At 38.0% G+C, this 288,358-nt stretch overlaps 13 protein-coding genes across 21 annotated transcripts in view; 7 read left to right on the top strand and 6 right to left on the bottom strand.

Annotated features, from left to right (window-relative positions):
* Positions 1-39,460, top strand: part of cntnap2a (contactin associated protein 2a) — a 381,313-nt gene extending 341,853 nt beyond the window's left edge. For all 3 annotated transcript variants that reach the window (XM_088401634.1, XM_088401636.1, XM_088401635.1), the window contains 7 exons: positions 1-43; positions 6,699-6,932; positions 7,988-8,121; positions 20,934-21,027; positions 34,724-34,993; positions 38,931-39,002; positions 39,080-39,460. The exon at positions 1-43 is cut by the window's left edge and continues 194 nt beyond it. In XM_088401634.1, the coding sequence (XP_088257760.1) occupies positions 1-43; positions 6,699-6,932; positions 7,988-8,121; positions 20,934-21,027; positions 34,724-34,993; positions 38,931-39,002; positions 39,080-39,279 (1,047 nt within the window). In that variant the 3' untranslated portion in view covers positions 39,280-39,460. The remainder of the gene's footprint in view (positions 44-6,698; positions 6,933-7,987; positions 8,122-20,933; positions 21,028-34,723; positions 34,994-38,930; positions 39,003-39,079) is intronic.
* A 7,225-nt stretch (positions 39,461-46,685) lies between these two features.
* Positions 46,686-53,500, top strand: nanog (nanog homeobox). Its single transcript, XM_088402025.1, has 4 exons — positions 46,686-47,215; positions 51,527-51,903; positions 51,981-52,109; positions 52,878-53,500. Exons 1-4 carry the CDS (start codon positions 46,807-46,809, stop codon positions 53,229-53,231), a joined length of 1,269 nt encoding a protein of 422 aa, XP_088258151.1. The 5' UTR covers positions 46,686-46,806; the 3' UTR covers positions 53,232-53,500.
* Positions 53,501-53,612: 112 nt separating this feature from the next.
* tm9sf1 (transmembrane 9 superfamily member 1) lies at positions 53,613-65,586 on the bottom strand. Its single transcript, XM_088402024.1, has 9 exons — positions 65,122-65,586; positions 64,141-64,352; positions 62,791-62,922; positions 62,265-62,387; positions 60,431-60,789; positions 58,324-58,478; positions 58,067-58,252; positions 56,294-56,567; positions 53,613-54,511 (listed from the first exon to the last, which is right to left on the bottom strand). Exons 2-9 carry the CDS (start codon positions 64,345-64,347, stop codon positions 54,118-54,120), a joined length of 1,830 nt encoding a protein of 609 aa, XP_088258150.1. The 5' UTR covers positions 64,348-64,352; positions 65,122-65,586; the 3' UTR covers positions 53,613-54,117.
* A 49-nt stretch (positions 65,587-65,635) lies between these two features.
* Positions 65,636-83,784, top strand: fen1 (flap structure-specific endonuclease 1). 2 transcript variants are annotated; one of them, XM_088402026.1, is made up of 12 exons: positions 65,636-65,793; positions 67,035-67,153; positions 67,293-67,395; positions 69,438-69,540; positions 70,969-71,032; positions 74,030-74,139; positions 75,582-75,718; positions 77,425-77,491; positions 79,381-79,512; positions 79,586-79,737; positions 79,954-80,068; positions 83,588-83,783. In XM_088402026.1, the coding sequence occupies exons 2-12, from the start codon at positions 67,072-67,074 to the stop codon at positions 83,657-83,659; spliced, it is 1,137 nt and encodes a 378-aa protein (XP_088258152.1). In that variant the 5' UTR covers positions 65,636-65,793; positions 67,035-67,071; the 3' UTR covers positions 83,660-83,783. The 2 variants fall into 2 exon arrangements, with proteins under 2 accessions (XP_088258152.1, XP_088258154.1); XM_088402028.1 differs by lacking the exon at positions 65,636-65,793 and adding an exon at positions 65,832-65,975 and having other exon boundaries at positions 83,588-83,784.
* A 1,101-nt stretch (positions 83,785-84,885) lies between these two features.
* Positions 84,886-111,589, bottom strand: pck2 (phosphoenolpyruvate carboxykinase 2 (mitochondrial)). Its single transcript, XM_088401686.1, has 11 exons — positions 111,151-111,589; positions 101,484-101,696; positions 101,229-101,413; positions 98,254-98,324; positions 98,043-98,178; positions 94,660-94,847; positions 94,256-94,418; positions 93,975-94,190; positions 91,896-92,033; positions 87,951-88,046; positions 84,886-86,802 (listed from the first exon to the last, which is right to left on the bottom strand). The coding sequence occupies exons 1-11, from the start codon at positions 111,180-111,182 to the stop codon at positions 86,330-86,332; spliced, it is 1,911 nt and encodes a 636-aa protein (XP_088257812.1). The 5' UTR covers positions 111,183-111,589; the 3' UTR covers positions 84,886-86,329.
* Positions 111,590-119,177: 7,588 nt separating this feature from the next.
* Positions 119,178-129,209, top strand: psme1 (proteasome activator subunit 1). Its single transcript, XM_088402370.1, has 11 exons — positions 119,178-119,392; positions 119,636-119,668; positions 119,891-119,953; positions 121,989-122,102; positions 122,271-122,310; positions 122,452-122,549; positions 125,224-125,292; positions 125,501-125,568; positions 127,459-127,513; positions 127,626-127,712; positions 128,625-129,209. Exons 1-11 carry the CDS (start codon positions 119,354-119,356, stop codon positions 128,703-128,705), a joined length of 747 nt encoding a protein of 248 aa, XP_088258496.1. The 5' UTR covers positions 119,178-119,353; the 3' UTR covers positions 128,706-129,209.
* Positions 129,210-132,522: 3,313 nt separating this feature from the next.
* Positions 132,523-153,794, bottom strand: dcaf11 (ddb1 and cul4 associated factor 11). Its single transcript, XM_088401917.1, has 15 exons — positions 153,592-153,794; positions 150,383-150,593; positions 148,847-148,974; positions 148,652-148,770; positions 147,000-147,064; positions 144,934-145,034; positions 144,619-144,765; positions 142,560-142,614; positions 142,161-142,229; positions 141,913-141,970; positions 139,601-139,786; positions 136,641-136,794; positions 135,592-135,744; positions 135,355-135,461; positions 132,523-133,616 (listed from the first exon to the last, which is right to left on the bottom strand). Exons 2-15 carry the CDS (start codon positions 150,577-150,579, stop codon positions 133,545-133,547), a joined length of 1,611 nt encoding a protein of 536 aa, XP_088258043.1. The 5' UTR covers positions 150,580-150,593; positions 153,592-153,794; the 3' UTR covers positions 132,523-133,544.
* A 2,519-nt stretch (positions 153,795-156,313) lies between these two features.
* alg14 (ALG14 UDP-N-acetylglucosaminyltransferase subunit) lies at positions 156,314-161,601 on the bottom strand. 2 transcript variants are annotated; one of them, XM_088401920.1, is made up of 4 exons: positions 161,442-161,601; positions 159,619-159,794; positions 158,531-158,653; positions 156,314-156,612 (listed from the first exon to the last, which is right to left on the bottom strand). In XM_088401920.1, exons 1-4 carry the CDS (start codon positions 161,590-161,592, stop codon positions 156,382-156,384), a joined length of 681 nt encoding a protein of 226 aa, XP_088258046.1. In that variant the 5' UTR covers positions 161,593-161,601; the 3' UTR covers positions 156,314-156,381. The 2 variants fall into 2 exon arrangements, with proteins under 2 accessions (XP_088258046.1, XP_088258047.1); XM_088401921.1 differs by having other exon boundaries at positions 159,619-159,767.
* Positions 161,602-165,527: 3,926 nt separating this feature from the next.
* Positions 165,528-172,733, bottom strand: LOC148407636 (uncharacterized). Of its 2 annotated transcripts, none has more exons than XM_088401919.1 (8): positions 172,598-172,733; positions 170,399-170,513; positions 170,184-170,328; positions 169,973-170,086; positions 168,334-168,478; positions 168,106-168,254; positions 167,884-168,023; positions 165,528-166,891 (listed from the first exon to the last, which is right to left on the bottom strand). In XM_088401919.1, the coding sequence occupies exons 2-8, from the start codon at positions 170,496-170,498 to the stop codon at positions 166,740-166,742; spliced, it is 945 nt and encodes a 314-aa protein (XP_088258045.1). In that variant the 5' UTR covers positions 170,499-170,513; positions 172,598-172,733; the 3' UTR covers positions 165,528-166,739. The 2 variants fall into 2 exon arrangements, with proteins under 2 accessions (XP_088258045.1, XP_088258044.1); XM_088401918.1 differs by lacking the exon at positions 172,598-172,733 and adding an exon at positions 172,405-172,506.
* A 14,627-nt stretch (positions 172,734-187,360) lies between these two features.
* On the top strand, positions 187,361-207,991 carry f3a (coagulation factor III, tissue factor a). The gene is made up of 6 exons (XM_088402579.1): positions 187,361-187,584; positions 195,809-195,917; positions 196,005-196,198; positions 197,344-197,525; positions 197,623-197,791; positions 206,587-207,991. Exons 1-6 carry the CDS (start codon positions 187,509-187,511, stop codon positions 206,727-206,729), a joined length of 873 nt encoding a protein of 290 aa, XP_088258705.1. The 5' UTR covers positions 187,361-187,508; the 3' UTR covers positions 206,730-207,991.
* A 2,624-nt stretch (positions 207,992-210,615) lies between these two features.
* On the bottom strand, positions 210,616-251,413 carry abcd3a (ATP binding cassette subfamily D member 3a). Of its 2 annotated transcripts, none has more exons than XM_088402312.1 (23): positions 251,053-251,413; positions 249,145-249,181; positions 248,943-249,041; positions 242,420-242,508; positions 240,720-240,789; positions 239,324-239,421; positions 236,618-236,741; positions 234,036-234,092; positions 231,900-232,042; positions 230,694-230,763; positions 229,365-229,434; positions 227,378-227,475; positions 225,800-225,891; positions 221,822-221,910; positions 220,397-220,469; positions 220,259-220,322; positions 219,858-219,935; positions 218,704-218,769; positions 218,516-218,605; positions 217,236-217,355; positions 215,628-215,732; positions 212,699-212,755; positions 210,616-211,400 (listed from the first exon to the last, which is right to left on the bottom strand). In XM_088402312.1, exons 1-23 carry the CDS (start codon positions 251,160-251,162, stop codon positions 211,323-211,325), a joined length of 1,977 nt encoding a protein of 658 aa, XP_088258438.1. In that variant the 5' UTR covers positions 251,163-251,413; the 3' UTR covers positions 210,616-211,322. The 2 variants fall into 2 exon arrangements, with proteins under 2 accessions (XP_088258438.1, XP_088258439.1); XM_088402313.1 differs by having other exon boundaries at positions 248,943-249,038.
* Positions 251,414-255,817: 4,404 nt separating this feature from the next.
* LOC148407633 (ferric reductase 1) lies at positions 255,818-277,156 on the top strand. Its single transcript, XM_088402464.1, has 15 exons — positions 255,818-256,016; positions 256,324-256,460; positions 258,375-258,472; positions 258,579-258,732; positions 260,217-260,408; positions 262,980-263,081; positions 264,066-264,222; positions 264,930-265,040; positions 266,880-266,995; positions 267,859-267,945; positions 270,823-270,914; positions 273,973-274,031; positions 275,124-275,267; positions 276,930-276,940; positions 277,031-277,156. The coding sequence occupies exons 1-15, from the start codon at positions 255,818-255,820 to the stop codon at positions 277,118-277,120; spliced, it is 1,749 nt and encodes a 582-aa protein (XP_088258590.1). The 3' UTR covers positions 277,121-277,156.
* Positions 277,157-278,236: 1,080 nt separating this feature from the next.
* Positions 278,237-287,612, top strand: LOC148407632 (uncharacterized). 3 transcript variants are annotated; one of them, XM_088402374.1, is made up of 6 exons: positions 278,237-278,439; positions 281,210-282,489; positions 284,978-285,086; positions 286,029-286,148; positions 286,261-286,339; positions 287,215-287,612. In XM_088402374.1, exons 2-6 carry the CDS (start codon positions 282,377-282,379, stop codon positions 287,304-287,306), a joined length of 513 nt encoding a protein of 170 aa, XP_088258500.1. In that variant the 5' UTR covers positions 278,237-278,439; positions 281,210-282,376; the 3' UTR covers positions 287,307-287,612. The 3 variants fall into 3 exon arrangements, with proteins under 3 accessions (XP_088258500.1, XP_088258499.1, XP_088258498.1); XM_088402373.1 differs by lacking the exon at positions 278,237-278,439 and adding an exon at positions 278,494-279,032; XM_088402372.1 differs by lacking the exon at positions 278,237-278,439 and adding an exon at positions 279,040-281,151.
* Positions 287,613-288,358: the final 746 nt, after the last annotated feature.

Genomic DNA, 288,358 nt, shown 5'->3' with positions numbered 1-288,358 from the left:
GACTGCACCCTCACTGCATATGATGGCCCTTTCTGCACTCAAGGTGAGAGAGGAGAAAAAAAAAATGTCTCTATATAAACTGCAAAGGGAATGTTAAGAACACTTTTAATTATTGTATTCATAAAATTAAATATAATCTTAATTGACATGTGGGCAAAAATGGTATCTTAACATGTATGTGGCAAACTTTTGCAAGGATCATTTAGAGTATCACTTATTACACACACTTTTTCGTGTCTCGTTGAAATTATACTGTTTTTTTAGAAGCCGGCTTATGTCTCATGAAAGTGTGAAAACACAATGCAGCTCTGCTTACCTTTGGATTTTGACATAATCTACATAAGAATGGGAATAGGATAGGCCTTGTTTCATCACTGATCTTGCCTTGTTGCATACCAAATTTCTCCGTGTCCAAGTCGACCTTGTATTTAAGTTGACCCACCCCCCCCTTTTTTTTTTTTACTTCAATTAGGGTGAGCTTTACAAAGACACGAATATAAGTCTACCCTTGACTTTAGTTGTTACACATATCATGGCTGCCCAATTAAAACACATTACGGTACTTTTATACGCATGTTTTTCATCGTATATCGAATAACATACTTATGCGGTTATGGGGGGGCAGAAACGAGACAAGTGTGAGGCAATGTACGCGCGTACGTAGACGCAAATGCTGAAACTAATGTTGCAACAATGAAACGATTTGAAAGTTTCACTGCTTTATTGTCTTGACGAAGTTTAATATGAATTTGTCGAAAAGCCCTAAAAGTCATTATCACGATCTGACACACCAAATAGCTCCTCCCATTTAAGTCCCTGACATCCTCTCCTTCCTGCTAGTCATTTGCACAGACTTCCTCGTTACTCTTCCATGGGTAGTCATCTTGGGACCCGTCCAATTTGTTTCAAATGGAGGTCTCCAGAAATGCTTTGCTGGAGCCTTCTTTATCCAAGTGACGACTGTGGCAAGATCAGAGCATGGATCGGTTGCTCTTCGCTGTGTTTCTACCTCTACCTGCTAACATCCACTCGTGCCATGCCACTGCTCGCACATTTTTGTCTTGAACGGACAAGTCAAGCCGTATTTTCCTTTTCATAATGGGTCAAAGTTGACCGGAAGAACTTCGTTGTTCACAACAATTTTGTATTTTGTGTATATATATATATATATATATATATATATATATATATATATATATATATATATATATATATATATATATATATATATATATATATATATATATATATATATATATTGTGTGTGTATATATATATATTGTGTGTATATATATTGTGTGTGGTGTGTGTGTGTGTGTGTGTATATATATATATATATATATATATATATATATATATATATATATATATATATATATATATATATATATATATATATATATATATATATATATATATATATAATCATTTTAAGCCTTGTGATGACATGATATTACTTATTTCACATTCGAATTAATGTTATTTAACCACAGATATGTGGAGAAAATTGCACTGGTTTCGAGTTATGCAGGTATAAGTCGACCTCCCCCAAATGTGGGGTTTGAAAATGAGGAAAAAAAAACTTGACTTGTAGCGGAGTAATAAGGTAATAAAAAAATTTATTTAAATGCAAAGTACAGATTGAAAAGACACAACATTGACTTTAAAAAAGGCTTTAAAAGACCTCAATCAGAAACTTGAGAACAAACAAAAGTCTTTAGCTCAGTTAAAAGCCCTAATATTTGGAGCTGACTTATTTTCCATTTGTGTGCAGCATAACAGCTAAATACTGCTTCACCATGTTCGTTTTGATTGTAGAGATGTTACACTTGTGGGGAATTATGTGCTTCTTCTGTGTGATACTATTTCAAATAGTATGGTTCTGCCGTTGGTCATAATAGCACCAAAAAAATGTTTAAAAAAAGATTCCATTCCACTTACTTAAGATGAGAGTCACCTTGTAATATTTTTTTCTAAGGGCTGAAATCACCTGCTTGGGGAGTCCTTAGATGTTGCAGCTCCCATATCAAGTTTTCTGGAAACGCTGTACGAAGAAGTTTGACATCGCCATCACAGGCTCACAGTCTGACGTGATCCCCGACGTGAATTAATTTGTTTCCCAAAGCTTTTTTTCCTCCTGTGGTCTTGGCAGGGTGGTGACAACATGACAGGGAAGCTGTTTGTGTGTGTGTTGCAAAAAAATGTGTGACAGTGTCTGGTGATATGCGACATCCCATGAGTTCTGTCACAAGCAATGAGGCATTTCAAGGCTTAGAAAATGGAGATAACTATAAGCGTGTGTTCGTGTGTGCGTGTGTGTAAGCGGATGTGCTTTTGCAAAAGAAAAAAAGGATCCCTTTACTTTTGCATGTTGCTTTGTTTGTGTGACATCCATCCAATCTTTCCTTCATCTCATGCGTTTGCTTCGTTTTTCTTCTGCTGATGTTCAGCGATTTCCTGTCATACTTCAGTCATGTTTCCATCCTTCTCTTTGTATTCTTGGCTTTTCTCATTTCTTTTTCCACTATTGTTTCCTCCCCTGGCTGCATCCGTCTCACCTCTCTTCCTCCCCACTTGGCTCCCTTCCATCCTTCCTACTCCCTCACCTCCATTTTTTTTCATCTCTTCCTTACTTGCCTCCAACTGGCAAATCATAGATTTGAAAGTTAGTCGTGTGCAACAATAGAATATAAACTGAGGACATTTTGTATTACTTTTAAAATCAACATAATTAATCAAATCAGCTTTTTGTAGTGTGTACAAAGTGAACTGAAATTGTAAACAACCTGTTAAAAGCTGGACTCTGAGGGATACACTCCAAAGGTAGTCAACATTACACTTTATTTACTGTTTGTTTCACGGACCATGTTAATGTGACAGGTAAAATGTAACGATTTTACTCGAAACTCAATAACAATACAGGATCATCTTGGCCAGAGGTGTCAAACGTACGACCAGCTGGCCCCATCTGGCCAGTGAAGAGGTTTAATCTGGCCCGCAAGATGATCTTGTGAATCATTAAAAAAAAATTAATTGGACCGAATCTGTTCGTAGGCTGTAATGCCATTATGTGCATTCAAGGGACAGTGTAAGATTCAGACATTTTTTTCTTAAAAAGGAATAAATTAAATGATTGTACATTTCAAAAACTTGCAAATAGATGTGACCAATGACCAACAGTATGTTTTAAATATAATCACAGGTGTAATTATCATTAAATTATATTACATGTGGGATAACACTTTTCCGTAGGCGGCCATGTTCGTTATAGCTACAGACAATGGTAAATGCAGCACCTGCAGCACCGCCTGATGGCCGTAATGAAAAACGGCCTAAATCTTACACACTATCCCTTTAAAGCAGAGGTCCCAATCCACCGGTCCGCAGTCCGGTACCAGTCCATGGATCAACAGGTACCGGGCCGCATCCAAAATAATGATGATAATTCTCTTGGGTTGGTTTGTCACTTGAGTGCCAAAATTTCATTCACCAATGTGTTAAATTAATAAAAAATAGACGTCCTGTCAAGAGAAAGGTGACGAGCCTCTACAACTTTGAAGAAAAAGAAAGCTTTTAACAGGCAATGCCAGAAGTCCTGCTTGAAATAATGACTTCTTCGCAGTAAGGACTTTGAGCACTACTTCGTAGCCAAAAAGGAACCACAAAGTGAGAAGTGATGGATTCTCTGCATTTTTGTTACGGAAACAGATGAGCTCGCAAATGGTGCATTTTCAAGACTCCCGACATTCCATCTGTGTGAGGACAGAAACAAGCTGAGGGCTCCCATTAGTTTGTGGTTAATGGTGAGCTCATATTATATGTGCTCATTATATTCACACCTAAGGACAATTTAGTGTGTCCAATACACCTGCCATGCATGTTTTTGGAGTGTGAGGGGATGCCAGCGGCTCGGTGGATGAGTGGTAAGCACGTCCGCATCACAGACCCGAATTCAAATATAGCGATTTGCATTTGTGGTTTGTGGAGTTTGCATGCTCTTCCCAAGCTCGTGTGGGTTCTCTCTCCGGGCACCCTGAAAGCTTCCCTTATTGAAAGAAAAATAGAACAAATGGTTGACAAGGCTGTCCCGAGATGATGTCACTCGCAACTCACATTCGAGCTCTATGACAACTGACTTTCTCAGTCATTCTCCGCAGGCTTCCTCGTAACCAAGACGATTGTTAGAATTGACAAAAATTCTTACTTTTACAAGCAATGCCCAGATCAACACTGTAACTTACAAGCGGAAATGACCAGTTACCATTCTTGTGCCAAATCGCTTGCTGATCGCTTCAGTGACAGAAAGTAGAACAATCGCATTAGCATTTAGCTTTGTCATGCTACTGCTCAGCGCAGGTAAAATCCTTCAGCCACCCCAAAGAGATTTACAATGAGCAGGGGTCGCAGCCTGGGCCATTACCAGGCATGAGGCTTTGCTCCCGTGTTGTATTTAAACAATCAGTCTTATATTTTTTTTTAAGTTTGCTTTATTTACAACTCATCAGTTAGCACATAGCACCAATGTATTTGACATGGCGCCATTTCTTCTTTGATAATTTTTTAACATCTTCTGTCGTGTATATTGTTACGTGGATGACACTCAGTGTCCAAGGTGAGACACTACAGCACCATTTATTCTGTTCGATTTTTTGCAGTTCACTGCACTTTTTTCAAAGAAGATTTTGAATATTGAAGAAGATTTTGATATGGGTATTGTATTTGTTTTTTTTTTTCATTTATTTATTTTAATTATTCTCATTATGTATTCATGCAAAATGTATTTTATGAACACGTAAAAAGCTCATAGAACATTTAATCCAACTTAAGGAAAATGCTTGTGATACAAAGTTGACCAAAAATGGTGTAACCGGTACTTTCTTTTTATTTTTTTATCATTTACTTTTCAAAAATATTTTTACAGTTGACCCCACCTGCGAGGAATTGAGTTAGGCCGACGCGCGGACCAAAAATCTACATGTAATTGACACAAACGGTTTCTTAGATATATATAGCGTGATTTTACTTCTCTGGCCCGCTTGAGGATAGATTTTCCTCCATGCGGCCCCTGAGCTAAAATGAGGTGCACTACAAAACACATTTCGACCCTCAAATGTCGTCGTACACACTTAAAGGCCTTTAGGATTGTTTATTTCAGCTAACTTTATGCAACTTTGACAGGAAACTGTGACAAATCACTTTTCGAACGAGCTATATGAGATCTAATGAGTGACTCCTACTTCTGCCAGTTTCAGCAGTGCAGTGTCAGCAGGCGGAGGTTCTTGTGTTATCTGGTTACTAACTGGCCAATACAGACAGTGAAATATACTTTGCAGTCTAAATAAAAGTTCATTACATCGTCTGCTTCTCAATAAGAGAATGTGAGAGAGTAATAATAAAATGTATGATAAATATTGATTTTATAACCAGTGGTGACTTTTAGTGGTGCCAAGATTAAATTTAGGGTGTGAGTAGGTCTTGCTTGAGCCCATGTTTTCCCAAATGACTTCCTTTTTCTTTCCATCATGGTATTCTCTTCTCTGTATGCTTTCAGAACGTAAGATGCCTTACAAAAGTCTGAACTATCGTATTTGCTTTCCTTTAGTTTGTTTGTGCACTGGAATTCCTTGCTATTCCTATTCTTGTCAGGAGACAGAGTCATGAGCGGCAGTGTAACAAATATCTTGATTTGATGGCATTTAGGTCACAAGATCACACATTTTTGCAGAGGCTTGCAGACACATCCACACTAACATAGATTCACAAAATGTACCTCTAACCCGTAGATGACGTTAATCATCCCCTTTTGTGCTTTCTAGTAGTTAGTCTTGATACTGAAACTATAAAACTGCTCTTCAGATTTTTTGTAGTTGTTTTTTTTTTTTCAGGCCTAACATAATCCAAAATCCATCTAGAAAAACAAAATGGGTTTTAACTGCTGTTAAGCTTACATTAGATTCCATCACAAATGTGTACTTTCACGAGACTCACTCTGAAATAGAATGGATACTTACGAAACAATTTAAACATGCACCACACACAAAAAATGCAGCAGTTGAAATTAAATAATAGAAACTGTAAATGTATGTTATAATGCAACTGCAGACGCTTCATTTACACTGAACAATTGACGATTTACAAACATGTTCACTCGATCTTCATTCTTGAGGTTTCAACCTCATACTAGAAAGACATGTATGAACTAGAATAACCACAAACTAAATCAAAGTATCAAGACAAATTGCATTCTCATGGGGACAAAATATTTTACGACTACTACAGATTTCCCAAGATTACAAAGCAGGATTTCTAGTCCCTGCACAGCATAAGGTCTATTTTCTTTTGACTGTTTTGTGGCTTGTTGGGTCAGACAGCGCATGTTATTGCATTAGGATTTTTAGAAGGCTTGCAATTAACTGACTGGTGTTTATTCACATGCTAGATAGTTAAGTTTCTTGTAGTCCGCTCAATATAAGGAAAACATTTTGATGATTGAAAATTATTTTAATTAAGCATTATTTTATATTACAAATTTTGCAAAAATTCTGTCTCATCTCATTCTGGTGGGGACATCTCGTCTCCTGGGATTTGTTTCTTTTCCCATCCTTAATGCTCATTAATCAAATTCAGCGTGTGTAGTGAGTGACTGCACTGTACCATTTGTTCGCATTGATTGAGCATGTGCATTCTGCCCTTCACAGATGTTGGAGGCTTCTTTGAGACTGGTACACTGGTCAAGTATAACCTCCTCCCAGAAGGTGCAGCAGGAGCCATGAAGGACGCCAAAGTCCTCGCGAGCCACCTGACTTTGCAGGAAGTCAACTCAACAAAAGAGGAAGTGACGTTTAGTTTCAGCACATCCAGTGCGCCGGCCATTTTGATGTATGTCAGCTCCAGGACAGAGGACTATATGGCAATGGTGTTAAGACACAATGGTAAGATCCAGACAGGAAGTTGCTCAAACGTAATTGAACAATGGACTAACCTATGGAAACATAGCTTAGTCTTAAATTGTATTTTTGACTGAGAGCAGTGCTTCTCAAATAGTGGGGCGAAAAAACTTTGTTTTTGTCACGTGGAATGTAATTGCAATAAAGTAATAATTTTCATCATTTTCTTTTAGTTTCAGGCACTTTGATGAACTTGCTTCTTTTTTTCCGTTTTAGACTAAGCCTTAACCCGTATAAACGCGATAAAAATAATTAACAGTTGTTGAAAGTTGATTTATATTGCGTTTTTCTGTTATTAATGTTAAAAAGGATACATGTGTAGGTATACTTAAACAGTTTTCATCAAAAATAATCTTCTTTATATTCAGTGCATTGACTGAGGGGGGGGCGCGAAAAGTTTTCTCTTTTCTAGGGGGGGCCTGGCAAAATATAGTTGAGAAACACTGCCTTAGAGGGAGGAAGCAATCCCTCTTCCAGAAGGCCATGTTAGGTTCTTCTTTGGTAATCCATGCTCATGTTGCTTTGAATGGGATAATGTGGATAAATAATGCTTCTTTTTTTCATGGTGTGAAAGCATGTTGAGGAAAGTGCTTTGATTGCTTATCTTAGCTCAGAGCCATTTTAATTTTAATGCCATGCAATGCAAGACTTGTATACCTTTATGTACTGTATGTGCAATTTTTGGTTTTCTGCTGCACACTGAAAAAGGCATTTCCATTGTGACTCATTCAAATTCTGCCTTTAGAAAGCTAAAATTGTTCATGTTTGATTGAGAAGGTATTCATTTAACAATACATTTAGGTGCATGGTTGTTCGCAGATCTGCAGAAATGTTCTATACCACACGGTGAGATGGTTGTTATTTTGTTTTCCTTTTGTACCTTAATGAATCAGTGGAAGTATAACATTATTTTCTTTGTGAAGGTAGTTTTTTTTTTTTAGATTGATGTTTTTGTTACATAGTATATCTTATGTATGGCATGGAAAAATGTAAGTCTAAATCACAAGCATTATCCTCTCAATCTCCACCTGTGCCTGCAGGTTCTCTGCAGGTCCGCTATAACCTGGGGGGTCTGAAGGAGCCATTTGCCATCGATGTGGACCCGCGGAACCTAGCCAATGGACAGCCACATAGCATCAATATGTCTCGTATTGAGAGAAGGCTCACTATCCAGGTAGTGATTGTACAGACACGCAAACTTACACTGTTCATTTGTTTGGTTTGAATGTGATATTAACACTCATGTGGTATTTCAGTTCTTTTTGACTATTCTGATGATGCAGAACAGTGCCATACAATGACTATATACCACATATGGATTGATATAGTAGTGAAACATAAGCACACACTCACAAACATGGCGCTTGTGTCAGTGCTTTTAGAAAAGGGAATTGCTATAAAGTTGATGCAGCTTGCCCTCTGCCACTTTTAATACATCTTTAGCAGACAGCTTAGAATGCTTTGATGTGTGTGTGTGTGTGTGTGTGTGTGTGTGTGTGTGTTTGTGTGTGCATGTGTGAGTGTGCATGTGTGTGCGTGTTTGTATAAATCAGTCATACCTTTCTTAATCAATGCTGGGTCAGATCCCGATGTTTTAAAAGGGGGGAAGCTACATTGAAGCATTGGCTTCACAACTTGTTAGCCTAAACTTGTTGCCAATCCACCACTCTTGCATTGGAAGCAAACAAATATTGCAGCAGCTGCGAGAAGGGCGGCAGCAAGGCTTGGTTAATACGAAATCCACGCAGCTCCACGCGTCAAACAACGTCATTTTGGCAAACAGGCCCCTCCACGAGGCATCTGCACAGCCAGATTTTCTGCAACGATTTTTCTTTACCTCTCGAAAAACATGGCGGACAAACTATTGCTTGTGGAAGTTCGCCAGCACAAACACCTGATTCGATTCACCTGAAAAAGACTACGGTGACTTATATAACGTAATTCCTGGCAAGCATGCAAATTGGGGAGAGATGTACAGTCTGTTAAAAAAAAACTAGGAAAAAGCTGAAATTGGCTTCACTACGTGCTCCCAAGATTTCACGTTTCTATTCCAACTTAAAAGCCTTTAGATGGCAATGTTTGACACATGTTTGCATGACTAAAGCCTCTGCTTTTTAATCACCCTAATACAGGGTCACCAACCTTTTTGAAACTGAGACCTACTTCTTTGGTACTGAGTAATACGAAGGGCTACCAGTTTATGCGAAGACAACGATCATGATAATGGTTTCTCACAATAATTATGGAACAGCTGTAGTAAATATGTAAATCAAGTGTAATATATCATCTAAATGTAATATAATGTATAATAAATAATAAATGTATAATTGTTGACAATATAATTGATGACCATATTCTATCATTTGTAAGCTATTGCACAACAGACCTGCGAGCTACTCATGCGATCCTTTGGGCCTACCTGGTGCCCCGTGGGCACCACGTTGGTGACTCCTGCCCTAATATATTATTTACCTGTGGAAATGGTGGTTTCTCACCTGTTTCCAAATACAGTGGGCCCCCGGTTTACGAACTCCCTCTTTTCCGAACTTTTCGACTTACGAGCGTGGACCGCGGCGTTTTTTGCCCCCCTCTTACGCACAAACCTTTCGTCTTACGAACAATTCGACATGCCGGTCAATGTGATCGTACAATTATTTAAGGTAAATGTCATTTTTCCTTTGTATATTTATGTTATTTAATTTAACCGTACAGTAGATTATGTTACTAATTTTTAATATGTGTATAAAGTCGTGATGTTTTTACCTAAGGTTTTTGCACGCGTTGCACGCATTCACTAATTAACATAGGTTTGGATTGCCCGTCATACGAGCAATTCGAGTTACAAGCGTAGCCGCTGAACGGATTAAGTTCTTAACACGGGGGCCCACTGTATATACCGTGCTAGCTGTCAATTGATATCATTAGTTTGCACTCAAGTAAAGTTGTAAGTAAAGTAAGTAAAGTGCCAAGTTTTTGCCATGTCCTCTGTGAATGTTTTATTTATCATTTATTTATTTATTTCAGTTTATTATGATTATTTGTAAGTATCAAGCCTTGAAGACATGTTTATTTACTGCTTGTTTATATAAATAAAGGGCAATAAATAGACATGTTTGACATGTTTCGTGATTAATAATCATGATTTCAATATTGACCAAAATAGTTTGGGATTATTATTTTGGACATAATCGTGCAGCCCTACTACTGAGTAATTTTGAAGTTCAGCTGTTCAGGTCCACGCTCTTTCTTGTCAAAGTTCCGCTCTTACGCTCTCTCGAACTGTGTCGGAAATGATTTTATCACAAGATGTCCGAGCCGCCTCGTCTGACTCGCACTGTTGAGGAGCAGGAGCTCAACTCTGAGGCTTTGTCTGATTTACTGAGCTTCTCACCCTATTTCCAAGACAGAACCTTAGAGGCAAGACGATCTGGCCCGGACTGGCAGGAAACGGCAAGTTTATATGCTGGGCAGGTTAATAGGTTGTACCTGGTGGTGGTTAGACTGATTGATTGGAATGTGGTGTGAGGGAGAATGAGCTTGCTGAATAGGCAGGCTCTGACACACTGAACAAATCTCCCACCCCCAGAGCTTTGCCACGAAGGAACTATTGAACAACCTTAGAGACTTTAATCATTCACACCTATTGACAACGTAGCACCCCATTCCCACTTATACACAGTGTTGATGGTTCACTGCTTCTCATTCCTGAGACATCAGATATTGAACCACTATTTCTTTGAAGTCATCCAGAAATCATTTTCTCATAGCCTTGCCAAACTCCTCCACTCCCAACAAACTCCTCCCACTAAGACAGAACGACCAACTGCCTCTCTGCAGTAAATGATCAGAAACAAAGAACAGGTAGCATATTGCCTGTAGTCTATTTCTGATGATCTACTGCTGAACTGTATTAACGTGCAGTTGCCGATAGATCAGGGGTCCCTATCCTTTTTATCACCACGCTTGAGACTTTTATAAAGACAATTACAAGCAAATGAGTTCTTATCAATGGTAAACCTTTGCAAATGCTAACACATACCAAAGGCAAATAGCTGGCACAAACAAAAATGCTAGATTTCACAGAGACAGAAAAACGTATTTGTGACTGACAGTGACTGCTCTCCAACTCCAGCCACACCGTTCTTCCCTCACTACAAAATGTAATATCAACAACGGCCTGCGGGGGCACCAAAAAAATAATCAAGCCAAACAAAGCACAAATAAAGCACAGATTTATAACTGTCAAAGGACAAACCAAATCAGTTTCAAGACATCATTATTTCAGGTACAGACCATTAAAGCCCGGTACCAGTTGTTCCACGGACCGGTACAGGGTCGCAGAACGGGAGTTGGGGACCTCTGCTTTGGACTATCTACTTACCTCCAATGCAATGTACTGGTTAGCCACTAAGAAATATCATTCACACTTTCACGAGGAAGTGAGAGCATATAATTTCCCAAAAGAATTCTTTGACATCTCATCTGCAGCATGATCTCATTCATAGACCCTTCAAACAAACACTCATCACGAAGACTGCAATGTTAAAGAAGACGTCCCTCTTCACCCCTGAACTCGGCTATAGATTTAATTAGATATGGCTGGCAAAATAGCAGATGTAAGAAGAGAGAAGTGAACTTTATATATGTACAGTACATATTTCAAAGAAAACAATCGCATCAAAGATTGCCATTAAACAACAAGATATTATGGTTGAAAAGGCTGAAGGCAAAGTTTTCATTGTATTGCAGTAATATCTGTACCTTGTACAGAACAGTCAATATTAAGCGTACTGTGTCTAAAATATTTTATGAGATCCAAGGTACAGTACAATATTGAAAATGGTATTGAGAATTGTGATGGACAGCTTTCTGACTTTCATCATCATCGTCATCATTATAAATCTGTAAATATGTTATTGATGTGCTTGTGTTGGATCTCTTTAGTGCTCTGTGCACCTAATGTGTGGTTCGTGAATGGAAATGAGAAACACAGTGTCATTTGTGGATTTAGCACAGCATTGCAATCAGTGCATGTACTCCTGGGAAAATGCCTTAATTACCAGTTAGTTTTGCAGATGTATACATTTTTCTTCATGCGTTATCTTGTCTTTAGCCTCTATTCCTCTATTCCTAACTTATTGCATGCCCTAAGACTTATGATGGCATCGTCTTTATCACCCTCATTCAGAGTTCAGTGAAATACTCTTGACAGGAGGAAAATTATACCAAAATATCAAATCCTGTGGCTGCTGATCACACAGTGGGGAGTACTTTAACATAGCACACCCCTTTTTCCAAAGACACACACGCACACCTACACACGCACACACACACACACACACATTCAGTGCATTCATAAAGTATTTACATCGCTTCACTTTTTCCATATTTTATCATGTTACAGCCTCATTCCAAACTGTATTAAATTATCTTTTACCTCATAATTATACACACATTACCCTATAATGTCAAAGGGGGAAAAAATTGAAAAACATTTTTTAAATTATTTACTAAAAATAGAAAACTAAGAAATCACTTAAAACTTTGTAGATCCACCTATGGCAGAAAAGACAGCCTCAAGTTCACAGTTCTGCCCATTCTTTTTTTGCAGTAATTCTCTTAAGCTTCATCTGGTTGGAAAGTTAGACTTCTGTGGACAGCCATTTTCAGGTCTCTCCAGAGATATTCAATCAGATTGGAGTCAGGGCTCTGGCTCGGCCATTCCAGGACATTCACTGAGTGGTACTTAAGTCAATCCTTTGAGATCTTGGCTGTGTGCTTCAGGTTATTGTCCCGCTGAAAAAGGAATTTTGCCACAGTCTGAGGTCAAAAACCCTGAAGCCAGTTTCCTTCCAGGATATCTATGTTTATTACTCCATTCATTATTCATTCTATCCTGACTAGTCTGCCAGTTCCAAGGGCTGAAGTACATCCTGATAGCATGATGCTGCCACCACCATGCTTCACTGTAGGCATGGTATTGGCCTGGTGATGAGCAGTTTCTGCTCCAAACATGACGCCTAGCATTCACACCAAAGAGTTCAATCTTGGTCTTAATAGACAAGAGAATTTTGTTTATCGTGGTTGAGAGTCATTCAGGTACCTTTTGACAAATTCCAGATGGGCTGCCATGTTCCTCTGACTAAGGAGTGGGTTTGGTCTACAGTTTACTCTACAGTACTGTACCATACAGGCCTGATTGGTGGACTGCTTCAGAGATGGCTGTCCATGTGGAAGGCTCTCCTCTCTCTAGAGAGGAATGCTGGAGCTCTGACAGAGTGAACACTGGGATCACCTCTTGGAAGTGACCTGATGGTTCTTAATGTCTTCCGTTTATGAGCGCATGCCACTTTGCTCGTTGGGACCTTAAGAGCTGCAGATATTTTTCTATGTCCTCTAGGTAGGGCTGTCACTAACAATTATTGCAATAGTCGATTGATCAGTCATTATTTTTCGATTATTTGACTAATCACAATTTTTTTTTTTTTGCTTGAAATTAACTTAAATTCTGATGCAATTCAAAATAATCTCATGAGCCCTTTACATCTCCTCGGAGATAATATTTTACATCTATATACACACATATGTAACTTAACTTGGGTTTTTATTCAATACACAAAATAAAGTACAAATATTAAGTAAATTGCGTGAATTAAAAATATTAAAATAAAAGTGCATGCTATCTTTTAAGAGTTCAAATGATTTTTATTAGCTTGCTACATTACTTAGGATAACCATGAATTGTGAATGTGTACTGTTGAACATTAACAACTTCCAATTAAAACACTAAACAAGAATATACTTGTAGATAGGTACCAACCCAGTAGTATTATCAAGTTCAGTGGTGGGCCGTCAGGGCCGGCAAGGCCTTTTCTGCTGGACAAATATAACCTGACATTATCATAACTATAATAAACTATAATAATTATTATAACTATAATAAAAGTAATTTATATATATATATATATATATATATATATATATATATATATATATATATATATATAATGTATAAATGTATTCTCCATATTCTGTTCTTTTCGTGTCATATTATATCCATTTGGTCACACTCTTTCCAGTGTTGTAATTTTAGGTTGGAGGTCAAATAGAATTCAGCTAACTTGTGTCACCAGGCTGTATGAAATCTGCTTGCAAACAGACTCATTTGAGTGCATTCTAATCAAGAGTTGTGGGCCTTCTAAGCCTTGTGCAAATACATAGATGCAGTGTGCACAGACATATGTGAACGGGCCCATACATTTTAGTTCATAGAAAGTTGTAATAGCAAATCCAGTCATACGGTGGCCATCTAGAAGCCTCACGTAGAACGTGACATGATTGGATGCTCACTGCAGAGAGGCGGTGGTATGTTGATCAAGCGTGTTTAATGTTGGAAGTCGTTAAATATAGTTATTAAAAAAAATGTGCTCAACCAAGCTAACTGTGTTGCTTGGTTGATCAGGACTAAAGGCGTAGTGGGCCGGGTAGACTGTGAAGGGTGTTCATGGATGTAGGCGACGATCACTGATGAAATGCTTGTAATTTTGCAGTCTACTGTCTAAACGCTCCTGACGGGAGCGTAAAAGCCAAGCTGTTCTGCACTAACAGACCTGAAATATCACTGCTTGCTTGCAAACTGTAGAGACACTGAGCCTCACGTTGTACACGTGCCGCGACATTGTCAGATCAACGATTTGAAACCCCCCCCCCCCCCCCCCCCCCCCCCCCCCCCCCACACACACACACACACACACACACACACACACACACACTTGGCAAGCGTATCTGATTTTTCTTCCGGGAGAGGGAAATCTAGTGGAGGGAAAACACTTCCTATGGGACTTCCCAATAGATGAAAACCAACACTAGCACTGAAATGAGCAAATAATGTGGAAAATAAAATATTTCAATGGCAAAGGCTGTGAATGCTTAAGGAAATGTAACTGTTGCGTTTTCTATTTTTAAGCAATTCAAAAAATGCACACAAAAAACTTTTCACATTGTCATGTCATAATGTGTGCAGAATTTTGAGATAAGCTATGTATTGAATACAATTTGAAATGAGGCTGTAAGGTGACAAAATGTGGAAAAAGTGATGCGCTGTGAATACTTTCCAGATGCACTGTACAAATCACATTCGTTCTTTGGTTAAATAAAAGTAAAGGAGCTTGTTGGGGTTTTTTTTGTTTTGTCTTGTTTGGGGTTTTTTTTTAGTACTTCAGTAAAAGTAGAATTACTGGTTTAACTTATTAAAATGTAAAGATTATGAAATGTAAATAAATGGTAAAGATATATGGTAACGCTAGGTGTTTGTTTGTTTGCTTGCTTGTTTGTTTGTTTGTTTTTCTAAACTAAAGGGCTATTTTTTGAACACCTGAAGCTTGATGTTTTAGGCTGCTATTGGAAAGCATATTTGTCACAAATAATTCTTGTTGACAACAAATAATTTTATCTTAAATCAGGCCATGGATGATGATTGCCTTCTCTGACTTATTTGCATCATCATTTTTCAGGCTCCATTACTTCCTCCATTTTTTTTGCTCACCTCATTATCTCAATCAACATCTAGTAAGAGATACAGATTAACAAAAAAAGAAAAGAAAAATCTAAACTTCAGTACAATATAGTCAGATTGATGTACTTCCCATCACTGTCAAATAGGTGTTTTTCCATCCCCTCCTCATGGCATAGTTGTTTCTGAAGCAGTCCCATCAATGTTTAGCTCAAGTACTCAGCCATGATCTTAAACATCCCAGGTAGCTGAAGTTTGAATGAGCATTAAGAGACATCATTGGGCACAATGCAGTAATGTGGGATGTTTAAGAGAGCTCAGCAAGGCGACTGGAGGATGTTTAAAGGAAAACTGCAACTTAATATATACTAATTTAACTCACCTACTTAATTGCTTATCTAGTTCTTCCATATCACCTGCTTTGTGCGTACTCTCACGTTACAGACGTGCATCAAATACAAATATAGCAAATGATATTGACAGGAGGGCAAAACAGTGTTCTCACTGTGGGTACTGTGGCTATCCCATATTCACTCAAAAAATGTTAGAAGAAGAATGTTGATTTAAAACTTAGACTTCCCACCCACTGTGCTGCAGTATTATAGTATAGAGTATAGTATAGTAGAGATTTGAGTGAACAGCAGGTTTAGTGCAGGAAATTATCTAGTATCACTTAGTTCAGTGGTTCTCAAAGTAGGGTCGGCGGACTGACTGCAGGGGGTCTGTGAAATAATTTGGGTTGTTAATAAAACAATATCTATTTGTGTTAGTTTCATTTTATTTTATATTTAATCGTGAAAGTCTTCATGACTCTTCAATAATGTAACAAATTCAACCAGTTTAACATATTTTAAGAATGTAATAATCAAAGACCTTGATTATTTAGTAAGTAGATATTTGGCAGCAACCGGTTTGGCAATATTTGACCCAGTTTGCCATTTTTATTTTCTAAACTTCAGTATGGCTGAAAATTAACAAATAAACTTGTGGTCAAATTCAATCTGGAGTTAAATAAAAAGGGCCCTTATGTTCGGCCTAATTGTTGTTGTTTTTTTTTGTTTGTTTTTTTCTGTTTTCACAAACAGTTGCAAGTGGGGTCCCCTTAGAAAATGCGTTCCCTAAAAGGAGTCTCTCACTCCAAAAAGTTTGAGAACTGCTGATTTAGTTTACTACTAATAATGTACAGTATCTTTGGTCATCTCACAGAGAATATAGTGGCATGCTAGGATTGCCCTGTGCGAGAATTTACCTAGTCATACAACATTTGGAATATAATGCAATATGTTTCTTCCCAACTAATCAGAGTCTGATTTTTTAGTACTTTTTTTTTAGCTGTGCACACTTTTGGATTAAAAACCTTTGTTCATTCCTTTGGATAAATTATTGTTTGGTCGTGTGCCAAGATATTTTTCTAATGTATTTTTATAATGTAAGATATGAACTTTGGGTTAACAATGAGTGGGAAACGCTGTTGTAAAACATGGTAGGTCTCGGGATGTGCTTCAGTCCCCTCGTTGGCTCAGGGAGATTTCAGCTTTGTGCCTCTGCTGCCTTCAAGTGGCCGTATAAATTAATGAAGGTTCTCACTTTTTTTTTTGTCGTTGCCTTGAGCAGACGAGTGAGGCTGGCAGGTCCGCCTATTGATCACACACACAATGTCCTGGCTGAAACAGAATTGGTGAGTTTCCTTGAGGCTGCAGGGCCCACAGTCAAATCACTGAGATCTGTTCAGATAGGGGAAAAAAAGGTCATTCTGAGTGAACGAGTACCCAGCAGGACTCTAACAACTCATCAGTCATAAAATTGTGGTTAACATTGATCTAAAATCAGATTTAAGTAAACATTTGCAATGATTTGATTGAGACTTTCAGACAATAACAATTCAGCCAACTATCCATAAAATTGGTCTAAATATCAGGGCACATTAGTACTGTATAGACTTAGCAACCTTTCACTCTCATTTGCACCTAGAATCTTCAAATAAACGTGTTTTTCATGTGCGAGAAAGCTCTTTACGGTGTAATAAAATATATTTTGTCTGTCTCTGTCACACACACATACACACACACACATACACAAACACACACACACACACATATATATACAGTGGGCCCCTGTGTTACGAACTTAATCCGTTCAGCGGCTACGCTCGTAACTTGACCTGTTCGTATGATGGGCAATCCAAACCTATGTTAATTAGTGAATGCGTGCAACGCGTGCAAAAACCTTAGGTAAAAACATCACGACTTTATACACATATTAAAAATGAGTAACATAATCTACTGTACAGTTAAATTAAATACATATACTAAGGAAAAATGACATTTACCTTTGGGGCGACGTGACCTGAGCTGGGTGGAGGCGGAGGGGAGCAGAGACCAACCCGCAGAATTTATTCATTTATTTTCTTAAACGGGAACTTTTCTCAAACTAGAACATATCACCGGCGATTTCCTTCTCTTTAATCCATAATAGAAGAAGCCTCTCCATTTTGTTGTTGACCGAGGTCCGTCCCCTGACAACGAAAGTCTTGCCCTTAGAAGATTGGCGAGCGGTTACGGCCATACTCACTAGCAAGGTTAACCATGCGTGTGCCTCCTTCGTATTTTTTTTTTATGATCTCCTGCTTCGTTTCTATTGTCATCATCCTCTTATCTCTTCCTTTACCGTCACTAGCAATTTTAGAAGCCATGTCTAACAGATAAAGTTTGCAAAGTCTTAACAACATTCCTTCCTTCCGTTTTTGACTGATTTTCTCTCCTTCCTTCCGTCCCGACCAGCTGTGCCATCAAGCTAGATAAAGGCGTTAGGCCAATAGCATATTGGCATTTCTGTGATTGACGTGACGCCGGCCAATAGCATCTCCGTGACTGAGTCCGTGACTGACACCGTGACTGAGACAGTGACTGTGACTGTAAGAGCAATAGCGTTCAACGTTGCCGTGAGGAACGTCAGCCTCAGAATTAGTTAACGTAGCAAGGCAAAAGCAAATGTCCGAATACAATGGCCGGCATGTCGTATTGTTCGTAAGACGGAAGGTTTGTTCATAAGCGAGGGACAAAAAACTCCGCGGTCCACGTTCGTAAAACAGGGTGTTCGCAAACCGGGGGCTGACTGCATATATATATATATATATATATATATATATATATATATATATATATATATATATATATATATATATATATATATATATATATATATACAGTATATATATATATATATATATATATATATATATATATATATATATATATATATATATATATACACACACACAGTGGACCCCCGTGTTACAGCGTCCCTGGCTTACATTTTTTTCATGTCGCGATGTGGACTACTGAGTTTTTCGTCACCTCTTTATGGTATTTTCCTGGTTTTGTGACAAAAACAACTGTCATGACCCTAGGGGCTTGGCTGTATTTGTGTTGTTTTGACTCCATCTGCTGCATTGCTAATGATGTTAAAGAGAGAAGTAAGAAGGTGATTTATATGGAAACAACGCTGGAGATAATCAAAAAATACAAAGCTAGCCTTGCCTAAGCTACCCTTACTAGGGAATATGCGCATAACAAGTGCCACTCAAAGGTTTATTTAATTTTATTTATTTTTATTTATTTAACATAGGTTTGGATTGCCCGCCATACAGTGAATTCGCATTACGAGCCCAACCATGGAACGGATTAATCTCGTAACAAGTAATTTAATGATAACGAGACCTATGATTATATTTAAAACATACTTTTGGTCATTAAGAAGACAGTAATTTATGTTTTTGAAATTTACAATAATTTAGTTTATTCCTTTTTAATGAAAAACGATGCAAATCTTACACACTGTTCCTTAAGAAATACATTTCAGAATGTTTTTCTTTTTTTTTTTTTCAAATTCCACCTTGAATGTTTGTTATTTACGCTTAAAAGCATCACATGTGCTTGGGGGGAATTGTGTAGCCTAAATGGTTGCATAAAAGAAGAGCTTCCTCACAATTGTGGACGTAATTGACAAAGTTTGGTACAATGGGGTTGCAGTTTTCCTAGGTGGACCTTTTTGTTGGCGTTTTGAGACCACAATGCTCGCCTGGTTGTGCAGCCAATTTGTTTTTTCAGATAAAAGTAAATAAGCTGTGTGCAATTTAATCCTACCCCATTATCCCACCCTCCAGTCAGTTTGGAAAACAAAACCCACACAATGCTCCACCGAGACCAACCTTTTGGGGAACATCAAATTTGTAGAGCCAGGAAGTGCGTGCTTGTGTGTGTGCATGTGTGTGCTGGGGGTAAAATTGTCTGGTAATGTCAGGGATATGAGAATAATAACACATACACAGACCTCAGTGAGAGTTTAGCTTGACGAACATCGAATCGGTCACAGCAGGATTTTCAGCAAATTTAAAGTAACAAAAGCCATATTTCTCATCTAGCCCCGATGCTGTCAGAGGTTGTTGGTATGCATTGAGCAGCTTGGTGGAAACTCAGACTCAGTCCTCTGGCGAGCATTGAGAAGAGTACAAGTGGAGAGGAGGGGTGTTGGGCGATGAAGGGGGATCTTTGATATCTTGAACACACACACACACACACACACACACACACACACACACAGAAAGCAATTTGAGAGCCTGAAATGATTCCCGTCAATTGCGGCCGGCTGCAGCCTTCAAGCTAATTAGAAACTTCAGTGAAACTGCAATAACAAGTTAATTATGTTTCAGGATTATTAAAGTGCTGTATTCCCTCCCTCCATCAGCATCAGTTCTCCACTGATACGCTTCTTTGTAAACATAGCAGCTGTGGAAAGGGAAAAGAACACTTTGAATCTGTTTCTGACTTTAGAAATGACATACTGTCACTTAACATCTGATCATTTGGTAATTTTAATAAATGAGGACCTAAACCAGCCACTGGCTTGCCTGTGCGAAATAGATACTACAGTTTGTAGTGTAAACAAGTGTGGACATACAGTATTTTCACATGGCTCGGGCGGCATGGCTCAGTGGTAGAGTGGTCGTCTTCCAGCCGAAAGGCCGTGGGTTCGATTCCCCCGACCATCGGGACCACGTCTAAGTGTCCTTATCCAAGACATTGAACCCCCAGTTCCTCCTGATGCTGTGTCATCACTAGGTAAATGACTAGTTAGTGTAAAGCGCTTTGAGTACCTAAGGTAGAAAAGCGCAATATAAGTGAAAGTCCATTTACCATTTACTTGATTCTAGAAACGTTTCAGTTGATTTGCAGGCATAAGAACATAGGGTACCCATTAGGCTGCAAAGTGTAGCATTGTACCTGTTCGCCTCACTTCTTCTTACTCATCTTGTGTTCATTGTCTGATGATGCATATCCAAGAAAATTTTGCGTAAGAGGGCTGCAGTCAATATTTTAAGACTCACACCATCTTTAAAAGTTCAAACCAGAGTGTGTTCAAACAATAACTTATACATTATCCAATAATTCTCCTTCTTTCCCTCTCTGATTCAGTTGGATCATTACCCTGCAGTCAGCTACACCCTCCCAGATGCCTCGGACACCAAGTTGAACCTGGTCAAGACTCTCTTCTTAGGAAAAGTTTATGGTGAGTTTAAAAATGATATCTTTGCATTTAAACATTTAAGTTAAGAAAACCATAAGAGAACTGAAGAAATGTCCTTAAGTAATAGCAATATGGTTCTTAAAAAAATATGATAATTTGTCAAAATTGTCTAAAGCAGGTTTAGAAAAGCCACTTTCCGATTCCAACACAAAATGAGTTTTTAAAATCGAATGAAGAGAAGTTGAGCCTTTTATTTGTGTGTGTGCGAGTGTGTGTGGGGGGGCGGGTCTGATTATCTTTAGAAATAATGATCAACAAACACCTTCAAATCAAATTTGTATAACCTCATTAGTTCTCAATATTTTCCTCAATTGTTTAATTTTGTCTTCTACTCAGGGTTCCCCTTTTTTCAATTGTCTGACAAGATTCAGTTTAGATCAGGGGAGGACAATTCCAAGCCTTGGGGGCCGATGCCCTGCATGTTTTCTCGTTTTCTCTCTCAAACACACCTGATTCAAATGATTGGGATTATTTCAAGCTCCAGCAGAGCTTGTTGATGAGCTAATGGTTTAAATCAGGTGTGTTAGGGAGAGAAAACTGGAAAACATGCAGGACACCGGCCCTCGAGAGCCGGAATTGCCCACCCCTGGTTTGGATGGATGGATGGATGGATGGATGATGGATGGATGGAGGGAGGGAGGGAGATAGATAGCTAGATAGATAGAGAGAAAGAGAGAGAGAGAGAGAGAGAGAGAGAGAGATAGATAGATAGATAGATAGATAGATAGATAGATAGATAGATAGATAGATAGATAGATAGATAGATAGATAGATAGATAGATAGATAGATAGATAGATAGATAGATAGATAGATAGATAGATAGATAGATAGATAGATAGATTTTTTTCACCTTTCATTTCGGACAGGCCAAAATTTTGAAACGTCAACAGTTGGTCAAAATTAGCATGACGTGTCAAACGTTGACTCTTGTCTTAATTTGATTGCGGAAGATCGTGAGAAAAGCAGAGTTGGCAGCAGAATACGCCATACAATTCTAGTCAATTGCACTTCAGAAGCATCTGAAGTGCTCATTCCATATATTTTTTTAATCACACAAATATGCTGTCACTTGTCACATTGCTGTATGTCAATCTATACTATACAACTATACAATGCTATACAATCCTCTTTGCCTCAAACATACTGTAGGTACTTTCATACAATCTAATAAGGTTGCTTAATTTTGCTTTTTAAAATATAGCTAAGCCTGCATTGTGAATTTAAAAATGTATTAATAGTGTATCTTTGGTAAAAAATGAACAAATATAAAATTAATCCAAGTATGCTTTAAAGTATGATTGTGTCAATTTAATTTTATCGGCTCGTGCAACAGCAGCAAATGTTAAACTCACTTTGAAATGCAAATACTGTTTGAGCTTTTATTGAGAGTACGCTACTAAATTGTGTCTTGCAAATTGCCGTAAATGCGACTTGCTGGCGGCCGAGTTGTGCCCGGCCTTTTGCCCAATGTCTACAAAAATAGGTTCCAGCACTCACACGACCTAACTAACAATAGCAGTCTGGATGGATTTTCCACGGCATATTGCATTTCCACATTAATCCACTAGAGTGCACCACAGAACTACTACAACTGCTGCGTAGGGTGTCAGTGTTGTGGAGATCCACTGGATTTGAACTTCTGTCTCGTAATGGTGATCTGTCGGATTCAAAAACACAGAATTCAACAATCCTAAACAATGATTCTCAACATCTATTTATTTACTAGCATATTTATCAGTTCCCATAAATCTCGCCCCTCTGGTTAGAAGGGATTACATTTTTTAATTAATGATTTACAAAATTTAATTATATATATATATTATTTTATTATATATATATATATATATATATATATATATATATATATATATATATATATATATATATATATATATATATATATATATATATTCATAGTAGAATCGAATTGTTCAACAACTATTTCCCACGGGGGTTGCAACATATTTCCCGTTTTTACCACTGAATAAATACATACTCAAATTGTCCTGTTTATGTTTCATTCTGGTCCTTTACAATTTAGGAAAAAGTATATATTTATTAATTGCTCAAATACCCATAGGCAGAATTAAATCATGAAAATATAAAATACAATCGTAATAGTAATAATAATAATATGCATTTTTCAACAACTATTTTCTATGGTTTGCAATATCTTGGAATTAATTTAAAATTGTCAAAATATAGTTTCAAAGGCTAGCTTTCGTTAATATGTGATCTTTGATATTTTAATACGGTAATTGTTTCTTTGTGTTTTTTTACCACTGAAAAAAATGCTTGTCAATTCAAACTGAAATGGTTCTTTTTTATGTTTTTTAGGTACTATATTATCATTTAATGTTTTTTAATTGTACTATATAAATTAGAAAAAAATATTAATTGCTAAAGTACCCATCTTAAGTTGGGGTGATTTCTGAAAAAAAAATAATATGCATTTCTCAACAGTTTTTCGAAGACGTTTGCGACATATTTACTTGTGCTGTAAAATATTGATATAAAATTATCAAATTATCAAAAAAAACATTTAGTTTCAAAAAGTGTTCAAATAGCTTTCTTTGATCTTTTACTATGATTCTCTTTGTATAAAATACAACTGTTGAACAAAACAAAACAAAACATATCATTAATATTTTTGACCTCTAGTTTTTCCTTGCCTTTCAGTACCAGAAAGACAACCTAAAAAAAACACCCTAAAAACACACTGAATTTAAATAAATCTTTAGTTAACACTTCAAATCAAATCAAATCCAATTTTATGTGCCCTGAATCAGCAAATTCTCAAAGGGGACTTTAGCTTTGCAAGCCTTAGTTAGAAGCCATAAAACATTTTTTTTTACCATGACAGCATAATACGCCCGTTTAACAATGATAATAATAACTGAATAATATTATTACATATTATTATTATTACCAGATGATCCAAAGGGTTTTAATGCAGCTCTCAAGAAAATGCATGAATAGAGAGTGAGGCCAAAAAACAGGTCACTGTGAACAAACGCACGCTCGTGTGGTTTCATCTCTTCCTGTTCTGCACTGAGGCCTTTGAGACAAAAGAAGCTATTGTATGACTCATCAGATGGATCGTGTTTGAGAGACAGGGGTGCTTTGTTTGATAGGGAGTGATCATGCACACAATGAGTGATGTCTCCTTCATTGCCACATGTTCAAACTTCTTTTGCAGTAATAAAAATCACCTGATATACGTACAATATTTAGCCATTTTAATGCACTCGATTGAAGCTTTCCAATGGTGTACACTCATCACTTTGAATCATGCTTGTAATAATCTTGCTCTGGTGGTGTATTTAGCATCCATCAGTCTATTTTCTATAGTCGCTTATTCTCACAAGGGTCACTGGCTTGCTGGAGCCTATCGCAGCTGGCTTTGGGCAGTTGTTGGGGTGGTTGAGGTGGTTGCCAGCCAATGGCAGGGCACACAGAGACAAACAAAAGATTCACACAATCACACCTAAGGGCAATTTGGAATGTTCTATACACCTACCAAGCATGTTTTTGGAATATGGGAGAGGGCCCAGAGAAGACCCAGGCCAGCATGGGGAGAACATGCAAACTCCACACCCTTAGACCTCTGAACTGTGAGCACTAACCCAGGGGTGTCAACCTCATTGTTATCATGGGCCACATTGTAATTATATTGTAGTTAGAGGGCGGAAATCAATTTGCAGTGTGTTCGTCACACACTGACCTAATTTTGAAATCAGAGGCCAGCAAAAACTATGAAGAGAGTTAAGGAATAAGGAAATGCTTGTTCTATTATAATAATTGTTATTTATAATATTTGGTGGAGCAGTGGAGCATGTCTGCCTCACAGTTCAGGGACCCGAGTTCATACCCAACTCGCTCTGGCCTTCCTGTGTGGAGTTTGCATGTTCTCCCCAAGCCCTCGTGGGTTCAATCCGGCTTCCTCCAACACTCCAAAAACACGCGTAGCAGGTGAAGTGGACATATTAAATTGTCCTTAGGTGTGATTGAGTGCGTGAATGGTTGTTTGTCTCTGTGTGCCCTGTGATTGGCTGGCAACCAGTTCAGGGTGTCCCCCGCCTACTGCCTGAAGTCAGCTGGGATAGGCACCAGCAAGACTATCATGCTGTTGTGTTTTTGTGATCATCTTTTCTATGGTGTATAAAATGAGCTTTTTTTTGCATAAGGAGTTGAAATTGAATGGTGTGAATGCTGGTGGGTGAAGTGGAATTTGGCTGCAGGACTTCCCTGCCTACAACTCTGCAGTCACAATGAGACTGATGAGTCATGGATCATCTGGAGCAGCAGAAACACACCCAGCCCAGCCCTCAGAGCCTCAAATATAATGTGTGCCAGGAAATTGAGCTATATCCAGGCAAAACAGTCTCAAGCAGACAACTTAGCCATACATTCAATTATGTGTTATGTGTTATGTGTTATCAGAAGCTAATGCAGCTAACACTATTAGCTACCACTAATATTTGCTTACATTGCATAGTTTTGTTGTGATTATGCTTTCATGCAGTCCTGTGGTCAGACTTTGATAATCTCTTAACTACTAAATCAGTGGAGAAACTTAAATTAGCCACAGTATGACATCATCATTCTTAAATTTACATACACTCTATGATTGCAAAACACCGTATTTTCCATACAATTTTCCGGCAGATGAGAAAGAAATTAAACAAGTGATGTTATAAAATCTTTTTTCTGCAGTTCCTGAATACAATATGCGTAGAGATGCCATTTCAAATGTAATTTCCAAAGTTTATAAATCAGACACAAATGGCAAGGAACGTTTTGTTTTTTTTAATTCGAAAATACTTTGCGCTTATTAGCTGAATTATGTTATTATTATTGGCTGAAATAAAATATTTCACTGGGGGTACATCAATGACAAAGCATGAAAAAAGTATTCTGTTAAAGAAATTACAAAATACATTTTGTATATCTCCTCTTTAAGTTTTTCTTTAAGTTCTTGAACAGTGACATTGTATCAATTGTTTCTGACAGCAAAGGCAGCCCATAAGTTCTTGCTCGCGATAAGTAGTGAATAGCATCACTTTATATTATACTCAATATGTGTCCTCTGCACCATTCTCTTCCTTGTCAAGATAGCATTCTGCAATTGTAGAGCTTTTTACACAATGTATTAGGCGGCTTTGTATCTAAAACCGAATCAATATGACAGGAGCTCGACAGCAGTTGAATTGATTATTTCTTTGTGCATACTGCACACGAGCTACTTTTGGCTGATTTTATCTTCCTATGCAAAGTCATCTAATCAAATACACTAATGTTGACAACATTCTAAGCTGATTAGAAAATTGATTTCCTTTTCTTATGTGATGCAACAGTTTAAATGTCTGTCTGCGCTTTGTTTTTTGAACCTTGGGTTCAGAGGTCGGCATTCAAGCTCTGATAATGAAGCAATTAGTTGTTGTTTTGTTTTGTTTTTTATGCTATCACCACATCGTTTATCTGTCTCCATTACCATTAGGACCTGTATTGACAATACACTGTGTACAAGCTTTTTCATTGTTCCATGTGCTACTTATTATGAAGTAAGAAATGACGCAATATGTGTATTGCAATATGACGTTTGGTTTCCAATATATCACGTATCAGCTTTGAAACACCTTATTTTCATAATAATTATTTTTTTAACCAATCTGCTCGAAAATGGGTCTTGATTTTTGGCATATTATGAATCGTGTTTTACATGTAAGTTATCTAAGTGCATTAAATGTTACAATACATTACCTTTGGAATGAAGCGATGGTCAAACACAAAATTGGCGGCAGAGAAGGGCAAACAGTAGAAAAGGAAAACGTTGTGATACGAAAATAGCATTTCCTTCATTTCAATTCAAGAGTTTGATTGTCATATGCATAGTAATACCACACATTCAAATTCTTATTCTGTTCACTTCGAGCAGACTATATTCCATAATCGAGCAAATAGTAAGGTAGGCAATAAATATATATATATATATATATATATATATATATATATATATATATATATATATATATATATATATATATATATATATATATATATATATATGTATATATATGGTGGACCGTCAGGGCCAGCAAGGCCTCCTCTGTTGGCCTAATATAACCTGACACTATAACTATAGTAAACTATAATAATTATAATAACTATAACAAAAGTCTACTTCATTTTAAGTTTATTTTTACTAAATATATATATTTAATATAAAAACATATTCTACATAATCTTCATAACATTCTTTCATATTATATATTTATATATTGTATATAAATATATATTATATTATATATTTCATATTATCTGTCATATTATATCCATATGGTTGCACTCCTACAAGTGCTGACTTTTAGTGTAGCATTTTTAGCCAATTAGAATTCAGCTAACGTGTATCGCCAGGCAGACTTCCAGGCAGACTTCATGTCTGCTTAGCTGGGAGGCGCTCAGGCATTCGCTTGAACAAGTAGAAGGCTTCTGTGAAGTGTGCAATGAAGTATTGTGTACGGGCCCATATTTTTACTAGACAGCTGCAATTGCCAATCGAGTCATAAGATCACCATCTAGAGGCCTCACGTAGAATGTGACGTAATTGGACGCTCACCGCAGGAAGGCGGTGCTATATTGGTCCACCATATTTAATGGTGGAAGTGGTTAAATAAAGTTATTTAAAAAAAAAAGAAAAAAGAAAAAAACATGCTGCTCAACCAGCTAACGTTAGCATTAGCATACATCTAAGCCAGACTCGCTGCCGCTTTTTGTTTTAAACCCACAATGGCTGAAGAAGTCTTAAGCTCTCCTTTGAACAGTTTTTGTCAGTCTCAAAATTAATTTGAATTCACTGTCATACCTGCCCTCTGACATAAACTATGACTACAATGTGGCCCGTGATAAAAATGAGTTTGACACCCCTGTGTTAAGTCAATATCCGATTCCTAATCCTTCACAGCCATATTAACGAGCAGTAGAATCACATGTTGTGTTTAATTCAAATGGGAATTTTGAGATTACAAGTTTTGTTTTGTTTTATTGTACAGAAGCGACCATATCTCAAGGTTTCTCTGTATTTGATAAATTATAACAATAGATTTCTCCTTGTTTTTTGTCGGGAGTTTTTTTCACACGAAACACGTCACAGTTCTGTTCCGTTTGCAGTTGAAGAGCACTGTCACCACTACTTTATGCTGGCACGTGTAGCAAAGTGCTACCTGTGTATTCCTGCCACATAAGTGCCATCTGAAAGAGTATTCTCAACTGCTGTTACATAGTAACACAGTCAAGGACATGCTTGAAATAAAGAAATGTGCACGTGCTGCTATTTTTTAATTTATTTATTTTTATTTTTTAAAGAATGTTTAATGTAGGCGGCTCGGTGCCGCAGTGAATAGCACATCCGCCTTTTAGTTCAAAGGTTCCGGTCCAAATCCACCTGACTCAGGCCTTCCTGTGTGAAGTTTGCATGTTCTCCCCGAGCCCGCGTGGGTTCTCTCCGGGCACTCCGGCTTCCTCCCACACTCCAAAAACATGCATGGTAGGAGAACTGGACATACTGAATTGTCCTTAGGTGTGATTGGGTGCGTAAATGGTTGTTCATCTCTGTGTGCCCTTCAATTGGCTGGCAACTAGTTCAGGGTGTCCCCCGCCTACTGCCCGAAGCCAGCTGAGATAGGCTCCAGCAAGCCTGCGACCCTTGTTGGGATAAGCGGCTCTAGAAAATGGATGGATGGAATGTTTAATGTGTGCTCAATCATGGATGTCAATGATGTGTGGCCAATTCTTATAATTTCCTGTCATTTTTAATGACCTGTATATGCCATAGATTTTTTCAACAAACATTCCCCAATATCTCACAATACACTTTTAAGATATAATACCCAGCACTACTTGTTATATTGAGCATCTGCTTCTAATCATGTGGTGCTTTGAGTGTATTTGGCCAAGCCTTTATGTTCGTGACATAATGCCTGCAGCTGTACTCTTTACCCCTGTGAATCCTGGTCCACGTTGAAACAAATTCCAAGAGCCATGTTTTTATCAGCTGCTGTCAGGGTGGGGGTGGGACCGCACTGCAGAGAGAGAGAGAGAGTAAGAGGGAAGGAGGTAGGGAGGATGAGAGAGGAGATGAGTGAAAAGTCCCTGCTTATACTGTGCTGAGATCTGCTATCAAAGAGGAAGGAAAGAAAGAAAGAAGAGGAAAGCAGGTTAGCCGCATATTCTGACAATGTAACTGTCATTGTATATGTTTGTGTTTATACTCTTGTTCATCCATTTGGGGCGCAAGAGGGTGAGGTGTATGTGTGAGTGAAAGTGAAAATGCCTCTATCATATTAAGGCTGAACATTTCACTTGAGAGCGCAGTCCTAGTTTTGAAAATGTTTGTTTACATAATGCACATAACTATATTGTTTATCGATTGATTAATTTGAGATGAGTACATTATACTATTCAGACTTGCTGCAGGTAATGGTGATTATCATTTGAGGGTGCTGCAATCCCATGTTCTGTATGTGGGACTGCTATCCCACTTGCCTCAAGTCTCTTTCTAACTTTTTTTTTGCTATTTCAAATGTTTCAATTGTTTAATCAAACACAAATGTTTATGGGGAGATTGCAGTATATAGTGTACATCTTATTGGTTCTCATTATGAATGCCGTTATTGAGTCACACTTACGGCTACTGTTTCTGCATGTAATCATTCATTTAAATGTGTAATGTGATTCATATTTGATTACCACAGCCTTAATCACCTTTTTTCATCTCAAAGTCAGCTTCCATTTGTTGCCATGGCAACAAGTTGACCTCTTTCCTTGTTCTCAATTCTCTCACCATTCAAGCATTTTTTTCACCTTTCCATCATTTTTTTCCCACACCATGGTTCCACCCTATCGCTCACCTTTGCCACCTCGACATCAGCAACCATGCCAGATGCTGCCACACCCTCCCTCTCAACCCGTCCTGCAGATGTCTCTGTCTTCCCTCCTTTCTTTTTCGTCCTTGACCCACATCTTCAAGCCACCTTCAGAGAAAATCCACCACCTCTCCAAAAGCCATCCCCTACCTGCCTGTTCTCTTCTGGCATTAATGTTTCATGTCACACTAGTGACACGCAAGCTAGCTGGGTGCAATCAACTGATCAACGCTGACCTTGGGGCTATTATGCGCATATGTGTGTGCTGGGCCACATATGTTTTGTGTTGCAGGCGAACTGCTGGATCACAATGCAATCATTTGGGATGATACATTGCAGCAACACAATCTCCTCCTAAGTGGAATGGAATTTGCTGTGTTGCAATCATGAACCGTGTTGCGTACATGCTGCATCTATTAGCTTGCCAATCCTCGAGAAGAGACGAAGCAAGCCAAAGGAATGGAGTTCTTGCACTAAGATCAGACTAATATGAAAGGCATTGTCAATACAGTGTGAGACCTGTTAATATCCAGAGAAGATATCTAATTTCCTCATTTCAAACCCTGCCCAGAAATACATGCTTCCAAGCTGCTCAGTGCAAGCCTAAAAACTCTAAATACATAGCGTATTTGCCAGTATATCTGCATTTACAATTACTTGATTGTTTTTTTTTTTTTGATAAAGTCGTTGAATTGATAGCTCATTACCACAAACTGTTAGAACAACTTTGCATCTTTTTGCATATGTTAACGGAAAACAGTCTTTAAAATACATACAGGCTACTCTTTCATTTTCTGCAAAAGGCTTTAGTGTTGAAAGCCCAGGCCAACACTTCATCCAGTTGCATGCAGAGGCAGAATAGACCTGATATTGGTTATTTCACAGATGAATATAAGCCTGCAGAAATGTAGGTCTGCGCCGGTGGGGAATTGGTCATCAGCAACTTCAGTCAAAGCAGATCCTTTCATGCACCATAAATGTGCAGCAAAAAGTCTCAATGTGGCGGGTACAAACTTGCTTCGAAAAGTTCTTATTCCACCTGACCCTGGCAATGTGTACATAATATATTTGGGAAAAATACCAGAGGTGGGCAGTACATCTAACGATGGGCTGCTGAGACGTGAAGCTCTGACGCATGCACCGTAGCCATGCGTCCTTATTTTGTAGTGTGCATTTTAAATGCTTTTCATTGACAGTAAGTTGGTCAGTTTTGAGATTGTCGATTCTGTTTCCAGATTGAATGATTAAATTGCATATGAAGATAGAAAGATGGATCATTTTATAGAGATTTGTAGAAACTTAGATAAATTGGAAAGATAGATAAATGTATGGGTATTTTAAGACAGATAAATCAATATATCGATAGACAGATAAATATGTAGATAGATATTTATATACTGTATTACCAATAAACCATATAACATACTATGCCCAATTCCATAATACAGTATAATGGGTATTTATACTCATCTCATGAAGACTTTGGTTTACATACAGAAATTACAAAAGAAGATCATGTTTTCAGTAATTATTGTTAGTATTGTTAGTTATATTATTGTGTCAATTACAAACCATGCAATTATCTGATGTAGTCAAACAGGAAGGTGCAAAGAAAATCAAATCCCAAACATTCTAACAACACTTGTAATGTGTGGGCATTTAAATATGAATGCTGTGGAGTAAAAAGTCATTTAATTTCAATAGGATTATGTTGCGCTTCATTTAATAACCACTAGATGTCCTCCTTAAACTTTGTCCCACTTGCCCCACTTGGCCATCACTAATTACCTCGTCAGTGACGGACAGCCAACTCACAATTTTCATCCCATCATTTTATTCCCTCGTAATTGTCTCCATCTGTGTCACCTGTCACCTTTGGTAACAGTTCATCACCCTTACCCAGGTACTTTATCCAAATTTCTGAGAAATGTTTAAACAGCCATCTACTTGGGAGCAGAACGCTTACACACAGCACTAACAGAGTCCGAATAGGCAGCAAGCATACATATATGCACCCAGGAATAACTAGTGTAAGATACTATGAAGAGAGAAAGTTTCTTTACAGTGTATTGCACTGAGCAACACTTGGTTCTCATTCAAGGTAGCCAGCATGGCTGGGACGTCAGTGTTAGGGATGCGTTTCATTCATGGATTCATGAACTGAAATGTATACTGTACGCACTCTTGCTCAGTGCGTTCATTGCACATCCCTGAGTAAAAAGCAATGTTTAGAATTAAGTATTAAGAGATTTTTTGTGTTATTTGCTTTTTAAATCTATCTTTTGCAGGTAGTTGATCAAAGCATTCTGGGATACAGAATGCATATCGCAAAGTCACTCTGATTGGCTCTCGCCAGAAAATGCAAAATTGAAATTTTAAAATCGCCCCTCAAAAGGAATTATCAAGAAATTTTACTTGCAGCAACACCGTGTTTTTTACTTGTAGTATATGTGATAGATGACAAGTTCAAATGTGTATTTTGTTTTATGTAACCGTTTTCTGAAAATGGTTTAGGAAACAACGACCATAAAAGTTGAAAGCATTCAAAAACGTGTATGCCTCATAGTCATCGTGGGAGTGATCGCTAATTGCAGTCTACTGCTGGGGGACCACATTATAGCACAACACGGAATTGCTTTCTCCTCAGTGTTTGCGCTGCTCTTCAAAGTTATGGTTTCAAGAAGTGATGCATCCATGCTAGGCATTGTGGTTTTGGTTTAGTGGTTTCTATTATAAGCTTATTAGGCAAGTTTTGTTGCGTGGGGGCAAGTGATGACAGAAATTCTGGAAGTGACTATGGAAGTCTCTTCTGTTAAACCTTCATAAAAAGGGGGTGGGGTACCTTTTATTTATTATTGCCTTTTTAAATTTCAGGGGTCCTCCTCCAGTATATTCCAATTTTTTTTTTAGATTCACTGAAGAACCTTTATATATCCAAAGGTGTGAAGATACTTACATACATAAATACATACAGTGTCTGTATGCACATTTAGATAGTTTGCCGCGAAATTGGCTTGTGTACTTCACCGTTCCGTATTGTCTGCTGGGATAGGCCACGGCCGAGCTGTATAAATTCTTTGGTAGGAACAAAGAAAACTGCCTAAATCTTGCAACAGTATCTTTGAATGTTCCCATGTGAGTTACTAGAACAAAAAGAAACAGAAATTATCCTTTTCCAGCTATTTATTCGACACCAAAGCCATCAGACAGCCCGTTAAGACACCCCACGAGAATGGTCTTATTAGTATTCAGTGCTGCGGCTTTGCAACACATGTGCAAGCATACAGGAGCGAGCGTATTTATATTCGTCATCACTCAGTATTCATGAATATAATGTTTGTATTGCTCATGTGCGTGTTTTCAGCCTTCACCATTTCAGTACTGATGCACACACTCAAATGGATGTGTATTTTTATTCCACATGAAGTGGAATTCTTGAAATCTGAAGTGATTGATTACTGCATGGGGCTACATTGTTGTCCTTTGTCACATTTGAATGTGGTGCTGGCAGAGTAATATTTGAATTTATTAGTATGCAGTATGCAAGTACCCCTCCCCTTCTTTTGATGCCATCAGATATATGCTATATTAGACACAGTGCAGGCATTGCCTGTCCAGATAATGATTATGTGGAGCTTAACGCTATTCTTAGCTGCACAATCAATATTGTGTCCACACACACACACACACACACACACACACACACACACACACACACACACACACACACACACACACACACTTTTTTTGTTTCCATCAAAATGAAAGTAAAAATAATCAAATCAAAATGTCATCCTCTAATTTAACATGTTTTGTTGCTTACATGCTCAATATTATTTCTCCCTTTGACTTGTAAATGAGGCCTAGATCACTGGAAAGGTGAAATAAAAATGTACAAATAAAACAACCTAATCAAAGCTCTCTGCATACCAACAAGACACCAGTGTCATCTCGAGGAAACTAAATGAACTGCATTCATGTTAACAACGCTTCAATTAGCATTATAAATGTAAAGGGTGTAGAAGCATATTTGGGGGCTGTAAATTAGTTTGCATTGTAACACACGTTATTGTCTTTTTTTTTTTTTTTAATTGGTTCAAATCCTTGCTCCACTCGGCAAATAAAAAGTTTAATGTCGGAATAGGTTTACTCCAAAAGCAAAAAAAAAAAAAAAGGCACAATGCACCATGCAGGCACCATGGGTGTGGGAGCATTTTTGTGAGCTGTAAATTAGTTTGCATTGTAACACACGTTATTGTCTTTTTTTTTTCTTTTTTTTTTTAAATGGTTCAAATCCTTGCTCCATTTGTCAAACGTTTAATGTCGGAATACGTTTACTCCAAAAGGAAAAAAAAAAACATGATTTGAATATATGATTTTTCCTTTTTGATACATTTCCAAGATATTGCATCAATATTGGGTATTGACAGATCCTCAAAATCAGGTGACTCGAACTTAGACTGTGGTCCAAAGAAAATATGTTCACGACATCCCTAATTGTAGAAAACAGAAAAAGGACCTTCCTTCCAAAATATTCTCCCAAAGTCTTTGATCAACACTGTATGTTTTGGTTAAGGTGAAATTTTCAGGATTCCTCCTTTACAGACATTATTCATTGATACACAGTGAATGAGAGACTGACTGACTTACTTACTGCACACTGAAAAATGAGTGTGTCTGATGCATTTGCAATTTCCTCTATTGCATTTACCACTGAAATAATCATTCCAAATTTGCATCTTTCTTCTCTCAGAAACAGGATATGTTGACCCAGTGGTGATCGAAGGTTACAACAGCCCAGGCTTTATTGGCTGCTTGTCGCGGGTGCAGTTTAACGGAGTGGCCCCCCTCAAGTCTGCATTGAGGAGCAGCACACAGACAGCTCTTGTGCAAGAAGCGCAGCCTGCAGCTGCCTCGCCGGTGTCTTACCAGGGTAAACTGGTGCAGTCCAACTGTGGGGCGTCACCTCTCACCATCCCACCAATGTCGGCCGCAACAGACCCCTGGCATCTGGACAACACAGGTCAGGATTTCACAATTCAGGCAAACTGAGGTGGCCAACATAAATTTCCTTAGCTGTCAACATTAGTTAGATCTAAACTAAAACCTGTGGATTGACATGATTTTATTGCCAGTATAGTTTTTGGTGTAAGCCTAAGCGACCAATGAACCATCCCAAAGGTGAACAACATAACTCCTGGCCTTGTGTTTCAGGAATATATACTAGTAAATTCTGTGGTATATGTCACCAATAGCTTTGTTATTATGAGACTTTTACACAGGAGTCAACAGAGGTGGGCAGCCTGCCACTGATGGATGCCCGTTTTGACAGCCATTGTAATGGTCAGCTGTCACCCAGCTGAAACCTCCACATTTCTGAGAAATGTTACGACTGTCTTACACTTTAAGAGAATGGATGTTAAACACCGCCTCAAATAGGCAGAAAGCTAACAGACACAGCCATCGATAACTAGTGGATGCTAAAACATAAGAATGCAGCAGTAACTATAAAGAGAGAAAGTGCCATTAATGACGGTAGTGATGGCTTGATGAGGCGTTGTGGAACGTGGCCTGATTGCACAGGGTCTTTAAAATATGTCAATTTCAGCACGTTTGCCTCACAGTTCAAAGGTCCCCGTTCAAATTCACCTGGCTCCGGCCTTCCTGTGAGGAGTTTGCATGTTCTCCCCGAACCCTCGTAGGTTCTCTCCGGGCGCTCCGGGTGAGTGGGTGCTTGAATGGTTGTTCGTCTCTGCGTGCCTTGCGATTGGCTGGCAACCAGTTCAAGGTTTCTCCCGCCTCCTGCCCGAATCCAGCTGAGATAGGCGCCAGCAAGCCTGTGACCCTTGTGAGGATAAACGGCTCTAGAAAATGAATGGATGTTAATTTTGTTTCAATTTATAATAAATTGTGAAAGTATTTGTGACCTTTCAATGAAGCAATCAATTCAATCGGTTTAATATATTTTTTAAAACGTAATAATCTTGAAATTTGTCAAAATACGTTTTGTGTCACAGTTGCTTGCTAACAAGGCGATTAAGCCAGCAAATCTAAAGCTGCATTTTAATGTATAATGCTGTTTTGTACTAAATAATAGGCAGTAACCATTTTGGGGGAAATTGACCCGCTTTGTTACAAGAAGGGTATGCAATTTGCATTTTTTATTTTCTATAGCTGAAAAATAACAAATATATTTGTTGTCAAATTGAATTTGTTGATGAAAAAAAAAGGGCACTTATGTTTGTCTTAAATCACGGGTGTCAAACTCAAGGTCCCGCGCATCAGATCTAGCCCTCATTTTGTGTGGCCCGCAAAATGCTGATTTGACTTCGGCCACAGGCGGCGTCAAGTTTCTGGCGAAAATACCAAATTTTCAGGTTGTCTTTAAATTAAAAAAAAATCTCTTTTTTGAACAGATTTTTACTGGCCTCTAATTTCAAACTATGTAAATGTGTGACAAACACACACATTTATTTTACAGTACTTCACAGCCATACTGACCCTCTGACAAAAACTAATACTACATTGTGGACCACATTAAAAATGAGATTGACACCCCTGTCCCAATTTTTTTTTTTCTGTTTTGTTCCGTTTCCCTAAACATTTACAATGGGGGGGGGGGGGTCCTTGGTAAATTTGCTTACTAAAAGTCCCTGACTCCAATAAGTTTGAGAACTCTTGACCTAGTGCAGGGGTCACCAACGTGGTGTCCACAGGCACGGGTAGCCCCCAAGTATCACATGAGTAGCCTGCAGACCTGTTCTTCAAATAGTTTACAAGTGATAGAACATTGTGATTTTCTAGGAACTTTACTAACAATTATGCATATATGACATACACATTACATACTACACTTGATTTACATATTCACAACAGCTGTTTCTTAATGATTGTGAGAAATCAATAACATGATCAGGGTCCTCACATAAACCAGTAGCCCTTCGTATTACTCAGTAACAAAGAAGTAGCTCTCGGTTTCTAAAAGGTTGGTGACCCCTGACCTAGTCTATACAATATCATTCAAATCTTTGAATTCATAAGTATTTCATCTTTTTAAATAATGTGAACCATGTATCATTGTGAAAATCTAAGAGAAAATGATGTGAATGAGGCTGCTTCAACCATTTGTCTTTAGAAATTTTTGTTTAAAAAAATTTGATTTTCCAATTGAAATTGTGTCTGTTGCGATTGATAGTGATTTCTCCTGCCGTGGAGAACACACTCACAAGACACTAATAATGCAGGCGTAGATCGGAAGAGGTTAGGTTAGAGGTTACAGGTTAAGCAGTCTGCTGGCTCTTCCAATATACCAGAGGACCTTGAGTTCATCCAATATTCTCCTTTACTAAATATCGTTGCACTTCAAATATTACATCTGCAGTTGCACTTCTTCCAAGTCTCCCCATTTCCATCATCTAATTGCTGCCACAGGTCATCGGAAAAAAATAGAATTAATCCAATTTCAAAATAACAAAAAACAATGAATAATGAGCCAGATGTGGTTTTGATAGCGAGATTTGATAATGGTCTGGCCTGGGCATTGTTTGTGTGCCTTAAGATAAATGCAATATTTCACCTTCAGAAAAATAAAGTGAACAGTAAAGTGAGGGTTACCTTGAAATGAATTTGAACTATAATAGAACAAGACAAAAGGTGAAACAAGAAGATTGAAATAAATTCCGTAATGTCCAAAATTTGCTCAAATTAGTCCCACGCGGCAGACAACTTTAGTTTCCCCTGGAGCTGCCCTATAATCCACAAAGACGTCCACAAGAAACCGTGAGATTTGGATTGTTTGGATTGTTCTATGATCTCAGTGTGCCAGCACCATCACGACTGACATGAAATATGGCTGACAGGTCAATGTTTGTGTTGCACTTCAGAATGACGGTTTCATAAATTGAAATGTACTGCATACGTGCACACAATCTGGCTCAACAATTATTGTACAAGTAAAGGGCAATGTTTAAGAATTAAGTATTAAGAGCGTTATGTTATTTTGCTTTATAAAGTTGATTTGAATGAACAAATCGCTAACACATAGCTAAGCAAAGCATTCTGGGATGTCGTCCTTGACAACAAAGATAGATTGACAAGCATTGACAAGTTGTCTGCTCTGCATTTTCCATACATAGATCTAACCTATACTGGTACCAAATCTGAGTCCATACTCTGACAGTATGTTTAATTTGCATGTTGTAGTTTAGAGATTTTCATTCTGAATTCTCTTTTGAACAGACTTTGCTGTAGGCTAAAGTTCAATAGTTGAAACTAAAACAAGAAAAATGCTACATGAAACATGTAGGTTTCCAAGTATTAAATAAACACAGGGATCATGTTGAATTTCATAAATTTTTGTTAGCTTGAAAATAACTACCATCTAACCAACTTCAAAGAACTATGTACCAACAAGTAACCTCTAAACCCACACAAAACCATGTGAGATTTAATAAACTGCATTTGTAGTCGTATAACTAGGCATATTTTATTTGGCAACTCTATAAATTAGAAATCAGAGGTCCCCAACCGCCAGTCTGCCGACCGGTACATGGATCAACTGGTACTGGGCCACACTTGAAATCACGATGTTTTGGAACTGATTTAGTTTATTCTTTAACAGTTCATTAATTTGTGCTATGTTTGGCTTGATCTTTGTTTTTTGAGCCCGCCTCTGGCCGCTGTTGATATTACATTTTGTAGTGTGGAAGGACGGTGCGGCTTCAGTTGAGAGTAGTCACTTAATTTGAAAAGAAAATGTACTGTTCTTATTACTGCGTTAAAAACCATTAAATTTGATTTGTTGATACCTGTTAAAATCTCCCCTATCCCGTGAAGTGCCTTTAAGTACCCCTAAGGGTACTCATACTGCCATTTGAGGACTACAGCTCTACACTGTCGGTACTACAAATATTAAATAAATTGCGAAAGAAAACCAACATAACTCTTTCTATTTTTCTTAGATGCAGAATTCCCTTTCAATGAGGAAAGAGTGATTCCCGATGGAGTCAATAGAGACTCAGCCATCATTGGAGGTACAATTCATCAAAATCAAATCTTTTCCGTCTCTCGTTGTGTTGACTGCATGTTGTTTGTTGCGCCCCCCCTGCAGGGATCATCGCCGTGGTGATCTTCACCATCTTATGCACTCTGGTGTTCCTGATCCGCTACATGTTTCGTCACAAAGGCACCTATCATACCAACGAGGCAAAAACTAGCGCCGAGCCCGCTGGCGAGTCGACGGACACAGCCATCATCGGTACAGACAACCCAGAAACCATTGAGGAATCAAAGAAGGAGTGGTTCATCTAATAGACGGTGATAACATGAACAAGACAGGACATGTGGTTGTCTAACCACAAGTCGCCACCATGATGGAAATGGTTCAATGAAATGGGAAGAATAAATACAAGGAATTCAGTTAGACATTAATCTCCCAAAGAGAGAGAGGGAGACATGTAATTTCATATATATATATATATATATATATATATATATATATATATATATATATATATATATATATATATATATATATATATATATATATATACACATACTGTAAATATATATCAAGTAAAGAAATGATGGGGGACTCAGTGTTGAGTACACAAAACTGTACATGTAAATACTAACTGGCTTGTCCTTTGTATCGTGCTTGGGAGTTTTACGGAGTAATTTGAGTACTGTATATGACAAAGTTATATTTACTGGATTGTGTGATAGGACAGAGTTTGTTAGTTTTGATTTGATTTTTTTAACAAAACTATATCTAATATCAAAAAATGATCAAATCATCATGCCAAACCATTATCATGTTGTTTATGCAGACTTAGCTGCACCAGCCTGCCTTTGTATATAACTTTTTGTTATTTTGAGACGATTTATTTAGTGATTCCATTACATCAATTCTAACCTATGAAGGAGTGTTAGGGCTACACTAAAAAGAAAAAAAGTTGCACTCTTATGTGAAAAAGATCATTAGTCAAGTGAATTTGATGAGTGAATGTCAAAATTCCCACAATCGAAACACATCAGACGCTTTAGCCACTCTAGAAATGAATTATAGTCTATTTCTTGTTTAAAAACACACACACACAAACTTCTGTTTGATGATTGTATAAATCCTACAAATGTGGTCATTTCAATATAATTAATTCTCAGGAACAAACACATTAAAGTTTGTTTTGATGATGTGTCAGTGACAAAATATTGCCTATTTATTATTGCCCCTTTGGAAAATTCAAATCCTGTCACTCCCCATCAGAACATCAATATGTTGAATCTCAATGCTATGAGTTTTTCCCTCATTAGATTGCTATTTACGATTGTTTTTTGACTGTAATTGTAATAATACTCCTTCGTCCTAATCTAAATAACTATCATACATTTGCCAATGACAGTACATAATGTATGTATTAAATAGTTTTATGTTCAATTCTTATGACATTCGATTGTATGGGTTGTGTTGGTGTCGCTCCAAGCATGATGAGAAATCTTTATCGACAGCGGTTGCGTTTATTTAGCTCAACCTTGCAACTTTTCGTTTGTAAGATTTTTTTTTACTTATTCCAGACTCAAATCCTTTGTTTTTCTTTTTGCCAAACTTAAGTGTTATGTAAACCACATCAAATTTGGATTTGATAATTTCATACACCACAAGTATGAGCTGTTGGGTTGTTAAAGATGGCTACATTAGAGACAGAAATTATATTTCATTCAGGCGTGCAAATTTGTCATGTTAATAATTGGCTTTGTCAAATTAGTTGTGCCTTTGAGCCATTTCGCCTTGTGCTGGACTCAACCTGACCACTGCTGCATGGAAACTCTTCATGTCATGCTTGCATGTATGCATCTGCTGATTTAAATGGTGCGAAGCTCATGTAGTCGTCCTTAACATGCAAAATGCAGAATTTTGGAGTCCAAATAGATACTTCTTTACAGACTTTTAAAGCTGTTGAAGGTGATGCTAAAAGCTGAGCAATGCGCCTCCTACGCTCTTTGTGTGTGACGCAAATAGTTTTGGTGACACAAATAGTCATGATCAATGTGTCAAGGTTGCTACACAGATGCAACGTGTTCAAAACAAGAACTGAATAGATTTTAAAAAGTGCCATTTTCATTCAACTTGCATTTAAACGTATAATTTTCATTTTATACTAACTGTATATCATATTTTCTCCCATTTATTTCCTCTACATTCTTTTTACAATTTGACATGCTGCCAAATATGTCTGCATCTTATGAGTTACTTGGGATGTGTGTGTGTGATCAAATTCTTTGTGAAGTCCTCTTCCATTGATGGATTTGTGCGTCATTTTTGCCTCGTTGCTGACACGTGAACTCTGCTTTGGCCTCAAACAAGACTTCATCCATGAAGGCAAGCGAGTGACTTCTTGTATTGTGATAGTCTCACTATACAGTACATAATCATACACACATGCACGCACGCACACATCTTCCCTCGTAATGGGATTTAAACATGTGGATGAGTTAGAGTAGTCATAACCCAAATGCTTTTCTTTTCATTTCTGTTGAGTTCAATAAAGAGTGTTTGATCTTTATGGACCCGTCCTTTTTTTTCTGCATCGTCTACCATTAAAAGTGTTTTGGCTATCTTATCACTAAATCTATACAAGGGAAAACGGAAGAGCAGTCCCGTTTTGGAACTTTCTACATCATTGTCTAGTTCAGTGGTCCTCATAGTGACTGGGGGGGACCTGGTCAAAATTGTCTGTGGTAAATCTTAAACTTGACGTGTCTTATCTCATCCGAATTTACACTGGAATTTACACTGTTGCGGTGAAAGACTTGTGTTAGCACGCAGAGCTGTTAACTGTCTAGTAACTTTACTGACTGCAATCAAGGAACAGGTGTGCCCAGGTTCAATTAGGCTGTCTATTAGGGTGTGGTGTTGCCACTTCCTCCGTGGGGGAGGGGCAGTTTGGTTTTAGGTAATCCCTCGTTTATCGCGGGGGTTACGTTCCAACAATAGAACGTAGTGGGAATTATATGTGAGCGAAAGTGAAATCCGTGAAGTTTTTATTATTATTTTACAATGCAATACTAAACTATTGAATAAAACCAAAAATCATAACCTTTTCAAAGCCCCAAATTTGTTCAATCATTTTAATTCATTTTAATACAAAGTTGGAAACATTGTCACTCACGTATTTCACAGGCCCAGCTATGCCTCTTTGTCCTGAACCCGCACATTGTTATGAGCAGCACTTGAGCTCTTTCTTTTTCTGAGCAAGATTTTTATAAACGGATATGCCCGGACATCGAATTAAAATGAAGCCTCTCATATCAAAACAATACACTTGAAATTTCAATCTATTGCAAAAGAAATCTAGGTAAAAGTCAGATTTCCAAAGCTGTGCATTTCTCCATTGCTGTCTGTGTCAACATAGTGTGTGCGCGTGCTCTCGGCACGCCTACGAGTCACGTGATCAACTCCCAGAGCCCAAGCTGTCAATCAATGTGCTTACGAGCACGTTCGCACATGGCAGTTAGAGGAGAGACACAGGAGAAACAAAAGCAAGCTTTTGGATCCTTTTGTAATAAATTGACAAGTGAAAAACCAGTACAGTACAGCGTCAATATTTTATTTTGAGACAGTAAAGCCCCTAAGCCATTCAGGATTCAGAGCACAATGCGCTGTAAAAAATATATATCCACACTGTAAAAAATCTGTGAACCAGCGAACCCGTGAAAGATAAACCGCGATACAGCGAGGGATTACTGTATTTCTTTTCCCTTTTTGTTCTATTTATATTTATACTTACTGGGGTTACACTTACCAATAGGGTTAGTTCTATAACTAACTAGATTGGTAGTTTTTTGTTTTTTACTGTAATTTTTTAAACTATATGTCATGTCAGGTTTATTTATACAGCCCTGAATCCCCACAGTCTCAAAGGGCTTCACAGGTGAAAAAGAAATCATACAGAACATCACAAATACACAACAGCATTCCCTTGAACAAAGCGCAAACGAAAATTGCAAAAACCCCATCTGGGGAAAAAGACAAACCTTCAGAAGGGACCGCAAGTGGGAGGAGCCCTCTTGCAGGCTCAACAAATTGTACTAGAAGCTGAGTGCTAAAAACAACACGTTGTGCCATATTAAGCAGTAAATGTCCAGTGCAAAGATGCCTTGACGCCAGGCAATCCGGTAAGCTCCTCCTCAGTCTGGCCTCGTGGGTCCATCCTAACAAAACCCACATTGGTCGATCGGCGTAGGTCCGCATGAAAGAATTCAATTCGTCTCTCACCATTTAGCTCCCTCTCTAAACCAGGAGAAGGGGGCAGGACGGGGAGAAGAAGAAAGCTGCAGTCTGACAGATCAATTACCGTAACTAAATGAGTGATTGTAGAAATGTGTTTAACCAATGTGTTTTTAGTGTGTGGTTATATGTGCCAGCTGAAAAAAATGTAGGATTTTTTCATAGGAGATATTTTTCAAACCCAAACTATAATTTACGAGACAAGAAAAGCTGCTTTACTTCAAAAGGGTAAAGTTTGCATTTGCATTTGAAATATTTCTTTTGTCACACCAGTCCTGACGCACCATTATTTTTGAACATTATTGCAGGGTCTAAGAGTTTTTTCACTTTTATTAAATCCAGTTTGATTGTGCCACTGTCTGATTCAATTAGTCAAGCTTTTAACCCATGAGTGTCTGGGGATTTTTCACTAACCTGGCTTTATCATCACCCACCTTGGGATTATTTTGAAATATACAAACATACTGTACAAAATACAATACAGATTAAATGATTTGTACTGGTTTTATGCTTAAGCCAATCTTTGTGTAATTAGCATAATGAGCTATTTCGAATGGCAAATCCATATTTCCAGTTATGATGGTGAATGTAATATAAAAGTAATGCTATAGTAGTGTAATGCATTACATTTCAAATACAATAATATTGTAATGTAACTGATTATTTTGAAATGACAGTAATAAGTAATGAATAATGCATTACAGTAACTTGCCCAACACTGGTTACCTCATACTCTAAATGAGAAACAGAAGCAAAGCTGCGTCAAACATTGTAAATTCCACTAGGAAGTCTTTTAGCAATGTTTATTATTGTTTATTCGTGTTAGATTGTAATGTATCATACCGAGAGGTGTTTCTAATATTTTTTTCTAATGTGATTTGTTATTAAGCAGGCAGAACGGTGGCCACTGTAAAATAACAATTGCGTTCCTGTGGAGAGTGTGTGATTTAGCATGGAAAGACCCCATCAATATGCTTTCCGAGCTGGTCAGTAGGGCAAAAATCAAAATAATAGGAAGAAAAGGATACACAGGATAATTAGCCTGGACAATCTTTTCTGGACAGCTGATAACAGGTCTTTGTTAAATGATTGGAAGGAAAGGACCCACTCATTGGTGTGTGTGAACAACTTTACCGGAAAAAAAAGAAATACCTGTAAGACATACATTTTCATTTTTAAAAGTGCAAATAACAAAAAATCACTTCACAGCCTAAAAATATGCATCTTAAAACCTCACATGCCATTCCGCCGTCTTCTGAGTACATTCAAATGCTAATGTTAAACACATCTGTTCACCCACACATCCATGCTCATCGCACACCATGTCTAGTCACACAACAGAAATGCTTATGCGAGCAATCAGCTTTAATTGTTATCAAATCACGCACTGCTAACTGAGTATTATCACGTCAATAGAAGCAGGACCGGGGGAACACAAACAGTAACTTTGATGGAAACAACGCCCCTTAAAGTGATTCACTTTTGTGAATAGGATTGCAAATTGAGCAGCGGTAATCTGCATCAGCATGCACAAATTAGGGGGGCAGACGTAGGAAACGATGTTTCCATCAGAGGCTATTTGAGTCCTTTGGGGCCCCTGCTAAACCAAACAAATGTGTATTATTACAAACATTTGTGGGTTAAATATTTTTCATAAAGCCACATTTGAAAGATTTATTAGTTTTATCAGTTTTTACAATTGATTAGAATTGAAAATGCCTATTGGCAGCGAGTTTTCCATCCTTCACTCGTAAGGTGTTTGTGTTGCACATTCAACACTTAACCAACATCCTTACCTCACGCAGTCAAACACCTGGAATGACTTATTAAACTATCAACTATTAAACTATCATTAAAATGTCAATGAGAGACAGATTTGCAATTTAGTGCATTAATTTAATGCTGGCAGAACCACTAACTCCATATTACATACACACAACATATTTGAACAATTGTGCTTCTACATTTACTTTCTTTTGGCTGCAAACAATGGAAACTGAACTCACACAACACCCAACCACTCAATAAGCCTAAAACTCCAACTCAAGAAACTACGTAACACATATTCAGCAGTATAGTGTGCCTATGTAAGGAAACATTGAGAATGTTGGATAACTTGTTTTTCAAATGTGATATATCTATTACAAAAGCAAGTGAATAGACAAATATGTGGAAATTAGTACAAAATAAGTACCTATTGATCTTTGTTTCTTGAGTTTTACCTTTTGATATTTTATTTTCCACTCCTTTCTGCAGAAAGGATACATACAGTGCACTATATACCAACACTGGCCCTATCGCGATACATTTCATGTGTGATGTACAAATTGACATATCTGATCTTGTCAGATCTAACCACAGAGTACATAAAAAATCGAATTAATAAAGTTCGACAATTGATTTTGGAAAACATTTAAAACATGACCTGAATTTGTCGAAACCACATATATCTGTCTGACAACGATGCAGCTAGCACAGGTTCAGTTTACATTCAGTACCTGTGTGAGTTGTTTGTCTTTTGCACAGCTGAGGTATTGACTCACCTGCAACCCTGAAAAGGACAATAAATAGGAGGAAAAATTGGACGAATAAATTATGATTTCTTTTTCTTAAAAAAATTTCTGTATGAATGTTTATATTTTCTGACATTAGATATTATATAGATAGATAGATAGATAGATAGATAGATAGATAGATAGATAGATAGATAGATAGATAGATAGATAGATAGATAGATAGATAGATAGATAGATAGAGATAGATAGATAGATACTTTATTCATCCCCGTAGGGAAATTCACATTTCCAGCAGTATCCACCAGTATATTTAAAACATATTGTCATTTTATATAATATAAAATGTATCATTTTCATTAAGTATAATTGAGAAAGGCAACCCTGAAAGGACAAGCGGATGGGGAAAAATTGGATGGATAAATTAAGATTTATTTTTTAATTAAATAATTTTCTTTAGATTTTTTTGTATATATTTCTGACTTTAGATATTATGTTCAATAAATATTGTCATTTTACTTAAACTACGGGTATATGTAATGTGCATAGGCACAATTAATTGTAAGAAAGGTAAAATAGCAGCTCACAATGTCAATTAAAAACAATTATCGTTTGGTTGTTAAATACTTTTGGAGCCTGGGGTATGAAGTTGCCAGAATAGCTCCTTCACAACTAAATAAAAAGTAAAACGTTAAATTCCAAGTGATGTGGAACCTTGAAGTAACACTATTGTGCATAAACAGGGATCTCCTGCGAGCTTGTTCAAGTACTGAAATCGTTGAAGCGCCTCGATGTGTTTTAGTTGCAGGGGGCCAATGAATGGATCTTCCCATGGAAAGGTGAGGGTATCCAATTGGCTTAGATTTCAACACCCTCCCTCCACACCTGCGCAATGCGCCTCCCGGAATGTGGCGCGGGTTACGAAGTGACTGTACACACATGAGCCATTAGCAGGCCAGTTGACTTCCAATCGGGTTTGGAGGAGGATGGATCCATATCGAACCGTTACCTTTTAAAATTTCCATTCAAAAGTTAAAAATGGCGGAGTGGAAGACAAAAATAAGCTACAGTTGCAATTCGTCCTACCATGCTTACGCCTACGGCCTCGTGTACCATTCTGGCGAAGAACAGAAAAACTGCGAGGCTAACGGCTGGGGCGAGGCGGGACCGCCGGATTTTAACAACTACACGCCGAGTGTGGCGGCGCAGGTCTACTATGCGGCGGCCGCCGCCAAGAGCCACCACGGGATGTCTCCGCCCCACAGCCCCGAGCAGCTCGTCGCTAACGGCCATTGCCATTACCAGGGTTCCGTCTACCTCAGCGAGAGTCAAACTGGCCGCATTCTTCTTTCTGGAACTCCCCGAACCGTCCACGATACAACCGCGGAGGAGAGCAGAAGCACCAGAAGCGATTCCAACAGTGGCTCGGAAGCTCACGCCTCTCCTGGTACGTTAGCCTTAGCTAATGCGAGCATTTGCTACCCTATTTAAGTGCTATTCGAAGTTCACGCTACGCGCACAGTAGTAGATACAGATATATAGTTGCAATTGTTTCTCGTGACGGTTTTATCGAGAACTCAAGAGTGCTCGGGTTTTGTTTTGTTTGTTTTTTTTGTTCGTTTTTTGGGGGGTTCTGCTTTTATACGCGCCGTCATGTTTGTTAATTGTCGTTTTAACCCTTTAGGCGCCAAAGTAACATAATTGCATCAAGCTACTTTTACACAGTATGACTTTATTTCGAAACATTATGAAGCCACAACCCTTTCGGATAATGAAATAAAAATGTATAGAAAAACAAGTTTAAAATGCGAACCTATTCAGAAATAAATTGAACCCTCCTAAATTTCTTGCAAGGAACAGTAAAAATGTCCTTAGGCCCACGTGTGTACTTGAAATCCATTATCTAATTTCAACCATTGTTCTGTTTATTTTTCAAGAAAAGCAAAGTCTGGGTCAATGTGATCCCGATAAGTGTTTAATTAACCGAAAATGTACTATACTATAACTATATATTCGCATATTTTTGCAAATGTACTCACAAAGTAACAAGGCAATAATAATTTACACCTGTGCGTTAATTTCTATGCAGCAGTAATAACACCTTGGGTCAATTTAAGACGAGTTTATATATAATTACCTCAGTGTTTCTCAAATAGTTGGGCGGCTCTCCCATGACAGGTCGTGAGGCAGTGCAAGGGGGATTTGACCCCAGGGATAAGGATTCGTTTTTGCCATGTGAAAGTGTAATCGTGATAAAATAAGGATTGGTATCTCTTTTTTTCCCCAAGCACTTTGATGCACTTGGGTTTTTTTTTTCTGCTTAGACAAACCTTTAACCTGTATAAATGCTGTTGAAAAAAAAAAGCAATTAACAGTTGAAAGTTTTTTTTATATTGCTCTTGACAATTTTATAGATAAGCTTATTTATGGTCGATGTGGCAAGTTGAGGGGGGGGGTTGTTTTCTCTTTCCTAGGTGGGGCTTCGCAAAATATAATCAAGAAGCACTGAATTCACCCACTTTCAGAAACAAACCGTTTTACCCGTGTAACCCTGCCAAAAAATCTCTTAATTCCCCCCTTCATTTTTATGGAGGACTGAAAAATCAATAAGTAAATGTGCCATTAAATAAGTGTCATTATGATGAATTAATCAATTCAATAATTAAATGTTTAATTAAATGTTTCATTAATTAAATAAATCAATGTTTTATTAAATGTGCACTGAATTAAATGGATTACCATGTATAAAATTATTTTTCTATTTAATTCAATATTTCTGTCAAAATTTGATGGGTTGGTCCTAACACCTGATTGGTTGCCGATGCTTTTCTAGCTGAGACAAAGTAGGAAGGACATTCCAGCGTGGGACATCCCTCGATTCCAATTCCAAAACAAGATACCGAACTTGGACCCAGGTGGCTGCCCCCACCGAGGGGGAGATCACGTCAAACCGAGAAAGCTTTTCTTCAAAAAGTGGATGAAAAAAAAAAAAAAGAAGAAATGAGGAACCTTCCCACTATTCTTTGCATTTTAAGCCAAGATTGGGCAAGATAACTAATCAGGAATTAGGGCCCGCTCATCAAACGAGGGAGTTTGACAGATAAAATGAATTCATGAAACGCTTCAACACAGAACATGAAATATATATATATATATATATATATATATATATATATATATACACCCTGATAATGAAACATTTATTTAATTAATGACACTTTTATTTAATGGTACATTTATTTATTGAATTTATTCAATTATTTAATGGTACATTTGGCACTTTCGCTGTTCCACACATTTTGACCTGGGTCAAAATTTGACCACTTTTTTTATTGGAAGAAAAAAACCAGTTCCTAACATTTTAAAAGTTTGTAACCAAAATGCATTCCAAAAAATTGTTTACAAATGCTATGTTAAGCACAGGTCTTAAGGCACCAAAAAAACAGTTTGACCCACAGGAGGGGTCAACAAATGAGACCTGGAGTACTCATTCATTGTGGAGGGAGCAGGCTACCAATTTGATAGCGGGTTTTTTGTTTGTTTGTTTGTTTTGTTTTTTTACAAATGCACTCAAATTCCATTCATCTTCTAAGTTATCTAGGTACTGATTATTATTATTAAAAATAATGATCAAGATTGAAGACTTAAGAAATAATGGATAAATGTAGGTAAGTACATAACATTTCAAAGATCAAAATTTACATAGAAGTAATACAAACATTGTTCTGTGACGAATATTAAGAAATAAGTATATAACAAGAAAATTATTTGGAGACTAAGCAGTCAATCAGTGTACTTTTGCGAGCTCTGATTGGTTGGCTTTGTGGCACATTCGTAATGTGTGTGTCAATCTGAGTGTACAGAAGGGACAAACCCGAGCGCGCTTTCATTGCTCACTTGTCGTTCTCAAAATCTATCCTTGCATGCTCAGAATCTTTCATTGCTGGCTCACGGTAGTGGCAAAAATATAATTCCATAAAAAAGTACTGTCTTCAGGTCTGAATAAAACAACAAAACGGGAAGTCAAATAATACATAATGACATAACAAGGAGCCAGAAAGTTAAAAGCGAAAACGAAACACTTAAGAAGCTCAAGAAGAGGAACAAAACAGACATGTTAAAGTTAGGGCTGCACAGTCAATCGAATTTCAATTGTGATCACAATATTGGCTGCCACGATTAATTAAGATGATCCTCGGTGCTATTAGCATTTAAAAAGCTGGCTACATAGTACATGTCAAATCAAGCACTTTCAGTCACCCTAAGAAATAGCATGCGAGCAAATCCTGCAAGAAGGGCAGCATTTTGGTTAATGCCTGATGCGCTCCGCAAGTTCAACGCAGCTCCTTGCGTCAAAATGACATCTTTTCGGCGACCTCGCCCCTTTGCGCGATGTCCCTGCTGGCCAGTTTTTCCGCAACGCTTGAAAGAATTTCACTCGTTTGAATCTACTAGTGTTGTTAGGATGCTGTAGACTCAGTTTACTGCCACCAGTATGGGAGAATATCAGCTGACCGTGGGGAAAAGCCGCTCAGAGTATAAAGTGCTACAAAACGCGTGCCGGCGGGATTCCACGCATTTTCTTTCACGCATCAAGAGTGGGACGCATTGCTGAAGTTGGTTTCTTGGGTGCGCTTCCAAGATTTCAGGTTTCAATTTCACCTTAAAAGCCTTTAGATGACAATGTTTCCCACATGTATGCATGACAAAAAAAAACTCTGCTTTTCTCACCCCCTAATGTACCGTACTAGCTGTCAATTGAAACACATATTGAAAAATCCGATTGGCAAAAAAATGACCAAAATTGACATTTTGACTACTCAGTCCATACTCACTTCAAGTGATTCTGGTACTTTTAAGTAGCCTCCCATCAGCACCAGAGTGAAAGGACGTTGAGTTTCTCACCTGATTTCTTATATATACACCTTGCTAGCTGTCAATTGAGACCCATTTTGGAAAATCCGATTGGCAAAAATTGGACTAAATGGGTGTGAAATGGCCAAAAACAACATTTTGACTGCTGAATGGCTGTACTTCAAGTGATTCTGATACTTTTGTACTGTTTTTGTAGTGTGGTCTTGGTTCGAAGTAGGCTTAATTTTGTTTTCATTGGTTTGCACTCAGCAAGTAAGTTAGCGGTGTTGCCCTGTGTGCCAAGTTTTTGCCATAATTATTATTTACTTTAGTTTATTGATTTTATTTTTAAGTATCAAGCCTTGAAGCCTCGTTTATATATAATGTTCTGATTGTTTAAAAAAAGTTGTTTGATCAAACATGATGAATAATTGTGATTTCAATATTGACCAAAATAATGGTGATTATTATCTTGGACATTATCGTGCATCCCCAGTTGAGTTGAAACAAATGATTTTTCAACCAAAATGGACTCAGTTATATCAGTGGTTGGAATATTGAGAAGATGATGACAGATGCTACATGTAAGTTCATTCTAATATTTTAATACATTTCACATGCACTTTTAACTTTGTCCTTTTTATGGTGCAATTTTTGGGACTCCAAACATTCCTGTTGGCACACATAGCTTTTTAGTATTGCGGGTGGTGGGGACTGCGATTCGCTGGCAACCAGACCAAGGTTTACCCCGCCTACTGGCTGAAGACTTGGTGCAGCAAGCCAGCGACCCATGCGAGGATAAGCGGCAACAAATAATGGATGGTGTCCCGGGGACGCAGCAGTTTTAGAGAGGTAAAATGAGCACGGTATTGCCATAATTAACTCTTCTTGTGTTCCTCCCCAGAATCGTGGAATTTTTGTAGCAACCAAGAAAGTGGTCCTCCACCGGCAGACCCAGCAACATGGGTGAACAGAGAGCTCAGCGATGACGCAAAAAACAGGAGCCCTGATGCAGGAGACCGTGTTTCTGGCTTGTTTATGGAGGAGCTGCCCTCATGCACCGATTCCAGCAATCAGAACATTAACACTTTGTCTCTACAAGCGCCCTCACCAGAAACCAAAAAATCAAATGCCAATGCTGAGGCCCGTAAAGGAAAAGTGCGTGCGGTCTTCTCCGAAAGCCAGATGAATACTCTTGTCCAGCGGTTCAGTGTGCAGAGATACCTCACCCCAGCCGAGATGAAGAACCTAGCTGAACTCACGGGCCTTACCTACAAACAGGTAATCAGTTGGGTGGGTGAGGCAGAGTTCATCTTAAAACAGTTCTCATTAGTAATTTTTATTCTCATTGCGTGTAGGTGAAGACTTGGTTTCAAAATCGAAGGATGAAGCTGAGGAAACACCAGAAAGACAACAACTGGGTGGCTACCAAGAGCCGCATCCAAGCCATCCCCGTTGACGGAGCGTTAATAAACCACGTTCCAACTGTAAGAAAAAACTATTTACTGTTATATAATTTTGTCACTTGAGTGGTACTCATATATATTTACACACACACACAAAACTGGTCAATGTCGTTCGGCCAGCAGCATCTTGCAGCCCAGCCTGTGTGACGGACCGCTGCCTCATTATCCGTGCAATTTTTTTTTCCTTTCGTCCTACATGATCAGGATTTCCACTTGAAAACTGCTGTACATATTGGCCAGAAGGCAACCTTGCCAGTGGTTTTGCTTAGTTTTTCGATTACAACAAATCTTTTGAAATGGTGAAATGCATGGGCAGTGTGTGCATAATGTATCTCAATTTTATCACCTCTCATATCAACTGAGGGGCAATTCTGTGGAGTATCATGCCCTTGCCCCGTGACACTAGAAAGCAACCAATGTGACCATGTGACCACTATTTTTTCGGCTCCATTAAATGTAAGACTCACAAAAGCAATTGAATGAAGCACCAATGACAGTTCGCAATGGGCTCCAAGATGTGACCACTCCCAGCCAGTCAACATTCGCACCAGCAAGTAGCAAGTTAGCCAGATACTTGTCTATATACAGCACTGAGTACTGAGAGCGCAGCAATGATCTTGAATGCTCATAGATGCATGAATCAAGAAAATACCACATTGGAGGTGTTTTCAAAAGCAGTCTTAACATGGCTAAAAGTTCCAAAAAGTTGAATTAGCAAGGCGTGGCGCATCACCATTATAAAAAGAACAGGAAATGGAACTGATTCTGTCACCTGTTTTGTCTTTTCAGTATCTACCAGAGAGCCAAAGGCCAACGCTCACGGAGCGCTACAGTCATGCGATGATGATGGATGCAGTCCTCAAGAAGACAGCTCCACAGAATCTGGCCCTCTATCTTGCAAGAATGGCTGGCGAATCTACCCCATATTCCACGTGGTCATCTGGTACGCCTCAAGCGCCAATGCCTACTAGGCCAGCCCCGTTTGGCTGGTCTGTGACCCCAGGCATGAATCAGTATGACTACAACCCAGGTGTATTCTACTCTAACGGCAATACTGAGCCAGACACCAGTCTTGAAGGCAAAGATGAATCTTTCAACGGCCAAAACTCACCGCTCAGTATTGTACATAACATGGGCCAGTAGGATGCTTCTGTTGCGTATACATCTTTCTCTGCATGGGTCCTGAGATTGTTTTTCACATTCTTAGTGCATGGATAGGTATAGTTTATATAGCCGAGCAAAAAATGTGGCCTTTTTTCCCCATCAAGTTTTATTTCTACGTCCAACTATTTAAAGTTTGATCATGTGCTCTTTGTACTTGGTAACACTTGCTCTTTTTTTTTTCATTTTTCTTTTTAATGTTGGAAGGACTTATCAATCTGTCCATATTTTACCTTTTAAACAGTTTGTGTGGAAACCAAGAGCATTTGCTTCTGTATTCAGTTCCTGCACATACAGTAACACCTCAGTTAGTGCACATAACACCGTCGTCTTCTAAATACAATTCAGTGACTATGGTAAGATAGTTGTCTATTTACTAAAATGTTTTATTGAAAGCTGCATTTAAAACAAAACAAATCACAGTTAACAGTATACACAATGTCAATATTGCGCCCCTCACCAATATTATGCAACTTATTTAAATCTCATCCTCTGCAGAACCGATGAAAAAGATTGATTTTTAACGGTTTAGAGCAGGCTGACAAAAATAAATAGTATTGCAAATTTATGAAACTACAGATTGGCAGCATTCGTGGGTGCTGACAAACGTACTCATCATTCCTGATGGGCCGAGGGGCTCCGACAAGTCACATCATCCCTTTACGATACTTGGTTTTATTGTTTGTACATTTGCCCTACATGCATCCTTCAACAGACGATCCATGATACTCTCATCCATTCTCAGCCTTTACCTCTGGCTCCGGTCTCAGCTCCAGTATCTTCTCAAATGTGTGTGCATGAGCATGAAAAGAACAAAGACCACCCTTCTATGTGGTGAGCTAAGTCTTTCCACAGATTAAGTGAGAGCCTAGTCCATCTTAAGGCTGCGGTAGATATAGCGAATGAATGCCAGTGATGCCCAGAAGGACACACTGCCCAGCATCAGTGAGAAGACCAGCGCCGTGAGCAGGCAGTAGCCGAAGAACTCCGTACTCTGCACGAGGCCACTCATGGAGGATCTGTTCCGGTAGTAGAAGACCGAGTAAAGGAAGATGAAGAGGCCCGTGGAGCCCGTGCTTAGCACGCTCCGCCACCACCAGCGGTAGTCTTCGCCTGACAGCAGAAAGTAGGTGAGGGCCACAGAGATGCAGGCACCCACTGAGAGGAGGATGGCAAAGACACACAGCAGAATGCCATAGAGTGTATAGTGTTCCCTGCCCCACACTGTTGCAAAAATGTAGAAAAGCTCCACTGAGATGGCGCTGAGGGGAAAAAGTTGGAAAGAACAAATTGGTATTTGGGTAAAAATTCATTCATACGGTATAAAGGAGCATTTGGGCTACACTGTCGTTTGTCAACACCACCATGTTTTTGTAGAACAGGTACATACCCAAGTAATAACTATCCTGATTATTTAAATTGGCTATTTCTTTAAAATTACAAAATGCTGACCAAATGCACCACTCCTTTAGAAGAGGTATTTCCAAATAGCTACTTGTGGTTCAGGTGTGGACCAAGTCTTGAGAAAAGACTTGTGTGGTGCCGCGATCAGTTGCTGTTAAATAAAGGAAGTGTGTGCATTGCCGAATGGCTATTTTTCTTTACTCACATACATTACCGTGGCAAACTATCAGTAGATATATTTAGTACTGCATCCGATTTTGTGATCATGTAACCAAAATAAGCCAATAAAGTAGTTACAGTAACAGATTTGCAGGGTTGAAGATCCTTGTTCAAAATTAATAGTGAACTCAGAAAACGCTTTTTTAGAGTGGCTGAATGGACCACTACTTCTGAATTACTTAAACGTTAACCTTTATTTGCAGAGGTAAGCACTTCGTTAGCACTGACGAACGGTCTGTGAATCCGTCGTTGACAGAAACCCGTTTTACCGATTGACCGTTGCATGACAAGAATGCGAAAAAAACCACTCATTAAAAATATCAGAATTGCAATTTTCATCCGTCGTCGTAATCATCGGGATAGACATTCCATCCAATGTCCGTCGGATATCCGTCGTATGTCCATCAGCCCGCCACACCAATGTTTACTTACTGAAATATAATTCAGCCGATTCGCATGTTTAACCGCTATACTGCTGCATCTTTATATTACAAGCTGCAATCAACCTACAGTCCATGTGACGATCGTCACTTTAAAGCACCACCAAGCTGTGGAGAAATACATTGACCAATGACGGACCAGAAAACAACAAAAGTCAAATGTTGCCCTCTATCGGCGGCGGAAGGTTGGGCAGAACTACACCGACACTGACAAACCTACGATTACAATTTTGTCTGGCTTGAAAAAAGTGACAGCCCGACGATGAGGGAAAGGGGGCGGGATTCTGACGAATGTCGGACCAGCAGAAAATAAATTGCTCACATCTGTATTTTTTTGCCTGTCAGGTGTTACTGGGAAGTTAGCCCAACAGGATACAAGAGCTGCTTTATTTTATTTTATTATTATTTTATTTTTTTACCAGCGTTTTCTTTTTCAGGTTGCAGGAATCAAAATACAATTTGTACTTAATTGTATGTTTAACCCTCATACCCTTGAACTGTCAAACTCCAATCCACTATGGCCTGTGCCCTGCATGTTTTCCAAGTTTTCAAATGATTGACTCATTAAGAAGAGCTTGCAGAGCTCATTGATGAGCTAATCATTTGAATGAGGTGTGTTGCAAAAAAAAATCTGGAAAACATGCAGAACACAGACCCTTGTTGACTGGAGTATGACTGTTCAAGAGTAAGAGGATACACATTTTGTGCCTGTATAGTGGATATTTAAGTAATTAGTGTTCTTCGTAAATGTGAACTGTTCTAAGGGTTTGGAAATAGGTTTGAAAATAATTTCACATTTCTGTATTCTTGAGAATACATTCAGTCATTCCCATGTATTGTTATCTTTTAGAGATAAAGCGTGAATAGCAAATATTCACTGAATTCATTTCAGTACTGCCCTAATACTCCTTCATGTTTCTTTACATTCACACTCAAACACAACTGAAAACTATTTTAATCATTCAGAAATACCAATCTCACCTGAATGGCAAGAAGCCGCCAATGGCCATGTGTACAGCAGCATGCTTGTACCAGGGCTGTGTGGGGATCTGCCGGGGAATGTTGCGAGTACGGCAGGGGGCCTGGAAGCCACCCGCTCTGTTCTTGCCCACGATACCACCGATGACAGTGAGCGGGAAACCCACCAACACCCAAGCCCCCAGCAGGAGAAGCACAGTGCTGGCTGGCAAGGCCTGTGTAGAACCACTCCACCAGTGGATGGAGTTAACCACGCTCCACGTCAGAAACAGGGGAGCTGCGGGAGTAATGGATAAATAGCTCAAAATAATCGCTCATATTATGATTTCAGGTTTTGTTTTGTTTTTTAATTGGTATCTTTTAATTTGAATACTCACTGACGAGCCCTTACACTACACATAGACAAACGTCTTAAATTAAAATGAGAATTATTGTCATGTTCAGGGTCACTGGTGAGATGTGCTCGGTGGAGAAAGAGCTAGTCTGCTCCCTACGCTCTAGTATGAAGTGTAGGGATGACGTTTTGTTTAGTTTTGTCATGGAAGTTTGCGCCAAAAATAATAAAAGGTAGGCATGGTTTTATTAAACACCTTTCATACGCTCTTTTATGTCTAGATAGATGTATAGATGAATAATGATCTGATTCACAGTCACCAAAGCGAGTGGGGGGTGAAATCTTTATCTTATGTCTGGCTTAGAGGCGACCATTACTGCAACAAAGAGTAAAATTCCTTTACTAGATGTGGTCAAGTAGCTATTCAAGGAGTGATACTGTCAAAAGATAGATGCGCGGATAGGATTCCTTATTGACACTAATGCACCCAAGGATACTGATCCAAGGGCAAGCCATTGCCAGCATGGAAGATGGCCCTTTGCTGTACAAACAAGACTCGGCGAGACGGTATTGTACAAACATTTTGGGACATTAGTCAGCATTTGTTCATACAGTAATCCCTCGTTTTTGGATAAAACTCCAGGGTGGAAGTAGATTACAACTAGTATGAAACCTTACAATATCGTATTTATTGTGCATTTTAGTGAGTAATTCAAACTTAAATTGGTTAGTCATTGGTCCCAAATTTGCTAGTGATGTTAAACGGAGAAGTAAGAAGATGGTTAGGATGGAAACGAAGCTGGAGATAGTCAAGAAATACAAAGAAGGCTAGGCTAGGCTAGACTACCATCGCTAGGGAATATGGCCATGACAAGCTCAAGTCACATCACCCCAAAGGTAAATAAATTTTTCATATATTTTTTTATTTATACATGTATATTATACATAAAAAGCAATTACTATACTTTGTTGTTACCAATTTTTAATATTTATGTATAATGTTGATGTTTTTACCTGGGGTTTTATACGCATTAGCTAATTACCATTGGTCTCAATTGCCCGCCATATGACGATTTCGCCTTACGATTCCAACCCCGGAATGGCTTAATTTCGTATCGCGGGGGTCCACTGCATGTGTACAGCAGTAGTTCCACATCCAAGGAGTAACCGTGGCATGTGCATTTACAGTTAACTCGTCTGTCTGGCATGCAGGGAACATCCAGCGCATCTTTCCGCAATACAGCTGTTTTTTTTTAATGAAAAATAATATCTGCGATTCACTGAGGAAGCAAACGGTGAGGCGCGAAGTAGCGCGCGATCAGTGTAAATCCAACTTTCATTAGTCAGAAATTCATATCTCGGAAACCTCCTGCAGGGGGAAAAGTATGTCATTATGTCCACTTATCTGTCTTACCATTAACAACTTTCTGAAAAAAACTTACCAGAAAAAAGTGACGAGGTCAAGATGATGTTCCACACCCAACGCTTGCCATTAATTTGCGTGTAAAAGCTGCATGAGATGTAACCTGAGACACAGCTGGTCAGAGCGTATAAAATGATTGCTGCGGAGTTAATGGCACCGTGGTGGTGGACATTGAACATTCCCAAGAGCGCCATGACAATGATTCCTATAAAAACAGCAACATAAATAACATTGGAAGCAAGATCAGAGTGTGTGGGTATGTACTATAATAAGCACCTGTGGCAAGAGTAAGGAACTGGGCGCCCACTCCTAAAACAGCACATAGAAGGCTTTTATAAGGGGGAAACCGAAACACATCGGTGTGTATGATCTTCCAGCCGTTGTCTCCTTCATCCAGGTCATCACAACCCGCCTCTTCCTCCACATTGTACCTACAGATGAGATCAAGCAGATTATTATAGATTATATAATATATTAAATGGAGGGTACTTGTAATACTTATCAAGCAGATATATTTGAAATGACAAGTACAAAATGCTTTGGTTTTCTGCAGGTTTTTTGGGCAACCCTGCAAGTACTGTTAGAGATTTTTGTTTGTTTTTTTTCATACAATAATTCATCGTTATTATAACAATCAATATCCAATTTATTATGCATTATAGTACAGTACGGTAAAGTTAGATGAAGCTTTAATTAAAGTGACAATATGTAAGGTTTAAGTTTTCCATTAGAAATGAATAAATTCAATTATAAATTTCAAAAACTTGCAAATAAAAGTGTTCTTAACGACCAAGAGTATATAACCGTAGGTCTAGTTATCATGAAATTATATTACATGGGTGGTGCCACTCCTCCGGAGGTTTCCATGTCTGTTATAGCTACCACAGCTGGAGTAGGAGTGTGTATTGCTGCATTTACCGTAATGCCCCTAAAGCTCCCACAGATACATGCGAAAAATTAGGAATACCCTCTTTAATTTGATAATTTGAAAGACAGTATAGTTACAACAATTAAAGTTTATAAACTTATGAAATACTATGACGTGCGGTTTGGTAAGCAGTGACCATGACAACATAATTCTGTCCCTCAGGTGTGGTGTAAACAGTTAAACGTTAAAAAAATCAGTAGCTTTACCACGTCTTAAATACTCTCGTAATTCCACAAATATGTTCCCAAAAATGAAGGCTAAAAGTATGGATGCGTATTATAAACGGTAACTTAAAAAAAAACAAAAAAAAACGTTTTTTTTTTCTCGACACCATTCAAGAAAGATTGATCCGTCAGCCATACAAGCCGAGTTTTGACGCACATTTTTTTATCAGCGGTAGCCTTACTTACAATAATTACCGTAACTGGACAAGCTAGAGGGCGGAAGTCAATTGACTGTGAGCAGCTAGTGCCCTGCAACTATCAGCTTGTGTTAGCTGAGATTAATAAGGCATTACTTTCAATAAAAGAAACAAGCAGACTGAACCAACATCCGAATCCATCCTTGTTCACACACGGGAATATTACTAAATCAGAGAGGTTATGATTTCTCCAGCTGATTCAATTAGGAGTGGCAAGGCTGTGCACATCGGTTAGAGAGCACAGAAAGGTATACGATTTAACTCGTTTATTAATTGTGGTATTTTGGCATACACAACTTGGTGGAACACAGATGGTGCACAGCTTCGGGTATATGGCAAAATGAACTCAAGCTGCGTTGCGAGGAAAAGAAAAACAAATGCATCGAGCACATTCAATGTAATACTGGCCCAGGGTTCACTGACCGCTCACAATTTGGGAAATTTGAAACACACCTAAATTAACCCACAACAAATATACAACTTATAAATATGAACACAAGAAAATATGAAGAATTGCTAAAGATGAGATTCATTCTTTTTTGCTATAGTTTTTGCAATTGTTGCAAAATTGTTGCTGCATCCTATACACTGTGAGATAAGAAAATACCAGAATTTGACCCTAAAATTAAGGGTGCGTCCTATACACTGGTGCATCCTATATTTGGGGAATTACGGTAGTTATCTTTTTAACCTTGCAAGATGAAAATGATCAAGCATGTTAGATACTTGCAGAAATGTCTTGCGAGACGTAAACCTAATTGAAACTGGCTTGGCTGAAAGCTAGCATCGCATCGTTATCTTTCCCTTCTCTGAACCACCTCCCCTTCCGCTCTGTGCTCAATAAAGAAATAGCCATTTACACCACAGCCTAATATATACTATCAAATTTAATTGCAGCAAATCAAAATGCCCACTCTGAAATATTTTTCTCTTGATTACCATTTTCAAGCAGTAGTTGGTGCTTATCAAATTGCTTCTACTTCTCATACATGAAAAGAACAATAAATCAATGGTCTCCTTGACTGGCAACAAACCTGGCAAAGTCGTTCTTAAGAACTCGCATGAGAATGATGATGACAAAGCCCAGCAGCAGCACCACTAGCACTAGTGAGTTGATGATGGACAGCCAGTGGATCTCCAGCGTTTTGGGGAAGAAAGAGTAGTCCCTGAGTCGTTCTGCTCGACGGGCATGAGGCAAGGGGGACTCGAACCAGCGCACGCTGTACGTGTGTGTGACTGTCAGGCTTCCTCCACCTACTCTGACGCCACCTACTACTGCTCCAGCACCGTCCTCCAAGGGGACGGGTTTGACATCCTTAACAGATACGTTGGCGAAGATCACAGAGTCGCCATTGTATTCAATGTTGAAGTCCAGGTGAGTCCACAGGCCCACCTGTTGGCGATAATCAAAGAGAAGCGGAATCAACGTGAGGATGTTGCAACAGGAATCTTGTATCAGGGTGTAAACAAGATTTTTGGGGCCGATCAGTAAGTCAAAAAACAACCACCGATTTGATACAAAGTAATACAGTATATCTAATAATGTTTATTTACTGTACATTTAGAAATTCACCTTTAGTTATTTAATTTAAAAGAGGTAAGGTGTTATGATAGTGAAAAATTGTAGGTTGCTAGAGGATGCCAACAGCCAAAATAGTCACTTTTCATCCATCCATCCATTATCTAATGCCACCTATCCTCACAAGAATCGCAAGGGCTTGCTGGTGCCTATCCCAGCTGACTTCGGGCACAAGGCAGGGGACATCCTGAATTGGTTGCCAGCCAATTGCAGGGCACACAGAGACGAACAACCATCCATGCAACCCGTCACACCAAAAGAAAATTTAGTATGTCCAATACAACTGCAGTGCATGTTTTTGGAGTGTGTGACGAAGCCAGAGTGCCTGGAGAGAACCGACGCAAGCTCGGGGAGAACATGCAAACATCACATAGGAACGCCGGAGCAAGCTGGATTCAAACTCGGGTACCTTAACAGTGAGGCGGATTGCTAACCAGTTCCACTGAGCCACTAATCACTTTTCAGAGCACCTTCAAAACAGCATGTTTCCTCAACCATTAATAGAGAGTCAGCCACTTTCAACACTTCACATTGATCAATGTTGTAAAAATGGCACCGAAACTTGGATTGAAAAATAATAGATTTTTTGCAAAATAATGAAATAATGAAATGAGTAATGGTAGCACTTAAAAATGCGCAAACATTTTTCATTTATATTCAAGTGTATTCATGTTTAAAGGATGTGCATCGTTAAAACAACATGACAAAGAATCTGCAATAAAATAAAGCAACACGCTGCATTGCTCCATTGCAGCATGAATAGAAATGGAAAAAGATTAAAGAAAATGAATTAATTTTGTGCACCTTAACGAACAATGCAAGAATGAGATATGTACAGGTACATCTTTCTTTAAAATGATCTGTCACTGGATTTGAGGAAACTTAATGTACCAAAATTATGTGTGAAATCGGTACACTGCATCAGTATCAGTTAAAAGTTGCGTACTCAAACTGGTATCGACCTGAAAAAATGTGGTATCGAACATACCTCATTTTAGCAGCAGCCAAAAGCCATTTGTGACGGTCTGCCACATAAATGCGTACGTGAGCGACATAGCAGCTATAATGTTACAGTTATTTTGCGAGGCCGCAAAATGACGTCACTGATTGTTGGGCAAAGACAATTACAACCAATCACAAAAATATTGGACAATCTGATTGGCTAAGGTCTACTTCACATGAATACAAAATAAGATGTTTTTGTCGTTCACCAGGTCCCTGTTGAAAAAGTCAAGCCTGTTACTTAATAGCCCTCATTCCCTCAACCCCAGAGAGGTGAAGAGGTTTACCTTGTGGCTGTGAGGAAGAAACCCGCTCTCCTCTATGTATCCCACAAAACCCCAGATTGGAATGTCATCCAGAACAAATTCAAAGTAGTACAGCTCCTCAATTGCCTTGCGAAGCTGGTCCACCTGAAACATAGTTATTAAACAATTCATACAGTGAGTCACTTATGCAAATACAGAATACAAAAATATAATCCGTTATGTTTATGCAATTAAAAAACATTTCTGCACGAGGAACCAACTATTGTCAAGAAATTGTTTAATGTAAAAAAGGCCCATTATTGAAATTACAGTACTGCCTTATTGGATTCCATTATGCTGCCATGCAACACCGATGAAACATAATACATTAATAACAGTCACCCAAAAAAAATGTTTAATTACGGACAATGCCCTATGATTTAAAACACTTGCTGCAATAAAATCTACAGTTTGCTCACCAAGACACAGAATTTAGATCTAAATTAACGACAAATATTGGGTTTGTCCAGCAGAGCATTATAAAAACGTAAGATTCTTGAGGCAATACCTGTTTCTCAGAAAGTGTGAGCTGGCAAAGAGGTTTCTTCTCAACATTCTCTCGAAAGTGGATTTGATATAATGATTCGGCCATTCTGTCACCATCCAGCACTTCTCCCAGACTCAGAGACTTGTGATGTACCTGCAGAACAATCATTCATGCAATATTTCAAGTTGGCACAAAACTTTAGCAGGCCATGACTTGCCTTATAAATAGGCTTTACTGGTTAGTAATGAATTTTTCCTCCTCAAAAGGAGAAGGAAGAACTCTTAGAACACAGGTGTCAACTCCAGTCCTCAAGCGTCAGTATCCTGCATGTTTTCGAGCCCTCTCTCTCAAACACATCGGATTAGGATCATTTTCAAGCTCCTGCAGAGCTTGCCAATAAGATAGTCAATTGAATCAGGTATGGATCGTCCGTCTGTTGGCTCAATTCAATTCAAGAGTGCATCGGGTACATTATTCTGAGGTAAGACTGTCCAATTTTTTTTTTTTTAACCCATAAATTAGCTCTTTGTATGATGGTTTAAACTGGCGGATACACCATTGAAAAATAAAAGCCGGACTCCTGAACCTTTGTCTCATATTCAACTTATGATTTTAAACGAAAATGTTTTCAATATACAACCAAAACAAAGGAATGAACCTGCCGTTTCCGTACTTTTGGAGCAGATAGTTCTGGGTGCTGCACTTCAAGAAGATGTAAGCAAGTGGTAAGTATAACTGCTTTATACTGTAGTTCAGGGGCACAGGGTTAGAATCTCAGCTCCCCATTTTTTTTGAAGAGTTAATGGGTTTGCTCCTACTTCTATTCATTTATTGTCTTGAATGCTTGTCCTGATTGAGATAAGGGTTGGGACGGAAAATTTTCACAGCTGATTTTGGCAAGGAGGGTGTGCCTGGCTAGTCAACAAGTAATCGCCAGGCTCATATAAATGAACAGCTGTTGTATGCTTTATCACAATGATTATTTGTTACTATGTGTGGGGTGCATAGAACGTATTGTACTATATTTAAATTTTTTGACCTAACTTCCCCTTTAAAACTTAGCGATTCATTCACCACGCATGTTTTCAAAACGTAGGAACCCTTTCAAATTGAAAATGGAAAGCATGTAAACACACACGACAAATGCCAACATTCGAATGAGGGATTTTTGTCTGCAAAGGAGACTTGACATTCTCCACACATCCACTGTCGCTCCTTTGTTTAAATATTTCACTTAGATGGCTGGAAGTGTATTTGCATCAACCAAAAATAACGAGTTGAGGTTTCATGGGGCGCTTTCATGTATACACCTGTCTCTTTCTTTGTGTTACCAAAACCCATGAGAACCAAATAAGATGACAAAAAACTGACCTTGTCTGGCCTGCAAACAGGCAAGGTGTAGAAGTGATACGTCTCCTGAGGGTTATGGTAAGGACCCACTTTGTTGACATACAGGGTCACGTTGTCTCCTTGCTTGTAGCCTAGTGCTCCAGCTGACAGCAGGCATAGGACGTAGACGCAAAGCAGGCTCATTGTCTTGTGGTGGCGGTCTGGCAGATGTCCTCTTCCAAAGTGCATAACTTCTGTTGCAGACATCAAGTTATTAGGAAGGCAGCAATATTAGTATTGGCAAAAACTACTGTATGTATGTTCTTCATTTTGGACAAAAATAAATAAAAATGATCCAATTGTTTGACACTGATACATTTTTTGCACCCTGACAGAACTTAAAGTCAGGTAAAGTAGCATCCATATCAACTGTGTGGAGATACTTTAAGCTGGTAAACATGAAAATAACATTGTTCGCCGACAGCAAATTGTGCTTTGCAAGATGATTAATAAAATCCCCTCTCACCTGTACCAGCTGGATCAAAAACTGAGCAAGACATACTTTTTTTTTTTTTTTGGGGGGGGGGGGGGGGTGTTACTGTTGGTAGGTATAGTTTGGTTTACTGTAAAATCAACACTGTTAACCAACTCAGTGATTGTTACTCAGTGGTTCTTAAGTCAAACATGTTTGCATGATAAGACTTAGCCTTAAGCCTTAATTTGCATTTGTCCACGACTTTTAAAATTTATACTGCATTGAAAATGTAAGTTGTGATTTGGCACCGTACAAATAAAACTAAAGTGAAATGAAATTGAATGGATTTGCTTTATTGTATTTTGATGTTTGTTTGTTTGTTTGTTTTTTAAATAAGTCTCTCGCTGTAACGTCACAGCACAATGTCAAACCCAGATGAGATCAATGCACGTTCATTATTGGTTTGTGAATGAAATGTTTGTAATTTTATAATTATCATTTTATCTCCCCGGTGTGACTGATGCTCGATGCACGTTGAGCCAACAAACCTGTTCATGTGTCGGAATCGTCGAACTCCCAAGTCCCCACGTCGACAGCGGAGCTCAGTGTGTAGACTTACAAGTCAAACATTTAGACGAATGGTATGCAAATAGTGCTCAGGCATAAACGCGCCGACGAGCCATTTACGCCAAAATAGTTAAGTACAATTAACTACGCAAAAAACGCGAACACTTGAAAGGCTTCTAACTCCACGTCACCTTCAACAAACATACAAACAAAAAAAAAACATTAATGAAAGCTCACTTCAGTTTTCCACTTCCGGACTGGGCGGGAAACAAAACATGCCTACGTTGTACTGTACTCGCTTATTATGATCAGTATCAATACTCCACCGTGTCCAACTTGAAATGATTTTAACGGTGTATTGTGGACACGGGCCACCAAACATGTACGTTTAAAATGAATGTGAGACGACAACGGAGTGGCAATAACTGTAAATATTGGATTCCAGATGCGCAATGGCCAATGAAACGCTCTCTTGCTATAACAAGTCATGTTGAAGCACATGAACACATCGATAGAGAGCGCTTTGCAGCGTTTTCCAAAAATACGTTCGATAGATATATTGGTAATGTCTGGTAGGTAATTTCCCGCGAAATCAACGTACATCCGGTCCAGCAGGCGGCCACAGCAAATCCACAAAAGAAAGAAGGTTTAAGGTAATTTCCTTTATATTTTTATATACCTGTGATGGGAATTTGTATCCATTTTTGTTTTATTTGCGTCCAGTTTTAGAAGAAAATTAAGTTTAGTTCTTGAGTAAACGGAAATAAATGTGCGCTACACCAATGAATAGGAGGCGATGCTGTATCTGTTATATCCGTACTCATTTAATGCCCGGGTGAGCGTTCCGCCTCGTTTGGTTTTCTAGTGTTTCATCGCGAATGTGAACAAGTAACCGCCGGCCGGCCGTTTCATTCGCGCGCACTGGCACAAGTGAGGAGTGGTGCTTGGTAGACAACTACTGTATTGTGCAGTTATAGTGGGTCGGGAAGCTGAGCACCGCCGAGCAGTTCCACTTTGCTGGGAATGTGGCCGAGACCATCTTTTCTCAATGTCTGAGTTGTCTGTCCCTCACTTTGCAGCAAGACTCGTCAGACTAAAAATAAACAATCAATGTAGCAATCAAGTGGCCGATATTGTGCTAAACAGTTTTGGGCAATGCTGCACAATTGCTATGGTATAGTTAAAAAACGCTAATTACAATTCATACTACTTTTCCAAGTTTCACCTTTCAACCATTCTACAAGTCTGCTGTTGCTTGGTCCAGTCCCCGATGAAAGCTCAGCTGCACCTGTTTTACAGCTTCCGGTGTCCACAAACCGCCAGCCATGATTAATTTCTTGATTAATTCCTTAATTTAGTTACAGTATTTGTGTTTAGAGGGGAAAAAAGTTATTAAAATGTTCATTTAATTTTAAGAATATTTCACTGAAATGTTTACACAATTTACTCATTTTTATACGGAGTTTTGCATAGAAGCTACTTTTTAAATATATTTTAAATCTCAGATAACCCTGGGGTGGCTTCACATATGTCAAGGGTATGTGAAACCCTATTGGGGAATAAAAAAGCCAATACATAGTTGTGCGTTTGGCACCTCTTTTCATCAGTTGACAGTTCTCTGACTCAGTGCCATATATTTGAATCAGTTATGCAAATTGCAGTCTTCATTTTTTGCTCACGGAGACTCATACATCAACATCACATGATCAAGGAGACTTGACCAAGGCTTTTGAAACCCTGTTTCGAGTAGTCTGTCTCACTCAGCTGGCATGGGCTGTGGAGGCTCAATCTCAATACTATTCAATTTAACTTTGGCGAATTGAGTGGAATCGCAGAGGAGATAGTCATGATCATCGTCACGTTCTTTCTTTTCTGTTCTGTTCTTTTCTTTCAGACATTTGTACACTTGATTCAAGCTTCACAAGACCAAAATGGGTATACATGGACTCGCCAAGCTTATTGCTGATCAGGCTCCAAGTGCCATAAAAGAGCAAGACATAAAGAACTACTTTGGTAAATGATGTAATTTCTTACTACATGCTTATGAGGCCAGCTTGACGGCCATTAAATTGTAGTAAGGGATTATGATGCATCAAAAGCCACACCTTGGAATGAGTTACAAAAAGAAAATGCCATTTTTTCCCTCCCCCAGGCCGGAAAATTGCGATTGATGCCTCCATGTGCATCTACCAGTTCCTGATTGCTGTGCGACAGGATGGCAACATGTTGCAGAATGAAGATGGGGAGACAACTAGGTACTGTTTCAAATATAACACAACGCTATCAATATAACAGACTGTCAGAATTTTGAGCCATTTTCTATTTTTTTTTTGTTTGTTGGTTGGTTTGATTAAAAGAAATGGAATGTTGCAAAAGCAGTTATGAATTGACATTTTGGTAACTTGACTCAAGGTTAGTGGTATCAAGCTGCAAATTTTGCTGAGGTTGCCTTGCCTCACAAGTACAGAGAGTGGGAGACTGTTCGACCATAGGGTCATTCTGTGTCATTTCTTAAACTATCTGCCATCTGACATTACATTTCTTGGGGAAAAAAAATCAGTACAAAGATACATGTGTGCATAGAGAAATATTCCAAAAGTTAGTTCACTGTCAATTCATAATGTAATGTATTTCTCAAAGTATAACTTCATTTATTTTTTTTCCTAATGTTCAATCCACATATAATTGGGGGGGGGGGGCATTTCTGGAGACCTCCCATTTCAAACAAGTTGGACAGGTTCGAATGACTACTCTTGGAAAAGTAACAGATGTTTGAACAATTCACGAGGAGGAAGAACTGGACGTCTGAGAGTTTTATATCCATACATTGTAAAGCCATTATTTGGCGTGTCAGTTAGTGATGATGACACTTAGGCAAATTAATATTCAGCTGGGTCAAAAAATAAAGCATTGAAACTTCAATTCATTGCGCATGCATAGTCTGCCTTGCAGTCATGTCGTTTCCGCCCCCCACCCATAACCGAAACAATATGTTACTAAAGCTTTAGAAATGCCTCTAAAAGTAGAGTAGTTTTGGCATTTTAATAACACACACCATGCTTTTTAATTGGACAGCCGTGATAATTCAGGGGTAGACCTCGTTTTTGCAAAATTAATCCAAATTGCAGTAAAAAAAGGGGGGGTGGGTGATTTATAAGCGAGGTTGACCTGTACTCTGAGAAACACTGTATTATCTGAAAAACTGTTTCATCTTTTTCAGGGGTGTCCAAACTCTGTTCTTTAAGGTCAGTATCCTGCATGTTTTCCAGGTTTCTTTTCCTGACACACCTGATTCAAATGATAAATTTATCAGCAAGCTCAGCAGAAGCCTGATAACGATCTTGATCATTTCAACCAGCTGTGGAGGGGAAAAAAACCTGGAAAACATGCAGGATAGCAGCCTTCAAAATAAAATAAAAATTTGTACATCCGTTACTAATAATCTACAGACATGGAATGTCAGGTGTATAGCTCAAGTATATGCAAATGTGGGTGGTACTTAAACCTCTACCAGAAATTAGCTTTTCAAAATAATATAGCATTATATTGCCAAGGCCGAACAACAGGACTGAAGTTGTTCATTCCTACACCACTACTTTTTTGGTACTGAGTAAAACAAAGGGCTACCAGATTGATACACACTCCTGAAATGATGAAATTGTTCAGAGCATCTTTCATAATGTTATCGTTATAGGTTTATTTTGGAGACCACCTAAGCCCCCAGTTTTGAATTGACAGTTGTCTCTTACTTTTAGTGTCGCCCTAAGCTTTCTCCAAAAACAATGTTTTTACAATTTTACAATCTTTATTTATTTTTTTTAATTTTTTTTTAAATCCTGGTATTGGTGGCAATTTGGCTTAGTTTTTTTCCCAATTGACCGAACCCACTAGTGAACATCAGAGCCATGCAAATAACGACCAGCCACGCCATGCAATTCAAGGTCTCATTTTATGATGGCAAGTTGTTATACGACATTAAAATTTTCAAGAATCATAAATTGTAGGAAGGAACAAGATCTTGTGCCAAAAGATTTCACAAGATTAATACACTACGAGATTTGTCGTTCTACACAGCACGTTTTCCTTTGGCTTTTTTATTTTAATAATGGAATACACGGAGGAATGCACTGCTTGTTACTTCTCTGGCAGAAAAACGCAGCCAATGGCAAGCAAATTTTTTTTCAATAATGTCATTGTCAATCAAGAGATTTTAGTTGATGCTATATTGCCCAGGCCTAACATTTTTACTGAAGTTGTCCATTCCGACACCACTTTTATTTGTTTCTCTCATTTCCAGCCACCTCATGGGAATGTTCTACAGGACCATCCGCATGCTGGAACATGGCATTAAACCCGTTTATGTGTTTGATGGAAAGCCTCCACAACTCAAGTCTGGAGAGGTTCGTGAGCATCTATGCTGTTGTTGTTCAATACGTCCCAACTTTGTGTAATTGTGTACCAAACAATCATTCCTTTTTATGTCATCCTCTTGGTCAAAATGAAGACTAGGTCATACACAAGCTAGCATAAATACATGTTGAGAATGGTTTGAAGCATTCTAAGTTTACCAGGCAGCACAGCAGAGTGGTTGGCACATCTGCCTGATAGTTTTGAGGTTGGTTTCACTTTCTGCTTCAGCCTTAGGCCCTTTTCATGCTGCACTCGCTTATTGCAAAAAGCTTGCAAGTGGTACTGCAGCACTGAAAGATGACTATGCTGTAGTGGTAAATATGGCCCAATTTGGAAGTGCTGCTGTAGCCGCATACAAAAAAGTACTGTACATACGTACATAGACCTTTGCCGATGGTTTAAACAAAAAGGAGCCCGCGCTTTGAGCAGATGTTTTTTTTTTCCATTGATGCAAAAGAAAGCTCTTAATTTGCTTATTTGAAGAAGGAGTAGTAGTCAACCAGCAAAAAGGGAAATTATACATCCTTTATAAATGTTTCAGTGGTATTGGAGGAGAATTTAATCTCCTGTGATTAAATGACAGTTATATCAAGACACCTTTGAGGTGTATTTTAGACTAGGGATCGACAACCTTTTTGAAACTGATAGCTATTTTTTTGGTACTGAGTAGTACAAAGGGCTACCAGTTTGATATACACTCCTGAAGTGATGAAATTGTTCAGAGCATCTTTCATAATGTTATTGTTATAGGTTTATTATATATCCTTTTATGTAAAGACTGATCATGAAAATGATTTCTCACAATAATTAGAATTGTAGCATAAGTAAATCAAGTTTTATGTGTCATGCAAATCTAATATATGTATAATTGTTTGTAATATTAATATAAAATCACAATGTTCTTTCTCCTGTAAGCTATTTGCATATGAGGCCTGCAGGCTATTCATCTGACCCTTGGGCTACCTGGCACCATGGGCACTGCGTAGGTGACCACTGTTTTAGGCTGACCAAGGAGCAATCAGAAAAAACAACTGGGTCTTCACTCAGTTATGTCACTGATTGAATACTGCCGCCTTTGCGGACTACACGCACGCCTAATTGGATGGCAAAAAGGGGCTACACCAGAGCACGTTGCACAAATTTTCTTTTTTTTTTTTTTGATCCACAACATATTCTCCGGCAAAGTATGAATTGAAATTCACCGCTGCACCAACATTTTCAAATCTGAACCGTTCTGGAAAAACTGGAATGTTAACCACTGGCCTGATTGGGCCACCTGCAATTCAGTGTAGCTGGCCCGACCCGTTCCCCTGAAGTCTACAGGCAATCAGGCCACGATAAATGTCGACCCCTGTGATATACCCATTTCATAAAATATGTAGATCTCAGTCTAACTTTCGTCTTTTGCTTTGCTACAGCTGGAGAAGAGAGTGGAAAGAAGAGCAGAAGCTGAGAAAATGCTCGCACAAGCCCAGGAACTTGGTACAAAATTCCACTGATAGTAAAATCTTTATTTTGTTACATTTTTTTCCCCAAAACATTTGACGCTTTCTTGGAAAAGTGTAAACATTGCAATGTACAGTTTAGAGCAGTGGTGGACCGTCAGGGCCAGCAAGGCTTTCTCTGCTGGCCTAATATGACTTGACATCATTATCATAACTATAATAAATTACAATAACTATAATGAATTCAATTTTATTTTTAATTCATTTTTACTAAATAAATATTTTTTTAATATTTTTTTAATCATAAAATTATTCTCCGTATTCTGTTCTTTTCGTGTCATATCCATATCTCCTTCTTGTGTAGTTTTAAGTTGGAGTTTTTAGCCAATTACAATTCAGCTAACTTGTGTCGCCAGGCTGTATGTAATCTGCCTGCTCCCAGAGGCGCTAAGGCATTTGCTTCAACAGTTGTTCCCCGCATGTGCAAATGGATATGTGAACGGGCCCTGTACTGGAGTTAATATATGGCTGCAATAGCCAATCGAGTCATAAGATCGCCATCTAGAGGCCTCACGTTGAATGTGACGTGAGTGGATGCTCACTGCACTGAGGCGGTGCAATGCTCACCAACAAAGGTACGTCATATTGGCTTTGGCTGATTGCATCAAAGGCATAGCGTAGCTATTAGCTAACCTGTCCGAACATGGCCGTTTTTCTGACTGGGCTACCAGAGGCGTGAGCTAGACTGTCGTTTTTCTGGCTTGGCTACCAGGGGTGCTAAACCTGGGAAATAGTTCTGCTGGGAATGCCTATTGTTTGCAAAGGAATGATTTGGTGTTTGGAACTACACTGGAATTGCAAATTTTAATTGTTTAATCAAAGCAGCATCGAGACACCAAAGCAAGGCTGGACACATGAGCTACGGTGCTTTTAAAAAACGTTTTGGGACACCTGAGTCGATATACAGTATTTTTAAAGTATATTTGAAGGTAAAGAGAGCTCCTCAATGCCGTACGGTGCTTTTAAAAAACTTTTGGGAACATCCAAGTGGATACGCTGTACATCTCAGTGCAAAGAGAAAGAGAGCATGAAGAGGTCAAGAAAAATCGTGAGATATTGAAAAGACTGATCGATTGTGACTGTTATTTGTTTTGGTGAGTGCAAGCCTTTACATTATCGTTTCATTTTTAACGTGTTTGTTTTATTTCGTTCATATTCAAAGAAATAAAGAAATAGAAGGATGTTCTTAGATTAAACTGTGATTTGTAATTTGTACTCAGTAAAATTTCGTGGATATTTATTTTAAATTGTTTTAGGTTTTGATAGCATCACGTATAAAGTGATCCCTTGTTTTTTGCAGTTATTTAGGACAGGAGCCCCCCCGCAATAGGTGAAAACCGCAATATTTAGTATGAGTTGCTGATGATGGGCTGATGATGATGACCAATACAGCTTGGCACCAATAAACTAAATAATAGCTACTCTTTTACTGTGATATCACTAAACAGTGTACGTGGCATCACAACATTGTTTAGTGATATCATAGTAAAATTAAATATGAATGCCGTTTCACAATTGCTGGGTTACATCCTCAGCCGTGGTTTCCCAGCGCTGTGTAACTAATTGCACTTTTCGATAATGGGGGAGCTTTGATTGACTCTCATTTCTACTTTTGAAAGTCCAAACCTATGTTAAATAGCTAGTTTAGAACCCCGGGTAAAAACATCAAAATTGTACATACATATTAAAAATTGGTACCAAAATAGTATAGTAAGTGCTACGAATATATAATATAGATGTATACAATCAGAAAACGTCATAAATTAAAAAATATAGAAAGGATTTATTTACCTTTGCGTGGAGCTTGTTATGGACATATTCCCCTGTAAGGGTAGCCTAGGCTAGGCTAGCTTCGTATTTCTTGATTATCTCCAGCTTCGTTTCCATATAAATCATCTTCTTCTCTCTTTAACATCACTGTGAATCTTGGGACCCATAGCTAACCCCTTCAACTTAATTAACTTAATTAAGCAGTAAAATGCAATGTAAATACGGTTTTTCCGCCATTTTGAAACGAGTGAGGCTGACCAATAGCAGCCCAGCATTGTTGGCAAGTGTGACGGCAACTGAAAATAAGTGTAATTACCCAAAAACGCCTGCAGATGGAGACAAAACAACACAAATACAGCCAAGCCCCTAGGGTCATGACCGTTGTTTTTGCCACAAAGTGGGGAAAATACCTAAAGAGGGGACGAAAAAACTAAGCATTCCACATCGCAACATGAAAAAAAACGTAAGACAGGGACGCTGTAACCCGGGGTCCTCTGTATGTAATATCTGTGTTGTATGTATGACAATACTGCCATCCAATGGTCACAATTATCACTATAATGGTCAAGTGGCCTAATATTTGACAAGCACTACACACAAGGGTGTCAGCTACCCTCCATATAAAAACATATTTGATGAGAATTTTATTATTATTTTAAAAGATGATAATTCTCATCCATGGCACTGAAAAAGTTGAAGTACGGCATCGCACTTCAATCTCAACCCCTGGCCCAGTTGGAGGAATCTCCAAGGATTTGTGAAGCCCTTAATAGCAGCAATGACTCCTCAGACTTTTTCATCTGGGCTCTCCTGACTCTTTTGTCGATCTCCCCACTCCTTGATGGAAATCTAGAAACGTTATATGCAATTAAAAACATGTAATGAGGCCAAGTTGTTCTGAATCCTTAACCTTGCCAGAGTCTCAGATTGATAAAGTGGAAAACTCCTTTAAGTCATTTACATCAAACAGGCTCTTGCCAGGTTATTTACTCCTGTCTTTACATGCAAGCACCTTCCTCCCAAAAGAATTGACACAGAAGAGTGAAATGGAGTGGAGGGCACAGACTTACACGCCTTGATGTCTTTCACTTGATGGAGATGGCGTCACTAGACACCTTGTCATATAGTTCTTTCTCAAGTGAAAAGTTCCAATGTGTTGGTAAGTAAGTTGATTATATGTCTTTGTTTTTTTTTTTCAACTTAGGTGAACAAGAAAACATTGACAAACTCACAAAGCGTCTTGTCAAAGTCACCAGGCAGCATAATGATGAGTGCAAGAAGCTGCTGACTCTGATGGGAGTGCCTTACATTGAGGTTAGGAGATTTGCTTTGCTTTACAAATATCCCCCTTTTCAATAAAATAGATTTTAAAATCTACCTGGATAGGATTACCTTTTTCACTAGTTGTAGCCCCGGACAGATATATTAACAAAACTCATAAGTAAAATACTTAAAATAACACCAGTGATCATTTTACCTCTGAAAAGTGTTGGGTCCCCGGGACTCGCAACACAGTAATCCCCCGCTGTTTTGCAGTTCATCTTTCACGGGTTCGCTGCTTCACGAATTTTTTACATTGTGGATATTTTTTACAGCGCATTGTGCTCTGAATTCTGATTGGCTCAGGGGCTTTACTGTTTTCTCGAAATAAAATGTTGACACTGTACTGTATTGGTTTTTCACTTGTCAATTTATAACAAAAGGCAAGAGGATCCAAAAGCTTGCTTTCGTCTCTCTTGTGTCTCTCAGCTCAGCACAGATGTTACAAACGTGCTAGTAAACACATTGATTGACAGCTTGGTCTCTGTGAGCCAATCACGTGACTCGTAGGCGTGCCGAGAGGAAACGCACACGTCTGTGTGCCTACTGAGAGCAACGGAGAAATGCGCAGCTTTGGAAATCTGACTTTTACCTAGATTTCTTTTGTAATAAATTGAAATTTCAAGTGTATCGTTATGATATAAGAGGCTTCACTTTAATTCGCTCATCCGTTCATAAAAATCTTCTTGCTCAGAAAAAGAAAGAGCTCAAACAACTACTTATAACAATGTGCAGGTTCAGAAAGAAGAGGCTGGGAGAACTGGGACTGTGAAATACGCGAGTGCCAATGTTTCCAACTTTGTATTACTATATTAAAATGATTGTTTTAAACAAATTAGGGGCTTTAAAACAGGTTTTGATTTTTGGTTTTATTCTATAGTTTAGTATTGCATTGTAAAATAATAAAAAAATAAATAAAGCTGGCTACTTCACGGATTTCACTTTGCGCGTGTTATTTTTGGAACGTAACCCCCGCGATAAACGAGGGATTACTGTACTAAAAAAAAAACCTATGGCTCCAACAGAAATGTTCGGAAGTGGCATTTTTTCCATAACCAGAAATCTCATGATAATTTGATTCAATCAAAAATTATTTCCGTTTCATTGTATAGATATGCAAAGAATCGTCATACAACTTCAGTTTGCTTCGCAAGGTAGAGTAAAAAAAGGGTAACAGTTCCTTTTTTTTTTTCTACATTTACTAAGATTTTATTTGTAAGGAGCATTTTTTTCTAAAAAAAAAATTAAGATGTGGACAACCGCAACTCTTTGAAGCTAAAAAATAAATAAATTATATAGCTTTAATATTACAAAAAAAAAACAACATTTTTAGAAGGTAGAACAAGATAGCACTGTAACACAAGAAAAAAAAGGGGGCTTGTTCACATCCTGTCACCTTGCAACCTTTATATTGTTTATATTTGGTGTGTTTGCAGGCGCCATGTGAGGCTGAGGCCAGTTGTGCCGCCCTGGTAAAAGCAGGGAAGGTATTTGCCACAGCAACAGAGGATATGGATGGGCTGACCTTTGGAACAAATGTCCTGCTAAGACACCTCACAGCTAGTGAAGCAAAGTAATTTTACTCTAACACACTTTTGGAGAGATTTCCCATTTCCCCTGTGTAATCTTTAAATCAGGGGTGAGCAATTAATTTTGCCAAGGAGAACTAGAATATCTGATGTGGCTAATGTTAAGTTCAAGTTTGTCATTTTTACTCATTCCACGTCAAATCACACACCCTCCGCATGGATATCTTTTCAATATTGCCTGACTTTTATTCTATGAGTGTTTTATGATATCAAATGAAATTCAAAGTTTATGTGTCCCAGTGCTAATGAATTTTGCATTACTGCCCTTCAAAGTTTGGCCGTCTTACTTTGGGGTTCCAGGGATTCCACACTAAATTTGGGAACATTTGGCAAATGCTTTAATGTGCAATACCTGGAGCCCAAATACAGACGTGGCACCCAAACTTCAGCTCAAATTTTGGATTCTTGAATTTGACATCACAGTGCTCTAATACAACTCAAAAAAAGGCGAATTGAAGAGGCGTCCATACAGACATTCTGAGGATGTGATTGAAATGACGACCCTATTTTTAATTTACACAGAATAAGTGTGACTTCTGGCTTTTGTTTAAACACTTGAAAGAAAATTAGAAGCTGCCATTAAAATAATTGGGTCTTTTCAGAAGTAGAAGCTGCCATTAAAATAATTGGGTCTCTTCAGAAATAGAGATATTATTGACTAATTTATGATGATACATTTAACCGACACAAACAGCAAAAGTGTAGCTTTGCGTACAGCAGGGGTGGGCAATTCCATTCCTCGAGGGCCAGTGTTCTCTCTCAAACACACCTGATTCAAATGATAAGAATTATTTTCAAGCTCAGCAGAGCTTGTTGATGAGCTAATGGTTTAAATCAGGTGTGCGTGCGTGCGTGTGTGTGTGTGTGTGTGTGTGTGTGTGTGTGCGCGTGTGTGTGTGTGTGTGTGTGTGTGTGTGTGTGTGTGTGTGAGAGAGAGAGAGAGAGAAAACTGTAAAACATGCAGTACAGGGCTGTAATTGCCCACCCCTGGTGTACAGGTATATCAGGCAAAATCGTTTTAGCCCTATTGCCTCCACGGTCCATTAAACAGGCTCCTTGACATTTGGAGCATAAATCGTTTGCTTGTTAAAAAAAAAAAAAAAATCTGTAAAAAACTAATTTGTAAGTATATTGGCCATATTGTATTAACCCTTGTGTTGTCTTGCAGGTGAAAAGTGACAGTCCCATGTTTAGCTGTTTTGAAAAAAAAAAAAAAAAAAGGAAAGAAAAACTTGTCCAACTTTCCAACTTAAAATTTTATGACTTTTCCTAAATGGACCCTATCATTACAAATAGTGATTCTTTGTTTTTGTTTGTTTCCATTTGGGCTGAGCACCATTAGGGTACAAAGATTGTTCTTTGGATCATTTTTGCTCTGTGAATTATAAGCATTTAGACATCGGAGGAAAAAAAATGTTATGATACCCCTCCTCCCAAAAAAAAAAGAAAAAAAAGACATGATAAAAACAAAATCAGTGTAGATTTACGTAAAATAACCCTAAATCACAAGCTGAAGCAATGAGTACACACGGCAGTGAGATATTTTGCCCATCAGTCTTAACAAAATCCGATGAACACTTTTGCCCATGTGATATGGTCTGATAGTACATTTTGAACATTTCCGATTGCACTTCACTCATTATCTACTTTCACTGAAATACTAAAGCCATCTCATCATTATTGTTTATAGGAAGCTTCCAGTCCAAGAGTTCCACTTCAGTCGAATTCTACAGGACATAAACCTGACAAATGAACAGGTATAAAATGTCTTTGGTGAATTGAACTATGTTGAGCAATGCTAGGCCAATTACTTACAGCCTGTAATACAGTATACAGTGGTACCTCGGTACTCGACCATAATCCGTTCTGAGGTGGTGGTCGAGCACCGATTTGTTCGAACACCGAAACCATTTTTCCCATAAGAAATAATGGAAAGTATGTGTGCACAAGTAAATGTGCACAAGCAGTACATGATAAAGATAAAGATAAAGATAAATAAAGCATTATAAACCATTTTGTATAATTTACTTACGTTTTGGAGAGTGGTTGATGGCATACAGGAATGGATGTGGAGAGGACGGGAGGGAGTTACTCCTTCCATGATGACGCTAGCTAACTGCGACGCGAGGTACACCGCGTTCATATTTTGCTATAATTTCCTTCTTCGGTTCAATAGTGGTTCTCATTGTTTTCCTCTTTGCCTTCCCCTTATCACTGTCTTTCTTTGGACCCATTATTAAGGGCTAGAGCAACACGAAAAAGTTTAAATCCGGGAAGAAATACTCGAACAAACGTCTTACTCCGCTGGCGGTCTGAGTTGAACTGGCGCTTACCCGCTGGCCGAGAAGGGCCGAGGAGCGCGTTCGGGTCGGCTCGGCTCGGCTAGTCGAGAACCGAAAATCTGTTCGAGGTCCGATGCATTACCTACTTGAATTTTTTGGTCGAGGACCGATTTGATCGAGTATAGAGGCGTTCGAGGACCGAGGTACCACTGTATTTCATATTGCTAGTTACCCTTAAATTTGAAAGTAATAATCTTCTTTACAATGTTACTGTCAGTGTAGAGTGATGGGTTACTCAAGTTGATTTTAAGGTACATTTTCTTTCGGAGATAAATAAATTTAGTGACACGTATTAAAAGGAAAATGTATAATTTATGTATAATCCCACGAGACCGTATGTCTCATAAAATTCGGTATTATCACCCAACCCTAAAAGATAGCTTCCCACCGTTTTTAACATGTTCTGTTCACACTTAAGTAATGCTGTCATGAATACGCCCATTGTGATTTTTTTTTTTTTTTTTTTTCAGTTTTACGCTCACCAAAACTATTAAGACCAAAAGGTCCACTATAATTCTCAGAGGATTTAGTCTCTGTTTTAAAGCACTTATTCTTGAGGAAAAATATGGGGGTGCCATATGTATAACCTGGTTATTTATTAGTTTCACCATTTCACATAATTGCATATTTTTACAAGATAATAAACGGAAACGGAAGGTGCACTAATTCTTAGCTTACTTGAAAATATTTAAAAGCTAAGAAAAGACTCTCCCTCACAAAACCTTTTAAGTGTCCTAGCATTGTTTCAGGAACCATTTTTGATATTTTGATGGTTTGTGATTTTCTTTCCTGTTTTTAAATCTTGTTTTGAATGATCATCATTAATGTTGCTCTGAAAAGTGTTTTCTTTCTTTTTTTTTTAATCGTTTTTAAAATGGCTGTATTTGTCAGCCACATTGTAATTCAAGTTTTTTCCTAAAAATCAGAAATATTTTTATTTTGTTGAGCACATAATGTCATTTAAGTGCCATGCACTGCTGCAGAAAGCACCAATTTAGCGCTTAGCATTGAATAAATGAATTCTGAGAGTACTACAAGGTCGGGGCTGGTTTGTGTGACCCCTCGCATGCACCTGATGGGTGAGCTCAGAGGATAGGCACTTAAAAAAAAAAAAATGCAGCTTTGATGATCCAGAAATCGTATGATCTGGGATAGCAATTTTGTTCCAAAAACAATATATCGTTCAGCCTAGCAGTGCCAGCTCAGCCTTTGGAGTGACGGCTCGCCGTTCCCAAACAAATGTAAAGGAAACACTACTGTGTTGTTGAATGAATGAGTTTCAATGTTCATCTCTACTCCACCAGTTCATAGACCTGTGTATTCTGCTGGGATGTGACTACTGCGGGACCATCAAGGGGATCGGTCCAAAGAGAGCCATTGACCTGATCAAGCAGCATGGTAGCATTGAGAATATCCTCGAAAACATTGATCCAAATGTAAGGATTGTGAAGTTAAAAAAAAAAAAAAAAACAGGTTGCTTGCCCTGTATTCATTATTTCTTACATGTAGAAGCACCCGGCTCCAGAGGACTGGCTATACAAGGAGGCTAGGGAACTTTTTCTGAAGCCTGAAGTAGTGGATTGTTCCACTGTTGAGCTAAAGTGGAACGAGCCAGACGAGGATGGCTTGCTGCGTTTTATGTGTGAAGAAAAACAGTTCAGGTAAATATCAAGCTTGCAGCTATTTTCAGCTCTCTCACAGGTGGGCTGGAGCCTACCCCAGCTGACTTAGCCGCAACACCTTGGCTTGGTTGCAGGTGATCACAGGAGCAATACAAAAGAAAAATGCTTATACTAGATTGCCTTCCTTGATTTGATTTTTTTATTTTTTGCCTTATTCTTTGCTCACCTTTTTAAATGAATTGTGTATCCATGTAGTGAGGACAGAATCCGCAACGGGTGTAAGAAGATTGTAAAAAGTCGCCAAGGCAGCACACAGGGACGACTGGACTGCTACTTCTCAGTCACCGGGTCACTGTCGTCCAAACGGAAGGTGCTGTACTTTCAAGTGAAATATAGAAAAGTATTTAGTGTTGTATTAGACAATTTAGTCGGGGGGCCTTGGCAAAATATAATTGAGAAGTACTCGTCTAGTCTAGAGCAATGGTTCTTTGCCTTGTTGGAAGAAGTTTCACATACACATTTGCCGTAAGCCGCCTTGAGAAAAAATTCATAGGTGTATCAGGACATGGGTATGTTTTTTTACTGGTTTTACTGTCTCAACTTGGCATTGCAAATCATGTAGATAGACACATTCCGTGATAGATGTAAATCCTTTTTTTTTCTGACCAATTTTTTTTTGAAAACTGTATATTAAACTAATATTAGAAAAGCTATGGGTCCCAACAGGAATGTTTGGAGTCCCAAAAATCGCGCTCTAAAAAGGACAAAGTCTCAAAAAAAAGGGTCAAAGTGCATTTACAAGACATAAAAAACAGCCAACAGCAGATATTAACGAATGTCACAGTAACATTAATGAGGAAAAATAGAACGAACTTACATGCAGCATCCTTCGTCTTAATATTGCAAGTCTATTTTGGTAGACTTTGAGTGTTTGTTTGTTTAGTTTCACCATGTCTGTTTTGTTCCTCTTCTTGAGCGTCCGTGGCATTTCGTTTTCGCTTCTTTACTTTCTGGCTCACCGTCAGACTTGTCGCTGATACTAAATAATGTGCAGAATTTACTTTGTTTCTGGCCTATAGATAGAATCTTTGTAAGGACAAACAAGTCCACTGTGCAATTTTTCTGTGAAATAAATTTGAATGGTTTAAAAATTTGAACCCCCACTTGATAGAGAAAAATGTTTTTCCTCATGATGGTAGACCATTTGAGAGCTTTGTCAACTAACACAGTCTTACTCAAAATGATCACAGACACAGAGCCAACAGACTATAAACAAGATTATGTTTCATGCTGATGAAACATGCTACAAATTCTAATGCTTTAGCAAAATATTAGCTAGGTATATGCTTTTATGGGTTAACCCGGGTGCCGATCAGCAAGATCACCGACTCTGCGAAGGGCAACAGCAGCCTGCGGGATCCCAGCAGCCACCGCAGTTGGGCAGATCCTCAGGAAGAGCCCCGTGCATGTATAGCGTCGGCTAGAGAAGACAATATGTTGTCGTGTAATAGCGCCGCAGCTTCAGCGGTGGGGAGGGCTAACCAGTAATTGAAGTTTAGACTCTGGCAGAGCTGGAATAATAGTCTTGGTTCCACTCTGGGGGATTTTCTGCCCCTGTCCCTCGTGGCCCTGTCAGGCCACCTGGACTGAACTGTATGTGACAGGTGCTAAGGTCAGAGGTCATTGGGTCACGTTAATCGACCCCTGTATGTGTTTAAGATGGCTTTTGTTTCCCCTTGACATTTTAATGATTGATAGCGCTTGTGGCCTTGCATCAAGCAGCAACATTGCACCATCCGGCCCCCCCCTTTCAAGCAGGTTCCAGGCATGACCACGTACACCAAGTAAAAAAAAACTAACATAGGTCGAACGTTTGCATTGAGTGTAAATGATTAGTCACGCATAGAGTGAAAGGTTCAGCTGCTACAGCGTAGCAACAGAGCTCACCCTCGAGGCTAACTCGAGTGTTGTAAATGACACCAGCTAGCGCTGAATGAGTCAAGAGCTCATGTTGTAATATGATCATAGGGCACGTAATGGGACGTAGGCACGTAGGGGACGTAATTGACATAATGCATTTCCTAGTTTCTACCATTTACTGTACCATTTACTGTACCATCACAGCAGATTGCCTAGCCCTACTGTCAACCAAAATCCAATTCAAAACTATAAAACCAAGTCTTGACCCTGAAAAAGAGGTCTGAATTTGTGGTGTCCACCAAAGTACCCACAAAAACCGTAAATGCACACAGCTACTCCAGAATTACTACAAGGATTTTTGCATGGACCCCGGTTTACGAGATTAACCCTAACCCATAATTAGCTTTCTTCGTATTTCTTGATTATCTCCAGCTTCGTTTCCATATAAATCATCTTCTTCCTTCTCTCTTTAACATCACTAGCAATATTGGGGCTCATTGGATAACCAAGTCAAGTTTGAATTAAGCACTAAAATGCATAATAAATACGATATGGAAAGCACTCTCACATGAGATCAAGTCTTTAGGCCGCCATCTTTGTGACACTGTGTGCCAACCAATAGCAGACCAGCATCTTCGTGACACCATCACGCTGATCAATAGTAGACCAGTATCTTAGGTAGTCGAGACACCGACCAATTGCAGACCAGCATTTTAGTGACGCATTGCAGCGGAGGCAGTTTGACGCCAACAGAAAATAAGGGCAATTACCTATAAGCACCTCAAGAGGGAGGGAAAACAACAAACAAACAACCCCACAGGTCATGACAGTTGTTGATGTTAATCGTAAAGTGGGATAAATGCCTTAAAGAGTGGACGAAAAAACTCACTATTCCACATTGTAACGTGAAAAAAACGTGACCTGCTGTATTGTGATTTTTACAAATAACATTAAACCACAAAAAATGTTCCACCTATCCATTATTTTGACCTCTTATCCTCACAAGGGAGGATTAGGCTGGAGTCTATCTCAGGTGTCTTTGGGCAGTAGGCGGGGTGTTGCCATCCAATCACAGGGCACAGAAAGACAAAAACACTTAAGACAGCTTAGAGCTGGGGATACAAACTCCTTTTTATTGCAGGTCATGTAGACCCCCCCACCCCCCAAAAAAAAGCAAATTAAGTTGAAGATCCCTTGCAAATTTGGTATTTTAACCAGAAACTTGAAGTCAGCGTTTGGTGGGCCGGATCTGGCCCCTGAGCCTTGAGTTTTAAAACCTATGCCTTAGAGCACAGGTGTCGAACTCCAGTCCTCGAGGGCCGGTATCCTACATGTTTTCAAACCTTTTCCATCAAAAACACCTGATTCAAATGTTTGGGATCATTTTGGAGCTCCTGCAGAGCATTTGAATCAGGTGTGTTTGGGAAAGAAAAGATGCTGGATGCCGGCCCTCGAGGACTGGAGTTCGACACCTATGCCTTAGAGTGACTCAAAAATACCATGCATGTTTTCGGGATGCGGGGGGAAAACGGGGTACCCATAGAAAACCCAAGCAGACACGGGGAGAACATCCAAAACTTTGTCTGCTGACATGTGTGCCCCATTGCCAGACCAGGACACAAATAATAACATACAAATAATATACCAGTTAAAATAATTGCAATAGTAACAATAAAAGTAACAAACTAAATATACACATGAGTAGAATGCTATTAGCAACATTTACACAGCTAGCACTTCCTGCCTTGTGCTTTTATTTTGAAAAATAAAGGCGGTGGCGGCTAGAACACCAAAATGGTGTACATTTTTATTGATTTTTTTTTCTCCCACTCTTTCAAATTATTATTTTGGGGTTACTTGTTGCAAAATGAACTGTTGATTTCGATTAATTGTAACATAGCTGTTTTAAGAAGACAATTTTGGACACGGGAGTTGCTTTTCTGACCTGCAGTACTTTTTGTATCCTCAGGAGCCTGAAGTAAAAGGATCTGCTAAGAGGCAGAAGACTGGAGCCACGGGAAAATTTAAAAAAGGCAAATGAAAGCCTGTAAAAATAACTTGGATAATAAATGTGTCAGAGGTAAAGTGGAAGTAAACATGATTTTTTTTTTTTTCCTGCAAGTGTTTCAAGTTTGTTTTGCGAATCTTATAGAATAAATGCTTTTGGAGGGGAAAAAAATGTACTTCTTGATTTTTTTTCAATGAGGTGTGAAGGCCAGGGGTGGGTAAACATGTCTTCAAATGTCCATGTTGGATCCCTTTTGGGATTTTTTTACATGAGACAGGTATTAATTGATATTGATATTAAGTTGAAATAAAACAGGTCCTGTCATTGTTTTGAAGAGCACAGCAATGTTTGGTGCCTAAGATAGCAATGAAACTGAAATTATACCAATACTTTTGCTTTGGCCAAATTTAAATCTTATATGATTATGACGCATCCTCATTTGATAAATTTGACGTCACTCCATGTATCAATTCAGAATTTTCTGTAAATGTTTTGTTCTTAAACTCAGGACAAACCAAATTTTAGTTCCCTTGGATCTTGTTGATTTAAACAAATCAAATAGCTACTTGATCCCACTTAAATCTCACAAATGCAGTGCTTCTCAAATAGGCCAGGAGCGTGGTGATACAAGTCGGGCATGGATCAGGGAAAAGGCTTTGTTATGTCAAAATAAGAATTGATCTTTTTTTTGTTTCAGGCATTTTGATGCACTTGGTTATACTATATACACACACATTATATATAAAAAAAAAATTATATATATATATATATATATATATATATATATATAAATTTTTTTTTTTTCAGTTTTAAACAGCTGTAACTTGTATAAACACTGTAAAAATAAGTTTTAAATTGATTTACTGTATATTGCATTTTAAAAAAGATACAGGTTTAGGTATACTATACTTTTACATTTTTTATAATTATATATATATATATATATATATATATATATATATATATATATATATATATATATAAAAAATCAACGCATTGAGTGGGGGGTGGTGTAAAGGTTTTCTCTCATGGGGGGGGGGTTGACAAAATATAATTGAGAAACACTGCACAACTGGTTTCAAAGGTGAAATCAGTGGACTTCCCAACTTTTTTGGAACAAGCTGTATTATAATTATTGTCATGTTGGTCTATTCAAAATTTTTGCATTTGCAAGCCCCCCTGTCCTTCAGAAAAAAAAAAAAGTAAAACTCCTTTAATGCAACATGCATGGTTTAATGACAAGAAAAAAAAATCTCAAATGCTTTTATTGCGTGACGTTTAATTGCATGTTTAGACAATGAGAGAGGCACTTCAAGATATCATTGCACAACATTGGAAAAAAAACTAATAAAAAACCTTGTATATAACTATATACCTGTAAAAGAATAAATCACAGTTGGTCCGTTTTACAATTCAAGTCACCTGGAATTATACAAATAATAGCATTACAAATGAATGATGCAGTTGGTGTAAAACCTACTTTAAAACATTTTTGTGGGTTTAGCCCTAGAATGAGCCTGCTCAAAATAAGCAGTTTAGACCCCCCTTCTCAACACCGAGGTCTTTGGTTGATAGCTTGTAAACTTGCATGTGGCAGTGATGGAGCCAGCTCTTGTATTAAAATGACAGAAGCAATGAATCTCCCATCCCAGCACCAACAGCAGTATCAGTATCACTTACAAACAAGGCATTTTTGCATTGAAAAATCATGATCTTTTCCTGTCTTGAAACTGCCAGCACTTAGTTTTATATTTGGCCTCTATTCAGCCAGCCTCGTAAAGGCACAAATATTCTGTTGAGGCGAGGCTAATATTTCTGTTCTTCACACTCATGGACGACATTAGGTACACTTGCACAAATCAAATATTATTAAATCAAGGGTGTCAAACGCAAAGTTCAGGGGCCACCAAATCATTTTAAAGCAAATGGTGTCTACTTCATGTAGCATGTTAGATGGTAAAATGCACTTGTTTTTCCCCAATTCAAACCTTTAGAATCCCCAAACCACTTTCCGACATGAATTTAACGATGCTGAGTTGTATACAGGACTGAACAATTAATCGAATTAAAATAGACATCACGATGTGATAGAATAGTTGCAAAGCCTGCAATTTGGGTTAAAAAAATCTTAATGTACACCCATTAGGTTTTATTTTTTAATGTTTCTTTTTTTAAATTGCTTTAATGATTTACTTCTTGACTTGACGTGTTGTTGTGAGTACCGGAGGTCAAATTGTTTAGTAAGGTAACTTTAATTTTAGTACATTAATAAAATGTATTTTAAATTAATTCATGGTTCATTTGCTTTTATTTAACAGTAAGCCAAAAGTACTTGTAAAAACATTTATGTATAATCTGGTATTGTTTGTTGTAATGCGGTTACTTATCGCTCAACCTCAAGAAATAACACATGTAAGGAATCATTGAAAATAGATAATCTCATCTTAAATTGTAATATTGAACTAATAAAAAAAATTCCACTTTTTTTTAATTGAGTCAGTCCTGTGTTTACTAAAACCTGTAATAAAATATACTTTCCTAGGTTACCTCTCCATCACTGCAAACTCCAATCAATGATATTTGGCTGTTCCATTACTAACTCAATGAAAATTGAACCTGATTTCTGAAGGCAAGTGTACCTAATGGAGCATTGGTGTTTTATTCACCGTTGGATCAATTTAGCCTGAGAAGGCGATGGCCGTGTTACATGGCGCCAACCCGATCCTCCAGAGCTTTCAGCTGAGCTTCCACCTGAGCGGGGAGGTCGGCCCCCACCTGCTGGCCGAAGTACGCTCTCAGCTCCTTGGTCTCGTTCTCCCAGAAGTGCCTGGGCACATCCAACACGGCGCTCATGTCTACTTCGCCGCCCAGCCCACGGGTGTCGATGGCGCCGTCCTCCGGCAACCAGCCGATGGCGCTCTTCTTGGCGGCCTCATCCTCGCGCTCCCGACCGCAGCGCTTGAAGATCCATTCCAGCACGCGGGAGTTTTCGCCAAAGCCCGGCCAGAGAAAGGCGCCGCTGGCGGGGTCTTTTCGGAACCAGTTGACGTGGAAGATCTTGGGCAGGTGAGTCGGGGCCTTTCGGGTCTCCATGCTCAGCCAGTGAGCGAGGTAGTCGCCAAAGTTGTAGCCAAAGAACGGGCGCATGGCGAAGGGGTCATGCATGATCACCTTTCCTGGAAGGAGCATCGGAAAGGTAACTTTCGGTTTAAGATGGCGATGATCGCAAAAACGGTCTCAAGACATCGCAAAACCCTAACGCTATATGTTTTGTGTATGACAACAGAGAGTACAGTGCACAGCAATAAACACATAAAACCTAGTGAATCTTGCGGACATTGTGAATTTAGGGTCAAAATATCAGAGGAGGGAAGTTTGTCAGCCTGTCACCAATGCACGCTAGTTTTGCTGTATGTTGGTTTAATGCATCTTTTTTTTTTTTTCCGGGCGCTTTGATGCGCTTGGTGTATTTATTTATTTGTTTATTTCAGATTTAGATTAACCTGCAACACGCATCTTTTTTTTTTTCCGGGCGCTTTGATGCGCTTGGTCCATTTATTTATTTGTTTGATTTCAGATTTAGATTAACCTGCAACGCGTATAAACATTGCAAAAAGTTGTTACGTTTTTTTAAATTTATATTGCAATCGCAAATTTGCGGTTAATGGGGGCGAGAAGGAATGCATACGCGAGGCAGCTTGTAGCTGCTGGCTGTTTGTTTATTGTATCAAGGATTTCTTATATTGTACTCACTTTTTCTTTTATGTTTTTTGGTGCTGAGTAATCTTTCTACCAATCAAAATATGTTGGCGGTATCCCCATCCACCTACACTCCCCAATAGGCGAATGTGAGTACCCCGAATCACTGTAGGCCTACCTCTGAAAAAGGCATTGCCCATCACAAGGTGATATGTAGTTGTTTACATTTTATACCATATTTTCATATGATGTAAAGATTGACAGTGACTCAAAGTATATTTGCAAACAATTTTGTTGTTACAAAAAGTGTCTGCAACAAGCTGCAGCTGTCATTACCACTCAATTATTTTATACCACAATGTAATAATTGTATTATTACCAACATTCACAAGCACATTCCTACTCTTGTCCTCTTCAACCTGTGGCAATAGTAATAACAATCAGCACATTTAGGATTTTATTGACAGTAAACGTGAGATGGAAAAAAATGTATCCTTGTTTATCTGTATTTGATAACGACACACACATGCAAAAAACTGAACATTGTCATGTAACATTGTCAATGGAGTTAACATCATGATGTACATGTGTAAATGTGGGAGTGTATGGGTGTGTGTGTGTATACCTTTATGCTCCGCAGCTGCTGTGGCCTCAGACCTCATTGCAGCGCCAACAAATACGCCATGTTGCCAGTTGAAAGACTCATAAACCAGAGGAACTCCTGATGACAACAACATTTGAAACATATTCAGTAAATCACCATTTACAGTAACACACAAAACATAACACATTCAAAAAGACCACTTGGATCACAGTTAAGACTTGTCTTTCATTAAATTCAACAGCTGACAACAGCCAAATATGGACCGCTTTACTGTATTTTCCACACTATAAAGCGCACCGGATTATAAGGTGCACCTTCAACAAGTGGCCTATTTTACAACAGTTTTCATATACAGTGGGCCCCCGGGTTACGAACTTAATCCGTTCAGCGGCTACGCTCGTATCTCGAATTGCTCGTATTGCGGGCAATCCAAACCCATGTTAATTCGTGAATGCGTGCAACGCGCGCCGAAGCCTTAGGTAAAAACGACACACTGTATACATATATTAATATTGAGTGACATACTCTGCTGTACACTTACATTATATAATATATGCAATGGGTAAATAGCTTTTACCTTTGAAACGACGAGACTTGAGCTGGGTGTAAGCAGAGGGGGGCAGAGTTTAACGCTCGAAGTTAACACAGCGATAGAAATGCTATTGGTCTTACAGTGTTACAGTAACTCTTTCAGTCAGGGTGCAAATCACGCAGATACTAAAACATCATCCTCTTATTTCTTTCTTTACCGCTGCTAGTAATTTTAGAAGCTATGTCTAACAGATAAAGTTTGCAAAGTCTTCACAACATTCCGTTTTTCACTAATTTTCTCTCCTTCCTTCCATCTTGTCCCATCAAGCTAGATAAAGGCGTTCGGCCAATAGCATATCGGCATTTCTGTGATTGACGTGTGACGCCGGCCAATAGCATCTCCGTGAGTGAGACCGGGTGACCTTAATCGACCAATAGCATATTCGCATCTCCGTGACCGACTGATAATTATTCGCACTTTTTTTTTTTAAACGGTTGGAATGTATTGACAATTAATTTAAAAAAACACACACATTTAAACCAATGACAATTCTTTGTCCTGCAATCGGCACATTTAATTTCATGTCAGCTGTTTTTCCCTTTAGCTGTACAAACACTACACTTAAATGGTAATATATTTAGACACCGTGAGTGAGACAGTGTGACGTTGTAAGACCAATAGCGTTCACGGTAGTGCCTCAAGTATCTACTAATGATTGATGATGTCACTACTGTTGATTTTATTGACGCAATTAAACGAGAACATTTCTACATACTCAATGGCCGGCATGTCGAATTGCTCGTGAGGCGAGAGGTTTGCTCGTAAGCGGAGGACAAAAATCTCCCTGATCCACGCTCGTAAGGCGAATTGTTCGTAAATCAGGGTGCTCGTAAGCCGGGGGCCGACTGTATATAGCAACACATTACAAGGCGCACAGAATAGAAGCTACAGTAGTCGCTGGGCTTGTGTTATGCATTCAGATGAAGGATGTGAACAAAACAATCAGAAAAGTCAAACTTTCTATCAGAAATTAAAAATAGAAATTAAGAATAAAGATGATTTGTGTAAAGTATTATCTGAAAAATGGGGAAAAATACGTCATGATTACATTAAAAGACTTTTTAGATCAATGCCAAGACGATTCAAGAGTTTTAAAACATTATGTGTGATTCAATTAAATATGAAACTTTTTTTTTTAATCAAACTGCAAAAAAAAAAATATATATATATATATATATATATATATATATATATATATATATATATATATATATATTATATGTTATATATTTTTTTGTTGATTTAAAAAGAGTTTCTGGATATATTTTATAGTCGCGCTTTCTTTGAGAAAAACTCACGGTTTTTGCACCTTGTCCCTATGATAATTGCTTAAAAATTGGAGCATATATAGCGTATCAAAATTTAAAACAGAGTATCCTAAAAATTTTAATTGTAAAAAAAAAATACATTTATAACTTAAACGCGGATCTTACATGGCAATTAATTCTTTTTATTTTTCGACCCCCAAAAATCAAAACTCGCACTTTACGCACTGTATGAGGTGCACCGAACTGTAACGTGCACTGTCAACTTTTGAAGTTAGGTGCGCCTTATAGTGTGGAAAATACGATACATAACATTTGAAGACATCTTGTGATAGCATTGTTTTATACAAGATACAAGAAGTTTCCTTCAAAATATACAGCGATAATATAGTAGCTTTTTTTAATACCTTAGAATGGCGGATTCTAGGTATTTTCAAGGCCTGCTTTTGAATCATTTGTGGACAACAGCACTATAGTGGCTTGTAGTATCACAGCACAAACCTCAACCAAGGCCCAACAATTTGAATTAAGGGGTAAGTTGGTGTATTTGGGGACCAGGGATTGGGGGGGGCTATACGGTATACGAGACAATGCACCGCCTGTCAAGCAACGATATCGTAGTCAAAGCCAACTTTTCTTTTGTGTGCTTTTTGTGGCGGGCATGTTGCTGGGCAGCTAAGCGGGGTCCTATGAGGGTGTGTGTTATTAAGCCTGTTGACATAGTACTGGCGGGCTATTGCCAGGCATTTGAGCTTCGAGGCAGTCGCTGTTAAAAAAGGAAATTAACAGCATAAAAAGCTCAACGGATGGTTTGATATAACACGTTTGCCAGCGGATTGTTTGAGAAGTATAAAGTAGCATTGTTTATTCATCCGTGATGACCACCTTTTGGCTTGAGCTGCTATTTGGATGAGGTGCTCTAGAAAAGCCTCCTTGGCTACAGTACAGTTGTCTCTCTCCACAACAACAATAATAAACCAACTTAATAATCTGGTTCCCAGAGTGAGCAGCCTCCATTGTGACAACACAATCACATTTGCACATCTGCTTGGAAGTGAAGTTTAAGAATACCAATTCAAGGGCACAAAAAAAAATAAAAAAAAAAAAAACAAGAAAAAAAACATCAACGATTGATATTCTTTTTATGTTTCAAATGAGGCTTTTTTTTGATGGATGTTCTTGTTTTCGGCTAGTTTTTGTTTGTTTGTTTTTGTTTGTTTGTTTTTAGTGCCTATCTTCCCTCTCTTACGCCAACCCCTCCCCCCTTTAATGTCCACATCCATTTTTTTTTTTATATAAGCAGTGTGTGGAAAAGTTCTCAGTCAGTCAAGCTCATCGATGTCACTCAGCAACGTTTAGAAATTTTGGAACTATGTGCACACCTCGTCGATTTGGGCAATAATGTAAGACTTTTAAATGCCCCCTATGGCCATGAAATGACGGTAGCTTTTTTTGTACGTATGCATTTTATACTGTGGTCAGTAGTGCTGGTGGGCCGATTGTTACTGATTTGATATCAGAAGCTGTGGGTTGGTGAAAATTTGAACACGGGCCACAATGGGCCAGCGAACCAGACTTTGGATCGGCCTCCTTTAAATATACAGCAACATAAACATTTGCATTATTGGTGTCAATTGCACACAGATTTTTTTTTTGCCCCTATCAGAAACGAATAGTGGGGTTTCACTGGACACAAAAATATATTGTACCAATACTAATTTTTATTTTGTCTTCATTACCTTATCTGGGATTTGTATAACCCAAAAGTAATTATAGCGTTACAAAATAATACACAAAGACAAAGAATTACGGTACACTTAATTAGTACTTGTCACACATGTTGAAATAACTACTTTGGCAGGATGGTATGGTCTCACACAAATGATGCACACAGATTTTGTTGCCCTGACGATAATGGGTCAGCTGAATCTGTTCCCCAAAAAAGGAGGCATCCATATGGATTTAACTGATGTCTCACTGGTAGACGTAATCATAGTTTGACTTGTGGAATGTAAAATTTAATCCATAAATACTTGGGATTGCATCACAAAATGTTCCTTTGTATTGCACATTTAAGCGGATGTGATAAAATAACGTCAACAAACCCACCTTGTGGCCGCCGACCACCAAAGATGATGGCATCAATAGGGACGCCCTCTTCGCTTTCCCATTGAGGGTCAATGATGGGGCACTGAGCGGCCGGTGCACAGAAGCGTGAGTTGGGGTGGGCACAAGGTGTGCCACTTCCTGTTTGGAACGAGGAGGAAACAATTATTTACTAGTTGCTCAGTTTCATCATTTAAACCCCATTTTGACTGATTTAGAGGACATTTTAGCTCACATATGGAGTGTTTGTAAGGAAATGAGTTTAAATCAGATCAGTTGTGCACAAGCTTACTGTTACTAGCATGTTACCAGAGTTGCACACTTTAAATTAAAGCATTGAGTAGGTAATCATTCGAAGCAAGAACAGTAACATTCTGTCTTTTTTTTTTTTTTTTTAACATTGTGTCACAACTGAAATCTGGACCTGTTTGCTTGGGCCAGTTCAACATGCACCCTGAACCTAAGATAAAAGCAAACATCCCATCTGCGTCATGCTGTGGAGTTCTACAGGACAGCAAATAATACTCAGTGTCCAGACATGGTCAAGGTTCAAAGGCTTCTGAACAATTGTTTAATTGAAATCAACTGACCACACCATGATATACCTCTGCTTTCTACACTGAGATTAAATAGAAGTGCAACATTACTGTAGATACTTTACAAACAGTCATCTTAATGCATGTGCATACAGAGAAGTAACAAATGGATTTTTAGTCACACTAAAATGAAGAAAAAAAAAAAAAAAGTGTACTTCCGTACACATAATTTGAAAACGTGATGCAGCACAAAAATCTCAATACTTAATTCTAAGCATTGCTTTTTACGTTAGGCCTGTACAATGAATGTTTTGAACAAGCATGTGTAGATGTATGCATTTCACTTTATGAAACCACGACTAAAGCGCTGAGCAACAATGAGATCACAGTCATGATGGACAATCACGAGGTCAACCTAAGTCATATTGTCACTTTCTCTCTAAATTGTAACGGCAGCATATTTATGCTCAGCACCGACCAGTTATCCCTGGGTGCATGTTTGCTTATTCGCTGTCTATTTTGGTTGTGCTTATACTCCCATACTCTCAGGTATAAGGCAGTTTCAAGATTTCTCTTGAGACTATTGTTTTTACTGTTTAAAATGTGCGGCCTGGTGCCGATTTGCCTGCGAACAGATACCGGGCCGGTAGTTGGAGAACACTGTATTGGGGGGCCTGTGCTCCACTAGAGCATATGGCTAGCAACACCCCTGTACAGTATATTACCTATACTCTTGAGTCTGGTTGCAACTGTTGTGTTGCTTTTTTTTTTTCTTCAAACTTTTTCAACTTTCCAAAGTGCAGGTTTATTGCATAAAAATATTCTCATAAACTGATATAAATGTAGTTTAACGTTTAAACATAGCTTCTTCCAGTACTGAGTAAAAATAAAGGGGATTCATTTTATTACATCTGTGGCATCTATGGACGTTCCACATTGTGTACCACAACTGTAAAGAAACCCTTCAAGACTAGACGAAAAAAAGGAAAAGGATTTTCCATTTGGTGTACCTTTGGTGCGGCGTGAGCCAAAAGACCACTACATCTATTGCTATTTTTGTTTGGTCAACATAAACAGTATTGTGTGGAAGATTGATATACAAATAAATACATAACATTGCACAAAATAATAAAATCTTGAGCTTAAAGAAAAAGTATGATCGGATTTGGACTCAGAACTCAAAAATTTCTATTGTTTGCATGAATGCAACATTTTTTTTTATTATTAGATAAAAAGTTTGCAATTTTTTAGGAATAATGTCATAAAAATTGTATTTTAGAAAGTGTATTTCTTTGGGCTTTATCGTACTTCTAGCTTCTTTTTTTTTTAATTCGGAAAATTATTTTATTTCATATTACTACTTTAGTTATAGTAATGAAATACAGGACTAAACAGTACTTTAACAAGTGAATTTAACAAGTGAGTTTCAATGGAGACTGATGTCAAAACAATAATATTTAAAAAAAAAAAAAAAAAAAACCTAAATAAAGTTAATTGCATGTAAAATATTTTGTGTCCAACATGTTTAGCTATCTGACAACAGTACCTTGCTTCCAGGTTTTTCCGTGCCAATCCGTCAATGTGATGCCAGGTGCCGGGGGGTCGAGACCCTCCCACCATACCCCCCCATCGCTGGTCTCGCCAACATTGGTGAACACGGTGTTTTTGGCGATGGTGCTCATTGCATAAGGGTTTGTCTTGTCTGAAGTTCCCGGAGCAACACCAAAAAACCCGTTCTCAGGATTGATGGCTCTCAATTTTCCTGCAGAGAGGGAAACAGGTGAGATGAAGCCACTTAGAGCAGAGTCAATTTTCAGCACCTCTCACCTTGGGCGTCAAACTTCATCCACGCGATATCATCACCCACGCACTCCACCTTCCACCCTGGCAGAGATGGTTTCATCATTGCCAAGTTGGTTTTACCGCAGGCGCTTGGGAATGCAGCTGCCACATAACGCTTCAATCCCTGAGGACTGGTGATGCCCAAGATCTGAGGGGTCAGAATGAATTTGTCATTAAATGTGTTTTGGGTATTAGTGTTCTCCCAATAAAGCATGGTTCATCAATATTATGTTTTCATACAATTTCATACAAAATGTTTACAATATTATGTGTTCATGTGAGTCTGGGGGATGAACTTTATTTATTTTTTAATACGATCTCTAATTTTACACTGAACCTTAGATTATGTTGTATCCGACACAACAAACAGGGTTTAATTTTATTCTCACCAGCATGTGCTCTGCTAGCCAACCTTCATCCTTGGCGATGCGTGAGGCAATACGGAGTGCGAAACACTTCTTCCCCAGGAGGGAGTTGCCTCCATAGCCGCTGCCGTATGACAAGATCTGTCTGGTGTCTGGTAGGTGAGAGATCAGCACCTTGTCTGGGTTGCAAGGCCAGGAGTTGACTAGGGGTGCTGAAAATGAAAATTTAATCATAGAAATAGAGTATAACAAGTTTCTAAACAGTATCAGATGTGTATTAATTAAAATCTTATTTCCAAATAATTAGTCAAACTTTATTTATATAGCACTTTTCATACATAAAAATGCAACTCAAAGTGCTGAAATCCTGTCCCCTCGCCCCAAACACACAGATACACAGATAAGCCATGTGAGTAAAGAGCACCAAATAGGAACTCGTCCACGCTGAGAGGAATGAGAGCCCAGCCCACCCACCAGCGATACAGCTCTCCATGAGAAATCACTGCAGCTAAAAACTAAAAGCAAATAAACAGAAAGGCTAAGACACACAAAAATAGGAAAGAGCTGAAAGTGAAGCCAAATGCTCCCAAAAGTTGTCTGTTTAATTGCCAGTGTCAGCATGAGGATTTGTTTTTGCAATGTGAAGTGTAATTGTGATAAAATAAGGATTGGCATTTTTTTTTCCAGGCACTTTTTGATGTACTTTTTTCTGCTTAGAAAAAACCTTTAACCTGTATAAATGCTTTAGAAAAAGAAGTTAACAGTTGTTGAAAGTTGGTTTATATTGCTTTTTCCTGATGTCAATTTTAAAAGGGGTACAGTTTTAGGTATAACTATAAAATTTTTATAGATAATGCTTATTTATGGTCAGTGTGGCAAGTGGAGGGGGGGTGTGAATGTTTTTTTTTCTTTCCATGGGCTTCACAAAATATCAATAAGCAATGGTCTCCATGATGACTATCAATTACAATTAGAACAGGAGTAATACACAGAAGACATGACAATTATTTATTATTTATTTTTATTTATTTTTTTATACTATCCAATTATATGATAATGGCATCAAAAAGATAAACTACATGGATTTTATAAAAGTTAAATACATTGAACATTGAACAATTGAATTAAATAAACCTTTCATTCATGTATGCGCTAAAATGGCAAAAGAAATTCCTGCCAAATAATAAATATGAAATAAATATATGTATTCAGAACGACACCTCTACTATGATCCTTAATGCTGTAAAAGATAGGACCGCTACTTCCACCTCTGAGCAAGGACAAATGTCCATGTGTCTGCTAAAACTGTTAGAAACAGTCTCCATGAGGACTCTGCATCCACAGGTGGGGGTTTTGCTTGGCATTTGCCAGAGAACACTAGGATTGGCAAATTTGCCACTCTTCACAGACGAAAAGAGGATCACACTGAGCACATGTGACAGACCTGAGAGAGTCTGCAGACAGCGTGGAGCGTGATCTGCTGCCAGCAACATGGGTCAATAATGGTGTGGGATGGGATTCCAATGAAGGACTGTACAGCCTTCCATGTGCTCGCCAGAGGTAGACTGACTGCCATTAGGTACCAAGATGTAATACTTAGATCCCCTTGAGACCTGAGCTGTGTTTGACCTGAGTATCCTCCTAATGCAAGGACAATGTTCTACCTCGTGTAGCTGTAATGTGTCAGCAGTTCCTGCATCAAAGACTGTCCAGGAGTTAGAGGATGCTTTAATACTGGGCTGTGAGGAGATCCCTCAGGAGACCATCTACTGCAGACATGTCCAAAGTCTGGCCCAGGGGCCAAATGCGGCCCGTGGTCAATTTCCATCTGGCCCGCAGCCTCTGTCATAAAATCAATAACGTCTGGCCCGCATGGAGAATGAATACATTGGGCAGCAGCGCTGTTACGTGCGTGTGCTAATTGCTGCCATCTATAGGCTGAATTAAGAACAGCAAATTAGTATATGAGTAATTGACTGTATGAGCCCCTAATTTTCTAAAATGGCGACAATCAACAAAAGGAGGAAAGTTGACGCAGTGAGCTGCGGTCAGCACCAGCAGCTTTATATCGCCAACTTTTACTGACAGCTGGATAAGGACAAGTTTCCGAGAGATTCGAGCATTTGGTAAGAAAATGCTAAGCTTGTTCGGGTCAACGTATTTGTGTGAGAAGACATTCTCGGGTATGATCTTAAATAAGAGCCGTGTGAGGACACGGCTACCGGACTCTCACTTAAAAAGACATCTTGCGCATCCATACTACTGCCGTAGAGCCACACCTGGCCTTTGTCCTGCACTCCAGAACTCAGTTTCACCCATCACACTCATGCGGACAAGTCATTTTTCATTTACGATAAGTCTGAAAACGTTTTTTTTTAAGGTTTCACTCCAGAATAATAAACATTTAAAAAACCAATCAACATTATAGTTACTAGTTTCATATTTTAAATGAGCCCTGCACTTGTTGATACTGTATAACTATTACTTGCTCATTTCTCTGTTATTGTGTTTAAAAATTCTATAAATATTAAACTGCCATGGTGCATGCCCATGTGTCGTGTGGAGCTCATACTGGCATGTGAAGACCACACACACACACACACACACACACACACACACACACTGAACCTCATTTGTTTTAAAGGACATTCATTGCATCTCTTTCATTATGCGTGTTTATCCACTTTAATTTCCTGCGTCACTCCAAATCCAGGTTTCCATTGGTTAATAAATTTGATTTTCATTAATGATTTTTGTGTTTTTGTGTCAGCATATTAGTCTTTGTCCAAAAAAGTATTTTATGAGAATATTCTATTTAGTTAGATCTCAGATATTTTATTTATTTATTTTATTTCTTAAAATAAATTTTATTTTTTTTTAGGTTTATATCAGCTTACAGTGATCCTCTGCTATTTTAAAGCAATAGAGATGGCAGAACGAAATTAAAATGATCTTGAAATGCATTTATTTATAGATACATAGACAGGCAGACAGATATACAGTAGATAGTGCCATGAAATTTTTTCTTGGTGTAACGTGTAAAATGGGAAGTAAAAAGGACGAATTAAGCTCATGAAAGCTTTACTTGCAGGAGTAGCTCGACATAAGTGCGTGTGCACACGGTGCGGTTATGAAACTATGACGACTAATTATTTTCTCACTGAATCTCCATGATTCACATAGGTCACATTGAAAATGGCATATTTTGCCAATGAGGTTTGTGATTTTCATGCCTTATAAAACCCAAACTTAGAATTGATCTCACATTAATTGTTCCTTGATTTAATATCTGCATAAGACAAAATAAACTGAATTATCTGACAAGACAATATTCAAATCATACCCAAACAATACACTTCCTTGGCAGAGGTGATAAAATAAAGCACTGTGAAATGTGTAATGCCTACCTTTTAGTGGAAAAGGCCGCCCTAAAGAATGCTGACAACGAACAAATTCCACTCCCTCAGCAAGCTTATTTAAAACAGGTGTGCCCATGCGGGTCATGATGCCCATACTGGCCACGACATATGGCGAGTCGGTCACCTAAATGAAATAAGACGTTAAGTTTTACTTTACAGTGCATTGAAATATGTAATATATATCTTTTTGGTATAGTACCTGGACACCATATTTTGCAAGACTCGAACCCACTGGCCCCATACTGAAAGGAATAACATACATGGTGCGACCTGCAGAGAAGAGAAAAAGCACAAAAAGAAGTAAATTAAAAAAATGTTAAATTAAAAAAAAAAAGATCAGCTTTCTATTATAAACCTGTTTCCAGTTTATTCCCCTAAATAGGAGAGTACCAAATTCATGAATTGCTTTTTGGTCAATAGGGAAAGACTGTTGTCTTTCTTAATAACCTGGTGATTAAACTTAACTGCGTTCCATCTTTGCTCCGCTGCATTGCGTCTCCGCTGTGACGTGCGCAGCATAAAGCACCAGGTTAAACAATGAGGCGGTTCCACATGCTGCGCACGTCACTGTGCCGCGGTCCGGCAACTTTATGGAAGACTTGAAAAGTCTGATCCGCCACCGTCCGCAGTGGTCAATTCCACAGTTCATAAAGCACCAAACAGGAAAAAGAATGTGGTCTACATCCGGATACAAAGAAAATGAACTCCGCACGGGCACGATTTTGTTCTCCTTTGCTGATTGATTGGATGAAGCCAAAAGCGACTGTTTCTCATTTTCTGTGCCATTGTCACCGAGACACAAGGAGCAAACACTTTCCTCCTGTTAATTGGCATTAACGTGTGTAAAAATATATACAGTCAGCCCCCTGCTTACGAGCATCCTGATTTGCGAACATTCCGCCTTACGAGCGTGGATCAGGGAGAATTTTGTCCTCCGCTTACGAGCAAACCTCTCGTCTTGCGAGCATTCCGTCAAACCAGCCATTGAGTATGTAGAAATGTTCTCGCCTAACTGCGTCAATATATTCAGCAGTTGCGTCATCTACAATCATTAATAGATACTTATGGCGGTAACGTGAACGCTATTGGTCTTACAATCTCACACTGACTGTCTCACTCACGGTGTCTAAATATATTACCATTTAAGTGTAGTGTTTGTACAGCTAAAGCGAAAAACAGCTGACATGAAATTAAATGTGCCGATTGCAGGACAAAGAATTGTCATTGGTTTAAATGTGTGTTTTTTTTTTAATTAATTGTCAATACATTCCAACCGTTTAAAAAAAAGTGCGAATAATTATCAGTCAGTCAAGGAGACGCCAATATGCTATTGGTCGATTAAGGTCACCCGGTCTCACTCACGGAGATGCTATTGGCCGGCGTCACACGTCAATCACAGAAATGCCGATATGCTATTGGCCGAACGCCTTTATCTAGCTTGATGGGACAGGATGGAAGGAAGTAGACAAAATGAGTGAAAAACGGAATGTTTTGAAGACTTTGCAAACTTTATCTGTTAGACATAGCTTCTAAAATTACTAGCAGCGGTAAAGGAAGAAATAAGAGGATGATGTTTTAGTATCTCCGTGATTTGCACCATGACTGAAAGAGTTACTGTAACACTGTAAGACCAATAGCCTATATGCGTTGCCGTATTAACTCAAGAGGTTAATCTCTGCACCCTATTACGGGTGATGATACAGCGCCATAGAATGGTTGTTAGACAAGATTGCATGTCAGGTTAGTCGGCGATCTCCCGATATGCATTGGGACAGCGTCATTGTTGCAATTTTGTGAGTTGTAACCAAAGGTGAACTGACGAACAAGCCATAAGTGTGCTGCCTAGTAAATGCAACACACACAACCACCTCTCCGCTTCCACCGTGCTCAATTCACGTCGGGAAAAACAGTTGACATGAAATTAAGTGTGCCGATTGCAGGACAAAAAATCGTCACAGATTTAAATGTGTTTTAATCAATAAGATGTCAATACATTCCAACCGTTTAAAAAAAAAGTGCAAATAATTATCAGTCAGTCAAGGAGACGCCAATATGCTATTGGTCGATTAAGGTCACCCGGTCTCACTCACGGAGATGCTATTGGCCGGTGTCACACGTCAATCACAGAAGTGCCGATATGCTATTGGCCGAACGCCTTTATCTAGCTTGATGGCACAGCTGGTTGGGATGGAAGGAAGTAGAGAAAACCCTGACTGAAAAAGTTACTTTGACACTGTAAGACCAATAGCATATCTGATTTACCGTATTGACTTAGAGCATTCATCTCTGCTCATCTCAGCACAAGTCACGTCTTTCCAAAGGTAAAAGTCATTTATCCTTTGTATTTGTTATTTAATGCAACTGTACAGTAGATTATGTCACTTAATATTAATTTATGTATACAGCGTGATGATTTTACCTAAGGCTTCTGCGCGCGTTGCACGCACTCACGAATTAACATGGGTTTGGATTGCCCGCTATACGAGCAATTCGAGATACGAGCGTAGCCGCTGAACGGATTAAGTTCGTAACCCGGGGGCCCACTGTATTACTGTTTGAGTCACAATTCTTGTAAAAGTTAAAACGAACGTTGCTTGTACTCGCCCAGTGCAAATGAAGCATGTGTAACATATTTATTAGGTACTGTATCATGTTTTCATTTATTCACGTTTCTTTTCTGTTTTGAATGAATATATGTGTAAGGAGTTAGCGTGTTTGATTGACGTGCGCAAGAGAGGAGGGAGAGAATGAGAAAAAAAAAAACACACTTGACCACACTCTGTTCTGTCGTCGTGTGCTGTTTTAGCATGGCATTCACAGCTTCAATGTGAAGGGGATCCGTGTTACATTCGCCTTTGGCAACCCTAGAAGGTTTACACATGCAATGAAATGTTATCCAAGCAAACTTTCCGAGCTTGGGTTTTTTTTGTTTGTTTGTTCTTGAACGGAGTGAGTTGATGATCCCCGTGCATGCACAGTTTGACCAAGGAATGTCTGACGCGGCACGGCGCAGAGCAGCGGACTGGAGATGCAACGCAGTAGGTGGAATCCCCCGGTTAGCCAGAAATGTTCAAGTAAAAAAAAAATATATATATATATATATATATATATATATATATATATATATGATTGGTCCAAAACAGCTACATAAAAGAATGGCTTTTTCCAACATGCCTGCCATGCATCCTGGGAAACGCTCTTGTCTTGCTTTATGCCAGTCGGATTCATTCATCCAGCTGCCCAGTTGGCTCTTGGCTCCTCCAGAGGGGATGGGGATTGTGTCTCTCTGGCTCTTGGTCACGATCACTGTCTTACTCTCCACCCGAGCCACGTCTTTTGGGTCTGTGCGCGCCAGCCAGCTGTCACAAACATAAGGTGCAACCTCAAGACACATGAGAAACCTTTAGGCTCTTAAAACGATCAACTTACCAATTTTCGTATTTAGGGAGTTTCTTGACCATCCCTTCTTTCTCCAGGCCTGCTAGAATGTTGGCCGTCTCCTCTGGCGTGCCCGTCACAACATGCACGCCACTGGGTTTGCACTCATCTACAGCAGCCTTCACAAACTCTGCCACCTCATACGGCAAGGAGGGGATGGAAGCTAGAGACCGGTGACCAAGACTGGCGCTGACAGCCCCCTTTCTGAAAAAGACATTATGCTAAATGGCCTTTGTACTTATACAGCGCCTTTCTACCTATCTAAGGTACTGATAGCACGTACACTGACAACTCATTTGACAACATTATGTAGCCACAGCTACCCTGAGGTAGACTGAGGAGGCAAGGCTACCATATTGCCCCTACAGCCCCCTCACCAACCACTGAAGTGTCTTGCCTAAGGACACAAACACAGATGACTCAGATAGAGCTAGATTCGAACAGCTGAACCTCCGGTTCCTGGACAATCCGCTCCACTGCCTGAACCACCGCTGCCCCATTATGTTTCACTCGAGTATGTAATCAGAATAATAATAACAAAAACTATGATCACTTTTATTATTATTATTATTATTATTATTATTATTATTATTATCTGCCTGGTAAGTGTATAGCGATACTGTATCTAGTAAAAGTATACACTCTGATCTATTGGGTCAAAAAAGTCACCCAAATTGGTGTGTCAGTTTCTGAAAACTGATCGGTGCTTTGCCTTCAGTTTGGTTCCCATCTGGACCAAAATGCACATATATTTTGATATAATTTACTGAGGTGTTAAATTAAGATACAGATGTTTTGAGTGGGTTTCATGATTAGTGCGGCAGACAGACGACAGTGAGAACAGCGTACATGCATAAAATATACTTGCTAGTCATCAGTTTTATGCATAAGAACTGACTCTTGCATTAAATTACAAATCACTAAAAATCACTATGGGAATACAAAAGTATTTGTCATTGCACATCATATTAGACTTTTTTTTTTTAATTTGATCCGAGCTTTCTTTCAGGAGAGTTATGAAAAACGGTAGCAGTGTCAGTGAGAGCTGTCACCTCATATGAATGTGAATAACAAGTAGAGTAAATGCATTCTTCTAAATAATATAGGCGTGCATGCATTTTTTAAGATGTTAGATTTTTAGAGAGAATATATTCTTTACAAGCACACACCTTAAACCTTGCATGGAATCGAATAGAATGCCTTTATTGTCATTGTATACCTGGTATAAAACGAAATTGGTAGCAGTTTTGTTTGTATCCAAAGTGATACAAGTTAAAACCATTATCTTTAAGAAAGTTGGGGAAAAAAAGTTCTAAGTTTTCCCTTGATCAATCACATACAATGACAATAAACTCTTGAATGTACTGAATAGCTAGATTAGTTTCCAAAATATTGTATGCAAGGCAGATGTTTTGCACTTTGAGTCTAAAAGGGACAAAAAAAATCTAATTATAAATCTAAAAATCTGAGATTTTATTTTTAGGCAATACTGGCCAGCCCTATTTGGCGTGTTACAATCCACACACCTTTCCATTACCTACTGCTATATTACCTAACTGACATCGGTCTTGTTAGCGACAAGGTGTTCACTCTTAATACTAGCATTTGCATGCTGACAAATAACTACCGGTACTCAGAAAACATACTCCTATGGATGACTAAGGCTAGGTTCAATCTGTAGGTGAATACCTAATGGCCCAAAATTGTCCCGCAAGCGCAGAGGACACCGAGACGTGACACACAGCAGGCATGCCTTTTTGCATTTAAATAATGCAATCATAAATAGTGTTCCCTCCCTACTCCGCACTTTATCTTTCGTGTCCTCGGTCCCATTAACCTCATCATTACTGTTAAGGCCCAAAGGTTCAATAAATACCATGATATGACTTTCAAGGATTTTATTAGATGCTCAGTCTCTGTGAAACACTTAATTCTCAAGCAAAAATATAAGGGGCAAATATCCCAAATTAAGATGAATTTTTACATATGCACAACTACTAATTTCACATAATTGCATATTCATACATGATGGCAGTAGCTCTTGCCTTACCAAAAACTATTAAAAACAACTGCCTTGCTCACAAAGCCTCTTTAGAGTCTGTCATTTTCTGTTATGCTTTTAAATGTTGTTTTTAATGTTCATTGTGGTTACACTGCGCTGAAGTATTTGTCAGAAAAATCGCTTTCCAATTCTTTTCATAAACTGGAATACCCTGTTCTATTTTTCTCTTGTTATTTTTTCTCCACACTTGCAAAACAGGTTATTGTGTGGTCATGCATTTAATTTCTGTCAAAGTCCCATTGAGTATGTTACATCTAAAACGTCACAAACACACAGGCTCACACGAGCATAAAATAAATTGTTGTACAATGAACTGTCAAAAAGCATGGATCCATGTTAAATCAGAAGTAAGAGTGAGTTACAGTAGTAACAATAACATTGTATGCCCTTCTAGCCATCTCTCAAACTTTCTCATGGAAAATATACAAGTTAAGCAAGGTGACCTCTACATGTTTTGGAAGCACATACTCTATTCTTTGTTCAAGTTTCCAACATGTTTATAAACCCCCGCTTTTGTAACATAAATTTGCAACATAGGTGTTGAAAATGTTAAGCACAATTATTGAAATTGCCTTCCACGGGACTCGTTTTTTGGTCATATGATAATGATTCTGAGCACGTTGCCTTTTAGCAAGAATTCAACTAACTCATTGGAAAAGTTATTAACTTGGCAAAACTACTTAACTAAACAACAATAATAATTTTGTAAACTTGGTACTCCTGGGAGTTGTTCAATCAACAGCTGTTCGCCTAAAAAGAGCCATTGAAAATACTCACTCTTTCAGGGTTTTTTTGTTTTTGTTTTTTGCAATGTTGATATGTTTTATTCATAAAATAAACACTAAGATTTGTAATACATTGCTATTTGTGTCATTTTTTAAATGTTTAAGTGGTGGAGACATTAAATATTGTTTTCTTCTAAAATGTTAGTTTAATGATGTGGGCTGAATTCATGTCGTAGGCTGTACATTAGGCACGTTGGTAATTGTGGCAAACATTGCTCATTTTGACATATGAAGTCGAAAAACAATAACATTTCAGATAAGAGGTCCCCAACCGTCGGTCCGTGACCCGGTACCAGTCCATGGATCAACTGGTATCGAACTGCGTGGGCCGCACCCCATATAATGATATTTTGGAACTGATTTCGTTTATCCTTTAACAGTTAATTCATTTTTGCTTTGTTTGGCTTGATCTTTGTTTTTTGGCTTCACTTCTGGTCATTGTTGATATTACATTTTGTAATGAGGAAAGACAGTGTGGCTTCACTTGAGAGCACAGTTGGTGACTAAGACATTGTTCTGTTTGTGAAATCTGACTCATAAGTGTCTGTAAGTGGTACTTTTATATGAATGTCGTCATTTATGATAATATGCCCAAAATTAGTTTGTTTGTTTATCCAATAACATTGGACTATGGATAACATGCTAGCTAAAGTTAGTTCTTATCTTCAGCATATTATATAATGCTGCGGTGTATGCGTTTAACTCGTTAGCATTTGTGTTTGTGCCAAGTATTTCTCGTTGGTATATGTTAGTGTATGCAGGTTTTGCACTGATAAGTACTGATTTGCGTCTAAGTAAAGTTTTGAATTTAAATGAATAGCATTTCTAATTCAGTAGTATGACTGATTTAATCAATGTAATTTGTGTATATTTTTGTACAGTTTGATGCGCTAGCCTCAAAAGTATTTGAGAATAGGGCTGCACAATTAATTGAATTTTAATTGTGATCACGATATAGGCCGCCCTGATTAATTAAGTTGATCCTCGGCGATATTAACATTTAAAAAGGCATCCTTTGTCATCCTGCCACCAGGGGAGCAGTGTTTCCTACATGTTTGCATGACAAAAGCTTCAGCCTCCCTAACCCTATATTATTTACCAGTGTAAAATGGCCTTGAGCTTCTTACCTGATTCCTAATGTATACAGTACTAGCTGTCAATTGAAACCCATTTTGAAAAATCCGTTTATCAAAAAATTTGAATAGATTTGGTTTGAAATGACTGAAAATGCACAAAATCCCAGCTGCTCTCACAAACCTTCTTCACAGTTTTAGAGCAGGAGCCACCCAGATTGCTGTGTTGCATAGCAGTGGGTGCTGAGGAAAGCAATTTCCTTAACAGTCAGCAGCAACAAAGATTTTTCTCAACAACCGGGTGGTTTTATGACTTTTTAATTTAATTATTTTCATGTATTCACGGCCTAAATGGTTCAAAAGCTTAAGAATATTATCACGGTGTATAATTATTTTAATTTAATCAATATTTTAATTACCGGTATTTCATTTTAAAAAAGGCCCTATCCAGCATGTTTTAGATATTTCACACTCCAACAGACCCAATATAAATCAACATTTCATCAGCCAGCTCTGCAAGAGCTTGATAATGATACTGGTCATTTGAATGAGGTGTGTGGAAGAGGGAAACATCTAAAGCAAGTATGATAACAGCCCTGTGGTACTCAAATTTGACACCTGTGCGTCAGTGCCTTCAGTCCTTTACAAGAGCCCCTTCAGCAAATATCATAGATTCTATACCACAGGTGTCAAACGCCAATCCTCAAGGGTCATTGTTTCTGCCTCCAACACATCTGATTCAAATAATGAGCTCATCAGCAAGCTCTGCAGGAGCTTGTTAACGATCCTAATTTTTTTTGAATCGGGAGGGGCGCATTTGCCCCACATCTCAGCTACTGTCAAACTTAATCGTATTCATTCAAAACACCACAACAATTAGCCACTCCACTAAACCTTTGAAAAAGAGTCAGTGAGTGAGCATGCTGCTTTCACACTGACTCAGGCGAATCAGTGAAAGAAACATATGGCATTTCCCACTCAGAAAGGGTCAGTGAAGGTATTGCTGAATCTTGAGTGAATCATTGAGTGAAATATGTGGACGTACTGTTATTCTCAGGTTCTTTTGCATCCTGAAAACCTATCAGTGAGTAACTGTGCTGCCAACACCAGGACGAACATGAGTGATTTGTGATTCGCCAAGGAAGGCATCTGTTTATCAAAGCTAACAGTTAAATTCACTGCCTTGTCTCTTTTCCGCACAACGCCCTCCCCCACATAACTCCAACAGTATGTGACTCAATATACAATTACAAATGCCTCTAAAGTTTTGATTGGAAAGCCATGATCTATGTAGCCACCAAAGTCAGGGGTAGACGTATACTCGCGTTTTGTAAAAACGCACCCAAATTGAAGTAAAAAAAAAAAGGGGGGGGGGGGGATACTTATAAGCGAGGTCGACTTGTACTCTGAGAAATTCAGTAGCTAATATGAGGTCTTTGCACACACAGACACGCCAACACTTCATGGTATTGATAAGCAAAACATAATCATCAAGTCAAGTTTGTGAGTTTTCACACATGCTGGCAGTGTGAGTACATGATCATGCTTAGCAGCATGTAGGGTAAACAGAAGCGCAACCACATCTTTCAAGCAGAAACACAAACACCAGTGTGAAAGGGTGTGAGCCTTTGTAAAGCACTTTGAGCACCATTAAATGTAAAATGCACGATAAATCCACCCACATACTTCTATTTTACTATTAGTATTTACTTCATCTACACATGAATGTTCAGATTTATGGCAAAAGATTACCTAAGAGTCATCACACAGTTTCGAGAAAGAAGTGGTGAAGTGAAAGAAAAAAAAATGAAAAAAAGTCATTAGTAGCTTCTGTCCAGATCTAGTCTGACAAGTTTTAACAGCTTTGCAAATGACTGACACGTATTTGCCACTTTCGAATATTATCTTGCAATTATTGTGTGGAGGCTAAGGCCTTCCCACATGCTATCTGACAACATTCACCTTTATTGTGTAAAGCCTGAGGCTTTCATAAATTTGGGCACCCTTGTTGATTTATTGATTTGAATACTTTTAGCGCTAATATTGGGGGGGGATTATTTGGCATTCATTGCATGCAACGACGACAACAATCACAATTTAATTTTGACTTTAACCCGAGTCAGTAATAGCACAGAAGCAAGCCAACAAGTCTTTTTTTTTTCGTCACACGTGCGCACTTCTGCAAAAATATTTTTCCAAAAAGTGTCAGGATTAACTATATTATAGTTGTTTTTTTTACACTGCTGATATTATGTTCGAGTCCCTTGAACTGAATATAGGTCAGAGTGTTAACTGTACATTATCTATTATCTACCTATTATCGATTGCAGTCTCGTCATTAGCAGGAAGTCGTAACAAGGAAGGCCGAAGATACCCTGAGAAATGGCGATCACCCGTCGACCTAGAGTGGAGCCCATAGCTGAACAAACACGATAATGGGGAAGCAGAGTTTACACTCAGCCTTCCGATTCCAATTCCAGCAGTAATCTCTGTAACACCAGCCCAACTCTCCTTAGCCCTAATTAACTCCTTCGGCGGAGAGCGCCTCGTACGCCTTTCTCACTCACTCTCACTCACACACAACTCTGCTGTAGTTAACATTAAGCAACATTGCCTTCTCAGAGAGGCAAAAAGGCTTTTGTGGGGGGGGGGGGGCAAAATAGAGACGCGAACTTGAATTGACATTAGATTGATATTCACTCGGAGATTGCTGCTGGAATTACTCAGTCAAAAGCGTGGACAAGACAGGTGTGTGAATTACAATTCCTGCCATCATTGGTCAATGTCCTGCAGGGAGTCAATCACACGTCTAATCTTCCTCTTCTTTTTGACCATGTTCTCAGGTGCCTTTGCCGATGCAGAGCGTTTAATCGACATTGGGCTGTTTGTCATGGAGAAAAAATTGAAATTTAGCTGTACAAAGAGAGGGTGGAGCATGATATAAATCAGTGAAACAGCGAAGCTGTGAAAAGCGAACTGTGTTATAGCAAGGGTGTATTTATTTACGTGGTCCGCACCATAAAAAAAAGACATCAAAAAGAAACAACAACATTGTGTCACATGCAAACAGTATATTACGAAAGCAAATGTCAAACTATAAACATCAAATAATACGTGCCATAGCTGTGGTTGCAGAATGGCTGGCTTCAGAACTCGCGACTCCGTTTGTATTGCCATCACACCAAAGAGCTACATCATGAAATCATGAAAACACTGCCCTTAAAACAAATCATAGTCAATCACTGATTAAGGATCCCAGAAAAAAAAAAAAGAAAAAGAGTTGATTACAAGGTCATTGTATGATTGCTTGAAAACAAGTTTCCAGAATTATGGCTAGTCGTTAACGTGGTGCATTCAAATGCAGTCAGACATTTCAAGCTCATACAGAAAATGTCCACAAATGTTTTAAATGTTAACTCATTCAATGCCAGGGATATATATTTTTTAAGAGTCCAGACATTCAGTCTTTGATACCTAACTCGTTCAAAGCCAGAGACATATTTTTTTTAAGAGTCCAGACATTCAGTCTTTGATATCGAACTTGTTCAAAGCCAGAGACATATTTTCACAGATTTTTTTTTTTTTTTAGTCCAGACATTCAATCTCTTTTAAAAATGTTCCAGGCATTGAATGTTAAGTATCTGGGATTTAATGTCTGGACTCTTAAAAAAAAAGAAAAAAAATAAGTGAAAATACATCACAGGCATTGAATGGGTTCTTAACTGCTAATATTTAAACAGCGTGGGCTCTTAATCTAGAAAAGCTAACACATCAAGAAGAATGATGGCTGTTATATTCCTTTGGTATTTTACTTAATTACAAAGAAGAGGTTTATAGACGTAGTGAAAGACGACATGAAGGTAGTTGGAGTGAGAGAAGAGGATGCAGAAGACAGGCTTAGATGGAGGTATTTGATCCGCTGTGGCGAACCCTGAAGGGAAAAGCCGAAAAGAGAAAAGCCGAAAAGAGAAGACGACGATACAAGCTTTAATGAGTTTCTACATATCACATTCAATGTGCTTACATCCACCTCATTGAAAACCACTCAGTACATTGGAGAAAATAATCAAAGCAAACAAAATGGAACTTATATGGCTGGATTTTCTTATATGGCCTTGGACATTTTCATGTATTATATGTATATGATGATACATGTCTATCATGAACATCTGAGGGTATGGCTACTTTGACTCCTTATTACTGATTAACACTTTACTGAGCACAGTGGCCGCTTATGGCCGATAGTGTAAACAGGCAAAACGTCTGAACGAGTCCGCAACAGCAATTGCTTAAATTCTAACGTACCCCTAAAAATCCGTAAAATCCTAAAAATTCTTGCCTTTTTTAAAACTAAAAACTAGAAGAATGTGTGACTTATGAAAGTAATTTTTGCCAGTTCAGACTATCAGCCGAAACCGGACATTGTGCTTAGTAAAGTGTTAAAAATATATATACATTTCTGAAACCTATGTGTTTCAAAGAACATGTGAGAGATTATTGTTCATGAAAAATGTTGTCAAGGTCACATGATCCACAATTTCAAGGGCAAATGAATGACCAGAAGGTCAAGTTACTAAATTATGTACCAATTTTGTAGAAGATTTATTAGGTCAATTGAAGATCTTTAAATCCTTGTTGAAGTCCCTTTCCAATTACACCACTCTTGTGAAGATTGACCCAATAGTCACTAGATATAAGGATTTTTTGTTTATTTGTTTGTTTTTGTTTTTTTGCCAAAAATGTCCAAATTCGACAGTACGTAGTTTCCAAACCCCAGCTCCGATTGACCTACAACTTGAAAGTCAATATTGCAAAATTGCCATCAACAAGTCTCTTTACTTTCAAAATTGTTTGGTTCAAATAAATGGGCGATTTGGCATAAAATGACTAAAAGTTGAACATAAAATAAAAATAAAAAGAAGAAAACATGTCCATGCCAGGGACCACTGAACTCACATTCATACATCCTCAGCATTACTGATATTGGTGCTTATCTGATGGAATGATGGGAATTGAGAGGTTAATTTGAATTCTACTCCTGTTCTAGGCAGAACAAACCCCGCCGCAATGTGATTGGCTGATACATCCAGACAGGGCTACCAGCAGCAATCAGGCTGCAGCTGGGTTTGTCCTATCTAAAACACAAGCTGATTCCATGATAAGAACTCAATGAACATTTTGATTCAACTGACGTCTTCTACTGCAGCAACGTGACTGACTGATGCATGTGAAAAAACAGTTGAACTATTTATCAATCCATTTGGGATTGAAATTTCCATTTCTAAACTAGGCTCCAATATCATGGACGACTTTTTCCTGTTTAAAATAGAGACTACATTTTTGTTTTTGAGGGGGGCAAAGGTTGGGAGGGATTTACTAAGTTTCTACATTTTGAAAAGGGAAAGATTATTTGAGATACCGGTGTTTCCTAATACGACTAATAAATTGCCATGTTTCATGCTGTGTGGTAAGTTTCAAGGACGGTTCATTTAAAATATGTTTCAGAGTTATGTTCCATTTGTTTTTAAAGCTGCCTTGTTCCGGAGTTCTATACCCCACAAGCCATAAATTCCGCAAGGTGTGGAAATTTCTTGATTAGACAACAACAAATGAACTTAAAAAGTTCGCTTAAAAAGCGTCTGAAATCACAACAACTGTTACAATGACCGAAACCTAAGTCCATGACTGAGTAAATATAAGGTTAAAATCCAAATGAAAATGTAATGAATATCACTTACCTTCGTATAACTCCCAGGAACAGGCGAGACATCTTCGGTGCAATTTAAAAAAAAAAGTGAAAAAAGTGCGTTAAAAGTAAGGAAAAAGGCACATGAAAAGCTAGCTTGAAGGCAAGGAAGGAAAGCGGTTGTTTAGAGCTGGTCGCGGCTCATATCTTTACTCGGAGAGGACCTTGCACTTTGGCCGGCGTGAACATTCACACGGACAAATTGATTTAAGCAGCACGCTGGATGTTAGTGACAACCTCATGGAGAAGTATCTTCCCTCCTCGTGCGAGAGTTCCCCAGAGGTTTACAAATAGTCAAATCGCAAGGGCTCTTTCTAACAACGGCAAAGTGAAAATCGCCAAAAAATAAAATAAATGTCCACAAGCAGTTAATTTCCACGCAGGTTGTGTCCTCATTTGCAGTGTTTTCGCTTCGACATCTCAGCCCATCCCCTTCAGTCAAACCGGCGACTGGCTGACGCAAGTTTCCAGAGTTCCTACAGCAGAACATCGTATAGAAAAAAGGTTACCAAGCAGCCTATAAGCTTGACCCCGGAAGTAGATCTTCAGCGTGGCGGCAAAACAGATGCCAAAAATCGGCCACAAATGACGCCAATCATTTTAACAATGTTATTGCCGTGATTCTGTCACATTATGTAGGTTGGTGCTCAAGTCTTCTCAATTCATTTCACTTATGAACAACTTAAGAAAAATGTTAAGAAAATGTTGACTAGTCACACATTTCCCACCTGGCAGAAAATACCAAGTATCCCAAGGGAAAGTTTTTTTTTTTTTTCAAACCAATCATTTCAGAACACAGTATGAAATTCATGAACAGCAACTCTGAACAATAATCAAACAATAATAGAACATATCAAAGAATAATAGAGACAATTAATCCAAAATAATATAATAAGGTAGAGACAAATAACTGTCCATCCATCAATAAAGAAAAAATAACTGCTATAATTTATATGGATGTTTTCAACTTTTCACAAATCTGTATACTTTTTTGAACATTTTTATTTTGAATAAATAATTGAAATATTGTATTGTTTGATCTCATTATAAAACACATTAAAACATTGTTTCCTTCCAATAAATTTGGCGCAATGAATGTCTTATTTTGACAAAAATAAGAAATTTAACAAATAATTAGAATCACTTTTTTCTCTATTATTTTCAAAAAACCCAAACAAAACATTATTCCAGCCAATCCTACAGTGGACATCCCTTTCAAAAGTATTGTAAGCAAAACCACATAATTGCTGCCATAATAAACTTAGAAATGGACAATGCCAAAATGAATAAACAGTTTATGGGGATTTATGACAAAAACTACAGCTCACGTCTAGCTCTTTTTTAAAACTATTTCAATATTTCCACTTAATATTACTTTTAGCACTGTGTAATAATTTCAAAGATATTTCCTTAACCCAGTGCTTCTAATATATAATTTGCCAAGCTCCCCTTGGAAAGAGGACACCCCCCCCCCCCCCCCCCCCACTTGACACGCTGACTTTAAATAAGATTATTATCTCTAGAAATTGTATAAGTATACCTAAACCTGTATCCTTTTTAACATTAACAAAAGAAAAAAAGCAATATAAACCAACTTTCAACAACTGTTAATTTATTTTTTACAGCTCTTATACGGGATACAACTTAGCCTAAAACAGAAATACCCAGTGCATCAAAGTGCCTAAAATTCAAATATATTCAAGATTAAAGAGATTTATTGTCATGTGTAATATACTATAAATACAAATTCTTATTTTATTGGAATTACACTTAACATGACAAAAACAAAGCATTTTCCCTGGGGTCATCACCCCATCATCCCCTCCCCCTATCCACCTTCCCCTCCCCCAGGGTGGCCCGCCCCATTATTTGAATGCCTTAACCTAACCTTAACCTAATATTTATTAGGATCACAGGTGAAAGCAAAGCTGCTGTATTATATAATGTGAGGTGACAGGCGTGGCTTGGCAAACATCCTCCAAAACTTATTTGTGTGGTTTTTCAGTTGATGGATCATCAAGCTGTCAAAAGTGTTTTCTTGTTTAGACTTTTAAACACATACATGCACAAACACAGTTTTCTCATAAAAGAGCTTCAAATCAATATTTCTCTTGGAATAAGTAAAACAATTTTGGGAGACCTTGTTGTAATTTGGTAATATCACACTGAGACAAGACATATATAAGATGCAGTTTCTAAACGATGATTTTATTTAGGCATGGGGATGTACAAACCGTATTCACCTTTTTTAGATGAGTATGTAACAACATGTGTTAATTCATAATTTCGATGCCCTTGAAGAGAATCTAAAATCCATTAAAAAAAAAAAGAAAATGCATTGAGTTAGAAGGCTTGTCTAAACATTTGACCTGTACTGTATGTACAGTAAATAAGCATGCAGGACATTCTCAGGTTGGTTGTTAGAAAAGATCAAACATTAGCTGAAATCACATTCTTCTGTGTTGTTCATAGTTAGAATCGAGGATGTATGTATTTGTGTGTGACAGTCAGTGGTATCTTAACCTTTAAATTAAAAAAGTTGCTGTATTTTCAGCCAATCCAATTGAAAAATCGTTTACGTGCTTTGTGCTATCTATGACGATAAACAAGTGAACTGCAACTGAAGGTTATCCTTGCCGCTGCCTTTAATGATTAACTAAGACTGATGAATGACAAATCACTTGTGCTGCTTGTCATGATTGACATTTAAACATGCAGTTAAAACAGACAATATGTTGCCTGTAATAACTGACGCACAGACTAATGACGAAAGAGTGATGAAACTGACATATGACTTGACTTAATACGTGTGATAACTGTTGTCTCCACAGCCAAACCATGCAATGCTGCTCTCTGGAGAGTTAAATGTAAATCGTCATGGATCAACTTTGATGAAGCACTTTGTGAAATAAGTTTGAAAAGCAATAGTTAATGTGCGCAAGTTGTAGGAGATCATTGCCTTTAAGCCCTTCAAGGCCATTTCAAAACTTCTGCATCAGTTGCCTAATCATATGGCTCCAATTATGCTTTAAATCTTGCACCAATGTAACCCCCACTATGGCTTCCTAAAGGGCCCTGTATCTATTTGCTGCCCCTAAGATACAGTATCCAAATCATAAACATATAATTCATTGTATGCTCTACGATCGCAGAGGATTAAACACCAACGTTTTCTTTTGCACACATGACAAACATTGAACGTAAACTAACAAAAAAGCAGAAAGTCACAAACAAGTAGAAATTGATCTCATGCCTTTGCATTACATGCATGACTATGTAATGTATGCCCTTGAGATGTTTGACAGTTACAGTGCTTTGCACATCAAAGTCCACAGAGTAACAGTGGGCCTATAGTGTTTTGTCCGTCTGTGTGTGCATGTGTGTGTGAGTGTTACCTACTGATTAATAGTAAAGATTTGAAATAAATATATTTAAACAAGTTTTAGACGTAAAAAAAAACAAAAAAACAAACAAACAAAAAACTGTGTGGTTTATCAAAAAATTATGCATCCAAGGATGTTTTATTTGTGGACGCATAATGCACATAACCAGTCAGGGATCGGACATGGCACAGAAGCGTTGACAGCTGATCCTACCTTTAATTTTCTCCCTTTCAGTAATTGTCATTTTAGTCAATTCTGACGAAAGGTCCTTCTATCCATATCAGTATTGACCCTGGAAAATTGTGAGACTGACTTAGATTGGTCACGAGCTCACCAAGAAATTAATGTGCTTGTAATGGGAGCCAATGGAAGGAAAGATTGGCTGTATACAAGACAATGTCATGTTGTCCCCACAAATATTTTCCTCAGCCTTTTATACAATCAGCAAAAAAAAAATGTAGATGCAGTATTTCTTGATAAAAGATTTATTTCCCTATGATGCTACACTTTAAAAAGTGTTAGACCAGGACTGATTAATATGAACAATTTAAACTAATGTTAAGTAAATAAATTTAAATTAAATATTCTATCATTCAGCATGTCTTTTTTGGGTTAGGGTTAGGGCATGTCTTTTTTGGAACAATGTAAAATATAGGTCTTTGGAATGAAATTTAATAAATTACTGATTAATAATAATTGATTAAAGTGAAATAAATTAACGAATGAAATAAATCAAATACAGTACAGTCTCAGTGCTATTTTATTGAAACACCTATCCATTTTCTTAGCCACTTATCATCACAAGGAATGCAAGCTTGCTTGAGCTAACCCAGCAGTCCCCAGGCAACTGGTGAGGTACACCCTGAACTGGTTGTCAGCCAATTGCAGAGCACAAAAAGACAAACCACTCATTCTCACAAACATCCCTGGGGTGTCACTGTCTGCCTGTCCACCCAGCTCATTCTCTCTCACCTACCTGCCCAGCTGCATTCCATTCAATCAGTTGCAATCACAATCAGGTGCAACCAATTACCAGCCTAGTATATAAATGTACTGCATGTCCCTGCCAGATCATCTTGGTCTCTGTGCCAAGTCTTTTCATGTTCACTGCTGTTCTGCAAGTCTGGATCCCAACCCTGCCTGATCCTGACTACTCGCATGCCTGCTGTTAGGGATGGCAAAAATGAAACAATAGAACGATGTAAATATTTGATGATTCAGAAGGTCAATCGATCTTTTGGAACGTTCGAAACATCTCCCACTGAGACATCTGATGGCTGGATATAAAATATCACATATCACATCCCTAACAGAACAGTGTCGTCAATGCCCCAAGAAGGAAAGCATTATAGATATGGAATGGCCTACTGTATATATTTAGATTAGATATATTTTAGTTAGGGCGGCTCGGCAGTGGTTAGCATGTTCGCCTCACAGTTCAGGGACTCGAGTTCAAATCCACCTTGGTCTGGCCTTCCTGTCTGAAGTTTGTATACTCTCCCCAAGCCCCTGTGGGTTCTCTCCAGGCACTCCGGCTTCCTCTCTCATTCCAAAAACATGCATGGAAGATATACTGTATTGGACATACTTAATTGTCCTAAGGTGTGGTTGGGTGCAGTAATGCTTGTTCATCAATGTGTGGCCTGCAATTGGCTGGCAACCATTTCAGGGTGTCACCTGCCTAATGCCTGAAGTCAGCTGGGATGGGTAGCACCAAGCCTGTGACCCTTGTTCGGACAAGTGGCTATAGATAATGGATGGATGAATATTTTATTTATATATTTTTGCTCTATTTTTGTTGTATTTTAAACATATGCAACAAAAAGACAGAAAACAACACCCCTATACCAGAATCATCGCTTCAATTTTTTTTTGCTCTCAATTTTGTCTTCCTACCCACCCCCTCACACACACACACACACACACACACACACACACACACACACACACACACGCACGCACGCACACACACACACACACACACACACACACACACACACACACACACACACACACACACATTTAGATTTAATAGGCAATTCCTTACAGTGTAATGGTAAGATTTTATTTATTATTCACTTGTAAAAAAGAGATCACATCATCATTGTTCAGTTACTGAGACAACTCTGACACCGAAACTCGTGATGGAATGCAAAATGCAAAAACAGTCACGTGACATCATCCTTCTGACACAGACCTCAGAGCAATGTTCTGAATTAAGCCTCAGTACTTACAAACTAACTCACACTTTTTTTGCCATACAGCCACTAAAGCCTGCCCTCCCGAGCTGTCTGCCTTGCTTCTGACCCTTCCTACACTTGATCGCCCATACAGCTGTTGTCCCAGTAAAAAGGCCTGCTCTGCCTGCCCGACTATGATTATGCCTGTCCCCCATTGGACCTCCTCCCCTGGCTGGGTTTTGTTTACCTGCCTCTTGTCTTACGTGTTTAAGCCAGCCTCTATTCTCACCATGCATATTTTTAGAATGTGGGAGGAAACTGGAGTACCCAGAGAAACCATTCAGGCCTGGGGAGAACATGCATTCTCCAAACAGGTAGGCCAGAGCAGGAAGCAAACCCATAACCTTTGGATTGTGAGATGGGCATATGAAGCAGTTTGTCACCATTCTTACATTCTGTATAACCCTTGAAGGATGTTAAAGCAACTGGAATGACATACTGTAGCTACACATGGTCTGGACACCATAATCTTTATTTAATCAGCATGTATCTCGTGATGGATGATAAAATGTCCCAATGTCCAGACAATATTTGTGCAGTGCATTTCTCAGCCATAATGACACGTAGAACAAAACCAAAGATTTTTAATCATCCATTCAGTGAAAGGATCAACAACTGATGGATCTCTCATGTCAATGTAAACAAGTATACCCTTTGCCTTTTGGCTCCAACGATGACTAATAGCACACATATAATGAGTGACCTATTATGTGACAAGTTAGCCCCACACACTTCTAATTTGAAAATCGGTGTAGGTTGTCTTTCACAGTTTGACGAGTTTGAAATCTTATTCGTCAAACAAAACAGTCCCAATGGTAATAAAATTTCAGTTACATCCACCAGCAGTACTAATTCGGAAAGCGCTGGGAAGAAATTGACATTGTAGAAAATAGATTTTAAAATTTGATTGGACCAAAAAAAAAGAAAAAATCCACAAATACACTGCAGCAGTAGCACAGCAAAAGAAAGGGTATGAAATTAAGTATTTAGAAAAAGACTTATATAATATAAATGTAGTGCCTGCTTGCTCAACCTGACTTACCACTACTCCTACTGAGATAACCGGTATGATGTGTTTAGCTAAATGCAAGCACCCATAGTATATCCATCAACTACTCTTTAACAATTGATTGCATTCAAGTCAGTTTTTTTTTTCACTTGGCCTCTGCAATATTTGTTTAAGGCTACAGTGTGCATCTGATGAAAGAAACCATGTGACCCTGTGTCTTAACGAACAGCGAACTGCAACACCCCCTCACACATATACACACACACTCACACACACACACACACACACACGCACACACACACGCACACACACACACACACACACACACAAACGTGTGTGCATGCAAACACCAGCATGCTGCAATGGGGGCTCATACATATTCTAGTCCTTCTGGGCTGTAGTTCCAAAGAGGAAACGAATGACTAGATTGCGTCTACTCCAGGTCTGAGCCAAAAACGTTTGAAAATTGTTACAATCCAGCAACTTTGCTGCATTAAATTGTACATTATGTACTGTATATTTTATGCCATCTTTATTTCACCAGTGATGGAAACTTTAGCCCCCCTCCAAATCCCTTAAAAAGAAAAAGAAAATTGCATGAAAAGAAAAAAAAAATGCATTACAACAAAGGAAATAAGTACTTGACTATTTGACCCTTTAGCAAAACATGGTGGCAAAACCTTTGTTGGCAAGCGCTGCAGTCCACTTCTAAATAATCCCACCAAAAATTACCGTCCAATTTAGCTTTTTACTGATGGTTTCATAGCACATTGCAGCCTTGTGTCAGTCAACAATTTTGTTCCTGATTTTTTATGGATTTATTACATTTAGTTTTCAACATTACTGTATACCGTATTTAGAGTTGACTGCTATTCACGAATTGGGGCCAGGGCGGCATGTAGAGCAAAACTATACATATAAGTGACACTGTCTTTAAGATTTGATTGAGATACCTGTCTGACCCACTTGAGGATAGATTTTCATCCATGCGGCCCCTCAGCTAAAATCCCTGATCGAGTGGTTACACATTATCATTTGCATCATCAAGGGAAAAAAAACAAACAAACATTGCTGTTTACATTAATAACGAGGCCGTGTGGAATTTTAGGCATACCCTGCATAGTTTAATTCCCAAGATCACTAAAAGTGTAAAATGGTATTACATTTAATTATTATTAATGTGGTGTAAAACAAGATAAATATCACAAACAGTTGTCGATCCAAGTGCAACTACAAAAAAACAAGCACATTATTATGTGCATTTCTCTATTATAATTTATTAATATAATTTTGGACGTTTGATGCACAAGATTCAAGATGGAAAAGTTAGACAAGGCAACAACACCCGGTTTACTACAAGTCCCACAATGCACTTGGATGAGGAGTGCGGAACTGCTGTATCATTTACTTTCGTTTTCAGTTTTAATGATGAGTAATTGTACATTTCTCCGAGCGTCGAATTTCAACCAGTTGTGAGCATTAGTTGTATTTGTTTCAGTGCACGCCAACTTCAAACATCTTCATTCCACTTAATTCTGAGTAGGGGGGGACTTTAGAAGTGATATGGCCACGATGGATATTTGCCCCAAGTCGAAGCAGCAGGTAAGTTTGGGGCTGTTTTCATATGTCTTCTATACTGTGTATGATAATATATACTGTGTATAATAAGGTTGAACATTTGAATCCATTTATACACAGCAAATTGAGAAGCTAATGTATGGCTAAATGAAACTAAACAGCCACGCGGCATAGGGTTATGTAAGGTGAGCAGGAAGAGCAATGAGCTGTTAAAATTGTGAAATGGGAGTCTAGACCTGCTACAAATGAAGATATTTGTCATTTCAGGTGGATGACTTCTCAAGTAACCTCACCAAGGAGGTAATGAACGGAATTCAGTAAAATGCGTTTTCCTTGGACTAAGAAACACAACTTTTTTTTTCTCCCATGTGTTCATAGTGATAGTGGATAATCTTACTCACACACACTCCCCCTGGACAAATATTAGCTATACTCATTAGAACTGACCTGTAGTAGCAATTTGTGAAATGATCTGAATTTTGTAATTTTATTTTCTTTATTTCCCCCCTGTATGGAAAAAAGGCAGAAATGCTTGTCTCAACGTTTTTCCCTCAGAAGATAGAAGAGCTGCAGGTTCTACTGAAGGTTAGTGTTCTCATGGTAGGAGAAACACACACAAAAAAAAACAAAAAAAAAACAAAACATTTTTTGTCCCCCTCTTACGCACAAACCTTTCGTCTTACGAACAATCCAACATGCCGGTCAGTGTGTCCGCACTATTTTTTTCGCTTTGCTGCTGGATCAACAAAAATAACTTTTCTCGCATGTCACGGAAATGCCGATATGCTATTGATCGATTAAGGTCACAGTCACGGTCTCAATCACAGTCTCAGTCACGGAGATGCCGTTATGCTATTGGTCGATTAAGGTCACAGTCACGTTCTCAGTCACGGAGATGCGGATATGCTATTGGCCAGCGTCACGTCAATCACAGAAATGCAGATATGCTTTTGGCCGAACGCCCTCATCTAGCTTGATGGCACAAGCTGGTCGGTGTGTTGTGAAGACTTTGCAAACTTTATCTGTTAGACATAGCTTCTAAAATTGCTAGTAGCGGTAAAGGAAGAAGTAAGAGGATGATATGTTTTAGCATTTCCGTGACTGTCACCGTGACTGAAACAGTGACTGTGACATTGTAAGAGCAATAGCATATCAGCGTTAACGTGTCATGCGTGAGCAGATGATTTCGTTGAAGTTTTGTACGTACACATTGACTGGCAACGCGTGATGAAATCATAGGTACCATCACGTATTTACACCCATATTTAAAATAATTATTATAATCTACTGTACAGTTAATTTAATTAACATGGATACACAAAGGATAAATGACATTTTCCTCTGGGGCGACGTGACTTGAGCTGAGTGGAGACGGAGGTGAGCAGAGACCAACCCGCAGAATTTAATTATTTATTTTCTTAAACAAGAACTTTTCTCAAACTAAAACATATCACCGGCGATTTCCTTCTCTTTAATCCATAATAGAAGAAGCCTCTCCATTTTGTTGTTGACTGAGGTCCGTCCCCTGGCAAGTAAAGTCTTGCCCTTAGAAGATTGCCGAGCGGTTACAGCCATACTCACAAGCAAGGTTAACTATGCATGCGCCTCCTTCGTATTTTTATCTCCTGCTTGGTTTTTATTGTCATCATCCTCTTACTTCTTCCTTTACCGCCACTTGCAATTTTAGAAGCCATGTCTAACAGATAAAGTTTGTCTTCACAACATTCCTTCCTTCCGTTTTTCACTCATTTTCTCTCCTTCCCTCCATCCCGACCAGCTGTGCCATCAAGCTAGATAAAGGCGTTCGGCCAATAGCATATCGGCATTTCTGTGATTGACGTGAGGCCGGCCAATAGCATCTCCGTGAGGGAGACCGGTACTGTGACCTTAATCGACCAATAGCATATCAGCATCTCCGTGACTGACTCCGTGACTGACACCGTGACTGAGACAGTGACTGTGACATTGTAAGAACAATAGCGTTCAACTTTGCCTTGATGCGCGTCAACTTCTGTTTTAGTTGACGTACTAAAGCGAAAACAAATGTACGAATACAATGGCCGGCATGTCTTATTGTTCGTAAGACGGAAGGTTTGTGCGTAAGTGGGGGACAAGAAACTCCGTGGTCCACGCTCGTAAGTCGAAATGATCGTAAAAGAGGGTGTTCGTAAACTGGGGGCCGACTGTGTATGTATATATATATATATATATATATATATATATATATATATATATATATATATATATATATATTTTTTTTTTTCCCCAAAAAAAGTCAAATTAATATTCTAATAATCCACTGCTAAAGTGTTTATAGGTTTAAAGGTTGGATGGCGCTGAACTTTTTAAATTTTAACGAGAAAAAGACTGAAGTCATGATCTTTGGTGGTGCTTAAAAAATCCATTCTTCTGTTTTTCCTCAGAAAGACTTTCATGACTTGCTTGTAGAGTTTGTCTTCGTGTTTCATTTCTAATAATAAATCCTTTAGTATTGACATGGCACCAATGCTTAAAGTCGCATTGGTCCATTTTGCGTTTTGCTCATGTGGCAAGTCATTTAGATTTATGAGATAAAGTCACAAACTACCCACATCAAGTTTTTGATTGCTATTGTTATCAGACCTCTTTCACTTGTGATGACCGGGCATCCCTGAAGGCACCATTGGATATCCCCATCCCGGATCCTGCCAAGGAGGAAGGCAATCGCAAGAAGAAGGATGTGGAAGAAAAGGAGGTACATAGTGGCTATGTTATAAATGTTATATATTGGGTTTAAAAAAATTGTAAAATTTGTCATCTTCAGCAAACAGTCACTACACTGGCTGAATGTAATTGGTCAGTACGAAAAAAAAACAAAAAACAGAACCAACAAAAATATACTCTACGCTTTCTTTTGTTGTAGAAAGCAGTGAAGAAAGACAAGGAGGAAGAGGAGGACTCAGGTGAATACCTTCAAGTCAGAATGCCTTATTAAACAGTTTTGTAGCTGTATGGCATTTTATACTCGGCCCAATTTTTTGTTGACATGCAGTGCTACAGCCAAAGCGAACCCAAGTTAATTCAGGAAATGTTTTGTGTCTCAGGGCCTCCTTGTGGTCCCATCTGCTGCAATGAGCTGGTGGAGGCACTCCTTAAACAGGTCAAGCCTCAGATCCAGACACTGAAGGAGAAGATCAATATGGTCAGTACCAACCCCTCTTTGAATCTCCCATTTTGGTAGTTTTATTATTTTGCTTGTGTGATTCAAAAGGGTATTTTTTTTTAATGATTAAAAAAAAAAGTACCGTAATTCCCCAAATATAAGACATACTTTTTTTTCCCCAAAAAATGAGGGCCGAATGTATGGGTGTCTGATAAACGGCAACTTCAAAATAAGATTTTTTTTTTTTTGACACCATTCGAGGAATTCAGCATAAGATGAGTTCTTAAGCACATGTGCAATTTTATATCAGAATACGCCGTATTGTTAATTAAAATAATTACCGTAATAGGGCGAGCTAGAGGAGGGGGACATCAGTTGGCTGGTAGCATCAAGTGCAGCTAACAGCGGCTCATGTTAGCTGAAGTTGTTATGGGATTATTTTCAATAAAAGACAGACTGAACCAATGTCCAAGTCCATCCATGTTCACACACAGGAATACAGTGATCCCTCCTACTTCGCGGTCTCAGATATCGCAGTCTCAGTACTTCGCGGGTTTTGCCAGGAAAAATGAAAGATTTCAAACTAAAAAATAATTTAAAAAATGCGCAAAAAATGGAAAAAAAAATTGAAAAAAAGCAAAAAAAGTACATTATACAGTACTGTATTCATCAAATAACTAAGTAATATTAATTAATAACTATGTTAAGAATTCTTCAAGCGTTAGAGTTCGTGGTGTTTGTTATCTTATTTTGAAATGCATGCTTTTAATTTGTCGGGTCACGTTTTCCGTTTCCTGTTTTACGTTCTCTGTGCGTCATTCGGCTCGTTACGGTGACGTAGTGAATGTCAACGTAAGCTCATATTCATAGTTTATTATCATTTATGTTGATAACGCACGCTACTGCCTATGTTTAGTAAGCGTTTTGTTTATGTGTTCGTTTATGTAGAGGTTGCACATTATAGTTAGTAGTTGTAGAATGTAGATAGTTGTTGCTGACCCGCTAATGTCGGCTAAAAATACAGTAAATTCATAGATTAAAGTTCGGCAAGTGTTTATATGTTAGTTTACTGACTTTAACATCGTTATTGATTTATTATTCAACAGATACTACATGATACACCATACATGAGCCAAAATAAATGTGAAGTTCAACGTGATGACTTGTGTACTCTTTCACCAGAGTCTTGGTCCTGAGAACAAATTCTCAACAAACTAAGTAATATTCGTAATTTAATGAATATACAATAATGTTAATAAGGATAATGTAATGTCAAATAATAGGAGAAAGGAAATAAAATACGCAAAAAATACAAAAAAAAATATTGTTTATGGTTACTGCGGCTATATTGGGACGTACATAGAAATCTAGGAACTGATACCCTACTTTGCGGGTTTCAGACTTCGCGGGGGGTTGACACCCCCCATTAACAGTGAAGTTGGGGGGAATCACTGTATTACTAAAACTGAGACAAATAAGATGATGTCCCCAGCTGATTCAATGAAGAGTGACCGGTTAGAGAACATGGGAAGGTAATCCATTTGACTCGATTATTAATTGTGGTCTTTTGGCATTTACAATCAAAAACTGCTGCTCAACTTAGAGCATTTATGGTCAAACGAACTCGAACTGGCAGGGAGTATGTGTAATTTTTCTCATGCGCCCGTGGATGATGTAGGGGTATTGCTGTAAATGCAGCAGTTAACACTCCTCCTCCTGCTGTCCGTAGCTATAACAGACATGGCGACTTCCGCAGGAGTGCCACCCCCCATGTAATATAATTTAATGATAACTAGACCTACAATTATATTTAAAACATGCTGTTGGTCGTTAAAAACACATTTATTTTCAAGATTGTCTCATTTATGATAATTTAATTTCTTCATTTTTGAATGAAAAACGGTCTAAATCTTACACTGTGTAACTTTAATTTAACACGTAACAAATATGTAACTTCTGGATATGAACGTAAGAAAATATGAAGAGTTTACTAAAAATGAGGTCTATTCTGTTTTGCTGTAGTTTTTACATTATTTAACTAGAAAATACCAGAATTTGACCCCAAAATCAAGGGTGCTTCTTATACAGAACACAGGAGCTATTTGGGTAAATACAGTAATACATTTAGTAATTATCAAAGGTGAACACAAACCAATGTTTTTTTTTTTTTTAGGGTTGGGTTAAAGCTTCATTCATATTGTGTTTGTGGAACATCAATTCAAGAACAAAATCCACCCGTTTTTGTCCCTCTCAGGGGTGGGCTTTTTTGCCACTGACTGGTGACTGAATCACAGTCACTCAGGGGTGAGGTATCGACCAATCACTGCTCAGCTTAAGATTGTCACATGTCAAAATTCAGAAATAGTGAGCTGTGATTGGTATATCCATGTGGGGTTTGCATTCTCCACGGACTCGCATGAGTCTTCTTCGAGCATTCCGGTTTCCTCCCAGATTCTCAAAAATATACATGGTAGTTGTATTGGACATACTAAATTGTCCTTAAATCTGATTGTGGGTCTGAATGGTTGTCTGTCTCTGTGTGCCTTGCGATTGGCTGGCTACCAGTCCAGGGTGTCCCCTGATGGCCAGAATAGGCACTAGCAAGCCATTGATCCTAGTGAATATAAGCAGCTATAAAAAAAAAAAAAAATGGATGGATGAATGGATCAGTACTTGTATAACTTAAATGTAATATTATTATGTATTCCTTTAGGTGACCATGTGGCTACAACTTCAAATTCCCAAAATTGAAGACGGTGATAACTTTGGAGTTGCAGTGCAGGTCAGTAACTTATTAGAAAGTTGAATGAATCACTTTGCTGTCGCTTTTGCTTTTGGATACTTGTGCGTGAGTGTGTGTGTGTGTGTGTGTGTGTGTGTGTGTATGTGCGCGCGCACGCGCGTGTGTGTGCATGTTTTTGTGTGTGGGTGCTGTGATTTAGTACAGGCTCATGTTTGTTAAAGTATTGTTGGTTTCTGTTTTCTAACAGGAAAAAGTGTTTGAGATGTTGTCTAGTTCACGCACAAAGATCGAAGGATTCCAAACTCAGATTTCAAAGTAAGTATGCCCAGTAGCCCAAAAAATAGACTTTGGACTTCAAGTCATGATGCGTACGTCTCTTTTTGTGTGGAAGTATTTTAGGGTCATACAAATACTGTACATAAATTTATTTACAAATGTATTTACAATTGTATTATTTATATTTATGTATAAATGTATTTATTCATAAATTTATCATGAATACGATTTTAATGTTCGATTTTAATGGTTGCCAATCAACCCAAAATGATCTTTCCTTATTTTATCTCTACAGATAGGTTTCAAGGTCAACATTTTTGGCTACAAGGAATCCAATACAATAGCCTTTGAGTTTTGCCATAAGTTGGGAATTTGGGAGTTTGGAAGTTGGGAAAGAAGGGAATTTTCGAAAACAATCCGTGTAGCCCAATAATGCGTATGTGTGCTTCTGAGGGGGCCTGAGTGTGACCCACATGGACCGTGACTTTCACACGTACGTCTTCTGTGATGTCAGACTATTGAATAAATAGCCCTCGTGCACACACGTACGCATTACCAGGCTACACAGGCTATTTTCACAGCATTTAAACCTCAATAAACTCGCATCAGCAATTAAAACTTGTCATTATACGTGATGCTGTCAAAACATTAAAAAATGGATCATGATTTAAAATAAATGCCCATGATATTTTATGAAGTCCAATTTACAAACTGCAGTTTAATATAAAAAGAACATCATTTTATTTCTTCACTATTTATTAAATATGAACAAAATAAAATAACACAAACATATTAAAGCTGAAACAATAAATAAAGAAAAGGCTTGCACTCACCAAAATAAACAGCGGTCACAATCGATCAGTCTTTTTGATATCATGTCATGACCTGTGGGGTTGGCTGTGTTTATGTTGTTTATGTTGTTTTGCCTCCCTCTTCAGGCGTTTTTAGGTAATTGCTCTTATTTTCTGGTCACCTCAAACTGCCTGCACTGCAATGCGCCATTAAAATGCTGGTCTACTATTGGTTGGCCTCACGGTGTCACTAAGATGCTGACATGCTAAAGATTTGATCGAGTGCGAGTGCTTAGAATATCGTATTTATTGTGCATTACAGTGCTTAATTCAAAGATTAATTGGTTCCCAAAATTGCTAGTGATATTAAAGGGCGAAGTAAGAAGATGATCTGTATGGAAACGAAGCTGGAAATAATCAAGAAATATGAAGAAGGCTAGGCTAGACTACCCTTGCTAGGGATTACGGCCGTAAGTAGCTCAAGTTTTGTTCATCGTTAGAGACATTGGAAATAAGAGTATATTTTCGTTGTGCAACTTGTTTGTTGGCATCATTATCTGATTACGTATTTTATTTTTCTAGTTTTACGGCGAACTAAAATAATGGTCAATGGCCATTGTTCGAATAAAACAGAGCAAAAGGAAAGACAGTCTGGTTGTTTGAAACGTCGTTTTCCAGCCATCAAGTTGGCGAAAAACCCGACTCTTCGAAGTGAGGACGGCATAAAGATCTTGTACAAAAGTTTATGTTTGATATACAGTATATATGATTGTATTTATAATATTATGATTGTATATATTATTTATGTGCAGTGTGTGCAATATTCACTAAATTAATCTACCAATTAAACAATGGGAGACAGAATGCTGTTAAAGAGAGAATGTTGCAGTTGGTAGACGATTTAAAAAAATATATATACAAAAAAAATTAAAACTTTCATATACCATCTTATTGTATAAATATCTGATGTTATGACCTGCGGCTTATATACTGGTGCGAAAATAAGGTATATATGATTTTATATATACGATTTTGATGTTTTTTACTTTTTAGCTAATTGCCATTGGTTTCTATTGCGATCATACGACAATTTTGCCTGATGATCCCATATAAAACTAAAGATGTCTTATTTTTTCAGATATTACAGCGAGAGAGGTGATGCAGTCGCTAAAGCATCTAAAACACCACATGTGGTCAGTTGTTCATTTTTTCCTGAATAAGACTCACTGCACTACAGGAACACGTAAAACCCTTTCATTTCAAAACATTGTTTGGGAACATCATGTTGTTGCATTTACTCTGCAGGGAGACTACCGAGAGCTGGTTCACGAGCTGGACGATACTCAGTACTTGGAGCTCCGTCTCATGGTCTTGGACATCTGTGCCACATATGTAAGAGCTGATATTTCTGGCTGCTTTTTTTCCACTACCACTTTCATACATTCCCCGTATATTCCCGTATTATTGCTCACACATGAAGTAGATATAATGGGAATAATACTGAGAAGTACATCATCGTGTCAAGTGGTATATTGATTCCTTTACTTAGTAACAGTAAATGACTGGGCCCAAATATCAGAAACAGATCTCAATATTAATGCAGCACTGACAATTATTATTACAAACATTGTAACATTGTAACATTGTAACTTTTATATATATATATATATATATATATATATATATATATATATATATATATATATATATATATATATATATATAATTTTTTTTTTTTTTTTTAAACAAAACATGCAGTTGTACATTTTTTGGGGGCTCTGGTGTTGGTGAGGGATCTTAAATAATAAGGCATCAGGGGCATATTTTGTTTGCTATTCAATAAATTTATATGACGATAACATTTTGTGAGGGTTATGAATAATAAGAGACTGGAGAAAAGGCAAGACTGAGTAAAAAACAATCGAACGGGAGAACGCACCAGGGTCTTCCGATGATCTCTGGCTCTCTTCTTCGTTTTTGTTACAAAGAAGGCGGTTTCAAGTTTCACAGTAATACCATATAAGGAAATGTTTACGTCTATGTTTGTGTGTGTGTGCGTACATGCCAATAGGTCTGCTTGGAATGTGCATGGAATGTGTTTTTAAATGTCACAATTATTTCATCACATGACTTCATCTGAACTGGAATTTAATGAAATGCACAAAATTATAATGTTTTTTCTTATTATTACTTCATTAAGATGTTCTAGGTATTGCACCAAAAACAAAAGATGTCTCCTTCCTCCACAATTTCTGCATGAAAACGTCTTATTTCCCTTTTGGACCTCCACTTTTTTCTCACCAGGCCAGTCTTTTTGACATGATCAGCAAGAACTACAGCAAGATCAAGAGACCCCGAGGAGACTGCAAAGCTCTCATCTACTGAAGTGCTGGTCTTACCCCAGTCAGGCGCATTTGGCACTCTCCAAGATCAAGCAGTAATGTAATACGCTGCCATTAATCAAAAATATTTTGGAATACGTTACCAAATAAAATTTATTGCAATCTTCTTTTACTTTGGTTTAGCCTGAATATATGTTAACGTAACGCATGTTAGCTTTTCATCTTAGTGATCATGAAATTTCAAAGATTATTGCTAATTTTTTTAGTTCTTCATACAGTCTTTATTTGAAACATCATGTGACATGTCTAGCAATGTGGTGATGCATTTTGATCAACTGCAGATGCAGTTGGTCAGAGGCAAAGTGCTCTTATTTCTGAAAGTGTACTATAGAGGGGAAGTTGATGTATTACCTAACAACTCAAAGCCAACATTTCGAGTTATTTAGCAGTGCTACAAATATTTTAGGTAAGTGATTGCAATCGTAAAAATAAATGAATAAAAATACTGTGGAACAGCCCTCATTATTAAATGTTTTTTTAATTTGAATTCTTGAATAATTGAATTCACTTATAGTTGAAATTGTCAAGTTATAAAAAGTGTATATATATATATATATATATATATATATATATATATATATATATATATATATATATATATATATATATATAATATATATATATATATATATATATATATATATATATATATACATATATATATATATATATATATATATATATATATATATATATATATATATATATATATATATATATATATATACATATATATACATATGTATATATATGTATACACACAAACACACATATTTTCCGGACTATAAGCCGCACCAGCAAAAATTGAGCAAAAAACATTTTTTTTGGCATGGATAAGCTGTACTGGACTATAAGCCGCAGTTCTTAACATCAGATCTTTACGCAAAAAGGATGGGATATGAAGTTTATAATTTTGTTTTCGTTATTTTATCTTTTTGTTATTGTCTGCCAACAGCAACACTCTCTCTTTAACAGACTGAACATGCCTGCAAATTTAGCACTAACATATTGATGCAAAAATGGATGGATTATGTTCAACATAACACAACAGCATAAATAAAAAACAAATAGCAGTTCAAACTCAAAATGAATTCTTCGATAGCATCTTCTTCTGTCTCCCAATATCATATTGCTAGATTATTTTAGTGAACACATTGCACATAATTCATACATACAATTATAAATATCTAAATACAATCATATTTACCTTATATTGTATCGAATTTACACTACACAAACTTTTATACAGAATCTTTTTCAATGTAGACATATTTTTTAATAATATTAATTTATTTTTAAAACTCTTTTCGAGTTAAGCCAATTTCATGGTTGTTCCATAAACTGTCACTTTAAACAGATACACACATTTGTTTGACCGAAGGATTGTCTCCTGGTGGCTGGCAAAAAAAACAAAAAAAAAAAACCCACAGATAAGCCATACTGGACTTTAAGCCGCAGGGCTCAAATTGCGATGAAAAAGTTGCGGCTCATAGAGGTCTGTGCGTCCCTCCATGGACATGCCTCCCCGGACCATCACCAAACCTGTCATGTTGAACAACGTTGCAGGCAGCAGAACGTTCTCCTTGTCTTCTCCAGACTCTTCCACCTCTATCACAGGTGCTGAGGGTGAACCTGCTCTCGTTTTGTGAAAAGTACAGGGCGTCAGTGGCGGACTTGTTAATTCTGGTGTTCTTGAGCAAATGCCAGTCGAGCTCCAGGGTAGTGAGCACAGGGCCCACTACAGGATGTCGGGCCCTCAGGCCACCTTCATGAAGTCTGTTCCTGATTGTTTGGGTAGAGACATTCACACCAGTGGCCCTCTGGAGGTCATTCTGTAGGCCACGAGCAGTGGTCAGCCTGTTCCGCCTTGCACAAAGGAGCAGGTATCGGTCCTGCTGAGGGGTTGAGGACCTTCTATGGCCCTGTCTCTGAGAATAACCACCAGTCTCCTGAAATCTCCTCCATGTTCTGGAGATTGTCTTGGGAGACACATTAAACCTTCTTGCTGCAGCACGTGTGGATGTGCCACCCTGGAGAAGTTGGGCAACCTGTGCAACTTCTGTGGGGTTAAGGAATCACCTCATACTGCCAGTAGAGATAATTACGCAAGCCAAAATCATCATGAGTGGAAAACCAGCCAAAATAGATCAAGAGGGAGAAACTTAAAATGACCTACACATGTAAAACCAGTCTTGTTTTGAGGGTTTTCTAATTGTTGCCCCCCAACTGCACCTGTTGTTAATTCCATGAACACCAATACAGCTGAAATTCAGATTTAATTCAATTCATGCCAGGCCCAATAAAAAAAAAAAGTGTTCCTTTAATTTTGGTGAGGTAAATGGACTTTCACTTATATAGTGCTTTTCTACCTTGGGTGCTCAAAGCACTTTACACTAAGTAGTCATTTACCTACTGATGACGCAGCATCAGGAGCAATTGGGGGTTCAGTGTCTTGCTCAAGGACACTTCGACATGGTCTTGACCCTCTCAGCTGGGAGACGATCACTCTACCACCGAGCCATTTCACCCAAAGGAGGTGTGAAAGTCACGGCCGCTACTGTGTTTTGAAGTCACCTTTTATGGGACGCACCCATACTTTTTTGTTCTTCATTTTTGGGAAAACAAAGTGCGTCTTATATTTTGGGAATCATGGTACTTCTTACACAGATTTTTACAGCATTGGAAAACATTAAGAATGTTTGTGTCATGTATGTAAACCATATTAAAACTAAAATGATTTTCAGCCATTTTTTTAGCCTGCCTTTTTCTATTTTCATATATTTTTGAAAAAACTACAGGGAGAAACTAGGGCGGCGCTAAAGAGCTAAATGCAGCTCTCGAGCCGCAGGTTGCCGCCCCCCTGGCACCTACCTGCACAATTCTGGTCGGCTGCATCAACAGTGGAGCTACGGAACATAGCCCACTTGGGCTCAATGTCCACGTCCTCCACCAGAATGTCGTCACAGTTCTGTTGGCGGTTCTGACAGATGTTCCCAGAAGACGCTCACAAAACAGTTTAGTCTCCCCTGTCGGATTGGCATCTTCCTCCACCATTGGTGTTAACAGAATGCCAAGTGGTGATAGGTTGATAGCTCCGCCCTCTTCACGCGAGCGTGAATGATATGCAACCGCACGACCAATGTCATGGCCAGTCGAAGCACATTGTAGGACACCTTCAACCTTGAAACATGTTGGGACTATCTGGCCAGCACTGGCCAAGTGATTAGGATGTTCATCTACCACCATGATGTACTCATTTTTTTTAATGCATTTTTTAAACAATGTGTAATTGCTTGATTGATATTAGAATATTTAATATATTTAAGTGGAAAAAAATAGTATTGCAGTATCTGTTGCGTGAAAATCAAAGTGGAAATAAAATTTGACACAAATGTTCTTAATTCAGAATACTTACAGACCATTTATTGTCACCAAAATGTTGATATTTTAGTTGAGTATGCACAGGCAGATTGCTGTTGGTAATTGTTTTACAAACTGCAAAACAAGCTGATTGTCACTGGGAATTTTTTACATAGTAACAGTGTTCGAAGCCATGAGCATTGCTTGAAATGACTGTCAAATGTGACAGGTTGTGGTTTATTTAATTCAGAATACTTACAGACCATTTATTGTCACCAAAATGTTGATATTTTAGTTGAGTATGCACAGGCAGATTGCTGTTGGTAATTGTTTTACAAACTGCAAAACAAGCTGATTGTCACTGGGAATTTTTTACATAGTAACAGTGTTCGAAGCCATGAGCATTGCTTGAAATGACTGTCAAATGTGACAGGTTGTGGTTTATTTTTAATTATTTTTATTTTAATGTATAATGCAATCGCCGCAAGTACAGGACTTCTAATTGGTTAAAACAGATCTCGTCATAACATCAGCTTCTCTGATTGGTTCGCCTGAGCAGTCATTTCTTAATACGATATTGTACAATAATAACATAATTTTCAGCATGTGAAAATCCACAGTAGTAAAAGTTGTATAATATTTTTCCAGCATTTCTAAAAAAGTTCAACTCCCACGATCTACTGGGTCATCAAACGACACGTTAATCACCCTCGGTCCAAAGACTATTTCAAGAGCAAAATCGGTTTGTAGTTTTTGAGCATGCAAACACTTACATGCACACAAACACACACTCAAGATAATTGAACAGAAGTATTAACACATTTTATTCATGTGTAACAAAAGTGTATTTTAAAAAATATTTCAATTTTCAAGACCTGGGTTCTGACTGGGGATCCAAAAAGCTATTCCCCCACAATGATTTACCTATCTAAGCAGTGAGATACAATAAACGGTGCACCTAAAGCAGCCATTGTGCAAGCGCGTGTCAGCTTTCAATCTTAAAATTAGAGATGTACTTTTTCTCTTTTTTTGTTATATTTTTTTGCAGAATTTGGCCCCTGAAATCGCACAAAAGCTGTCGTCTTTTCAATATACTTGAGCCCAAGCATCTGCATAATTAGAATACTGTACAACTTCATTTATACACATCTTGCCATATTCACCCCACAATGTTCAAATATGCTTTCATTTTCAAGTGAAAAGCTCAATAGTTAAGTAAATTCATTAAATTCAGTGCTTGGCTCGGCACCAGAAATAGGCAACAAAACAAACAAACAAAAAACACACTTAACGGTGTCTTTCTTTTGGTAGCCCAAGCGTCTTACTCTACAATTGTATGCTAACAGCCAATGCTGAATTTGAAAGCTGAGTCTCTTGTGAGTGGACTTTCCTCCGTGTGTGGGCTCCTTTTGCAGCGTCAAGTCCTTGTGTCCTGTTCTTGTCTCCCGCAAGCTCTGAGCCGTCATTCTCTGTCTCTCTCCTCGTCCAGAGGATGAGTTTGTCTGTGCTCCCACATTTGCACCGCACAGTCCCACTGCGGAAACAAACAGAAAGGAACGTCTCTCCAGCTTCACACGAGTACCGTATTTCTCTGTGTACAAGTCGAGATTTCCCCCTCATTTTCAATCCCCATTGAGTGGGGTCAACTTCTACCCCCATAACTCAAAAGCAGAACAGTTTTCTTAACACATCTGTTTGAATAACATTAATTTGAATGCAAAATAAGTAATATGTCATTTACGCGTTTGCACTTTCAAGAAAAGGAAAAAACAGCTTGACTTGTCCGTTCAAGACAAAAACGCGAGAGCAGTGGCATGGCACGTGAGGATGTCAGCAGATGGGGGAGAAACACAGCAAAAAGCAACCGATCCACACTGATCTTGCCACACTTGTCACTTGGGTAAAGATGGCTTCAGCAAAGCATTCCTGAAGACCTATATTTCAAACAAATTGGACGGGTTCGAAGATGACTACCCGTGGAAGAGTAACGAGGACCTTTGCGCAAATGACAAGCGGGAAGGAGAGGATGTCCGGGATTTAAATGGGAGGAGCTATTTGCTGTGTCAGACAGTGATGATGACTTTGAGGGCTTTTCGAGAAATTCATTCAGTTGTGTCAAAAAAATACATTCAAACTTCAAATCATTTTCTTGTTGCAACATCAGTTTCAGCATTTGCGTCTACGTGCGCATACATCGCCTTGCACTTGTCTCGTTTCTGCCTCCCCACATAACCGCAACAGTATTGTTGTTTGATATACAAAGAAATACTCTGCACTGCACTATTCACTTTATACAAGCACCTTAATTATACTTGCACTAGACTCCAACGATTCACACTATTCTGTTTACACTGTTAACAAGCACCTTAAGTATACTTCTGTACTGGACTTATGTGTATCTTGTGTATTTTATTTCTCATATTTTATATCTCGACTTGAGGATACTGCTGGAAATGTGAATTTCCCTACGGGGATGAATAAAGTATCTATCTATCTATCTATCTATCTATCTATCTAAAAGTACCATAATTCTGTCATTTTAATAACACACACGTGTTATAATTATACAACCATGATTAATGTAACCACTAAAGTCGGAGGTACAATTATAATCGCGTTTTTGTAAAATTCACCCAAACAAGTAAAATTTGGAAGTTGACTTTGATGCGAGACATGTACTCAAGAGAAATACAGTACTTTTTAGCTGGAGTTTGTTGGTTGAAAAGGTTTTGTTCCCTTTGCAAAGCTTGATATTTTCCCCACTTGGGTGGATGCCTCTCTTTAATACACTGAAATAAAGTTTGTTGTAGCAGGGTTTAACCAAACGTTGCCGCGAGGCATGACTAGTTCCACGTCTGTTGCCACAAACCCAAACCGCTTCCAAACCACTGCCGATACAACTCCTGTCTTAGGAATGGTTCACTTTCTTCTGCTGTAGCCATATTGCGCTAGCCTATTTATTCTTTGACGTGTGCGTGAAGGAAACGAGAAGAAAGTGGAAGCTATGAAATCTCTTGAGGTGCGCTCAACAGGAAAGACAAGACTCATTCGGATCATTTTAAAAATCATCTGGTTTTGCAGTACCTGCATTTCCAAACCCAACCCTCCCACCCAAAAAGACATGGACTGATTACTTATTATACAAAAATAGAGCTGATACAATAGTTTTTGACAATTTTCAAATTCCGTTGAAGACGTAAATTCCATGAATCAAATTCTCAAATTTTTCATACTTGTGTGAAGGACGTGTAAACATTTCGCATGTCACTCACAGAGCTACTGATGATGTTGTCTTCGTATGGGTGCCAAGTGACGTCCCTCACGCAGGCACCGTGACCCAACAATTTAGAAACTACAGCACCCGTCAGCACGTCGTAGACTGTGTAACAACACATGATGCATGCACGCACACACACACGCGCACACACACACACACACACACACACACACACAAAGAGATTATGAACTCAATAAGAGAGACAGCTGCACAAAACAGAGGTTGCACTTACTGACGATCTTGCCGGTGGAACACCCAGAGTAGATGAACCTTTGTCCTGTACTGAACTCAGGTGAGAAACGGCAGCGGATGAGTGTGTGCAAAACGCCGTGGCCACGGTACGTCATCACCGAGGTGTCGCCGGCCAGCTTGTGTCGCCTCAGTGCTTGGGAGAAACAACATGCAGAAGAAGTAGTCATGTTCAGCTTGAGAATATGTTAAAGTAATCAAAAGAGAGAGCTACAGCTTAAATAGTGAGCGTGGTTAGGTTTACTATCATTTTCTTTGTTGCTACTTGATCGCTTAATAGGTATATATCCTTTTTTTTTTCATGAAAAAAGCAGCGACACGCTGTCAAGTGGGGGTGACGCTACTTTACGGTTTTTCACTTATTGTGTTATCTGAGGTTGTTACGGCATTATTTTTAATAAAAGCAGCAAGCAGACTGAACCACCGTCAGGGTCCATTAAACAAACCAAACAAACAAATTAAACAAACGCTTTTTCATCCAAAAACACTGTAGCAATATGATCATCTTAATGTCTTTGATGTGGTCTTTGATTTCAAAGTCACAAATTGTGGCGTTACTGCTTTTTTCCCCCTCTCCATCTAGTAATTTGCAGACGGTCCCTGCGCACTCGCCAAGCCTCAATGGCGTCTTTTCAGCAAAACGGACGGTTTAAATATTTTACAAATGTCTTTTTTTTGCCATTGTAGCTCGTAGTCCATGTTATGATGGAAGGCACAAAGGCATCATTGGTGTTAAGACAATGTTTTGGCTGAGAGGTATTGATTGCAAAAGTCTGAATCTGCCAATATCTTGCCAACTTTACTCGAGTACACAACCATTAGTTTTTGGTGAGCACGCAATAGTTTCTCGTGAGCACACGATACTATCTAGTGAGCACGCAATAGTTTCTGGTGAGCACGCAATAGTTTCTGGTGCGCACGCGATTTTTGCATGTCCTTTAGGACATAAATATTGGAAAAAAATACTGCTTTAGAATTCAAACTTGGAAGTCTTTTCACCTAGGTTTTGCTCTTTCCAGTTGTAGCACATACCTCTTTGAGGAACCCGCTGCCAGCGATAATCCCAATTCTGTTGCGTGACAGCCAGGCGCGAGGCCGCCAGTCCCTCTTTGGGCGAGAACTTCCTCACGTCCCAGAGCTTGATGGACTGGTCCTTCGAGTTGCTGATCAGATAGCGTGCATCACCCTGCCACGGTGACAATGAAAGTTGATGCTTGGATGTGAATAAGGACTTTGGTGTCCAAATTGACCTCTGAAAAATTATCAGTCACAGTCATAAAACATTGGCACCATTTTATCCACTGAAAGAGCTAAGGAAGAACCCGTATTTGATACGAGTCTTGATGTTATATTTTTTTCATTGCTCTTTGGATACCTTCTGTGACTCTTTTGTATGACAGCCGTTGCCCCTATTTCACTATCCCTAGCACACGCGAGTGCATGCCAGGGGGTTGTCAAGGGTTCGCCAGTGTTCTTTAACGTCACAAACGTTCGCCTGTAAGTTGTCAAACCAATATTAAATTCACACTGAGACAACACAAGGATATATAAAATGCTGTTGGTAAGGGATGGATGGATACAAACCTATTTGACCATAGGTGAAAATGGGATTGCCACCTAAACCTAATAATACAGTGGGCCCCCGGTTTACGAACCCCGTTTGAAGTATTTTTCATCTTACGACGTGGACCGCGGCGTTTTTTTTGTCCCCCTTTTACGCACAAACCTTTCGTCTTACGAACCATCCAACATGCCGGTCAGTGTGCCCGCACTATTTTTTTTCGCTTTGCTGCATCAACAAAAACAACAAAAACTTTTCTCGCATGTCACGGAAGTATGCTATTATATAAATATATATATATAAATATATATATATATATATATATATATATATATATATATATATATATATGCTATTGGTCGATTAAGGTCACAGTCACGGTCTCAGTCACGGAGATGCGGCTATGCTATTGGCCGGCGTCACGTCAATCACAGAAATGCCGATATGCTATTGGCCGAACGCCCTCATCTAGGTTGATGGCACGAGCCGATCGGTGTGTTGTGAAGACTTTGCAAACTTTATCTGTTACACATGGCTCCTAAAATTGCAAGTGGCGGTAAAGGAAGAAGTAAGAGGATGATGACAATAGAAACGAAGCAGGAGATAATAAAAAAATACGAAGGAGGCGCACGCATAGTTAACCTTGCTAGTGAGTATGGCCGTAACCGCTCGCCAATTTTCTAAGGGCAAGACTTTCCTTGTCAGGGGATGGACCTCGGTCAACAACAAAATGGAGAGGCTTCTTCTATTATGGATTAAAGAGAAGGAAATCGCCGGTGATATGTTCTAGTTTGAGAAAAGTTCCCGTTCAAGAAAATAAATCAATAAATTCTGCGGGTTGGTCTCTGCTCCCCTCCGCCTCCACCCAGCTCAAGTCACGTCGCCCCAAAGGTAAATGTCATTTTTCCTTTGTATATTTATGTTATTTAATTTAACTGTACAGTAGGTTATGTTACTCATTTTTAATATGTGTATAAAGTCGTGATGTTTTTACCTAAGGTCTTTGCACGCGTTGCATGCATTCACTAATTAACATAGTTTTGGATTGCCCGTCATACGGCCAATTCGAGTTACGAGCCTAGCCGCTGAACGGATTAAATTCGTAACACGGGGTCCCACTGTCGAGAGATGTGCCACTTTCGGCTGCAAAAACTGAAATCAAACGTTTGCGATACTTGGTGATACTTGGCAAAATTTTATCCAATTTGACAGGGTGTTTTGGACTGACAAATACGTAAGTCGAACTTGGGAGTACTGTTTTGGGTAGGTATTCTCCATTCTCACTATCAGCAGGCACCATTATGCCACTCAGCAATTGCTTTCACTACAGTGGCCAGTTTAATATTTTGAAAGAATGGAAGGAGAGAAAAAAATGGGATGGATGGTGAGGAACAGGCTTTCCGGAGTATTTGTAAAGCGAGGAGTTCCACAGGCAATTCGCCGACCTTTGGCGAAGGCGTACGCATTTTTGGTGTGCGCTTTACAATGTGAAGCCTTCAAAGTACACACGGGATTTGAGCATCAACTGAATCACACGTGAGATGTGATTTTAAGGTGCTGTTAATTACTTATAAAATTTTACACGGTTTAGCTCCTTCCTATCTCGTCGACTTAGTATCACCTTATGTTCCGTCCCGACAACTTCGATCACAAAATGCCGGTTTGCTATCGACCCCACCGGCTAAAAAGAAGTCTGCGGGATCAAGGGCATTTTCCATTCGCGCGCCAGTACTATGGAATGCCCTACCTATGGAAGTTCGCGCAACCACCTCAGTAGAAATGTTTAAATCCCGACTAAAAGCACATTTATATTCAAAAGCATTTAGTTAATTGAGCCTGTCTGCAGCTTTCTTGTTTTTTTTTCTTTTTTCCTGCCCCCCTCTTCCGGCTGGGAGAGGGGGCTAGCTAGATGGTGAGGGTTGACTTGACCGCCTCCATTGGGTCCTGCGCTGGTCGACCATCACGGGCTGGAATGTGGGATGGTTCCTGCCCAATAGCTTTGCCTGCTGTCAAGACATCACTGCACTATATAGCACAATATGTTTTCTGTAATTTATATTGTTTCTGTGTCTGGTACATGCAGCATCCACTTCAACCTGTGGGCCTGGAAGGGGGCTCCTCCCACCTGTGGTCCCTTCTGGAGGTTTCTCAATTGCTCAGCTCTGATACAAAATATCACCTTATTAGAATGAAGCTAGCTGACCTGAATATAAATCAAAGCAAAAAGCTAATTTGGTTGCCTCCCAAGCCTACGTTCACACTGCAGGGCTTAATGCTCATTTACGATTTTTTGTGGGGAGATTGTTCACATTTCCAAATAAATGTAACCTGTGTGTGTACGCTATCTGTGTCATTGAGACTGCCGTTAAAAGATAAGATCATATTGAAAAGACTTTGCAAACACCGTTTTTAGATAGGTAGCAACACGCACCTTGCTATGGATGAAGGTGATGCCGTCCCGGTGGCCCGCCAGCTGTCCAACAGGCTGTGGCTGATCCTCCCGCAGCGTCCTCCTGTCCCACACCTTGCACAGCGCATCGTCGCTGCCGGAGAAGAGCAGCTGGGATGAGCTGTCGGCGAACGCCACCGTGTTCACGTCATCCTCGTGGGCATCAATCTGTCCAAGAAGGTAAGACAGAACGTTCCTGAAAAACATCTATAGTATCTCAACTGGGAGGGTAATTTCTTGCATCTGACAAATTTCAAATTTCACCCATTTTGAACAACATGTTGCAATAGTTTACCCCCCCCCCCCCCCCCCCAAAAAAAAAAAAAAGTAATTCATCCCTTTTCTATACTTATACAAATAAGGGTCATAGGTGAACAGGAGTCTATCCTAGCTGATGCTGGCAACCAGTCTAGAATGCACTCTACCTCTTACTTAGTCAAAGGCTTTATACCAGCGGTGGGCTGTCAGGGCAAGCAAGGCCTTCTCTGCTGGACTAACGTAACATGACATCATTATCATATCTATAATAAACTATTTTACTAATTATAATAACTATTTTACTAATTATAATAACTATTATATATATATATATATATATATATATATATATATATATATATATATATATATATAAATTATTCTCCATATTCTGTTCTTTTCATGACATATATTTATTTGGTTACGCTCCTTCCAGTGTTGAAGTTTCAGGTTGGAGTTTTTAGTCAATTAGAATTCGGCTAACTTTTGTCGCCAGGCTGTATGAAATCTACCTGCAGTCAGGGGCCAGGGACTTCACGATCAACAGTTGCGGCCTTCTGAATGAGTCAATCTAGTTAATAGACAGTTGCAATAGGCAATCGGGTCATAAAGTTGCCATCTAGAAGCCTCATGTTGAACGTGACGTGATTGGATACTCACTGTAGGGAGGCAGTGCTATGTTGATCAACACTGTTTAACGTTGAAAAATTGAAATTGTTAAATAAAGTTATAATTTTTTTTTTAAAAAAAAACACGTTGCTCCACCAAGCAACACCGTGTTGCTTGGCTGATCTGCATTAAAAGCGTAGTGTACAGTGAAGCCAGACCCGCTGACATTTAGCAGAAAATCAAATCTACTCGTTTTTTTTTTTTTTTTTTAACTCACTGGCTGAAGAAGAGCAAAATGTAGATTGGACAAATGCGACTCTAGCATTAACTTCAGCATTAGCCTCCATGTCAATTGAAAAGGAATGATTGTTGGAAATCAAACGCACAGACAAACTACCATACCATACCAGACCTTACACCATACCATACCATACCAAACCAAACCAAACCAAACGAGATTGCATCACATCCACTTGGGCACGAGAAGGTTGGCTTATATCATTAAAGTACAAAAACTAACAAGGTATTTTTATCAAATGAGACAAAACAGTAATAATAAAAGTAATGGCCATACATTGTTTCCAAAGAAGTCCACCTTCTCCCACACAAGTCCACACAAGAAATCTCGTTTGCTCTTTTTGAGTGAACACAACAAGCAAACTAATTGGACCAAACTGTCAATCAATGTGCGTTTATTAGATCTGATCTTTCTACAGAAAAGACACAACTCGAGCGAGCGAGTGGTTGATGTTGAGCGTGCGAGAGCTAGATGTTGAGCAAGGGAGGGAGGGCTATCGTGAGTGAGCAAAGAGAATTTTAAGTGAACCTTTCTATCTGTGCTCAAAATCCATCGTTGCTCGCTCAAATTCTTATGATTGTGCACTCAATACTTTTTTCTGTGCTCAAAATCTATTTTTGCTCGCTCAAAATTTTTTTCTGTGCTCAAAATCTATTTTCGCTCGCTCGTGATTGGGTCACAAATGTAACTCCATACACAAGAAAGTGTGAGGAATAAAATATAATAATAATAATAATAATAATAATAATAATAATATATACTTAAATTGGCGTAGAATAACATGTGAAGGCCTCAGCTTTAATACTATAGAGTTGAAGGTATAGAAGGTTGAGGCCTTCACACAACTACTCCTGGATTCAGAGAGTTGTTAGTGTTTTATTTAGACTTTGAATCTATTTTGCAGAGTGACTGTTCTTTTTTTGGGTCAAAAATAAAAGAAAGGTTTTTTTAAGTACCTGTAATTCATTTAATTGAAATATTATGTATGCAAATACTAATGGTATTGGTTATTTTGGTATTGGTGAGTACTCGTACGAGTCTAAAAAACAAACAAACAAACAAACAAAAAACAGCATTGAATATCTCAAGACTTGAGTCCTGACAGTGGATATGACGCACACTCACTCACCTTCAGTGTTCTTTTATTCTGTTCGAGGTCAAAAACGTAAAGACAGCCATCATTTGCTCTGAATGAAGAGAAAGAGAAGAGGCTGAACAAACTAGTGTCATGTGACAGTCTATTTATAAATCCACTGTGCTGAAAAAAGTGGATCCATTTTAAGAGAGCTTGTAATAAGCTTCTCAATCGAAAACAAGTCGAATAAATTCAATCTTGAAACAAACTTTTATTACCTAAGAAAAACAAATTGCACTCACCCTCCCAGGATCTCTTTTCCATCTGTGGATGCAGCCAATGAGAACACACAAAACCTCCTTTCATCTGGACTACAAAACAAAACAGAAAAAGCATATATGAAACAGGTTAATTGACGCCAGTTACAAACAATACCATATTGTACAAAGAAAGAAAAAGCTTGATGCATCACTTTTAAAGATGCTATTTTTAAAGAGTACATGAAGCTTACGGCGGTCAAAGACCAGTCATTTTTGCGATTAACAAAAATGCAAATGACAAAACAAGGAATTAAAAGAAAAGGGATGACAAATACATCAATATTTAATATGGAAATTGAGGGAAGAGTAAATCCATTTGGTGAGGAGTGACAAATCACCTGCTTTGAAAACGTTTTAGTTACTATGAGGGGAAACACTAACTTGAGGTCCAATGCAGTGTGGTTTTCACCGTCCCCATCGATACTGCACAGATGAACTGCATGGGAAAAACACAAAAGAGATAAATGCTTAAGCCCCTATCCCGCTGTTTGCAAGTGATGGCAAATGTAGCAAATGCATATTCGTCAGATGTTAGTCAGGTTTGTTCAAGATTGCTGTTCTCCAGACATTCGCCAACAGCTTTTTAATAGTATTTCTAGTTGAAAGGAAATTTGGAACACGTTCAAAAACCGTACAGGATCATCTCTGGCGAGCGTTTGCGACCTCTGACGAACCCCGACAAGAGCAAACTTCAGATACCGTCACAGACATTCACAAATGTTTGCCCCTCGGGGTATAGGGGCTTGAGCACTTATAAATCAAAAGTCAATCACACAGTCCGTTGTTTTAAAGCAGGATGTTTGAAATTAATGCAGATATACTCTCTCAGTCAAAATTACTTTTTTTTTCAACTAGTGGCCTTTTTCCCAAATGAAGGGGTTCAGCAAACCATGTTCTTTTTATCACACTCCTTGTGGCTCACTGGGGCTTAAAAAAAAAAAAAAGTATGAAAATGAAAAAGATGGTGGGGAATATATTTTGTTTTAATATGTGTAAGAATAATTGTAAATGTAGTGATTATACATTTGCTACAATCAATAACCTCTTGCAATGAATAACACTTTATTGTGAAAATGAATGCACTGCTTGCAATGAAGAAATGCTCTGCTGTGAGAATGAATGATGGCTCAAACTTTGCCGTGGGAAGGCCAGCTCAATCTGCAGACAGGTGTCACTTGTGATTTACAAATGTCTTGCAGAATGTCTCACTACACAGAATGTTTTGCCAGACATATACTAATGTTCCACCCACAGGCACACACATCGATGGACAAGTACATTGGGTTCCGGCCATGTTTTTTTGTTTTTTTTTTCCCCCCCTCCCAGCTGCGCTTTTGCCCTTTTAGGGTCGGAACCCTTATGCAACTAGCAACCCCTGAATGAAAAAGCTTCAAGAAGAGTAGGACTTGTGCAGTCCTTCGACGTTCTGCTCATGAGCTGCTAAAAGAATAGAGTGCCTTTTCATCTTTGTTGTCTAGATTCTTATAAATGTCTACCAAATGAACCTGACAATATGGTTTATAACCATGCCACAAACATTCTTAATGTTTTCCAATGCTGGAAAAATTCGTAAGATAAATATTAAATTTCAACATTTCTATCAACCAACATTCATGGCATAGCACACGACCGTATTTCTTTCAGATTCCTTTCACGTGTAAGGCAAGTGGATGGGATCATACAACGCTGATCTGTGTTTATTTTGCGTTACGCTGTACGTGTTCAGAATGATATGTTTTATGCCTAGCGGTGTCAAGAGACAACATCTGGAACTTTACACCTGTGGATGTATTTCCTGCATGTTTGCTTTGTAATAAGAAGTTGTCAAGTGACACAAACACTTACATGTCCGATAACAGAAGTCACATTGAACCGGTAAGAACGTAATTCTTTGACAAGCACCTATTTAGTAACAAATTAGCTGCATTTCTAAAGGGATTTCAAATTTTTGAAAGCATATACTTGAAATGACACATAAGGATAATATTGTGATTTGTTGCTCAGGTCCGAGGATGCCGCTTCTTTTTAGTGTTTTCTTGAATCCTCAAAATAAAAATGACTAAAAAAAAATGTGATTTCTTTATTGTATTTCTCAAATTTCATCAATGCAACAAAACATAATACTTAAATGATGTAAAGGAAGTTAAGGCAGCATTTTACAGCAGAGTAGTCAATTAGTGCGTCATTCCCTGCTGGATGCGTTTGAGGGAAAATAAACATTTAATCAAGAAGGCTTATTATTACAGTCACCTTAATCATTTTGATAGAAAGCTAATAGAGGCATTTATGGCATTTCCCTTATTTGAGCCTTGATTTAAACAAAATTTAATGTAAAGTGTTTACTTGTTTGACATGCTGTCTAAAATCATTTAGAAGAAATATAGTCCGCACACAGAGCAAAGTAATACAACTGCCAGACTCCATTGTGCCCTTTTCTTACTGTAGTCAGACCAGCTAGAGTAGAGCACGTGCTGAGCGTCCGGCGTGAAGCAGACGTCCAGAACACTCCAGCCAACATCTCGAGCCTTCACAATCTGCCGAAGTAGAAAGCGTCCTCTGCTTGTATCATATAAGCGGATGTTCTGATCTAGAAGGGACAAACCATCATTGAAATTTTACATGCAACAGTGTGCATTACTAATTTTTAATGGATAGTGCATGCCTCACGCACACACCTCATGCACAGTACACAGCATCAATCTTTATTTACTTAAATAACTTATGTTTCAGTTTTGTTTTGATCTTCAAAATTTACCCTGGCAGGCAGAGAGAAACATGTTGCCATCCTCGCTGTAGACGCCACAGAAAGCTTTGTGGTGGTATGTAGCCTTTTGAGAGACATAGTTTGGCAGGAAACTAGAGTGGAAACATAAGGGATGTATGACAACAGTGTGATTCTCCTCATAAATACATTGTACTAATTACACATAAAAGTACAGTAGACTCCAGAACCATTTGATGGTTGCATAACGAAATAATGAAACATAGCATGACATAGGGTGGCATGTCTCAGCAGTAGAGTGCTCATCTACCAACCAGAATGTTGTGGGCAAGACACAGGAGTCTTATTTGCTACCGGTGGCAATGGTTGCACCCTGTGTGGTAGCAGCCTCCACTGGTGCATAAATGTCTGTGTATGTATATGAATGGGCAATTGTGAGCCTTTGGAAAGTGCTTTGAGCGCCATATGGTGTAGAAAGTGATATGAAAGTGCACTCCATACACAGTAAAATGAATTTGGGACTATGTGTTAAAATAATAATAATAAAAAAAATAAATAAAAAAATAAACTGAATCCATCTATTTTTTTAACTGCTTGTCAGTGATTTGAAAAAAATGTTTTTAACCACTGTATATACAATAGAATGCACTACAAATAAAATGCTTAATGCTCAAATTCGTAAACGAAGTAATATTTTCTTGTAAATATTAGCTTATTTGGAATTTGAAGCGCACAACATGTTCCAAAAAGATGAGTCTAGTGGCAAAAAAGACAAAAAAAAAAAATCAGGAAAAAAAAAATGACAGAACTAAATTGAGGTCTGCTTATCAAACACCAGTTTGAAACATCCAACAGATGAACAGGCAAATTGGGTACAGTGACTGAATTTCAAAGGAGCTTCCCTGAAGGACTCTGTCAATCACAAGGGAAGATGGAGTGACAATCAACCTCGTGAACAAGTATGTGAGAAAATAGTCGAAATGTTTAAGGACAATGGGTTTAGTATTAACGTACAAATGCAAAGAATTTAGGGATTTCATTATCTACGGTCCAGTGAAAAGACTCAGTGAAATCACTGCATGTAAGCGGAGAGGCCGAAAACCAACATTGAATGCACAAGACCTTTGATCCCTCAGGCACATTGGACTGGAAAACAACATGAATGTGTAAAGGACATCATCACATGGGCTCAGGAACACTTCAGAAAACTACTGTCATTAAATACAGTTGGGTGTGACAATTTGTGAGCGCAACTTCAAACTCTGCTTTGCAACACAAAAACCATTTATAAACAACAGCCAGAAATACCGCAGACATCTCTGACTCCAAGCTCATCTAAGATGCACTGATGTAAATGGAAACATGTTCTGTGGTCTGATGAGTCCATCCTTGCAATTGTTTTTGAAAATTGTGAGCATTATGTCCTCTGGACCAAGAAGGTAAAGAAGTATCCGGACTTCTATGAACGCAAAGTTCAAAAGATAGTATTTGTGTATTGGTGGTGTGTTAGCGTAAATGGCATGAATGACTTTCATGTTTGTAAAGATACCAGAAGTTTGTTTCATGTTTGTAAAGATACCAGAAGGATAAATACAGGTTTTGGAGAAACACATGCTGCCATCCAAGCAACATCCTTTTTATGGATACCGCTGCTAATTTCAGCGAAGCAACACTAAACTACATTATACAACCGTGTACTGCCATAATTGAAGTTGTACCTCAAGTACGCATTCCATCTTCAAATATTCAATCGTTTCCTTAGTTCCCAAACGTTTATTGAATGTTGTTAAAAGGAAAGGAGATGAAACACTGATCAACATTAACCTTCCCAAGCCTTTTTGGACTGTGTTACAGCCATAAAATTCAAAGTTACCAAAAAAAAAAAAAATTTAGACATTAAATATGCTTGTAATCTTTGTAGTGTACTCCCTTAAATATAGGTTGAACATGAATTGCGAATCATTATAATCTGTTTTTGTTAATTTTAACATATGTGCCAACTTCATTAGAAAGGGGTCTGTACCATTCAGCGTATTTTAAGTGGAGGAAACATTCCATATGCCTACTGTGTGTCTTGTCTAGTTTTATGTGGCACTTACTGTGAGCGGATGCGACTGCACTCTCCATGAGAAAAACTTGAGCTTCTACATCTTCCTTGTGCCCTCTAATCAAGATGACAAAAAACACAAACATACACACATTAATATGTGCCAACCGCAACAAAAGATAACATTATTAAAAAGATTGTAATTTCGGAGTGAGAATATCAAACTGGAAGACATTCACATCAATAAGTACCAAAGAAGTAGTTGTCAATTTTGTAAAGTGCACTTGTGCTATGATCTCACCGCACTGCCCCTATTGAAAGTCAATCTAAAGTCAATCTGAAAGGGATTTCAACTGGCCCTGTCCTCATTGAGCAAAGTAAAGCAAGCAAAGATTTACGTCTTGAAAGTGGTCTGGAAAATGTTGCAGACAGCAAAGTCAAGGTATGCTATATACCATTTCACTTAACAAAGAGACAAAACAGCCCAGAGACCAAATAGTTGTCTGTGTCTTGACCACAAAGACCAATGTGGCACTAACGTTATGCATGGATCACCAAATCAATGCAGTCTTTCCGTGTTTTGCAAACTCATATGACTCACGAAAGCCACACAGGGACGGTGTACTCACAATCATTTTTTTAAACTGAAAAGCAACATCAAGAGTACATGAGACATCTCTGATGCAGATTCAAGTTCAACTACATGTCAATTGCAGGTTATTCTAACTACAGCTACAAAAAAATATTATTTTATTATTACATTAAAAACAGTACAGATGCTCCTCGACACACAAATGAGTTACATTCTGGGCGCATGTTTGTTAGCTGAATTCGTTCATAAGTTGTTCGAAATAAAAATCAACCTGAAACCCCCCCCCAATAAATCAGGAAGAAAAAAAAAAAACTGTGTTGTTTAGTACATTGATAGCTGCTCTGACAATTGATCATTGTCACTATACCATGCTTCCAGGAGAAACATAAAAATCAACCAAAGCCTGTTAACATCATACACTTCTTGCAATGGTACACTATATTTCGAAGCAATGACTGGCCTCTCGGAACATTTCCTCCTTGACTAAAACGGAGAGGATTGGCAGAGAGCACATTCTCCTCGAGTACTGTACTATATTTAAATGTCTATCCTACACTATGTCCAACCTGCACTACACTATACGTGGGGGAAAGGCATACTGGGAGGCAATATTTGTTTACACTAGCAGCATTGCAATGATCAACCCCCCCCCCCCCCCCCCCAAAAAAAATGTCTTCATTTATGTTGTAAAACATATTTTAATCCCAATTTAAGAGCCTTTGGTATCTCAGGAAATGTGCTAAATACAAAATCTGACTCACAAGCAACTCTGCTTGTATCTCCGACTGTTTCTACGTCGAATGTCGAGCAGCATCTGTATTTTATATTCCCCATAATTTGGAAACTGTGGATCATTGTTCTTGAAAATGCTAAATTGTCCATCGCTATAATAGTGGGTTGTGTGAATGTGTGTTTGTGAACATAACCTTAGTGAAGATTACCATAACAGAAAAAGCATAATTAAGTTTAAAAATGGCTCTAAAAGATTAATCACTTATTATAATGGTAGTTGATTAATTTGGTGGTTGATTGGTTGTCACTTCATTGATTAGTTGTGACACATGTACTTTTGTAAGCTTTGACAGACTCGCTGTTTGAGCTTTACGACTCACCTCTGTTAACATGTGTGTGAAACTTGTCTTGCGTTTCCGGTCGGACGAAGCAGTGGCAAGCAGGATTTGAGTTCTGATTTCACTGCGATCCACCTCGTGTGTGTCAGGCTGGGCGTCCACTATCAAGATAACACAGGACTCACAATTGCTGACAGTCATTCAGAATATTTCACTGTTTCTTCTTTGTGAGGTTACCGGGCGGATTGTAGCGGTTGCCCAGCCGACCCTCCCATGCCCCATCGCTGTCCTCATCGGAGTCTGAGTATGACTGGACGAGCTCCAACCCTGTAGCTCCGCTGCCATGGACCAGTCTGACCTGGCCCCTGAGAAAAAAAACAAAACACACAATTTGAGTTGCAATAGGGATCTTCACAGCAGTGATTGTGTCGCATCTCACTTGCCTGAGTTGCACAAGTAGTGCATCGGATCAAAAAACATTGCAATGATCAAAAAACTCCCGCCCAAAAAGATTAATGATCGTTGATATTATAGAACACATTTTAATCCCAATTTAAGACCCTTTTGTTTATTAAGACAATCGGCCAATGTATTAAATAAGAATGCATCCAGCCTTATTTTGCATTGAGACTAGTTTTTCTAAAACATGACAGCTATATTTGACGTTGTAAGTTGAATGTTTTTTTTCATTTTCCCGTAACACAGATTTTATTAAGAAAAGACAGTTCGTCTTATTCGTTTTAAAGAGGTAAAAAGCCCTGAAAGTGCAATTTAACGCACACCCTCTACATAGAATTACAAGCTAGCCGATGTCATATCATAGGAAAAAAAGTAAAAAAAGAAAGCAAGGTTACAGATGGTAAATGGACTTTCACTTATATAGCGCTTTTCTACCTTAGGTACTCAAAGCGCTTTACACTAACTAGTCATTTACCTACTGATGACGCAGCATCAGGAGCAACTGGGGGTTCAGTGTCTTGCTCAAGGACACTTAGACATGGTCTTGATGGTCGGGGGATCGAACCCACGGCCTTTCGGCTGGGAGACGACCACTCTACCACTAAGCCATGCCGCCCCAGATGCCAGACTACATCCTATTATTGCCAGCTGTTCACTCATTGGTAGCAGTAAGTAGCGCAGTGGTTTTCAACCTTTTTGACCCAACGCACATTTATTTATTTTAAAAAAAAATCTTGAGGCACACCACCAATTGAAAATTTTTAAATGTGAAACTCTTTATCCTACATTAACCATATACGTAAAGTCATTCTAATCAAAGTTTAATCAACAGGAATCAAATAAACACCATTCAACACCCCAGATTTATTATAGGGAATAAAATCCAGTTTCTTTTTGTGTCTGTCCCAATAAAGTAATGTTTTTTGCCGTTAAGTTTGGACTCTAGTTTTCGGTTGTTTACTCTCCTGCTAATGCTGACTCAGATGCTGACTCATTCGAAAGGTAAGGTTCCACATTGTCCTTTTTTTTTTTTTTTTTTTTGCTTGGCACGAATTAGATAATTTACATAAGATACTAAGATACTGCACTCAAAATAGGAAAAAAAAAATCACTGTATGGAAAACACCCCCGCGCAATTTTTTAAAAATTTCTTACAAGGCACCACTTTGCTTGTAAATCCTTTTAAAATGAAACATTAAATCTGCAGACCATGTGCAAAGATGATAAAAAATAGATTTACATTGAAAATGTAACACACACAAAAATTGCAAAAAAGTTCTCATTGTTATTGTATTTGAGTTGACAAAAATTTACCTCCTTAGTAGGTAAGCCAGCACTTCAGCTAAGTCGACGTCCTCTTCTGATGCTGACAATGTGTCCCCGGGTTGCCTGTTGCTGCTACTGCTGCCACTGCTACTGCTGCTCTGGTTTTGGTCTTCGGACTGTTCAGCTGGGTTGCCACTGGAGGATCCCCTTCCACCAGACATCCCAGAACTGGACTGAGAGCCCATAGACTGGAGAGCACCTGACCAGAAGAAAGACCTCAAATTAACATACCATCTGAGATGCTCCATAACATTTCCTTAATCAACTGCTAATTAAGCCCCGAGGAGCGTCTGCTGCAAGGTCCTATTCATACAGAGGACATGTTACAAAATTTTGTCATGTCTTTCGTCAGCATTCCTGGAAAACGTCCACATTAGTCAGTCCATCAAACTCTTCAAGTTAAACCATATTGTAATCAAAAGTCTGTCCATCATCATTACTTTAAAGTCACTTCCGTCATCACTTCTGTCAGTAAATTCCACTGATCGGTAAGTCATCAGTCCATAAAAAAAAAAGAAAAAAGAATCATCATCTAACATTTTCTAACAGAAAATCCAATTTGATAGAAGGCAAGTGTTCAATGCATTTTGCTCTAAAATACTTGTAAACAGAAGACAACATTCAAAACAAACTCCTCCCAGTGGGCAAAATGGTTAGCGCTTCCTGCATGCTATTTGATGTAGTTAGCTGATAAAATAAATTAATGCACACATACGTGTATCTAAACATTTTCGTACTAACCAAATATTTCAATTCATTTAATTAATGTCAGGAGGTGTTCTTTGTTCAATTGGTAAAGGGTTATAGATAATAGAGTGTATGACAAAAGGCAGTCATGTTTAAAATAGAGAAAAATAAAAGTATACTTTCTGAATATCTATAACTGTAAATATTTACCTTTTCACATTTAAAAATGCAATCATGATTACTTCAATTATGATTTTTAAACTTTGACTATTACTATAAAGATCAAAGGGTTCAGGTAACACTCGTACTGTATATGACTTTCAGGCCTTTTCGCTAAATCCACACTATTTGAAGAGCTTAAGTCTCAAGCAAAAATATGGGAAATTCTTCATATAATCTAAAATAAAAATGTATTTTCACATAAAATGTCACATAATTTAATATTTATACGTGACAGCAAGTAGACAGTAGTTCTTGTCTTATTTAAAAAAAAAAACATTAAAAAGAACAACACAAACCCTGTTTCGTGTCCTTAGCTTTTAATGTTTTGATGGTATGATGTCATTTTCCCTCTTGTTTTTAGACGTTTTGGATTATTGCATTTGGCCATGATCATTTGTTAACATCGCCACAGCTGCCCAGAACATCCGCCCCTGTTGCTGAAAATAATACGAAAAGAAATAATGCAAAAAGTGTCCAAAAAATGAAACTTGGCTTTGTTATGCTCTGTTCACTTTTTTTGGAAGATGATTTGGCATTCATGTCTATATTTCAAATTCACTACTTTAACCTCCCTTAGGGTGTCCTTGGCAAATGAACAAAAAAATTAAGTAACTTCACTACTATGTGTGGAAGTGTCCCAAGACTGTAGCAGAGTTCAACACAAAACATGGAAAACATGACACAATACCTATTGCTAAGTATGCATGGTCTGATAACTGAGTTCAAGGTTTACTGTAGTTTATTTGATTTTATTTTTTTTAACTCAAGGTTTCAAAAACTGTCTATAAGCTGTGATGACCACTTTTCTTTTTTACTTGATATAAAGAAGTGGGCATTTGAACGGAACAGAATTTGATTGGCTGCTTGCAGAGCTCAAAATTTGACTCTGAAAAGGCATTTTTGATCAAAAACTAATATTCCTCAAGCCAATCAAATGAACTTGCTTCGTGTACAATTTTAAGACAAGCGATAGCAATCGACTTTGAAAATGTAGCACATCATTTAGAGCAGGTGTCTCCAAACTTGGTCCTCGAGGGCCACTGCCCTGTGTGTTTTCAAGGTTTCTTTCTCCGACACACCTGATTCAAATGATCAGGATCATCTGCCCTGTATGTTATCCAGGTTTCTTTCCTCGACACACCTGATTGAAATGATCAGGATCATCAACCTGGAAAACATGCAGGGCAGCTGCCCTGGAGGACCAAGTTTGGAGACCCCTGATTTAGAGGAATTTTTTTCAAAGTCTAGAGCCCCTCACAGTGGACATTTGTGGAAGTGAGGTGAAGTTGAAGTTCAGTGATACGGTATTACTAGTGCTTGCAGAGTTGACTTAACAATGCGCTTCTGAAAATTAGATGGAAATCACTGTTTATTTATTTATTTATTTTTTACTACCTTCTTGGCATGGATTGAGGATAAGAAGAAGGTTTTTGTCTCAAAAATATATTACCTGAATATGAAGGAGCACTGTGTCAACATGTTACCAAATATTCAATAGTTTAAATTCAATAGTTTAAATTCATTAGTTTAAAAAAATAAATAAATAAAAATAAAGGATTATGCTCCATGGAAAAAGACAGAGCTGTAATTTTAATACCGTTTTTATTTATTTATTTTTTTGGCTTGTGGTTAACTGTCAGAAACTACTATGTCTATTGCCAAGTTAAAATAAATAAATAACTGGGAATGTTAAATACTTAGACACGATAGCAATCAAAATCGTACTGCAATGTATAATCAAAACAATGTTGAATAAAAAGAATAAATTTCTTGTCAGGTGACTTTTGCTTCACCCTATCAAATACAGGGTATTTAATAGGGTGAAGCAAACAAGTATAAACAAGTATACTTGTGTGCGTGTGTGAGAGCACGATTTATTCTGTTTTGAGTTTAAATGAATAATAAACTGAAAAGGGCAAGCAATTCAACGAGGTCGTTTGTTCTAGATATAAGGGCAAATAAAACAACTACACCTCATACTTTGCTCTTACAAAACATAAGAAACGACTTCATTGGAAAGAACTTCTACCAAGCTATGCACAACAAAACAACGTCAAAGCGTAAACAACTTGAACAGTGAAGCGCTTGCAAATACAGGACCAATTAAGTTGTAAAAATCATGCAAACTAACTGATCGGGCTGGTTGCAATCCTTTCTCCATTTGACATGTTTCGCAACTATTAAACCAGGAAGCAACATATGCACTGTTCGCTTCTTGTCTTCATGTTACATGAGCTGATTTTCAGGCTAGCTAGCCCCAATGCTAACCACTCTGGCGTCTACATTACCGTTTGGTTGTCAAACGGTCTCCCTGACACCGTTCAGTGGTTGTCAGCCCCGTTGTGTTGCTTCGGTTGAATACAACAGAAAACGTCTTGTGGTTGACAATAAAGAAAAAAAAATCCCAACGTTGACTGCACGGCGCTTTATCTATCGGCTAGTCGGCGAAACGCCATGTTGTTTACAAAAAGTATACCCCTGCCCCCTCACTATCACGCACTGTTGTGAACTCTCCAATAAGAAAAGTAGCTATTGGCTGTCCTAAATGTCGCGAGAAATTAATAAATTACGTTTTTGCCCGATTGTATGTACAGTATAGTGATTATAATGTACACATAAACTTTTTTTGTTTACTTGTTTTGTTTTTTGCCTTTGAAATAGAGCACCACTTGTCAAAATAATTGCATGACCTAAAAATTTTGCCTAGATCCACGCCATGTAAATCTATCTAATCATATGTTGTGTTGTTAAATGCTAGAAAATCAAATGTTATTATTACCGGTAATTGATGCCAATATTATTTGATAAATTTAGATTTTTTTTTTTTTTTTTTTTTTACAATAGGTCAACAAATGTTGATGCTGCGGGAGAAAAAAATTAATATATTTTTTTGTAGTCATTTAAATTGTGAACATATGGTAAGTGGAATTTATTTGCATTGGTCGGGATAAGGTAAACATCCATTTTTCTATAGCTGCTTAACCTCACTAGGGTGGCAGGCTTGTTGGTGCCTATCCTGATGCCAATAGGGTATAGTGAGGTGGATTTGAACTGAGGTCCCTGAACCGTGAGGCGAACATTCTAACCACTGAACCGAGCCACCCGGGAGGCAGGCAGTGAAATATACTAGCTTAAATCAGTCAAAAAAATGGTTTTAATTGTTTTATGAATTACAGAAGACAACTTTTACAAACTTGCAAATTTTGCAGTTTTTTGCACGGTGGATATGTTGAATTTTTTGTAAAAGGGATCTTTTTGAACTGTAGTGACAGGATAACCATTTCAAACATGGAATAGCATGAATAAGTTAAAAAAAAAAGTATAAAGAGGAGAAAAAGAGAAAAATGTTTTAAAACTAAAAAACATAAAAAAGTGTGGTGTTTTTAAAGGTGAAGTTGAGCATTTAGAATTTAGAGTTGGAAAGGTGAGAAATTTGTATTTTGCTACAGATAATCAGTCAAAATATGAAAAGAAAAATGAAATAAAAAAAAATCTTAGTTTCTATTTTATGTGGGTATTTTCATGGAGAAACTATTGAATTTCTGATAAGCAGGAATTTAGGGGATCCGCAGGGGTGCAACAAACAGTTTAAAGTAAGAACTGTTTGAATTGGTAAAAAAAGAAAAAAAATACAAGAAAAAAAATGTTTGTGGGTATTTTAATGGTGAAAATGTAGCATTTTTAGTAAATGGGACCTTTTGCCATTGGTGGGGGTGGGATGACCATTTTAAAATCGGAACAGCTTGAATAGGTAAAACAAAAATAAATCAGGAGAAAAACCATCTTTTTTATAATTTGTATTTTACTAGTAAAGAATATGAACATATAGCAAGTGGGAATTTTTGGTATTTGTTTGGTTATGCTGAACATCTTCATGTTTTATCGGCTTGAACCAGGCAGAAAATGTATAAATTAAATGAAAAAAATGCATATATATTTTTCAAATTTCATACATTTTTAATTTTTAATATAATAATAAAATAATAATACAAATTATTTTAAACATAAAAAAATTACAGCCAAGATAGGCTGGCGGGTGAAATGAATAAACTGTCCATGATTTGAACTCACATCCTGCTCTCTTGGAAAATTTATGTAAAATAGGGGTGTGGCATTTAGTAAGGTATTTGCGTGATTTGAACTCAAATCCTGCTCTCTTGGAAAATTACATGTAAAATAGGGGTGTGAGATTTAACAAGATATGTGTCTTCCCACTCATTTTAATGCATTATTCCTTATCCTTTGTATGTAAAAAACTCCCTCAAGTATGATCTGAAACTCTTGATTTCCTTGTATATTATCATAGAATGCTATTCCTGGAAATAAATACAGTACTGACAAAGAAAACATTGATTGCACAGCACTGCTTTGAGTACTTCTCTACACAGTTAATTTTGATGTCAGAAAAAGGCCTGTTTTTGGTTCTCTAATTTATTCCTCTGGAATAGGTTCCAAGCCAAGTGACCCTTGTGAGGATATGCAGTTAAAATGATGGATGTTTCGTGGCCGGACAGCTTTGGAACGATACATGAAGGGGGTGCAGCAGCCATACGGTAAGAGGCGCAGATTACGTAAACGAGAGGTTTTAATTCCCAGTTAGAAATGTTGGTAATGAAAAAAAAATCACATATTTCATTAAAAACTAAATGAGCCAAAAGTAAGATGTCATCATTTATATGCATACGTTTAACCATAGAATGTTTAAATGATCATGATATAGGTAGGCTTTTTCATACATTTTTTACCAGGGGATGTGGTCTTGGCCTTTGCCTTACAAAGGTTTTTTCTACCCTAGGTACTCAAATGGCTTTAAACATATTGACAACCACCACTTTATTACTCATGTAAACCTTTGGTAAGATCAGGCCCGAGGTATTTCAGGTGGCTTGAGAGTACAGTATTTTCATTTTGGTCCTTGTTTTTTGGCAGTGCTTCACCAACTTCTTAAGAGAAAAATGTAATGGACTACTGTCCTTTTTCATACTCAAATACAAGAAGGTCAAGAAAAAATACAAAAGTAACTTTTATTCAAACACACTTGACTTTTTGTACATTCTTTCCTGATTGAAAAGAAATGTTCACACAATTCTGCCGAGGTATATAGACTTTGGATAGCTGTTCCTCAAACTGGCCCACTGCACGAAAAAATAGTCTGAAAAGTAGTAAAGGATTCTCCCTGTTAGTGACAGTGACTCCACCCGACAAATGCTTTCAATAAAAACAATTAAGACTTTCTTAATTCCCAGAATTCCAAGCAGGAGTCCTGCTATGCAAACGGGAACACAGGTCCCTGGGCCGTTACACAGCACCTAAAACAAAATATACAGAAGGAAGGAGGGTCACATGAGAACATTCACAAGATATGGATATAGAGGACCCTAGTAAGAGTTGGGGCACCGAGAATTGAGAAACAAATTGACCCGGGGCTATAAGTCTGGTTCTCCTGGAAATGTTCAGATTTTAAAATGTAGGTGCTAAATTTACCGAAGTCAGAGTACAAGTCAAGTTTTTTTCCTCACTTATTTTCAACTCCCATATTAGGGGGGGGTGACTCAGAATAGACCCATTTTTTGCACATATCTGTGTTTGAATAACATTAATTTGAATACGAAATAAGTGTTATGTCATTTACGAGACTTAAAATGATTATATAAACCTCTAACTCTATATAGTATGCATCCATTTTAGACTGTTTCCATGGAACATTGCAAAAATGCATTTTTGTCAAGTACCACCTAATTGCCTCTTTGTTGTCGACAACTAAGCTGCGAGGATAATTTTTTTTCGGCGGACCTTGACGCATAATGAAAAGGAAAAGGCTTGACTTGTCTCCTTTCGCTCTTGGATGTGTGCTTAAACAAGCCGTTGAAAACAAAAATGCGAGAGCAGTGGCACGCATGTCAGCAGGTGGGGGGCACAGTGAAGGGCAAGCTTCCATGTTCTGACCTCACCACACAGTCGTCACTACTTGAGTAAAGACAGATTGGAAGAATATTCCAAGTAAGATGATCAGCAATCATTTGACTACCCGTGGAAGAGTAAGATGAGAAAGAAGAACGAGTTATATCCGCACACTGAAATGAGATGAGCTATTTGGCGCATCAGATAGTAATGATGACTTTTAGAAAAAAACATATTCAGCTGTGTCAAAAAATGAAGCATTGAAACTTCAAATTATTTTATTGTTGCAACATTATTTTCAGCATTTGTGTCTATAGGCATTTGCAGATTGCCTCACAGTCTTGTTTCGTTTCTGCCCACTCTCCCCCAAATACACAGTATGTTACTTGATTATACGATGTAGAAATGCCTCTATAAGTACAGTAATTTCATCATCTTAATAACAAACACCATGTCTTTTAATTGGACAGCCATGATTTACGTAGCCACACATTTTTTGGAAAATTAACCCAAGTTGCAGTAAATGGAGGATGGAGTAGTGATGGATGTATGCCATTTTCATTGCAATTTCTTAACTTTTAGCTTACGAACTGGCTAAAAGCAAACAAGTGTCACTACCATAAAATGAGCATTGATTGTTTGTATGATGCCACCTCTATTTGCCATAAATGCATCCTAGAATGCGTTGCTCAGCTATGTGTAAGAGATTTGTTCAATCAAATCCTATTTAAAAAAAAAAGCAAAATAATATAAATATCTGTTTAAACTTAATTCCGTCCAGCAGGGAGTTAGCCTCAGTCAGTGACTAGCCTAGAATTGAAAATAGGCAAAGGAAGTCTAAGAAGTGTAAACAGGAACTAAAACGGTTGCGGAGAGAGAGGACTGTATGGTGTTTTTGAAACATATGGCAAGTTTGGCACGTGTGTATCACAAATAAATAAATAGATGAATTTATCATACCATGTACATACTTGTTAAAGGAACTTGCACCATTTCATAAAAATGTTAACTTCACTCGTCTGGTCTGACTTGAAATGGGTCTAAGCCTGTAATGCTCCTGATAATGTCACTGTGAAAATTCAAATTATTCTGGAAGTGGCTTTCTATTCGGTAAAATGGCAGCACTGCGATGACAAAAACGTCAAACTATGACATGTATCAAATTAAACTGTGAATGTGCGTCACTGAAATCTATACAGTACATAAAGATATAAAATGATGAAGACTGCACTGGTTTTCAATGACCAATTACTTACTGAATTGGAATGAACACCGATTTGTGCATACCTGTAATAACTCTTCATATGCTTCAGAATGTTTACTCACCATGTCTGGTCTTAGTCTGAAGACGAGGGGTATTGAGGAAAATTGGGCAATTAGTGTGCTAAAAATGGAAGAACTCCATGACTGATGTACTTCACGGCTTCGTGGGATCCGATGAATGGTAAACTGGAAAACATCCAATTTATTTAATCTCCAAGGTATTAACATAATATGAAATAAAATTTTCATATGATCTTGACAGCTTTCAGATCCAAGTTTAATATTGCACCTTGTGTTAACATACCCCTCGGCATTCAATGCAGCCTGTTGAGCCTGGAAGGAGGGCTTAAGGTTTCTTATTTTTCCCCAGATGTATTTTTTTTTAACTTAATTTCTTGACTTTCTAGGAGCTTGGTTCTGAATCATTGTTAACATATCAGCCTTACAGAAATGAGGTCAGAAGTTCGATTCCCTCTCCGGCCTTTCTGTGCAGAGTTTGACTGTTCACCCCATGCCCATTTGTTTGTCTTTGTGTGCCATGCAATTGGCTGGCAACCAGTTCAGGGTGCACCCTGCCTACTGCCAGAAGATGAGAAGGCAGCACACCGGCAAAGAGTGAGCATAAGTGGCTAAGAAAATTGGATGGATGTATAAGATAAATGCAATCACAGCAGCAAAAATAACCTCCATATTTTTAAAAACGGAAGAACAATAAAAGTAGTGGTGCTTTAAAACAAACATAATTAGAGGAAAGGCGAAATAACCAATGAGAAAATTGATTAAATAAATCAATAAAATGTTTGTTTCAATTTAAAGGTCCTTCAGTCTTACAAATGTTCAATTATATAATAAATCCAAAATTCCATGGATTTTTTTTGTTTTGAATCACACTTATCCTTTCTTCTGTTTTGGCCTGATCATGCATCACATGAGCTTTGTGTTTTGTTTTTTAATGTATTACTTATATTCTGGTTTGTTAAGTTAGTTTTAAATCCTGTGTGTTTTTTGAACCAATCATACAACACTTGGGTCAACTCTATTATTTAAAAATGTGCTCTGTAATTACATTTTGATTGAAAGCTCTTTTTTTCACTGCAATGAATTTGGTCTATTGCACAACCTAAAACGGGTTAAGTAAAATAGACTGTTACCTGTGGATCAGATTCCTGGTGATTGGATTTTTCAAATGCACGGATTCTGTCTTCACTCATCCTGTCTGAATCCGCAATAACATATGATCGAGGTGAATAAGCACTGGAAAGACTCTTCATCAAGCGCAGGATTTCAGTAGTGTGACCACCTGAAAACACATAGACCTGGTTGTCATCTGCAATGAAAACAACAACAAAAATAACTATAAATGAAAATAATAATGCTTTTGACGGGTGTAGTGTACATCTACAGCACTAGATGGAGCAGTGGATCTCACTGCCAAAGTCTGTGGCAATGCAAAATTGCAGTCTCCAACTTTCTTTTTCTAAATCACATGAATGATTAATGTGATTTTGACAAATATTCCGCACAATGTTTTCTACCTTTTTTTTCAGGTTAAAACGTTTTAAGATTATTAGAGCCCCTTATCCTCACAAGGGTCACAGGCTTCCTGGTGCCTAAACCAGCTGGCTTCGGGCAGTAGGCACAGCATCAACTGGATGCCAGCCAATTGCAGGCCACACAGAGGCGAACAACCATTCATACACCCAATAGCACCTAAGAACAATTTAGTATGTACAATATACCTTCCATGCATGTTTTTGGAGTGTGGAAGGAAGCCGGAGTGCCTGGAGGGAACCCGCTCGGGCTTGAGAAGAACAAGCAAGCTCCACACAGGAAGGCCGTAGCAAGGTGGATTTGAACTCGGGTCCCTTTAAATGTGAGGTGGATGTGCTATTCACTGTGCCACCGAGGTGAGTCCATTTAGATCATTATGTATTATTTGTTGATTATTTTTTTCAGCATCAAACGATTCAGTTGGTCAAAAATATTTCTAGTTTGAATAAGGAATAACATCCATGCATCCATTTTCTATAGCCGCCTATCCTCACATAGGCTGTTGGCTTGCCGGTGCCTATCTCAGCTGTCTGCAGGCATTGGGCGAGGGACACCCTGACCTGGTTGTAAGCAAAGACATATTTTTGGATATCAGGCACTTTGATGCACAAAGTTTCTTATTCTGTTTCAGACTAGCCTGTAACCTGTACAAACCGTGTACAAAGCAAAGTTTAGATTTGTTGAAAGTTGATTTACATTGCTTTTTTTTAGCGTTAAAAGGATAGAGTTTAAGGTATACTTACACAGTTTTTTTTAAGATAATGATCTTATTTAAAGTCAAAACAAATGCTTTCTCTTCCTTAGGGGGTTAAAAAAATAATTGAGAAGCACTGAGATGTGCAGTTGCTCTGTAACCATCTCAGAGGTCAGTTAAAGAAGTATTGTGAAGCAACAGCATAATGAAAACCCATGGACCAGGCAAACTGCAATTAAGCCACTCCATAATAGATAACATTTAATTTTTTGGAAAACATAACCACTCTGTTTGGTTGATGAATGCCTAATGTAACTAATTTTACTGCCTAAGCACACATCACTGGATAGTAAAGCGGTTTTGATTTTGATTTGCACCATTATACACTACACACCTACCACTGTTTGTTTTAATACCCTGTCGCTGCTCTAGAATACGAATTGGTGGTTGTCACTTATGAATCTCAAAAGTTACAAAAATCAAGTTGTTTCAAAACTGAGAATTGAGTTTATAAATTTGCTATAGCAATCTCTAAGTGCACACACAATATCTGTTACTTACCTACGTGAGATGACTTAAGCAAAACAAGCACTGGCGGCTGCTCGCAAATTTACAGCTTTCTCAAGTATAACGTGGAATATTTTCAAGCACAGAACGTCCAATAACACACAGCGCGACAGGTGCTAGAGAATCTCATGCGTACAGTTGTAATTGCTACATCTCTTTTACCTGATCCCGCAACGACAAGGAGCGTAATCCGACCTTTGTTACCAGGTTTATAGTTTTCCCCATTCCTAACAACTGTATACAAACGCAGAAAAAATAGCATGCAAGCTGCTATAACAACGGCGCATCCTAATAGTACAGCCATGACAGGCATCAATTCCGCAAACAACTACTTCCGTCATTGACGAGCCACAAGTCAGCTTTGAATGCCTATACCGCCATCTAATGTATCGGTGCGTATTGCAAAAAATATCGTTTACTCGTTGTAGGTAGACGTTACTGGCTAAACTTACTTAACTTGAAGACATTGATTTTTCCGGGGCGTTTCCACGTTATTTTATTATTTGTCTCTGCGGCAGAAATACCGCCCTTTATCGTGTACGGTTGGATTAAAAATTATGGGTGAAGAAAATGGTATACGCTAAGAATATATTTATAATTTTTTCATAGCATATATGTGTGGGTGCTGATTAAAAATTCGTTCACAACATTGTTATTTGTTTGAACTATCAGCAGTGAAATGAAAACAAAGCTAATCGGGAAAAAATTTTCTGTGCAATAAAAATAAACAAGCAGGCCGGACACTAGGACCATGTCTCTCACCCAGTAGGCATGTCGCTATAAATAGCGGGCGGACACTAGGACCATGTCTCTCACCCAGTAGGCATGTCGCTATGATCCTTTGATGCTTTGAACCTGTTGGCTTTGTCTTTGCCGTTTTGGATTTTTTTGTATCAGTTTTGTGATGGCATGCGAAGAGTAAAGATCTCCACTAGCACAGCAACGTGTGGTTTCTTCGCAACGTCCGGGGTCACCAATGTGGCGAGGCGAAAAGAGTGATAATGAATTAACATACTGTACACACGTTGATCTAGAATAGATTTTATGCTAACAGTGTTGTTCGTTATTTAAGAGACTGTCATAACTTTATTCACGGATCCTGAGTGAGTGAGTGAGTGAGTGAGTGAGTGAGTGAGTGAGTGAGTGAGTGAGTGAGTGAGTGAGTGAGTGAGTGATGACTTGCTTAAGTGCGAAATCGGTCTCCATTAATTCTGACATGGAAAATTGCTCTTGGACTATCAAACAGCCGTAACAAAAGTTTTATGAAAAATGTGGCAAATTTAATCTTTGAATTTAGAATATTATAGACTACACGACTTATGTTTCAGTAGGTGGTGATCCGAACATGACTTTCAATGAATTGAAGGATAGAAAGCCCTTGAGACTTGCAAGCAAAATACACAGTATACACAGGCCAAGCAAAATACAGTATAACCCTAATGTGGAATAACTTGCCAATTAAAATAATTGAATAGATATATGGAGATGTTTTAATGAGGAGGTTAATTATACCGCACTGGAGAAAATTTGAGACAGCTGCTGACTACCGTAGTATCACTACTGTAAAAAACAATAAGAATAGTAAAAATTACAGTTCTCTTGCCACTTTAGGCTTCATCATCCTTTGCGCCCTCAGAGCTTTGTTTTTCTTTTCATCCCAAAAAAAAAAAAAAAATATATATATATATATATATATATATATATATATATATATATACACACACACACACACACACACATACACACAGTGGACCCCCGGTTTACAACGTCTCTGGTTTACGTTTTTTTCACCTTATGATGTCGACTGCAGCAGTTTTTGTACCATTTTACACCTTTTTTTTTTTTTTTTGCGCTACGACCAAAACTCCTTCTCAAGTATGGCGGTCAGCGTGCATACATGATTCTGCAAGTCTCTCCACGCTCATACGTCTTTACACGCGTCACGGCCTACGTCACTAGAATGCTGGTCGGCGTCACGACTCCCTAATAATAATCCCTGCTATTCGTTGCCGTCACAGAAGCACTAAGATGCTGGTCTGTTATTGGTTGGTGTCACGGTTTCCAAAATGACAGAATGTTTCTTCGCTTGTAAGTGGAAACAAAACCATATTTATCGTGCATTTTAGTGCTTAATTCAAACAGGAATTTGTTATCCATGAGTCAGAAGATGGCTAGTGATGTTAAAGAGAGAAGTAAGATGATTTATATGTAAAGGAATCTGGAGATAATCCATAAATACGAAGAAGGCTAAACTAAGATTAACTACCCTCACTATGAAATATGGCCATAACAAGCTCTCACAGCACTCAGAGGTAACTAAATCCTTTCTATATTTTTTATTTATGATGTTATTTAAGTGTATACATGTATATTATATATAAGTAGCACTCTTTATACAATTTTGGTACTCATTCTTAATATGTATTTACAATTTTTATGTTTTTATGTGCAGTTTTACATGCATTTGCTATTTAACATAGGTTTGGGTTTCCCTGCTCACCATATGGCGAATTCACGTTACAATCCCAACCCCGGAATGGATTAATCTTGTAAATTGGGGGCCCACTGTGTGTGTGTGAGTGTGTGTGTGTGTGTGTGTGTGAGTGTATATATATATATATATATATATATATATATATATATATATATATATATATATATATATATATATATATATATATATATATATATATATATATATATATATATATATATATAATGTGTTTGTGTGGGTGTGAGTATCAGTTTCACACGGCCTTCAGTGATGCTCGATTACTGGGCATTGCATCACCATAATCGTGTACTACACAGGCTATTTTATGGAGCATTTAAACATCAATAAACCCGCATCAGCAATTAAAACGTATCCCTACATGTGATACATGATATCAATAAATTGGATATGAGCATATGTATATGGGTCAGTGTGAGGGGGTCACAAAGATGCTGGTCTGCCACAATGGTACAGTTTTTGTATAAGGTATAATAATTTAAGATTTGAGGACAGTGGGCCCCCAGTTTACAAGATTAATCCGTTCCGCAGTTGGCATCGTAACACGAATTCGCCTTACGGCAGGCAATCCAAACCTATGTTAATTAGCTAATGCATGTAGGACCCCAGGTAAAAACATCCAAATTGTATAAACATATTAAAAATTAGTATCATAATAGTATAGTAAGTGCTACCTATATGTTATATACATGCATACAAATAACATCATAGATAAAAAATATCTAAACTATTTATTTACATTTGAGTGACACTTGTTATGGCCATATTCCCTCGTAAGGGTAGCCTAGGCTAGGCTATCTTCGCTTTCTTCGTATTTCTTGATTATCTCCAGGTTCGTTTCCATGTACTGTACTGTACATCATATTCTTAGTTCTCTCTTTAACATCACTAGCAATCTTGGAACTCATAAATAACCAATTCAAGTTTGAATTAACCACCAAATGTGTTGACTGTAAACGCTCACGCCACGGGCACTCCATTGACGTCGACCAATTGAAGAATGCGACCAAACACGAATAAGGGAAGCAATCTTAAATTATAGACCTATTACCAAACTGTCAGATGACTCCAATGATTTGGAGCTGCTCACGCACTATCACATTCTATTGCTGTGACAAAAAACATCAATTCCCCGAGGAATCATTATGTCAGAGGTTTAGTCTGGAAAAAAGAGATTGAAGCAGGTGGAATATCTTGCTGATTATTTTTTGTGTGTTGGCTATGTGAATACTTACCATTGCTCCAACAAAGATAAACGTTAAAGAAAAGGTTGTCTGTGACATCATGACCAATATGGATGGATCTATTTGCTCCCTGGGGATCCTGGCCTTTGGGGAAGATTATGCAGATGCGCATGGCCTTGTGAGATCGTCAAAATTGAGAACGAAGTTTAATACAATTCAAAGACCAATTTCGAATCTTAGCCTAGCATATAGGACCTACTGTAATTAATATTAAAGGTTCTGTGAGATTTTTTATGAAATACCGGTACTTTTGAGAATTGCCATGTTTGTGCCCCATGTCAATCAGGGGCTGGTGTATAACAGCCAAATATGGATCAAATGATTGTGTGTATTACCTCAGTGTGGCACATTCACTAAGCATAGTGCATAAGAAAGGGTGAGGGTACACATAACTGCTGTTAACATAAGAAAATCAGAGAACCAGACAATCAGAGAATTACTATTGTCTTCAGTCACACAAAAAGCGTACTTTAGGAACAACTTGTATTTTATTTAGATAGCCCTTTTAATACATCAAAATGCAACTGAAGGTACTGAACAACTAAAACAACAAAAATAAAGTACAGTGGACCCCCGGGTTACGGCGTCCCATGGCTTATGTTTTTTTCGCATTACAATGTTATGATACAGAGTTTTTTCGTCCCCTCTTTAAGGCATTTATCCCGCTTTACGATTAACATCAACAACTGTCATGACCTGTGGGGTTGGTTGTGTTTTGTTGTCGTTTTTAGGTAAATGCTTCTGTTGGCGTCAAACTGCCTTCGCTGCAACGTGTCACTACAATGCTGGTCTGCTATCGGTCGGCATTTCGACGCCCTAAGATACTGGTCTCCTATTGGTCAGTGTGAGGGGGTCACAAAGATGCTGGTCTGCCATTGTTGGTGCACGGGGTCATAAAGACGGCTGCCTAAAGACCTGATCTTGTGTGAGAGCGCTTTCAGTATCGTATTTATTATGCATTTTAGTGCTTAATTCAAACTTGAATTAGTTATCCATGAGTCCCAAAATTGCTAGTGCTGTTAAAGAGAGAAGTCAGAAGATAATCAAGAAATTTGAAGAAAGCTTAGATAGCCCAGCCTAGGCTATCCTTACTAGGGAATATGATCATAACAAGCGTCACTCAAAGGTAAATAAATCCTTTACATATTTTTTATTTATGATATTTAATTGTATGCATGTACTGTATATTATATATATCACTTACTATACTATTTTGATACTAATATTTTAATGTATATACAATTTTGATGTTTTTACCTGGGGTTTTACACACATTAGCTAATTAACATAGGTTCGGATTGCCCGATTTATGGCGAATTCGCGTTACGATCCCAACTGATGAACGGATTAATCTCGTAAACAGGGAGCCCACTGTATATCATAAAAAGAAATATCATTCCATCAGTCTAAAACACAGATACACATCCCCAAGAGCAGACCCACACACCCTGTAAGATTGTATACAACATGTTATTGGGTCTATGTAAGTTGTAATCATCAGGCAGGCACTATAAAAGGTTCAAAGATTAGTCAGTGAGAGATCCTCTAGGGATACTAACAGATAAAGTCCGATAATAGAATTGTCATCTCGTGTAAATAATTACCACTACTGCTACATGAGGCTAACGTAGCGTAATAAAGAACAATAACACACTGCTGCGTCAAATAGGATGTAAAAAAATGAAACAAAAAAACAAAAGGCGTTCATCTGAGTACTCTCCTTTGGTGCTGGGCAGTTTCCATTGGTTGAATGGCTTCTGGGCTGATGCCTTTGTAGAGAGGGTGCTTGCAGTGGCGCCAAATCACCAGGACAAGACGAACAACGTACAGCAACGATGCCGCTGCTAGTAGCACAACTACAAGTGAAAAAGTAAAGGCCATCATAACAGCACAAATGTAACTCTTATTGTTATAGTGCATATTATAATAATACTCAAATTCATAATAATGACAATAATAATAAAAATACCATCCCAGAGTCATCTGCTTATTGTGGAGAAGGCATACAAGTCCCAATGCTTTTTTGGGCTCTCTCTTCATGTACCGCAGTAGTCTAACTTTGCACATAGGTGGAATTTTCTATCTTTTGGTATTTTCCTAGATTTAGGTATAATTGAGCATTTCTGCCATTCCGTTTCGATGTGAGACAGAACAAGCAGAGTCACAGTCAGTCATGGCCCTATACCTGGTTAGTATTAAAATCCCAAGCGTTCAAAGCGCACAGTCTTTGACCTGCAGAAGTAGAAATAAACTCCATGGTCCATATGCATTGCATTGACGTGCGTCCATACGGATGAACGGTAAGATCTCCTTTGGGAGGATAAAGTTCAACTGTGCATGTGGCATGGGCAAATGGTGACCACCTTACAACCATAACTGTCCGTGCATTGTCATCCCAACAACCAACCCCCTCCTTCCTGCCTGAATATTGCCAATATTTAGATTTTGAATGGGGTACTGATTGCATGTAATCACAGTCGATGACGCCTCCTTTGTGTGTTGTTCTGGGTGGTAAGGAGGCCACGGGGAACACCTCCTAGACAACTTGGAGAGACTGTCTTTCGGTGTCCTGAAATTAGTTCTTCTGACAGATCCCAAGACAAACAACATAACTGAAGACATGGTAAATTGACACTCTGCTTAGTTTGCAGCCCCCACAACCCAATCTGAGTAAGCGAAAGCCAATCAATCTTATGTCTCAAATTCCAGTCCTCAAGGGTCGCAATCTGGCATGTTTTCGATTCTTCGCTCGCAAACACACCTGATTCAAATGATTAAGATAAGACCTATGCAATAACTGGATGAAAATATTTGTAATATTGTATGATTGTAACACACATTCTCTTACCGATGAAAATGCCACTACGGCTTGGTGATTCAGCATTGTAGTTCTTATCAAAGTTTCCTGCCAGTGCCCAGATCACAACTGGATAATCAATAAGTATGTAGCGCACGTACTTGTCCAGGACTACGTTCTGAAGGTAAAACCTAAAAGAAAGAGTTTTACTTTGAAGAACAGAGACGAAAAAAATTCTGTTTAATATTTTGTGTTTCTGTGTGGAAGACTCACCATACAAGCAGAACAATTGTTAACATACTATAGGACACGGTGGCAGCATTTGTAGAGGAAACATTTGCTTCGTAAGTCAACACAATGGCCAAGTTGAGCAGTGTGGCGATGGTTGTCCATGTCGTGTAGATCATCACACCATTCTGAACCTGGAGTTGTATTATAATGTTATTGCGGGTTCATTTGCAGATTTGTTGAATGAATGGGATCAGTCTATATTACACTTACCAATATGCGAATGAGCCATAGGTCCACGTTGTGGTATTTCTTGAGCCATGGTCCATAAATATGAAGACCATGGCAGGAAAAAGCTATCATACCATAGTTTGTGCCAGCAACCAAAATTAGTAAGACAAGTGCAGCAATCATCCACCTTTGGGAATGTGTAAAAAAACATATATGTGATCAAAACTGATTTGCTATTCTGAAATCTAATATTAAATAATTTGCTTGTATACATTATTTTTTCCATTTATTTGTATCTAAGTATAATTTATTACTAGTAAATTATTTACTAGTAATATAATTAAGAGATTATTTCAAAACGTTTTAAATGTATGAATATAATATTAATATATATGTGTACATTTATTTACATTTACTGTATCTGTTACATTTAGGTGCGGTATTTGGCCATGGCATTTTGTGCTGCCTCTCAGAATATTTTCAAATGTCTTTGCCTGGTCTTCTATAGTTGTTGTTGTTTTTTTTCCAAGCTGCTCTTTTATGAATAGAATAGTGATGTTTTCTTGCTTGTGCGAGTTGCATGACTGCAACCTGGCCGTTGAGTACCAAACACCCAAGTGGCTTCTGTCGCATTTAAAAAAATCGGATATGTGTGGTTCAAAAGATCAGATACAGGTAGCATAGGGGCAAAAAAATCGGAATTGGGTCACTTCAGGATGCAGTGAACCTAATCTTAGTTGTGACACAGCAAACTGTATAACTTGACTTGCCACTTGCTTGAAGAAATTAATGACTTGACTCCACTTGCTTTAAATTTGATGGTGACGGGTCTCGACTTTACCTGCTCGACTTTTTTTTCCCGACAGAAACAAAGGACTCCCTTGTTACTTGAGGGCTACGAATGAAGTCTTGCTTGTGACTTGTGCTAAAATGACTTATTTCCACCTCATGAAATCGGATATCTATGCAATATGTACAGTATGTAGTATCATTTCTCAAATCTCCACAGAAAACCTATACTGTGTCAGGGGTGTCCAATCGTTATGTAAAGAGGGTCTGATTTGGTCAGGTGAAAATGTGTGGTGTGCTGTTCATTCCTTGTCATAGTTTGCAAGTTTTGTCTGGTAGTTGGGATATGACAACAACAGCAATATATCATAATGTTAAAATTGTTACGATGGCATCATTGTCATGTTACAATGTCACATATGCATCAAAAAACATAACTCACCAACATAATAGTCACTCACCGCTCCTGTCTGCCCATGTGTGCACTTGGGCCCAACTGCCACATGTGACAGCTGTAACTATGTACAAAATCACAATATGGTGCTTTTTTTTCCAATATGAGCTTTAACATTGTGAGCTATTATACACTATAGTTAGTTAGTTTTGTTTTATAACTGCAACCATCTCATAATAACATTAGAATTAAGGAAAGACCCACACGGGTCATGCAGTGAGAGGTTCCCCCTGACACTTAACACAGACACCTAACACGAATTTGAGAGTGGTTTGTTCAGAGAGGCAGCGCATGCTCAAAAAGTATTTCCGAAAGCACCCAAGAGTGCCGCAAGAGGTCTGGTGAAAAAAAAAAAAAGTGATATATGATGTAATAATATAAATCAAATGCACTTTCCTCTAATGATGTAATGTATTTGCACATTGAAAAATATCTTACTCTCTGTCCCAAACAAGCAGCCATGCAATATTGAAGCACATATTGAGACACCAGCAAATGAAGAATCCATAGGGCAAGACTGGTGGACTGCAGTAAACATAGCCATAAAAATTCCTGTGTAAAATAGGAAATAAACAAAAACATATAAACCAGTCAGTACAATGGTGCACACAAAATGTCTCTGTAAGATAAATCACTGAAAGGGCAGTACTCTCTGCAAAGGTTAGCCAGGATATAGATGATCATGAGTGTCAGCCACACATAGATGACACTCCAGATACTGAAGGTCCATCCCGACGGGGTGATCTCCGTCACAAAAACGTCAGACACATTGCCTGTAGTAGTACTGAAGGGCTCTGTGGAGATTGGAGGCACAGTCTTAATCCAATGCAATGGTCACATAAAGCATTATGCATATTTTCTTACCTACTCCCAGAGCGGCAAGACCATTGAACACCAGACTGACACCGTAGACCACCAGAGACAGCAATATGACAACAAGTCGTCCGACATTGTGTTTCCCCATTGTAGACAACTGCTTCTAAGTACAGATGTTACACCATTGCACCCAATGAGCAAATAGTAATAGATACAAGTTGATGATGATATTCACCATGTTCCTTCTTTGTTTACAGTGTGGGATGAACTGAAAATCATCTTTTTCTTTTGTAGAGTATTGTTAACAGGAGTCATTCAGTTAATTTGAGTAAAATATTGAGTTTCTTCATTCTGAAATTATATTCTAAAAGTACTGTGTTTACGAAGAAAATTTACGATTGTCTCCAATTTCATAGCTAATTAAATCTGTGGTACAAAAGCGACACAAGACTAGTGACGTCTGTGGCAGCAACGGTCTTGATTGAGCTGGGAGTTAATGAGGTTTGCATTTTACTGTTGTTTGTCATCTCTCGTGTCTCGAGTCCTTTAATCATCAATAGGTGTACAATAAATTCTAAATGTCTATGCAATAAAGCTGATGAAAGTGTAAGACTGCAATTGTTTGTACTTTTTGGAAAATCATCAATTCACATAAACATGAAATAACTACTGATTACTCTCATCTGTTAATTTGTTGTTCTTATGCACATGTACATTTCTGTGTTTTACAGTACATATTGCTATCATTATTGTTATTATTTCATTGTATTCACAGAGAGTATTTTTATGCCAATGTATTATGAGTAGCAACCTCAGATTTCATTGTTTTCAATGACAGTAAAGGTGATTCTGGACATGATTATTCAAACATGAAACACCGTATTTTCCGCACTATAAGGCGCACCATCAATGAATGGCAGAGTTTCTAAAAAAAAAAAAAAAAAAAAAAAAAAAAAAAAAAAAAAAAAAAAAAAAAAATCATATATAAGGCGCACCGGATTATAAGGCGCACACAGAGTTTAAACCATAGTACTGGCTGGTACAAACATGCAACGGTATGAGTGAGGAGCCAAGCGCAGGTGAACGCCTGGCGCCACCGTCTTTTTAATTTTATCCTCGACATGCATTACATATTTTTGACCTGCTATTCCGATACGGAGCAGCAAGAAGTTAGAAATAAATGAAAGACGGGGAAATTTAAATGACAAACAGGAAACAGTATGAGTGAAGAGTCAAGTGCAGGTGAACGTGCGGTGCCGGCGTCTTTTTAATTTTCCCTCGACATGCATTACATATTTTTGACCTGCTATTCCGATATGGAGCAGCAAGAAGTTACGAATAAACGAAAGTCAGGAAGATACATGAAACGGTATGAGTGAAGAGTCAAGCGCAGGTGACCGCGCGGTGCCGCCGTCTTTTTTATTTTCCCTCTGCATGCATTACATATTTTTGACCTGCTATCCCGAAACGGAGCAGCAAGATGTTACGAATCAACGTAAGACAGGGAAACTGAAAAGACAAGCATGAGTGTGGTGCCACATGCTCTGAGTCCTCAAAAAAAAAAAGGAAAAAAAAAATCAGGTTGGGCCTGCATATCAAGTTAACTAATCGGGCTGGCCCGAGTCCTAACCCGAACTCTTTAATACCCTCGGGCCAGGTAGGTTCAAAAAGGATTTTGTTGGGCAGAAACTATAGTTTATGCAGTCAGCACATGATATGATCTATATATAAGGCGCACCGGATTATGAGGCGCACCGTCAGCTTTTAAAAAAAATTAAGGCTTTTGGGTGCGTCTTATAGTACGGACTATACAGTGCTTGATTAGACACATTGTAAAAAATACTGGAACTCACAATTAATCATATTTATAACAGAAAAAAATATTAAAATAAGACTAAATTAGAAAAAAATCTAATCATTTCTTTTCTGTTAGGTCATACGTAAACATATTAGGACACAGACCTTGTGATGATCAAAATAAAACCAAATATAGCACTATTTTCAAGTCGAAAATATTATGAAATGGCTACGCAAAATCGTCAAACAAAGCATACCTTTCGCTGTCCTCGCTTTGAGCGTGTGGTACAGATAGAATGAGGTCCATTTTATAGATTATCCATGTCTCACGTGTACTAATTATCTTGCATGCGCTCTGCGACACTCATAAAAGGTGTGTCAAACGCAACACACCTCCCTTTTTCATGTTGATCTTGTGGAAGAGTGTATTTGATAGGGAGGAACTCATACCTGTGGCTGGCCTCACTGTTTTTATCCACTGTCAGGTGTGCTCCACCTGATCCAAGTTGTTGGCTGGCTATTGTGGCAGACGCTGTTGGGTGGTGGAGGCCTCTTGCTCTCTTGGGGAGTCCCATTGAGGTTTGGAATGGTGGGGCGGAATGGGTGGGGGAGGGGACTGGTGGTGGGGCTGGCAAGTTGCCTTGGGTCTCTTGGTGTCATTTGCTGTCTGGGCAGCCAAGCCACTTAGTGAGGGCCCACTTGCTGGCCCTTCCCTCTTGGCTGGATGGGGCAAGGTCCTCCATTTAAATTGCACACAACACTGCAACTCCAAGACACCTTTGACTTTTATTGTGCATGCGTGATTGTGTCAATTCATTTACATCTTCCCAACAGAAACCATATTAACTTAATCATGCTTAACTGTAGCTTGGTGTGTGGCCACGCCCAAATAACTATTAACCTTTTTAAAGGAGCCGTGTCATGGTATTTTTAACTTATCACACTCAAATATATGCATTTATATGATTAAATCTTTAATGTCTTATGAATAATGATTTTTTTGGTGAGGCACTGAAACTGTGCCTCTCATCGTGTGGCTGCTGCGCTTCCTTTTTGACTAATGGGGACCACTGACAAAACAATTAAAAAAAAAAAAACCTTTGGGTATGTAAAGCTATAGCAAGAATCTCAAAAAGTAGATACTTACAGTGCGCTGCATTAGGAAACGTGAGCGTTTAAAAGCAGAACAAAAATGTGCCTTCAAGTAGCAGTCTTTATTCAGCATGACAATGCTATTCATCCAATGCACATATCTATATAATGAAGCTAACGTTGGTGCATTAAAGCTAATACTACATTGTACATACAGCTGAGGATGCTCCATCATTTTTGGAGATTTTAACTATTTTACAATGTTAATTTATAACCCGAAAACACGCCCAAAGTGTTATTTTCCCTCATTGATGAATTTCAAATAATTCCTTACCTATTCTACATTCTCACAGGCGCAGACCCCGCTGAAGCAGATATAAATAGCTTGCAAGATATAGTATGATGATAACAGGCCCTCTTATTGACTCTACACCACCCCGCACCACCTGAAGAATAGCAAATACTCACCCACCTCAGTCAAGGAGACAATCACGTTTTTTACTTTCGCTTTCAGTCTGGAGTTGGGGAGAAGAGAATTTGCTGTGGGCAATTAAGGTTGTAGTACACAAATGAATTTTGAATTGTTATGAGTACTGGTTACCCGAGGGAACCAATTAGATAGGAAGAAGAAATGTTACTGTGTGCAGTCATTTGACAAGTTTTGCTTTGTTGGCTCTCCAGTACATTTTGATGTCCAGAAATCACTTGTTTTGGGTTTCTGTAGTGTCTCTGACTCCCATTACTGATCGCAACAACGTTAGCTTTTTTGTTGTCGTTCATTCATTTTGGCAGTCAGCTGTTAGAATAACTGCATATAGGTTATCCCATATTTCTTATGCAATCAGTTAGTATATTTGTCATGCGATGAGTATGTTGGTAGATTAGGATGAATGTTTTCTGTTACTGTTGGTTGGGAAAAACAGGAATTGATGAGTCTCAAGCAGCTGCAAGAGACAAGTCTGTGACCCGACCCACGGGGGTTTAGTGACCTGAGCAGTCATGCTTGATGTTCCTGAGGAAGAAGATACCAGCATGATCACTAAACTGCATTCCTCACAATCATAAACCGATTGTTTACATGTTAACAAATGTCTCCCCAATCCTTCAGGGCAGCAATGACTTTTGTACTTAGAGCAAACCCAAACGAATAAAACAGGGACGTACACATTTTTTAACCAGACTGGAAGGAGCTTTCAGAGGGTGAAGGTTCCTCTCCACTCTCTTTACGATAAAGTTGGTTGTCTTCTATCTGCTATGTTGCTTATTAAATGTTTTAGGTTGCCTTAACCCTCATCTCAGTGTCATCTTAGATCTTTTGAAGCATCTTAAAAATCAATTGAAGTCACTTTGATTTTTAAAGATGCAAAAATGTAAAGGTTAACTAAATGTAGTTCCACTGGTGTAGTTCCACTTATGTTGCCTGGTCAGACTTTGTTAAACACTGCAGGCCATACTGTGCACCTGCGCGAATGTTTAGAGCAGAAGTCACCAGCTCTGCTCCTCCTCCTGGGTGTAGACCATGGTGTGCATTTCTGGGCATGCCGACACATTGAGAGGCCACTTCCCCAGCGCATATGACATTTTGGTAACAAAGAGTAGACTGCCTGATGCTGAAAAAGCAGGATATTCTAAATTTCGTGACTTTGCAGGTTGTGTTTGGGATTTTGGCAGGGGCTCCACGTTGAATCTTACAATTTTGTGACCAAATTTATAGAAACATTTTAGACGACGGGTCGACTTGATGGTGCAGTGACTAGAACGTCTGCCTCACAGTTAAGGGCCACGAGTTCAAATCCACCTCACTTCAGCCTTCCTGTGTGGAGTTTTCATGTGCTCCTCGAGCCCGCATGGGTTCTTTCCAGGCACTTCAGCTTCCTCCCACGCTCCAAAAACATGCATGGCAGGTGTATTGGACACACTCGTCTTGTCTCTTCACTTGTCTCTGTGTGCCCTGCAATTATCAGGCAAATAGTTCCGGGTATCCCCTGCCGAATGCCCAAAACTACAGTCATGGTGTTAACTTTAAGTATATGAAACAAAAAAAGAATTAATTTGGGTGCAGTGTGTCTTGAGTGCAGACAGAAGTAGGCCAGAAAAAAAGTCAATTGTTGCCCTCTAGTGGTGGTGGAAGGTTGGGCAAAAATACACTGACGGACTGATGATTAAAATTGTGTCTGGCTTGAAAAAAAGGAAGGCCCTACAATTGAGGAAAGGAGGTGGGGCTTTGACAAATGACAGACCTGCAAAAAAAAAAAAAAAAAACATAACATACAAAACATAACTAACAAAGTGGATGTTTAACACTGAAACATTTAACATTGATACAGCAAGCCAGAAGCGGCTACAGATAATGGATGGATGGTTCGACAACAGAACACATAAAATAAAACTGAGATCACATTTGCCCTGTTGTTTGAAGTGGCAATAGATGAAAGATAAGATGTTCAAAGTTTTCTTTCTTCTGGGTCTTTCATTTTTCTTTCATCGGAAATGTCACGATCTTAGCATGCATGTCATTACACGTCTGCTACAAGCAGGTTTGAAAGCAAACAAGCAGCTGTAGGGACCGTTGAGTCCCATTTATACTCGCCTCAATTCCAAGTGCTATCTCTGAGTTTGGAATATACATCCAGGCTTCGTGCTGATGCTCTTCTGTACTTGACGTCAGTTTCACCCGCAGTCATGCTTCCGCACCAACGCAGACTGTCCAAAAGCGCCGACATCACTGTTGAACAAAGTAATGCTGCGCATTACCGGTGCAAAAAACACATAAGCGTCCCATAACCCAAACCCTAACTTAAGCGTCAAACGACATTTCCCCAGACAAGTTCACTGCTGATCCACACACATCGCAGAGAAGGCGCAACAACCACGCAGACTCCTATCCTCCAATGAATGTCACAGCCAAAACACACTTGCAGTGCATACACACAAACAACACCACAAAACAAAAACAGCAAAAATCAGGGGAGTTCTTGGAAATGGCTGCCATTGACAAAGACGTCATCTTCAACAAAGAATTGGCACTATCCATACATACAGTCAGTTTCAAATATATTGCGACAAACACAATTTTCATCTTTGTTTTTATAAACTTTTGATCTGAATGAAATTATGTGCTTCTACTCCAGACTTTGAGCTTTAAGGTAGGCCTACGTGCATTCCCATCCAAATCAAGTAAAATTGCCGCAATTTGTATATTGTGCAGATATACGTCTCCCACTTTCCAAGGAATTAATTATTACAAAGGGAAATGACAAAGAAACACAGTGACTTTGATAAGGAACTCTACCCTGATTCTTGATCAGGAAACAGTACCATGTTAGAATACTAGTTACAAGAAAAGTGGTCATGTTAGAGTAATGTGTTACAGCGACATGTTTCTGGGACTTGTACTGGCAGATTTTTATCAGATTTTTATTTAGCTGCTACTAGCCAGTAGGAACATTGTTTTTGTGGCGCATGTTTGTGCATGTTTTGTTAGATTCCTTGATAGTATCTGAGGAAATAGAGGCCTTTAATCCCATTATTTTTCAGAACACATTAGAAATGCTGTTTAGGGGTTTCATGTTTAGGATATAAAGGATGCTTTCAATAATATTAAGTTGTTGTTTTTTTTTCATGAACATCACAGATAAGAGGACAAATGGAAAGGTGATGTTCGGTTGTGAAGTCATATAGTCCACCTATTTCCCAGTAACTCACGTACTGGCGAACAAAGATACATGTGCACATTCTTGGGCAAGTTGAAACACTTTGCACCAACCAAGTTTCTAAGGGTGGAACGGGCAGTCATCAGTTTGACTTGCTATATTTTGCAAGTCTGTTTTATGATGATTCAAGATTTTGTATGATAACGTGTGTGTGTGTGTGTGTTGAGTTTCTGTGGGTGTAATGTGCAGTCATCAGATTAGCATTGTTATGTAGTTCACATGTTGTTCACCACTGTTGTATGAGAAATCAATATGACAAACTATCGGGGGTGGAGGTTCCTTACAAGGCACATAGCATGTCTTGCACTCTCGTGGCAAGCCTGTGTCCTTTGGCAGCACAAGATGGGATGGATTCTTGGGCTTCCTGTGGCAGTCACCAAGTTTCTGCATGGTGAAACGTGTAAACACCAGTTTAATATTGCTTTATGAGTTTGATATGAAGTTTTAAGTGTCAGAAAACCAAAATAGGATAAGAGATTTTTGCACATTACGTGCTCATTTTACCTCTGAAAAACTGATGATAGGGAAACATGTTTTTCCTCCTGAAGGTTGACCTTTTGAGAACCACTGCACCATCCAGAGCAGGAATGTCAAACTCGTTTAAGCTTTCGGGCTGCATGGAGAAAAATCTATTCCCAAGTGGGCCGGACCAGTAAAATGATGGTATTCGTTTATGTAACTTTAAAATGAAAACTTCAAATTTATTACTCATTTTTGTTTAATACTTTTCAAAATAAAGCGAGCATCACTTTTCATCGCAAAATATTAACATTACTATTAATCATGAAACATTTCAAGTTTTTCATTCAAAATTCAGCTCATTTTCGTGCTTCGCAAAATTGTTTAAACACATTTGCGGGCCAGGAGTGGGCCGAATGTTTGACACCCCTGATTTAGCTCGGACTTCATTTACTCCATTCCTCACTGCTACGAGCAAATAACTTTATGATATCCATCTCTGAGTTACACTTTAAGTCAATTCAAATAATATTTTTAACACGTTGTTGTCGCTAAACTTACCGACCTTTTGGAGTGATTTCATCTCTGCCGATCCCCCTCCTGCTGTCATGTGAGAAATTACATGAATATATTACCATATCAATTAGCCATGTGTGCATTTTTAATGTTGAGTGAATACATAAGCAATGAATTACCACACTAAGTAGTATGCGGCATGTATGTGGCATGTAGTGAATTTGTTTTTATTGGTGCAGTTTTTAACCAAGCACTGTAGATCCAAAATGTAATGTAGCATATGCGGTGTGGATGTCAAGTGACGCACCTGGTTATGAAGGAAGTGAAACAACGCTTCAAATTAAACACCGGAAACCAAGTAATGTATGACACGAACAGCATTGGGACAAATCGACAAAAATCTTAATAATTGCAAAGATCATAACAATGTGGGCTTTTTATCCTTAAAAAAATGGCAAAACAATTAGAACAATGGTTGTGAAAATGTTTGGAAATTTTCTTACAATAAATGCTCCACCAAATAACTTAGTATGTTTACAATACTAGAACAAACAAGCCTTCCATCTTTTATTCTAGGTTGCGATGTCACCCTTTCACTACTAAGCCACAATGTTGTAACACGCACAGAATGTGGTTTGGTATTCTCTTGCTGGAACAAGCTAGGGCATCCTTGAAAAACACATTGCTTGATGGCAGCAGATGTTTCTCCATAACCTGTATGTAACTTTTAGCAATAGAGTTGCCTTCACAAATGTGTACTCATTTCTAGTGGTGATAACAGTTAACTGTTGATGTTTTAGCGCCCTAATAGATGATGAACGAAGTTATATGCCAGTGTGGTTGTCCATATACGTAAAGATGTATGCATGTATTATTTTGTTCGTGCATTTCACACTTAGGCCTTCAGTGACCCCTCATGCGCATGTACACAGGCTTTTTTTCAGAGCATTTTAAGATCAATAAACCAGCATGAGCAATTAAAGCTTATCATTATATGTGCCAAAACTTAGAATGTCATAATAATTTCAAATTATTTGTCCACGAAGTTTTATGAAGTCCATCAAGAGCAGGCAAGCTTTAACAAGTTCGTAAGCTAAATTACAAATGGCAATTTAATATAAGTGTCACGTCTGCATGGGCATGGTGAGTTGAGTTGGAAGGAGGAAGGAACGGGACCCAAAAAATGCAGGAAAACTAAGAAATACATGGCTCAAAAAGGAAGTTTTAACAAGGAGCAGGACTGAACAGGAGCATAACTGGATGGACAAAGTATCACCAAACAGGTGGATGAAATCGAACTAATGAAAACGCAGACAATAAAGGCAGACGCGAGTGGAACAGAAACATGAACAAAACCCCACAACAACAAAAGCCAATCAAACATGACAATTGAATATGAATGACATACATGACAAAAACATATTAACTCACCCAAAATGGCTGTTTCCAAGTTATTTTAGTACAAAATTCATTCTTCTTCTTTTCCCTCAGAAAGACTTTCATGGCTGTATGTCTCAGCGTTTCATTTCCAATAATAAGTTATTTTGTTGTGACATGGACGTCAATGCTGAAAGTTGCGCCGGTCCAATTTCTGTTTTGCTCTTCTTTGGCCATTGTCGGTTAAAAAAAAAAAGCATCCGCGAGTCTGGCTTTGATGTACGCTAATGTTAGCTGGTTGAGCAACATCTGTTTTTTTCCTTATATTTAACTACTTCCACCGTTAAACATGGAGGATCAATATAGCACCGGCTTCCTGCAGTGAGCGTCCACTTACTCACGTTCTACATGAGGTTTCCTGAAGGCGTTTTTATAGGTCGATTACCTATTGCATCTAATAAAAATATGGGTCCGTACGCAATACATCATTACACATGGCACAGAAGCCTTCTACTTGTTCAAGCGAATGCCCGAGCACCTCCCAGTGAGGCAGACATGGTCTGCCTGGAAGTCTGCCCGGCGACACACGTTAGCCGAACTCCAATTGGCTAAAAACTCTGCACTAAACTGCAGCACTTTGAGGAGTGTAACCATTTTGATATGACACGAAAAGAACCTGAATATGGAGAATAATTGTATATATAAAAAATATATATTTAGTAAAAATAAATTTAAAATGAAATTGACTTTTATTATAGTTATCATAATTATTATAGTTTATTATAGTTATGATATTTTCAGGTTATATTAGGCCAGCAGAGAAGGCCTTGCTGGCCCTACAGGCCTATCACTGATTGTTACTGTGCAGTAGTTGATCTTTTCAGCCCAATTCACTTTGTCAATTCCTGTTGTCGGGTCATTTGAACGCTAGGTGACAGTACACAGTATTTGAATGAGGTATGGAGTGGTGAATGTTTTTGGCAGTGGGCTGAAAAGATTTAGTGATTTAAGGGGGCTTCTTCTGCCAATCACTAGCACGATGCTTTGGACTTGGATTGATTGAAATGGTCTGGCAACATAACTAATATTCATTGCTTTGTAACCCATTTCAGTCTGGTCAGCATCACCAGTTCTTCACAAATCATAATTTTGTGTGCCGTTAAAGATTAGAGGAAATATGGACAGAAATGACAATTTATGATCTATAAATATAGCTGGACGTTCCATATCCTCCTGAATTTTCCCTACTCCCACTCAGCATAGTCGTTCATTTTTAGAGGCAACTTACACACACACAAAGCAAACAATTTACAAACGCTTTTCTATTTATGAACAAGTCACATTCAAGAAGCATCTTCAATTGTTCGTAAACTGTTATTTTGCCACTTTTTATTATGATCTTTATAAATTTCAACTTTTCAACTTCATCTGTTCCAAGAACTTTCTCTTTTTTGAGCAGCAGATTTGGACTTGAAGTACTGTAATTAATACGATGACAGTATGTCTGAAAATCCATTTTGCAAATATTTGTAAGTAGGGTAGCTTCTAAATGAAACAAAAAAACTAAGGATGCATCGGCTCAATTAAAACATTTTTGGTGTCATTTTTCTCTTATGGGCAGCACAGTGGAAATTAATTTATAGCATATCTGTCTCACATATCTTTAAGGTGTTGTAAAAAAAAAGAAGCATTTTTTGCAATTCTCTGCAAAAATATAGGATGTAACAAGGATCATGAACTTTCAAGTAGCATACTGAAAAAAAATCGTGCATAAAGGACTTGGTGCTGATTTTAAGCCTGTGTCTTTGCTAAAGAATTTCTTTTCTAGCCATCTTGCATCACAGGAATGTAAGCCAGCTCTTAACTCTTATCAGTCATCAGTCTGATAAACTTCCTGGCTGTACTCATTCTCTAAGGATGCTGTTAGTCAAGTGAAACTTGGCCCAAGCTGTATTTTCTCACACCGATATAGGATTACCAATTTACGGAGCCCCATAAGGGACATGGAGGAAAAAAATATAATATTGTGAGATCTCGCAATACTTTGCGAGATCTCCCAAGTATTGCGAGATCTCCCAATACTTTTGCGAGCTCTCACAATAGTATTGCAGGATCCCGCAATAGTTATTGCGAGATCTCGCAATACTTATTGTGAGAGCTAGCAATCCTAGTTTCTACAGCTGTGAACCAGAAGTTAAACAAACACAGCGATGGGGCAACCTGAGCCAACTCATCATCCGTGGGAGAAGTTTATTGGTTTTTATTTTAGTATTGGCCTAACATATAAATACATCAAATGTGTTCGTGCACGTAGACATGGCTTTGACATAAGTGAAAAACATCTGAAAAGAATATTTAGGACAAGGGGGCTTTCTCGTTATGACGGCAACTTAAGTAAAATTGGCAGACTGTGCCAGATTCACACTTTCGCGATCAATACCTTGTCTGGCCACCAACGATGGCTCTATTCCTCATGAACAACACAGACTAGCCGAGCCCCTGCTGCGCATAGGGATCAATGGTGTCTTTTCAGCAAAAAACACTGTTTAAATATTTTTAAAATGTCTTTTTTTACATTGTAGCAAGTAGTCTGTGTTCATGAGGAATATTTGGTTTTCTCCATGTCCCTTTAGGGGCTCCGTACCTATTCACTCCAGCTCTACATTTCAATAATAAAAAAAACTCTGTGAGAGTTGCAGTGTACAATTTTAACACGACTAAGAGTACTTTCACCTTTTAATGCTTTCACCTTTTAATGCTTACCAATCATGGCTGGGAACTCATTGTTGTACCGTCCACAGTCATGACCACGGTAATGGCTTCATGGGGTGAAATACATATGTATGTGTCTTGTCTTGTTCTGTCTTGCTCAACAGATGTGATATAGATGTGATTTAGATCAAGATCTATATCACATCTATCAAATGAAGTGAGTAGTTACTCACATCTATGTATACGTCATCTTCGGCAGATCCTGTGCTCTACTGCTGCCCCTCTCTTACGCTTTGTTCCACTTGGTCCTGGTGTGACCTTTCTTTTTTTTTTTTGTCTTGTTATGAAGCTAAAAACCCCACTTACAAATGTATGGCACTATATACTAAGATAATACACTCTGCAGAAGTGAGTTGTGGACGCCTCTTAAAGAGGTTAGTCTGCGGATATCACATCACTCATTTTTTTATGTAGTTCAATGCACAATTATCGTAATAACAATTACACAAAGAAGGAAAAGACAATAAATCAGAAATGACACAAAAAGAGTGATTTACGTAAAGTTGTAGTAATATGCCATGTGAGGAACAGACTTAAAACCAGGGGTGTCAAATTCATTTTTATGGTGGGCCACATTGTAGTTATAGTTTCTGTCAGAGGGCCGGAATGACTGTTAAGTCTGATAAATTTTCAAGTTTGTCACTCACTTAGCTAGTTTAGAAATCAGAGGTCAGTAAAAACTATTCAAAAGAGTGATTGGGAACAACCCCCCCCCCCAAAAAAAAACAACAACAACAAAAAAACAAAAAACAAAAAAACGAAAAAAACCAAAACAAAAAAACCCCATAAAAGTTAAAGACAACTTGCAAGTTTGGTATTTTAGCCAAAACTTGAAGACAAATCAGCATTTCGCGGGTCACATAATATGATGTGAGGGGTCCAGATCTGGACCCATGGGCAGACAGGAACAGAAGGATGTCTTTATGCACAAAAATCGAAAATGACTACCATTGGGAACACAAGACTTTGAAACAATCTCATAGAACTAAATCAGACAATCAATGTAAACTAGTAATGTTATAAGATGTTTTTGTTGAGTAATAGTCTGCTTTTCCGTAACGTATGTTACGAGGTTTGATTCTTTTGGAGGAGGGACCAGAATTGATTGAGATGTTGATGTTGAAAGTTGCCATCTGTTGAGAGTTTTGATACGTTTTTGGTGAGTTAGGTTAGTTTGGGCAATCTAGAGAGAATAATAGATAGTTTACTACAATTAAAGGAAAGAGGAAAATTTCCAGTTCTTTAATTGCACAAGTATATTCATTGTGCTCTTCCCAGTTGCACAAGCATTTTTACTGTCTTTTGCCTGCATAAGTCCCTGCCAGATGACATTAAAAAAACATGTTGGAACTAGCCATATCATATGCCATTGGAAGCGCTTATGCACAACTAAACATTCACAATTCAATAGATATGTTTTGTTTATGTTTTTGTACCAGACATTTTGTCTATTAATTATTTGATCATACACTTATTTGTAGTACATCACTAGTAGTGTAGTGTAGTACTCACTGTTGAAGTTAATGCAGGCTCACTCATGAGGTCAAGATCTGATTCGTAAAATAAAACAAAAGCAAAAAATCACATGGAATTGAAAACATTTTAATTAAAGATCACAGAGATACAGACATACAGTAATACATAAAGGTCAGTATCACAGAATTAAAAGACACACATTTTTATCATAAATGGAGAAAAATCATATAAATATACATCAATTTAAAGTGCATATATAACTTTGATTTTCTTGATTTATTTTAGCATTTCATATAAAATTTGATGGTTACATTATAGTGATAATACATATTCAACATGAAATTTAAAAAAAAAACAATAACTAAACACTATTTAATATGTTACATCGTACAGTACTGTGTATTTTCTTTATCAATTATGTCAAAGTCACGGTCCTTTGCCATTCCTTGCTAAAATATTAAAAATGGTAAATTTTCCACACTTTTAATAACATTGACTTTGCAAGCATTTTTTTGGGGTTATCTAACCTCATAGGAAAGTAGTTATAACGTTTGTATTTGGTTGCCTGTGATCTTTTTTGAGTCATTTTCTTCTAGATCATTCTCCCTGTATTTTAGCCAACGGATGGCACTCTCCTGTGATAAGTGGTCTTGCCATTTTGAAATCTAACATGTCGTCACAATCTGGGAGAAATTTCAGCTCCCTAGTGCCTTCCTTCAATGCTTTCCCTTTGATATGAAATACCTTTGATCTACAGCTCAAATTATTGGACAAAATACTGAACAAGGGTTAGGATAAATCTACTTGTGATTATACACATGGAAAGTAGGCGATGCCACGTGTACGCGAAGCTGCCCCTTTAAACTTTTTGTGCACAACTTTTAAGATAAGATTTGGGAAAGATTCTTGGAGGACTATCTCACAGTAGTTCACCTAAACTTTAGGTCTCATCAAGACTGTGAATTTTGCAGGGTAAAAAATAAAAGACGACCGGTAGTTTCTCTGGGCATTTATTTTCCTCCACTGAATTTTTTCCTCATCATGGTCTTGGTAGAAACTGATGTTCATCACACTCGAGGTTCATACCTACCCCCTCCCATTCCTGGCTGTGGAGTGAAGAGCGCTAGCCAATGAGCTAAAACTTTGGAAAGCAAGTGAAACGGATACCATAACAAAGCCATTATATTCAGTGTATGAAGATTATTTTTTTCCAGACTTATGCTATGCCCTCATTGGACATGGCCGGACTTGTTTCTTGTTGCCGTTTTTTTTCATCCTCCCCTACCCTCATGTTTTGTTTTCTCTTCTAAGATATCAGAATACCCTTCATGGTGCATGCCGACAAGCCTTGCCGCCTGTCTCCATCTGTTAGTGTGTGACTTGTATGCCTTTTTGGACAATTTAAGCTTGTTAAGTAAAACCTTATTTCCTTGTATCTGTGCTCTCTATCTAAATGGTGTCAAATAAAAATTCTATCTCTATCTGTGAAAAAGTTCTTCAGAGCTTGTAGTGGTTCTGGCCCAACTGTGTTTACGGAATCGTTCGCCAAGCAATGCTGGCTGGTGATGAAAATGAAGACCTCTTGGACTCAGGGATCTTGGTTGGAAAAAGATTTATTCTATAGTTTCACTGCTGATGTTAACGCAGGCTCGCTCATGAGGTCAAGATGGCGAGAGACCACATGGCTTTTTGTTCTTGCTTTTTAAACACCTCTATCTCCTCCTTTGCTACTCTAATTACATGTCCTGTGACAAATGTTCATTAGTCAAGTGGTCAGATGGTCAGGGGTCCAGCAATCCCCAGCCCCCAGGGCTGGCTCAAGAGAAATGCCATTGTTTTTTGTTATCTGACTTGGAAGTTACACTGACAAAAACTATTACAATGAGCCTTTAGCAAAATACTAAAGAAACTAATAAAAGTAAATGGACATCCCAAAACACACTTCATAATAAAGCAAGCTAAAGAACCATAGCACATACGTACATGGCAGTCAATACATCAAAGAGGAAATCAGTCACAACAGTTACTACAGTACAGAAACTTCAATGGCAAAGCTGATAACTCCAAAAAACGACAACACGAATAATTAATATATGATTATAGCAACAGTTATCATAAGAATATAAATGGATAATACAATGTGCAGTGGTAAAGATTCTCAGGTCCCACATTAAATATTCCAAATGCCTGTCAAACTAACAAGATCCGACAGACGAATGAGCAAGAGCAAAAAAAACAAATAGAAACTAAAGCTAGAAGAGGATTTGCTGGTAAATTGGCTTCTAAACTACACACTGATCAAGCAGATTGTTTCTCAAGGGTGCTATGCTAAGAGGGAAAGAGTCAGTCAGGTTCCTGTGATTAAAAATACCCCACAATGAAGAACACTTGGGTGGCTGTTAATTCTGGAGGGATGAGATTTTTGCTCACCCTTGTGGTATGTAACACCCATAGTAAATGTTTCTTCCGCCATTGGATAGCAAAGAAGTTGTCCAAATTCCATCCCACAAAAGCCCAAACGCTTTGTTCTACAAGCACCTTTGCAGGATTGCAAAAAGGCGTAAGATTTTGTCAAATTAGACATCATAAAACAGCTTAACTGCATGTGCTATGTCGCTGTGGAGAGATGCAGAGCGGCCATGATATTGAATGGATCGTCTCACAGCACATTAAATAAATGAATGATGAATGACAATGAGTCCCACAGGCCAAAAAGGCCCAATAGGAGAACTTCAGCTTGACGGCAACCCATTGCCTGGCGTTCACCGACGAGTTGCAGAATTTGTGCTCTAAGTGGCACAGACAACTTTAGAGCCATAGCTCCATCTTGAGAAATGAGAAAAATGTAATTGAGAAGCACTGCTCTAGAGCGAGTTTTTCCGCATTTCCGTTGTATGAATAATATTTTTTACGATGCACGTATTGTATACTACTGATGTCATACACAAGAGAGACAAAGTGGGGCTGATTGGGGTGCACCTGTTTGAAGGCACTCCAAGGCAGTCCAAGCACCACATTCCTATGTGCAATGGTCCATTGTTTTTATGCCCACACTCTTTTTTTTTGTGGACTCCCTATTATTTGATCACTCATTTGTGAAAAACTGGATACATTTCACAACGCACTGCCACCTTTGTTAAGAGAAATGAATAATACAAGACCTTGATAAGCTGCTGCCTTGCTCTTCAAATTCCACTGCTCAGAATGACTGTTTTATTTTTTGGTTACACGGAAACTTATTGGATATACATTATTTCTTATACTATTATATTATATTATATTATATTATATTATATTATATTATATTATATTATATTATATTATATTAATTATTTCAATAATTAACTATAAGGATTCATACTACAATATATATATATATATATATATATATATATATATATATATATATATATATATATATATATATATATATATATATATATATATATATATAATTAGAAATATAGATATATTACTAATAACCCAAATTATTTCAATGACTCATTTTGAGAACCACTGTAATAGAGCAATATTTAAAGCCCCGAGGATGGAAGTTACTTTTTTTTTTAAAAATGCATAATGTTACAATTCTGCATTATCTTTGGTTTGCACAGGGGTTTTACGACAAGCATAAACTCAGTGTGGTGTGGGGCAGGTGGTCGCTTTATGAAGTTGAGTTCATTGACATTCCATGCGTTACGACGCAGAGCAAGCACATTAAATATGGCGAACGCGCTTACGTTTCCCAGCAACGGGTCGACCCGCTTAAGGCGGGGTCTATTCACACGCAATGTAGATGCTTAGAGGACGGCACATTCAAATCGTAATAGTCACTTGAACCCCACCGAAAGTGTTCGGATGAGTGCTGGATACGCTATTAACTCAACCTTCAAGAATTAAGTACTGTAGACACATTTTCAAACGGATTATACCAACTCCCCGGAATTTACCACTAAATGTCGATGACAAAAGGGACAAGGGCAGCATTGAGGCTGCTAATACTCCTTTTTCTCAACTCAAATGCCATCACAGGTGAGTTTATCCAATTCGCTTAACAGTCATGAATGTACACAAAGTCGCTGGTGTAAGCTTTTCTTTTGAGTGTATTAAACCTCACACTCACTCACGTGTGATCTGTTTTCTGTATACAATAGAATACTAATATAGCACGCTCGACATGCTTGAAAACCTACGACAAAATCTGATTCGTTAAATAAAAGCAAAAGAACACGTGGAATTGAAAACATTTTAATGAAAGATCGCCTCGATACAGACATACAGGAACACATAACGGTCAGTAAATACACAGAATTAAGACACACATTTTTATCATAAATGGAGAAAAATCATCTAAACATACACAAATTTAACCCGTACATAAAACTTAAAAAATTTGATAGTTGCATTATAGTCTCAATACATTCACAATATACAATTAAAAAAAAAAAAAAAAAACTAAAACATTTTCTTTATCAGTTATGTCAAAGTCCACTGTCCTTTGCGGTTCCTAGCTAAAATATTAAAAATGGTATATTTACCACACTTTTAATAACATTGACTTTGTAAGCATTTTTTGGGGGGATATCTAACCTCATAGAAAAGTAGTAGTTACAACACATGTGTTTGGTTGCCTGTGTTGAAAAATAGTTACGACAATTTAGTTTTTGGCTTCTGATTTATAAATGTAATCATCCATCAATTTCACATTTCTTACAGGTTCACAATGATAGTAGACCTCCCAGGGAAACCATAATTAAAGCAAAGCAAAAAAGTATGAATAGACTCTATACACATGTATTTGCTTTTATTTAACTTTGCTTTACTCTGCTGTAAGCATGGGTCGGTATCAAATTCTGACAGTATGATAACCTTGAGCAAAAATATCACGGTGTCCGAAATCATGGTACTAAAATTCAGCTTTTTTTTGCCATTGAACACAATCTATTTAATTTACAAATAAAGAACATTTGGTAGATTAAGAAAAGTGTACTATGTTTAGCACAAATATATGAATAAAGAAACGATTGTCTATATGCACATTTTTTACAGGATCACAGTGATAATAGCCATCCAAGGGAAACCATAATTAAGGGAAAGCAAAAAAGCATGAATAGACTCTATACATATGTATTTGCTTTTATTTAACTTTGCTTTACTCTGCTATAAGCATGGGAAGGTATCAGATTCTGACAGTATGATAACCTTGAGCAAAAATATCACAGTGTCACAAAATCACAGTATTAAAATTACAGCTCTATTTTTATTTTTTATTTTTGCCATGGAACACAACCATTTTATTTAAATAAAGAACATTTGAAAAATTAAAAAATGTGTACCATGTTTGGTAAAAATACATGAATAAATAAATGAATAAATAAATACATTAACACTGTTCTTTGTTTTCTTTTAAATTGTACCTAGCAAGTCGCAGTGCCCTGTCACTGTTCAGCTATTTTTAAGACAAAACCCGCCTCTTTGTCCTCCACGCTTGCCATGAAGGTAAAGAAAAACAAAACAAAACAGCGATTGCCATTTAAGTATTTTCAGAGGCAGCTTGTTGAGTCAACTGTGCAAGCACTAGTGATACTTTATCACCAAACTGCACTGAAATTGAATGAATGTCCACTGTGAGGCACACTAAACTTTGAAACTTTGAGGGGCCCGTTTTAGCAAGTTTTCCAAGGACCCTCATTGCAAATGTTTCTGAAAACAAAACAAGACAAAAATGATTGAAGCCAAAGATAAGAGCCCTTTTTATTCACCAACAGATTAAATCTGACAACATGTATATTTGTTACTTTTCAGATGTACTGAAGTAAAGAAAATAAAAATTGCAAACAGACTGGGTCAATTTCCCCCACAAAAGTTGCTGCCATTTCTTTAGTCAAAAACAGCATTATAAAATAAAATGCCGCTTTGTTAGCTTTGTTGGTTTCATTGCCACGTTTGCAAGCAATTGTAGAGACAAAACACATTTTCACAAATGTAAAAATTATTACATTTTAAAAAATAAATTAAACTGTTTGAATTTATTGCTTTATTGAAGGGTCATGAATACTTTCACAATTTAATATAAAATAAAATGAAATGAACACAAACATATATATTTTTTTAATTAATAACCCTAATTATTTCACGGACCTCTTGCAGTCAGGCCAGGGACCCCCAGGGGTCTACGGACTCCACTTTGAGAACCACTGCCTTAAACCATGAGTGTCAAAGTCATTTTAATCACGGGCCATATTGTAGCTATAGTTTCTGTCGGAGGGTCTGTGTGGCTGTGAAGTGAAATACATTTTATACATTTTGAAATCAGAGTTTGCTAAAAACTGTTCAAATGGGTATTGGTAACAAAAAAAGGGTAAAGGTTGAAAAAACAAAACAAAACATGTACATTTGATATTTTAGCCAGAAATTTTAAGTCAAAATTAGAATTTCACGGGCCACATAAAATGATGTGGAAGGCCGGATCTGGCCACTGGGCCTTGAGTTTGACACCTGTTCCTTAAACCAACAAGAATTTTCAACAGACTGCAACCAACCGTTTAAGAGCTGGGGGATGACGGTATTAGGGATTTTCGGTTTTTGGATGAATCGTTTAATATTTGCTTGTGTAGTTTTGTGAGGAGCCTGAGCCTGTTACTGAAAGTATTTATTGTAGAACAATAACAATTTCAATGCCAATGTTAAACATTCTCATGAATAAAAAACATAACATACTATTAGCAAAAATACGTTATTATATAAAACGGGTTAATTGAGTGACATATGCCCGTCAAGTATAGACTGGAAATAGCTGCGGATGAAATAAGAACAATTTACAATTTTCTAAACGTTAGTAAGGGTCCAATCTGTTCAAAAGTCACCTGACACAGAGCACCTCAAGCACTTAGACTTTTGAATAAGTTACTTGTTTTGTGGAATTGTGATTCAAATAAAATACTCTATGACCACAGGGCCAGTTAATAATTGACCAGTCAATATTAGCTGAAAAGAAATGCAGTACTTTTGTTTATAAAAGGAGTGGACCTATAAAACTGCAGTGTCGAATGTGATGCAGTGAACAAAATTCAGTGCAATCTTTTGTGTTGCGCCATAAAAAAACAAGCTGGGTCCATCAGATAGGGATGCCCTGATCACATTTTTTTTTGTGTGCTTTTGAGTCAAATATTTCTTTCTCTATTAATTTCAAAAGCAAATAGCTTTTATATGGCATCTTTGATATGGGTTTTGTATGGAGCAGTGGTTAAAAAAAGTCAAACTTTTTTTGGGGGGGAGGGGGTCACATCCGTCACACCACAATTCTTTCAAGTTGCATACAATCTGCATGTATTGCAAGTCATGACTGATTGAGAAGCTTTTTACCCAGAAATGAAAGCATCTACAGTTTACAGTCTGCATTTGCTATTTTTACTGTGCAATGATCAACAGTCTGAGGAGAGCAGATTAATGGAGCCACAGTTCTACATTAAGTCTTTTCAAGTGCTGAGCTGAGAGCCAAAATTGTGGTGGCCCTGCCAGGATCAGCCTTGGCCATACCTCATTTGTCACAATTTGGCCAATTTAATATTTTTTTCCAAAATACATGCTATTATTATTATTATTATTATTATTATTATTATTATTATTATTATTATTATTGAATACTCTTCTGTTTAAATAGTATTCTTATTAAAAGGGAGCTAACTAGAATTATTTTGGGCAAATCATTCAAAGTTGTCTGTTCTTTAATTTCATGAACTTTGTAAAGTTTGTGAACTTCACCATGAGTTACTGAAAGAGATATTTTGAACCATTATATGAATTTTTATCAACTTCGTTTTAGAGAATCTCAAAAATAGGTAAACAGAGCATGAATTTGCACAAAAGACAGTTCATTGACAACAATTACGGGTCTAAACTTTGTATAAAAATTTTGACATAACAGTTTGGTAAGCAATCACCTTGACACCATAATTCTCCCACACAGAAGTAGTATAACCTTAAATGCAAAAAAAAATAGTTGTACCACCTTCTACATATCATCGTTTCATAAATTTACATGGACTGCACTTGTTGGATCCCTCACTCAACTTACAGTAAGCTTACTTAATATTTAGACAGATAAAAAAATATACATAGACCGAAAAAAGCGAAAGCTTACCCCAGCACCAGTGAGTAACAAAACAAACACAAACCGGTAGGAAAGTTAGGTAGTGCCTACTTATGACATAATCTTTTTCTATTTCATAAACAAATAAGCATCATCTGGCATTACCACTCGGCGACGTCTCATCGTTAAAATTTTTCTCATCTGTTGTATGGTTCAAAACCCACTCATTCTTCGACAACTTTGTACAGATGCATTTTAATTTATCTTTGCTCAAGTAGGTCACATATTGCATTCTCTGTGCTTGCTCAGACTTCCAAGACACGTTAACAAGGAGTCAACTCTATGGCGCCACACATCCGACAGCCGTCAGTCAGACACTTCCACAACACTTGCAAGGGAAATATGACTGGAGCCAAAACATTGCAAAATACACATATATGATGACGTTTTTTTCAGTCATGGGAAGTTTTTTTTTTTAACCTTGCGAGGTGAACAAGATGAAGCATGTTTGAAACTTGCCTCAATATCTTGTGAGATGGATATCTCACTGAAAGCGAGCTTGGCTGAAAGCTCAACTAAGGTTAATTTAAAGAACCTGTATCATGGTATTTTACATGTTACACGGTTAAATACAGAATATGCATATAAATGAGGAAATCTTATCTTTGGCACATTGGAGATTCATTTTCTTGTGAAATATGATGTTTTTTTTTTTTTTTTGGTAGCATAACCAGAAAGTAAAATGCCCAATAAGAGCAGCCTTTATATAGCATGAATATGCTGTACAACCAAATCCAATTTAGTTTTACACAACAAAACAATGTGTACTTACAGCTATGGCCTCTCCATTGATTGTAATTGTTTGTAAGTTCACGGCAAGTTCACTCTTATATTGACTAGTTGCTCCATACATTCTTACGTGAAATGGTGACGATCACAAACACTTGTTGGATGTCCAGTCTTCTTTTCCCATTCACACATTTTCGTCGATACGCCAATTTTTAACTACAGTATTTCTCTGAATACAAGTTTTTTTTCCTCATTTTTAACCCCCATATTTGGAGGGGTCGGCTTATAACCGCATAACTCAAAACAGACCAACGTTTTTCACATACAGTGGACCCCCGTGTTACAAGATTAATCCGTTCCGTGGTTGGGCTCGTAAAGCTAATTCGCCTTATGGCGGGCAATCCAAACCTATGTTAAATAGCTAATGTGTTCAGAACCCCAGGCAAAAACATCAAAATTGTACATACATATTAAAAATTGGTATCAAAAGAGTATAGTTAGAGCTACGTATGTATAAAATATACATGTATACAATCAGAAAACATCATAAATAAAAAATATAGAAAGATTTATTTACCTTTGAGTGGTGCTTGTTTTGCCCACATTCCCTAGTAAGGGTAGCCTAGGCTAGGCTAGCTTTGTATTTCTTGATTATCTCCAGCTTCGTTTCCATATAAATCATCTTCTTACTTCTCTCTTTAACATCACTTGCAATCCTGGGACCCATGGATAACTCATTCAAGTTTCAATAAAGCAGGAAAATAAATAATACGGTTTTGTAACCCTCACAATAGAACAAATCTTTACTATTCCGCCATTTTCAAACAAGTGAGGCTGACAAATAGCAGACCGGCATCTCCGTGAGGATACACTGACCTACCAGACCAGCATTGTAGTGACGCGTTGCAGGGAGGTGATTGACGGCAACTGAAAATTAGTGCAATTACCTAAAAACGCTTGCAGGTGGAGACAAAACAACACAAATACAGCAAACTCCCTAGGGTCATGACAGTTGTTTTTTGTCGCAAAGTAGGGAAAATACTGTAAAGAGGGGATGAAAAAACTCAGTATTCCACATCGCAACATGAAAAAAACGTTAGCCAGGGATGCTGTAACCCAGGGTCCACTGTACTGAATGACAGTAATTTGGATGCAAAATAAGGTCATATCACGTCATTTACAAAGCTTAAAATGATTATACTGGGTACCAAAATGTTTGACCCCATTTCGTAGGCCAATAATTTTGACAATTTTTGTTCGAATGACCTCAAATTTTCACAGCTTGTGTAGAAATGTTTCATGTTTTTGTGTGTAATTTTGCGTGTTAGAGTATGCTCACACTCAGTCACCGAAGACAGTTGCAGTGTGCCTTCTTGACAAATTTTGCAAAGAAGGCACCAACTACAAAACAAATTAGGGCTTGGCACCTTAAATTTCAAGAAAAAGGCTGGTTATGCATACCTAAATCGTCAGGACGGCCACCAACATGTGCAGAGTCACAGGCGGCACTCATACTGAACATTCATAAAAATCTGTCATAGAACCAACGAATATTTGTACTTTTCTTTGTAAATTTAACCAATAAAACGTATGACCTTCAACATAAAGTGAATTTAGTTTCATTAAGATCCAACTAGTAGTTTCCCAGATATGAGCATTTAGAATGGGGTCAACCATTTTGGAACACCCTGTAACTGTATACTTCTAATTCGATATCGTATGAATCAGTTTTAGAGCGTTTGCACAGAGAGAATGTTGCAAAAAGGCACTTTCGTTAAGCGTCGCCTAATTGCCTCTTTGTTGTCAACAACAAGGGTGCGTAGATCATTTCTTTAGCGGACTTTGAAGCATTATGAAAAGGAAAAGATGGCTAAACTTGTCTCCTTCAGCCCCTTGGACATATGCTTGAACAAGCTGGCATGGATGTGAGCAGTTGGGGGGAGAAGGGCGAAGAGCAATCTTCCTCCCTCTGATCTCACAACAGTCATCACTTGGGTAAAGAACATCCCAGGTGATTATCCCATGAGCAGCAAATCATCTCCGAAGACATCCATTTCAGACAAATTAGACGGGTCCAAACATGTCTATCTGCGGTAGAGAAACAAGGATGTTTGAACTAATTGACGAGGGCATAGAAGAGGACATCCAGGTCATAAATTGGAGAAGCTATTGGGGTGTCAGATAGTGAGGATGACATTGAGGCCTTTTTGCAAAATTAAATGTGTCTCACAGTACAATAATTTTGTCATTTTAATAACACACATGTTTTATCATTGGACAACCATGGAGTAGACTTATAACCACGTTTTTGTAAAATTCATCCGAATGGAAGTAAAAATGAGGAGGGTTGACTTTAAAGCGAGGTCGACTTGTTCTCAGAGAAATATGGTAATAAATGAAATATTTTTTAATTTGCCGCCATTGTGCAAAGTCACTTCGCCCTAATTCCGGTGTAAAACCAAAAATAAAGAAGAGCATGGCTGGTGTGTGTGGGGGTGTTTTATGCAGAACGGGCGGTGCGTGGTGTAGAGGCGGTGGATAGTCCCACATCATTGTACCCATTGCAAAACATATTTATCTGTTCAGTTGGGGGGGTGCAGGAGTACAAAATAAGCAAGGAATTTTCCCACATCATTGTACTAATCGCAAGCTATTTTTATCAGCGCAGATGGTCCAGAGAGCACAAAATAAGCAAGAAATTTTTAGAAATGTATCAATGAAGGAAAATAACACTTTGGGGTGTTTAGGGTAAGAAATGAACATAACAACCTGCTTAAAGACTCCAAATTGTCGTCTTGCCATGATAGGGGCCCTTTAACCTTATGTGAACATTGTCCTCCTCTTGCCCTCTTCTCTGTGTTGAATATGACCATTTAAGCAGCAGCATTTGCGGTTACAAAATTGCACTGTTTCAAATGACAAATTATATTTGGATTAAAAAAATCATAGAACTGGAATAATAAACACTTGCCTGGTTGGGCCACTTGCACTGAAATGTAGTCATGTGATGGCCACGATTGATGTCGACCCCTGGGAGCTGTGGGAGGTATGCATGGCTGTTCAACTTTGGATAGCTGATGTCATGTTGTTCATGACACAACAAACTTATTGCACTGTTTCCACAGAGGCTTAAAATGCCTTGAAATGTTATCTGTCAACCACATTCTTTTGTGGTCATTGAATTTAGATTCAGTAAATAAGGGTTCAGCATGCATAATGTTTTAAGTTTACACTTTTTTCAAGGTGTGCGAAACTATGGTCTGTTTTTGAGCTGCAGAGATGTTGGTCATGTTATAATTGGTCATGGTGTAACTTAGCATTTGATTATAAACTTTAAAAAGCATTTCAAATGATTTGTTTTCTTTAATTTTACAGGGTTTTATCCCAAGGCACAGAGCGTCACCTGGAAATCCACAAACTTTAAAACCATTCTGACCTGGGAACCATTACCAACTGATTACTCATACACTGTAGAGTTCTCCGTGTAAGCCCTTTCATCTATAGTTTACTTTTATCGGATGTTTCTTTTTTTTGTTATTGGTATTTATATTGCATGTGAAATGTTTTGCAGGGTTTCCAAGGACAAACAGAGGAACTCTAATTGTATACGTGTCCAAGCAACTATGTGTGATCTGACCAGTTCACTGACTGACTTAAATGCCTGCTATGTAGCTGATGTCCTGTCTGAACCCCCACTGGGAGTAACCTCTGACCTCACTGAATTCCCATACACAAGCTCCTCACGATTCTGCCCGGCCAATGACAGTAAGTTTATTTGAAATCAGAATCGTTTAACTGGATCCGATAGAATATGACGGCTGTGTTGTATTTGATGGAAACAAATACAAATTGCTGTGGCCAGACATAAATACTGCACATTACAAACTTGAGAGAGGCTGAGCATAACGCTACTTGTCTGGACCTCAGATGTTGGTGCTGCCGTTAGTATATTTGCTCCATGCACGGTGATGAAGTCTACAACAAAAGCTGTGTAACTTCAGTGCTTCCATTTCGTAATTGTTGAGTTTAACAGGCTTTTTCTCCAATATAGTGCTTATATTGAGACATTGCCATCCAGAGGTCAGATTCCATCATTGCATTGATATCAAAAGGTCCACCATAACGGTGAATCGAGCTGTCACTAACAAATCAGGAATAATTTGAAATTAAAAGCATTATCACAAAATAATTTTCACTTTATTTGGTACACATATTTTTTTCCTGGCCACTTCCAAGCTTTGATTAGTATTATTCATTCTTCTTACATGCTTCTAATAGGCCCCCGTTCGATTAATAATGATGTTGTGTTATTTGTGTTTTGCAATGTGTATTGACAAGACCAGTATGTGCCTGGAGCTCTTCGCTAACCTGATAGCACTGGTGCTAACATTTCAGTTGGTTGCACCAGCAAGTGATTTGGTCACGCCCCCTCACCTGTTTTGTGTGGTACCATAAAGCTTGCGAGATTTTAACGGCTACAAAATAATCCAAAGTACCCCCCCAAAACAGTTTACAAGTAGTAAACTGTAGTAGTAGTATAAAACTACCTACTTTTTTTTATGCAGCATTGAGGTAGGATGGTGGAAAATACCACATCCGGTGGTATGTTTTAGGCTACTTTGAATGCATGCAACACATGATACTTTTGAGGGGGATGCGCGATTCAGCGCACATGTGTGAAATGAATCCTGACGCCCAGAAATGTTTTGTGAGTGGAACAACGTGAATATTTGCAGTGCACATGCGAGCCCATGGCAGCCTGTGACTCATAATGTACTTTACACTTAGAGATGTGAACTGCAATTTTGAAAGTATTTCATTCAAGACTGACAGAGGTGTTTGTCAAACATCAAGCTATCCACTACTTTTTCTGCCAACAATCCACATCTCAAACATTGTCTTCTTTCCAGCTGATATTGGCAGACCCGATTTCAAGCTGGAGGTGAGCAGCAACAAAAAGAAGACGACACTATATGTGACTGACCCGCTCACAGCATTGTTTAAAGATGATCATCAGCTGAACATCAGAGACATTTTCTCTGAAAAGCTACATTATAAAGTCACATATCGTAAAAATAAGAGCTCTGGCAAGGTAAATTGTCAGCCGTACTCAAATCTAGCATCGATTGCAAATGAATGATGAGTTTATCTTCAGGGAACTGATTATCCTCTTAACCCTATGCTTTCAGAAAGTGTTCATCTCACAGAGCAGTGTAATCGAGCTGACTGATTTGGATCAAGGAGTAAGCTACTGTTTTAACGTTCAAGCATTCATTCCAAGCCGCAGCGTTAATAAACAGCTGGGAGAGTTGAGCCAAACTCAATGCTCTGATGACGACAAACAATCTGTCTTTGAAGGTGAGTGTTTGATTTGTTGTACCTAACAAAATAAAGATAGTTCCAAAGTAAAGATAGTAGAGTTGTTAGCATTTGTGTTTCAGCAGTGATAATGGATACAAGTAAAAATACACATAGAAAGATGCAGAGGTGTGCGGTCCGTCGGCACCGATAAGTGACGAGAACGCTCAAAATATTTTCATTGAGAGTAAGGGAGTTGTCGGTTTTGAGATTGTCGGTTCATTTTGTTTCCAGATGGATTGATTGCATATGAAGACAGATTGCATATGAAGACAGAAAGACAGATCATTTTATAGAAATGTGGATAAATCTGAAAAATAGTTAAGTATATAGATATTTATAGATAGATAAATCAATATATCGATTGACAGATAAATATGTAGATAGAAGTTTATATGTTACCAGTAAACCATACAACATACAGTGGGCCCCTGTGTTACGAACTTAATCCGTTCAGCGGCTATGCTCGTAACTCGAATTGGTCGTATGACGGGCAATCCAAACCTCTTTTAATTAGTGAATGTGCAACACGTGCAAAAACCTTAGGTAAAAACATCACAACTTTATACACATATTAAAAATTAGTAACATAATCTACTGTACAGTTATATTTAATCACATAAATATACAAAGGAAAAATGACATTTCCCTTTGGGGCGACGTGACTTGAGCTGGCGGTGGGTGGAGGCGGAGGGGAGCAGAGACGAACCCGCAGAATTTATTTATTTTTTTTCTTAAATGAGAACTTTTCTCAAACGAGAACATATCACCGGCGACTTCCTTCTCTTTAATCCATAAGAGAAGAAGCCTCTCCATTTTGTTGTTGACCGAGGTCCGTCCCCTGACAAGGAAATTCTTGCCCTTAGAAGACTTGCTTGCCATCATAGCTTCCTTGTTATTGAGAATTATACATATTGCCGAGCGGTTACGGCCATACTCACTAGCAAGATTAACTATGCGTGCGCCTCCTTCGTATTTTTTTTTATTATCTCCTGCTTCGTTTCTATTGTCATCATCCTCTTACTTCTTCCTTTACCGCCACTTGCAATTTTAGAAGCCATGTCTAACAGATAAAGTTTGCAAAGTTTTCACAACACACCGACCAGCTGTGCCATCAAGCTAGATGAAGGCGTTCGGCCAATAGCATATCGGCATTTCTGTGATTGACGTGACGCCGGCCAATAGCATATCCGCATCTCCGTGACTGAGACCGTGACTGTGACCTTAACCGACCAATAGCATACCGGCATCTCCGTGACTGAGACCATGACTGTGACCTTATAAGACCAATAGCATATCGGCGTTTTCCGTGACATGCGAGAAAAAAGCAGCAAAGCGTAAAAAATTGTGCGGACACAATGGGCGCGTGTTGAATGGTTCGTATGACGAAAGGTTTGTGCGTAAGAACGGGACAAAAAAAACGCCGCGGTCCACGTCGTAAAATGAAAAATATGTAAAACAGGGAGTTCGTAAACTGGGGGCCCACTCTACTATGTCCAATTCCATAATACAGTATAATGGGTATTTACACTCACCCCATGTCAAATGATGTCCGTCCCTTTGTGGAGCAGATCTCATGAATGTATTCAAGATTCAAGAGTTTTATTGTCATATGCATAGTAATACCACACAATGAAATTCTTATTTTGTTCACAACATTTTCTTAGCAGCAACATTTACATGTCCCATACCGCAATAAGTGAAAATCTACTTTGGTTTATATACAGATATTACATGAGAGGATCATGGTTTCAGTAATTATTGATATATTATTGTGTCGAATACAAACCAGTCAATTATATGGTGTAGTCAAACAGGAAAGTGCATAGAAAGTCAAATCCTAAATTAACGTTTGTAATGTTTTGTACAACCGCAAATTTGTTGTAATATGTAATACAGCACAACCTTCTTGCACTTCATTTATTGATTACTGGATGTCCTTGTTAAACTCTGACGTTGAGGTCGAAGCAACAAATCAACGCTTCCCTATTGACTGAATTTCAAACAAACTATATGCTTTGTTGTTTGTTTCCATTGATTATAAACTAGAAATATTTTGTGCCACCACTTAAAAAAAGTGGTCAATGTCCCGTGAATGAATGGTCTACTAGCTCAATTGACCACTTTCACAGAATTAATTCAGTCAGCATTACTGGGGATGTCATTGTTTGTGCTACCTTTCTGAGTCATGGTTCCATGAACTGAAATGCATACTGCGCACAATCTTGCTCAGCAGGATTATTGTACAGAGCTAAAGTAAAAAGTAATGTTTGAAAATTAGTGTTAAGTGTTTTTGTGTTATTTTGCTTTTTCAATATGATTTACACAATTAAATTGCTTGCCTATAGTTGGTTATGAAAAAGCATTCTGGGATGCCTTTCTGCAGCAATGCCGTCAAAGTCAAGTTTATTGTCAATTTCTTCACATGTGCTTAACATACAAAGGAATCGAAATTGCGTTTCTCACTATCCTCTGCGTTTTACATGTACAATAACAAAGTGCAGGTGCGCAAGACGAGACAAACCTAAAAGCTAGTTACTTATCTATAGTAATGTAAAGTGCAGTATGTTTGATCTACTTTGCCGAGTGTTGCTAAACTAACAACTAAAACTAAAAATTAAATACGAAAAACCAGGTATGGCAAGAGTACCCCAAGACAAGACATACACACGTGGACAAAATTGTTGGTACCCCTCAGTTAAAGAAGGAAAAAGCAACAATTCTCACTGAAATCACTTGAAACTTACAAAAGTAACAATAAATAAAAATGTATTGAAAATTAAATAATCAAAATCAGCCATCACTTTTGAATTGCTGATTAACATAATTATTTAAAAAAACAAACTAATGAAACAGGCCTGGACAAAAATGATGGTACCCATAACTTAATATTTTGTTGCACAACCTTTTGAGGCAATCACTGCAATTAAGCGATTTCTGTATTTGTCAATGAGCAATCTGCAGCTGTTAACAGGTATTTTGGCCCACTCCTCATGAGCAAACTGCTCCAGTTGTCTCAGGTTTGATGAGTGTCTTCTCCAAATGGCATGTTTCAGCTCCTTCCACAGATGTTCAATGGGATTCAGATCTGGGCTCATGAAAGGCCACTTTAGAATAGTCCAACGCTTTTCTCTCAGCCATTCTTGGGTGTTTTTGGCTGTGTGCTTTGGATCGTTGTCCTGTTGGAAGACCCATGACCTGCGACTGAGACCAAGCTTTCTGACACTAGGCAGCACATTTCTCTCCAGAATGCCTTGATAGTCTACAGATTTCATTTTACCTTGCACACATTCAAGACACCCTGTGCCAGATGCAGCAAAGCAGCCCCAAAACATGACTGAGCCTCCTCCATGTTTCATCGTAAGGACAGTGTTCTTTTCTTCGTATGCTTGGTTTTTGAGTCTATGAACAGAGTTGATGTGCCTTACCAAAAAGCTCCAGTTTGGTCTCATGTGTCCAAAGGACATTCTCCCAGAAGCTTTGTGGCTTGTCAACATGCATTTTTGCAAATTCCGTTCTCGCTTTTTTATGATTTTTTTTCAGCAGTGGTCCATCTCCCACGAAGTCCACTTTGGCTCAAACAACGACGAATGGTGCGATCTGACACTGATGTACCTTGGCCTTGGAGTTCACCTTTAATTTCTTTGGAGGTTGTTCTGGGCTCTTTGGATACAATTCGAACGATCCGTCTCTTCAATTTGTCATCAATTTTCCTCTTGCGGCCACGTCCAGAGAGGTTGGCTACTGTCCCGTGGGTCTTGAACTTCTGAATAATATGAGCCACTGTTGTCACAAGAACTTCAAGCTGTTTAGGGATGGTCTTATAGCCTTTACCTTTAAGATGTTTGTCTATAATTTTTTTTTGGATGTCCTGGGACAATTCTCTCCTTTGCTTTCTGTTGTCCATGTTCAGTGTGGTACACACCTTTTCACCAAACAGCAGAGTGACTACTTGTCTCCCTTTAAATAGGCAGACTGACTGATTATGAGTTTGGAAACACCTGTGATGTCAATTAAAGGACACACCTGAGTTAATCATGTCAGTCTGGTCAAATAGTTTTCAATCTTTTATAGAGGTACCATCATTTTTGTCCAGGCCTGTTTCATTAGTTTGTTTTTTTAAGTAATTATGTTAATCAGCAATTCAAAAGTGATGGCTGATTTTGATTATTTAATTTTCAATAAATTTTTATTTATTGTTACTTTTGTAAGTTTCAAGTGATTTCAGTGAGAATTGTAGGTTTTTCCTTCTTTAACTGAGGGGTACCAACAATTTTGTCCACGTGTGTAGGTAGCAGCATATGACAGGACAATCCAACAGTACGAGACAAAGCAGGACAACTCTGGCTGTGGTTGTCCCAGTTGTGTGCCGTGATGTCATTCCAGTAAACAATGGGGGCATCACAAAGTAACAAGCTTGCTCTGATTATCTTTAGCCAGTAATTGCAAAATAGAAATTTTAAAATTCCCTAATAAAATTATATATTATATTATATAAGATAAGCAAAACCTTGCTTTTTACCTTTAGTGAATGTGACAGATGACATTTTTAATGGAATTGTCACCAAAAATAGTAAAATGAGTGATTGGAGGGCAACAACTGGTCAGCGATGATTACAAATTTTCAGCGTGAAAAAAATGGTGGACCGACAATGACGAAAAGGAGGCGGTGCACTAACAACCGGTTATTGACGGACCAACAAAAAACGTTGGATGCCCACCCCTGCAAAGATTTGTATCTAGTATCCTAGTAACTGTTTAATTAAAGCCTGTGTTAATTGTCCCTGAACAGTATTCAACTCAATGTCCAATGTCTTAAGACATAATGCGCAAAGAGTTAAACACATGCAATATAAGTGTGGGCAACACTATTAAAATACCAGGTTATACACATGACTGGAAAGCCTGAAAGTCCTGAGTAGTGCAATGAGTAAATTAAGACTGTAAACTACATTGTGTATGGTGCTGTGCGTAACGTTCAGTTTGGCTGTTAGCTATAAAAATCCAAATCAGTCTGTCTCTGAGCGGAAGCCCTCCGATGACTGTCGACATCTTGCTATCTTGCTACGGCAATTGCAATCACAGACTGCATGACGGCCATGAAATGAGTCTGATGTCCTCGGTTATTATTTTCAATTGTTTGTCTAAGTCACCTTAAATCTTTGCATCATATACTGTCATAGGATGAATTGCATTTAACTGAACTTGAAATTGTATTTTTGTATTTTGTGACACATCTGTTAGTATGTCCATCTATTTTATTTAACATATCTATCTGTGAAAAACTATTTGCCTCATTATTATATGTATTAACCAATATTAATTTCACACTGAGACAACCCAATGAAAAATAAAATGCAATTTCCAAATGATGACTATAAGCCGCAGGTATATGGTGGTAATATGAAACTTTTACATTTTCTTTATATATTTTTTTTTTAATTGTCTACCAACTGCAACATCCTCTCTTTAATAGACCGAACATGCCTGCATATTTAGTCCCAACATTATATTTATAGAAAATGGATGGATGGATATTGCCAACAGAATACTGCAGAGTTAAATAGCAGTTCAAACTCAAAATAAATACTTCGGTAGCATTCTGTCTCCCGTTGTTTACTTGAGAGATTATTTTAGTGAACATCGCACACACTGCAAATAAATAATATATACAATCATAAATTTATAAATACAATCATACATACTGTAAACTGTATATCAAATTTACGCATCACAAACGCTTATTCAAGATCATATTCAATTTAGACATTTTCTTAAATATTTTTAATAATATACTTTAAAACTCTTTATAAACACAGCCATTGATTCAGATCTTTTCTGCTCTATTTCATAGTTGCTTTTTAAACCTACTCCTTGAACACACATTTGCTCGACCGGTGGGAAAAACCAGCATATAAACCGCACTGGACTATAAACCGCAGGGCTCAAATCATGATGAAAAGTCATGAACAATAAATGAACAAAATACAGTGTTTTTATTGCGAAGAGTTACTATTTTAAAGCACTGCTAGTTCCGCTATCCTTCAGAATATTTCTTCATGTTTGACCATTTCTTCATGTTTGGCGGGACGGATTAAAAACGGGCCGCAGTCTGCCCCGGGGCTGTAGTTTGCCCATGTCTGTTCTGGCCAGTTGCTTGTCAAATCATAGCTTGAGATCAAGCCAATCACAAGCTGGTATGTAGGGGATCAGGTTTAAATCTTCAAAATATTGGCTGAACCAGTAACATCAATGGCAGTCATTCCATCTAGGTATAATCTGATTTTTAATTGTAATTCTGCCCTCGTTTACATGAGTATTTTTTTTTCACAAGTCTTTCTCCATTGAAGCCAGAAAACATCTCTGTTATAATTTTATCTGTAGGCCTACTTGACTGATGACCTTTGTACTTTACCGCACCTGTCTGCATTTTACTTGACTGCTGGACTTTGTACATTAATGCACCTGCCGACAGTCTGCATTTTAGACTTTATCACTTTATACTTATTATAAAAATCATAAAACCCACCACACAGTTTATAATTTACCACAGCTGGCTAGCCATTATTATATACAAAAATCTCTGGTATTGTTTCATTTAAAAGGCTGTTCCACCATATGTTTACTCCCAAATCTGTGTATCATGCATTGTCATGTTTCAAAACTAAACGGAAAGTAGAAAAACAAACAAACAAAAAGACTTGCTTTCTCAATGTCAGTACAAATAAACTAAATAGAAAAAAAGGTTTGACTTATTTTCCCATTAGTGTATAAAGAATGGAAAATAGAGTAAACAGTCACAGATCCCCACTCATGGGCAAAGGTTGGCAGGTGTCGGTGAAGGTAACGGCTTTTTGATCTCGTCAGAGTTCGACAGATTTAATTATGATATACTATTGTTTATGTCTATTTGCTGCTTACAGTGGTTGAGTAGGAAAAGATTTTGCTGTGAAAGCAATATCATGCTCAGGAGATTATGCAGCATTAACGGAACCCGGTAACCCGCCATTGTTGTTGTAAACAATGGATCCTGGTAACTGGGCCAACACGCCATTGTCTCAATAGATGTTTATTGCGTTGAATGGAGTGAGAGATCTATCAAATGATGCAAAGAAGTCATTCTTAGTGACTCCAATATTTGAAAGGTAAAGTGAGGTATGATGTTTAAAAATGACGTTTAAAGTAATTGCTGTCCAATTGTAAGCTAACTTAAGTTTCTCTTTTACACCTCCAACATGGCTGATTTAGGTAACCGTCTTCATTTTTAGCTTCACTCTGCTGATGTTGATGCCGAATGGGCATTCAAGGACGTCTTGCGTCGTCACTTCAGACTTCAGTTTAGCTCGCTGTCCAGCTCGGACTAAGTTTATCCTTGTCTCAACCAGGACAGTACACTTTCACCTCGCTGACAAGGAATAGACCAGGGGTCACCAACCTTTTTGAAAGCTTTTGAGAGCTACTTCTTTAATACTGAGTAATACGAAAGGCTACCAGTTTATGTGAAGGCACCGATCATGTTAAGGATTTTTCACAATAATTAAGGAACAGTTGTTGTAAATATGTAAAAATGTAATTTATGTATAATGTTTGTAAAATTCCCAGAAAAATCACAAATACTATTCATACAGAACAGAAGGCAAATGTTCTGTCATCAACACCGCACAACACTTCAGCATGTCCACAAAACAAAAGATAAATTACAAAGCAATGGATGCAAGCTCCAAATTAATTTGCATGTTTCTCACATACATGTAAATGAATGGAAATACTGTCTCTGCTCTACTAAATAATAACAGCATTTCAAACAATTGTGACTGATAATGCTCCCAATATGCTCAGAGATGAACCAACTGGCACACATTTTCCTTATACTATCAATTTAGCTGCTCACTTGAAGAAGTTCATTTTCATATCGTTTGTCATGAATGTCCTAATATATCGATATTTTTCATTTGGGCAACAGTTTTCACATAATATATTGGTGCTATGAAATGACAATGTATCTTGTTCTATCTTTTTTTATTTTTGTTTCATCTCATTTTATACTGTAAAAGCTATACAGTTTACAGTTACCTTAAAAAAATAGCAGTTGTCTACATGCTATTTTTGTAAAAAAAACAAGCCATGCTCCTTTCAAATCAAAACTTAATACATGTAATACAGTAGGTTTCCAACGGTCTGGTGAATGTCGTCTCTGCCCCTCTGTTTCTGTTTCCTGCCTGTTGACAACAATGTGTACCGGGGTGCGTTTCATGAGTTTCACAGTACGTCCCTGTGGAGTTTTAATCTACTCCCACCCATAATCCAGTCCCACAGGGACGTTCATGTCAGTCATGAAGCAAATCCACAGCAAAACACACACACACACACACACACACTGTCAAGGCAGAGCGAGACACAGTAAGAAGCAGACGTCCGTCACACCGTTGGAAATCTCTTACCTAGATTTATTTTATAATAAAATGATATTTTCAAGTGTAAACTCCCCCATTGTAATCATCTTTGATCATGTACAGATTTTACTTGAATTCAACATCCGGGCCGCTGCTAATATGACCGCAGCTGTGCGAGACTTCAAAGGAAAGAGGTTACTGCTCACTTACTGTGCAGTGTTTAAGGTTTCATCATTTAAGATTTAAGTAAATATGTGTACTGTAGTAATATTTGTTTTAAATAATATTAACATGGGTGACAAACATTTTTGTCGGTCTGTGTTTTTGTTTGTATTAATTGATCGACATTTTTCACTAATTCACATGTGATAATGTATCTGAAATGTCTTTTTTTCCATACAGTGTATTCGGTGGGGGTGATTGCAACTGCCATCCTCCTCATCCTGTTGCTGATCATCATAGCAGTTGTTACAATAGTGTGCTGCAAGCGCAAGAAGAGCACCCCCAAAGCTGAAAAAGAAGGAGTTCCGCTCCAAAGTTTATAGAGGGCCCTCATGTCAAATATCACTACTACGGTACGCAACAGCTGCAGATATAGTTCACTGGATGGACATCTGTCTAATTCCAAGTTTTTTTTTTTTCTTTCTTTCTTTTCAATGCAATAATCAATATTTTGGTTTCTGTGAAACCACTTTTAAATTTATTGGCCATTATGTATACAAATTCAGGAAATATTATAGCAAATGGTGTATCATGCTGATAATTCAGAAATCCTCACCTTTTTTGCCATCCTCTGTTTATTCCACCGAGGCTCAATTTTATTTTTCTTAAACTTGTTACTAACGTAAGAATTTGGAGTTTCTTTGGAGCAATACTAAGGGACTAATTTATAGCAAACAAAAAAACTGGGAAATTTAACAAGGCGGTATTTCATCGAAAAAATTTTTGTAAACTGGTGAAGCATAGTTTCACTGTATTTGGTTTATTGATATACTCTCCTTTTGACAGTTTTGTGTATTTAAAACTGCTTTTGCCAATCTTTACGAAACATCAACTGACTACTAAGCACTCTTATTTACTTTGCTACTGAGACAGCAACACAAATATACACCAAATGGAGCAAACCTGGTGTTTACAAATAAATACTGTATATAATATAGGATGTGTTGTACCCACAAATAATTTTAAAGCTGGAGTATGTAAGCTTCTATCTGTCCCTTAGGGGAATACTGTTTTGTGTTACAACAACAGAACATCACTTTGTTATCAATCCCTTTATTTATATAGCACTTGTTGTACACAATAAATGCAGCTTTTTATTTTTTTTTATTTTTTTTTTTAAATAATGATGAGTGGATGTCGTAACATTCTATATGTATTGCCGATGCCTCTGTGAAGTAATTTGGACTAGATAAAACCAGGGAGCAGTAATTGTTATCAAAAAAGGGTTTTACGTTGGCTGTAACAGAGATTTTTCTAAATATCATTACAGTATTATTACAGTATTTTATGAAATTTTGTCATTCATTATCACTCCAAGGAATTTGGTTTTGTGCACCTTTTCTAATCCAACCCATTGTCTGAGTACCTTTGCTTGATTCTGTCTTTTTGCTCCACAATGATTTTGTCTTGGTCAAATTTAATGACAGCAAATTTTCAAACCAACTATTAATAATGATGAATCATGTATTACTACTTTTAACTATGTAACACTACTGTAAGGGCCAACTGGTTACTGTAAATTTTGTAAATTGCACTGAACATATTTATCTGCAAATAATGAATAAAACAATTTAAGTCATTGTGATTATGTCTTTAAATGTACATTATATAACCATTTTGCACCTCGCACTTGTGTAACCCGAGACTCCATGCATGTTGATTGAATTGAATTTTACTAATTGCTTCATGGTGAGTCACGTTTTAAAAACTATAGTGCTCAATCCTCTAATTCGGTGTTGTCCTGATTCAGTCATTAATATGATCTGGATCACTGTATCAATATTCAATAATAGTTTTACTGTTATTTTTTTTAATCAGTAAATACTCCCGACAGCGGGCAACTCGGTGGCCCAGTGAATAGCACGTCCGCCTCACAGTTCAAAGGTTCCGGTTCGAATCCACCTGGCTCCGGCCTTCCTGTAATTAGAATTTAGAATTTAATTAGAATTTGTCAATTAGAATTTAACTAACGAGTGTCGCCAATGAAGGAATGTAGTTTCAAGTAGGTTAATTGACAAGTTAAATTCAGAGTAGCAACTTTCGGTGGAGCCGGCCCGGGGGGTCAACACCTGGTGCGATCATTTGTCTTTGTGATGCAAAGTTGCTACTCTGAATTTAACTTGTCAATTAACCTACTTGAAACTACATTCCTTCACCAGGCAGACTGCAAATGCAGATGTTGTCTGCCGGGTTGGGAGGCGTTCGGGCATTCGCAAGTAGACGGCTGCTTTGCATTGTGCAATGGCGTATTGCGTACGGGCCCATATTTTTGTTGGACAGCTGCAATAGCGACCCATAAAAACACCTTCAGGAAATCTCACGTAGAACGTAAGTGGACGCTCACTGCAGGAAGGCGGTACTTTATTGATTCTCCAGTTTAACGGTGGAAGTAGTTAAATAAAGAAAAAAATGTAGCTCAACCAGCTAACGTTAGCGTACGTCAAAGAATTTTCCAGAATTTGGGTCCAGGTATCAAAAGCGAATGTTCACAGTCTGGGAAATGGGCTATAATAGCTGTATTCCCATGGTCAAGAACTCAAATCAACGAAAGAAGCGTCTGACTTGGGCTATGGAAAAGAAGCACTGGACGTTTGCAAAGTGGTCCAAAGTCCTCTTTTCAGATGAAAGCAAGTTTTGTATTTCATTTGGAAGTCAAGGCGCCAAAGTCTGGAGAAAGACTGGGAGGAGCAAAATCCAAGTTGCTTGAAATCCAGTGTGAAGTTCCCATAGTCAGCCATGGTTTGGGGATCCATGTCAGCTGCTAGTGTTGGTCCACTGTATTTCATCAAGTCCAGAGTAAACGCAGCTGTGTACCAAGAGATTTTAAAGCACTACATGCTTCCATCTGCTGAAAAGCTCTATGGAGATGATGATTTCATTTTCCAGCATGATCTAGCACTGGCCCACATTGGCAAAACCACCAACACCTGGTGTACTGACCATGGCATTACTGTCTTCGATTGGCCTGCCAATTCCCCTGACCTGAACCCCATTGAGAATTTGTGGGGTATTGTGAAGAAGCAGCTGAGACATACCACACCCACATCGCGGCATCCACCCCGCATCGATGCAGTAATCTGTGCGAAAGGTTTCCCAACCAAGTACTGAGTGCAATAACGGACATTTTCAAATGATTGATTTTGTTTTGCTGTTTTTTTTTTTTTTTTTTACTTGTTCTGAAGAAATATTCTAATATTTCAAAATAGTATTTTTTAGTTTTCTTATACTGTAACAATTACAAAATGATTAAGCCATAATCATTAAGATCAAAATAAGAAAAGGCTTGCAATATTTCAATTGATTTGTAATGAATCCAGAATGTATGTTTTTGTTTTAATAATTGCATTACAGAAAATAAAGAAACTTTATCACAATGTTCTAATTTTCTGAGACCGTCCTGTATAGAGCACCAATCAATCATGTGTTAAACAGTGTTTAATTGTGGGGCTTTGCTGCATATTGCTGCACAGAGCGTCTTGAATCTGTGCAGAAGATAAGGAAATCTCAACACTACTAAGATATTCTAGAACACAATGTGCTGCCCAGTAGCAGAATGCTTTCTATCAGCCTTATGTCATGCGGAAAGATAAGGCCCCAGCCACACTCGGTAGGAGCTGACCCCTTGCTTATTAAAATGTTACGCTACCGTAAAGGACTAAAGTACAGCATTTACAAAAATAGAAAACCTGTTAGAAAATTATACAAAAATAACGACTATCCATTTCGCCAGAAAGTATTCTGCGGTGGCAAACAAGCTGCAACCGGCAAAACACACCAAAAGCCAAAATGATGCATTTTTTTGTTGTAACTGCTTCCACTTTATTTCTGGGATTGCATTTTTTTTCAGCATCTATTTTTTTTTTCTTTGTGACCACTGTATTATCCATCAATCATCCATTTTCTATACCCCCTCCATAAAAAATAACAATCAACAAAACAATACAGGTACAAAATAATAGGAAGGGTTGCTAGCAGAAGAATTGGAAAGGCAGTGGAAAAATTTTTGAAAAGTTAATGTCGAGCTCTGAATAATGATTTTTTTTTTTTTTATTTCTTTATTATTACTTAGTAGTACTTACTGAAGTTCTTGGACTGACCATCATTTCTTTCCTAACAACTTTTGTCACTTGTGTATTACTGTACATCCAGTGGTCTGTAATAATGTAAACTTGCCACATTACAGCCACAAATAAATACAATGGTAACAGGTTTAATGCGTGCATTGTTTATTTAGATGACATTTTATACAGAGACTCATGAGCCAATTATGGATACACATTTGAACCAATGTATTAAACTTACCACCAAAAACTGCAGAATTCTATGATTTTATTTGAAAACTAAAAGTCAAAATCATCTTAAGTGGTAGTCTGATTGAGCACACATTACAGATACTCTGATTCCAATCAACCCAAGAGAAATTTGCCATGAGAACCTGCCAGTTAGTCACCGGCCATCCTAATGGGACTCTTGAATGGCCAGCATGGAAAAACAACTAGTCAAAGGACAACATAGTATCAAACAGCTGTTCCTGTTCAAACAATTTAGATTGTAAAGAAAATTATGGAGCATTTCTTGTGAAATAAAAACAATATAAATAGGTGTCCTGGACACCTTTGACTATGGAACATGGTGCTGCATGCCAACCGTGGTTAGAAGACTTCATCAAATTATTAAAGAGTGACATTCTAATGTGTTCCTTTTATGTGTGTGAGAGTAAAACATTCAAGTTCGCGATGCAGATATTTTTCTTCCTAAAATCACAATAACAAATAAACAATTACAAGTCCCAAGAAATTAACAAAAAGAATCTAAGTTACCAAACCATTGCTGCATGTTGTAGCCTAGTTATAGGCACTGTTTTCTGTGCAAATTCAGGACTGGATTAGCAGACAAGTGCAGTCAGGAGTCACCAGTCAAGAGCCATACTCCACAGTTTCTTCTGTGATGGGTTTGAACTCGTAGTTTCCTCTGCCATTCATATGCAGGTAATACTTGACAGAAAAAAAAAGGTTGAAGGTTTAAGGAAAGGCATTTTTCACACCACAATGATGCCAAACAAATATATAAAGGGGTTGGCACATGATACATACCGCAGTTTTAAAGGAAGTATTTTCTCTCACAGCCCTAGGGGATCCCTACTCCAATTTTGTTTTTATAACTCAAGATTTAGGGTGAATTTAAGGTCAGGGTGCAAGAGACTAAAAAGTATTTCCTGAGACCTCTTGAACACCATTACAAAGCATAACTGTCATTAAGAAGTTCTTATGGTTTGACCTTCCTGTGGTCACTTCCTGTTTTTTTCCGAAGCTGTAATGTCATGGAATCCTTGTAAATAAGGGATTTTACAAATGTTTAGCACTAGGGCCAATCTGGAATCGTTTGGAACTGGGACGATCATTCATTCCATCCTGAATTCAATCATCCTTAAAGGGTCAGTGCAAAATTGCAATTCGTTGTTTGCCATGCGGAAGACGCACAATGAAGGAAGACACACAGCCCTCCCCGCTGTATCTGCAGCATGTGTACGCGGCAGCTAGTCCCAGTTTGCCGCATCTATCAATCGGGCACCAATGACATGCGCGGCGTCCTTCTTGTGGATTTCCCTCGCGATTACCCCCCCCCCCCCCCAAAAAAAAAAAAAAAAAGAATAACAGCAGTAGCTCAGTCCTTTTTCTGATGATCAGTAGCGTGATTTAACTGCTGCATTTGGAATCCATGAATCGTGTGGAACCAGGATTGAACTAGATCGATATGGTGTCGGTTCTCTATGATGTAGCCTGCACTCTGGCTCCAGTAATGTCACTTCTGGTACCCCTAACGGTGGACAGAGTAATTGTACTCACAATGCCACCTGCTCCAATAGGTTCAGAGACACTCAGATAATGATAAATATAAGCTGATTTTTAATCAAACTATGCTTGACTACTTTCTAGAAATGTGTGTATTAGAATACATATAAACAATGAAATTAAGATTGTTAACATACCCCAAAAGAAAAGTTGTGCAACTTGATCTTTAAGCCAATTACAACCTTCATTTAAATGTAAAGTTTTTTTCAGTACTCAATTCATAATTACTGTATATCGTTAAGGATCCACTTTCTCAGAAAACTAGCTGGGAACGCAGTACCAATTGTCTTGTGTTACTTGGCATGACCTCTTGTACTACAAACAATTAGAAACAAATCTGCTGAAAATTTGTGAGGGCAGTGTTGCTAACAATACAAGATATGTTGAAAACTATTTAGGAGAGTTGAGCTGTGTTCAAATAATTTCATATTAATTCTTACCTCATGATGCTTCCAAAGAGACTTTCTGTGAGACACTGTGAACAAAGTAATGCCCACCTACAAAAGAAAAGCAATATAAGACTATTTATTGGTTACATGTCACATAAAATTCAAATATAGAGTACATATAGAGTAATTTCAGGTATAGCTTTTGCTCTGGCAAAGGAAAGTACAAATTCTTTAATGAGCAGTAAGAATTAAGCTCCAGAGGATAAAATTGTTGGATTTACATGAACATTACTGTGGCGTATTAGGGTCACTTAGGAGAAAACAACAAAACAAAAATGAAACAAAACTCGTCAGAGAAATGTAACTCGGCGAAAAATGCAATTTACCCAAAAAAGAATGCGACTCATCTTGACTGTGTCAATGTTGCCAAAGATGTCGCAATGCTGGCTTCTCAATATCTTCCTTATGAACTTTGATCTTGACCTAATTAGTTTCACCCCCCTTGCTAGTTGACTCTAAAACTTAAAACTAAAAAAGTTTTCAACAACTTCTGATGTTATCAACCTATATTTTGGTATATCTCCTTTGCAAATCCCATTTAAAGTAACCCCACAGATTTTTCAGGTCTGTGTATTCAAGATGTATGGGGAGAGATGTGTCTCAAAATTATTCAGACATACATACAGTAAACAGTGAGCCCCCGGTTTGCGAGATTAATCCCTTCCGCGGTTGGGATCGAAACGCGAATTGCTAAATTGCTGGGCGGCAGTAATGTCGCAAATTCAGTCTAATCAGAAAGAACTTCTGCCTCTGACATGTCCAATCAGAAAGAATCTCCGCATATGACGCCACCGGTATCTGCGTCTTCGGCGGGAAAAGGAGAAGCTCAATGACGCAAATCCCTGTTGAAGCTATTCACACACAACCACGAAACCGGACGCATAGGGAAATCTCCACTTTGGCCGGAGGTTTTGAAACATTCAATTTTGATGAAAAAAAAAAGCTCAGCCATATATAGCAAATAAGGCATAACGGAGACATTTACTGCCCATTAGCAAGAACCCCAGCTACATTTAGACAAAGCCAGAGGTCACCCTTATGTTCACACAAAGGACCACTCGAGTTGTGTGTGTGTGTGTGTGTGTGAGAGTATGTGTGTGTGTGTGTGTGTGTGTGTGTGTGTGTGTGTGTGTGCGTGAGTGCGTGGGACATTCCTTCTTGCTACTTCTTTCCGGTTAACACGGCCATTGTCCACTCCTGCTGCAAAGTATTTTGTCGAACGTGAAGGGAATGCTTGCTGCTACTCCTTTGGTCGATATTTTATTGACCGGGGGGTGGGGTGTCGCAACTTTTTTCTAACAAGAGGGGGGCTGGACAGTGAGGGGCTGATTACAAGCTGGGGGAAACTCTGAGTCCCCCTCCAAAGAGGAGCTGGGTACTCTGAGCTGTTGTTTGGTGCATAGACACAGAGAGTAGTCAGGATCAGTGTCGGTTCATGTAATTTTCGGCCATTTGTTTTTATTCTGATGAAGTGAAACAACCTGAAGTGATCGTATTTTTGTTTTGATGAATGTAATAAAAATAACAGAACCGGATTCTACTCCAGTTTGTCTTTTGTAACTTTAAACGTGACGAATGAAATGAGATTTCATTACAGTAATCCCTCGCTGTATCGCGGTTCATCTTTCACGGGTTTTCTGCTTCACGGATTTTTTTACAGTGTGGATATTTTTTACAGCGCATCGTGGTCTGAACCCTAATTGGCTCAGGGGCTTTATTGCTGTCTCGAAATAAAATATTGACGCCGTACTCTATTGGTTATTCACTTGTGAATTTATTACAAAAGGCAAGAGGATACAAAAAATTGCTTTCGTCTCTCCTGTGTCCGTGTGCACTAAGCTCCGCACACAAGTTTCAAACGTGCTAGTAAGCACATTGATTGACAGCTTGGTCTCTGGGAGCCGATCACGTGACTCGTAGGCGTGTCGAGAGGAAACGCACACGTCTGTGTGCAAAGGAGAAATGCACAGCTTTGGAAATCTGACTTTTACCTAGATTTTTTTTGTATTAAAATTGAAATTTCAAGTGTATTGTTATGGAGGCTTCAGTTTAATTCGATGTCCGGGCATATCCGTTTATAAAAAGCTTCTTGCTCAGAAAAAAGAAAGAGCACAGTATGTACTCTTATCAATGTGGGGTTCAGAACAAAGAGGCATAGCTGGGACTGAAATACGCGAGTCACAATGTTTCCAACTTTGTATTACTATGTTAAAGTGATTGTTTTAAACAATTTTGGAGCTTTAAAACAGGTTTTGATTTTTGGTTTTATTCTAGTATTGCATTGTAAAATAATAAAAAAAAAAATAAAGCTGGCTACTTTACGGATTTCACTTTGCTCGCGTTATTTTTGGAACGTAACCCCCGCGATAAACGAGGGATTGCTGCATATATTTACTTAACACAATTATGCAAATAAAATTAGGCCGTAATTTAATGACTTTTTTTTCTCCATCTTCTACTGAAGTGGTGCATTGCTGCCCGAAAGCATTTCAAGGTCTACATTGGACGGCACACATTGTATGAATATAAAGCTCAGTGGTCACCACTTGACTAGCACTATTAGGGTTGGTGCACAGTAAATGCATTGTGTGCATTCCTTTTAGTTTTATTTTTTTTAAATACATTCTTATTGAAACAAAATCAAGCACAGAACAGCCATTTTTATCAGATTTGCTTATCCTTTTCTTCCAGCAGGAGAAGGGGCATACCCTAAATTAGTTGCCAGCAAATCGCAAGGCACACAAAAATCCCAACAACCATTCACACTCGCAAACACGCCAAAGGAGGATTTGGAGTGCCCAATATAACTACAATGAATGTTACAGTAAATTGGTTATTTTTACTTAATATCTAAAAGTACATTTGTCAGTAATTTGCTTTTAGAGAAAAAAAAAGGGGGGGGGGGGGGGGGGCTTCTTACCATCCTGCAGTGGCTGTAGATATAGTCTTCCACATCAACACTAACGGCACTGGTGCACTCATCCAAAATTGCAAATTGAGGTTTGTGGTAGAACAGTCGTGCCATCTATAAAGAAAATAGGGGTTGAAAAAAAAATATTATGCTAATTCCAATTTTAATATCTACACAAGGTTTTGAAGACAATATCAACATTTTTGAAAGTAAAATAACAAAGGAATGACGCACAAAGAGCCACTGTACAGCCGTGGAGTCAATTATCCAATTATTTTTGTCCCTTAAAAATGTGGAAGCCACATATAAAATTCATTTTAATTTCTATACAACCTGATTTGCATACAATTTTTGTATACATGCACAATTACCGCACAACACTTAATTGCCCTTGTTTGTACTTTCCTGCCCAATAATTCATATTGTAAGGGAGGTAGGAGTGTTAGTAAATTTCGCTAAGCCCCCAATCTTAACCCAACTCTAATTGTCTTTCACTTTCGTTAATAACTGTCAGGGTCTGCCAGTTTGTTTGTTTTTATTTCAACTCTTCAAATATTGTGGGCTTTGTATCATTCTATAAAATCTTACATATATCAAGAAGAATGCTCGAGGTGAAATTATTCCTTGTACTTCATTACAATAAAAGATCTAATCCAGGGGTCACCAACCTTTTCGAAACAGAGAGCTACTTCTTTGGTACTGAGCAATACGAAGGGCTACCAGTTTATGTGAAGACCCTGATCATGTTATTGATTCCCCATAATAATTAAGAAACAGCTGTAGTAAATATGTAAATCAAGTGTAATATGTAAACTATTTGCAGAACAGGCCTGCGGACTACTAATGTGATACTCGGGGGCTACCCTGTGCCCAAGGGCACCGCGTAGGCGACCCCTGGTCTAGTCACTCATGTTTACTAGAATCAGAATCGAATTGAGTAGTTAGACTGTCAGGCTCCAAACCTTATGGTTTCCTCCGCTTTCTGCTCTTTGTCAAAATCAAAATTGTGAACATGCAATGTTGGACATGTTACTTCAAAACTGTAATGCATTATTTGATATTTATTACTGTCATTTCAAAGTAATTTGTTACATTACAATATTACTGTATTTGAAATGTACAGCAATACACTACTATTGCATTACTTTCATATTACTCTCACCGCCATAACAGGAAATATGGATTTCCCCATTCTAAATGTAGCTCATTACACTTCCAGTGAAAGGTTGGCTTAAGCCTAAAAACAGTACAAATCATTTCATCTGTACTGTACTGTAAACCTTTACAGACAAGATACAAAATCATTTTTATTTTTGTATTTTAATCCCTTTATAATTTAGGTTCACGGCATAATGACACATTTTTTATGCTGTAGGCAAAAACAATGTGCATTTCACAATTTCAAAAAATTGTTAAAAAAATTGCTCAGTGGGCTGATACGTTCTGCTGGGTGACAGGCTCACTGACTAAATTCAAATCCATCAAAATTCTATAGCTCATTGAAAATGGAAAGCTCTTCAAGCAGGAATTAAAATACTAAAATAAAAACCTTGTGACTGTAATTTACGATTGATTTAAATAATAAGCTAAAATAACACAAAAGAGATTAATACATACAGCCATCCTCTGCTTTTCTCCACCACTGAACACATCCATCCAGTCTTGCACTGAGTCCCAACTGCCCTCCCTGTTTAAGATGTGGCCCAGCTGAACATTATCCAAGTACTCCTTCAAAACCTGGAATAATGTGCAAAAAACAGAAATGAAATTAGTGACATTTCAGTGTTCCTTCGCCACTTTGTGCTTCATCTTTCATGACCTCAGTGCTTAGGTTTTTTCTTTCATTAAAAAAAAGAAAAGTTATATTGTGGAGAGACGTGCTGTGAAGGTTTCCTGCATGCCAAACAGACGAGTTTACTGTAAACAACACATGCTACGGGCATTCCTCCGACACTGATCTAGAGTGGAGCCCGTAGCAGATCAAATAACAGGGAAATACCAACATTAATAAGACCTGCACATATTTCCAGTCAACGACATGAGGGAGTACAGTACTCCCTTTTTTTAGTTCCGGCAAGTAGCCAATGGCTGTTATCTTACTGCTATTGTATTATTTATTCAGAGCATTTTTTTTTCGTTTTACAATACCTTGTTCGTAAAACAGAAAATCAATTAGCACAGCATACCTTGCTGTTCCACATTGGGAAGGCACCATCAAAAAGCTCAACGTATGGTTATGGTGTGATATCATTTCCCATAATTCCTCGACAAGGAAGACCAAAGTAATCCCAGTATGTCACGGATGTGAAAATAAAAAGTTTAAATTCCTTTTTAATTGTTTGGTTGGTCATAAAAATTGCTATGACAACTGTGTGATTGACATACACATGGCCCAAACAATTGGTTACCTGGACTAAAATAAATAAATAAATACATTAAAAAAAAAAAATAATAAAATAAAAAAAAAAAAACAAGGCATTTGAACACAACCCACATAAAATCGGGACAAAACAACCAGGTTGGCAAAATAATTGGCAAGACGCTTGGTCACTCAAATATTTATAGAAATGTTTATTATGTAATGTCCATGTTTTAAATAAATAACTAAATGAATAATAAAAATGTAAAAAGTGTTAAAACAAAAGCATGCTGCTGAATGCATTTTTAGATTATTCTTTAACTACATATGTCTGATAATTTGACTTTATACAGTTATACTTTTTTTTCTTCACATTAAAACCATTGAATACAAAGCGTAAGAAAAACAAAATATTTTTCTCACTCTGAGAAAAATGGTGCGCGAAAATGGTGTGAGAATAAATTATGCGCGCACTTTTGCGTGTGCATAACCAACATAAAATGGTTTAGTTTATGTGTCAAAGCGCACATCAACTCACCTGATCAGTTATTCCTTTCCTCTTTTGATCTTCAAAGGTGTCAGGGTAAATAACTTGATCCCTCAGAGAACCAAGGGTCATATAAGGTCTCTGTGGGGAAAAATGGTGTTGATGATTTTTTTTCATATTTATATATTTGTTAGTGCTGGCACTGTCGAGTTAGCTTTGCTTGATGTACAGAATGTTACCTGTGGAACATAGAAGAGCTTCCCTCTCTCTGGTTTAGTCAGTTGTCCCCCAAACAGAGGCCACAGCTACAGAACACACACGGTTATTTTAAAGGTCACCATAATATGTATAAATATAGATAAACTACTTGAACATACTTAAACACAATGTTTTAAGCCTGTATGGAGATAGCTAAGCCCCCATCCTATAAGCATTTTAACCAAATTTATCTTTTTTGACCTGTAACATAAAAAATAATTTTGTTGATCTTATCACAACAAGATGAAATTTAACAAAATTTGGTAATGTATCCTTTTTATTAGAGAGCTATTGTGGGAAAGTTTGTTGTTTGGAAATGCAAATCTGTTTTTTGAGGCATGAAAAAAGACAAGCTTGAGTAAGGCATAGAATCTGTCATTGCTCAAGGGCACAAGTAGACTACATCGATCTGATAGGCTGGAATAGATTGGCTGTGTTCTAGTCAGTGACTGATTGTAATGTTTTAATTTCCTTCGATTAATGATGTAATTGCCTTGCAGAGTAAGACATTAATCCTCTCTAGGCAGGCGTTGCAAATTTGCATTGATGAAATAAGGAATCCTCTATTAACATTAATATTTTATGAGTCATTTTTAAACGCATAAGTAAAAAAAAAAAAAAGTTAAAAACAAAACAAAAAAAACATACTCAACCTTAAGGTGAACCTGAGAGGATTACAGCAAACAACCTCGTTCATTAGTTTTTTCTGACTGTATTTTATTAGTCATCAATCATATGCAAAATTTAGCTATTTGTGGGGTGCGCCAATCTCAACCTCCCGCAAATAGCATGGGTCAAAAATATAGTAAATTAACAGGTTGTTTAAAAAGATTGGATTGCTCTATAAGTTTATATTAGTGATCGGTTATCTTACTTATTTTTTTTTAACTTAGTTATTCAGCTCCAAAATTCTGGTTGTGTAAAATCTTGGCGCAAAGATATCTTTGACCTGTACCACCACAATGACCTGTTTTCCACAACATCTGTGTCAACTTGTTATGTAATGGGTGAAAAGGATGCTAAATAAAATGAACAGCAGGTAAGTATTCAGCTTTCTTTTGTGTAAAAAAAAAAAATAAACAAAACACACACACACATACACACAGATGACCAAAACAAGAACAACGAAACGTACCTCCCCAAGGACTCTGAACAGCGAACTCTTGCCACAACCATTTGGTCCACACACAAGGACATTGGTGCCAGAACTCACCTTTAGCGGGCAAGAAAAGTAAGTAGCATATGATACAATAATTAATATTTTTTTCACAAAACGAAATAACTTAATTTCGCTTCTAATATTCATAAAGAAGACACGTAGCATTGTCGTTGTGTTTTCCCTTCCCAAAGGTTTTCATGCAACAAATGAGCGTGGTCTTTTTTTTTTTTTAATCAAGACACTGAAAGGGAAAGTCCAACTAAGCTAATCGCAGACTTGATAAAGGGTTGTTGAATTGAGCTAATTACAGACTTGCAACAGAAAGCAAATCTTAGGATTTAGCAAAAATGTATCCATGTTAAAAGAAATCACTTTACCTCAAATGTGAGGTCTTTGATGAGAATGTCTCCATTTGGCGTTGCTAGAGGGGTATGGTCAAATCTGCAAAGTAAAAGTAAAAAGTGTTTTAGTAAAAAAAACTAAATGAAACTAAATAGCGGTGCTTGGATACTTACTTGATAATATTATCTCTGTTGATAATTTGACCTCTTCCAGGCACAAGTTTCAGACTTTCTGTTGTGTCAGAATCTGTAAGTGAATTACACCATTCAGTCTGAGTCAGTCCACTCAGGATTTAAATTATTTATTAAACATCAAGCAGTAAACTGCTATACATCTCTGCTAGCATCATTGCATCCCCTTATTTGTCATATCTTTAATAGATGTTTGACTATTGGGCTTTATCCAAGTACCTGGAAAAAGGACAGTTTGTTTTTAATTAAATTAACTCGAGGCCTACAAGTATATTAACTGTACATGGACAATCTCTTACATGGACACTTGTGAGATTATTGTTTTTAACAAACAAGCTTTCCACTGTCTCTCAGAATGCATATTTAGCTGGTCATTCCACATCGACTGCCATGATCCAAATGACTGATGATTGGCTTAAAGGCATTGATAATTCCATGATGGTTGGAGCTTTGTTCCTGGATTTTAGCGCAGCAACCTAATTATTACCCAATTACTGTACTATGGTTTTAACCAGGCTGCCCTAAAGTATTTAAATAGCTATTTATTACTGAGAACACAGAAAGTCTACTTAAATGGTTTCTTGTGGCGGGACTGCAGTGTGGGGTTCCCCAAGGGAGCCGTCTCGGGCCACTACATTTCTCAATTTTCTCGAACGACCTTGCATGGGCCACAAATAGCGCTAATTTTTGTCTTGTAAGCTGATGACTCCACCCTATATAATACCGCACCATCTTTCAGAGTGATTAATCGTGTCATGCATAATTGGGTTGTGTGTAACAGACTTGCTCTTAAAAGTTCCAGGCAAAATGCTTGCAAAATGATTGGCTCGAAGTAAAAGCTGGCAAAGTTTCCTACTAGGCTTAAGCTTACCGTAGGAAACTCAACCATATAAGGAAGTTGATCGCATCAAACTATTAGAGGTGACTATTTGAGTCCTCTGATGATCCAGTCACATTAATTCTATAGTTTTAAAAATGGGAAGAGCAATCGGATTAGTTATGAGATGCTGCTCATCTGTTTTGCTCCCCCTATTACTTCAAATTATTCAAAGCCTTTTTTTGTGTCACCTCGATTACCGCTCAGCAATTTGACCGCAAATTGCGAGGAGTTATGGAAACTCCAGGTAGTTCAAAATAGAGCCGTTAGATTGGTACAGTGCAACTCAATGAGAAATAATTTAATGCTGATGCATGACAGTCTCTCGTAGCTGACAGTTCAGAAGAGGTTGTCTTTTAATACACTTATGCCGTTAAAGTCTATAATTTCCAATAATGTTTCTGTCTTTTCCAGTACACAATCTGGTCATATAAATATATGTTCAGCAACAAAAGCTAGCTCTTGGCACATGGAATGTGAACAGTTGTTGCAACGCGGAAGAAAACTCTATTACAACAAACAGTAATTACCCTTCTGCTGGGAGACCATGGTGCGTTCATATTTGCCAGAATTTAAATCCTTCAAAACTTTTAGCAGTTCAGTGATACGAGTTGTGAATCTGTGGGGGAGAAAACAACAACCACCACATGATATCAGAAATATGCAGAAACATTTACATGAATGAAAATGTTGAGGATGAAAGCCATTATTTTATTATTAGAGGCAGCTTGGTTGTGGAAGGCTGCTGATGAGGCCACCAACTGTTATTTTACATGTGTGACGTTGTTCAGACATAGTGTGCCTCTAGAAAGCAGTTAACTTTATCGTATATTTATTATATTATAGCAGAGGGAGTGGGAGCAGGGGGTGGGAGCATCTCAAATAAATAAACTTTCATAATCTTTGCCATGTAGCTCAAAGTTGATCTTCGATCAGGAGACTATGATTCGGAAAAGTGTACAGTGTACAACCCAACAGCTAACCCTACAGCTAACAGTGCCGGCCAAAGCACAAACCAAGCACAAAGTCTCTATACCTCTGGGAAAGGATTATCTCAAGGACAAGATACATGTAAATAAAAGTTGTATTAACACATATCTTTGGGACCGCTTTCTTTGCAAATATTCCAAGTGTATGTTCTACAGGAAAAACCTAATTATAAATACAGGGAAACTAATTACATAGATGTAAAGAAGATTAAATAATAAAATGTATTGAAATCTAGATCCTATTCCTATCTAAAAAGGCACACAGCAAACAAGTATCTTCATGGGTCACGAAACAGAGGGGAACAACAGTTTCAATTTGACATGAGCTAATCTGGGACTAGGGTTAGGGTTAGCGTTCCCGTTTGGGGGACTGACATCACATATGCGCCATGCTATCTTTTCAGCATATGATCAACTCATGCGTCCATAGCTGTGATATAAATAATGAAGGAAGGACACTGAAAGAGATTTACATTTTGAAGATGGCAATCTCATCACTATTTTGAGTGTGTTTGCTAAAGATGACTATTTATATTTTATTATACATTTTTATGCACAGGGACTTCCAAAGGTATTAGTGCATTTCAGGTTTCAAACAAGATACAAAAATCTGATTTTTTTTTTTTTTTTTTTTTTTAAGAATCAACATCAAGTGGGACACAATTGTGAAGTGGAAGGAAATGTATTCAATATTTGTTTATTTAACAAATAAAAATGGAAAATTAGGACATCCTAAATTATGATCCCCTTTTTCTCGCAGTGGAACCTAATGGCAAAACATTCCTCGTGATTTCTCAAAGATCCAATTTTGACCTTAATGATTGATGATGACCGTAAATGAGTTGTTTATTTGACAATTTGCTTTTCTCTTGGAACTGCCTCACCTCCCACCTCTCCTGCTGGCCGTCTACCTGTCGGTGATGCTCTTGTGCAGTAATAGTAATTGTAGTGACTGATTGATTGAAAGTTAGGTCGGATTTCACAATACTTAATAAGATGCAAACCTGACTTTTATGACAGAATGATGAAGCTGCTCAGCCATTAAGCCGTAGGGAGAAAAATACTGCAGCTTTCAATTTTAGGTTCCTAGCGTTCATCGTTAAGTTCCAAGAACATACATTAAAGTGGGGTGAAAATTTGAGAACTTGTGCGCAAGAACCGTAAACCTTGTGAGTGGTGTTCCTCTGAATTTTATCTTTTGATAACTTTTCTGATTTTACAGATTTTTTTCCCCTCACATTTCCCCATGTTTGTGGAACATATGAATGTTGACCTGTGTTAATTGGACAATTTATAATAATTATAATAACAATAATGAAAGTCAATTTCATATCAAATTAATTTTTACTTAAAAAATAAATAATAAAAAATAAAGTTTACAAACTCCCTGTTTTACGAATTTTTCATCTTACCAACGTGGACCGCACCGTTTTTTGTCCCCTTCTTACGCACAAACCTTTCGTTTTACGAACAATCTAACATGCCGGTCAGTGTGTCCACACTTTTTTTTCGCTTTGCGTCATCAAATTAACTATTCTCGCATGACACGGAAACGCCGACATGCTATTGCTCTTATAAGGTCACAGTCACCGTCTCAGTCACGGAGATGCCGATATGCTGTTGGTCGATTAAGGTTACAGTCACGGTCTCAGTCACGGAGATGCGGATATGCTATTGGCTGGCGTCACGTCAATCACAGAAATGCCGATATGCTATTGGCCAAACGCCTTCATCTAGCTTGATGGCACAGCTGGTCGGTGTGTTGTGAAGACTTTGCAAACTTTATCTGTTAGACATGGCTTCTAAAACTGCTAGTGGCGGTAAAGGAAGAAGTAAGATGATGATGACAATAGAAACCAACCTTGCTATATATATATATATATATATATATATTTTTTTTTTTTTTTTTTTTTAATTATTTATACAATTATTCTCTACATTCTGTTCTTTTCGTGTCATACTATATCCATTTGGTTATGCTCCTTTTAGTGTTGTAGTTTTAAATTGGGAGTTTTTAGCCGATTAGAATAGCGATTTTAGCCGATTAGGTAACTTGTCGCCAGGGTGTATGTAATCTGCCTTAGCCAGAAGCCAGGGCATTCGCATCAACATGGCACAGGCTTTGACATGTGAGCGACCAGTATAACTTAATGGACAGCAATAATAGCAAATCGAGTCATAAGATCGCCATCTAGAGGCCCTAACAGTGAACGTGACGTGACGTGAGTGGATGCTCACTGCAGGAAGGCGGTGCAATGCTCAACAAGGAAGCTACTTGGTGTTGCCTTTGGCTTAGAGGCGTAGTGGAGCTATTAGTTAACCTGTCCCGACTTGGCCATACAGTATTTCTGACGGGGCTACCAGGGGCGTGAGCTAACCCTGGCATATAGTTCTGCTGGGAATGGCTTTTGTTTGCGAAGGATTGATTTGTTGTTTGGAGCCACACTGGATTTGCAAACATCAATTGGTTAACCAAGGCAGCAACAAGACACCGCCTGGACGGCTGGACACACGCGCTACGGTGCTTTTAAAAACTTCTTGGGACACCTGAGTGAATATACATTATTGTGCATCTCAGTCCGAAGGAAAAGAGAACTCCTCAATGCGCTACGGTGCTTTTTAAAAAAAAAATTGGGAACACCCGAGTGGATACACTGTACATCTCAGCGCGAAAATAAAGCTTGAGCATGAAGAGGTCAAGAAAAATCGGGATATTTTGAAAAGACTGATCGATTTCGACCTTCGACCGAAGTTTTGACAGCATCACGTATAATGACAAGTTTTAATGGCTGATGTGGGTTTATTGACATTTAATAGCTCCTGAAAATAGCCTGTGTAGCCCAGTAATGCGTATGTGTGTGCATGGTATTTATTCGAGAGTCTGACATCACACAAGGGGTGCATGTGAAGGTCACGGCCCGCCACTGCAAAAACAGTTTGCTAAATATTTATAGACTGTAATTAACATTGTGTTGGCATATGAATATGCCCCAAACTGGATTGTACTCTCTCATAGTCTATTTGAGTTTCAAGCAGCTTGTTTTGTTGAAAATGGCAGTGAAATACTTTATGTTTACAACTTTGAAACATCTCATTCTATATTTATTGATAGTTTCTTAGCATTAGTGCAACTTTGCATCGTTTTTAGTCCCATTTCAAAATGCAGATATTCAAAGCTAAACATTTCCAGGTGATAGGATCACCTTCAATTATAGTTGCACCATCATTTTCAAAGGTCAGGAATGCTGGTGGTGTACCAGGATTGAAAACATCCGCCTTAAAGAAGCTCACCTGTAAGCTCATAATGTTACACTGTACAAGAGCAGCTTCTTGCTGATATGATGTGCTGCGATTTACATAGGAGCTCATTCGTCGACCAATGATTTTTGGTGACTAGTTGACAAGCAAAATAATCATTTGTGGCGACTCTTAAAAAGGTAAGTTAGAAAAAAAGGTGAAAAGAGACCACTGTTCTTCTTTTCACACAATTGTTAATGTTTTTCAAAAGTAAATACTTACCCTGAGAGCCGAGTCATTTCTCGACCAGCGAGAACAATCCTGCCAAGAGCCTGGGACATCCGAAGGAGCATCCTCCCACTCTGATAATAATCCTATAGTAAACACAGTATGTCCAACATTGCTTTAGATCCATGATTTCAAAATACATGAACAAAACAAATTCTGTTTCCTCTAGGATTTTTTGGAGCACCAGAGCATTTCCAGGAGCTTCCCATGCATGACGACCGCGAGTATTATAGTCAAAACCCCACCAACAAAGACCAAGACTTGATTGAGTCAAGTGTGTATCGACAGAGAGACAAGAAGTTTTTCACATATTTTGTTACTGCAATTTCCAATGAAATTACAGTGTATCTTGTTCTACCTTTTATTAAATGTTTGTTTCACCTTATTTTATACTATAAAAGCTATACAGTTTATATCTAGCTTTGAAAAGTAGCAGTTTTCCACATGTTATTCTTGTGAGAGACGTTCCTTGCAAATTAAAACATGATGAATCGAATTGTTCAGAATCTAAAACTGATTCTGAATTGAAGACTCCGAAATCAGATCATATTATACTATATACCGATTACGATTCAACATATTTGGTATGTAGTATAATACAACCATTTACAAGGGTGTTCCAAAATGTTACACCCCATTTCGTAGGGCAATAATTTTGACAATTTTTGTTGGAATGAAATAAAATTTTCACTGCTTGTGCAGAAACGTTTCATGTTTTTGTGTGTAACGTTTGGTAGTTCTAGCTTTTCAGGTTAAGAAATGCCATTCGGTTCAAAAGAAAAAGGCATTTTGCGTGTTAAGAGTATGCTCGGACTCAGTCACCGAAGACAGTGCAGCGTGCCTTCTTCACAAATTTTGCAAAGAAGGCACCAACTACAAAACAAATTAGGACTTGGCACCATAAATTTCAAGAAAAGGGCTGCCTATGCATACCTAAATCGCCAAGACGGCCATCAAAGTGTGCAGAGTCACAGGCGGCGCTCATATTGAACATTTATCCAAATCTGTCATAGAACCAACAAATATTTGTACTTTTCGTTGTAAATTTAACCAATAAAACTTATGACCTTCAACATAAAGTGTATTTAGTTTCATTAAGATCCATCAAGTAGTTTCTAAGATATGGGCATTTAGAATAGGGTCAACCATTTTGGGAGACCCTGTATATCAGGGGTGTCCAAAGTCGGTCCTCGAGGGCCGCTGTCCTACATGTTTTCCAGGTTTCTTTTCCCGACACACCTGATTCAAATGATCAGCTCATCAGCAAGCTCAGCAGAAACCTGATAACGATCCTGATCACATAGGAACAAATAGGGAAAATGGCTAGTTGGGTCCAATTTGGATATTATTACTCAAGGATTGACTCGCTTTTGCTGTGCCATTAAAAACTGTCGAGTTATAGCGAGGGGACAGTATTAATGTTTTACAAGCTGTAAACCTACTCCAATGTGTTGTAGGTGTTGCTATCAATAAAAAGACAACATAAAATTACCATTAGTATTTTATTTGTCCACCAGTAGATTGACTAATTCTAAATACAACTTATGTATGAGTGTTAGTGTTATCACTGACCTCCAGGAGCTCTGACTGTGTGCTGCGCTGATGTCGTGGGTGGGACATGTTTAAGAATGGCCTACTAACCACCAGGTATCCCACAACAGTGGCAATGTCTGCAGTAGAGCGAAACACACATACACACACACACACACACACACACACACACGCGCGCAAATAACAACAGTCATCAGTGTACTGCAGGGGTGGGCAACTCCGGCCCACGAGGGCCAGTGTCCTGCATGTTTTCCGGTTTTCTTTCCCTAACACACCTGATTTAAACCATTAGTTCATCAACAAGCTCTGCTAGAGCTTGAAAATAATCCTAATCATTTGAATCAGGTGTGTTTGCGAGAGAAAACAGGACACCGGCCCCCGAGGCTGAAGTTGAAGTTGGGAAATTGTGTAAAATGTAAATGAAAAAAGAATACAACGAATTGAAAATCCTTCTCAACCCATATTCAATTGAATACACCACAAAGACAACATATTTAATGTTCAAACTGATAAACTTAACTGTTTTTTTGCCAAATAATAATTAACTTAGGGTTACCCTAACTCTAACCCACGGCTGCATTGGACATACTAAATTGTCCTTAGGTGTACTTGGGTGCTTGAATGGTTGTTTGTCTCTGTGTGCCCTGCGATTGGCTGACAACCAGTCCAGGGTGCTGTCCATTAAGTTATACTGGTCGCTCACATGTCAAAGCCGGCCAACTGCCCGAAGGTAGCTGGGACAGGCACCAGCTAGCCTGCGACCCTTATGAGGATAAGCGGCTCTAGAAAATGGATGGATAGATGTTTACATTTACTTTTGTCAGTAAACTACATATTATTCCTGTTTTCTTCTGTCACTTTTTGTCTAACAGTGGGCAGCTTATTGACTTTGGTGGTATTTCTAGTCAGACAAAAAAAAAAAAAAAACTATTTCTCAGCGTGCTTATTGCTGGGACAGTCTGCTAAGGTTTGCAGATTGTGTCAAAACTGTGTAATCTGATCTCACTCTGACTTATTTTGCCTAACCGTGCAGAAGATGCTGCCAGTATAACATCAAATACAATTGTGTTCAATGAAAAACACATTCAATTACTAATACAAACACATGGCAAGGATTAAAGACGCAGGGTCGGATATTTAGAGTTGCCGTTTACTGTGCTGTTTACGGTCTTACATGAATGCAGAATGTGCACTACAGCGTCACAAAGAGACCAGATTTTGGAACCATGCGCCAGGCTAGCCCCCACCCCACTTCTCTTCCTTCTTGTTTCATTTACAATTGGCTAAGAAACCATGTATTTCCCTTTTTCCCCTTTTTTATTTAATTTTAGTGTATTTCTTGAAATTTATAGTGCGTTTTCAAAATCAGTAATTATCTAAATATGACATATTGTCACTTTAAGGACATTTTTAATCTAATTTAATGCATTGTTCAATGTCTTCTGGTAAGCCAAGATACGAAAACTATATAGATATAACTAACCAAAGGCCTAGACTTTAAAATCTAACACTGGCATGGTGTTCACGTTCCAGGTTTGTGGATGTCACAAAATCCCTTTCCTTGGACTGTTGTCAGGGACTGAGAGACTGACCATTGGTACGTCACTGACAACTGCCCATTTTGCCAATGAAGGACGGACAGGCCAAAAGTTATTAAACTGCCCAGCTCTGGTGATGACAAAACAGTGACGGAAATGTGAGTGAAATAAAATGACGGACTGATGATAAACTTGGTCCGGCTTAAAAACGGGCGCAGGCAAATGTTGGATGACAGTCAAGCAAAAATGTGTAAAATGATCACTGTATAATAGTAGTACTAAGTATGTAGTACAGTGGGCCCCCGTGTTACGAGATTAATCCGTTCCGCGGTTGGGGTCGTAAGGCAAATGTCATAAAGAGGGAATGAAAAAAACTCAGTAATCCACGTTGAACATTAAAATAAGATAAGTCAGGGACTTTGCAACACGGGGGTCCATTGTAATACAAAGTAAGAATTACTTCCACTTACATTTGGCAATTATGCTGTCCACAAATCCCATTGTAAAACGAAAAAAGATGAAGTGATGGAGATGATCAACCTGGAAGACATAGATATATAAATAATCAGACAGCCTGAATTGAGAATATTTGCTTATTATTTTCTTATATCCATTTCACTTTACTGTTGTGGAGTAAATTTGGATTTTTCTGACCATCACAGAATGTTTTTTGGGGAAAAAAAATGGATAGGAAAAATATTATTATTATTATTATTATTATTATTATATTAAATATTATATTATTTATTAATATTATAATATTAATAAAGATTATTCACTGTCAATAATTTTCCCATGCAAAATCATGGAAAATCATTGAATGAAGGGTAGTTGAGACGCTTTTGGTTTATTCCCAGAAAATACATTTATAATGAGCAATATCTGGAAAACCGTATCACCTCGAGTATTCAAAATTTCTAGTGTATATCTGTTAACTAATAGCCTCGGGTATAACTCAGATTAATAAGTAATTTACCTTTTCCCCAAATTTGTCATTGAATCAAATAGAAATTGTGAAAAGTGTTGCAGATATAAGACTATCGCTTCTGCCTCTATTTCTGGGGAGTGTGGGTGTGTGTGTGTGTGTTTACACAAATTCAGGTTGAAAATGAAAATCTACATACAGAGTTGATATTATCTAATTTCACATTTGAGTCCCTTAAAAAATAATATACTGTAGACTAGAGGTAGCTTAAAAATTGACAAGAGTTACAGCAGTTTGCGTGTTGCCAAGTTGAAATCTTTAGTTTTGAGAAAATTTTAGTTTAAAGTCCATTACATTTTGGGATTGTTGGAAATACAGTAGTCAACATAAAATGACATCATCCACATTTGACACACATAATAGTTGAATGATTTATTTATTTATTTTTTAATATTGTTCATTTATACTTAGGATCTTTTTTTCAATATTATTTTATACTTATTAAGTGCCCATATTTCAGTTTAACTTGGATGTGTTCAATCAGAAAGAATTTCATGTACATTATACAGTATGTTTATTGGTGAGGAAAATCCTTGTTGCTCACTAGAAGGTTTGTTTTGATTGTATTTACATTTTTTTTTTTTTTTAGGATGGTAAATGTTTATTTTAACCCTTTGTTTAAATGTTGTTTAAATTGTTTAAATGTGTTGATAAAAATGGCAATTTACCCACAATTATTTTAAAATTTTAAAATATGTTTTGGAGCTGTAATTTCAATACTGTGATACCATGATAGTTTTGCTGAAGGTTATCATACCGTCAGAATCTGATATCAACCCATGCCAATTGGACATATTGTCATATTAATACCTACCAGTTTTTTAAATGTAGAGTGAATGGTCTGTTTTTCTCTCATGTTCCCATTGTAGAATGCAATCTCCTCACTGTAAACGGTAAAAATAAAATGTTCATTTATAGGTATATGGTATACTGTAGAAGCATGGAACTGCCGATGTTCCATGTCAACGTCATTCAAATGCACTGGTAAAAGTTATTTGGATGGATTGGTAAATCAATCGGCAAGTCAATTTCAGTCAAGTCAAGTTCCATGGAAGTTTTCTTACAGTCTGATGATGATTTGCCATGGTTTGTGGATTATGTTGTTGAATTCTGAAAAACTGCAATATAACCTTCAAAACACATCTAACACGCCATATGATGAACAGCAGCATTTCTCCTAAAAAATACTGTATGTATTATTTTAAAGAAGAAACACAAGGAAATGCATAATAACAATTGTACTACTGAGTCTACTATTTCCCGTACTGTTGGACAATCTCTGTAAAAAGTGAGAAAGAATAGCACACAAGTTTTGGGGGCTCGAAGCGTAGACACTTTGAAATCCACACCTATGCAACACTTCTTGTCCCGCCCTGCAAAGCAAAACTGTGGGAAAATAACGGGCTGCACACAGAACAGGAATATAAAAAAAACAAATCCACAGGAAATATAATTCTGCTTGACCGCCATTGCCTGTAAGAATTCCTGTGGAATCGATTTGATTACAATATTGCATCCTTCATTGCAAATGCGCTAACACACTCATACCTAAAATGACACAAACTCAAGTGTGGACAAGGACACACATCCAAGAATACGAAAACTGTAAAAAAACAAACAAAAAAAACTCCCATCATATTTGGCTGACATTGTCAAGATTTTCGGGTCATGGTTTAATTAATATATATATATATATATATATATATATATATATATATATATATATATATATATATATATATATATATATATATATAAGACATACATACATATATGGATGTGTGTTTATGAGATTAATTCGTTCCGTGGTTGGGATCATAACGCCAATTCACTGTATGGCGGGCAATTTGAAACCTATGTTAATTAGCTAATGCGTGTAAAACCTCTAGTAAAAGCATAAACATTATATACACATATTAAAAAATTGTATCAAAATAGTATAGTCAGGGTACTGAAGAAAATCTGTATTCAAACACACTATAAGCACCTCCACAACAAATTCTCGCTGCTTGGTGTTTACCTGTTGGTGATAAGGCGAGAATTTACATAGCGGTATTCTCCCTCATACCGCTGCTCCGTGACAGTCATTTTGCCTATTGGTCTCCTCAATCTGGTCAGCAGCAAACCTGAGATGAGCAGGTATGCCATCATAATTGCTGGACCCTAGGCAGATGGGGAATTATATATGGCTGTCAATACACTTGAAAAATAACCTTGACATAAATGCTTTTCCCCTGAACAGTATCTACGTAGGTTAACAAAGAATGACTCACTTTTGATGCTTTTTCATGAGTAAAACTGGTCCTACTGTAAAAAGTATTCTTTCAAAACTTTTTTCTTAGTGTCCTCTCAAAATTATTATCTCCTAACAATACAAAGAACTATATTACTTCCATTTTGTTATCATGTCATTTCATGTGGTGCATCAAATAAATTGTGACATTTGCAGTTTCTTGCAGGACTCTTGAAACAGAAACCTCATAGGCAAACATGGTACACCTATTACAGCATTTTGCAGTGAGAAAATAGCCAATTTGAAAAAGCTAGTAACATGACATAAATTTATTAAGTTCAGTACCCATTTTAAGACTTGTCTTTTGACACTAAAGAAAGATAATAAATTCGTTCCAAGAAAACACAAAAGAAAGATTGGCAAGGGTATTGCATTGATGCCCATGTATTATATGGTGCATTTATTTTGAAGATGATGTTGATGGAGCGCATTGGTAGTGTTTTGTTATGTTATTGTTATATCAGCAACATCAAATAAACATATTGTACAAAGAGGAGAGTGAGTCCCTGTGTATGTATGAGTATAAACTCCCAAATTTATGCCGCAAACAGCAATCCCAACCATCTTATTTTGAACATGATGAAAATGATAATAATGAATCTGTTTTATACAGCACTTTTCCGGACACTCAAGTGACTTAACATGAGGCTCACACAGAGAGAGAATAATCCTTTAATGAATCATAATTTAATAAAATTAGAAGATTTTTGGGATTCCCACAGCAAATGTCTACATCCGTCCTACTAAAAGAAACAATCCGGCCACATTATATTTAAAAACTCTTTATAGTTTTTTTATTTTTTTTATATCAGGGGATAAAAATTTGTGTTTTATACAGTGTGTGTGTATGTATGTATATATATATATATATATATATATATATATATATATATATATATATATATATATATATATATATATATATATATATATATAAAATGATCTACCTTTAAATTAGTAACAAATGTACTTAAATGCACTTCAGAAGGATGTAGCTGCTTTTACAATAGTGTCATGTTTAGCATGATGGCGCCCACCGTGGCTGCTGTTTTTTGGCTGCTGAGGTGGACAGAGTAAGCATTTCACTGTGTGATTTCGTCCTATACATGTGACAATGACTCTCTACAATCTCTACAATTTAAAAACAAAAATGTTCAAAACTATATTATCTGGAAATACTTGTCTTTGACAGGCCTAATTTCTATGGGTGGACATGCCTTGTTTTTATCAAGGCTTCCATCAGGTTTTTTGTGTTTCCTTAATGAAATGTTCCTCTAATTCACAGGTGTCAAACTCAAGGCCCGGGGGCCAGATCCGGCCCGCCGCATCATTTTATGTGGCCCGCCAAATGCTGATTTGATTTCAAGTTTCTAGCTAAACTTGCAGATTGTCTTCAAAAATAACCATTTTCTGTTCCCAATCTATCTTTTGAACAGTTTTTATCGGCCTTTGTTTTCAAAACTAGGTAAAGATGTAAACCAGCGAATAAGGCGTTTATTGGACATGTTTTTCTATTTTTAAGTCCTAAATTTTCAGGATTTTAGAGAAATTAAAGGGGTATGTTAAAATTGAAGCTTTTTAGACTTTTTTTTTAGACTTTTTTTAGATTTATTCCGGCCCTCTCAATTATCTCATTCAATCCCAGACATTTTTGGAGCTTTTTTTTTTTTTTTTAACTCTAAAGCTTGGAATAATAATAATAAAAAAAAACAAATCTAGGAATCAATGCCCAAACTTTGAAAAGACAGCCATAGTCATTGGGATTGGGTTAGCGAGTAAGTAATCGTAATTAACGTGCTAATGTCCCATCCCTAATTTATATATTTAATTTCAATGGTCATGAACATGATCAGTGTAGCATACCTGAGCCCCAATGGCACTTGTAAGCTTGAAGATGTACAAACCAATATCCAGCAAAGGCTGCAGAAAAGACAAAACTGACATTCAGAGTCTGGCAACAATACAATAGTCTATTTATGTATTATACAAATGAAGAAAATTTTGGTACTGTTCAATTGACAAAAAAACAAAACAAAACAAAACAAAACAAAAAAAACACCAAATTCAACATGTAAATGCCCCTTTCTTTATATACTGTATTACACTATTACAGATGCTGGCTTTTGAACTACATTGAATTTAAAAACAAGGCATCACAAACAAAAGTAATAAAAACAATTCAATAAAATAACATTTAACAAATTTATAAAGATTATCAGTTATTTGAGTAGAGTTTTTGAAATAAAATTAAAACGGTTCATTGGATTTAAAAGATTCCACTGCCTGTGGCGTTCTCTAGTGGACAGGCAGGGCATGGTGCGGCCACCTGAAAGGCTCCATTCACTATGGAACGGAGCTTTTATTCTAGGGACTTAGAGCAGATTGCTGTCAGCAGAACAGAGACGACTTGGGATGACGGCTTTTAGGTACACTGGTGCACTGCCGTAGACACAATGAAAGGTCAGGAGGCAGAACTTGTATTCCTCCCTGAACCTAACTTGAAGCCGTGGAGTTTAATGAAGATGAGCGTAATGTGATGGGTTTTAGCACCCTCATCAGGATCCTGGCAGCAGATTTTTACAAAGACTGAAAACGTTGTAAATTTCTGCCATAGATCCTGATGAGGAGTGCATTACAGTAGTCCAGCGTGGAGGAGAGAAAGGTGTAGACCAGCTTCTCAGAATCACACAGTGCCATGGTGCGGGTGGAGTTTGGAGATGTTCCAGAGATGAAAGAATGCTGTTTTACAGATATGTTGGATATTGAAGTCATATGAAAGGTCGGGGTCAAAACGGACACAAAAGTTGGAAACGAATGTGGATAAGGGAATACGTGGGCAGAACATGAAAATACACTGATTGGGGGCGACGTTACTTGGTGTGGTGTATCAATATGGAACAAAGCTGGAGAAAGTTTTCATTTATCCACAATCCACATCTTTGTCTCCTATATGCAGCTAGTGAGGGAATGAATAGTGAATGAAGATGTGTGATCCAACTTGACAGAGCTGAATATCATCTTAGCAAAGGAAGAATCTTCCATGCTCACTGTTGATGGGGCCCAAGGGGAGTGTATAGATTGAAAATAGAGGGCAACTAAGAACCGACACTTGGGGGACCCCATATATGACAGTATGGGGCCTTGATCTGATTATTTTCTGTTAGAATAATATAGTAAATGATCTTGACTGAGGGATTTGGCCTAGGATTTTTTATGTTAGGGGTATGCTCCTTTACGAATAGTCAGACATGAAGCAACATACAGTAGCACCTCTCAAGAATTTTCCCAGCAGCCATCTGTCTATGCAATGCACCAGTGTGCCACGCAGAAAATTTGGTGACGGACATAGCTCGTGGTTTTAGGACGGTGCAGCTCACGAGCATATACTGTAGTTTGACGATGTTGTAGTCCAAAAGTCCATCACTGGAGTATGGATAAGGTTTTGAAGGTCACGAGCCAGTTGTTGTAGATCAATATTTTATTTATTTATTATTTACAAAAATTAATTTGCCATTTTGCTTTCTTTATTGTGTGAAAATTGTTGGGCATGGTGCAGTGCAGGGGTCACCAACTTTTGTGAAAGTGAGAGCTACTTCTTTCGTAGTGACTAATGTCACTAGAGAAGCGGGACATTGGCAACTCGATACAAGGCAAGGGCAATCCACGGTTTCTGCTGTGTGCTTGACAGAACCAGTGTCTCCATGAGTGTAGGAGGCGGAGTCATCGGGTGTGCACCTGCACCGCATCAGCCAACCACTATATTAGGGTGGGCAAGACCACAGGAGGATGTTGGGCAATTGCTTATTATAACTAGTGGTGTTACCAGTGAAATTCCTACAAAATTGTGTCCTTGTATTCCTCGTGTCCTTTAGTTTTGTTACTTTCCTTGTAAACCGAGTTTTTTGGCGGTGTGCCTTTCCTTCCGCTAACGCTTAGTTCCTGTGTATCCCAACGGCGTCCTGCTGACTGAGCCGGCTCCTCCACTTGTACTAAGTGCCCTTTTGACTATCCGTCCACACTGGTTTTATAGTGTCACTTTTAGTTGTACTTTCTAACCTCTCTGACTGATTTTGAGTTGGTACTTTGTTCGCGTGTTACGTGCTCCTTTAGTTTGTAATAAAAGTATTGTCTTTCCGTTCACCTGCGTCTTGTCTGCTTGGGGTCAACTGCTCTTTAGACTCGTGCCTCCATACATGACAGCTAATACCAACAGTTTATGTGAAGCTACCGATCATATTAATGAATTCTCATAATAATTAAGGAACAGCTGTATTAAATATGTATAGCGAGGGAAATATGTTATGTACATGTAATATATGCATAACTTTGTAACATTCCTTGAAATCACACTGTTCTATCACATTTAAATAATCTGAAATGATTACTCCAGAACTCATATTCATTTCACAAGTGCTATTATGTAGAAAGCTAAGAAAACATTATACCTTGCTGAGGTTAGAATAGAGATCCACCACACTGTTGCAGAATTTTTCCACATCTTGAGTCAGCAACTGGTCTGCATTGGCAATACGGTTGTCCAAGTTGCCCATTTTGTAATATGTGAAACCCCTGAAAATCAGGAACAAGAAGATTTCAGATAATCATGTATACTCTTTGTATCCCAAGAATAACCACAGAATTGCAAAATATTTTAGGGTACAAATACTAATTATGCAGTGCTTAAAAATATTACAAGTTGATCTTTGAGCATCAGGTTGATGCTGTGAGTAAGAAAGCTCATTGGCAAATGCTTTTGGATTCTTTTAAAAATAATATTGTACATGCATTTCTATAAGGCGGCGTGGTGGGGCAGTGATTAGCATGTCTGCCTCTCTCAGTTCAGGGACTCGAGGTCAAACCCACCACGCTTTGTATCTTCCTTTGTGGAATTTGCATGTTCTCCCCGAGCTCACATGAGTTCTCTCTGGACACCCCAGGTTTCACCCACACTCCAAAAACATGTATGGCAGGTGTATTGGACATATTAAATTGATCTTATGGTAGGGCTGCACGATTTTTAATCGCGATCACGATATTGGCTGCCAATTAAGATGAAAATTGGCAATATTAGCATTGAAAATGCCGCTAACCCTAACCCCCAATATAGATTTCTATATTGTATGCATCATGTGAATTTTTTTTAATACTTGTTATGATCTTAAATATGACAATGCTAAGCTGCTGTTGCTTTTTAATTGCCCCTAGGGAATAAATAAAGAAAGACTGTACTGTCCCCTTGATGAGCCATCACCTTACAGTGGTGTAGGGGTTTGTGTGTCCCAGTGATCCTCGGAGCTAAGTTGTCTGGGGCTTGATGGGTAGGTTCACTCATGGCAAATAGAACATACTAACCACGGCTCATGTATCCTTTTGATGAATACTATAATTGGATTGCGTTTACCATTGCCCAGACGCGGGGTCACCGGGGCCCCCCTCTGGAGCCTGGCCAGAAGGTGGCCAGGCCTGCACCCATGTGATCTGGCCGGGTAAAGACAGCGAAAGCAATGTGGGTGCCCCATCCCATGGGGTCACCACCTGTGGGAGCGGTGAAAGGGGTAGGGTGTGGCGAGAGGTGGGCAGCAGCCAAGGGCAGGGACCATTACAGACCCCAGCCACAGACGCATGCTCTTGGGACATGGCTTGTCATCTCTCTGGTGAGGAAGGAGCTGGTGTGCCAGATTAAGAGGTTCCAACTTGATATAATCAGACTCGCCTCCACACACAGCTTTTACTCTGTACTAGTCCTCAAGAGAGGGGTTAGAATCTCTTCCACTCTGGAGTTGCCCATGGTGAGAGGCGGAGAGCAGGTGTGGGCAACCTTACTTTCACAAATTTGTTTGTACTGCTTTCAAAATTTCACTGTGAATGCTTGGTACCCTGTCCACACCCCACATGATCAAAAGAGACGCTACGCCAGTGGTCACCAACTTGGTGCCCGTGGGCACTGGTTAGCCCCAGAGTATCACATGAGTAGCCAGCAGACCTGTTCTGCAAATAGTTTACAAATGATAGAACATTGTGATTTTCTATGAATTTTACTAATTATGCATATACATATATATGATATATACATTACATGTTACATACTTTATTTACATATTTACTGCTGGTGTTTCTAAATTATTGTCAGAAATCAGTAACATGATCAGGGTCTTCACATAAACTGGAAGCCCTTCGTATTACTCAGTACAAAAGAAATAGCTCTAAGTTTCGAAAAGGTTGGTGACCCCTGCGCTACGCTCACGTATGGCCCTCAGTGGGATAGGGGGCTGTTTCTCTCGCTCACACTTGCCAGCGTACGGCCTTAAGTGGGATGGGGCGTGACATGACTTCATCCTGCTCAGTAGAGCGAGCAAGATGGACATAGCCAGCCGTAAGCATGGAAAACAAACACATACGCATCACATTACATGACAAGAAATTTCTCCATTTGTCTGTGGTTGTGTTTTTATTGTATTCAAGGCTCTTGTCAGGCATGTAAGGGCAATTTGGAGTGTCCAATACAGCTACGATGCACACTTTTAGAATGTGGGAATCAGTCATGGGTAAATAGTTTGACAAGCAGAATAGAGATTTGTTCGCTCATCCATGTTGAAACAGTTTGCATAACAAAAGGACCCAACTTGCGGCAGGTTTTCTACAAATGTTTGATGCATAACTTGAAATGTTTGTAAAAAGGATCCTTTGTATCTCACGGTTACAGACAGTGGAAACAAGACGTGAGGTGTCACAATTGCACAAATATCATGGATCTAGGAAGCAGAACCATGGCATAAAGCACACATATGTGTTGTCAACACAACAGCTTTGGCTTTTTTAGTATAAGCATTGCTTGTGTATAATGATAAGGGGTAGGTTTTGTGGTGTATTTGATTTAATACAACTTTAATACGACTTTACTTTGCAGAATGAAAACTGTAACAGTGATTTATGCACAGAAACAGTTTTTGGAATAGTCTTTTAAAATCTGTTGAGGCTACCTGGAAAAATATATTTACATGCACCTTTTTGTTTACGTTTTATTTTTTTCAACAAAGGAATGAATAAATAAACGGACTGGTATAAAGCTGTAAAAAAAAGAAATCTAAGTTTAAGAAAGTGCTTATACAAAGTCTGATTTGCTGGTTAAGCTATTTTGCTGCTGTACTCACTCTAGATACTGGTCATAGAGGTTCTTTGTGAGTCGCTCTCGGAACCTCAGTTTCAGCTCATTCAGGCCCAACTTCAGAAAGTTGTTCACCAAGGCTATCTGAAAGGCAATAGATCACATGAATCCCACACAAGATGCTCTCAAAAGGTAGAAATTAAGTGTAGGGGCTAAAGGAAGGAGTTGGGAATATAACAAAACAAATGCTTTCAGTCCATAAACAAAATGCGCAAGAAAAAAACTTTAATTTTGTATTGTTACTTTAAAGGACAAGATTCAAATGACAGAACAATTTCATTTGGAACTACCCAACTCAAGTTTAAAAGAAACACACAGTGGAAAGAAAGTGAAAACACCTTTGTTAAAATAATAAGATTACAATAATTTGTTAAAAACCTGCACATCTCCAGATCATCATACCAACGATCAAGCACAACGATTGCAGCATTAAGCATTGGATTCATTTTTTCCCCTTCAGTCAACAAGTAGAGATTTAGAAACAATTCTAAACACATCTGATTCTGTTCTTACAAGTTTGATATATTCCAGGAAAATTTGCATTTTACGCATTTGGTCATGTCAGTTTTAATGCTAACGTTCGTTCATAAGCACGTTTACGTTACAAATTTAAGTAACTCTCGCATGGGTGAAAACCCACCTCTCACTGACGCACAAACACACAGCTTCATTTCAAACAAATTTGTCAGCTGGTTGTAAATCTTAATTAATTGACAAATAGCCGCGTAAAGCCTCTCTATCGCGCTCTCCTCTTCACTAGCTCAACTGTAAAGCCCCTTCCCACAGAGAACACAAGACAAGCTGGCCAAACACTAGATGTTGCGAATATCAACATGAGTCTTTCTCCTTTTCAAATGATGGTGGATTGCAAGCAAGGTTTAGGTGCATACTGTACGAGAGTGTAGCACTAAAGCCTATCTATCAGTGTAGTAGCCCTCCATTGCATGTCTGGCTCAATAAGAAAAGGAATTGAATCTCGCCAGAGCGAGAAATCTCGTGACGTTCGATCTCGCGAGTTCTCGTTCCAGCGCTAATTTATATATATCGATGTACCCATTTTCTATAAAAATAATGTTGGGACTAAACATACAGTCATGTTCAGTCTGTTAAAGAGAGGATTGTTGCAGTTGGTAGGCAATTAAAACAAAAAAACAAAAAATTTTCATATACCACCTTTTTGCATAAATATCTGATGTTATGACCTGCAGTTTATAGTCCAGTGCGGCTTATCAGTGGCAAGAGATGTTTTTTTTTTTTTTGCTTAATTTTTTCTGCTGCGGCTTATATATGGGTGCGATTTATAGTCCGGAAAATACAGTACATACATATAAAAAAAAACTGATGTTAGCTATAAAAACAAAAATATAAATAAAGAGACTTACAAGTGGCATGAATCGAATGAAGCTGAACAAAAAGGTCTTGAAATCTTTTGTTGAGCGCCCAATTATTGCACTGCAAAACAAAATAGACAAAGACAAACAAGGGGATCAGTAAGAAAAACAATGTATGACTGAAATGAATGTATTGTTTATTTCCTGAGGAAAAAATAATCCCTGATTTAAACACTTAGACATAAAATTTAAAGTCATTTCTTGGCTGGCTTCTGGGAGTAATTCACAGGTTCTACTAATTCCACTGCAATAGTAATTTGCCAACGGCGATCAATATTTTGCCATCAGCCCCTCTTGTGCAGGGGTGTTTTGTGAGCATAGGTGGTGCTGCATCATCTGCATTGAGTACCCAACTGGTTTGATCATTTCGGCTATGTGGCACCAACTGCGCTATGTGTGCGGGGAACTGGAGACCATGACACATCGCTATTCTTCAGGGCATTTGCATCCAAAATTAGGCGCCATCGTGTGAGTACATTTCAGATGTTCTCCTGGAGTATAAATGAGTTGATCTTACGCAAGATTACACCTGCTTTTAACAATGTCATTTTTCCTTTATCAAACAACAATCACAAATGGGACAAGGCTACAGAAGAGACTGTTTTAGCCTGTCAATTCTGAGGTTGACATCTTGAATCAGTCATGGAGATGCGGATATGCTATTGGCCGGTGTCACGTCAATCACAGAAATGCCGATATGCTTTTGGCCGAACGCCTTCATCTAGCTTGATGGCACAGCTGGTCGGTGTGTTGTGAAGACTTTGCAAACTTTATCTGTTAGACATGACTTCTAAAATTGCAAGTGGCGGTAAAGGAAGAAGTAAGAGGATGATGACAATAGCTGGAGATAATAAAAAAATACGAAGAAGGCGCACGCATAGTTAATCTTGCTATTGAGTATGGCCGTAACCGCTCGGCAATCTTCTAAAGGCAAGACTTTCCTTGCCAGTGGACGGACCTCGGTCAACCACAAAATGGAGAGGCTCCTTCTATTATGGATTAAAGAGAAGGAAATCGCCGGTGAAATGTTCTAGTTTGAGAAAAGTTCTCGTTTAAGAAATTAAATAAATAAATTCTGCGGGTTGGTCTCTGCTCCCCTCCGCCTCCACCCAGCTCAAGTCACGTCGCCCCAAAGGTAAATGTCATTTTTCCTTTTTATATTTATGTTATTCCATTTAACTGTACAGTAGATTATGTTACTAATTTTTAATATGTGTGTAAAGTCGTGATGTTTTTAACCTAAGGTTTTTGCACGCGTTGCACGCATTCACTAATTAACATAGGTGCCCGTCATACGAGCAATACGAACTACAAGCATAGCCGCTGAACGGATTAAGTTTGTAACACGGGCAGAACCCTCAAACTCCCAGGCCTCTGGTCGAGAACCAAAGCTTGAGGAAGACACTGATACCACCCCGCAGTTGACTTTGGTAACTACAGTATAAGAGTTGACACCCTTCTCCTGTTCATCATTACTATGGTGGTCATTTTGTAAGTACTGTCTTCAAACACACAATACAATGAATTACTAATTTAAAAACAGACATCTTTTGTAGACCAGACATTATCTTCAAGATGATGAGAAATTTGGAGCTTATCCGAGCCATCATTGAGCCACTGATCGACTGATCAACAGTAGTGACATTTATCTTATAAATACAGCACTAAAACAATTGTGAAAATGGTCTGACCTTTCAATCATGGTTCCATTCTGAATCATCCATACGTCGCAGTAGGTCCTTGCCACCAGCATCACAGCAATTAGGATCAGGTATGCAGTCTAAGATGAAGACAGTGACAAGAGTATTGTTATTAGAGACTGCAAATGTTAGCGACTGTAAAACGCTCTCAATAATTGTTTCATTATTTAATCTTTTTGCCCTTGCTTATAATCACTTACCGATGAGTCATACATACATATATATACACATATATATACACATATATATACACATATATATATATATATATATATATATATATATATATATATATATATATATATATATATATATATATATATATATATATATACATACATATATATACATACATATATATACATATATATACATACATATATATACATACATATATATATATACATATACATACATATATATATATATATATACATACATATATATATATATATATACATACATATATATATATATACATATATATATATATATATACATACATATATATATATATATATACATATATATATATATATATATACATATATATATATATATATATATATACATATATATATATATATATATACATATATATATATATATATATATATACATATATATATATATATATATATATATATATATACATATATATATATATATACATATATATATATATATATACATATATATATATATACATATATATATATATATACATATATATATATATATATATACATATATATATATACATATATATATATATATATATATACATATATATATATACATATACATATATATATATATATACATATACATATATATATATATATATATATATACATATATATATATATATATATATATATATATATATATATATATACATATATATATATATATATATATATATATATATATGATCAGATACCACAATCTTGCGCTCCCAACTCCTATCAGGTGACCTTAAGACTTTTGATTGGACAGGACTAGCAGCTCAAGGACACTCATATGCACACACTTCCACAGATATCATACATGTACAACCCCCCCCCCCCGCCCCTCCCCCCCCTTTTTTTTTCCAACATCACTGCTGGTCCTGAACTCTTGTCCACGGCTGGTGAAGCGCTGGAATCTGGCCGCTCACAGCAGGCCTGCATGAAGGACCCCCCCCCCATCCCCACCAAAACCCTCCCTCACCCATCTATGTATACGTTGTTTGAGATGTGTATGGGTGTTATTTATTTGTTCATGCATGTGCGAGGATTTTTTTTCCAGGCTTATGCTATACCTTGATTCCAAAATGGCTAAAGACTTTTTTTTTCTCTCTCTCTTACTCTTGTGTTTTTCTTTTTTCTCTTCTATGTTTTGGAGCGCACCTCTACTGGCACATCCGGACTGGCATTGTTGGCCTGTATACCTTGTTGGTGAATAGCTTTACATGTTTCTTGGACGGCTTGAGCCATTTAAATCCATTTCGTTGCCCTGTACTGGTACAGTGTAATGATAATGATGATTAAAAAAAAGCACTGCCTCGCTCACAAAAGTCCGGGTAAATACAGAGGGTTGTGTCAGGACGGGCATCTGAAGTAAAACGTCTGCCGCATCAAATATGCGAATCAAACCTATGAAAAAAAAAAGAGAGAAGAGGGTGCAGGAGACAGGCTTCAATGGAGTCAGTTGATGCGCTGTGGGCAGTGTGAGCAATCAGTGAACGCAGTGCCAAGTGTAACGTTGAATGTGCTTAAAGTGGTTGTTTTTCCTTTTCCTCCCTCCCAATGGGTAAGGGTTAGGTACCAGAATTCAGGTATCGATTGATACAGAGACTAGAAAGCCGATTCTCCTGGAACTTTCAAGATTTGAAAATTTTGGCATTAGGTTTTGAGAATTTGTCTGGATGCAGAGCAAGCCAACAAAGGCATGGACTAATCGACAAACACGTAAAACGAGTGTTGCAAAACCAATCGGAAACATGTGCTATGCGCTGGCAATTATTATTCTCGCAAGTTGTTGTAATGATAGAAGCTCGACGGAGATCAGAGTGTGTGGTTGCACTTTATAAAAAAAAAAAAAAGACCAATATGCTGAGTGCATCAGATTTAAAAAAAAAAAAAAAAAAACGAATACATACAATATTGTGCGAATTAGCATGTTCCAAGTGGGGGCAGAGGATAGCAGTAAGCAAGAACTAACTATGCTGTGCTTGGCGTGGGCATGGGCATATACAAAGAGGGTGGTAGGCTACCACAGAGAGAAACAACATATACATTCACAAAGCCCTTTTCGCCGATCTCCCAAAGCAGCTGCACCCACCCAAACGTGCTGTGGCAGCAGTCATCCTTCAGGAGGATGAGTAAGGACCCTCGCCGGCCCTGAGGTTCGCCTTGGCTGGCAACTACTCTTTTACAGATCTAAACCCGAAATGTGAATCACCTTAGAAAGTCTAACATATGATTTGTTTGAAAAAACAACTAGTTAGTTGCCTTTATTTGTTGTTTTTTTTTCTTTCTAAGTCCCGAAACCGAGACCCGGTCGGAATCGGAATCGAACAGAAGATACAGAACTATATTCGTCAAAATTCAAACGATACTCAACCCTAAGTCTGGATGACTTCTGCATTAGTTTAAAAAGTAGAAAAAAAAGATTGAATTTGCAGGTGTAGTACTGACATCTAACATCTAGAAAAGATTGTATTTTAATGTTAAAAAAACATTATGATCTCCGTATTTAAGATTACATTTAGAAAAACAACAACCTCTGTGATGTAAATATAGATGAAGTACTCCGTATTTTCAGTCACACAGAGCCACAACAGAATGATGAAAGAGCCATATGCTGCTCAAGCGCCAGGGGTAGCAGACCCCTGATAAACGGATGACATTTGAAGGGACAGTGTGTAAGATTTAGAGTGTTTTTCATTACGGACAGCAGGGGGTGCTGAAGGTGTTGCATTTACCATTGTCCATAGCTATAAAAACCATGGCTGCCTCCGGAGAAGTGTATTTAATTTTTTTGTCTAAAGTTTAAAACTTGTTTAAAGTGTATCCCTGCAAGATGAATGAGTGGTGGTTCACTGACTGGTAATATTTTTATTCCTCCCTTGGTAAAACACAAATTACTCACTTATGTTCACTACTGAACTGATAATTGTTTTACTCACTGACTGATTCATTCAAAAGACACAAATGGATCAGTGTGAATTGGTATACAGTGATCCCTCATTTATTGCGTGGGTTACATTCCAAAAAAAACACGTGCAAAGTGAAATCCGTGATGTAGTCAGCTTTTTTTTTTAATTTTTTTATTTTACAACGCAATACTGAACTACAAAATAAAACCAAGAATTAAAACCTGTTTTAAGGCACAAAACCTGTTTTGAACAATAATTTTAATATAGTAATACAAGGTTGGAAACATTGTCACTCGTGTATTTCACAGTCCCAGCTGTGCCTCTTCATCCTGACTCCGCTCCGCTTTAGTCTCTGTTTCTACTGAAGGCACAGGAGTTTTTCTCCGAGAGAAGAACATTCTTATGGGTAGTCGTTGGCGCTCTTTCTTTTTCTGAGCAAGAAAATTTGTGTAGACGGATATGCCCGGACATCAAATTAAAGTGAAGCCTTTTATATCCAAACAATACACTTGAAATTTCAATATATTGTATTACAAAAGAAATCTCGGTAAAAGTCACATTTCCAAAGCTGTGCATTTCTCCGTTGCTCTCTATCTAGGCACACAGACTGTGCTCTTGGCACACCTATGAGTCACGTGATCGGCTCCCAGAAACCAAGATGTCAATCAATGTGCTTACTAGCACGTTTGTAACGTGTGCGTGTGTGCTGAGCTGAGCGCATACAGGCGGTTACAGGAGAGACACAGGAGAGATGAAAGCAAGCTTTTGGATCCTCTTGCCTTTTGCAATAAATTGACAAGTGAAAAACCAATACAGTATAGCGTCAATATTTTATTTCTAGGCAACAGTAAAGCCCCTGAGCCAATCAGGATTCAGAGCACAATGCACCGTAAAAAAATGTCCACACTGTAAAAAAATCTGTGAAGCAGTGAAGCCGTGAAAGATGTACCGTAATATAGCAAGGGATCACTGTATCGTTTACTTACTGATTCGCCCGTAAGACACAAAGCGAACAGTGAGAATAGAGGTAAATTCACTCACTGACCAATTTGTGAATGAGAAATGACGTAAGTTTCACTCACGGATTCATTTGTGAATGCAAAACGGTGTGCATTCATTCACTTACTCTGTCATGAGCGGCAATAGTATGGCAGTACATTTAGTAAGGTCCCTCGTCCGTATGACGCTGGCTGCTGAGTGTTCATAACCGAAGAAAGAACAAATCACTTCAAGAGGTACTATCGTTCACTTCAAAGATTTGTTCTTTTGAATGAATCACTCATGACCCACACAAAACTACTTTGTGCCCACCTAAAGACATTAAGATAACCATAGATGGAACACTTGGTTCCTGAACAGCTTTGCCCTCATTCATTGTTTAAAGTGCAATCTTAGCCATTTGGGGGAAAAAAAAAAAAAAAAAAAAAACTTTTAAAAGTGCAAGTTAAATACCGTTGCATATTTTTAAAATCACTTTTACTTTCAAAATTATTCTTTTTTTTCTTGTATACATTATGTGATTTGAGAAATTCCTCCTTTATTTCTGTACTTTGTTTTTACATCTTTAATATATTACTGTACTTGTAATTATAAATTTAGCATTATGCCAATCTCAGCTGTTTGAGACAAACTTGTAAAAATTGTACTTTGTTCCAAAATCCCAAGTTGGTTTAAAAAAAGCGAAAACTTTCCGGTTAAACTAAACGATTATTTGTATCATCATCATCATGATCAAATTTTATTATTTTAAATTAAGAAAGCCAAAAATACTTTGCTAGTTTGTGTTGGTCAATAGAGTGCTTCTGAGTTATATTTTGCAAAGCCCCTCCAAAATAAGAGAATACCTTTTGCGCCCCCCGACTTGCTGTATCGATTACAGTATTAATAAGATTATCATCTATAAAAATTGTATAATCCCTAAAAGTGTATCTTTTTTTAACATTGACAAAAGAAAAAAACAGATAAATCAACTTTCAAAAACCTTTATCTATTTTATACGTTTGTATAGGTTAGTCATAAAAAAGACCAAGTGCATCAAAGTGCCTGAATTAAAAAAATAAATTAAAAAAGCCAATCCTTATTTTATTACAATTACACTTCAGATGGCAAAAACAAAGCCTTATTCCTGGAGTCATCCACGTCCCCACTGGCATCCCCCCCATGCCCCTTCAGAGGACCCCGCCCCACTATTTGAGAAGGACTGCCTTAATAAATTAAATTACTGTTTTTGTTTTTTTTTTAATTAATCAAAGTGTATACCTAAAGCTTGAACTTTCTAGTTACACTAGAAATTAATTAATCCAGGTCTAAATATTGGCTGAGACTGATTATTCAATTTTTTATCGGTACTAATCATCAATACAGATTGGCAATATTGATTATGGAAAATTGTAAGACTGACTTGTAAGACTGATTCATCAAACGGTGACCATGAAAATTATATGTATTGAATAGGAGATGAATGGCAGCAGAGTCCCACCATCAACGATGCAGTGTCACATCTCGGACCCTTGCTGCCAAGTATGAGTGTGTGAAAGTGGTCTTGGCAAATAGGTTCTATGTCCTACTATAAGCTTGCTGTTCTGAAGATGGTTTTGAACAAACAAAAATCAGGAACGCAATGTGACAGCATAGTCAAACAAGGGAATTAAATCAGGGTAAAAGTCACAAGCTCACTATATAGCTAGAATGGCAGCAAAGTGAAGCAATGACGTCATTTTTTGATCACCTGTGCTGCTCGCTCCAAGGGGCATGTTGTCCATGAAATCCTCTTTCAATGTGTGTTGATTTGAATTTTAAATAAAAATGTGTCTTTTCATTAAATATATAAATAAAAGTATAGAAAAAAAATCTCATACACTTTAAATTTACGAAATGCTTTGACATTTCGTAATGTAAACATTTATCATGGGGTGAGGGGTGGGAGCGCTATCAGGTTAAATTAGTAGTGTTAACCGCATGTCTATTCTCCATTCAGCTCAATTTGCACACATTCCAAATTGCCTTTGCACTAGCTCTGCCTAAAAAGATAGATATGTTTTTTTATTTAGTTTTTTTTCTTTTGGCAATGCCTGTGTACCGATGTATTATTTGTTAGCTTTGCAGTACTTTAAATAAAATTAAAACAACGGTATGTGATTCCATTATACTGAAAATCATGTGATCGGCCCGAGAATGTTAGGATTACGTGACCAGGATGTTCCTGAAATTCACAAATCCATTTGTTACTACCCTCAAGAGAATTAAAGATTCTATTGTATTACCACACAATACAGTTACTATCTATACATTTAAAAACGTACATCAGCATCGGCAGGACTTTTAACAACGGACATTATACAGTACAACACCAAGATAAAAGTGAATTCCTACCTCCATGCAAAAGATCTGAGGTACCATGATCCGCAATATTCGTAGAATTCGAAGAAAGAAAATTTTGTCAACTGCTGCACGGTCTTTTTTGCCATCCTTCTGTATGAAAGACACAAATCAATCACGCAATCATGAAAAATATTCCATATTTTTTTATAAGAGCAATTTAAAAATAAATAAATAAATAAATAAAATAACCTACCTCCAAGTTCAGCACCAAATCTGATTCTTGTTTCGAACTGCAAGAACAAAATATAGTCTCACTTAATGTACTGTTAAATATTGTTTTGACATTTCCTCATTTTGAATACATTTCCTCCATAGTTTACCCTTCAGATTTTCGAAAAATTATGTTAATTGTAGTATGAAGAGTCAATTGTCATTAGATTCATCTAGTTACGTTTCAACTTGTTTGTGCATTGAGAATTGAATAAACCAATATAATGGTTTTTCAGATAAAAATAAAAACATACGTATATCTAATAATATCTTTATTTTTTTGTTTGGTGAAAATCAAGTCTAAATACAGGGGGCCAAATATCACATTTCCAATATGAATGATCAAATGTGAAAATAAGATTTTTTTTTTTTAACTTTTAAAACTCTAAAACTGAGATTTTAGAGAGCTCATGGGGCGGCCGTGGCTCAGGCAGTAGAGCGGGAGCTTCAGTAACCGAAGGGTTGCCTGATCAAATCCCACTCTGTCCAAGTCATGTGTCACTGTCTCCTTGGGTAAGTCATCTCACCTTGCCTCCGGTGGTTGGTTGGTGAGGCAGCCATGCCTCCCTCAGACTGCCCCGGGGCTGCTGTGTGCTACACAACATGGTTCACCACCAGTGGTGTATGTATGTGAGTGATTGATTAATCATTAATTAATTAGTGATTGATTATTTCTGAGTGTCTTGAAAAGAGTTATATAAAAGTGACACATTTTTATTAAATATGAGTGGTTGATAATGGATGGATAAACATAGGTTTTGTATTTTCATTTTATTAACATGCTAAAGTTTTGTATTGTTAAGAAAAAGTGCGTTAGAGCAAGGCTGTCAATGTTCATGACAGCATGACACGATACTGTTCCTATTTAGTAGGAAGACATCAGAAATACATATCATGGCTCGAGTATCATCGTGATCCTCAATACCGCTGTTTTCGGAGAACCATGAGAGCCACTTAAAGGCTAGCGAGCTTGGCGGGGGGGCAGCCGGGACAATGACAATTGGGACCCCGCTTGGCGGGAACCTCATTGGAGGGCTCATGCTTGTCACACCTAGTGCATAAGCTATTTGGGATCATCAGTGAGCACTTGATTCTCAGTTAAGGTATTCCATTTGTTTAAATGAGGTGCAAAGTCCAAAAATTTCATTGCAAACAGCAATGCAAACCTGCTTCTATCAAGCTTTGATATACAGTATGCATAGTATACATACAGGTATACTGTATATATGGGGGGGGGGGGGGGGGGGGGACTTATCTGCACCTTTGTATTTGAATTATATACAAAATACAGTAATATGCTATAATTGCAATTATGCAGTTATATGTAATAATATTTATGATGCATAATTACACTGTCCAAGTGGACTAATATTATTTTTGATGCATAATTAATCAGATGATTTGGGGAAGCTAAGAACGTAGCCAGACTTTGGCAGCATGACATGCAAAGATTAACCAGCCGTGGTTTGATAGTGCAGCATGACCTTTGTCATAGCTTAGCCAGTGAAATCAACTTGGAAATGCTAAACATTTGTAGTGAAATCAAGCTAGTACAAAGTTTCGAGTCATAATGTGTTCAGTCACGATGTGGGATATTTGTTGCATGAAACTACATATATCTATAGCAGTGGATTACATAGCTAAATGCACTTTTGCCCACGCCGATTTCTGCATAAACTCGACACAGCACTTGATAGTATCGTATGTAATTGCAGTGAAATGTTAGACTAAGAGAACTGACGAGAAGCTTCGGTAGACAAACGCGTATGTAACGTACTGTAATTTGAAGTGGAGCACACTTAGGTTGTCACCTGTCAAAGTCACCAGTATCTCGCAGAACACGTTTAGCATTTTCTACAACAGTTTCGTTTTTAAACCACCATTAACTTACCAGTCCTTTGGTCTTCTTCTTCTTCTCTTTTTCAACAAATATAACAACAGCAAAATCCCACCTGCTATTGAGGAATTCTTTGCTGTGACATATTTACTAAAAGCCGCCATTGTTTCAACACACGGGTCGGATCTATGGGTCGCTCTGTGTCTGTGTATTCCAGAGACGTTACGTCGGAAAAACGAAAAAAAAAAAAAAATACGAGCGACTTACGCGTCTAAGAGTGGTTTTACTAAGAATCTGAATGTCAACGAGTTTTCGGAGGACATTTCCTCAAGGGCTAAAACAAAACCATATCGTCAACTATGCCTTAGTGGCAGCCTGATTCAGGACAGCTAAATGTTTTAAGGAAAAACCTGGTCACGTGATACTACATTTCCTGTGACGCCCCCCAGCGGCAGTGAGTTTATTAAAAGAAAATACTGCATTAACCAATGTCATCTTATTTGAAAGCCTCTATTACACAGTTCAATAAAATTTGTTTATTTTGTAAATTAATACATTTCAACAGAAAAAAAACATTTAAGTTGCAAATCAAGTTTTTATTTTGACGTTTTGAAAGTACTTGCTTCAGAATGTAAATTAATTTTAGATCTAATTACAACTCTTACTCACACTTATTGTATTCCTTCTAAAGCAAGCGCAACCCCTCGGGATTTTTTGTTACTTTCCTCTGCAAGTCCACATTTTCTTCTACGATCTCCAAATGTCTCTCTTACATATGTCTCTCTTGTTGTATATATATATATATATATATATATATATATATATATATATATATATATATATATATATATATATAGGTATATATATAGTTATACTCATATATATATATATACTCATACACTTGATGAAAAATGATTGTTAGTGCTTAAATACACGTTTTAATGTAAATACAGTGTCTCATTAATTAAATGTGGGAAAAATAAATAAAAAAGAAAATATGAATATATATGTTAATTACAGCGACAATGTTGTTGTACAATGTTAAATATCATATCAGGTACATATCATTGGCTCACATGCCATAATTTTGCTGTCTGTTCACTATTAGTTATATACACCAGTTAGGGTTTATTCCACATATTCGGCTTATCCGCAAATTTATGTTAATTTACTTAAGGGACCAGAACCTTTATTTTTGTGTGTTGCTGTCACGGCAAGTTTAGTGCAGTGACATCAACTGCGTCTGTTCACCGCGGACATATATGGACCAACATTGTCTCGCCATGAAAAGTGAAGCCACCAACATTAAAGGACCCCTTAAAAGCCAGTTTTCTTTTGTCCCACCTCCTAAATTGCCAAATTGAATTTCAAATAAAACTGTTCATATAAATTTTATTTTTTTCATAGCTGTTATTTGTAACTCTGGGGACATTTGTTTTTATTATTCAAGCAACATGTATCCCACAACATGCACCCAACTCTGTTCCCATAACCATTTCAACATAGTCGAAGAAGAAAAAAAGCAGTGAATGACTTGACATCAATGTCCCAAATGAATGGGTCATGCAAAGGTATGGTCTCTCCTCTCATACAAAGTGTTTTACATTTCTGTCAGTTAGCCATGATCGAATGTCTCACTGTACTTCATGCAACCCTGTTACACTATTGATCAGAATAAGACACAATAAAAGTTTTTTTTTTTTCACTTGATTACATGACTGATTCTGTCCTCTTGATCGTCAATAACAGCTAGCTATACAGACAGCTTCCACTCCTGAGAAAACTAACGTAAGGATTGCAACCCTGTTACCTACAACCCTTGCTCTGCTATGATTAGTTACAGTATTAAAACAAAAATACTGTACTGTAAATCATGTAATAAAAATTTGACCATTGATCTGTAACCTGTTCTAATTAAGACGTCGATAGTTTATTATTTATAACTGATGAATATATAGCAGGAAATCAAAAAAGTAAATATTTGTTTTTCAAGAAATTTCAAGGCCAAATGTCTTCCATTTCCGGAATACCCCCTGTGGCAATAAATCCAGGAGAAACACGAAATGCTCGTTTCAACTTGTCCATCATTTTCCTGAGGGCTCGTATGGGAAATACAATGACAGGAGCATGTTTAAAATAACGATGATGGATTCAAAATTAGGGATTGGGGCGGCTTAATTTTTTTTTTTTTAATGACGGTTGAGCACAGACAGTTTGCCAGAGTGATGATGGACAGACTGGGAACATTTTGTAAATAGCCCGCTTCTGGAATTTGTCACCGTATTGCAATGATGTGTCTTTTGATATTCTACGTATTTGTGCAGACACTCAAGCAGCTCCCTGCCATAAAGTTGAGTCCAAGATGGAACTATTTTGGGCTGCCAGTTTAACTTCAAGTAGAGTGACTGTTTGGAGAAGCACTGCTGGCAAAACAGAAGTCTGACCCAGCTTTGCTTTTTGTTGAGGTAGTTCACTGTTGATTTCTACATAATGGTCTCTTGGTGAGGAAATTGGTTTCATACAGTGATCGAGTTTTAGGACAACCAGTTTTTCAAGTTGTTGAACCTACACCTTTGTGTAATAAGATGTTACAAAACTCACATGACGTGATGAGGCAGGTGACAAAAGTTTTCTCTAAATGTATGCTGGTATCCTGTGTCATTTCTTCTGGTTGCACCTAAAGCACTATGTTGCTCAGTTTACTGTGGACAGCGAACACTTTTCTATTACTAAGTCTTAAACAGGCAAGACTTCTCATGATTTTAGAGAAATTGCAGAATCCTGATAACGACGCTGATTTGAGTCAGGTGTGTTGGTTGAAGTGATCCATTGAAAACAGGCTGGATTGTGGCTCTGGAGGACCGAACTTGGCCACCCCTGCAGTAAAGTGTTAAAATGTACCATCCTTGCCAATTTACTATCAACTCTACTCCCCATACCATCGCACCCTTTGAGCATTTTATGATTGATTTTCTTGTGCTATTGCCTCGTTTTCAGTCACGTCATAATGTGACATTATGATGACATTTTGAAGGGTCGTTTGAAAATCTCTCACTTTGCATCTTCTTGCTGCAAAAGGTGATGACTTTCAGGGCATTCAAAAAATAAAAAATAAACATGTTTTTGGACACCCTGATGCCAACAAATTTGAATGAAGATGACATGATAAAACTGCAATTATAGATTCAAAGGTGCAGTATGTGTTAGACATTGGTATTGTTGAACCACTTAAAACAATAAAGTAACGATACATATTTTCTGGCTCGTAATAAGATGTTATTTGATGTGAGCATCCTCATTTATGTGTCAAGAAAGCTACGGAGACACATTCTAACATGCCGTCTATGCAAATGCTAACTTCATAATAAAGCTTACCATAATATTACAAACACCACTGCAAGAGCCTTAGAAGGCTTTCATTTTGATGTCAGACCACGTGGTGTTTGGCACGACAGCTAGCAGCAAGTTTGACTTGTCTTCTCAACATTTTGCCTTGTCTAATTCTGGTTTTTATTGAATGACTTATTTAGGACACTGTGAAACAACTAAATAACAGCTAGTTGTTGATATGATATGGCAAAAACACACACGCAGACGTATGCGGCATTCAAGTCTGTGGCATTTGCAGCCAGCTGCTATAGGCTGCGAACAACGAGTGGCTGGCTGGCAACATCACCTTGCCTTTTGCTTGGCTTTATTTATTTCTTTTTCAAAGATGTGGGCAGAAGTTAGTTTGTAACTCACTCTCCACGGTTAAAGTGAATGTGCCTTGAAGTGCACTTTTTTATTCGTCACACTTTACAGCAAATGAAAAAAATAAACAGAACTTTGTCTCGTAAAACACTTTTTCCCCCAATTAAAAAAAAAAAAAATCAACCTAAAATTTCAAATATTTCTGTGAGATTTTAGGAAAACAAGTTTAAATGCAACATAAGGCTGTATTTAGTCTTGAATGGTCAAAATTGTTTCATAAAACAAGTGAAAATGTTCTATTTACCTTTTTTTATGTTTGATTCATCCTTTTCGAACCGTGAGTTCTCCGATTTGTTGCTGTTAACTGTTAACCTAGCTAAATGTGTATTTGGCAAGCCACAGTCACTTATAGCAGCTTGGCAAGATTGTGGATCAGGGTTTTGGTCATGGATTACAACTGAAGATTCAGGCTGTGAAGCAATTCCTGCAGCCAACTTCAAACAAAGAACTTTAAGTGCTTCCCGAGTATGGCAGGGATCTGTTGTCCTTTTTGTAAGAACTTTTCAGATATAGGATTCCTTCTGATCAATCTGTTAAAAGCAAAGGGGGAGTTCATCTGGCTGATCCAATAGAAAGAGGCTTCTGATGCAAGTAAGGCTATTCTGTGTCCTGCCCCAGTAATGGCAGCACCAAATTTTGCCCAGATCTTCAAATTACATGTGCATATTGAATTTCAGGAAAATTTCTTTTGCAGGAAAATGTGCCTCATTATCTACTTTTCACAGACGTAGCACACTTAATAAACAGAACTATACAATATAATTGTCTTTTCTATTTGATTAGACAGCCAATGACAGTAGAATTTCTGACATTTACTGTTTGTCATTCTTTAAATGCTGATTCAATTTTGTTGTTGCAAGTGAGAATAAAACAAAACATTTTAAGTTTCAAACAAGAATGAACTCATGTTTGCTGCCCTAGGTAGGGTGTGTACTGTTATTATGTGGTCTCCTTTCAGAATTGTTTAAATCCCTCCCCCTTATTTCCTCTTCTCCTTCATTGTTTACAAAATCACACCTGAGTTACTTGCATTACTTTCTTTACACAAGCTCTGTTTTTGCAGAAAATGTATTTCACAAGGGATTATGCTGTGTTTCTCCTTGGGTGTTTTAGTCCTGTGGTTTGGAGCTACAGTTCTGGTCAAGTGGCAGACAGCTGTGAGAACCTGCTCCCCCACCACTCTGGACTACATGAACAAGGTGACACGGCACCTTTTACAATCACTACAGACTGTAGAAACTACATCTGCAGAGAGGATGTCACAGGTGAGTTATATAGGTAAATGTTGTTTTATATATATATATATATATATATATATATATATATATATATATATATATATATATATATATATATATATATATATATATATATGTTCTAGTTCATTAATTTTAGAGCTACACACTGTATTGATTTCAATGTTGTAATATATTTTAAGATCGCCTAATTACAACTTATTGTCCATTATTTATTAATTTCTGCTGCTACTAGAGTTGCTGATGATGTTCATTTTTGTTATAACACCACTATCATTTGATATCTAGTGTGAAAGCATGTCATTTTCTTTCTTAGTTAAACTTGAGGCCACTGGTTCTAAACCATTCGTCGGATTCCTATTACAGGCAAGAGTATCGGGGGAAATGTCTCCTTTTGGTTCTTTCACTCTGAAAACAGGAGGTGCTCAGCTCTTGAACTGCAGCCAGAAAATTGTGAGTTTTGTAGCATTATTAAACTGGGGAAGAAAAATGTACAGCAAAACAAAATGTCATTCTATATCTATGAAGTTAGAATTAAGTTGTATAGACATAAAGGTAATATATTTGGGGACATCAACCCATTTGTATGGTGAAACATTGAAATTAAAATGTTGCATTTAAATTTTCCTAAAACTTCAGGGGGTGAATTGCCATACCATGAAGTTATGTGAGCCATCTGGTTGTTTTGCAAGGAAATTTTACATACTTTATCAAGACTATTTCTTGCAAAAACCTGTACTTAGTCAGTCTCCTAATGCCAACCATGATTTGGGCTGCCCATGAAGTGACTTCAGTGGAGGCATAGCATACAGGAAATAGACTGGTTCTTAAGGTTCTTACCATTGCCTAGAAGTAAAAATCACAAAAACAAAGAACTAGACAAGACAAGTGGGAAAAAAAGCAAGAACATAATACCAAAAGACAAAACACAGCACTAAATTAACAATCACAAAAAAAACAAAAGAAAATTCATCCCATAACTAAAAAAAAACGCCACAAACTAAAATCTAAAATAAGGTTTTGCAAGCAAAAAACAAAACGCATTGCAATATAAAGTAACAGCAACACTGAAAATCACAAACACTAAAAAACAGAAAATTAAATGCAAACAAAATCACATTACATGAAATGAAACACAAATAGGGTCTACTGATTTTATAATGAACTGATACACTAACCCCCATACAAGACAAAAGCGACATGTCCAGTATAAACAAGTAGCAAGTCAAGACCCCCTCAAAAAAAGGCAAACCCATGTTATGGTGCGCATCATCTAATAATCGCTTCATAAACTTGGGATTACAAACACATTTTTGACGGCTGGGAACTAAATTGTGAGACCTTAAGGAGTTTTTTTTTTTTTTTTGCATAAATCCAAGAATGGACATTTCTGTCCAACATTTGCATATTTATCAGTAACTCATAACTACGGTAATATTCCCAAGGTACACCTGGTTTTATCAAAACATCACATATGATAAATATCATTTAAAAATGTGGATAATGTGGAGGAAATTGCTACTAAAATAGGTTAAAAAAATAATCTTGAGATTTTCATTGATCGAAAAAGATTTTTCGATACTATAGATCATAATGTATTAATGAAAACAAATTTAGATGGAAAAAGAGTTTCTGAATTTGAATAAATACAAAGTTGCAAAAAATCATAGATTTGTACAGTTTAACAATGTAAAATCATAACTCAAAATCATAACTCGTAGGGGAACCTCAAGGGTCTGTGCTTGCTTCTAAACATTTGTAATGCACATCAATAATATCTGTTTTTTTTCAGCTTTATTTGCTGAGGACACAAGTCATATTGCTCTGGAAAAAAATCTCGAGCAGCTTCTGATTAATTTCTTTACAAGCTTTGAATTTAAATAAAATACATTTTTTAATTTTTGGCACCAGACTAATTAAACACCAATTCAAAATCACAGTGGACTCAACTGAAATAGAAACCGTAAATGAAATACAATTCATTGGCCTTGTAATTGATACAAAACTATGCTTTTACTCATTAATCACTATAGGATATGTCAAAACAATACATATATGTAAAAGTAGGCATAATTGCGCAGAGTTCATTGGTTGAATTAAATAATTATAATATTGATTCTATTCTGTTTTTTGTATGGTCATAATATAAAGTTGGGCCATTTGTAGTTTAATGTTTGTATTTAAGTGTTAGTCATAATAGTTAATTAATTGAAACATTTGTTTGATGAAATAATAATTTCAGAAAATTGACAAATGACAAATGAGTGAGCGACAGAATTGACTCAAGCTCCCACCCCTACATTTTGATATGTATTCACACAAGTATTTGGAATGCACTTGCAATTGCGTATCCTGTCTTTTCATCAGAACTCAGCTGTGTCCCACCGATCAGATTTACCCAAGAGCTCCCTTCAGGTGATATGGAGAGCCAAAGATTCTGGTTTTGCTAAAACTTTTCAGTTCCAGTAAGTATGATCAAGTCTATGCTTTTCTTTGCTTGCAATCAGCAAGCCGACTCATATCCGTATTCTGTTCCAGTACTTTGATAACAGAATTTTTGTGTCCCTGCAGTGCTTCTTTTGTGGAGAATTACAAGACATTCTGGGTGGACATTTTAAGCCCAATATTGAACTTCACAAATGAGAATTTTGATATTGTCCACACTGCCAAAACAAAAAAACAAGAAGAAACAACACCAACCTCAACAAATCAATTTACATCATGGGTAAGTAGTTGTATTTGCAAGTGTAATAAATCAAATGAAAAATTTATCATCTCTGCACCAGGATTATTATAATTTTAGAACTTTCATGAATTAGTTTTTTTTATTATTACTTTTTCTTTAATTTGTTTTCAGAGCAGATGTAATTCATGGTTATTGTTTATTTTAATTTTAAAAAGGCTTAGGTAACCTGCTTAAAGAAAAAGACTTAGTTAGACTAAAAAAAAAAACAATAACGTGGTAAATACTGTGGAGTAAAAATGCAACAAAACATTATTTTAAAACACATATTGTAAACAACCATCCATCCACACAAAGCATTCCAGGATGCCTTTCCGTGGGCAAAGAGTTGACAGCATTCAAGTCACCAATGGGCAAAATTTCAAACTGACAAGCTCACTCTGATTGGCTTCAGATGCAAATGCAAAGAAATGCATGATACAAGTTTTTAAAAACCATATAAATGAAACTCAGCAAAAACTTGCTTTTTATTTGAAGTATATGTGACAGATGACGTGGTCAAGTGTGAATTTCATATTATTTGATTGTTTCAGTAAATGTTTTTTCAAGTTGTTAAAAAATGGATGGATGTCGAGAGGAACTTCAAAGGTTGAAAGCTTTGTGAAACATTATCATGCTGCCCCGTTGATTGGATTGTGTATTGCTGTCTAGCGCCAGTGGAGTCAGCAGCTGCGCACCTGTCTTCTATCTGTTACCCATGGACTCACAGCCGAAACATTACGATGGTGTTGATGATTGCTTGCAGTTCTGCTATCGTCCTCGTTTCCGAGCTCCATGTTGATTCCTAGTATTTTTCCAAAGTTCTTTTAATTATGCTGCGGCTTTTCTTTGCTACTTTGAACGAGTTAATTCTGCTTAAGTGTGTTCTGTCGCTACTCTGTATTTTTTCAGTTTCCGATCACATCCTTCTGCTGCTCCGCCAGTGGTGTAGTTTTTTAATTTTTTTTTTATTGTGTACATTATCCATTGCTTATCCATTGGTGCTCTTGATTGTTACTTTGTGGCAGTGCTATTTTCAATCGTATTTCTGCTGATATTTTGTTTTTCACTTTTTGCGCCACGTGCTACAGAGACGTTCTTTATGAAATCTTTTTTGTTTAAATGTACTCTTCCAGTGTGATCTGGAGTCCACTTATTGTGCTGTTAAGTGCTTTCGCCGCACACCTAAGAATTATTTTTTGGGCAAGGTTTTTTTTCCACGGGAAGTGGAAGCGATGATTGCCAGAAGGAATGACAGAATGTTTGTTAACATTTGGCTTTTGAACCGCTGGATAGACCATCCTTATTCTGACGGAGACAGTAAATGTAAAGTACTGCTTTTATAGTTTGATGAATCACAAAAGCTATGATTGCCAGATTGCTAGCCTGTTAAGTGGATTTGTGGCTTGAATTCCTGTTGAAGTATTAAACCCAATCATAAAGTGTGATCATTTTAAATTTTAGCATACATGTTTTTGCTCCCGCAGATTTCCAGTGAGGATTGTGGCGTCTCAAAGGTGTGTTTCAGTCATCCATCGAATTGTGCCCCTGAAGTCAAGACCAACTGTTACTTCATGTCCGCTGTCATGTTGTCAATGAGTGACACGGCCATCCGATATGAGATGACAGGGACCTCCGATGGATACATCTCTTTTGGATTTTCAGATGATCAGACAATGGTAGTGTTGTGCGTACTGAAGGAATCTAGAAAAAGCTACTTGCCTTAAACTAGTTCCTAGCGTGTTCGTTTTTGTTGAAAGATCGCCCATACCACAACATAGTGAAACAATTGATTTAATCCAGACAGAGTGGGAAAGTACACGAGGCCTCGGGCCAGTCCTGCCGCGGGTCGGAGCAGAAAATGGCAACGTTTCACATTCAACATTCAGTTCTTATACCCTTCCGGGTCATCTAGTCCCACTGTGGATTGCAAGTGTGTGTGTATGTGCGTGCCCGTGCGTGCGTGCCCGTCGGTGTGTGTGTGTGTGTGCGTGCACGTGCGTGCGTGCCTGTCGGTGTGTGTGTGTGTGCGTGCACGTGCGTGCCTGTCGGTGTGTGTGTGTGCGTGCACGTGCGTGCGTGCCTGTCGGTGTGTGTGTGTGTGTGCGTGCGTGCGTGCGTGGGGGTCTGTTTGCGTGGGGATGGTGTCTTCAAAAGTCTTTGTTCTGCCGGCCATTCTTTGAAGCGGGAGGAAGTCTGAGCACCATAAAACCCTGACTGATATCTTCTCTTGAAGGCCACACCTAGCCTTTTGTTCCTGGTGTGGTCGGGGGATGCCATCTGTTCCTTTTGGAGGTGCCGACTTGTCCCCACTTCCCCTGGGCCAGGACCATATCTGCTTTATACTGACATTACATCGTCTCAATCTTTATTAGAATAATACAGTTCCATGTACATACTATTTTATTGATAAATTGAATTTGAAAAATATGAATTTCCTTCAGTACTTATGTTTTTCTCTACTCCAGGTTTAGCACCTGCCTTCGATAACGTGACTGTGATAATTTTTAAAAGGCTTTTAACAGATAACTGTTTCCAGAAGACATTCAGGGGGAGATTTCATCTTCTTTATAAATTGGATAAAATTAGAGGGGTGAGAAAATTAATGGGTGGCATGCATGCAAAATGAAATTACTGTCTAAGGCACGGAGGTTTTCATGATTAACATATTTCCAATAACTTACCGTACTTCATGCACATAGCATGCTTTGTACCTCCACTTCTGGGGAAACACAGGTGAGTGGATTTGCACAGATTTGAATAGAGAGCTGGCGGCTCGGTGAAGCAGTGGTTAGCACATCCGCCGCACAGTTAAGGGATCCAAATTCAAATCCAGCTAGCTCCGGCCTTCTTGTGTGAAGTTTGCATGGTCTCCCCAAACCCGCATGGCTTTTCTCCGGCGTCCTCCCACACTCCAAAAACATGTATGGCAGGTGTATTGTACTTAGGTGTGATTGGATGCATGAATGATTGTTTGTCTCTGTGTGCCCTGCAATTGGCTGGCAACCAGTTCAGGGTGTTCCCCGCCCACTGCCGGAAGTCAGCTGTGCTAGGCTAAGCAAGCCTGCAACCCTTGTGAGGATAAGTAGGTATAGAAAGTGGATGGATAGATTTTTAAAATGGCCCACGTAGATCAGCATATATCCAGTCCCAGATTAAAAATGCTGCCTTCACATGAACATGCACCTCTGTTATTTGACCAATCTCTCCACACACTACATGCATGGTGAACTGTGCATAAATTTTTTATTTGGGTCACAGATCAAAAATGCTCTGTTACAACTGACAAACTAAGTCACACATTAAAAAAAAAAAAAGAAAGAAATACTGTCAAGCCCTATGTACAGTATGGTGCACTCCACAGCTAGTAAAATAAAAATAATAACAATAATAATAAGAATATCTGGGGCGGCTCTGACCTTTTGGTGTGGTTTGCTTGTTCTTCCTGTGCCTGGGTTTTCTCCGGGTATTCCGGTTTCCGCCCCCATTCCCCAAAACATGCACAGTAGTTTATTGAATACTCCAATTTGCCCTTAGGTGCGTTTCAGAACATGAATGTTTGTCAGGCTATGTGTGTGCTGTGATTGGCTTGCAACCAATTTAGGGTGTAACCAGCCCACTACCCAGACAGCTAGGATAGGCTCCGGCACACATGTGACTTATAGTCAAGATAAGTGGCCAAGCAAATTCAATGGATAAATGGATAATGATAGAGGAAAAATACTAATAATTATTATGATTAATATGTTTGTTATTTAGACAAATGCGTTTGTGACTCAATGAAGAAATTAAGAAAAAACTGAGATTGCAAGAGTAATATGATAGAGGGGAATTGAGTTGACTTTCCATGGTGGCTCTTTATCTCTATCTCATTTAAGGACTTCACCTTCCTACTGTATGTATGTAAAAAAAAATGATTGTCTGTATTGCGCTGACGTGTGCTAGCCTTAGCAACAATAAGTAAAATTAATTTCCATTTACCGGTAATCTTTAAGGTATTAAACTAAACTACTTTTCTCCCAGATTTCATTAAAATTTCATGATGCTTTGAGGTACTGTAAATTTAAACTAGCACACATTGTTCTTTTTTTCTTTTAAATAAAATGAAACTTGTTTATTCCATCAATAGTAGAGTGTTGGTTTTATCATGCTTCTATTCATCAATCAGTCCTATCTGACATAATGAATTCATGGTACATTAGTGAGGCAGTAAGCTGTTTTCAGTACTGCTTTGTTTTTGTTTTTATAAGGGAAATGATGACATTTACGTGTGTGGCAAAGCAAGTAATGGCCTGGTGGAGTTGCAGCACGCCTTTTCAGTTGGACGGATGATTCCACAAACTCTTCCTCTGGTATGAAAAATATCACACAGGTTATTACAAAATTTACTGTATATAATCAGACTTTTGGTTATAAGATGAGCGATCAGAAGAAGGGAGAAGCATAAACTCTCTGCATACAGTATATTCCCCAGTAAATATTTTACTTTTTTTTTTTTCAAAATCAATTTATTTTCTACAACTACCTCCTTTTGGGGGCACACATTTAGCTAATTCTTCGTTGAGGTTAGGCCATTCCCTACCTCCTCTAAAAAAAGCTGTCTTTTGAATAGTTTCTTCTTATTCCACCCCGGGTTGATGTCTGTGAGGAGGATGAAGGCACTATCATTTGAAACATCCAACATGTGATATATAAACATGACATATTGACCACATCTGTATTTAGCACAAGCCTACAAAAAATAAATAAATAATAAAATCAGATGACAATACAACTTTGATCGAAAGGGTCGACAACAAAAAAGGCTGTGTTTACCTGATGTAGACAGTTGACCTCTCCCTTAGATTTGTTGTAGTCCAAAATGATCCTTGTCTTTTTTTTCTCCTCTATCTTCCACCTTCACCCTTATGTTTGTGCAGGAGACGTAAACACGTCTTTTGTAAAAACAAAGATGCAGTGGCTTACTTTTCAAGATCGACCGATAAGCTTTTTTTCAAGGCCAATACTGATACGGTTATCGGTAGTCAAAGAGGCCAATAACTGATATTTAAAGCCGATATTCATTTCAAGGAATCAATGAATTTTTATTGCAGTAGAAGGGATAAGTTTTGAATAATCTAAACACCAACACTTAACATCATTTAAATGCCAAACGGGCATGTTTTTTTTTTTTACTAAATAGCAGCTTTTCAAATGTGGATTTTTTATTTTTTTTTTGACATCCCCATTTTAATAATCAAACAAAAATTCCAGAGTATTTCCCACGCTCAACAGCATGCATCAAACAGTTAACTGAATTTGATGATTGAACTTGATGGTACAAATCTCTCTGTCAGGGTAATATTTCAGATTTAAAGGTGTCCATGCACGACGGAGTGATCAGCTGCTCCTTCACCTCGTTCAACCCTATTTCAACTGTAAGGAACATTGGCTTCACAGATCCTAACAGAACATACTATCTAATGTTTGCCTATGGACCCAGCAGCAATGATGGTAAGGATGTTTTCTAGTTCTTCAAGGAAGGTTTTCGTGACTGGGTGATAGGTGTTACTGTTGAAAAGTCCATCTAGGACAGAAGACAGCCAAATACGGCCCAGAAAAGATTGCTTGGAAAAAGTAAATGGAAAAAAATGGAGTAGCTGTGATTGCACACTGAAAGCCACTGTTCCGTTAGCCTGCCCCAGTCTAGTTGCAGCTACTTAGATAGTTTTAGAGCCACCATAGTGTGAATTCGTGATTCATGCTAGCACTGTGAGAACTTTGAATGTGCAAGGGCAAAAGAGAAAGCGCCATGTAAATGCGTTATTAAGTGCCAACGCTTAACCCAACCTTTGTACCTTTGGGAGTCAGAAGGGAAAACTGGTTAAGGTGAAACATAAAAAAAGTGGTTAGTATTGACAAGTTACACATCTACATTTAGGCGAGTAAATCAACTTAGGTTGGGTTATGTTTGCATTTATAAGCAAAAGTTGTAGTATCTTCCACCTAGGTCTCTTATTCATCAAGCAATTCTTTAAAGTGTTTTTTTTTTTTTGGGGGGGGGGTTATTCACACATCTAATTTTTTTTTTTTAATAATCAATTAAATATCCAAATTCATTTTCTATTTCTTCATTTGTGAAAACAATGAAATATGACTTTGTAGCAATTATGCTATGTGGATGATTTATATTTATATTTCTGTTTGCGCTCCTCCAACAGGACAAATCCAGTTTCATACAAATACATTTATAAGTGCGAGCAAGGTAGATATTTCCAAACCTCAGCTACAGGTCAGAAAGCTTGGATGGCCTCAAATCATCAAAGCACATGGTGAGAATACATTTTTGCTGGGTACTCCAACACTGATTGCTGTGTGTGAATAATTTACTGGCTCAAAATTTTTTGTCCGGCTATTATTTTAATTCTTCAGTTTTCTATAATATTTTTCTCTAGATGACCATGATGAGTGTTTAGAGAGCACCCAAGTCTGACACAGACTGGTGTGATAACAGATTGGTGTACTTGCTGAAGTACCATAATTCCCCAAATATAAGACACACTTCTCTCGTGGATATTTTTTACAGCGCATTGTGCTCTGAATCCTGATTGGCTCAGGGGCTTTACTGTGTTCTCGAAATAAAATATTGACGCTGTACTGTATTGGTTTTTCACTTGTCAATTTATTACAAAAGGCAAGAGGATCCAAAAGCTAGCTTTCGTCTCTCCTGTGCCTGTCTGCGCTCAGCTCAGCTCACACGTTACAAACGTGCTAGTAAGCACATTGATTGACAGCTTGGTCGCTGTGATCCGATCACGTGACTCGTAGGCGTGCCGAGAGGAAAAGCACACGTCTGTGTTTCTACCGAGAGCAAGAGAAATGCACAGCTTTAAAAATCTTGACTTTTACCTAGATTTCTCTTGTAATAAATTGACATTTCAAGTGTATTGTTATGATATAAGAGGCTTCACTTTAATTCGATGTCCGGGCATATCCGTTTATAAAATCTTCTAGCTCAAAAAAAGAAAGAGCTTGAGAGCTACTCATAACAATGTGCGGGTTCAGGACGAAGAGGCATAGAAGAGGCAACTTTGTATTACTATATTAAAATGATTGTTTAAAACAAATTTGGGGCTTTAAAACAGGTTTTGATTATTGGGTTTATTCTATAGTTTAGTATTGCATTGTAAAATAATGAAAAAAATAAAGCTGACTACACGGATTTCACTTTGCGCGTTATATTTGGAACGTAACCCCCGCGATAAACGAGGGATTACTGTACACACAATCGCAAACTTGGTGAAACGTGGATGCTGCTCAACTTCCGGTATTTATGGTCAAATGAACTAGAACCGCGCAATGAGGAAAAGGAAAAACAACTGCTTCGAGTGGATTCAACATTACACTGGCGAGTCACTCATGGACCGCTCACAATGTGGGAAATCTTAAACATGCTCAACTTAACGTGCAAAACATATATAACTTACGGATATGAACCCAAAAAGTATTAAAAGTTTACAAAAAAATAGATTTATTCTGTTTTTCTATTGTTCTTACATTGTCGCCAAACTGCTGGTTTATCATATGCGGTAACATAGAAAATACCAGAATTTGACCCCAAATTTAAGGGTGTGTCTTATACACAGGTGTGTCTTATATTTGGGGGATTACGGTAATAGAAAACGGCAAATGGTCAAATGGGGAGGCTGGTTCCATAGGTCTCAAACTCCAGTCCTTGAGGGCTGTAATCCTGCATGTTTTTGATGCTTCTGTCATTAACTCACCTGAATCAAATACTTAGCTCATCAGCGAGCTCTGCAGGAGCTTGAAAATGATCCTAATCATTTGAATCAGGCGTGTTTAAGAGAGCAGTATGGAAAAAATGCAGGTTTATGGAAAATATGCAGGTTTGTGGCCCTCGAGGACTGGAGTTTGAAACCTATGGGAGACCGAGGAATGGGGCATGGCTTAAAGCAGCGTTCAGGAGTAGTGGAGGTTTCCTTCAGGACTCAAGCACAAGAAGAGGGAAAGATTGACAAAGATTATCCTAGAGTCAGACAATCAATCTTTGAGCTGGGTTTGCTATTTATAATAGTTTATTTATTTTTATTCTGACCACTTTTCAGCATTTTGATTGTAGTCATTGGAATAATCATTCAACTACTTTTCAGGAGCGCTGATGGTGTTAGCCTGGATGACCATAGGATCCTCAGGAATGATGGTAGCCAGATATCTGAAAGAAGTTGCCAAGGAACGTAATTTATGGGGCAAAGATATCTGGTTTCTGGTGGGGACTGTTGATACAATATTAAAAGTGGTCTTTTTTTCAATACAATATGGTGAAAATTTCCTCGGCCATTACTAGCTCATTAGCGTAAATAGATATATGCACTGTTTTTTTCGTGAACTCCATCAAATGAGTTAAAATACTGAATACTCTTTTGCAATCTAGTTGAATACGTCAGGTTGCATTAAAATATGTTTTAATATATGTCAGACTGCAAAAGGTCACCATATTTCTTTGTTCACTTTTAATGCTGGGTCAAACATAGCCCATTAGTCCAACTGTGATTTCAAATGAAATGACAGAAGAGATACTGTATATTCAGGGTAACACAAAGTAATTGCAACCCATACTCTGGCTAGTAAAATTACTATCATTAATGCTAGAACAAAAAGGGAAAGTGTAATAAAAGGAACATTGGACATTCCATAAATGTGGTAGTTTTCTGAAAATGTTGGATAATTGACAAGGTAGCTTTTCTGCTTGTAGAAATATTTTCAGATACTTGGATTGCTATACATACCATTTACGATTAAAAAAAAAAAAAGCTCAGTCCTAATTGGAAAAAAAGGATTAAAACACCTTTTTGTTTTTGTTTTCATCCGTCATGCTTTGCAAGCTAAAAATCCAACAAATAAACATGGGCTTTGGACTTTTAGAACGTTTTTTGAAGGAAATGGGAAATAAAAACACCTAGTTATATTTGCATCCATGGTTAATTGTCTTCAAAACAAAAATTTCAATAGTTGGAGAGATACAGTTTGTGAGGTATGCAAATATTGAAATGAAAAAAAGACAACAGCAACAATGATTCACTCTGTAAGTGATCAATACAATAATATGCAGTTGTACTTTTTGCTTTACAGGTCCATTTTTCATTGATGGGAGTTACACTTGCAGCCACAGTGATTGCCTTCTCTCTTCCATTTATATACACGAAGACCTGGTCTGGGGTCAGTTTGCCAGCACTCTTCAACTGTATGATACTGAATGACAGATACCACAATTTTAGCAATACACACTCTCTCGGCACTTCTATCAGGTCAGAGGAGAAACTTCCAACACAATGTTTGTTTTTGACGTGCCCGTGTGGCAATGTGTGACCCCATGGGCTTAATTGGAATAAACAGTGGTAATATGTGTCCCAATGATGTCAAAAAGAAGGAAAGCCAAGTAAAACCAAGTGAAAGGTCACAGGAAGATAACGGCTTAGTTCAATTCACTTATCTAAATTATTTGTGCCAAAGAGGCCTAAGCTATCATATCCAGTTTCAAACTTTGCACAGTGTTCAAGTTTTTGTTAGTCTACAACATTAAACATCCAACAACAGTATTTAAAGTTAGTAGGCGTATCGAATGTAAAACATCTTATACAACTGCCAAAATTAGCTACACTGCTTATTTATAACTGCCCTTAAAATCCCAAAATGTGATAATAGCCCATAATCTAATACATTTACTCTTTTTCAAATGTGATTGGTCTATAATATGACAATTGAACAGTAACAACTTGAACCACCTATAACAGGGGTCACCAACCTTTTTGAAACCAAGAGCTACTTCTTTGGTTGTAATACGAAGGGCTACCAGTTTATGTGAAGAGACCGATCATCTTAATCATTTTTTACAATAAGAAACAGCAGTAGTAAATATGTAAAGTAAGTGTATTATGTAATTATGTAATTATGTAAACGCAATACATGTATAATTCTTTGTAAAATTCATAGAAAATCACCAATGTTCTATCTACAGGCCTATCAGCTACTCATGTGATTTTTGGGGGCTACCTGGTGCACCACGTTGGTGACCCTTGACCAATAACCTAATAACTTTGGACCGTAACTTATAAAATTATTGGCAAAATCTTTGCAAATGTTATAACTGAGTCCAAATTTTTTATAATGTATAAGTGTCACATTATTAGGGACCAAGCAGAACCCTTTTTTCTAGAAATTGGGGGTGCTGGCTGCTAAATATTGTGCTGACAATGCTTAGCAGAGTAACTACAGTTAAACAGCTGTTAAGTGAAACAAACGCTGCACATACCAGTTCTCACTTCTGCCTTTCTACAAGCTAGGTGAGTGCTCTTGCTTGGCTCTGTTTTGTATTGAAAGCTCAGCTGGCCATGTTGGATCGCTCCCAGTGACCGCAAAGCGGCCGCCATGGTTCATTCCTGCCCCCTGAGTGAGCCGTTGAATGTTCCCGAAGTTGATTGGCTGTCGCGACGCAAAACGCCGAAAAAGTAAAAAAAAATAATAACTTCACCCGAAAGGCGAAATTTCGCTTCTTGTGACAGCGCGCGGCCAATCGCGTCACTCCATTCACGTCCATCTTGTCGCCCGACGTGCATTCGGGCCCAGTCACGCGAACTCCATTGACTACAATACAAAACGTGTGACGCTTTGCGACACCGGAGATAACGGGCGTGTATGGACCCCACAGAGACTGAACACAAAGTAACAAATGAGGAGGAAATTTAATAACAAAAGGAGCACGTAACACACGACGGGGAATAGAGAATAAATTAAATTTAAAAAAACGATAGGGGCAGAACCAACAGGACGGCAACGTCGAATATTGTGCCAAAAACAAGTAACAAAAAAGGGCGCTCGAAAAACGGGCTCGAGGGGGGAAAAGTAACGACAAAAGAAAGCTCGGAAAATACTCACAAAGCAAAGTAACAACTGAGGGAAACAACCAGAAGGCGGACAAATACGATAAGAACAAACTCGAACAAACTCGGGAAAAACTCGAAAAGCAAGAGACGCAACGGAGGTTCAGAGAATAATCCGCCGCCGCCCTGCTCCGGCTGCGCTAAATAGATGATGGAATTGAGAACAGGTGCACAGCCGGTGGTTCCACCCCTTACTCGGTCAGGCCTGTCCTGCAATAAGACAAAGCCCCACAAGGGGGAGACGTGGCAGGTCATGACAAAACGCTCTGCTTTTTTGCCTCATTCGCGTTCGGTGTGCGAGTACCATAAAACTAAATCATCTCCAAAACATTATTCCGGGTGCAGCCCACGCGGCCCGGTACCAGTTGATCCACAGACCGGGGGTTGGGGACCACTGGCATACTGTATGTTAAGTGTTGTAAAAGAAGTTTGTGCCCAAAAAGAGACACATGCCTGCTCAGCCTCTACACTACGGTGAGGAGATTACGACTCAGGTTAAGAAAGTTAGCGAGGTTTTATTAAACACATTCCAGTCTTTATTTATGTACAAACCATGTCCGTATGGTGGCAAATCCCACTCCAAAGAATTCACTTATTTCTGATGCCCATTAACTTCATTCATAAATGAGGAATTACTGTTTAATAGTGTTAAACCAAATGAACTCTTTATATTATGATATACTAGTAACAGTCTTTCTTTGTGAGGCTGTGAGTGTTATCATTTTAAGGGAAAGTTGTGGGGAAAATACAGCACAAGGAGAAAGAATTACTCCACAATAACTTTTATTCACCCGCCTCTTTTTTTTTAAGTGACCATACCATCATGTCTTCTTAACACTTATACCTTTGCCTCGTCACAGCAGATATCCCTCTGCCAATACGACTTTGTCACATTAGTCACCCAATTAAAAATGAAATAGATCCACAAAAATATAGACACCAATGTATAAATAAATCTGCTCACAGATTTCCCTTTCTTGTAATAAATTATCTCAATTTCGAAATAACCCTATTATACAGGTTGTGCACCCAACAATTAAATCATCAGTGGAGAAAACATTGTGAGATTCATAACAGAGAAATAGTCACTTACTTGAGGGAAAACACAGGTATTAATTCAGGCATTCATTTAAAAATGAATTTTTGATGTGTGCAGGGGGCCCATCCTGTCCTAGGATGCATGGTTATGATTTTGTGTTTGCTCCAGTTTACACTGGCTTTGCTGCGCTGTGGACCACAACATCCCTGGTAAGTACAGCTGCATATTGCTCACCTAAAATCTGTACGCTTTTTAAAGTCCATTTTCAACACGACTTTTTCTGCTTAGAGTCACGGTGGCTTTAGAAAATCGTTACTCAGTGAGTAAGGTTATATATTAGGGAGATGAATTAAATTCATCCATCATCGTAAACGCTTGTACTCTTACATGGGTGGCGGGGCGTGCAGGAGCCTAACCTAGCTGTCTTCGGGCAGTAGGCAGGGTACACCCTGAACAGGTTGCCAGCCAATCACGGCACACAAATATGAACAAATTCATACTCACAAACACATATAAGGACAATTTAGTGCATTTCCCAATCACTAGTCCTTTTGAGGTTGCACAATTAAAACTACCAATAATTAGAAAAAAAAAATTGTGCATCCTATACGTTAATCCCCTCATCACGCCCACCCTTTGATTACCTTCTAATTGGTAATTTCACGAAAGCTGGGTAAAACTATACTTGAGAATCGTGGTATTCTGTGACCTGCTGCTATCCAATCAGACAAGGCAGAATTGTGTGTGACTTTGGTCGTTTCCGTCAAACTTTGGTTTGCGAGTTGAAGTAAACAGAATCCAGTCAGCAGTAAATGAAAGAAACAATAAACAGAACATAGTTACATTAAACTGAGATGAACGTACAGATAACACACAGTTGATAGCCAGCTAGGGTGACGTTGCATTATCTTACGACAATGAAGCTATTGACAAGGGAGTTCCTTCCCATCATTTGTCTGACAGTATGTCAACCGTGACAATTTGTCAATTGATGGAACCCGTTTGTGAAATGATGTTCAAGACGATGGAGATTCGAGGCTTCAAAGATTCAAGATGCACTTTATTATTGTTACACTGCACAAGTACAGGGCAACAAAATTGACATAACTGGCTAGAGCCTTACAAGAAACAATGACAGACATAGACTAAACAATTATACAGGACCAGTATACAAGGCCAGTCAGTAAGCAGCACAGGAGTTGCGCTCCAAGCCTTTAGAAGAGAAAAAAGAACAAAACACGAGGGTAAAGGAGGAGAGAAAAAACAACTCTTTGACTATGCCCCAATAAGGGCACATAGCAAAAGCTTGGAAAAAAAATCCTCGCACATTTGCGGGCAAAAGAAAAAGACAATACCACACATCTCAAACAACATATAGATGGCTGGGGGAGGGTGGCGGTGGGGTGAAGCAAGATAACGCAGGCCCAGTGTGAGCAGGCAGATTCTAACACTTCCCCAGGAGGTCGCATCACATGGGCAGGAGTTCAGGACCAGTGACATTGCGCACGTGTCTGTGGATGTGTGTTTGTATAAGTGTCCTTGAAATGCCAGTCCAGTCCTACCAACAGTCTTAAGGCCACCTGATAGAAGTAAGAGAGAGAATGTAGTATCTCAAATTTCTTATCCTTGGGGGGAGCAGTTATTTTGTGAGCAGGACGATGAACATGGATAAATCGACCTTGAGTCCGTAGCATGAGACTCTGAATGACCTTCAATTAGCCAAATTAGCAAAAAAAAAAAAAAAATGACGAAGACAATAGTTTTGCTCGAATATTCAAGGACCACTTCCAGTCTGTGGTTCAGATCATTCGTAGCATAAGTCAGAGCATTGATCGTTCTCCCAACACCTTCAAAGAAGACTGGCAGCCTCTTCTCCAAACTGGCTATGACTGTTATGGCAAACTTTACGATACATGAGAAATCTGCCAACCCCAATAAGCAGGATCACTGTTATGAAAAGTCCAATAATGTATATATCTTCCACATCCTGAATGGACAAGATCAACGGTCCGTAGTTGTACAGGCTCGGTGGTACAGTGAGCATGTCTGCCTCACAGTTCAGGGACCCGAATTCAAATCCACCTCGTTCCAGCATTCCTGTATGCATGTTCGCCCCGAGCCTGCGTGGGTTCTCTCCGCGAACACCGGCTTCCTCCCATAATCAAAATAACATGCATGGGTAGTGTATTGGACATAGTAAATTGTCCTTAAGTGTGATTGTTTGCATGAATGGTTGTTCCTTGTGGGCGGCATGGCTTTGTGGTAAAGTGGTCGTCACTCGGCTGAGAGGCTGTGGCTTTGATTCCCCGACCATCAACCATGTCGAAGTGTCCTTGAGCAAGACACTGAACCCTCAGTTGCTCCTGATGCTGCATCATCAGTAGGTAAACGATTAGCGAGTGTAAAGAGCTTTGAGTACGGAAGGTAGAAAAATGCTATATAAGTCAAAGTCCAACTGACAAACATCCTCCACTTGCTCCATGGGTCCATGGCGTATCCTGTGGCATAGGAACGTGCTAACTAGTTGGTCGGATTAATATAGTCTATAGCAGCTATGTTGGAATTATTAAGTCTTTAGGCAAGATCCATGAGAGTCTGAAAAACAAATGGTCTTTTTGGGTTTCTTTATATTTGAAACTTTGAATTGACACAAGTCTTAACAGAGCAGTCTTGTGTTCTGTAAGAGTGTGTGAGAGAAGACTCTTCTTCAGTCAAGAAAGTGAACTCCTGCCAGATGAAAATCAACCCTCAACACAAAGAAATATTTCTCTCTTGAACTTGCTCATCTGTCAATGTCGTCTTATTCTAGCTACTCAGAGAGTTCTCATGTACGTAAAGTGAAAGATTTTTGTTCAAACAAAATCAGGTGGTCAGTGTACAACAAAATGGTATGCTGAATACTTATTTTTTGCTACGCAACGATGCACATCCTCTTCTAATCTATTATTTTTAAATACTTCAATGACAATTTGAAATGAAGTTGAGACCCCAAGTATATATTTTTTGTAAATATTTATTTGATTTAGCCAAAGCTCATTGCCAGCCAGAAGGGCTGTAACACAACAATTTTTTATTGAGCTCTGACAAGCGTCTAACTAAGTGAAGGTTTTTGGGACCGTCTCAGCTGTTGTTTCACAGTTTTTATATTTAATCTGTTTTGATGATTATCAAAATGAAATTTTGCCTTGCAAAGAGCAATGTGAAATCACTTATTTCAGTATTTTGCATTACTCACAGTATGTTTCATGATTTTTTTTTCTTTGACAGGAGGTTTCTGTTCAACTGGTTTCATGCTTTGATGGCAGTTGTAATAAAAGTTTTGGCCAGTAAGTACTGCTCTTTTACACTTTAAAGATACACATCACAGTTTATTGCCATATTTTTGTTTACAGTGGAACATCTGGCATGGGATACATGAAAGAATATTAGCCCTTTTCCCACAATATTTTGTGTTATTCAAAATTAATCTACAGTAGACTAGCCATGGGCAAATTAAGGCCCGGGGGCCAGTTACAGCCTGTTAAGATTTTTTTAATTTGACCCACTGAACTTGACTAAATTATCAATCAAGAGAAGCATGTTAACGATGAATGCTTTATAATAGTAACTGTCGGCAATTAAAAAAAACAACGACTGTATTTTGTTCATCTAATTTTCAGTTATTGGATGAGTCATTTCAATAAATATACAATACAAATACATGGGACTTAAATAACACATAATGCTTCTGTTAATTTTTTATTGAAATTTACACAGTTTTCCAGATATCCTGCCTTCTCGTATGAGGTGAATTATTAAAATACTCCATCAATCTTCTCTCGGTCTGGCCCTTTAGTGAAATAATAGATCTTTGCAGGCCTCAAGTCCAAAAGTTTGCCCACACCTGATCTAGACAGATTTTGGATAATGAATTGGATCAAGTCTCAAAATGGGTTGTTCAATGCAACATTTACTACACTTAAATGCCTCTAAAAAAGGTTTCCAAAGCCTCCTAGCTACTAGTGGCCTAGCAGCGACCTCTGTGCAGCCTTGAACAAACCCTGGAGGAGATCCAAAGAGCCGCTACCTTCACGGACACTCCCCAGCGTTACCCCAGATACAAATAGGTTGTTTTGTTTATATTTGTGACAAAACACAAATATGTTTTTTATGCTTCAATATATATATATATATATATATATATATATATATATATATATATATATATATATATATATATATATATATATATTATCAACAGTCTTAAGAGCCATATCAAATATATTGGACCTTAGACTTCAAATTCAGGACAATTTTATACCAGTTAGCATCTTTTGATGAGCCTTGACAGTCCACTGTATTTCAGTCCCTCTAAACGTAAAACTAAAATGAGAAGGTATTGTGTTCCCTTTATCCATTTCTTCCTTTTTGACAAACAGTTGCAGCTATATTCACTGGCCTGAAGATTATGGACAACACTGTTGAGCAATGGCTGATGAAAGTGATGGGTGGTCTGGTTGCCTGGAAGGCTTTGTTCTGCATCGTGTTGGACATGAAGTCAAAATGCAAGGTTGATGTATCAGGTAAACATTCTCTTCTTGTGCGTTTTGGAGTCTAAGATTTGATCCAAAATGGATTTTTTTTTTTTTTTATTTAACACGATTTGATTCAATCAAATGTTGTCTCTGCATCAATCTTTAAATGCGCAAAGAATCATCACAATATTTCAGTTTTTCAATATTTCAATAGTTCAGACAGAATAACAAAAACATCAGTCTTTTTTTTTTTTTTTTTGCAATTACAGTGTCCCCTCGTTTTTCGCGGTTAATGTGTCCCCTTCGCGAAAAATGAAATCCGCGAAGTAGGATACCCCACCCTACTCCCCCAGGGATTTTCATGCATGTGTATGTGGGTACCAGCATTTTTTAAATGTGAAAATGATTTATACTTACATATTTGCAGCAAAGATTACTGTAGTGCACGCATTTATTTAAATCTTTGATTATTAAACCATATACAAAAACTGTAGTGTTATCTCTTCTCATTTCTATCCCTCGGCCACAGTCGAGAAACAAGAACGGCCAGGAGTTGCCCTCGAAGTAACGGCTCTTGGATGTATGTCTGCCTAGAGTGGAGCCCGTAGCTCACCAAACATGATAACTGGGAAGCAGAGTTTACATTTGAAATTCCAATTTAACTCAAAAGCACTCAAGGTAACATCTTCCCAATGCTCTCTTACGTTCTCACGGTACTTCTTCCGCGTTCTCACCTGCTTGTGAGCTTCAATCAGAGACTATTATTTGAGGTACAACAGCAGCTTGGATAAAACTGGCAAATGAGACAGTCAATCATCTCACGGGCACTCAGGCAATACACGTGATTGGCTCCCATTATGACATTGACGAATGAGGGCAGGAGCTGTAATCCACCCCTGCCCTCATTGGTCGTTGTAGCGCCGGGAGCCGATGATCTGAATGACTGATTGCCTGGCCAGTCTTGTCCAAGCTGTTGAATGTTCCTCCAGCAAGCATTGTCCACCCCACACATGAGTTAGAACACATACAGTGAGGACAGAACACAGCAGTAGTGTAATAAATTGTAATTTCGAGTGCAAACTCAGCTTTCCTGTAATCATATTTGGTCAACTACAGGCTCCACTCATGGTCGATGTTGGAGGAGTGCCTGTGGCATGTGTGATTAGAGCCAGTTTGTCTGTTTGGCATGCAGGAACACTATTTTGATTTTGTGCTCGTAAGGAACATGTGTTTTTCCACAAAAACAGCATGTGGACAACTGCTACTCTATGAAGTTATCTATTAATGCATAGCTTTAATAGTATTAACGAAACGCATTGCAGTATGAGGAGGATTAAAAAGATATTAGTGGACTCTGCGCTTGTCATTGTTAATCTATTTAGCAGGAAGGCAGCAGAGATATTTATCACAGCTTCAGCATGATTGGTACCGGCTTTAGCTTTTACCTTTCATTTTGTTGTAAAAATAAATAAATAAATCACTTTGGACTCTCGCCAAAAATAGGCTTATGCTGTACTAGTTTCTTGCTAGCTCGCTAACTCTGATTGCATGTATATTGTATATTGTAGATTTTATGTATGTATTGTTGTACAAGATTGTCAAGGGAGCTTCGAGTTATAGTCCTGATTGTTATAGTCCTATACAATCCTTTATCATCCTTACATTTTGTTTGTTTCACTTCTGTGACATTTTTTTCCCTTTGTCTTTCAGATACTTCAATGGTAAGAATCAAATACCGTAAGACCAAAAATGGCCTGAATCATAAAATGATGACATTTCTAATTCGTCTTATTCTTTGATGTTACCTATAGATAAAAGCTGATGTCCTGCTGGTGGCCTTGTACTTGACTGGAAATCTAATCTTCCTGTTAGCATTGTTGTTTGGAATTGGAATGTCATAAATTGAAAATTTAAAGATAAAACTTTAATTCGTTGTACTCTACGTTATACTGTTGTTGTTATTGCTTAAATGTGCTCAGTCTAGCTCATGAACGTGTTGCACATACAGCATACTAGATAACATAATATATACCATTAGCACCAACTTTGTAATCATTGTAGACAAAGAAAAACTGAAAATGTCTGCTTTTATGTAACAATAAAATAGCCATTATTCCATCTGGTTTGAGTTGTGGCTTTTTACCAGAGGTGGGCGTATTCAGTAAATTGTGCTGGTATATCTCTTATCAGTGACCTGCGTCCGGCTGAGGAGTCCGGTATTTTCAGTCCCATGCATCAGTTATCAGTCCATCATTCCAACATAGCCAATTTAACTGCACTTCCGAAGAGTATCACTAAAAAAAATCAAGATCAACAACAAAAATGTCCTTACTCCATCATTTGCCATTTGCAAGCAAAACGGGAGTCCTATTATGGACAAGTCCTTTTAATAGTATAGTCATAGTGCCTGAGTCTTCCCAGGGCATTCCGGTCTCCTCCCACATGCATGGTACACTCCTATGGAGGACCGAAAGTGCCACAATTCAAACAGTAAATGTATTATTCATTAAGTAAATAAAAGTGACATCAAATAATTAAATGTTTCATTAATTAATTAAAAGTGTCATTCATTAAATAAATAAATAAATAAAATTAAATGTGGCATTAATTAAATGTTTTATTTAATCAATGCCACATTTAATTAATTGATGAAACATTTAGTCAATGAATGACACTTTTAATGAACTAATGAAACATTTATTTAATTAATAACACTTTTAATTAATTAATGAAATAATGACATATTTATTTAATTAATTTAATATACAATATTGCAGCATTTCATGCATTTAGTTTATTTATCTGTCAACCTAGCTCGTCAGAGTTTGATGGCTTGGGGGGTTCGACGCAGCTCAGCGGGTCAAAATTACGTCTTTTCAGCAACCACGCCACTTGGAACAGTGCCCGCGCTGGCCAGATTTTCCTTATCGCATACCTCCTGTATTTTTTTTTTTTTTTTTTACCGCGTGGAAGTGCAGATTAATTTTTGCTTAGAGGAGTTCGCCAGTAAAGGAATATAAGAGTTTGAGCTTAAAGTAGTTCATTAGATGTTGCTACATTCTGTGTATGAGAGTGTGAGACTGTAAAGTGAACAAAACAATATGGGGTGCAAGGGAGTGTAAGAATGGAATGTTTCAGAGCAAACGGTGCTAGTCGCGGGGACGAGATGACCTTGGCACCTGGTGAAAAACAACTTTGAGGAAAACTACAACCAGGAGGAGTAAGCAAGCGATTCTGCAAAGGAAGAAAGACCAATGAAAGCAAGCTAAAGTTAACTGCAGTATACACATAGCCAATAAAATAATGCCAGGATGCCTTTGTTCATGTGCCATTTGCATATTGTGTAGTATAACTCATTGCTGGGCAACTCGGATGGAGAGTACGTCTGCTGGTGGCAACAGCGGCGTACAGGGCTGTATTGAGAGGGACCCGAGACCCAGGTGCTTGTATTAGATCTGCGTGTTAGGAATAAATCCACTCGTGTGTGAAAATGCCGGCTTCCTGATACCTTTCTATTGCAGAACGAGCGCGCAAATTGTTGGATGAGTGGCAGTTGGGTAAGGTCACAAATTGGAGTCAGATTACTAACTTGAGTTTATGTTGAATTAGAAATAAAATTCCAACAATTTATGGTGACCCCGACGTGATGCAAGAGAGGTAAAAGAAGTCTGGGACTTCAAGAAGTCTGGGACTTCATGAAAAACCACAAGAGTCTGGGACTCGGGTCTGGGACCCACGTCCACACCAGGTGACGACCTGATAAAGGAGCCACACGTCCGACCGTCTTTCCTCTTGGGCCCACAGTGAAACAAGGTAGGCAGATTCCTTTTCAAATTCTGCACATTGGGAATGCTAAATTATAAGTGGAAGGAGGAGCGGAACGGCGTAAAAGTGTAATAGTGTGGACGTTAGTAGGGTATAAAATCTGGGATTTACCTACTAGAATAGTTTGGAACTATTCGTGGTTACGATACGGTTTAAAATCTGGGATTTACGTATCAGTGTGGAAGCGTGGAAGTGTGTGAGTGTGAAAACTAAAATTGTTCTGCGTAAAAAGTGGTTGGGACACACACGGGTGGATTTCAGGATGGCGGATAAGAGGGAGTGTGATAGGGGTCTCGGGTGTGGCACTTCAGACGAACGGACTGAAGTCTGGTCGGAGATTAATGGTCATTACGCTAAGCTGGAATCACAGTTGATTAGTGGAACAGAAAGTAAGAAAATTTAAGTAAGAAAAAGTAAATTTAAGTAAAATTTAAGTAAGAATAAGTCAATTTAAGTAAGAAAAAGTAAGAAAAAGTCAGAAGTTGTTTCTGAAATTAAAGAAGGATGAATTGTTTTGCGGAGAACCTGGAACATGGGACGTGTCGAAGTTAGCGCGGCAGTTACAGAAAAAGGAATGCAGAATGTTGTAAATTTGGTTGTGAAAGTTATGGTGGAAGATGGCATAAAACAATGGATGAGTTATGGAGAGAACTAGAAAGTGAGTTGTTGGCATGTGTGGAAAAGAAGATGCAAAAAGTAAAACAAGCAAAGTGTGGGTGAAATGGAAGGAGGATAAAAAGGTTAATAGAGATAAATGTACATTTGCACATTTGGCTAAGGATTTCAAATGGCAGAAAGGGAAGTCATTGCAGTGGAAAAAGAGTTGAGGGAGAAGATAGAGGAAAGTGGATGGACAAAGAGGAGAAATTTAACCAAAGAAAAATAAAGGAGTATGAAAAGTTGCAGTGCAATTTGCATGAAATTTGTTTGATGATGACTGCTGTGGCTGCTGGTCAGGAGGGAAAAGAGCGTCACTTTGACCCGCCATTGGGTGTTGCAAAACAGGGCAGGACCGCTGCACCCCTGAGCACACTGAGCCATCCCAAACTGCATCTAATGGTCAACGAGTAACTTTGCAAGCCTCAGTTTACGAACTGGGTGGGGAAGGAATTTTTGTAGAGACTGCAAATACTGAAAGGACTGACGGACTAAAACTTGTTGTAGAGGACATAGGCGGGGGAAATCGATAGGAAATTGTGGTGACTGACCAGATGACCCCCAACTCAAAGACATACAACTGGACAGAGCAGTTAGACAGGCGAACTGTGGACAATATGCATCCCAAGATCCAGAGTGGTTGTCCTTAGTGGACAAATTTAGAGCCAGTATGAGGAAAAAACAGACACAGACATTGAGACAGGGGAGGGGGGAACCCATTGTTTGATTTCACACTCCCCCCCTCCTACTGACTCCTAACCTCTTGCCACATACATGCGACGCGCGCACTCAACAGAGGATGACTGGAGAAGACAACCAACAAATGACAACAACTGTTTGACCACTAATTATGAAAAGAGTCAGATCAGACCACAATCTGGATTTCAAACTAGACCATCTGATAGATATACCTGACCAATGAGAAATTACCCCATGATACCAGCCCCTCGTGGGTTAGTTTATCAAGAAATGACGTTGAAAAATTTAGATTTTTTGCAGAAGATGCTCCCCGCATTAATGGGCGGCGCCAAGCCCTGGATCCAAGCTTTCAGGAGACACACTGATGGTATGAATTTGGCTTGCGGCGACATGGTAAGATTAATCCAGGCATGTTGTTCCTCAATTCACCAATCTGACGAAGTCCTGAGGCATTCTGGCCTCAATATGGTTGAACCCGATTGGTTGTTTGCTCCTTTCACCATGCGACTGTTTGCTATGCTCCAGGATCTCTTTCCTTCTTCCGCGTCAGCCGTAGCAAAACTTCCAGACTTGAAACCCAGCATGGATCCCGCTGCACACCTCAATGCTTGCCAGACCGCGTTACCAGATAAGACCAGTTCACATCCATCTTGCGACAAGCCGCTTTGAGTGATTTGTAGACATGTGCATCTAGACACACTTCCCATGGAGGTCAGGGAGAAGCTTTCTGAAGACCCTGATCTGCTGGAAGGTAATGACGGTTATTTTAATCAACATGTGACTCACCACGTAAAATTATATGTTCACAGGCAAAACAAATCGGATGAGGGAGTGAAAGGAATGCAGGAACGGCTTCTGAGACTTCAATTAGCACAAGCGCAGAAAAAAAAAAAAAGCAAAGGACACAAAGTCCAAAAAGGGGGTGGCAGATCAACGGATGTGGATGGTTGAGGGACGGCCGGCGAGAGGCAGAGGGGCGTGTTGTGGAAGGGGGAACACCAAAGGAGGTCATGGCGGCTCTCGCCAAGCTCCAAATCAAGGCTGCTTCAGGTGTGACGGTATGGACCATTGGTGGAGACAGTGCACGTTTCCTTGGCTAGAAGAAAGCCAGCACCAGGGCCATCCTCCCCCGAGGGGAGACAGAGGAAGACAACCTCCACGAAGCAAGGACTTGGGCAACGTGGCCCTGCTCCCTGGCGACAGCAACAACTGAGCAAGCTACACCAGCAGGCGGTCATCAGCCACCTCTATGCAGATGACGATGACTGGGCCAAAGATGGGTTTTGTTGGTCTTCCCACAACTCTACCTGTCTCCACACCACAAAATGACTTCTATTGCTGGACAAACTCTCACCCACCACTTGGTGTTGACTGAAAATCAAACACTAACACCAGCTACCGCAGCTACCGCAAACAATTCCTGGCTAGCACGCACGCAGAAGTGATGAGTCTGATTAAGAAAAAAAAAGCTGGGAAGAAGTGATGAGTCTGATTAAGAAAAAAAAAAAGCTTGGAAGAAGTGATGAGTCTGATTAAGAAAAAAAAAAAGCTTGGAAGAAGTGATGAGTCTGATTAAGAAAAAAAAGCTTGGAAGAAGTGATGGGTCTGAATCAGAAAAAAAGCTTGGAAGTATTTCAATCGTTTGACTCTACTAGTGTTGTTTGTATGCCGTAGACTCAGCTGCGTCAAGAGTGGGACATGATCACAACGTTGAAGTTGGTTTCACGGTTAAAAGCCTTTAGATGACAATGTTTCCCACATGTTTGTAAACAAACGTCATGCACACTGTTCTGTAGACATGTCAGGAACTGCCTCTAGGTGTCTCAGTAAACCGCAGTACACTCCTAAAGCCTAACATCGTTTGCGCCACTTAAATGTCAATTCAATTAAGTGTGCTTCCTTTCCAGAAAAGCGCATGACAGTCCTGGGATAATTGCTTGCCTTCTGATGTGTGGAAACATTTATCTGTACAGTACATGGTTCAATGCATCATGAGTACAGCTCGTTGCTTACTTCTTATATTCTTGACAATTTGTGTTACTGACCTTTGCCTCGCTGGACCTTTGCATGCCCAGTGCAAAGTAGCATGGTAAGGTTTACCACTATTCTTTTTTTACAGTACGTCTTAGTAAACTAATGTTGTTTTTTTAAGAACAAAGTGCATGATGTAGCATATTGCTTTGTATGACTTGTAGCTAACTATGCAGCTGAGGTACATTAAAGCACTGTACGATTCACTGTGAAATAACACGGTAGTCTCACATGCTTTGTTTTACATGCTACAGAATTAATTTTAGAATTTTAGTTGGAATTCCTTGTCCTGTGTGAATTGTGAGAAGTCGATGTCAATTGTTGGAATCTTTATACTGTATTGTTTTGTTATAAAAAAAGATGCTGCATTTTAAAATGAGCCCACACACACAGACACGCACACACACCTGATTTCAATGTATGCAGTATGGTTTCAGTTCCTATTTAGTGATAGTGTAAATGTGAGGGTGAATGGTTATGGTTGTCTGCATGTGTTCTGTAACAGACCAGGTCAGAAACTGCATTTTGCTTCATGCTGAAAATTGTAATCATCGGTCCGTCAGACAACACCCGGTTCTTCGTTTACCCCCTCTTCGTCGCTCCATTCCATTGTCAGCCCCACTTTCTCACTTCCTTCGTAAGGCCCAAATAACTTTTGTAAACACCCATTCAAACATTTTAGTTATTTATTTTTACATATTTACTGGGCAGTGATTGTGGGACGAGATATGTTTTTTTTTTCTTTTAACTTGTTGGCCCAGAAGTTATGTGAGACTCTTGGAAAATCTGCTGCCATCTGAAGCCACTGTCATTTTGTCAAGAGTCCAAACGTCCTGAGGAAGCCAGACAATATTTCAAAATAAATTGTAAGATATCGAGTAACATCTAAAATGAACAGCCTTGGTGACTTTTATTTTGAAGTTCCTCTCGAAAGCAAGGTTGAACAACGCTGTGTGTTTTTTTTAAATAGCTATGATATGGCTAATAGACACATTGACTAAAAGCGATTCCATCTTATACTCTCAAGATGCAGACACACTGCAGACAAACAAGCAAACTATTTGGCTTGTAATTCTGACAGCGTGCTGGACTGATGGAACCCAGACTGACATCTGACGAAATGTCTATCCCAACAATTACGATACATAAAAAAAAAAAAAAAAATATATATATATATATATATATATATATATATATATATATATATATATATATATATATATATATATATATATATATATATACACACACACACACACACACACACACACACACACACACAGTATTCTTAATCCATCGTTTGTTTTAAACATTACATTCATTCATTGGTCCGTCGGCAAAACAGTTGTCGCCGGGCGACAGACCGACGAACTTCCCCTCTAGTCATTACAGTTAACAAAAACTAACAACATATCTAAAACATAAGTTGGAAAAAAACATTATTTGTTGACAATTTCATCTTAGGAGCAATTTTCTCAAAGGATCTACAGTATATTCTCATAGTATTGCAAGTGTTATGTGGATGTTAATGTTGACGTTTGGATGCAAACAATGATAATGTTAGTTTTTATTCGTCATTAAGAATATGACCTTTTATGTTCTTTTAATAGGTTGCATACAATACCGCATAAACAATTCAAATTTACATCTTCAACTGTTGCATTGGTCATCTTTGAAAGTAGCATTGGCGGGCTATTACAAATTTCTGCTTGTCCGTCATTTATCATTCGTCATGTCTGATAATGTGACGGAGGTTATGTTTTATTTACCAAACTTTTTTTTTTTTTCCATTCATGTGATGACGTGGGTTTAATTTTTTTTAAATCAGCCCAAAAAGTTTGTTTTATTTTTTTGTTTTATTTATTGGACAACAGGTTTTAGCTTTTATTTAATCAATGATGGAAGTGAAGACAGAAGATGTGTAAATATTTGACTGGCGGCCCACCGATTTCATTTTGGGTCAACTTAAAAAAAAAAAAAAAAAAACTGACCGACGGAGATGGAAAGGGGTCCACGTTACAAAAAAAAGTATAATGCCCACCTCTGAGAATTTATTTTGTATTTCACAAAAAATGAAGACAACCAAATTTGTCACTACAGTAGATTACGGTTTATCCGTACAAATATAAGAATATAGTTTAAGTGAACAGTGCTAAGCAAAATTTTTTAACACCTATCGTATTCTTTGAAAAGTCAAAATTAACTGGTAATTTTTTTTAAACTCTTGAATGCTATAGCAATAAAATTTTAAGATTGCTGAGATGATGAATGGATGGACGGATGGATGGATGGATGAACAGAAGGACACACAAAGTATATACACACACAAAGATACACAAATAATTTACAGCAATAATTCAGAGGCACAGCAACAGTTGGACAACCAGCTCCATCACTGACTAATCTCCAAGTTGGGTAAGATTAGTTCCCCACAGACACAACTAAAGTATTATAAACAAAATAAGTGTTTTCAAAGTACATTTCTGTCTTACGTTTCTGTCTTGCACACATGATTTCAATAACGCTGGTTGTTTTACCCTATCCAGGTATTTTGGAATACCATGTCAAACAGTTTATAAATCCCTGGTTTTACAAATAAGGAAATGGGAAAGCATGGCTGGCTGCAGGCAGGGTGGACAAAGGTGCTTGTACAAGGTGATATGTGTAATTGAGATAAAGCAGTTCATTAAAGTGGCATTCACAAGTTTGTTCCATATTTTTTTAAATATATGGAAAATGTATTACATGGGGATTCCACATACTGCGTTGCGTCTCCTCTTCCGCTGTATCAGGCTGTTAATGAATGAGAGCGGTTCCACATTCTGCGTATCCACCGCGCTGCGCTGAGTCACAGCTGCGTTGTTGCGACGCATTCCACCAACCTTACGCAAGACTTGAAAAATCTGGTCCGCCACCATGCGCCATGGTTAATTCCACAGTTCAAAAAGCACCAAAAACAGGAAAAAGAATGTGATCTACATCCAGATTTACAAAGAAAAAGCACTCCATGCGGACAAGACTGTCTTCTTTGCTGATTGATTCGATGTAGCCAAAAGCAACTGCTTCTCTCTCTCTGTGCCAATGTCATCAAGACAACAAGTGCACTGTAATGTTTGTACACATTTATATTACAATTTGAGTCACGGTTCTATCAATTCACTCAAAAGTTAAAACAAATACACTTTGTACTCGCCCGTTATAAATAAAGTATGCAATCAAGTGATGACATTCCACAAGAAGAGTTTTGTTTGTTTTTGAAAATTTAGAAAAACTTTTCTTTTTTTTTCTTTTTAATTTTGCGAGTTGGTAGTTGCCGAAAAGTGCAGTATGACCATCTAGGGACTCTGCGATGCGACACAACGCAGTATGTGGAATCCCAGACAATGTTCACTGGTAGAAAAAACAAAACAAAACAATATTTAATATCTTAAATCTGTGTCATTGGGTTTTTGTGATACTTATGATACTTAGAGTATTAAAACCGAGACCCTTCACATGAACTTTTTGTAAATACTTTTTAAAACAACTTTTTGTGATAGTTATTTTAGATTTTTGTGATTGGCTCCTAATCACATACTGTTTGTGTTTGCCTTCCAGTTAGAATCTGCCTCAGTCCACTTTATAGCTGCCAAACACATGACTCCTGTGAAGAGATATATGGATGTGATAAATTTCCGTCTTCGTCCCTATTATTTCCACACCTTCTGTCATGTTTCGGTAGGTTCCCCCTCACCTAGAGACAATCTGACAATGTCTGAAGCTGCTGCCTTTGAAAGCCAAACAAAGTTTTTTTTTTTGTCGTGATTGTGTAATTGTAACCTGTCCCTAGGCCATGTCAATTTCTGAGAGCTGGTATATCATTGAAGACCATGGCACAAACTATTGCAACCTCTACAACCTAATTGAAGGTAAGAACAAAATGTGCAGCTTTCCCAAGAAACCAGAAGAATATTCCTGCAAGTACAAATATTAGTCGAGATTTCCAGATCCTGATTCGGTGATCGGAAATCTGGCCCGATTGCTTCATTTCCGAAAACGAATGGATTGTTGTTTGTGATTATCTGATTTATTCATGAATATTTCTATTTGCATTAATAGTATATTATTACTAAAGTGGTACAAAGGTGTTGGTTGTGGATAGAAATATTGAAAAAAGAAAGTAATAATAATTACACGTTTTTTGGTGTTGTGACATAGCCTGAAACCGGAATACCGGAAGTAAAATAGTCGATGGGGGAACAATACATGAACGTGATGCGGGAGCTAACTTAAAACTAATGATAATGTCTGTAGTGTGGAAATATTTTTGCGTGGAGAATGGTCACAGTTCAACAGCGACATGCAAAGTGTGCAAAATGAGGATTTCAAATTGTGTGGTGGAAAGGATAGAGTTGCTATTAATACAGCTCATTTAAAACGCCACCTGAAATACAAACATCAGTGCTACACCCCAGAGGTAAAGATACTCATCCATCTAACGATAAAACAAACTTCAAAACAAATAAACAAATGCCCAAAGATAGCAAAAAAATTACAGCCAGTGGCACAACTCATTGTGTTGCATGACCAACCTTTGTGCATCCCAAATTCATTTTCTCAATGTTATGCTGTGTTATGCAATGTTATCATTGGTTATTTGTTTCAGTAAAAATAAACGGAACACGAATAACCTGAATCCTTTATTTTGACTGAGATAAAAATCCTGTGTACTGTAGAAATCTTAACTATCCATACAAACAGCCTCCCCAATAATAACCATTTTGGATGTCATTTGTTCCAACAGGAAGCCGACTAACTGAGGTCAGGGGTTACAAGGAGATCACCAGCGACTTCATTTGCACCCAACGCTCTTCAGCCAACTGTACTGTTTTTTGACTTCCGAATCAAATAATAACAGGAAAAAAATGTACAAATCCAAATCATGTGGAATTCATTTCAGTATTGCTCAAAATAGCCTACATTAGCTTTCATTTAGTCAACATGAGTCAGCAGCTTACAAAATATTAGCTTCTACTTGTGGCCACGAATATGCAAACTATTCAGCTATGCTGCATTATGAACACTCTTGGCTGTTTTTTTTTAAATGTATTTTAGTATGTCTTTTACAGAATCTGACCATTTCTAGTAATTTCCTGAGATAGAAAATTCCAGTCATAACTGTAGTCAATAAACATTGATAAAAAAAAATGCATCCCATTTCTATCCAGCATTTCTTTGTTTTTGTGATTATTCATAACTTACGGTAAAAAAAAAAATAATGAATAATGTTTTTTTTCCAAATACAGTACATAATTTGAAAAAAAATCTAGTAAAAAATTTCTCTCAAATTTCCCCTGAAAAGTCAGCAATATAGTCATGCCTCACTCTCGCTTCCTATGATTTATTAGGCGTCAGGGAATGAACAGGACTGTGTAGTGGATTTCAGAACAAAAAGCCCAGAAACTCAAGAGTTCCTGGTAGGAGGGGTTTATGGTCTTAGGTTCTTAAGTGTGGCTCATGTGTCTCTGAGTTTTTACACACAGCAACAGTGGGCAAAGTAGTTTTTTCAAATCAGACAAATGTTGCAAGAGGGGGAAAAAATAGACTACCTGGCCTGTCCAACAAGTGGTGCTAACTAAAAAGCTGAATGACAAACAACTCAAATAATGAACAAAAGAAGCATCATTTGTTGTGACACACTGGAACCAAAAAAGCTTTTTCTTCATTTTTATTCAGCTCAGCTAACTTCATAATAATACATCGGAGATACGATATATATATATATATATATATATATATATATATATATATATATATATATATATATATATATATATATATATATATATATATATATAAAAGCTGTCAAGTGGTGGACCGTCAGGGCGAGCAAGGCTTTCTCTGCTAGCCTAAAACAATCTAATATTATCATAACTAAAATAAACGAT

The sequence above is a fragment of the Hippichthys cyanospilos genome, chromosome 19, assembly GCF_059441005.1.
Source record: "Hippichthys cyanospilos isolate Australia breed blue-spotted pipefish chromosome 19, RoL_Hcya_1.0, whole genome shotgun sequence".
Taxonomy (NCBI): domain Eukaryota; kingdom Metazoa; phylum Chordata; class Actinopteri; order Syngnathiformes; family Syngnathidae; genus Hippichthys; species Hippichthys cyanospilos.
Note: the sequence above shows the minus strand (reverse complement) of the source record. Positions and strands in the feature narration are given on the sequence as shown.

Excerpts from the sequence above, each read along its gene's own strand:
- nanog (XM_088402025.1), top strand. The coding sequence starts at position 46,807 with ATGGCGGAGTGGAAGACAAAAATAAGCTACAGTTGCAATTCGTCCTAC. Across the intron at positions 47,216-51,526 it reads GGAAGCTCACGCCTCTCCTG|AATCGTGGAATTTTTGTAGC; the intron begins GTACGTTAGCCT and ends GTTCCTCCCCAG. Across the intron at positions 52,110-52,877 it reads TAATAAACCACGTTCCAACT|TATCTACCAGAGAGCCAAAG; the intron begins GTAAGAAAAAAC and ends TTGTCTTTTCAG.
- tm9sf1 (XM_088402024.1), bottom strand. The coding sequence starts at position 64,347 with ATGCACTTTGGAAGAGGACATCTGCCAGACCGCCACCACAAGACAATG. Across the intron at positions 56,568-58,066 it reads GACCTCGTCACTTTTTTCTG|CTCCCCTGTTTCTGACGTGG; the intron begins GTAAGTTTTTTT and ends TTACTCCCGCAG. Across the intron at positions 54,512-56,293 it reads GGCGGCTTCTTGCCATTCAG|CGCCATCTCAGTGGAGCTTT; the intron begins GTGAGATTGGTA and ends TTTTCCCCTCAG.
- fen1 (XM_088402028.1), top strand. The coding sequence starts at position 67,072 with ATGGGTATACATGGACTCGCCAAGCTTATTGCTGATCAGGCTCCAAGT. Across the intron at positions 67,154-67,292 it reads AGACATAAAGAACTACTTTG|GCCGGAAAATTGCGATTGAT; the intron begins GTAAATGATGTA and ends TCCCTCCCCCAG. Across the intron at positions 67,396-69,437 it reads GAAGATGGGGAGACAACTAG|CCACCTCATGGGAATGTTCT; the intron begins GTACTGTTTCAA and ends TCTCATTTCCAG.
- pck2 (XM_088401686.1), bottom strand. The coding sequence starts at position 111,182 with ATGTCTCGCCTGTTCCTGGGAGTTATACGAAG. Across the intron at positions 101,414-101,483 it reads CTCCCTAAATACGAAAATTG|CTGGCTGGCGCGCACAGACC; the intron begins GTAAGTTGATCG and ends TGTTTGTGACAG. Across the intron at positions 94,419-94,659 it reads GGCTAGCAGAGCACATGCTG|ATCTTGGGCATCACCAGTCC; the intron begins GTGAGAATAAAA and ends CTGACCCCTCAG.
- psme1 (XM_088402370.1), top strand. The coding sequence starts at position 119,354 with ATGGCCACGATGGATATTTGCCCCAAGTCGAAGCAGCAG. Across the intron at positions 125,293-125,500 it reads ACTTTGGAGTTGCAGTGCAG|GAAAAAGTGTTTGAGATGTT; the intron begins GTCAGTAACTTA and ends GTTTTCTAACAG. Across the intron at positions 125,569-127,458 it reads TTCCAAACTCAGATTTCAAA|ATATTACAGCGAGAGAGGTG; the intron begins GTAAGTATGCCC and ends TTATTTTTTCAG.
- dcaf11 (XM_088401917.1), bottom strand. The coding sequence starts at position 150,579 with ATGGGCTCTCAGTCCAGTTCTGGGATGTCTGGTGGAAGGGGATCCTCC. Across the intron at positions 142,230-142,559 it reads CACACTGCATTGGACCTCAA|TCCAGATGAAAGGAGGTTTT; the intron begins GTTAGTGTTTCC and ends TTTGTTTTGTAG. Across the intron at positions 133,617-135,354 it reads ACAACATCATCAGTAGCTCT|TGGGACTGTGCGGTGCAAAT; the intron begins GTGAGTGACATG and ends TTGTTTCCGCAG.
- alg14 (XM_088401920.1), bottom strand. The coding sequence starts at position 161,592 with ATGCCTGTCATGGCTGTACTATTAGGATGCGCCGTTGTTATAGCAGCT. Across the intron at positions 159,795-161,441 it reads CCTTGTCGTTGCGGGATCAG|ATGACAACCAGGTCTATGTG; the intron begins GTAAAAGAGATG and ends TTTTCATTGCAG. Across the intron at positions 158,654-159,618 it reads ACCAGGAATCTGATCCACAG|TTTACCATTCATCGGATCCC; the intron begins GTAACAGTCTAT and ends GATGTTTTCCAG.
- LOC148407636 (XM_088401919.1), bottom strand. The coding sequence starts at position 170,498 with ATGGGGAAACACAATGTCGGACGACTTGTTGTCATATTGCTGTCTCTG. Across the intron at positions 170,329-170,398 it reads TCTTGCCGCTCTGGGAGTAG|AGCCCTTCAGTACTACTACA; the intron begins GTAAGAAAATAT and ends CAATCTCCACAG. Across the intron at positions 166,892-167,883 it reads CCGTAGTGGCATTTTCATCG|TTGTGCTACTAGCAGCGGCA; the intron begins GTAAGAGAATGT and ends TTTCACTTGTAG.
- f3a (XM_088402579.1), top strand. The coding sequence starts at position 187,509 with ATGTCGATGACAAAAGGGACAAGGGCAGCATTGAGGCTGCTAATACTC. Across the intron at positions 196,199-197,343 it reads ATTCTGCCCGGCCAATGACA|CTGATATTGGCAGACCCGAT; the intron begins GTAAGTTTATTT and ends TCTTCTTTCCAG. Across the intron at positions 197,526-197,622 it reads AAAATAAGAGCTCTGGCAAG|AAAGTGTTCATCTCACAGAG; the intron begins GTAAATTGTCAG and ends CTATGCTTTCAG.
- abcd3a (XM_088402312.1), bottom strand. The coding sequence starts at position 251,162 with ATGGCGGCTTTTAGTAAATATGTCACAGCAAAGAATTCCTCAATAGCA. Across the intron at positions 240,790-242,419 it reads AATGGAACCATGATTGAAAG|TGCAATAATTGGGCGCTCAA; the intron begins GTCAGACCATTT and ends TTTGTTTTGCAG. Across the intron at positions 220,470-221,821 it reads CATGGTCTCCCAGCAGAAGG|ATTCTGACACAACAGAAAGT; the intron begins GTAATTACTGTT and ends ATTCACTTACAG.
- LOC148407633 (XM_088402464.1), top strand. The coding sequence starts at position 255,818 with ATGTATTTCACAAGGGATTATGCTGTGTTTCTCCTTGGGTGTTTTAGT. Across the intron at positions 258,733-260,216 it reads CAAATCAATTTACATCATGG|ATTTCCAGTGAGGATTGTGG; the intron begins GTAAGTAGTTGT and ends TTGCTCCCGCAG. Across the intron at positions 260,409-262,979 it reads TTTCAGATGATCAGACAATG|GGAAATGATGACATTTACGT; the intron begins GTAGTGTTGTGC and ends TGTTTTTATAAG.
- LOC148407632 (XM_088402374.1), top strand. The coding sequence starts at position 282,377 with ATGGTTCAATGCATCATGAGTACAGCTCGTTGCTTACTTCTTATATTC. Across the intron at positions 286,149-286,260 it reads ACACCTTCTGTCATGTTTCG|GCCATGTCAATTTCTGAGAG; the intron begins GTAGGTTCCCCC and ends ACCTGTCCCTAG. Across the intron at positions 286,340-287,214 it reads CCTCTACAACCTAATTGAAG|GAAGCCGACTAACTGAGGTC; the intron begins GTAAGAACAAAA and ends TTGTTCCAACAG.